Raw genomic sequence first — 288,358 nt, 5'->3', positions numbered from 1 at the left:
TTCTTTCTTTACAGTAAGAGTCTCCCACTGCTTCACAATCCACCAACATTTTCATCTGAAACAGCAGCAGTGTATGTTAAACACTACAGGAAAATAACTTTGTAACAGCCACGCTCATATCTGCTACATGTAAGAACAGGGAAGCTTTGGAGTGATCCTAAAAAGGTAATGTTTGATATCAAGTTAAAAGCTCCAAAAGTACTGAGAGCTGGATAAAGCGACACTTATAAAAGCAAAGCTCTATCTTTGGCCACTTTCCCAGGCTGGCCTCTACTACTTGGCGTGATCACAATAAAACTGGTTTTCACAGTTAGCCCCTGCTGTGAGGCTGCAGGAGAGACACTTGTCTTGGCGAAGCATGCATGATTAAAGTGAACTATCCCAGTATGGGAAGTGCAAAAATACTATTACTAAGACTAAAAGCTTAAATAATTACACAGCTTTCACCTGAGAGCTCGGCTGCAGGTCAGGGAAATTTAGCACCTATAAGCAGTTGGTCATTCTTTTGGGTGGAGTGCACTTTCTAAAGTTCATTTAATCAAAATACGTTCTCTTATAATAGCTGTGATTGTTAGTAATAAATGGTAACTTCACTCACTATTAATTAATAAATGTCTCCCCTTGTGACATTAACATCTAGAAAGAAAATAAGCCATTCTGTAATCAATCAAAGTGTTTAATGATGACAAAATAAATGCCACTGAAATGCCAGGAGATTTAATTGTTGCTGCTAATGTGGATAAATCAGAAATAATTCACACATTAACAGAAGCTTTTCATTTATGTGAAAGATGTTTCGCTCCAGTACTAGATTTATGTAATTTCATCTGTCTTTTCAAGCCTCCGAATGGTGCCTTTAAAAGGAGCACTGCAGAAATTACAACATTTGGCTGTGAGCCTAATGTCTTCAAAACATGCTAAAAGTGGCGTCGCCATTATGAACAAATCATCACTAGACCCAGAATCCATTGCTGTTGGTGAAAGCTTTGAAGTATGAAAGACAATTTTCACAGTATAATTTTGATGCAGTTTGACAAATGAAGACGTTTTTGTTTCCAGCAGAATTAATACAGCCGTGGCAGGAGTGCACATCGACAATGGTAGTAACGCCTAAATTTATTCCAAAATTTTCAAACACCCTGCAAACAAATAATGGCTTGTAACATATTATATTGGATTTTAACGTAGCTGTAAACAGCCTTACAATGAGCATATTATATGGCTGTTTACCATCTAGAGTTTTTAAAACATTTTTCATCACATAGTGTGTGGCTGTAGGCTTCAGGAGGCATTTACTAAGCTGACAGTTATTTCCAAGGTGAAGAACAAATTTTAAACCTTAATATGCTGATAAACACGCTTCAATACAGTTTGCCACTTTATTTCTGTATAAAATATAATTGCTGTGCTTATCCTCCATTATGTTTATTAAATAATATACAGTATATTATAAGAAAATATGAGAAAATGTTAGACTGTTCTTATCTGGGGTACACAAGTGTTCTACCAAATAACTTACATGAACCGTAGTTGAACATGTCTAACAAGGTCAAACCTGACAGAAGCTGTTATCCCTTATTGATTTTCCTTATTAGATCAATGCCAGTTGTGAATCAGGCGATATAGATAATACAGAAACCTGGCACACAAACTGAAAGACCCATGGTAGCATGTAGCTGACGTAACTAACGGCTACTTGGCGTTAGATTATCTGAACTCACTCCCCAAAAGCTTTTGTTTCCTAACAAAAATAGAGAGCTCCACTATCAAATCCATTATTTTGAACACGTTTGCTGTCTAACTATTGTGTTTTTTAGACACCAGTGACTAAACACCACTTTTTCCTTTTCGTTTCTACAATATTAGCACAACGTGTAGTAATTGGCTTACTTTGAACCATCAGAGGCAAATAGCAAAAATGAAAATGAAAAACATTAATAATTCTTTTAAAAGATCATCTTGGTCATTTCTAAATGACAAATTAAAAAGCTTGGACTTACAGCTTATTAGGGTTACAGTTTGAGGAGACTCCAACAGTGAGTACATCCAGGGGTTAAACTTAAATTCTTCTTATTAAATAAACTAAACTTTTCTTTTCTCAACTTTTGCTACACAAAAACAAATGCACTACATATACAGTTGCAAGAATCCCTCTAAACATTAAGCATAATGTCTCACACACCTTAATGCTTCTAAAAACAAATGAGACACGTAAAAAACATAAACAAACACTCACATTCCCTCAACAAACCTAACTGCCCTGCAGCCAAGCACATTAAAAAACAATTAGGGCTCTCTGATTTCTCTGTGTTTAGTGGGGTTTTTTTTTTCACCACCTTGCATCGGCAGCAACCCACAGAGTCCAGCTGGTTCCCCCAGGACTCAGCAGCAAGGTATACGGTGCTTCCTCAAAGAAAGACAGAAAGAAGACACAATGACAGGGGTGCAACTTCACTGTAACTCAAGTGTGTTGGACAGAATGAATTGGGATAGTGTCTTGAGTGTGTAATGGCAGTGGAGTAAGCATTCATGTGTGGTAAGTCCCACCGGGCAGATACTGTTGTTGTAAGCGCTCTAATTATGTTGCTAGGCAGGCTGATGGACAGGCGTGGAGGATGTAAAGCCTCTGGAGAGGCAGTCTTTGAAAGGACACACACATAAATACAAAAAGAGGTTTTGCTTTACAGTGGTTGGATTTCTATTAGGTAGATAGACCTTTACTTAAAGGTTGAGGGTAGCTAATTTGGAACAGTTGCAATTAAAAATGAGATTTAAAAAATTGTGATAAAATGAATGATTATTTTGAAAGGTTTTTCATTTTGTTCTTTTATTGCCAATCTCTGCAGGGAAGCACTCATTTTTGCTGATGTTCTACTTTGTAATTGTTTTAAATCACATGTCTAATCTTGAGGTATCTGCTGCTCCAGTACAAGAAAAGAGCATGCTTTTATCATTTTTTAAAAACTATTTCAAAAGTTTGCATAGATAGAGAGATAGATAGATGCATGCAAACATGCAAATATAACTGAAATAACAAGAGAAAAAAAGAAAAACAAAACTTAAAAAACATCAAGTTTTCATGTATATATCTGTGTCTACAGAATGTGTGCGCTCGAAAGGAGTAGGATGAAGTTTACACTTTTCTACCCCCTTATTTCAAATTTCATTACTTACAAATCCATATTCAGAATTCGACATTATATGATCCATACATGTTTAACTACATACAAGTCTACACTCATATGCAACACATGAACATACACAAATAAAACAGTTTTTAGTACATAAACCAAAACAACAACAAACTACATTTTTACATAAACGAAGGACCCTGTGGTTAACACCCGCTTAATCTCTGAGCTTATTTTATATCTATGTGACAAACACCTTAATGAACACTTTAAGCTTAGGGTACTCTGGCCTTGATCTATAAAAATGAGGACAAGGCTTCGATAGAGCACAATGAGACAATTAAGTCACTGAGTGGAAGATTTCTTATATTCATGCAATCTATTATTCACAATTGTGTGAATTTTTGTATTAAATTAAATTTAATCTGTACAGGTGTTTCACACACTAACTCCTGTGACTGTAATGCTGTGATATTTAAGATTTGTCCTTACTACTGGCTTGATGAACATAAGGATTCCTCTCAGGTCATGAGTATTTGGTCTTATCTAGAGCAAGTTGTTAATGTTGTTGGGCAAAGACTTATTTGCTGCTTTGCACATTGTTTGTGCAGTTCTGAGGTCAATCAAATCCTTAAATTTGAGAATATTTAATTGATGACATCACCTACAGTAAAACCTGGGACAAACACATAATAAAAATCTAAAATAAGGGATAACAACACATAATGACCACATTCAAATAATAATAAAAACGCTATGGAACGAATAAAGTTTATTAAAAACATTTATTATCTGTATCTTCTCAAACGCTAAGTAACATTTGTTGCGCTGTCTACACCCCATTTTCATATGGAAAAATACACTTAATTTGACTGTCCTAGTTCTAAAACATATCTAGCTTCAACAACATGCAAGTGCCTATGTTTAAGTGTGATGCATGCCTTACCCACACAATATAACAAATTATATACTGTGGAGCAAATTATATGCTGACTTGGCTCAGCTTAAGGCAAACACATCACAGGAGCAAAGTGAGTGTGCCCTGATGCCATATACTGTGTCACGCTTTTAACCAAGGTGACAGCTTCTCACCTGGAAGAAATAGGTGCCTCTTGTTTGTATAATTTATCATCATATGACATGGTAACATTTTGACATTTAAGTCACATGCATCATGTTTACAACTAAATGTATCCCTACAGCCAAGCTTTCAAATATATTTTGTGCGACATTTCATTTTTTATTCATGTTATAATATATATATATATATAGAATAAGCATAAAACTAGCTGGCTAGAGATGCACTTATGGTCATTTTTCTTGAATTTTGTAAGACACTGTTTAAATTCTGGTTTGTGGCACTTAGTCTCCGTCAGTGCTCACACATTTACTCAACTACTTTTGCAGCTACTTCAGGTCAGAATCGAACATATACTTTGTACGAGACTAAAGATTATTTCTTAGCACTGGGGAGAAAAGAAAACCTTTCATAAAATGTAAGGAGACTGAATAAGGTATTTTAGTAGGCAATGTACAGCAAAAAGTGCATTTTATATTTTATATTTGGCCTACTATCAAGCTTTTTCAAAAGGGTTTAAAATGGGTATGTCTGTGAAAAGCATCATATTTATGTAAGAATAAAATATATATATATTTTACATTCAGCAACAGTCATCATCACAGGATTCGCCATCACACTGGTTACAGATTGCTTCACCTTGTCAGACTTAGCTCCATCAGCAGGCGACTTGGAGGGGGATAATCCCCGCCAATCAATTATCCTTCACAGCCAAAGTCATCAGGCAGCATTGACTGAGCTTATTTCAGCGGTCGACGAATCAAAGGGGGAAAATGAAGGGAAGCATTTAAGTGAAGTGCGCACATTGCACAAACCTGTATAACCTACTAATGGGGTCGTGTATATCAGCATTTCCCTTCCCTTGACACTAAAATGAGGGATACAAGTGATTTTAAAGTGACTTGCTTCTTTTAGTGCTGTGGCTTTGTCACATTTTATATGGAAATCAAACAATTTGTAATAGGGAAAAACAGGGTTGATGTATTGAAATTCAGTAAATGGTTCCTTTGCACAAAGCAGACAGGAACTTGGGTCACTCTTCACTAGCATCCACACCAAGCACCAAGCCATTATTTTTTCTCACGTTGGAGAGACCGCTCTCAAATCATCCAGCACTGATTGACTTGGCTCAGCTTAAGGCAAACACATCATAGGAACAAGTGAGTGTGCTGTTTGATGGGTGGTGTTGATGGTGCGCTCCCTCTGGCACCCCATGTCTGCATTTCACAATCAGGAACTTACAACATGCTGAAGAGACAGAGGAGATATGTATGAGAGTCTGGCTGATGGCATTCATTTCAATTGCGACCAATTTATTCTCCCAAATAATACAAGCACTAATCTAATAATGACAAGGAGGGGAAATTGCTTCTCACCAGCACTCTGTCATGCAGGAATACTCAAAATGTGTACGTGTGTGTCCTGGGGTGCAAAAGTGTGTTGCATTTCCTTCAATTGTGAGAATGTGAGCATGGATTTTTTTTCATTCACAATTTTAGTTACAGTTTGCATTTAGCAAGATAAAGGACAGCATATATGCATGTGTGTGCATGTGTTCACGCATGTGCATGATTACATGTGTGTGTGAATGACAGGCTGAAACTAATTCTTCATACTATTATCATTATGAGACAGGGTGAGCAGAGCTGAGAGGGGATTACTGCCTTAGTCATCCTCTACATCACTTACTTTAATAAAACTTCAAGCCTGTGATTACATTTCATATGCAGATACAATATGCTCTGTGAATAGACAATGAGCACCGAGGTTAACTCCTGTGTCGCTTTAATTCAGTGCTCCCTTAATGTGCACACGTCTACTAACACATGACTTGTAACTGCACAGCCTATTAAAATAACCTAGAAATGTAATTACAGTAAGTAAGACTGGGATTACCATAGTAGATCAATACTCCATTTACAAGTATAATGATACTTAATTGTTTGATCTGGCAATAAGTGATATTTTGGCCAAGTTATCTCATTTATTTATTTTATGTTAATGGCAAACAGTTGAATATTTAGACAATGAGAAACGTATCAATATTAGTAACTCATTTTAACTTGTGGATTTGTCCATTAGATAAACATGCTGTGTGAAAGTCATATAATTCTAAATTCTTTTAGTCACAATTATTTATAGAGCACATTTCAAAATTATATACAATGACCAAAATGCTGCTCAACATAGTAAAAAGTTTTAAGTGCTTGAAATGAAGGCAGCTGGTCTCCTTTTTGGTGTGTGGAGACATTTCATCTCTTATCTGTAAGAATTCCTAAGAAGTCCAAGCTAGGCCTAGTTAAATAGATTATAGATTGTCACCTTCAGCCTTCACTCACACCTTGACCCATGTTGCCTTAATAACTCACGTGATGGCAGAACCTGTCTTTGTGACAATAGTGACCCAAACCTTGAATCATGTGACCCTTATTCACGTACATGATTACATGTTATGTCAGTGACGTTCAGGACCATCAGCAATTGGTCAAGTTCTCTAAGGGTTAAATGCATGGGACTTTCCATCAAGTTTTAGATGATAGGTACGTCTTCATAAAACAAAAACTTTATTTCAACCTCTTAAGACTACCATGACAAAATATGCATGTCTGTCCCTCTGGAGCCATTAATTTGAAGCATCCCACTGGAGATAATTTTCCTTTCTTTTAATTTTCTGTCAGGACAAGCAAGGCAAGCACTGCTTGCCTTGCTTGTCCTGACGGAATACCACTGACTCACTGGTTTTGGAGAGATTGGAATGCTGAGTTAGTAACAAAAGCAGGGAATTTTGTTTGACAAGGTGCATTAATACACCACAGGGGTGTGACACAGATGCAGGGACCAGGCAATTGGTTCTAATTAACAGACTAATAAGATACTATAATTTCACTCCCAGCACTAAAGCAAAAACCTCATGGATGGGTTGTACCTGGGCTATAGCCATCTGTGTCTATCAATCAAAGTGGCAAGCCTCTAACTCCAGTATCCAGGTGCTGCTAGAGTAACTTCAGTTTTTAGCACTTATGCATTGGCTTCATTTTTTAGCCCTAAAAGTTGCTACTAACATAAAAGTAGTCCTTTGCAAGAATCTAAAAATAACCAGTGTTGGGGCAGATCCTATACAAAGCAGTAATTATTTCCAAAGGTCAGCTACAACATCAATTTAGCAATCTACCCTCGTTTGTAATAGTTGTGTTAGATTTAGACTTCAGATGGATGGTACACTGAAACCTACATAAAATTACATTCTTAGTTAGCGAAAATTGATTAAAGAGCTAACTCACTGTCCAAGGAATTTACTGTAGGGTGGTAAGGGGCAAGCATGCAGGTGAGAAACACCCAAAATATCTGGATGGCCAAATAATATAACACTGGTTTTTCTTGTATTAAGATTAAGGGAATATAAACTTTTAGGTCATCATGATACAGTGATGGCTGGAAACTTGTTTAGTTAAACTTCAGTGCTGTGATTAAAACAGTGTTCATTCATATGGCAGTGGAAAGGAATGGTGGGAAGGGAGCTGAAAGCACTAATGCAGCATTCATTCAGGGTCAAAAGAATGGGAACAACAAAAGCTCTGTTGGACAAAAAGAACACAAAGACTCGTCTCACATTTGCAAAAAAAAACCCCATCTTGATGATCTCCAAGACTTTGAGAAAATATTCTGTGGACTGACAAGACAAGAAGAAGAAGTTGAACGTTTTGGAAGGAAGTCATGTTACATGTGATGTAAGTGTGCGCACCAAACATGATGATAATGATTAGATTTCAGGTCCTTCTTCTGTGGAAATAGCTCCCAGTTTGAATTCAGGAGACAGACACCCTCCCTATTTGTAAGATTAGACTTAAAACTTTTAAAAAAAATTTAACTTATTGTTAGGACTGGATCAGATGACCCTGAAATCTTCCTTAATTGCGGTGCAGTGGCTTTAGGCTTCGTCTAATATTAAAAGTTGTGTTACAAATATACATGTGCTGCTTCCCACCTCTGTCCAAATACAATCATATGTTGGTAGGAAATTCTTTTTAAAATAGTCCTCCATGTCATTACTCACCACTTGTCTTTGATGCGAAGCAATAAAAAAAAAAATAGAATAATCACGTCAAGCTGACCTGCCTAAATTGATCTTTTGCATGATCTGTATATGTGTGTGTATGTGAATGGCCTTCATGCATGTCAGGCATGGATCAGGTTTGGTAGAGCGCATGTGTCATTCCGCTGACACACCTCACAGGGGGAACCGAAGGACTACAGCAGGGTTGACAATGCGTGACTAAATGCCCCCCGTGAACCTGCCTGAATGAAGCTGACTGCTCCAATGAGGCAGGGCAGACGAGACAAAGCACATGTGGGCAAGGGAAGAGAAAGCGATGGAAGAGGCTGGGCTGGATATGTCAGTTTTCCCTGGCAGGGGACAAGGAGACTTTGTGTTGGGGCTAAAGGATGGGAAACTCGGCACTGACCCGTCCATGGCGGGACACTGAAAAACCGGAAGTATTGTTCCTTGATTTGGTTTTTAGGGCGTTTTGTTTCTTTTGAGAAATGAGGAAAACCTTGACAATAAGCTTGATGGATGTCTGCGCCTCTGCCCTCTAACATCCCTGACGATTATTCTTTGTGCTATGGCAGTTTGGAGGTTTGCAGGAAATATGTGAAAAGGAGAGGTTTGATTTTCCACCTGATGAGCTTATTGTTCACAATAAATGCACTGAGTTTATCTCTCAAGCTGAGACCTACGGTTAGGTCCATAAGTATTCGGACAATGAAACAACTTTCACCACCTCAGTTGATTTTAAATCAAAAATGTGATGAAAGTACAGACTTTAATCTTTAATTCATTTAAAATGTGACAATCCAGGGTCTGCAACCCAGCGTTCAACATTTCAGTTTTGTTTAATGTTGTTTTCTTTTGTTAGTTTGTTATTTGTTCATTAGAGTTTCATATTCTATCTTTAATTCCTGTTTTGTTTGCCATGATCTTTTTTTCAGCTTAAGTTGTGTTTTCTTCTGTGTTTGGTAATTAAAGTTATTATTTATAGTTAATCCCAGTTTGTGTTTGAGTTTGTGTCCTGTCCACTGTTTTACTTGTCAAGTCTCCAGTTTGGTGTTTGATGTCCCATGTTTACTTATTTCCCATTTTATTTTGGTAGTTCTGTCACAGTGGGGATCGCTGGTGTGTTTATGGAGCGGACCCAAAAACAGACACAGGAGAACAAGAAACGAAACGTAACAAAAACTGAGCCGTTTATTTGGCTGAATACTAAAAAACAAAACACAAAGGAAGGCAACTAAGCTAAACCTAAACTGGGAATAAACTAAACAAACTATGAAAACTATGACAGGGGACATGAAAATGAAGCTGAACAGGCACATGCAAAACGTAGACAGGAAATAATCCAAACATGAGCATGAACATGAACCTGAACTGTTGTAAGAAAATTCTATGACCTGACATGATTTGACATGGAGAAACAGACAACCCGACAAAGAACAGAAGGAGACAGAGGACTTAAATACACAGGAGTGTAATGAGGGAAATAGAAACACTTGGGCAAACACAGCTGACACAAACGATCATAACACAAGAGGGGAAGTGAAACTAAACACACCGAACATGGAAACACTAGACCTTTAAAAAAATAACACAGGAAACATGGAGAGACATAGACATGACAACACAAGCTTGACAATGGAACATGGAACATGTAGACATAAAACACATGACAGACTGGGGAGGCATGGAACACAAGGAGAGGTAACTGGGAACAGAAAAGGTAGACGACGGCACGAGCATAACTTACACGTTTAACATAAGGACAAGGTAGACTACTAAGAAGACAGGAAAAGACTCATAAACATGGAGACCTAAAATATAAACCAGACTAAGATTGAACTAGGACACACCAATAATAATATTAGAACTTAACATTATCTCGTAGTACTCAAAAATACAAAATAACTCAACTATAACCTTAAGAGCAACACACGAACTAAATATTGTAGGTCAAGTTCTTAGGCTCTTGTGTGATTTCTCTCATATTTTGTATATATAACATTTGATTTTGGCTGCCTTTTGGACTTCTCTTTGTTATAATAAAAGGTTTGACTTTTGTTAAGTAACTCAGTCCCAAGAGTTTGCATTTGGGCCCACATTTCTATTTAAATCCTGGCACAATAGTAAGTCGACAATTCACTGGCAAACAGCGTCATGGCTAATTGAGGCAAATTTAGAAGCTAAAAGATCTGGAAGTGATTCCAAGCATTGAACTTAGATTTAGTAACTGTTCACTAAAACTTTCAAAGGAAAGATGTCAGTGAAAGTCAGGAAGGCCAGGAGAAAAAAAACAAAATAAACCCAAGAGGCAGCAAAAGCCGCAGGCCAAATCAACAGTCTGGTACATTCTTAAAAAGAACAAATGCACTGGCCACTTCAGCAACACCAAAAGGCCTGAAAGACCACACAAGACAACTAAACTCTGTGATAGAATTATTTTTGATGTTTAAGAAGAGCAACTTCACGACATCTAACCAGGTCAAGAGGTCTCTCAAACAGGCAGGTAAATCATTGTCAAAGTTGACAGTTAAAATATGGCTTCCCAAATACAAATACCAGGTTTAAAGCAAGGATAAATTCTGAAGTATACGGGGCTATACTCTATTCTCAACTTCAGTCAATTAATAAAAACTGATCATTCTGCACCACAGTGCAAATGGATAATGAGCCAAAGCATATTCTAAAAGCAACCCAAAAGTTTTTTGTCAACACATAGAAATAAGATATTCTTCAACGGTCTCAACCCAATACAGCATGCTCTTCAGTTATTGAAGAAATTGAAACTGAAGGCACAGAGACCCACAAATGAGTAGTAACTGAAGGCAGCTGCAGTCAAGGCCCAGCAGAGCATCTCACTGAAGGGAGTTCAGCATGTGGTGATGACCATGTGTTCTAGATTTCAGGCAGTCATTTAATGCAAAGGATTTCCATCCAAGTAATAAAAACAATCCCAATATCTCAAATAATGTTGGTTTGTAAATTACTCTTGAGCTTCTGAAAATAGATGACTATGTGTAAAAAAATGTCTTTAAACAGCTGATGCAATATCTCCAAAAGTTGATTCTGTTCATCTGGACGTAGCGTTTTGTGGGAGAAACGTTTCGTCACTCATCCAAGTGACTTCTTCAGTCTCAGCTGACTGCAGGTTTCCCCAAATCTTATAAACAGGGTACATCTTTCGCCATCTTACAATGCTGTGATTGCAGCCATTCCCCAACTCTCTGTGAATGGTACATGGCCATTGATCAGTGGTCTGTGATCAGTGGGTTTTGGTCAGTGGTTGCTGATCAATGGTCATGAGAATTTGCATAATTATGATTAAGGAACTGACCTCCCAGCCCATTGTTCCTTCAGCGGGCTGGTTTCAGTCATTATGCAAATGTACTGTTTATAAGATTGGGGAAACCTGCAGTCAGCTGAGACTGAAGAAGTCACTTGGATGAGTGACGAAACGTTTCTCCCACTGAAAACGCTACGTCCAGATGAACAGAATCAACTTTTGGAGATTTACTTTCCTGGATGATTGAGAATGCATCAAGAAGTTGATGCAATACTTTTGAACCTGAAAGTTTGCACTGTGGTGATGTACAGAGGAAAAACGGTATCTCTACTGTTTTATTTTCTTGGTGAAAAACAACCAAAAAGGTCAAATAAGGGTAAGCATTTACAACATCCACCTTTTTTGGGTAATGCAAAGTCAAGTAGTGGCGCTCAAAACCAGAGTCTGGGCAAGCCCATATTGAACTAATCAATCACCCAATTCAGTTTCTTGTTGAAATTGGCTAATTATCCTGGAGCACAGAGGAAAAATCAATCTTGCTGATGACTCTGATTGGGTCAGCCACACTCAAGCTGATTATAAAGGGGGCTTGATTGTGTAGGAAAAGGTGTCGACCGCCTGCTGCCATTGGAGCAAAAACAAAGGACACTGGCCTGTTATTTGTTCTCCAAAACATTAGATGGCACTTTAATCTGAACAATAAAAATTTTTTTAGACTTAAGTGAAGCGAACTGAAGCGAACAGACACATTTAGCTGCTGAACATTAAAAAAGGCAGGGGTTTATTTATTAAGTTAGGATATCGGGAACAAAAACCACATAACATGACTGTATTATCAGATGTTCATACACAAAACTGAATTGAATATTGTCAGCACTCCCTGACTTTTTCATCATTAAAAACAAAAGCACAGATAGCTGTCATTTCTGATAGATAATCATGTGTTGCTATAAGCTCTGGTTTTGATCAGGGTTAAGTTTGTTTCAGTGTGTGGGTTTCCTTGGCTGACACCAAATAATACAATTTGATTTTCTTCTGATTTCTGTCATTTGAATCATGCTTCAAACTGACATTCTGCAATCTCAATTTCATTAGCAAAGAAGCAGAGGCACTCATAAATATACCGCATGCTTGGTTGGCAATGGACACTGCTTTGCCTTTAAACTTTGTTATGTTTTGAGCATAAATTTTGGTTTATTCATCATTTTGAAGCAAACAACCAATTATGCAAATAGCACAAAAAAACCAGCCCATTCAGCAGATTTCAAATGGTCTTTTTCTTGTCTTCTCTCAGCGTCTGTTGTGCTCTTTGTGTATTTTTGATAAATCAAGTAAAGCTACAGGCTATGCATCACTCTGTGTCATCTGTCAGAAGGAAATGAATGGTTACTTGGAGCTTTACACAGGGCTTTTGTATCCTGTTCCCTTTGAGGACAGCTACCATGGGAGAGCAGATGAGAAGAAGTGAGCAACAAAGAAAAATCTGATTTAGAGTCTCCTCTGAGAAATTTATCTGCGATATTAACATCTGATATCTGAAACATGACTGCTCGTGTGTGCATCAGGACAAAGTACCCTTTAAATTTTCCCAGGACGTGCCACTGAGTCTGGATGATGAGTAAGTAAAGCAGGGGGAGAAAAATCAATACCAAACACAGGGGTCCATCGCAAATGAGGGAATGGAGATTCATACAACAGTCCACTAAAAATAGATAAAAAAAACAACTGAGAAGTGGGAATCAGGCACCTCAGGGGTAGATTCTCTGAGTGTGGCAGTCTTTTTAGGCCTTCAAATCCCTGACCGTGCAGAGTAGGCCAAAGCCAGCTGCCTGCAGTTTGCCACTCCCGTCCCCACTCCACCTTATCGTTTATTTCCACTCCTGTCCTTGGAAAGTAATGCTGTCTTCACATCCAAGTCCTTTCCCATCCCTCCGCCCCATCTCTAATCCAAGTGTCAACATTCGCCTTGGAGCACTTGTCAAACACTTAGATGGAGCATACACATACGGTGGACGTCATATACACATAGATGGATACAACACACACACACATACACAAACACACACACAGATGGATCCTCTGACAGGGCTTTCAACATAAAGTGACCAAAACATATGCCTGTCAGCACATACTGACAATTAAGGGCCGGATTGTGATGAGACACAGTTGGATCCCTCCGTCTCTCTTTGTTTATAGAGTTTTGAAACATGCATGCACATTTACTTTATTTAGTTATTCTTAAAGCAGCCTCATTATGGGATTCACAGTTCCTTTTATTTGTTCACCTTTGGCATCAAAGATGTTCCAAGTAGGCATTGTTATCTCCCATTTTAGTTCTAGTACATGTTCCATTAAAAGTTCACTTGATAGTCAAGGCAATTTTTGTCCAAGACCAGAAAACTGTCTTGGAGCTAAACTTTGTCTTGACAGCCTCTACTCAATTGTAAGGAACTTCCTATAAGAATAATTATCTGTCACAATTTGCAAAGGCGAATCGTGTTGAGAGAGGGAGGAGTGGACCCAAACGCAGGCAAATAGAGACGAAGGTGGAGGATAACAGAAAGCGAGCCTTTATTGATGGCTGAACAAAACAACCAACAGGTGGAATGGAGAAAATGAGCCAAACCCTAAGCTGGGGAAACTAAGCATAAAATAACATGAACCTGAAACAAGAAACTATAAACACCTGATAATGAGAGGGGACAGAGAGCAGAGGTTACACAGGGGAAGACTGGCACACAGACCAACAAAGAGCAAAGGACAACACACACCATAAATACACACCAGTTAACAAAGGGGAATGGACAACAGGAGGGAGACAGGGCTGGGATAAATCTGACATAACGAGACACAGGAAGTAAAGCAGACTATACTGACAAAGGACCAGGACTATCAAGGTAAAACAGGAAACACACAGGCTGAACTCAAGACACGTGAGCAGCAAGAAACGTAACACAGTGACCCTTCCCAAGAACACAGAGGAGGCACAGAAAAAGAACAGAAACCTAAAAACCCAGGAACTATAAACATAATACAAACAGAAAACCATAACTCACAGAACAAACTTAAACCAAACACACAAAACACTGGGTCGCTGACCCAAGACCGTGACATTATCAACATTTGAATTTAAGACAACCCTCAGCATACCCCACCAACAGATATAGAACACTGACACAGGCATTCTCACACTGGCATTTTTTTAGCTCCCTCACCAAAATGCAGACAAAGCAACCTCACAAACTACAAAATAAAAAAATATAATTACTGTTAAAATCTATTAAAAGTCTTTGGTTTTGATCAATTCTAATATTGCGCACATTTGCTGATACTTTGCATTGACAATTGGGGATTTATAGCAGCAGGCCATTAATTGTCAAACAGATTGTGAAACATCAGATCATGGCATAGCTTATTTGCGATATTAAAATCTCAAGAAACTGTGCGTTTAGATTATTTCTTATTGGTAGTGACGCAAGTTTGTCTAAATCGTTATTCACGGTAATGTTTGGCAGTGCAGAGTGAAGGATTTTGGGTGGGTATGCAACAAATGTAGACATGTTTGTGCCAGCAATGCTTGTGCCGGCAGTGGCAACAGTCACAGCCTGAAGGTGATGATGCCAAGCATAGGCAAAACTGTGATTGGTTTAAAATTTTGCTTGAATAGGGACGAGAACAACAGCAGAGCAAAGAAATGTTTTCAGTAATGGGAGTTGAACATATCATGACAGAAACATGCTCAAAACAACACCTATGATTTAAAAGTATTAACAGACTGCGCATCATTGAATTAACAATTATTTTGTCAAATAGTCTGCATGTACAAAGTGCTAAATACAAGGTGTTTATGAACATTTTTATTTGGATGATTGATAATATACAATTTTGTTGAGGTTTTCTCATTATTTTTGTAGGGAACTGAAAGTATATACAGTACAGTGCAGGAAATAATTATTTGATCCCCTGCTATAAGTTTGTTAAGTTTCACTTTAATGGAGAGACACTGAATATAAATGAAAAAATCAAAAACAACACATTACATAAAAGTTAGAAATGATTTGCATATCACTGAGTAAAAGTATTTGAGCCACAAGCAAAGCATGATTTAGTACTTGGTAGAAAAACTCATGTTGCAAAGCTCAGCAGTGAGACTTTCCTTGTAGTTGAGCACCAGATTTGCAGACATCTCAGGAGGGATTTTAAGACACTCCTCTTTACATAAACTCTAAATCTTATAGGTTTCTTGGCTGCCGCTTGGCAACTCAAAGTTTCAGCTCCCTCCACAGATTTTCTATAAGAATGAGTTCTGGAGACTAGGCCACTATATGACCTTAATGTGCTTCTTTTACTTTTTTGTTGCCTTGGTGGTATATTTTGGTGCTGGAAGACCCATCTATAACCCATCTTCAGTGTTCTGGCTCTGAAAGGAAGTTGGCCCATTTGCCCTTCAGTGTGGAGAAGTCGTCTTGCACCCTTGAAAGAAAGGCAGCCCCACAGTGCTTGACTATAGAGATTGTGTTCTTTGGGTCATACTCAGCATTTCTCTTCCTCCAGTCACAGCGGGTCAAGCTGAGGCCAGAGAGCCTTTATTTAGTTCTCAAGGCTTCTGAATTGTTCAAATGTTTACTACTAAACTTTAGGCAGGCCTGTACATGTGTTTACTTGATTAGGGGGACCTTGTGGGTTCTAGATTTCAATATATTAAACAATAGCGTGTTACTAATAGTGTTTTTGGGGACTGTAGTCTGAACTGGCTTCAGATTATTAATAATTATTACCCTCCCATATAGTTTTGGGTGGATCTGGGACACTTTCTAATGATCATCCAACCCAATGAGCCAAGATCTTCCGTTGCTGAACATTATAAAAAAAAAAAACACAGGTAGGATTTTGCATGAGTGCTGACCAAGTTTCTTGCAGTTGGTCTTGTACCCAATTCCAGCCTTGAGCAGATTTACAATCTTGTCCCTGGTCCTGATCTCGTTGGTTTTGCCCATGGTGGTGGAGAGGTTGGAATTAAAGAAACTGACTCTGTGGATAGGTGTGGACATAATGAGATCAGGAATAGCAGTAATTGACTGATTAATTGTAATCTATGTTCCACACGGGCACATAGATTTTTGATTGACATTCAGTCATAGTGACTGTACCTTTCTTTGTAAGTGAGCAAACTTACAAAATCAGGTGGGGATAGTTTAAATAGTTTAACCCCGCCCCCCTGTCCTACTGTATATATTCTACACTTTCAGATTTCAAATTGAAATGGAGCAGTTTCTGATAAATAATGAGTGATCACCACTAGTATACTTGTGCAGCGTGCACATACACACAAAAATGAACACGCAGGTGACTGTAAAGTATAAACATTACTCCAGTATGCTGGAGTAATGTTGTGTGGAAACCAGTGCAAGCACAGCTACCACCTCAGCATCTGCTTTTATTTCACTTTCAAGGTCTCGAGAACAGAGTTTCATGCATACATAAAATATGAGCACTAATGACCAGTTTCACCATTACTGCAACGTGCAATTACCATCATAATGATTTACCATTCATTTGCTTTCACAGCAATGCGAAGAATTGAGTTTAATTAATAATTTGCTAGTGAGGAATTAATTGGAGAATGCAGGATGTCACAGCTGTGTGAGTGTCCGCTGCCTTGAACAGAGGGTACAATTAAGTGATGATTGCCAGGCCTGCCATGTTGAAACATGACCCAGTCTGAAGACCAAATCGAAGTGTGATGATGGCGGTCTGGGAGGTAAAGTGACACTGACAAGAAAAAAAGATGGAGGGTGTTGGATTTTGGTGTTGTCACTATGTCATCGTCCACGGAAGCAGTCTTCTGCTCACAGGGGGGGAGTATTAATTTTGTTGAACACTGACACATGCATTTACATTATCTTTGTTTGTATTAGAGAGAGTTTCCCATGTAATTTATGCCTCTTTATTTACAGAAAAGCATTAACACTAGAGAGTGAATGTTTCTGCAATCTCCAGGACATTTTAGCATTTGGTTTTTCTGTCACTTCAAAAATTTAGACAAGAAAACTTTGAGCTTCTTGTCAAAAATACCTAAACTTGCATTTAAATTTCAATATAGGAAGAAAACTGCTGATAAAAACAAACAAACAAACAAACAAAAAGGAAAAAAAGGAAAAAGAAATGATGAAAAGCAATCAATGGCTGAACAAGTTTGATTTGCAAATGATTAGCATTGTCTTCACCATCAGTTTCATCACAGATGGCAACTAATTTTAAACTAATTATTCAGACAGGAAGACAGAACGTTCCTGCCCACATCTTAAATAGTGGATGTTCATAAGTAATGTTTAAGCCATGATGATTCTGTCATCTTCCTAAACAGACAAAATGGGTGCCAGTATAAATGTATCAAGGGATTTATTTACCCTCTAAAGCCCAATTATGCCTTTAAACAACACATTTGGGAAAAACAAAACAAAACATTTTTTTCAAAAACTCTTCTGTGTTTAGTGAGCTGAGCATAAAGGTGGTCCATCTATGTTCCTACCCTCACCACTTGGTCATGAGCCTTGGGTACTGACTAAAAGAATGAGATCATAGGTACAAGCAGCAGAAATGAGCTTCCTCTGAGGGATGACTGGGCTCAGCCTTAGAGACAGGTTGAGGTCCTTGGTCATTCGAGAGGGTCTTGGAGAAGAGTTGCCACTCGTCCACATTGAAAAGGTCCTCCTGAGGTGGTTCAGATGCCTGAACCACCTCAGGAGGACGCCCTGATGCAGACCCAGGACATGCTGAAGAGAGATACATCTCTTGACTTGTTTGGGAACATCTTGATGCCCCCCTCAAATTGCTGGATAAGGTGGCTGCGGAGAGGGAGGACTGGATGTCTGTACCCTGCAACGCAGACCTGAATAAGCAACAAAAAATGCACGGATGTTCTGTGTTACACATTCTTTTTGTAGTTCTGGGGTGTTTAGTTACACTAAATTACATTAAATTACCCATCAAAAATATGCACATATTTAACTAAATTTTTTCTGAGTTATAATTACAGTGCCATCTGGATACTCCAGTATTTTGTTCTATTTGGAGAGGACAGTCTAATATTAATTTGTTGGTGGTGGTACAACTTGGGTAAATTCAGCATGAAAGTTTTTGTAACAAAAATGTAACATTAAAAAGTATTCAAAATGATTTATTTTACAGTAGTATATAAATCAACCATTTTTTTAAATTAGTGTGTGCTCAAATATTGGATTTTGCCTGAGTGCTGAACTTTTTAAATGTATTTTAACTAGCTAATACTTTTTACAGTTTTTTACAATTTTACAAATCGGGCATGGTCTAGCAGAAGGTTTGGTTGATTTGAGACAGAATGACCCATATGAGAGTGGGTTTGTAGTACAAAAATAGAAAAAAGTTAAAACTGTGGTAAAATCCAGGTCTATGTCCCTTAGGACTATGAACGTGCTTAGGTGTTTCCATCTAATGCAACAGTATGCATTTGCTTTAGTAGTTGTTATGGGGAATGCCTTATGAAGACATGGTTTTGACCACTTCAGGAACTGTATCGTTCTGGAATGCTGAGATATCACGGAGGTAAAATAAATGACAAATGATGCACATATGATATAGATTTGGTAAGTAATGGTTTCAAAGAGTTTTAAAGTCTTTATTTTATATAAACAATCACAGCAAGAAAGAACAAAAGAAAGCTTAAAATTGATGTGTGAAACTATATAGTTGTGAGACAATTCAATGTGGCCTCCTCACTATGACCTTTTTTCTATCAAATAAGTTATTCATGCCATTGTTCCCACCACTTTTAAATTAATATCTAACTACCATCCACTTTTAATCCACTTGTTTGATTCAGGTAAGGAATGTGGACGATTTCTCCAAAACTGGGAGCACTGGTGGGTTTAAACATCAATATTCCATAAGCCTAACATAACCCACGGTGACCTTTCAGCAGATCACCTGACTGCATACAGTAAAGATAGCGCAATAATATATAACCATGTACTGTGTGACACAATCAGGTTAAAAATAAATAGAAATCCAATCAGAGTTTTATTAAAAGCAAACAAAACCAGTCGGATTGTATCCACCTGCTGCTGAATGGCAGTCACTGACCTTAGCACAGTGAAGCACAAAGGTAATAACCAAGCATATTCCCTGGAGGTCTCCTTTCTGTCCTCTAATCCATGTGAGACAAGCTGTGTTGCTCCACTGGAGACGAATAACTACAAAACTGAGTTTCAGTACTGTCACGAGGGTCGTGTGTTCGGATCACACACCAAGAGCCTTTCTGCTTATTACGTGATCAACCCTGGACAAAGCAAGAACACAGAGAAATAGGAAAGTTCGCAAGTTGACATGGCCCTCTTGGCAGACTAGGTGGTATTTGTCATAGTGGTCACGATGAGGGACTGGATATATCGGCAATGTTGCTTGGATAGACTGTTTGTTTTTGCCACCGGTCCCAGGCAGATAGAAACTTGAAAGGATTATGCACCTATCCACACTCGTCTGTAATCCTAAAAGAGGACAACAAACACCTGAGGCACTACGCCTCCACAAAGTCCACAAAGATTACTATATACAATGCTGACAGGATGTTTGTGACTTAAAAAGCTGCTTTCCTCATTTACATCTCTCTTTTCATTCAAGGTCGGACAACCTCCCATGGGTAAACTACTGGTGGCAACGTAGATGAAAACAAGTCCAGGCTATCTTCCCTGAAAAAGTTGTCAGATGTAAGGACCAAGATTGCAGGAACAACATGTCATGTCTTTAGAAGAGATTCTCATGAAGGTATTGTTTGCTTTTCTGCTTTTAGAGCTGTAGTGCATTACCACCAGTGTTGGGGAGTAACGGAATACATGTACCGCCGTTACGTATTTAGAATACAAAATATGAGTAACTGTATTCCGTTACAGTTACCGTTTAAAAAGGAGGTATTCAGAATACAGTTACTTTGTTGAAATAAATGGATTACACGGCGGTACTTTCCTGTTTCATATTGTGGCGGGTCAGGACTGTTTGGGTTTGTTTGACAGCTACGCTCTGTTGTTCCAGGCGGCAGCGTTACGGTTGCCATGGTTACTGGGTGACGCGCTCTCTCTCTCTGCGTGTTTCCTGGGTGAGAGAGCGCTTTTTTGTTGTTGTTGTTGTGCTAAGCTAAAAGGCAGAATGCTACAGGCATAGCTCTAAAGAATGTAGCCTCATGGGCAGTGTAGTCCGTGCTGCAGCGAGAATGGACTACCATACACGTTATGTGTCTGTGAGCGAGGGAGGGAGAGAAAGGAAAGTCCGAGCTGTCACGGAGCAAAAACGGGAGCTGGAAGCATGTAAATATAATAATAACCACTGCGGCCAAGAAGAGTGCCTGAGGAGCCCATTTGTAAGTAAGCTATTAAGACTCGACTGTACACTGTGTTCGTGTTTTCCTCCGGAAAAAATAAGTTCCGTTGGAGCAGGCTTTCAACGCCTCTCTCTGTCTCTGGAAAGCAAAGTTGACCCAGACAACAAAGTAAAGCTATTTTTCGGCTACCAGCCCGACACGGAACCCACCGTATTAGCCAGAGGTCCCTTTACTACGGTTCGGAGCCGCGGACCTTCAGTAACAGTAATAAATCACAGCAATAGTACATTCACGTAGTTGTAAACAGCATGATAATATATTAAGTAATCCAAAGTATTCAGAATACATTACTCTCATTGAGTAACGTAACGGAATACGTTACAGAATACATTTTGGGGCATGTGTTCAGTATTCTGTAATGGAATACATTTTAAAAGTAACCTTCCCAACACTGATTACCACAAACAGAGATTTGATTGGCAAATAATCCTTCTTCATCTATGTGCATCCTGCATTTCTCACATGTAGTGATTGTAGGACACCTACCTATAAAAATATCTTTGGATTTAAAGCCTCTACTAGTGTGAATCGACAAGCAACTAAAAGAGCTAAAAAAATTAAGGGATACAGAAGTGCCAAAAACTGCATTTGTTACATTGGCTGCTTTAAACTGCCTTCAAAAATCAGGTCAGTCTTCACAAAGTGGCAGGCTAAAAAGCCCAACTTTAGAGAATTAAAAAACATATTTACAGCCTAGTCCAAAATATCAATTTGGAGCTTTATGGATAGTTTCCCTGTTCATCATAAATATGAGAAGATTGAATTCTCACACCCACCCTGGAAATTAAAGTAAAGGGCACTTTGACAGACTTTCCTAAGCAGGCAGCTAAAGGTGATCAGTATCTGAACAGAGTCACCGAACTGCATCTCTGCATGTTTGTGGTGTTAGTGCCTTTTTTATGAGATGATGTTATACATATTCTGGTTTTCCATGTGGTACAAACCATACACAAAGTTTGCACTTCAGTTTTGGAGAGTTTGTAAGATATTGCTCTGTTGCAAACAAAATTAGCTCTCATTAGCTGATAATTTAGCGCACTAACCATTCATGCAAATATTGTAACTTCTGGCTTTGAAAAAACAACATGGTGAAAACAGAGTCCAAAACCAGCGGGTGACATCATGGTGGCTATGTCCATCATTTATACTGTCTATGATGTGAATACACTGGCTGCCCTTGTAATTTCTTTGATGTTTCCTTTTAAGAAGCTTATTTTATAAATCTAGGAGGGGTTGTCGACCCAAAGACCTCCAGACACAATCAGATAAATCCACTCTCTTTTTTTTCTCCTTTTTTGTTTGGGTGTGCCGATTTGCTGGAGGTTGAAGTGGTAGTCTGTGCACTCCACTCAACATCAAATTAAAGTAAAAGTGGCTGAGGTATTGATTCAATTTTGACAGAAAAAGTTGAGCAGCATACATTAAATTTCAAAACTGTTTTGACCTCTGGATGTCCCTGCTGGACCATAATATTTAAAAGAGCCTTGCATTAGCAACCTGTCTTATCAGTCCATACGACACTCTGTCAGTGTAGGACTAAGCCTGCCAGGATCTAAAGCAAAAATCCCGGGCTTGGTAGTGAACATTCTGTGAAGAAAGAAAAAAGATTACACTGAATGCCATCTTTAAAATGCCTTCTTCTGCAGGTGACCACGGTTAAATAATTAAATTCAGGAAAACGACTCCCCTGGGATGGGACATAATTCAGTGTTTGCACAGAGTCAGAACACCATATCTGAACTTACAAATGTCATTTTTTAAACTCGAAATTACAATTTTGTTCTTCAAACTGCCATTAAAAGTTTTTTTCCATTTGCAGCTATCAGAGCCTTGCAGACCACTGGCTTTCTAGCTGATAATTTGTCAAGGTAATCAGCACACATGTCCTGAAATGCTCTTATGACACGAATGGTGCGACGGGCTCTTTTACCATCCAGCTGGTCTCGCTAATGTGTGGGTCAATAGACTTTCAACAAAATGCCAGCTGACTGGATCTCTCCACAGTTTGAAGCTGTGATTTGCATTATTGTCCAGTTTGAGATGGTAAGTGACACAAACCAGATGGGATCCACAAGTCATGACAGTCATGATACTGTCAAAACAGACTGGTTGCCTTTCTTGTTCGCGACCCCTTTAATGCTGTACAAATCTCACACTTAGGAACTGCCAAACCATTACTTTCCTCCACCTTGACAGATGGCATCATCAAGCATCTTTTCATTTATTCTTCATTTTTGATCTAAAAGTTAAAAAAAATCATTTTTTCCTCCCTACATTAAATGTGAGTTCTGTTCTGTCTTTTTCTGGTTTTTGGTGAGACACTGACATATTTGTTTGGATACTGAAAATTGGGCTTTATGCTTATTATATTTGCAAAATCTTTTATGGTTTATACCAATTAATGATTCCATTAATTGGTATTTACAATTTTACATCACATTATTAGTTTTATAAAATAAGCATTGAACATGTCACTAATTTGTTAAGTAAATATGTTTCTAAAGGTGCTAGTGACAAGAAAAGTGAAAAGGCATGAGAAGTCATGACACCAGCTGAAATCTGTCAGAAATTAGAAAGCAGTCCTGCCATTTATTGCAAATTAATATCAAGGCCCATGGCCTATAAAAAGGTGTCTCATTACCAAGGTGTCACACAAGAAAAATCTCATGATGGGTAAAACCAATGAGCTCTCTCAAGGCCTTCACAAATTTATTGTTGTGAAAGATACTGATGGCATTGGTTACTACTAAAGGTTCCAGTGAGGACTGATGAAGACTGGATCAAAATCACACCTGAGAAATATATGCGACTAGTTTCTCCAAACAGATGGCATCTCAAGCTATCACCAACAAAGGCTTTTATACAAAGTATTAAATAAATTTCAGTCAGCATGTTGAATACTTTTTCCATGTGTCTTTATTACACACATAACCTAATTTATGGACATCTATGGTTTGATGTGTGGACTGGATGGGTTGTGTCTGACATGCGGTGAGAATTTCATGTCAATAGCGCCCCTAGAAACATATTTACCTAGGAAATTGATGGCATGTTCAATACTTATTTTACCCACTGTATATTAGACATGATATATCACATTACATCATAGTCTTCTTTTAAAAACCAGAACATTTCTAAGGGGCTTGAAACTTTTGATTAGTAGTCTACTGTATCTTTTTGCTGCACCATCCTCTGTTCAGATATTACTTTAAAGTATCACTACCACTCTTCATCCTGCATTCATAAGTGTCAGAAAGATAAATGATTTTTTAAAAAGAAAAGCATGATTCAAATGCAGTTCAAAAGGAACAAGTCAAGCATGTAAAGCAGGAACAGAAAAGGTAAAATCGAGACCTCTAACTAAACGCCTGGAGAAATGAACTGAGGCATACAGTGTATCTGTGCTGCTCCCTGCTTCCACAGGCCAGTGATGGATGGAAGTCAGCAGATTGTGCAGCCCTGACCAATTCATCCAGGAGTGTTGTGACATCTATTTCTAATGGCATCTTTGTTCCATGAGAATCAAACCTAACGCTGTCTGACAGAAACATATGTCTCTGCTGTGCCTGTATGACTCTGGCTTTCGTGGCTCAACTCTACTATAGGGATGAAAAGAGAAGCTTTCTTTCACAGGTTGTCACTAAGACATTCGGTAGCTGCTCCTCTGATGTGCGGGCTGCCCGATAGCTGACAGAGAAGCACTGACATCAGGAATACTTTCCACTAGCTGTTACAACAGCCAGTGGAGGATAGATTCAATAGATTCAATCAAATCCTTTAGAGAAAAAAATGAAATTTTAAAAATAACTCTAGTGACGTTGTAACGTGTACTATATTTAATTCACAAAAAGCCATGGGAACCTTGTTGGGAATAACAAAGTTTAAGTCAGGGACTGGGAGGGTGTTTTTCTGTAAATCTGTTTTCTTCTCAGATGTTTTTTCACTTACTGTCTTTCACTCTATTATACCATCCTCACAAGAGGGCAATGTTTTTGCATGCAGAGCTGCATAATGCAATGGTATCAAGGTGAAAATGAAATGAATTTCTCAGACGCAAAATGTAATGAGTTTGTATAGTGTTACAATACCTATTCTACTATACTGACTACTCATGTTAACCTATTAAGTACCTTGTAGTCATGACCAACGCCTCCCAGGAAAGTAAATTTGTTTTTATTATCATTTTATTTTGCTTACTTTTGTAAATTCTCGCTATCGTCTCACCACTTTTTCACCCAACGCTGCCAATCTCCGACCTGTAAGGTCGGGGGGGGGGGGGGGGTCCCATTTCACCGCAGGGCAACCTGCATGTGACAAATAAAGCTTCTTCTGATATGAATGACTGTGTATTTATCAGTGAGATAAATGAGACCTGTGTTGAAAAGGTTTTATGCATTTTTTTGCCATTCAGGTGGCCGCCCGATAAGATGGCAGTGTCTGTATGATGGCTGGTAGGCAGAACTGCTTGCTTTGATCAAGAAGAAGAAGAAGAAGAAACTAAAATGCACTAAGATGTCACTTTGCTCACTTGGTTCACTAACTTGGTAGTAAAACTGAATGTTTAAGCTAAAGAAAACTTTCTTTTTTCTTCTTTTTTAGAAGTGAGATAAATGAAAACATACTTTTTTTTATTTCCACGTGGTCTTAAAATTCAAAATGTTAGGCTGTGCTCACATTTGTTTTACTACATACCTAAATTCTTTCTTCAGTAGCAGGAAGTGACATTTGAAGAGCAGCAGAGAGGGGAAGTGTGGGGGGAACCTACAGATCGAAGTCTGTCTGCTGTGAGTGACTGCAGAGGAAGAATGTTACGCTGGGTGTAAATGATCAATGCTTGGCTTTGAGCAGCTCAGAGAATGTGGTCGGATGAGGTATCAGACTAATCTTTGATCTCTCTCTCTCTCAAGAAAAAAGGTAATTCGTCTTTGAACAACACAATCAAGCCCCAGTTCTGTCCAATAGAGTTTTTCAGGGGCTGTCAGAAGTTGAATACTGAGTTTACTGAAAATCTCAGTTGCATATGCAGTAACTGTGCTTGCCTGTGTAGAGTATGTGTTAGTAAGATTATCCCATAATGTTAACCATTCATTTCAGACTGATTTTCTCTTTGGCTGAGTGGCTTTAGCTGAGTGGAAGTCTATGTTTAAGGAAAGAATTGGAAATTGGTGGGCTGTGTACATCAGGTCACCAGCTGTTTGAAGGTGACACATGAGACAGGATAAAATCTGTTATTTTTGATCAGTAAAACTGATGGAAAAACCATAAACCCATTTAAGGTGAAGCTGTCCAAAAGTGTACCTCATTGTTCCCATGTGTACAGTTTGTCCCTTTCAATGATAGTTTTGTTATTACCGCAGCTTTCAGTGTTTATATTTAGAACAGCTGCAGAAACTCTGTGCTTTGTGTAATGGTCAGGCAACACATTGTAGAAACTATTTAGTTTTTCTCATAATTATTTAGACATGAAGTAAATATTGCTGGCAGCTACATCATGTACTAAAAGAGAACGCCACTAAATTACCACTGCACGTGTTCACCAATGTTGTATCTACAACTGATACAGTAGAGATAGAGATATTGTTCTTCTGCTTACTTTATCCACAGTGCATTTCATTTGCCAACAGTTTGGCTTACAGTTCCATTTAGAATATTTTTTCCACTTACACTATCACAAAACAGATCTGAATGTGCAGTCACACTGAACTTGAATTATGAGGTGAGGCTGGGAAGCTGTGTGTGAGTGTGTGGGTGTGTGTTGAGGGTCCAGAAATAATCAGTTCTAAACTTTTCCTTTGATATTAAATGCTTGAATTATTCCACAGAACTCGGAAGACCAAAACGAATACAACATATTTGGGATTTTGAGTGAAATTCTGCTGATCTTTTCTTTCTTTTTTCCTACAGAACATTTTGCAGATGTTTTGTATCATCTCTGTCAAAACTACTAAAGTACAAATTGAAGTATCTTACTCTCTTTCTTTGATTCAACAAAAGCCTGATGCAAAAAGCATTGTGTTATTCCCCTCAGTGTTGTATTCACAGAGATAAAGCACTCTGAGAAATCATTAAGTATTGTCACTTTGTTTTTGACACTGTCACTGAAGTTCAACTAAAATACTCAAATGTTCTATTCACAGGTGGTCCTCACTACTCGAGTACCCAGTGCTGCTTTTAAGAAAATATAATTCTGGAAAACAGAGATCTCGGATGTCGTTCTTTGGATCTGCTGGAGGCATTTGCCCAGTTTGGGGGTCATTACCTCAAGTGCTCAGATTACCATGGTGACCACAGTTGCCTTCATCCTCCACATCTTCTCCGCTCTTGGTTTTTCTCTGTTTTGCTCTTTTTTCCTGAGATTGGTATAGCTACATCTATTGCTTCGGCTGTCTTCCTTAACCAGGAAGCACCCTAGTGGGTGTATCCCATTTTGACCTTGGGACATCCAGGCCATACTCAGCATAGATGTTCCTGTATACTATGCCAGCCACTTGGTTATGGCGTTCCATGTATCCCCTGCCTGCTAACATCTTGCACCCTGCTGTTATGTGCTGGATCACCTCAGGGGCATATTTGTGCAGACTGCACCTGGTTTCTTGCCTGGTGTGTAGACCCCAGCCTCTATCAATCATGTGCTCAGAGCTTTTTCCTGTGCTGCCACGATTAGTGCCTCTGTGTGGTCTTTCAGTCCAGGCCTTGTCCAGACATTGAATTTTTCAAAATCAGCCACCTCATCTATCTGCTGGTGGTACATGCCGTGCAGACTCCTGTCCTTCCATAGTGGTTCGTGTTCTTCCTCTTCTTCTTTCAAAGGTTTCTGCTGCCTGATTTTGATCCAGTATCCAATGCCATCTGGAAACAGCTGACTGGCAAAGGCATTAGCCTGACAGTGACACGACCTCAACATTATTAAAGCAGTTTGGGATTATCTTGAACAAAAGGAAGCCAAGATCCAAAGAGAACTTTGAATGTCCTTCAGGAAGCCTAGAGAACTGCTTACTGAAGACTACTTAAAGACATTTTAAAAAAAAGCTTGCCTAAGAGAATTCAGGATGTATAGAAGAATAGAGGCGGTCATACCAAATATTCACAAAATATTCACATATATTCACTTTCAAGGTCATTATAATTGTACAAATTCTTTTATCGTAAAGAAAAAGAAAGCACCCTAAGTGCCTAGAGTTACATATAGGCATTGAATCTGCCTCCAGCAGATCCAAAAACTACATCCAAGATCTCTGTTTTCCAGAATTATATTTTATTAACAGCAGTACTGGGTACTCAGGGTGCTTTGATTTGGCACCATATAAATAAATTGAATTTGAATGTAACTATTGTTTAAGCAAAATAGGCAACATTATATAAACTGAATTTTGTTACTTTACCACTTCAGTGTTAATACCTTGTAACTCGATAAGAAAAGTAAACTTACATTCACTTAAATTTACCACTTTAAACTCAGTTTCAGTCTTCTTGAAGGATTACTCCTCTCCTCTCCTCTATCAGACCAAATATGCTGTCATACTTTTCCTTCTTAAATTATTATCTACACTTAAAGGCATTTATTATATTTATGTATAGACTGAATAAAACACTTTATTAATGTTTGTCTTTTTCTCCTGTAAATCTCCCGGTCTGGGGGCGGCAAAAACATTTTTCAGGTCATATTTTTTTCCATATAAGATTAAATGAAAGCAAAGCTGCTGTTCAAAACCTTTTAATCTAATTTTTCTCCTCTTCCCTTTACAATTCTCATTATAGTTGTATAATGCATTTGAGATCTGGCTCAACACCTTTCCTTCTGAAAACCTCTTTATTCATTCAGAGAAGTGCCACCCCCTGCTCCCACTTTCCCACTGACTCAGCAAGCCAGCATGAAATAACACTGCTTCAATTTAGACTGCTCCTCCAATAACCAGATAGAGTTCAAAGGGTGCTTAATCTCACCTGTCACTCAAATAGCTGGGAGGGAAGGTGGACATGAATGAAGAACAAAACAGCATGGGAAGCGTGTGAGGGAGGTGAGCCAGAAGTTTTTGATTACTTTTCTCAGGGGACCTATCACATGGATTCAATGCAAATGCACACATTGCACTTTATGGTAAACAGCTTGAGTTATCTGGAGAGTTTTACCTCTGGATTTCACAATAAATAAGGAATTAAACAAACAAAGAATTGACTTTATTTGGTGTGGATTACGCTGAAAACATTTCAGTTATTTAGGCATCAGTAAAAATAAATAAATCACCATGCATGATGCCAAAGTTTCATGGCGATACATACAATAAATCCAAGTCTAATAATAATAAAAACTGTAACAAAACAGATTAAAACTTTTTACATCGTTAAAAACTACTGTGTTATTATTTTGGAACTGGAAATTTTTTTAAAATAAGGTCTCAGTTAGCAATGAAAAGTTAAAATTGTAGAGAGAAATCAGATGCCACTACAATAGGGTCAATTTATTTTCTCTAACTGTATATAAAAGTCATTGGTGAAGATTAGGAGGTTTTTGATCAAGGATAGGCAAAGTCTGGCAAAGTGCTTAAAAAGTTAGAGTGGTTTTGTTTGGCTGGATATTAATTGTCTCACTTTACTTCCCCCATTTGTTTTCACTTGTTTTACTCCCAGTAAAAATCCCTAGCACAACTAGCTACTGTTAATGCAATACAGGCTTCACCAAAGCTCCCTTTGGCAATAGACATCTCACAGAGGTCACATTTGAAAATGTACTCCATTATATCAGGAGTATAGCTTTTTGAATTCTCATGTTCTGGATAATCTGCAAACGTCTGGCCATTCCATTGAGCTCCGGGACATAGAACCAAAGAAAATCCCCCCCCCCCTTACCCGATATGATGGTGCTTTTAGAAACGAAAATATTACAAAAATATAATGAGGTAAACTTTTGGAAAAAATTATGTGTAAAGAAATTGGGAAAGAGAGCAATGCTACTGTTGTCATGGGACATTCAGGAAATAAAATAGTTAAAAACATAATGTGACTAGATTAAGCTTCTTATTAACAAAAAGGAGTGTTGTTTCATCAAATGGAAAATATTTCATGTCCAAAAGTTTTAAAAAGGTTTAAGGGCGCAAAAGAACACATTAGTTCAAAGACAAAGGCTAACTAAACTGAATAAAAATACTTCAATTTGACTGAAGCAGTCATTAAAAAAAACAAAAACCTAAAGTGAACTCATATTTAAATAGCTTTTTCTTCATAAATAATGATATGATCACCATGAATGGCTCAGTAATGTTGCCTCCTAATACACTCTAATTTTCCTATGTTGGTTTATGATCTTCGGATCACGTCTCATCTTATGTATCATATGAAATAAAAGACAGTCAGTGCAAACTTAAAAGATAAAACAGCAGCAAAATGTACTGTTCTGTGCCACTTTCCTGAAAATACTACAAAAAATGAAATTGAATTTAAATAGTTAAATATAGTCATTAATTACAAATCCAAGAACAAAGTGAAAGCTAACACTGAAAGCTGATTGCAGCTATTTACAAGGTGACTTGTAAATAATGACTAATTCTGAAAAAGATTAAACTTCCAGCTCACACTCGGATTCTATTTTTAATAGAGGCGCCTGAATGTGATGCATTGCTTTAATATTAAATCCCTGGGTTCAATAGTTCCCTGGTATCACTTTGTCATTCAACTCATAATTCTTAGTGCACATTCTGACTGACAGTACCTCCTTCAAAATGGGCTAATGTTGCAGTGCAACTAGAATGCCAAATCAAAAGGCTCCAGCAAAAAAAAAGCATGGTGGTATTGGCCAGTCAGCTATCAGCCGGCAACCGATCCTGCAATTGTTTATTTTAAAATATAAACAGTATGTGTGCTTGTATTTTTATTCTTAATCTTTTCATCATCACATAAAAATAAGAAATAAATGTTACTATTATAACATTTTGAGCACTAAAACTAGAAGTAAAATTCAATATCAAGCTTTTAAGTCCAATAAATGCTTGTTTTAAGGTGTTTTTTAAACACTAGACCTTTTCAAACATTTTAACACTGAAAAGTGCTTGGTTACAGTGAGGAAAAGAGTGTGTTTTGGGTTAGTGTTAGCTCTGCACATTTAAAAATCACTCTTATGCAGTGGGTTTAATTGCAATGCCAAGCACTCTCTCAGAAGCCTTTGTATTTGACTAGATGTGAGTAACAAACCTGTCTAACTATTGCTTAACCTCAGTCAGGCCAAGACAGCAAACACCAGCGCTCAACTTGGGCCCTCCTGTGTGGAGTTTGGATGTTCTCACATTGCCTGTTTGGCTTTTCTCTTTGTAGTTCGGCTTTCCTCCACAGTACAAAGATATGCATGTTAGGTTAATTGGTGATTCTAAACTTGCCAAAGGACTGAATGTGAGCACGAGTTGTCTTTCTCTCTGCATTAGCCCTACAATGGACTGGCGACCCGCCAAGGATGTACCCCACCTCTTGCCCTTTGAGAGTTGCAATAGGCTTCAGCATCTACTCCTGCAGCCATGACTTGCCTTAAGGGAAGAAGATGGGTGACTGGCTGGATGGGCTGACTGGATGGGCGGCGACACGAGGCAGCATGACAACACACACTCACTATGAATTCAACAGACTTTTAACCTGCAGTGTTCTCACATAGATGAAATCAGACTATACACTAACTTTGTATTAATGAGCTGTCAGATAAAGACTGTTGATTTTTTGGGGGGAATGTATAGAAAAATTCAAGCCTGCAGTGTAAGTGTGAAAATGGCTTATGGCAGCCACAAACAATATGCTACAATATCAGTAAGTAAATCAACATACATCAGTTTGAGCTGTGAGAATGCGTTGGGTTTTACTGGCTCAAACCTGTCACACAAATTTTTGAAAGTACAAAAGCTAAGTGAAAAGCGCAATAATGGTATTCTATTTTTCGGAATTATTTATGATCCCACAGCCCTATATATTATCTCCGTAGCAATAAACTAAAAACCCCAAGATTAAGGTGGGAAAGTTTTTTACACAGCCCACATTTTTCTCTAATGGACAGCCTATTATGTGAAGTGTAGGATCTGCATTAGGGGAGCCATACCTTTGTCTCGGTGCGTGCCTCAACTCCTTAAGACCCATCATTCCTTTCTGTCGCAGCCTGATAAATCAGGGCACCTAATCAGCGTATAAATATTCATGAGTCCAGCTCAGAGTACTTTTGAAGGTGTAACTCTTCACAATAGCTTGGCACGCAGCCTTCAGTGTGCCACAAATCCTGCAGTTGAATGGCAAAGTTGAGAAGGGTGAGGGAGTGGAGTGTGCAGTTGAATTCACCCTTTTAGCATTTAGAGTAAGTTTTTCACATGGGATCACACTAAACGCTAAAGAAAAAAACTTATCTGTGATTTTCTCTCATTCGTTTTCAAGATTGAAATATGAGGTGTCAAAACATGAACAATTACAAAAAATCATAAATTTGTGACCAATTTGGGAAGGGGAATGAGGCTGTCAGCTATCAGAGATGTATGCATTTTCAATTTGGCATTTCTTAATGCCTGCCAGCTTCTCTCACCGTACCGTTAAACTGCCATTTCTCCTTGTACTAATTGAACGCTCCCCCCGTTCTCTACCCACACCATCATGTATTGCTCATCTATCATTGTTTGTTGGGAGCCAGTGTGGTTGTCCTTTCCACTGACTTTGAGAGAGCACTTCATCTTATTTGTTTGTTCCCTGACATGGGCATGATGCACTCGACCAGGCTGGCCATTTAAAAGCTGGGAACCATTCAAGAACAGCCTCCTTTACCACATTGTGTTACTCAGTGCATTGGCTTTGTGAAGGGCCTCTAAACTGAGATCGTTTGTCATTGGTAAAACTATTTACCATTGACATCTAATTTACTTAATAGATATGCTGCACAAACAGAGCTCAGAGTGGCACAGAGCTGCAATACATAAAGGACTAGAAATAGCTGCATTTCTCTCCAGTGATTTGTATTTTTGGGACGCTAAGAACATAGACTAATTCATCTACAGGAGATGTCAGTGAAAGCTTTCTTAGTTAAAAGTGAATCAGATGAATGATGGAAGGTGGCATTTAAAGGTTATTTCATCTTGATAGTAATCCAATCAGTTGTTTTGTATGTTCCCCTTAAGTACAATAAGTATATTAATAATGTGAGTCATAGCCACACTACAACTAATAGGGGTAAAATTTAGAAAAAAAGTTGCATTTTATTTACAGATATTTTTTACGTGCTTTACAGGATAGATAAAAAAGAGCAGATGATCACAGAAGTCCAAAGACAAAGATAAAGGTTGAAGGCTATACTGCAAAATAAAGCATTCAAATCTATCCCACAAATCCTTGCCAGGACCCGAGTAGACACAGGAATTAGGGCAATTAGCTTTAGCATCTAGCATTTTACTTAACGGCCACAGAAACACTTTGTTTAGGTTATTTCTGAATACTGTGAACTCGGATTTGTTTCTGTCAGCATTTAGCCAAGACCACAGTGTTTCCCAACTTTAAACCAGCAATGTATACATACACAGACAACACTTTTTTCATGCTGAAGGCCCCAATGACCTCATTTTTAGAGAACTTCTCTTAAGTGCTTGTTGTTGCTAGGTTACAAAAAACATCTACATTGATATTAGAGTGTGAATAACTGTCTTGTAATTGACATCTAGGATCACTTTCTCCTCTGCCATGGCTGACAATGTCAATAGGTCCACCTTCTTCTTGATTTTCAGTTGTCAAGACAAATGACACTAACGAGTGCATCTGTCTAAAACTCTGAGCTGAGAGCATTTTTTTGAGGACTCAAATAGATAGATAGATAGATAGATAGATAGATACTTTATTAATCCCCAAGGGGAAATTCAAGGTTCCAGCAGCTTAAGAACACCACACACACAGCATTCACTACAATGTACCAGGATGATACACAACAATCAACAAAACAACATATACTAAATCTAAATCAATCTAAATCTAAATCTATCTAAATCAACAGTAGCAAAGCGTATAATATACTGGGGATGCAGTCCTGTTTGAAGTGTGTGTCAGGATAATAATGCAATGGTGCAACAGTGCAAGGTTAAAATCTAGTAACCAACAGTAAATGTGTGCATATGTCAACATGTACAATAAAATGTAAGCACAGTAATTTAACAGTTCTAATATAAATATATGGGCAAATAATATAAAAAAAAAAAAAAAAAAAAAAAAAAAAAAAAAATGTAAACATGGTAATATAACAGTTCTAGTATAAATATATGGGCAAAAAGATAAAACAGAATAAAGTGTACGCATGGAAATATAACAATTCAAATATAAATATATTGGCAAATAAGATAAAACAGAATAACAGTAGGCTAGTATAAGAGTAATAGCATTAGTGCAAGTAAACATAGTAGTATAAGAGTTCTAGCAGCAGTGCAGGGATAAGGTACAATACACAATATGGGCAGATAAGTCCTGTGAATGTATTAGAGGGTGGCGGTGCAGATAGACTATGCAGAGAAGACCAACTCTCCTTTTCCCTTAAGTGAAGCATTATAAAGTTGTATGGCCCTGGGTACAAATGACTTCCTGAATCTGTCTGTTGCGCATGTCAGGGAGCGCAGTCTCCAGCTGATCAAGCTCTTCTGCTGTATGATAGTGGTGTGGAGTGGATGACAGTCATTGTCCAGGATGTTGAGTATCTTGTTCATAGTCCTTTTGTCTGATACTGAAGTGATACACTCCAGTTCAGCTCCCACAAAAGAGCCAGCTTTCCTTACCAGCCTGTCTAGTCGCCCAGCATCCCTCTTCTTAGTGCTTCCTCCCCAGCATGCCACAGCATAGAAGAGGACGCTGGCAACAACAGACTGGTAGAACATCCTGAGGAGCTTGCTGCAGACATTGAAGGACCGCAGCCTCCTCAGGAAGATGGAGGAAATGTGGTGAGAGCTGAACTCCATAGGACTGGTGTAGACAATACAGTTGTAGTCAGAATTTCTTATACACTCATCATGGAAATGAATTTCATGGCAATTTGGCTTTTAATTACTTATTTAAATTGTTCTTTTTCCAGGGTGGCATGATTATACAGCATGCATCTTTAATGACTTTGGAAATGAGAATTGGGTGGAAGTTTGAAACTATTTTGGATTTTCTCAAATACACTGACTTAAGTCCTTTAATAAGTGGGGCATAATGTTCTACAATGCTTTTTAACTTGACAAGGGCAAGGCCCGTTAACTTAATTAACTCTGGTTTCTCTTTGCTAGCATAAAAGGATTTGTTTGACAACAATTACTGGATTGACCAATACTCAGAACAATCACAAAATACAAGTCAGTGAAGCTCTAAGAAAGAGAACTTTAGATTTACACAAGCATGAAAGGTTTCTTTATACCATTTCTAAAGAACTCCAGGTTCCAAAGTCATTATTTCAAACAATGTTACTGTTTCAGGTCACCAAGGGGACTCAAAAGCAAGACACTGGAAATGATTTCAGAAGATTTAGTGAATAGAATCATGAATCTTTTGCCACAATAATCCAGCTAAGACAGGTAGAAATGGTACAGATGAAACACTCAAAACTGATTTTCGTCTAGAACTTCATCAGTCAGGGAGTGAAGGTAAGTTACTCAATCCATATGTAAATGAGTCTTTTCCAAGGTTCTTTGAGGAATTAATTCAATAAAAGTGTGTATTTGTTACATGGTCAGGGGTGTGTGTGTGTTTTCAGGTTTCTGCTTCTGCTTGCCCTCATTTTCCTAGGAACTGCTCAGAGTCTCTAAACCTCTACAGAGGTCTAATTTCCATTTATACTTCTGGGTAAGAGAGGGAGGCAGGCAGTCGTGAGGATCTTACAAAAGGCCCAACTGGATTCACTGAGGGGACAGAAAGATAAACAGGTTAGTAGCTCTTGTAACTCTAGGAAACAACCAAACAAACTGAACTAGAATCACAAGTGGCCTCTACCACATAATGTAGGCAACAATATGGCCACAAGTGGTGATAGCCTGGTTTGAGTATTTGCCACAGATTGCAGGATGGAAGACAGGTAAGGCTACTGAGACCTCGGTGAACCATGCCCACTCCTGAAAGGGCTTAGTTCCACCCATAGACACACTGACACGGATATAGGAGAGAAAGAGAGAGCAGAAGGAGGAGAGACAAAGAGAGGCAGTCCGCACATGAGGATGACATGACATCTACAAAAGTACAGTTATTATAACTTATTCTGATGACTTAGAAGACCCAAACTGTCATGCTCAGATGAGAGGAAATAGCTTAGGATGTTCAGCAGCTACCTGTTCAAGCCTGCCATGAACAGGTAGCTGCAGGAACACCAGTTTCACAGTGAAGTTTATTTGGCATTGTCATGTACTGAAAGGGTACCAAAAAAGAAGGAAGCAACTGCTCTAAACTGAGACCTTTAAATTTACCTAAAACTTACAGCCACCTAAAAAACTAAATGCTGTCTGGAGAGAAAAGACAAAGATCGATTTTTTTTCCACAATGACCCAAGGCATGTTTGGACAGCTAAAGGCTTTCAAACCTAAGAACTGTCAAGCATGGCGGTGGTAGCATCATGGTCTGGGGCTCTTTTCCTGCCAATATACTGGTACATTACACAAAGTGGATGGTGTAATAAAGTAGTAGGACTATCTCCAAAACTTCAGTTTCATCTCCATTCAACAGGTAGATGGTTGAAACTTCAACACAATTAGGTATTCCAACAATTCAGTCATATTAAAACTGGTGTTGGAATCGATAAAACAGGCTAACATCAAGCTTCCAGATTGGGCTTCCCAAAGCACCAAACATTGATGTAAAAGATTTCGAGCCTGTGTGGACTAGAGAAAATTCAAAATGAATTCACACTTATGCACCCAATTCTTGTTTTGGTAAAGTCATTAAAGCTGTACAATCATTTCACCCTGAAAAAACAGTTAAATCATTAAAAGTCTACCATGACATTCATGTTTATGGTGAGTGTATGTAAACTTTTGATCACAACTGTAGATGCTTACAAAAAAATCATTTCCTTTGTCACAAAGAATAAAGGTCTTTTACTTCCTTTTTACTGAAAAATCTGATTGCTTGGATGTTAAACACTAAGTGCCCATTTGTTATTTGGTGCTAATAAGACAGTATATAGTGAGTGTGCAGACTTTGTATTGTTGTTTTTTTGCTGAAAGCCACAGCTGAATAAAACTATCAGTTCAGTTAGAATATATCAGAAAGTAGAGTTACAGGACGGACAGCTAAATGATAAGCTGTTGTTGTTAAGAAGGCTGCAACAATGTATATATAACTATTCTGTGGTTTCATTGCTCTGACGGATTATTTGTCACTGGACATTGTCATTATAAAAACACTATTTATATTAATTTTAAACAGTCACTTTTAGTTGCTTAACCTCCTAGGACCTGGCATCCACATATGTGGACATCACATTTTGGGTTGTCTAGACTAAAATACTTAATTTTGCTCTAAAAGGGCCTGATATCCACTTACGAGGACATTATACTGCCTCTGTTTTATCAACATTAAAAACGAATATCCTCATATGTGGCTCTCATTTTTCTTAGGAACAAAAATTGGGTAAAAAAAATCAGGTGTTTTTACATTCATCAGGTCCCAATATGCCCAAATATCAAAGAGAAATAAAAAATGCACGCCGTGGAAGAGTTTGGGTCTTAGGAGGTTAAGAATGTGGCGCAAAACCAGAGGCGCAAAACACCAGCTACTGGTAGACAGAACAGTCAGCCGAGACTGCAAGACCAGACTGACCAACCTGTGCACAGCCTGGATTGATTACAAGAAGGCCTATGACAGCTGGATACTGGAATGCCTAGAATTGTACAAGATCAACAGGACCCTAAGAGCCTTCATCAGGAACTCAATGGGGATGTGGCGTACAACACTAGAGGCCAACTCCAAGTCACCATCAAGTGCGGGATCTACCAAGGAGATGCTCTGTCCCCACTGCTGTTCTGCATAGGCCTGAACCCCCTCAGTGAGATCATTAACAAGACTGGCTACGGATACCGACTACGAAACGGAGCGGTTGTCAGCCACCTCCTGTACATGGATGACATCAAGCTGTATGCCAAGAGTGAACGAGACATCGAGTGAACGAGACATAGAGGATACACACAATACACGATACACACTATACAGCAATGACATTGGAATGTCGTTCGGACTGGAGAAGTGTAGTCGGATGGTAACAAAGAGAGGGAAGGTAGTCAGAACTGAGGGGATTGAACTACCAGAAGGCAACATTGCAGACATAGAGGAACGTTACAAGTACCTGGGGATCCCGCAGGCGAATGGGAACCATGAAGAGGCCATTAGGAAAGCTGCAACCACCAAGTACCTGCAGAGGGTCAGGCAAGTCCTGAGGAGTCAGCTGAATGGTAAGAACAAGATCCGGGCTATCAACACCTACGCCCTGCCCATGATCAGGTACCCTGCTGGGGTAATAGGCTGGCCAAAGGAGGAGATAGACGCCACTGACATAAAGACAAGAAAGCTCCTGACCATGCATGGAGGGTTTCACCCCAAGTCCAGCACCCTGAGGCTGTACACTAAGCGGAAGGAAGGGGGCCGGGGACTTGTGAGTGTCAGCACCACAGTCCAGGATGAGACAAGAAACATCCACGAATACATCACAAAGATGGCCCCAACTGACAGCGTGCTTAGTGAATACCTCAGGCAGCAGAAACCCAAGAAAGAGGAGGAAGACGAGGAACCATCATGGAAGGACAGGCCCCTGCACGGTATGTACCACCGGCAGATAGAGGAGGTGGCTGATATCCAGAAATCCTACCAGTGGCTGGACAAAGCTGGACTGAAAGACAGCACAGAGGCACTAATCATGGCAGCACAAGAACAAGCTCTGAGTACAAGATCCATAGAGGCTGGGGTCTATCACACCAGGCAAGACCCCAGGTGCAGGCTGTGTAAAGATGCCCCAGAGACAATCCAGCACATAACAGCAGGGTGCAAGATGCTAGCAGGCAAGGCATACATGGAACGCCATAACCAAGTGTACAGGAACATCTGTGCCGAATATAACCTGGAAGTCCCGGGGTCAAAATGGGAGATGCCCCCAAGGGTGATGGAGAATGACCGAGCTAAGATCCTGTGGGACTTCCAGATACAGACGGACAAAATGGTGGTGGCTAACCAACCGGACATAGTGGTGATAGACAAACAGAAGAAGATGGCTGTATTGATCGATGTAGCGGTTCCGAATGACAGCAATATCAGGAAGAAGGAACACGAGAAGCTGGAGAAATACCAAGGGCTCAGAGAAGAGCTCGAGAGGATGTGGAGGGTGAAGGTAACGGTGGTCCCCGTGGTAATCGGAGCACTAGGTGCGGTGACTCCCAAGCTAGGCGAGTGGCTCCAGCAGATCCCGGGAACAACATCGGAGATCTCTGTCCAGAAGAGCGCAGTCCTGGGAACAGCTAAGATACTGCGCAGGACCCTCAAGCTCCCAGGCCTCTGGTAGAGGACCCGAGCTTGAAGGATAAACCGCCCGCAGGGGCGAGATGGGTGTTTTATATATATATATATATATATATATATATATATATATATATACATATATATACACATATATATATATATATATATATATATATATAACACAATTTAATAAATGTCGCTGTTTTTGTTGCACTCTCTATGCCCCCCTCACAATGCTACACAGCTAAAAATAAAACTTCATGAAACTATCAAACAGATTTAACAAATGAAACATAGAATGAAAAAAGTGCACGTGAAATGGCATAAATAAAAAGAAATCGTATCTCTGTGTGGTTTACAAGCCAATGAAAAAAATGGATTCTCAAACTGGTTTAAAAGTGTCTAATGCAGGGGTCGGCAACCTTTCTGATGACGAGTGCTGTTTAAAATTTCCTCAGAAGTCAGTGTGCCATATGATTGCATTAGCAATAAATTTAATAACGCTCTATATTAACAGTTACACACTATATAGAACAACTTTAAAGAATTATGTTTGTTCGCAGATGTTGGCAGCTATCAGCGAATAGTTATCAGCTATTTTGAAACAAAAAAAAAAACACTTTTTATCCATAACAGCAAATGAACTGTACAACATAAAATAAAAATGCTATTTATGGTCTCCTCACAACAATGATAAGATGATAAGATAAACAAACTGGGCCAAATGGCATGTTTGTTAATACAGAGATAAACATGTTAATGTGATCTCTGGTCTCCCACTCAGAGACACAGGTCTCCGAGTGTCCAGCAGGGCTGGACTGGGACAAAAAATCAGCCAGGGTATTTTGACTAGAGACCGGCCCACCAGGTATTAAAGCCATAAAGCATTTGAATGAAAACAAATGCTGTTGTGACAGTGATGTACACTGTCTTGTTGGTATATGTATAATTTCTTTACATTTTACATCAGATAAAAATTTTGGTTGTAAGATTCAGATAATTATTTAATAACAGCCAGACATTTTAAATGAGAATAAGAAAGAAAAGTATTTCTTTGTGCCCCCCTTTCCCTGTTAATGCCCTTCATGGCCCCCCTGGCAAAACTTTGCTAGACCCGCCCCTGCACAGTTACCAGCTGTCAGCTACTTAGAAAAGGATCCTGGTGTTATTTGTCTCTCAGAAACAGTTCATAACTTCCCTTCAACTCATTCATGTCACCTAAAAGGTAAACCTGTTTCTCCATCACCTGTTCAGCTCTGATGATTCAGTAAGGACATCTCCTGGTTTCATCTTCATGTTTCCCTCTCATCACGTATCCAAACCGATATCATGACCAGCAGCTTTTACAGCTGTGGCTCCAGCAAACATCAGCTTATACTAGAAATTAATATTAAATAAATTCTAACAACAGCTGATCAAGCTTAAACGTGCTGCTGTTGTTTAGCGCGACATCCAGCGGTTTCCTCTTTCTGGCGCAAAGTGGGCGATAAACAAACAAGAGAGAAAAGCCGATCAGCTGATCATTGATCAGTTTCGTGATTAAAGTAGCAACAGGAGAGGGAGGGGGAGAGAATGAGAGGAGAAGAGGCAGCTGTGCAGCGTAATGACAGAATAAATCTACCTTTGTGTCTTTTTCCATCCTAGCTGAAGTCCGGGACAAACTGAGTCCCTTCTCAGCTCAACACGAAACGCGTAATAATTTCTCTGAATAGGGGACGGTTGGCAACTCTACTAACTAACCTTATGAATAAAATAAAGTTCACTATCAGTAACATCATAGCACCCACCCAGCTGTATAGAAACTCCGTCATGCTAGCTAGTACGAATTATTGTAACTGACTGTAAAAAGTCAGCACAACGAAAATAAACTCCACCTATACTTGGTTTATATCTGACCCAGATAGATTGCAGGTCATAACTTCTTACCTGAAGTTCAGTTCACCTGACACTCGGACCGGCGGCTGCCTCGGGTCTCTCCCCCTCCTGCCTCCCCTCTCCCTCATCCACCTGCTGGCCTCCACCACTTGTTAATGTTACTGAATCTGTGGAAGCTCCGACATAGCCATCACCAAACAATTGAGTTATTTTTACACACCGGCCAGCATCTGGCCAATCCACCACCTTTCATTGTTTATACCGCGACAAAAAAAAAAAAAAAATCATCGGGCCACCGGGCAAATGCCCGGTATGCCCGATGGTCAGTCCAGCTATGGTCGTGCCATCAGTTGCCTAGGGTTGCCAACCCCTGGTCTAATGTGACAAAGTTCCTGATGTGAAGAGGCGGTTTATTCCACAGTTTACAAGTAGTTACAGACACTCTATGTTTTAATCTGGACCTCAGGACGGTTAGGAACATTGGCTTTGCAAACCTCCTTAAGGGTGCAAGGTGCCATGCAATGACAATAAATGAGATCTTAAAATCAATTCTAAAACTGACTGGTAGCCAATGTAAGGAAGCCAATAAGGGTGATACATCATCTCACTTGCCATGCCAGTAGTTTTAACCAACTGCAGTTGCCCAAGCAGTGACTGACCCTTGAATGAAGTCTATTGAAGATGTCATATTTAGCTGAAATGAGTACTCGGATAATCTTGGCCAACAGCATAGAAATGGTGTTGGCCAACATATTGGAGCCAACATTTGCCTTCTTCTTTCTGATTTAAAAGTAACACAAACTATTAAGATTACAAATCGTTTTTTAGACTCAAACCAAAAAATATTGCAAGGCACCAAGTGAAGATAGCTTATTACCTCTACAAACTGCAATTTGCTTGTTTTTCTTTTTTTCTTTTTTTTTTTACTGGCACCAGAACATGGCATTTGGAACTAGACCCGCAGCTTCAAATCTGCCCACCAGTGTCTACATATCAAAACCACTATTCTGATCGGTGATGGTTTCAGGGTTGCAGTGCAGAGAAAATTAAATTCTTACTCTAAGTTTGTCAGAGTTTATGTGTGATATTCACCGTTGTCCCTGTTGGAGAACTATGCTTTGTGCTGACAGTTTGCGCTCTTCCCTACAGGAAACATTATGGAGGAGGAGCCAGCACTAATCAAAACTGCAGGGCAGTGCTTCATAGGATCCAATGGTTTCTCTGAGGAACAGAAGCTTGGGTTAGAGGTGAGGTGACCTCAGATAAAACTAGCTCAACCTCCAGCCACTGAGAGTTGCTCAGGGCAATGAAGACAGGCTGAGACAGTATGAAGGAAAAAGAAATTAATTTCAAGGACAACACAGATAAAGTAAAGACAGTTGAAAGGAATATTGTTGCAGGATTAAGCCTACATGTGGTCAAGTGTAATAGGCCTGTTGTTAAATATGTTTCATTTACGATTAGTTTTTAATATCAGCGTTCTGTATTAAGTTAGAACAGGTTTTAACAAGTACTGGCAGTTATATCAACATAACATATGTGCAAACATGACACTGACATCCAGTGTGTAAACAACTGAATTCAGATAAAGCTGCCCTTTTTAAGTGTGGAAGTTTTAAGCTTGTAAGCCTATTTAAAGGTGGTCAGAGTCATCAGCATTTCCATTCTGCAGGAAGCTTTTTCCTGGAAAACATTTCCTTCATGATCCCCACATTCAATTTTCTTTTTAATACCAAAATGCCTCTGTGAGATTAAATAGTATAATTACTATGTGTGTTTCACAATGAGAAAATGCAATGTGAACAGTGACAGAAAGCTAAAGGAACAGTTGCACTGAAGTAATACAGGTATTTACAGTGTTGAAGTTAAGGTCTTATTTGGATTAAGGTGTTTAAGATTTGGCAGCTCTGTTCCCATACAGTATGAGCATAGCAGATGACAAACTATTCCAGTGTAGTATACACTTGTGGTTCATTGTCTTCAGACAAGAGTCTGATAGTAAAGCAGTAGGAAACCAAGAGATAAGACATTTATAGAACAGTTAATAGCAGCAGTCACCTTAAAGTGCTTTGTGTTGTAGGGAAATATCCTATAAAATTAGAAAGATAACCTTAACAATCAAATGACCCCCTATGAGGTAATGAAAATACTGACTTTTAACAGGAAGAAACTTCTCGCAGAGCCAGGCTCAGGGAAGCACAGCAATTTGAGAGCAAATGTACTGTTTATAGGGTTGGGGAAACCTGCAGTCAGCTGAGAATGAAGAAGTCACTTGGATGAGTGACGAAACGTTTCTCCCACAAAACGCTACGTCCAGATGAACAGATTCAACTTTTGGAGATTTTTTGTAGATAATATGTTTTCATATCATATTTAACACTGGTTTAAGTTTTTTTCTTTTTCGTTACCTGGAGTATAACATGCAGCGTAGATGATGCACAATGCGAGGTGCAGGACAGTTAAGCGGCATGATTCATTATTGTAGAATGTGATCAATGGTTTAATCAGCCTTTGTTTACTGAGTTTTTGACATCAGACACTTCTCAAATTTAGCTTGATGTCTTTGTTTCTTAGTTTTAGACTAGTCAGTTAGCTTTTTTTTCTAGGAAATTAGTCGCCAGGAACATCCCTAATGTAAACAGTGGTCTCAGCACAGAACCCTGTGTATGAAGAGCACTCCCCATTTACATTCACCATTTGAAATCTATACGCTAGATAGATTCCAACTCCTGAATAGCAATAAATATTCAAAAACATTTTAACCAGATCACAAATTAAAAACTAAAAGGCAGGGGAGAAATGCACATGTATGTGTGATTCATGTCAAAATATAGTAAAATCAAACTCTTCCGAAAGAAAGAAATCATGTATGTTTCTTCCATAACGTATATTTACTGTGCATTTCTACACCCAAGCAGAGCTCTAGTTTACAAACAACCTGAACTAACCTTTTGCTTGCAGGGAGAAAACACTTAGAATAGAATATAAAAATGTTTTTCTCTCTTTTGTCGAGGTCTCATTAAATGTGCAAGTAGATTTCTCAGCAGAGGCTTAGTTTTAAATCAGAGCCATACACTGTCAAGTGCCTTGTCTCTGCACCACAGTAATATTAACATAAGAACTTGTGCAGCTGCACAGAGTATAAGAGGGTCTGTGCCTCCATGCAGATTCTTTTAGAATTATACTGTGCTCTACACTATATAATGCCAACATTATATGCTTCATAGCCCACCATTTGAGAGTGGCATCTCTGAAAACTGGAGTTGTATGATACTGTCATGCTATAATATCACATGAAATGCTGCTTAATGTCTAATGTCAACATTCCAGTCCCTCAGGCACAAGGACGCAACTCTCGTGGACTCCATGGAATCTGGTGACATTTCAATGGATTGTTTATCCCAGAAATGCTTTTCCCATTGCAGGAAATAAGTGAGATAGGTCAACAGAATCTAGTGGGTGGGAAGTGTGATAAAGCTTGGTTTTTCATGGTGTGTTTGGTTGCTGTGAAAGAATAAGACAAATGGAGTGCAAAGCAAAAAAAGAATTATATATCAGACTCTGTTCGAGCCATGGGGGGTTGTCTCAGGAACATATTAACATATGAATCAGTATGGTATGAATGAGTCACCCCTGAATGAAATATGCGATGAACCATATGAAGTCTACTAATGAGGTGGAAAGATAGAAGAGAGACAAAAATAAGAAATTTAGTTTGGAAAGAAGAAAACATGGCAGTACTGAAGAAACTATCCACAGCAACATAATTACATAAAGTACTTCCATCATTGTGTTTTCTTACATATGTTTCGCTTTACATTATATTGTACCAGTGGCTGCACTGCCATAAAACAAAGACACAAAACAAACAAAATAAGCTTAAAAACTCTTTAAACTTCATAGCAACCAGACACTGCAATAATTAGATATCTGCTTTTAATAAAGGGTATACGTTTGGAATTGTCACTAAGATAATGTGTAGAAGTACATATCCATTACAGCAGAGTAAATTAAAACGCATGCAAGAGAAGAAATCATCCTATATGACAGCCTATTTCCCCAAATCATTAATTTCATTATTCATTTTGTTCCCTGTTAATAGTTACTCGCCTCTTGCATTGAGCATTGCTTAGGGAAGTGTTCAGCCTCTTGTCATTAGTGTGATTATTAACAGGTGTGCAGATTCCAATTAGTGTTTACTGTGTCAGAACATACAAAGAAATAGTTTCCAGTTTGTCAACACAAATAAATAAGAATACGCCCTTGTGTTTTAGCACACAAGTCAAAAATTACATCACACCTATGAAGTGATAATTTTTTTTTCAGTTCTTCTTTTAAACCATACTGTGTGTGTGTGTGTGGTGTCCTGGCCCAGTACTTTTCAAAAGTCACAAAACAAGCTAAAATGCTACTGGCAAGTGCCCACAGAAGGTCTCCAGGGGCCACTCAGTAAACTTTCCAGGAAACAAATGTTGTCTTCATCCTTTTTTAAAAATATACCTTCAGAAAACACCATCCCTTCGGGGAATTAAACATTATATATATAAACTGAGAAAATGTTTCTGTTGAGTGAAAGTGCTGCAGTGGAAGCATAAAAATCTCTGTGAAATTGACTTTTCAAATCTGAAAGGCTAAACATATGACTGATTCCATCAGTTAAAATATTAATGATGCTGTTCTGAGTAACAACAGTACTGGTCACCCAAATGAAATCCATTGACTCATCCATCCATCCATCCCATCCACTCATCCTTTTCAGGGAGGTGTGGGTCTATGTCTATGCCAACACATAGACACAAACAACCATTCGCACTCACATTCACACCCATGGGCAATTTAGAGTTTGCAATTAACCTATCCCCACTAAGTGCACGTCTTTGGACTGTGGGAGGAAGCCGGAGCACCCGCAGAGAATCCATGCAGACACGGGGAGAACATGCAAACTCCACACAGAAAGACACCGTCCCACAGTGCTAACCATCATGCCACCAGGCCATCAAGCCAATTTCTCAAGTTTCCAATTGAAATATTAGATGTTTGGTCAAGAAAGACAATTAAAAAAAAACATTCTGGTAGAGCTCTTTCAAAATCAACACCGTATTCTAGAGTTGAGTTTACTGGAGTTTAATATACATTATGCAATAATACTTATTTAACTATAGATATTAATGCCACATCATTCTAAATATTTAGTTTGAAAACAGAGAGAGAGAGAAGAGAGATGTGCTGATCCTCTGATGGACTGTGTACCCCCCTGTAACACACATGGTTTATGCTCCAGACCCCCCTGCAGTGGATAAGTGATCAAGAATTTTACTGGACTGATGGAAAAGACCAGCAAAGGATGATTAAATACTTGATATGTATTTTGTCAGCAACAGGGATCCAGTGCAGCAGAATCATATTCTTTTTTTTTTTCTGCCAGTTGAGCAAAGCAAACCAGTGACGTCAAACTCACGGCAGTGGAGCGTTTGCACTGTTGAGTCACATAAAACCTTTTTTTAAACCCTTGCTTCCACACTGTGTTCAAACACTGACATGATAAAGGTCTGAAACTGTAAACCTGCATCAGTGCAACCTTTTTTAACCCCTTTACCCCTCAGCTGAACACAAATCTGTTGAAATGATAAAGAATCAGACTTCTGAGCAGAATAGATAACGGCACTGATATTGATAATATGCATTGTTATTGATGACGTTTGCCAAAAAAGAAATCATATATTTGAGTATGTCCATTTCCTTTGAAGTTACTGCAAGGGCAGCTAAAAGTATTCATTATTACACACAAATATTTATTCTAAGTTGCTACAGCTATGTATTTCATATACAAAACAGGTAGTAAGCTTGAATTGAATATATTAGGATACTACTATAGTTTTCACTGTTTCCCCCTCTGGGATATTTCACCCTCAAACAGCTCTGTTTGTGTGTGTGTGTAGGTGTACTGTGCCTAAGTGAGCCACGCTAGTACACTGCGTGCGGCTGCTGATGCTTATGAGAGAAACAGAATTTGCACATTGCTTTAAAGTGTTACTTTTCCTTTGCCAGTCAAAATCAAAGGTGCAAGACACTTTGGTTTGAAGTTAGTTGTTAAATATATGACAGCAGAGTAGATACTCCAGAGGGGGCAGGAAAACTACAACTTCTACAGACGGTAACACAACACAGACTTTTCATGAGACTAGTTCCTTTTCCTGACATCCTAATTAAGGTTGTGTTTGCAGGCATCTTGAGTTCCTGAGGACAATTTGCATGACAAAGGCGGATATTCTTAACAACGTTTATTTAAAAAAAAAATAAAATAAAAAAACAATAAAACTATGTTTAAGTGGTTTGGGCTTTAGTATCTTGGATTACTAAATAATATCTGGTGTGTATGTGCCAGCATCTAAGTTAAATTTTAAAACGAATATTGCTGAAAGACAGAATTACACAGAATTAATAAAACAACCTGCTTGGGATTTCATAGGCTAATGATGTATGTCATCATGTTACAAATGTGTTCTATACAAGAACTTTACTTCGGTTGTAATTGTTAAGAAGAAGATGTTGATCATTTTGAGGTATATTCATATTATCAAGTCTACATTTTTACATCACCAGTGAATGATTCTGAAAGGTATGTTTGCTGGTTGGTGTTATACTTGGACCAGATTATTAAGATATTGGGTATGATCAGCGACGATGTTAACATCCCTTTTTTCCCAAGGTGTTGCCACAGCAGAAGGATCTAAATATTTGATTTCACACAGATTTTGCCTATTCTGATGAAACCTATTAATGCAAGCTTCTGAGAAGTGTTAGGAGTAAACTAGTTTGTTACCCTCTGTGTCTCCCTTCATTGTCAAATCAAGGATCTTTCATGTTTAAGACAACTGTGTTAACAGATGAATTAATTATCAAAACTAAAATTATGACAATTATTATTGTTGTTAAAATATTTCCATAAAACAGTCAAATGTGTCCCATATTTTTGCGAACCTGTCTGCGGTCACTGTTGTTGTTATGCTAGCGACTGGCAGCTGTTCCAACTGTTACTCTGCAGAATTAAAGCACTTAGAAATGGTATGATTCTTTTTGATCTAATCAAATCAAATCAAATCACTTTTATTGTCCCCTCACATTACTGGCACATTGGTACAGCACATGTGAGTGAAATTCTTGTGTGCCAGCTTCACAAGCATAAAAAACAAAACAAAGTCTAAGAATAAGAAATATAAGAATAAATATACATACAAATATAAGAACGCATGCACACTACTAATTCTACATACGAAATATATATATATACATATGTAAACGTGTGCATGCGTGTCTATACATATATATAACATATACAGAAGTCAGCAGATGAATATTGTGCAAAAATAGCATTTATGTACAATATGGAGTGCATATGTGTCGGAGTTTAGATAAGTGACAGTGACGTGTCTATGAAGTGTTACAATGAAGCGATGCACCCTACACATTAACAAGTCAAAATTAAAATCCTCTTTTTTCAAATATAATAATATTATATGTGGAAAACAGGAATGATTTCATATATTGAAAAACTGTAATTATTGTTGAGTGAAAATATTAAACATTGCTATGGGCCATTCGATCCCTGTACAACCGTTGCAAGAGCTTGGTTCGCATTGCCGGCAATAAGTCGGACTCGTTCCCGGTGGGTGATGGGCTCCGCCAGGGCTGCCCTTTGTCACCGATTCTGTTCATAATTATTATGGACAGGATTTCTAGCCACAGCCAAGTAGCGGAGGGCTTTCACTTCGGTGGCCTCAGAATCTCATCTCTGCTTTTCGCAGATGATGTGGTTCTGTTGGCTTCATCGGGTGATGGCCTCCAGCTCGCACTGGAACGGTTCGCAGCCGAGTGTGAAGCAGCGGGAATGAGGATCAGCACCTCCAAATCTGAGGCCATGGTTCTCAGCCGGAAAAGGGTGGAGTGCCCACTCCGGGTCGGGGATGAGTTCCTGACCCAAGTGGAGGAGTTCAAGTATCTCGGGTTCTTGTTCGCGAGTGATGAGAGAAGGGAGCCGGAGATCGACAGACGGATTGGTGCTGCTGCACTGGTCCGTCGTGGTGAAGAGGGAGCTGAGTGTAAAAGCGAAGCTCTCAATTTACCGGTCGATCTACGTCCCTACCCTCACCTATGGCCATGAGCTGTGGGTAGTGACCAAAAGAACGAGGTCGCGGATACGCGGCGGAAATTAGCTTCCTCCGAAGGGTGGCTGGCCTCTCCCTTAGAGATAGGGTGAGAAGTTCAGCCATCCAGGAGGGGCTCAGAGTAGAGCCGCTGCTCCTCCACATCGAAAGGAGCCAGCTGAGGTGGTTCAGGCATCTGACAAGGATGCCTCCTGGGCAGCTCCTGGATGAGGTGTTCCGGGCATGTCCCAACAGGAGGAGGCCCCGGGGCAGACCCAGGACACGCTGGAGAGATTATATCTCTCGGCTGGCCTGGGAACGCCTTGGTGTTCCCCCGGATAAGCTGGAGGAGGTGGCTGGGGAGAGGGAGGTCTGGGCTTCTCTGCTTAGGCTGCTGCCCCCGCGACCCGACCCCGGATAAAGCGGAAGAAGATGGATGGATCGATGTATATATGTGGAAAACAGGAATGATTTCATATATTGAAAAACTGTAATTATTGTTGTCAATCTGGAAAAATTGGTACTAAATAAATTTCAAACAGTATAATAATTTATATACTTAACTGATTACGACAGACAGACACTATTTCAAACACTAAAACAGAAATTCTATTCATTTTTTTAAAAATCAGTTTTTTCCCCCTTTACTTTGAAGACCGCAACACATTTCAAAATTGTTGAAAAAGGGTAAAGTTTTCTACTTTTTGTATCACCTTTTTTCAATACTTAAAAACATTTAGGAAGTAGGAAACCCAATTATAGTTCTGAAAGCAAACTTTTTGGCTTAATGTACTCTTTCAGCTGCTCCTCGGTTCAGGCCTTCTTTTGTCTTTGGCCTTCTCCCACTTGTACAGAGCTATCACTGGATTCTAACCATCTTCTTGTTATATACTTTTAGATGCTAAAATTCTAAATCTTCTAAAATTTCCATATTTCAAAACACATACATACATATACACACATGTCTAATCTCCTGTTGTTCTAGTCTCATTTGAAATGTGTTGTTGACAAAAAAAATTGAGAATTTAAGACTACTTTCAGCTGCTACACTATTAAAACGAGGTCACCCCAGCGAGTAGTGTCACATTTTTTTTTATGCTGGATGCCCTTCCTAATGCCATCCCAAAGGGATTTGAAGGATTTGTGTTTCCTCCTGAGATCTTTCCCTTGCTAGTCTAATATGTAAATCACTGCACTATACAGCCACTCAAACTGATCATATAGCTTTCGAAAAAAATATTACTTTTAACATTGATATATTGTCTTCATATGATTTTTAATTCAGTATTTGTTTGTTTTTCATGTTTATTTTAGTCAAAACTTTTAAGGTAACAGGGTTGCATCACTCACTTATCATTTCTCCCATGATTCTGACAGCCTGGCCCTACAGCCATTTTCTCTTTCAGAGTAAGAAACCTCAGTAAGGAAACAAGTAGTGGCAGGTGAAAGCCTCCCATTCACAACCTGCCATTCTCTCTCTATTTGCAGATGGGCAGCAGGGTGACCTTGACAACAAAGGCAAGCCATCGAGTTAGGGGGAAGAAGGGAAGGGGCTAAGGAACTGACGCCAGTGCTCCACTGTGGTCTGTCAGACTGTTATCAATGCTGCTGAGCTGCATTTGTGGCCGCGACGGGGAGGGCATGACGGAAGGCAAAGATGGTGACAGAACAACCACAGAGAAGAGAAGAAGAAAGAACGGAAAGAGAAGGTAGGGGGAGTTGAGGATGGATGGCAGCAGGGAAGGTGTCTGCAGGAGATGGCGAACATGCAGGGTCGAAGGATGCAGTTTGTTCCCCTTGCTGCCTGGCTGTCAGCCCAACAGTAATGAAGTTAAATGAGGGCACACACTCAACAAAGAGCATTCGGGAAATGGGTGATCACCTGTGGCCAGAGGAAAAAAGAGAAACAAAGAAAAGGGTCCACACGTGATTGACAGAGTGCAGGAGACGCAGCGCTGCCTCGGTCAATCAATAACTCCTTTCCTCTTGGGCCAAAACCACCTCACCAGCCTCATCAGCGGCTCCCATCTCCGACCTGACAGGGGTCTCTTTCCATGTGTCATCACACTGAAAGGAAAAGTCACCTTCTTCCACAGTTTAATGGGATTCCTTAATAACGAGTGGATGTGGAAGCAACAAAAGAGACCTGCCTTTTCATTCTTTAATGGAGCTGCTTCTGGTTGATGTCACAGAGCCGCCAAGACCTGGAGATCAGTGCTTTCATCTTTCATACTTTTCTCCAGCCTTGGGACAAGGTGATGGGGTGGAAAGGAAGTTATCACAAATTGTATTTTGTCCATCCAAATATTGAAAAAGAATACTAAATCAGTCGGGTTTGTCATGGTCAGTTCATAAAATAGAACAGTACTATATGCAGCCAACTTTCAGGGCATAAATATTACAGGATTAGCAAGCAATTACAGTGATTTCTATTTATACGTTGAGCTTTCCAAATTTTATTCAGGCATGGGTATTATGTCAAGCAAATATGTGTCTGATGAATGACTCATTACCATTTACCAAGAATACAATTAAAACTTCTTCACAGAAGAATCTCAATTTGCATTGATTCTGCAATTTGAGGCTCAAAAAAGTAAAAGAAAGCCACAGTATAATCAACCAAGTAAGATTAGCACAATATAAAATATTTAATATTTTCACTCAAGTACAGCGATACTCATCATACCAAAGAAAGTCCATTTTAGCTAATCACACGAGTGACAAAGTAATAAAACTATCCATTAGGAACATGTCATTCAAACACAATCATATAGAAAAAAAGTTGGTAACATTAGCAAATTAGCGTTTAGAGTGTGTACTGCACCCTACTAGACATCAAATTATGGATAAAGTGCCTTCTAATGATACAATTCTTCTTAAAGTTTTGTTCGGTGCCCTTCCTAAATATTTGTTCTAAGATATCTTCTATGGACTTAAGTGCTTTGAACCAGATATTTCTTTTTTTGTTTTTCATGTGGTCAGCGTCTTTGCTTCAGGGATATACCTGGACAGTTAAAATGGTACTTGCTCAAAGCCTTTGACTGAACTTCAGTCAGTTTGAGGCCAACATCAAAGACAGTTCCTTCTTCCTGAATTCCCAGCTTGGTCTCAGAAGTCAGAAGATCCACTGTTACTTGCTGTCTTTCCCTTTAATTGGTGTTATACAATATGAACTTGCAGTGGGGAAAACACTGTTGCTACCAAGGCTGCTTCAATAGATCAAAACTGAGTCAACCTGATTTCATATAGTTGAAAATCCATATAGTTGAGACTGCACTAAAGATTAATTTATGAAGATATGAAATATATTTTTAAACAACTTGCATGCATGAAATTTAAGGCTTTTGCAATATTTTAATGGTAAACTCAGACAAATTTCTGACCACCTGCTAAAGTCATCCAGAAAATTAGAAATTAACGATGAAGACGGATCTTTCATATTTAATGTCATGATTCAACTATTTTTTTTTGGGAAGAACTTCTCTTAAATGAGATGAAAATCACTGTGAAATGAGCACATCACAAAAACAATCAAACCACGATTTCTGAGAGAATTCCAGACTGCACACCCAGCCTGAATTTTTTTTAATTACCTGTAAGCAAAGTAAGTTCAGTTGAGCCTGTCAAAATATCCAACTCTTTCCTTTAGCACTCTAATTACAATTTAATTGAGAACAAGGTGTAATTTGCGCTAACAGCAAGGCAAAAAGGTTCTCTTAAGAAATTCCAGTGGCAGCTTGACAATGTACAGTACTGTTATGCATCAGTGTACAGCCCATAGATTTTCTTCCAAGAACCTTAATAAGTTGCAGGACCCATTTTCTCAAGTCTGCCTTCTTTGTTTGTTCCCTTTATTATCCTTAATTTGCCATCCATCCAGTGGTGATGAGGAGTCTCACTTCAGTTGTTTCATTAACTTTATTGCTAATAATATATTTCATTATGGCCTGTTATTGGAAAGAATATTGCAATCTGCTCATGATAGCTCACGTCCAAAATTGTTAATTAAGTAAATTAATGGTGAGGCCAGATAAATAAATAAAGAACACAAATTTGCATACTGTAATTGAATGTCACTCTTGGTTATTCTGCTCTTTGAACTGATGGATAGGTACCATCCAAACCACTGACAATAATGAACAAAAAAAATCACAAAAACACAACAGACAGTCACACGGTGGTTATCTCCATGCATTAATCTACAATATTGACAGCAGCACTCAACATAGCAAAGGGAATCTGCAGGCAAAAAGCTTGTATCTGTTGTGTTCTACATCCACTATCAGTCGTATCTCAACTGGACGCTGTGCTGCCAATCAATAAAACCTATGAACGATTTATTTGACACCCCAATGGTCACATAATAAGAGAAGAAACAAAGTAAAATAAAGCATAATGTGCTGTGTGTTTTCATCTTGACTTTTCACTTTTGATCATTAGTCAGTCTTTTATCTGGGTTATTTAACCTTATAACCAAAACCGTCATGGTTAAACAGGCAAGGAAAAATTTGGGAAACCAATTCTCTGCTTAGTATCAGAATGTGGCACAGTAGCAATGTGAACTTTAAATATTGTTCAAGACACTAATGTCATCTTAAATAGTTTAAATTCTTGAGCTGAAATCATTGCAAAGGTTACTAAAATCATTTCTTTGCCTAAAGCCTAAAGCTAAAATTTGCTACCAGAGAGTTTTAAAAACTTTTAAAAAAGCTGACAGATTCACTGTTAACACTATATCACTGGATTATAAAGTTCTTATTAATGTGTTAGGAAACTTTGTGACTTTTTATCTTTTGGCTCTTTTTTGGTCTCCACATTAGTTGATAACTTTATCTGCTGAAGAGGAAATATGTGTTTAGATCCCATCAAAAACAGCTAACTGATGTTAAAATAAAGCAAGTCCACAAAGAATTCTACAACATTAATGTATAATAAATACTGAGTATATACACATCTTCATCTCCTAGACCCTTTCCTTTTTAAATTGCTAACAACAACCACATTTGCATAGGAATACAGTTTGAGAGGACACATCTAAAGCTGTGGCAGGTCAACCTTGCTACCCATTTTAACTAAAAAAAAATTGGAATTGACCGTCTAGGACATTTTTTTAAGTAACTAAAAAATAATAGCACTTAAATATAAAGTATCAGAATGGAAAACCATACTTATCTTATAGTAGAGTACGAATCCACAAGAAAAAGTGTCACACTTCACAATTATTAGGCTGACTGGGTAGCAGAAACTCAATTCTGTGTCCTACATAATGCAACTTAAACATGATAAACGCCTCAATTTTTCACCTTTTTTATGTTGCCAAACTCTTCTGTATCCAGATGGCTATGAGTACATAATGGCTAGACTAAATACTGACATTTTGAAATGAGAAAAGAATAACTAACCCTGCAGAATTTATAGGCATGTAAGAAACTGAAATGGGCTTTAAAATGGGAAATGATGCCTTGATTAGTAGCCATTTGTGCTGAAATTAAGTTGGCTCTGACTATGAATACCAAGCTGCAGGATGTGTGAGCACATTCATTTCTCCTCTTTTTTGCTAAAGTACTGTTTCAGTGCATCAGTATCGCCAGAGAAGATCATACCCTGTATGGCACCGAGCTCTATCATGACTCCCGCTGCCTGGCCTAGAGACAGATTTAAGAGACAAAGGCAGGCGGGAATGGCCGCAAGAAGGAGTTCTTTGCTAGCACCTAATGAGGATAAGAAAAAATATGAAGTCTTTTCTTTTCATTCTTAACTCCTTGAGATGCCTGTGCTGGGGTGATAAAAAGAAAAATAGAGTTCATTTTACAGGGCTCACTGAGACAGAGACACAGGATTTCAGAAATGGAAAAGTTTAAAAGTGCTGTCGCCTGCACTGATGGACACATGTGGTGAGACAGCCTTCAGCAGCTGTTCTGATGTTGTTGATTATGAACAATCTATTCTCCAAACTCATATTCTCCATCTTCCCTGTTCTTTCAAACCTGACTAAAGGTAAATGAACAGTGCAGGAATTCAACAAGCAGATATTTTACATTTAGAAGACATTTATTAAGATGATAAGTAGACGTAAAAAACAGCACTGATTGGATTTGATGTCTGCTGTTTGGGTTGAACATCACAAAGCAATCTTAGTCTTACTTCCCTACATAACTTATAAATGTGTTTAATCTTACAGGTCTGAAACACCTACATTGATCCAAAAGTCTTGTTGGGACTGAGGTGTCATCAAACTGCATACCCATAGACACAGGTTTGTGCCATGTGTAACGTTAAGTACTGTGCAAAAGTCTTGAGCCACCCCTGCTAGGAAGATGGGGAAATGGGTGGAAAGACTTATTAAAAACATTAGGCATAATATTTTATATAGTACTTTGCAGTCTCAAGACCCATCCAACCCACATTTCTTTAAATTTGCCAGAAAATTCTAACAAGCTTGAAAGTCAATATTTGGTACAACTACCATTATTCATCAACACATTATGAACTCTCAAAGTCAAGTTCTCTAGTAATTTCTTTAAGTAGTTTTAAGGAATAGTTCTCTCGACTTCTTAAAAGACATGGGAAGCTTTTCTTTGCTTGCTGCTTGCTTCATTTTGTTCTGTTCTCTGTCGAGATGATCCCACGCTGGTTCAACAATGCTGTGGTCTGTGCTCTGGGGAGGTCAGTCCATGACTGATAGTGCTTCAGTGTGTTTTTCTGCCCAGGTTATGATTTTACTGCCATGGCAGTGCATTTGAGATCATTGTCATGCTGAAAAATGAAGCCATAGCCAATTAGATGCTTTCCAGATGGCATTGCATGATAGATCAAAATCTGGTACTTTTCTGTGGAGCTGAAAGATAGCCCCAAATCATGACAGTCTCCACCGTGTCTTACAGACCTTTCTCCTGACCTCCTCCGTGCACACTGACCATAATTTGAACCAAAAATGTCAAATTTAGTTTCGTCACTCCATAAGACTTCTTGTCACTTATTTTAAATCCATTTCTTGTGTAATTTGGCATACATCAGCCTTTTCTCTCTGTTTTGATTCTTTAAGAATGACCTCTTGACAGCCATCTTTCCACCTGATAAGGCTTCAGTGAACAGTAGATGGATTAACTGAAGGGCCAGATGTGTCTCACACTTCCTGTGTCAGGTCTTTGATGGATTTTTTTTCCTATTTCTGAAAGACATAATAGTTCAGCTACCATTCATCTGCTGTAGATAGTTTTTAGGTCTGACATTGGTTCTTTTGTCTTCCACTTGTCCAATTTTGGAATGTGCACTATGCCAAGATATGCCAATTTCTCAGGTAATAGCTCGTTGGGAATCACCTTGTTGGTCTAGAAATACTATGTTATGCCTTTAAAAACTGTGTTAGCTTTGGCATTTTGTATAGAGTCATCTAAAGAAATTTTACAAATGGTGTGTTTTTGTGACAAGCTGCTGGTAGCAAAGTGCCTTCAGGTACAATTTAAAATTGGTTAATTGCTAAAGTGATCCATCACTTGAGTTAGGTGCCTTTTTATGCATGAACGACTCATCGGTCAAAAAACATTCCATAGATATAAAACAGGGACTGCTAAACTTAAAATCATAGAAAACGCAGCCACTCACCAAAGAGAAACTTAAGAGACTTTAACATAATGTTTATGGAGCAACAAAACGGACCAGTGGTATATGGAGTACATTATTTACAGTATTAATGTACAGTATTTTTATTTTTCATGACTATCTTAAAAAAAACTTCAGTCATAAATAATACATTATATGCAATTTTGGGGTACACTCTGGAACAATTACCTCTATATATGTAACAAATTACAGTAGGAGAGAGATAGATGAGAGACTTTTAGCTGCTATATTCTGAACTTCTGAGGTTCATTAATATCAACAGGAATAAAACAGCATGATAATATAAACTATTCTTTTATTGCTCCACCTAAGGGATTCCATAAATCACCTCAGTGACGGGTTTAACAATATGTGTGCAAAACAACTATTGAAAAAGTGTCCAACAGATTATTTCAAGTTCTCTTTTCCTACAGTCACTGCCTAACAGTTTCCTGGTAAATACTGTGGTGAGTAAGATACAGGTGCTGTCCTGTCACTTCCAATTAGATGCCAGCTATTCAAATGTAAAGCTCTGCTAACCAAGTGTCAGGACATCATTAGCAACGGGTCAAACTGCATTATGCTCACATCTACAGGTCGTTATGGCCAAACAAGCGGGCATGTTCAAGGCATGGAGAAAACAAGTGTCAATGGAAGGTAAATGAGACTTCATTCATATACAAAAGCCATTTTCTGAAGACCTACCTCTCAGTACTTTCTCCACAGACAACAGCTTTAATGCCCAGCTTCAACTACAACAGCAAATGTTAAGCACATGTTCTGAAATATGTTTGATGTCCTGCCAAACCTCAAGGATGTAAGGAGTGCTTCGCCAGCCTTATGAGTCTGTAAATGTTTACAGGTAAACCTTATAATGTGGGCTCACTCAAACCCAGAGAAGCCAGTTGAACCAACAATATAAGTCAGAATGTACATATGCAGTGTAAGTTAATTACTGCATGGCTGTCAGACCAACAACAAGTAAACACCAAACACCAGATATGTCAAAACAGACATATCTGACAAAGCAGTTCTTTATTTTTCAGCTGTTCCTAAACTCTCTAAAGTAACTCAATGTTAAAGAGATAAAAGAGAAGCACTTCACTATACTATTATTATCATAGAGACTGAGTAGTCTCCTTCTGAACTATTGTGAATATATTAATGGAAACGAAGCCAAGAGCACAGTGATGGCAAGAGTGCTGAGATTTTGCTTAGCAACATCAGTGCTATCAGTGCATGCAGTGCAGTGTAACGAATCTAAATGTCAGCATGTTACTATGCTCACAATGAAAAGATAATCAGATTATGAATTCTAAATTTACATGAACTGACATTTTATTGGCAAGGAGATCACCAATGCTATTAGGATTCATTCTAATATGAAGTGTTCCTGTAGGACCAGATGAAAAGCCATGACAGTCTGTTGTTTGCTCTTCCTTAGTTTGGACAAGAGAAGTAGACTGATCATCCATGCTTTTAGACATATTGCAAGTTTAGCGAAATTGAAGTGGAGGTGTCCTGATTTCAAAATAGTGAACATGTGTTTTTCAACTAGCTTCAATAAATAGTCAATGCCTCCAGCCTAATAACTTTTGGTCATGTAAACAGTTTCCATCATTAATTTTGTGTCCCCTATCAAATACTTTCATCAATCAGGGCTCATATATATTGATTCATGTCTGTGTACACCAAATTGAACTTGAACTTGAGTCATCACAGATTTCCATAGGAATACTGTTTAAGAAGACAAATCTATCAGTTTCATAACAGTTAACTTTGGAAACTGTTATGTTTAGAAAAGTTCGGATTAAAAATAAAAGGTTTACAAACAGCTCTGCCACAACTTTCAGATGGTAGTGAGCATTTCATATAAAAAAACCCCCAAACAATTTGCAATCCATCCTGCCTTGTGCCAGTGGTTCAGGCTGTTTAGTGATGGTGTTTCTTGGCACACTTTGGGCCACTTAGTCCCACTTGAGCACCATTTAAACTCCACGGCTTACCTGAGTATTGTTGCTGACCATGTCCTTTCCTTTGTGACCACAGTGTACCCGTTTTCTAACAGTGTTGGGGAGTAACGGAATACATGTACCGTCGTTACGTATTTAAAATACAAAATATGAGTAACTGTATTCCGTTACAGTTACCGTTTAAAAAGGTGGTATTTAGAATACAGTTACTTTGTTGAAATAAATGGATTACATGGCGGTATTTTCCTGTTTCATATTGTCACGGGTCAGGACTGTTTGGGTTTTGTTTTACAGCTACGTTCTGTTATTCCAGGCGGCAGCGTTACGGTTGCCATGGTTGCAGGGTGACGCACGCTCTCTCTGTGACTGTGTGTTTCCTGGGTGAGAGAGCGCCTTGTTGTTGTTATTGTGCTAAGCTGGCATAGCCCTAAAGAACGTAGCCTCATGGGCAGTGTAGTCCGTGCTGCAGGGAGAATGGACTGCCATACCCGTTATGTGTCTGTGAGCGAGGGAGGGAGAAAAAGGAGAGTGGAAAAGTAGAGTTGTCATCGAGCAGAAACGGGAGCTGGAAGCATGTAAATATAATAATAACCACTGCAGCCAAGAAGAGTGCCTGACGAGCCCAGTTGTAAGTAAGCTATTAAGACTCGACTGTACACTGTGTTCGTGTTTTCCTCCGAAACAATAAGTTCCGTTGGAGCAGCCTTTCAACGCCTCTCTCTGTCTCTCGCTAGCAAACTTGACCCAGACAACAAAGTAAAGCTATTTTTCGGCCAGAGGTCCCTTTACTATGGTTTGGAGCCGTGGACCTTCAGCAACAGTAATAAATCACAGCAATAGTACATTCACGTAGTTGTAAACAGCATGATAATATATTAAGTAATCCAAAGTATTCAGAATACATTACTCTCATTGAGTAATGTAACGGAATACGTTACAAAATACATTTTGGGGCATGTATTCTGTAATCTGTAGTGGAATACATCTTAAAAGTAACCTTCCCAACACTGTTTTCTAATGACTGTTTTCAGCACGGTAACACGTCCAAAAGTTCAAAATATATCACACTGACTTCTTGAACATGATATAGAGTTCAGTGTACTCAAACATTCTCCAGAGTTACCTTTGGGATGTGGTGGAACAGGAAATTGATGCTACGGATTTGCAGCTGAAAAATCTGCAGCAATTGCATGATGCTGCAAATTTGTCGTATGACATTCACACAACCAATACATTTTTATGATTGCCACATTTTGCTATGAGAACAGGCTAAATATTTGCATGCAGCAATAAACAAATTACCCAGAGCACACGTAAAAGAAAAAATGGTCATTTTACATCCACATGTGTATTTCTGTGTACAGATTAATAGACATTGGTCATTATTTCCAGATGGACAAGTTTCACTGATTTGTTAAAATATTACTTATGATGTGTTCAGTACATCAAACCATATTTCCATAATTTTGAATGTATTAAGTTCAATTCAGTGCAATTTTATTTATACAGCGCCAAATCACAACAAAAGTCGCCTCAAGGTGCTTTATATTGTAAGGTAAAGAATCAACAATAACATAGATGAATGGAATTAGACCATTATCCAAGATTTGCTGGACAGCTGACACTTTCTTCTAGATGCTGAAAATGACAACGCAAAGACAGACTCATTCGACTGGATGATTCATTTTCAAATATTATAAATAACCCAGAGTTTATACAGGGCAGGCTGTCTGACTTCAATCTTCTGGACATCAGCATCATTTTGATATTGTCACTGCTGATGCTTTCAATCAGCTGTCTAGTCATAGAGTCCTCATCTGGACTGTCATCCCGTTGACTTTCCCCTGACTTTAGTTTAATTAGAAACTGTTACATCAGATTCCATGTGCTAGAAAGTGGCACACACCTATAATGACATACAATAATCTCAAAGCAGCTATCAGTCACAAAATTCATTAGTAACATCCCTTGATGTTAAGTGATCTGATGTTTTGCCTTCAGGCACTTTCCATTAACCTTCAGCTCTTTTTAAAACACATCAATTAATGATAAAATTCCCTCAATGCAACCCCCTATAACAAATCTATTAGTGCCCAATCCTGTATATTTCTTCAGGCACACCCTGAGCAAAATGGTTTTCAGAGGTAGCGTCTCTCATTATAGTGGTAAACATTTGAAACAGGATGACCTGTTAACTCAAAACCCCCCTAAACCGCTGTAGGGCTATATATTTCTCTATATTAAATCTTCTACCAGTATAAAGCTGCAGTCAGAGAAAAGCTTGCAGCTTATAACAAGATTTCCCGGAACCCCATTCCCTTTGACCGATAACCATGCATTTCTTAAAAGTTCATCAGGAGTTTTGATTGTGTTCTATAAAACTAATGACAGCTCGCATTCTAGGAAAAATAAAAAAGAGTTATGGGGCAGGTGGGAGTAGTTTAGTCCCATTCTTCCTTGGAACGCCTGCACAGGAGAAATCGAGCAGAGCAAAGCGAAAAGCAGCGGGATGTTTTGAAATGGATTAATGCTCCCACTGTTTGAGGTTAACAGCCTGTCGCTGGGTTTCCTTATCAGATGGCCAAGATCAATGGCACAAACACATCTGCTCCCAGAACAATCTGCCAGGGTATTGCTGGACACTGCACTAGGAATGAAATAAAATCATTATCCAGCAGCTCCTAGAGCTATTTTAAACCTATTCGTCCTCTGAATCCAACACAGCGTAAGGACCAACATCCATTGACCTGTTTGGGAAGACTCATGTAGGAAGACAGTTTCAAAACTGTCTCAGACAAAACTAGAACATGTTTTTTTCTTCAGATACACAATGGAACTGTCTGTGATTAGATATCTGGGCTTTTTTTTTACATTAGGTAGTGTAATCTTCCATGTAGTAAAATACACGTGTTATCATACAGTGAAATTTTACCTGAAAACAAGCGTGTTGGTTTCTCTGTAATAACCAGAATTTCGGGGCTGATACCACACATTTCCAAGTAATCATCACACTCCTGATAAAAAATCCTAGTTATTTATAACAACCACAGGTGTTTCCAGGTAATAAAGCACAACATAATATTTACATTGCGACCTTCAAACAAATAAGAATGCTGGAAACATAAGGCAGGATTCATTTCTGCATTACATAACGGCAATAAAATCCTAATGTTAAAGTATCAAACAATTACTTTATTAATATGAGGTTACTACCACAAATCAGTGTGTAAGAAATACGCAGATATGGCATTTTATTGCTAGCAGGCTATTATCTTGTTACCAAAACATTACTATATGATTACTAATTGGTTTTTCCTCATAGGTCTCCACTTAGTTTCCATGCCATTATATTTCTGGCCTGTTATTACCCAGTTACATAACTTTTAATGTATTGCTCATCTATAACTACTATTAATAGAAGAAAATTAGACGTTACTTGAATATTACTTTGGAAATAAAGAGGCATGCTATTTCCACATATTACGTTCTTGTCAAAATTATTTCAAATAGAAAGTCACAGTTACTGTAACTTTCTAATAAATCTAAAAGAAAAAATCTCAATTTGATAAAATATGTTTTCTATTAAATACAAAGCAAACTGAGCTCACCAACGCCAAATTCCAGTTTTCTTATCCATAAGATTTATTTGTATATAATCTGGGCACGTAAAATAAGAGCCCGTTCTCACTCCCGAGGCGTAACATCCCGACGTTTTGTCACGTCCTGCGGCGTTCCTGAGAAACGCGAAAGGTGACCTTCCACGTTGTTATGGTACGCGGCGGTTTCCAGCCCTGTACTGCAGCCCTAAACTTAACCTTATCACTAAGCCTAACCATAACCTTATGCGTAACCTTAACCATAACCTTATGCCTAACCATAACCTTATTCCTAACCTTAACCATAACCGTATCCCTACGCCTAAACCTAACCTTATCCCTAAACCTAACCATAACCTTATGCCTAAACCTAACCATAACCGTATACCTAAGCCTAAACCTAACCTTATCGCTAAACCTAACCATAACCTTATTCCTAACCTTAACCAGCACTTTAATGAGGTGAAATAGTGTTTTCTAAAGCGATTTTAAGGGAAAAAGCGAAGATGTGTAGATTGAGTCCAAAGGGTTCTCATGTGTCCGCAGTTTTCCGATGTCGTGACGTAGGAACGCCTTGGGTGCCCGAAAACGTAATATGTTGACGATTTGTCACCTAGCGTAAAATGTTACGATTTGGGAGTGAGAACGGGTTGAAAATAATTATAGGGATTTTGAATTGCACGGTGGTTTCTACAATTCCCTCCTACATTTTATATTTGCATTTTATTAGGCAACTACTTCAATGATAAGACACAGTTCAATGACAACATCTCTACTCAAATTGCACTATATTTATTAAACTAGTTTAATTTGTTTTGTCAGAATTAGTTGACATCAGTTAATACACCCAAGTGGTTGTGTGTGTCATGCTATGTGTTTTTGAACTGAGCTGAATGCCCACCATCCTTTTTCATCCTTCTACATAATATAAAAAAGCCCCAGTGTGGCTCGTGTACCATTTGAATAGTCTCACTTAGCCACAGGCACAGTAACAGAATAATCATATATTCTGCAAGAAAAAAATGAGGCAATTATTTGTGCATTTTGTGCAATAAAAACTAATCATAGATGGAACACCTTTTTGTGTTAAAATAATGTAAAATAAGAAAAAAAAATATTTTGAAAGAATTAGGACATTCAAATATGTTCAGCATTTAGTTTTTTGGCCCCATGACTAGTTTTGCAAGTTAAACTGCTTTTGGAAATAAATCAAATGATAAGTTTTGGTATTCAACTTACCATTTTTATGTACTGACAACACATACTGTGCAAGATGACATGTGTTAACAGCCTTGATGATCTCCCTTACAATAACAGCACAAGTTTTTCATTGCAGATCTGGCTGCCATGTCATGATGCAGCTGGACTTAAAAGAGGTGTATGTTATCTAATTATTGATGTATGCAGTTAAAATTGAAGAAAATTTTTTTCTCAACATAAAGCTTCATTTTTAAATGTTGCATATATATCAAATTTAATGCATCAGTTTAAAATGAAAGGCTTTTAAGCAATGCTAACAAGTCATGTAAGTGCTGTGATCATGTCTTTGTTTTTTGTTTTTTTTACCCATTTGTCTTGAAGCAATTGCACTCACATGACTTGGAATGGTGCTGAATGCCTATTGGGAAATCAAACAGGAGCTCAGTTGAAGCGAAGAGCGCTATTTTGTTAAAATGGAAATTGTATTGAACATTTCTAACATACAGTACCACTTCAAAGAAACTTTCAACACTAAGAATTCACATTTAACTAGGGATGGGTACCGGTAGTAACCAGACCGAAAAGCAGCGCACATTTCGGTGCTTTATTTCGGTGCTTTTTTTTTTTACCTGAGCTGTGATGACTTTAGATTTTAGCCAATCATTTTACGTTTCCGAGGATAGTAGGCGGGGCCAGGTACGTATGTTCTTTTAGAGCAGAGCTACAGATTAAAAATGCCCAAGGCCAAGCGGTCAAAAGTCTGGCTGTACTTCACAGCAAAAGATGCAAACTCAGCAGCCTGCAACAAGTGCTTTAAGCTGGTACTGTGATACTGTCAAAGGAGGTAACACCTCGAATCCGATGAAACACCTGGCGACGTATAGCGTTTTTTTTAAAGCCGAGAAATGCGCCATGTTTGATAGCTTGCTGCGAGACCTCACACCGGCACATCTACTGCGGGTGTGGTGCCTGTTATCGGACCCGGAGTTAGCAACATCCCCCAAAAACCCGAAGAGGAGAGTCCTGGCCCCCAGCCCTGCCAGTGTAGCAGAAATGATGACGGATGATGATGGCAGCAGCAGCCGTTCTTCTCTGCGTGAGTAGCTTAATGTTGTTCGTGTGTAATTTACGTTGAGTAGGCTAACCACGTTATTAAATTAATGCACGTAAGGTGAACTAGCAAACACCGTCGTAGTTACATGCGGCTGTCTTCTTGTTTGATGGCAGATACTCCCTTCACCCTGGCCAAAAAAGCTAAAATGACCAAAGAAAAAGTGGAAAACAGTTAAACATGAGAGGTTTTTGGACAAAGTTTGTGTTTTTTCCATTGTTTAAGCATTGCTTCCAGCCAAGAGTGATACCAAATATGCCCTATAGCTGCAGAAAAGGCTAACATTGTTATCTTTTTACAAAAAAAATACAGTTAAACATGAGAGGTTTTTGGACAAAGTTTGTGTTTTTTCCATTGTTTAAGCACTGCTTCCAGCCAAGAGTGAAACCATATATGCCCCGTAGCTGCAGAAAAGGCTAACATTGTTATCTTTTTACAAAAAAAAGCTGAACATGAGAGGTTTTTGGACCAATTTTGTGTTCTCCATTCTTTAAGCACCGGTTTGAGCACCGTTTAAGCACCGGCACCGTTTCAAAAGTACCGGTTTGGCACCGGTATCGGATAAAACCTAAACGATACCCATCCCTACATTTAACCATTATCAATTTTTGCTGTTACCATCAACAAATTGCATAAACAGCGTGCACTAGTCCCTATTTGACAAGACTTTGGGTTATCCATACTTTTTTGGCACAATATTTTTTTTTTATTTGTTATGCAAAGTTACACCTCAGCTTCAAAAAAAGTTGTGATTTCAAATCAAATCAAATCAAAAAAATTTTCTATAGCACATTTTAAAAACAACAGTGTTGACCAAAGTGCTTTACAATCAGCCAAAAAGAGAATAAGTAGTTAAAAACAAAGCATTAACAAACAAGACAGACCAACAAACAACACAAGTGACAAACATAAAAAGCAAATCAGATGATAGTCAAACTAGTTTGATTCAAAAGCCAAAGTAAAAAGTGATTTTTAAGACGTGATTTTTAAGACGGAATAGACTCGGAAGTACGAATGTCAACAGGAAGGTTATTCCAGAGTCTAGGAGCTGCAGTTGCAAAGGCATGATCACCTCTGGATTTCTGCCAAGACCTTGGTTGTACTAAGAACATCTGCCTAGAAGATCTTAGTGCTCTTTTGGGGTTATACAAGTAGAAGAGTTGCAGATAATGCAAATAAAAACAGACTTCAATAATCTTAAGCTTATATGTAATCACATTTTTAAATGTTAAAAGTGTTGAAAAGCAATATAAAAGTATAAGTAAAACTATATTTATTTTCATTTCTAGCTGTTTTGCAAAAGACGTGGTTTCATTGGCTTAAATGTGATGAAAGACTGGCAGATTAGGGTTACTGTGAAAACAGAATGAAGTAAGAAGGCAATACCTACCAGTAACATATAAAGACCCATTTAAAACCTACTTAAAAAATCAGCTCAGCAATTATTATTTATTTTGTAGCTTAGAAATAAAATTTTCATTTCATTATGCTAAAAATGTTTGACAGTCTTCTTACTGAATAAAGCAAATAAAAAGTTCTCTCATGCATTACTTGTCCAGCCAGCATCAGGGCAAGTTACAGTAGCTACTGAAGGAAGGAGAGTCCAGCTAAAAAGAAAAGGTCACCTGGGAGTGTATAGCAGTGGGATGCCTTAAAGGTTAGCTCCATCGAGCTCTATCAAATATTAATGGCATCAGAGCCCCCGACAGGACCCCCCGGCAGACAAACAAGTCTTTTTAGTAAAGGGGGTGTTTTAAGAAGCCATGAGCATTGTGATGCAACACTTTGTTGCTGCTGTGCTTCATCCCATTTCTTTCTGTTAGATTTACACTTTGTGCTCCATCTGCAGAGGTCCAACAAATCCTTGGCAATCCTATGCTGCAGTTTATGTGGCAGCATGAGGTGTTTTCCAATGCACCATTCCTGTATTTCTCTTAAAAGGTCACGGGCTGGTGGATTGTGACTTCTTGCCCTTATATTTCCAGTATTCTGTATTACCTTATTGATCCAGTAATGTCAACAAGAGGGGCATAAAGGTTACTGTGGCGTGTGCTATCTCTGCACCCATGCCTTATTAACTATGCACCTGCCTGGAGACATTAGGCTTGGTAGTAAAAAGAGCCAAAACTAATATTTAACAGAGAAAATCTGTCCGAAAACAAACTCCTGTCCTTTCTATAATGGAATATTGGCAGTGCTCCTAGCAGAAATAATCTGAAAGGGTGCAACCATTTCTCTGATTGATTCCAAAAAAGGATATTTTACCTCAGTGGGGCAAGTTTCATTAAACACCACTATAAAAGAGCAAAATGTGTGTTTATATTTTTCTTGGCAAGTCTCAAAACAGGGCAGTTTTGTTTACTTCTTTGCAAAGTTTCTCTTGACTTACTGTAACCTGATATGAAGAATTTTCTCCGCAGATTAATACAATATAGAGATGCAGCGAAAGACAGCAGGTGTTGGCCAGATGTTCGCGAGGAATGCTCTGGGATGCATACAGTTTCTCTGCTGTATATTTGCCATTGATGTCATTGTTTTTGGCAACCACAATCTGCCTTTTTTAAGCATGCAGGTGCCCAAGGGAAGCATCCAAAACAAAAAGTGAATTTGTATACAGAGGGAGCCAACAGAATTACAGTAGTGGTTTATTTTTTATGACAGTAGCTCTGTGCATAATGAACAAAAGAAGTGCTCTGTCTTTCCAAGCAATATCAAAGTACTCATGCAATCAAACCAATGAAAAACTACCTTTTTACATGTTTCACCTTCTATCTTACCGCATAACTTACTATATCCCATTTCATTGCAATTGCTTGAACGTGATTAGCATGCTGCAGTCTGCTTTATGTTCAGATAGCACTAACAAATCTGGCATTCAGACTTGAGGTGCTCCATTTGTTGCAGGAGGCTTTAGTGTTTTTCCATTAAACTTTCCTCCATTGCTTACATTTGGAGCTGGATTCTTGTCCATCATACTTGTTAAATTTAAGAAATATCTTGTAGTATCTTGTAGAGGTCATATTGTAATGGTTTGTGATCTTTTTGTTAGTTTGAGTTGGCATTCATGAAAATGGATTTTTAACCCAGTAAAGAGAAAACTGAAAATAACTTTCTCTGAGCCAGTTGAGTCACTCTCTTTCAAGAATGTTAAAAGGATGGAAAACTTGCACCTTTCCCCCAACAACTAAAAATCAATATCAAATTGACATAACTCATGATTTGTATGATATAAAATGAAACAATTCCTTCTTCCTGGCTTTTATAATCTCAATACCGCCAACCCATTGAGTCCACCCCAATAGTCCTGCAGATGCCCATCTTCATACAGCTTTCATCTGCTCCTTAATAATAGATTGTGGTCAGCTAGTCAAGTCTTCCTCCTGCTTTGGGGAGCCTCCGAGGCCTTTGGTTACAAGACTACAATACTGCACTTCTTTACACAGCACATGAACAGGGAAAACCAGCTTCCCTGCCTGCAGGCTCTGCTTTCCTGTTTCTAATGTTTTGTGCGTCGGCTTGGCAAGCTAGGCAAAGGTTCACAGAGCCACAGTGAGTGGAGGAATTCTGCAGTTCATTTCCATGTGCTGAAAATGAACCGAGAAAAATAACCACAAGGAATTGCTTTATGTAATCTTTTATGTCTGAGTCTGCATCCTCAATTTATGAAGCTGTAAACAGTATGCACATATTTCATCACTCCGAGGCGAGAGAGTGTGCTTGTGCGGTGTTTGTGGGTATGTGTGCATGTGGTGGAGAGAGGAGGAGTAGGGAGGATTTGTAATATCACCACAATATTAGAATGTGAATAATGCATATAATCCACCTTAGAGCGCGAAATAAGGCCGGGCCATTAAAAAAAGCTCTAAACTGAAATTGATGATAAGCATCACAACTGCAGAGCAATCGACTATAACCGAGAAACAGCAGCACGAGTGGTTTCTGAGTTAGATGAAGCTGCTTGGCTGCAAATGAACATGCAGTGAGTGATTTACAGGTTAGCTGTTTATCTGGGACAGTTGCAGCCTAAGTGGAGTGTGGGAAAATAAACCAGTCTTGTGAAAATCTGGGATATAAATTTGACTTTTTAAAGGAAAAAATGTGCACCAGGGAAAGTCAAGCCTTTCATTATCATCCAAAGCATGAAAGAAATGAAAGTGTTCAGGTGTCTGTTTTGAAATGGGAAGTTGGTGTACTTCATTAGATACTAAGAATATACGCAAGCCGAAAAAGGGGGCTGAAAACAAGCAAAAAAATGAAAAAAAGAGATCCAAACGGCTTGCACACTGCAGGGCTCCAGTTTTTACATATTTATTTTATAAAAGAGTGATGTTTTGAGCTGAATAGAACATCATCCTGTTGCGCGGTAAGTCTTTGTATTATTCTTTTCATTGTTGTCTTTCATTGTTTGTTAGAAACAAATGAGGATTAGAGAAGCATGCATATCTGTTAATGCTATTGTAGTGTTCTATGATTTAGTTAACATATTTATGCCCTGTATTTTATACTATTGCATAGATATATCTACATAGATGTCACATGGGATCCGCTGTTTATTGGAATAATGCATCAGTGCGGCAGCCTTACTGCGTAGCTGGAGCTGGGCCTTCACCTAGAGATTTAAAAATCCTCATAAATGTCTGAATTTTTTTAGGAGTTTTCAATTGTTTGGTTTGTTACAAAATGGCAGTGAAATGTCATGTAAATGTAAAAACTGAAGCGATTACTGGCACCATTTATGAGTTCTCTAATTGTTGTGGTCCATCAATGTTTCTAACTTTATTCTTTATTAATTCATTTGATCAACACTGTGAATAATTATTAACTGTGTGTTTACATTAGTAAACAAACCTGAAGATGCCTAAAACCTGAAGATTTATGCAGATTTAAGTCTTTAATTTCGGTGTTTAAGGACTACTGTAAGTATCTACAACTATGTTTTTATGCCATAAATGAATATTGGTTAAAATAGTCCTTTTCAGTCAACGACCTTTTCAGAGTATTGCTGCCACAGAAAGGAACAAAGGAGATTCTCTGGCCAGTTACGCATCAGTTTTTGAACACGAATACTCATTTTTGCGTTGTCATCAGTATATGGCTATCTTTTTTTTGAGTGTGCATTGAAGCCTGAGAAAAGAGCATTACTCTACTGATGTATGAGTTAAGGTGAGGTTGCAGCATAGCAAATAAACACCACATCCTGTTTACATGTAAATCAATACTGTTACATGTCTAAAAGGCGAGAAACATCCAGGTCACACTTGCGTAGAGGAATACTGGATGAGGCTCCATGTAGCTGGGAAAAAGAGATGTCTCAGATATTTGTGAGAGCCTAGTGTTATATACAGTATATACTCATAAAAAGATATGGCTTCAAAAAGTCAGAACATTGTGTGTTTTCCCACCCTGAACACAATGATGTGATATAAGATAACTTTAAAGACATAAAACAAGAGCTGGAGCTAGATGACAGAGCATAGTGTCTGGAGAGGCAAATTATTACAGTATTCAAAGGCTTGCTAGAAAGCTTTATTCTAATAAAAAACATCAACATTTTATCACTAGATTCCAGCGGCAGCATCAACTTCTCTAATTAAGTGCCAAAAACATCAACAACAACCTCTGCAAATGGTTCAATAACTCTAAGTAACAGAGACTTTACAGCGTGCTTTCATCCAGGGAGAAAACTATGAAGTTGTCACGTTTATATTCTGTCAAAGAATGATTTACTGAGCATAAATGAATTTTCGGAGGTATGCTAGAATTACGCAATAACTACAGCAACTTTGAGGCCTTATTTCTCTAAACCCAGTATCTTTGAGTAAAATTTTCTTTAAAATTAAGAAATATGACAATGGTGGAGGTGGAGAAGCCACTCTTTAGATATATTCCTGTTTGAGATTCATCAAGTGTTATGCACACATTGAGCCTATGCATGGTTTTTACTGTTGGTCAATGAGAAATTAATTCTGAACAGCTTATGGAGCTTAGGAGACTTGCTATACCTTCTACGCTCTACCAAAAGAAACTGTCAAAGACTACACAATAAGGGTGAAAGCCAAGTACTTAAGTTTATCTGTGGGCGCACACACATCCATGAAAACAACAGTTGAGATCACTCTAGAAGTCTCTCCTTACATGTTTGTAACTCTGTCCCCACCATAGACCTAAACATTGGGCTCCATGTCAAATATACTACTCGCTCATACTGGAGCTAAAAGTGCTGCTCACTAAAATTCTGAGTGCTTTTGATTTCCTTTCAACAGTAATAGAAGATGTGACAGACAGAGAAATTAGTTAACCAACCTTCCATCCATCATGCATTTTCCTATAACCACTTATCCAATTGAGGGTTCTTGGGGGTGCTGAAGCCTATCCCAGCTGACATCAGACAAGATGTGGGAACCACCACAGACGCATTACTAATCCATGACAGGGCTTACAGAAACAGACAATTTAGAATCACCAGTTAACCTAACAAGCATGTTGTTAGACTGCGGCAGGAAGCTAGAGTAACCAGAAGGAATGCATTTTGGGAGAACATGCAAACCTCACAGGGAGAGGCCTCAGCTGGCCAGCAGATTCAAACCCAGAAACGTTTTCCTGTGATGTGACACTGTTAAGCCATGCACTATCATACCACAAGGAATAAATTGTATGGGTAAGAAAACAAAACAAAAAAAATTACAAGTCTTTAAACATGTCTACAAACTGTGACAAAACACTTTCGGACTCTATAGCTAATTTCCTTTACACAAACTGTAAGCAATGCTTAAAGTTAGCCTTTAGTGGGGTATAGCTGGTTTGTGTGAAAGGTTGATGCTTACTAGGCCGCTAACTATCTAATAGGCTTCACCTCTAATATAACTTACAGTACTTAACTGTTTAACAGAGATTCAAAGTAAGTCTCTGATCCAGTTTTGGAGAAATTTTGGTGGAACTTGTTTTTTGTTGTTGTTGTTGTTGTTTTTTTACAAATTTGCAGATATTTGTGTTTGCACACATGCAGTTTATGAACTGTTACTTTAGCTGATGACTTAGCACACCATTTCCTGTCTAAATATGGTTATGTTTTACTTCTGGGGGGGGGATTCACTACAGTTGTACTGTACATTCAAAAAACAATTATTTTGCCTCAACAAATATTATAAAATAAATAAAATGAATTAATCATTTTCAGTAAAATCCAACTGAAATATATGAAATAAAAGGTTTAAATAATTTAACACTCCACACTGAAATGGCAGATGGTGGAGTTGAACTCAGGACCTTCTTATTGTGAGGCAACAGTGCTAATATGTACTTAAATGTATACCAGTCAAGGAAATTTGTATTTTAAGATTTTACCCTATTCTTGTATATATATATAAAAAAGAACATTCATGGAAAATTTACATGGTCCAGTCATCTCAAATGTACATATGAATAATATCCATCTATCCATTCGCTTCCGCTTATCCTTTTCAGGGTCGCGGGGGGCACTGGAGCCTATCCCAGCTGTCATACGGCAAGACGCAGGGTACACCCTGGACAGGTCGCCAGTCTGTCGCAGGGCTAACACACAGAGACAGCATCGCAATCACATTCAGTCCCGCATTCACACCTATAGGCAATTTAGATTGTCTTTGGACTGTGGGAGGAAGCCGGCGTACCCGGGGAGAACCCGCGCAAACACAAGGAGAACATGCAAACTCCACACAGAAAGACCCTGGACCTTCTTGCTGTGCGGCAACAGTGCTAACCACCGTGCCACCGTGCTGCCCATAACCCATATGAATAATAACCCTGGACAATCTCCAGAAACTGATTACTTAACAGACAAACCAATGCTTAGTGAAAAGGAAGACATTTACACACAGCTTTTTAAAGTGAATTAAAGGCTTATATATAAAATAATGTAAAAGGTCAGTTTTCATAACACAAGTATTTACATCCCCCTTTCTTAATAAAATTAAACAACTGACAGCGTATGCCCTGAGAATATTTAGTTACTGTATATCCTCTCTGGCTAATGTCAAATTAGTTCGAAATATGCATGATTCTGATCCCTACATCAGCATGGATTAGCACTCTCATCACTTGTGTGTTTTCCGAAAGAACGAGCTGGGATGGCACCACAGCATCAATTAGTCATGTAAATGTCATCATCATTATTTAGACTGGGTTTTGATGCCTCTATCCTGAGAAGCCGGTTTTAAATGAAAGCTTAAAATGAAACAAGAATGGGGAAATCTCCGCTGATGATATCCACACAGCTGCAGATAAAATATTAAACACAGACCTCCAGGGCATGAAGGCTATCTGATTGGCAATAAAAACGGCTTGAACAATTTTAAACAACGCTAATTGGGATGGGAAAGACAATGAGATATGGCAGCAGAGGAAACACAATGAGAAAGTTCAGAGATAGCATGTGATCACAGATCAGTTTGCATTATGTTCCCCTTTATTACCTAAGATTTAATTTTACACGAAAACAATATGCTCTATCCTCCCGCCTGTTTCATACGCCTCACCATCTGTTGTTTTTCTTACTCAACTGTTCTCTTATGTTGCACTTCGCTCTAACAGTGGCCAAGATTGTCTAACTGTACCTCAATTTCTACAGAGATGAAAAAATGAAATGAACAAAAGGCCTCTTTCGACACAGGTATATTTTCTCTCAGTCCAGAATAGAATGATTCTATCTGCGGCCATCACAGAAAATCTAATCATACAAGAAAAAAGAAAGAAGAAGAAGAAGAACGTGGCCACCTTTGGCTCCTCGTGATGTCAAACTCAGGATAAAGGTAGACAGATAGAGCTGCATACCTCCTAAAAATCTGAGTACTGTCAGTGCACAGCATCAACAAAGTACTTTTCTCAGTGCTTCCTCTCAGGCCTTTGATAAGCTTTAATAAATGTTAATAGAATACAGACTGCTTGGGGTAGAGTTTAGGAATTACAAATTGCTGAGCTCATTCTCAGGCATCCTCAAGGGACTTCTTGGACTGCAACACCTTGACACATTCCCTCGAGGGCACAAACGGAAAGGAATGAGAATTGTGCAAGAATGTAAATTTGACTACAGGGAGACGCTGCCAAGCAAGCGCGCAGATGGCTGTGTCAAGCTGGCAGAGAACGACGGAGAGAGGAGGGGTGGGTGGCACGTGGCTGTCTTTGGCGCACCACAAGCATCTGGCACAAGAGGAACGTGCATCCCACCAACATCACTGCCACCCTCATCGCTGACGACAGCCCCACCTCCCCCCTCTATATTCGGTTTATCGCACCACCCAGCATCTATGAAGACAATGGGACAGTGAAATTCTAGCGTGTCTGTGTCCCCTCGTTGCTGGAGCATTTCTCTTTGTGATATGAATGTGCATGGCTCAAGGTTTATGACAATCTCATCCCAGGGCTGATGGTGTCATGCAGGACTGGGTGGTCGCAGGGAAGTGAAGCATAGAGAAAATTTGCAGCTGTTGTGAATGAGAGGTTTTGTTATAAAGGTGGGAGCCTTACTCCCGTGGCACAACCTTCTTTGCAATGAACTGATGAAGTCGTACACATTGAGCTCCCAAGCGGTACCCTCTTACACACTGCATGGCCATTTTGTAAGGTTCATCTTGGTCTTACACACATTTGTGGGTCTAATGGCTATAATGGGGGATCTTTTCCCCTGGTCCTCAGTTCAAAAAAGGCTCAAACACAGAAAAGGCAGAAACATTTCAGAAGTTTTTCAACATTATATGAACCCAAGTAGTTTGCATCTTCTTTAGTCTCTGTTGTCCATAATTACATCTTGTTGTAACTGTCATCTCTAGGCTAACAAATTTCACGATACCATGTGCATTTAACATTTATCACATTTTCTTACAGAACCTGTACTTTACACAGATAAGCATCCTGGCACTTTAGCATGGATCTCGTTAATGAGTTTAAACATATGAGATCAACAATCTGGTATCCATTTACCGCCTGTGAGGAGATTCCTGCTAAGACCCAATCACTTGGCAGAGACCTGGCCTCACAGCATCCAAAATGAGCTGCACAGCGATACATTGAACACACTGGCAAAACACACAGCAGTGTCTTATCTACACTGGCATGCAAACAAGCCAACACATTACAAGGGCAAAACATTATGGCAAAACACATTCATTTTCAACAGTGTCTCACACAGTTTAATGAGTTTTACAACAAAACAATGTACGCCATTGCACTATATTAGTATCACTGCTATGCCTTTATAGTACTTGTCTTTTAGCCAAACCCTTAAGATTCACATTTATATGATGAGTAAATGCTTTAGATATATGACATAGATTTGTTGAGCATCAAATGTACTATATATATATTTGTAATCTTTAATCTATACCAAAATAGAAACTAATAGGCCACCTGATTTCCAAAACATGGAGATACAATAATGAACAACAGTAGCGTATGATTTAAATCAAATTTTGTGACATTCAAATCTGGAGAATTCATTTTTTCTTTATGTTTGTCTCTTTTTGTTTTAATACATTTTATGTATTTGTGTAACATCATTGCAGTGTACATGCTGTAGTCTCATAGCATTATATTATAAAGCTCAATGTTACACCACTGTATATGATGATGATGTTTCCTGGCGTGCTAAAAGCATTTTTGCCCAAAATCAAAAGGTAAAAAATGTAAATCTCTGCATTGGTGACAATTGTAAGAAGTAAATAAAATACAATTTTGTTTGTCTCTTACTCTTTAGTGTGAACAGACTGGCCTAAAACATCGAACTTCTTAGATAAGAATGACATTGCTGCAAAGATGACAGCAGACACTGATGCACACAGCCATGAATGATAAAAGGACCTCCCACTGCACGGGGACAGCGAGGGTCAAGTTCAAATTTTTTGTATCATCTGCACTCCAGAAGAATCTATAGAGAAATAAAAAGGATTATAGATCTACTCCCAACCCATGCTGCAGGGCTTCATCATCAGCCCCTGTGCTGGGAAGGGGAGCGTGCAGAGGGCTTTGACAGACTCACACCATTTCAGTGTTGAGACAAAAGCACCATGCTGCTTTATCCAGCAGGAGGTGTTTAACCAGCTTCAGAGGGCTACTGGGACTCGCTGCCTGCCAGATGACCTGTTTAGTGCTGCGTGCTGCCAAGATATTTTTTTTAAGGACAATTCATTTTTTAGACTGTTTTTTCTTTGTTATGTTGTGTTTTCTGGATATTCTATGGTCAAGTATTGTGATATACATGTTTGTAGACCTTTTTTTAATCTTTACTCTGACATTTGTTTCTTACTTTTCTAGAATTGATTTTCCAACACTGAAAAATAAACTGTGTGCAGTTATTTTTATTAGTTTTGGGTAGAAAAGGATATATAATCCATCATATATAATACATCAAAAGACAAACTATGCTATTGCTGCATTGTAAACTTTTCATTTTCGCTAACTGGATTGTAAAAATATAGTTTTTATGACTTTCTTTGAATATATCGCTGTATCAAAGCTGAACATTATCTATAGGGAAATTATGTCTACTAATTTTTCATAATTTTGAATAACAATAAAAATATCACTATTGATGTTATTTCTCCCTACATCTAGATATACTCTCATCATTTCAGGTGACTAAACTGTCATCAGCTTCTGACTGATGATTGCTTGATTTAAAAAAACTAATCAGCTCAGCTCCATCCACTCGGACCAATTACTGTATTGTAATTATACAGTAATACAGTGATATATTGTAATTATATTAAGTAACACTCACCATGCAGGTTTACTTCACCTGTTCACACCCCGAAAAAAACAGAGTTGTGTTAGAAGCTACAAAAAGGGTTCTTGGGCACTTGTGTTTTGAGAATTTTGGACACAGAACGACAGTAAATTCTGATTTTTGAAAGAGTAAAAGAGTGTACATAAAAATCTAAAAGGGAATGGCGATGGCCTTAATCAGACTGTTAACTTCTAGACTATAACTCCTGTTCTGTTTGGGACTTTTGTGCATCTGTGGCTGTCTGGGGATTAAGGAATTTGGCTTAGCTAAAGAATACAGTTAAAATGAGTTAAAATATGCCCCTTTAACCCTAGATGTTAAAAATGATGCTTTGGGCTAACCACTACACTGAAATGTGTCTCCAGGTCACAATATGTGACAAAGAAATAAGATGGGCTAACTATTGACATGAGAGGTGCAGTGGCACCAGCATCTTTGACAAAACTGTTATATTTACTAAACTTTACTACAGTAAAAAGAGTTGACCAGTCAAGTATTATTCAAATCAACAAAAGATGCCTTGCCAGCACTGCAAGGGGGCAGTTCCATGCCTGAATACAAAACGTGACTACCTAAAAGATGTTTCTTTATGAAAAACATTTGTTAAATAGAACATTTCAGCACCAACACATTAGTCCTTGAACATTACAAAGGTGCAAACACACAGTTGCTGGAAACGTGCAGACATCTCCAAACCAGCACACCTTGAACCTTTTCCTCATGCATAAGCTTGGCCATAAATTCTCACACAGTCGTCATTTATAAACTACAGTTCAATAATTGTCTGATTTATTTACTAAACTCAGTAAAGTGAGTATGAATGGGTAATGTGTTTATACTAAGTTAACATAAGCCATGACCTCTCTCACCACCAAAGAAACTATAAAAATATATTCATGTAGCTATGGTCTAATGCTGATGTACTTTAAGTCCTCTGGCATTTTTTTATAATATCGTAGATATGTCTGTATAACACAAAGAAACAGTAACAGAAGAACAACCTCTGTTTGAATGACAGAATGCCATAACTTTGACAAAACAATGTTACTTGAAAAGGCTACATGAGCACATATTTGGAGAGAGTATTATATTAATGAGTTCAGAAAGACAGAGTAGTTCCATTTTTATGGACAAATCTAATGAGCCATATAAGTAACTATATTAAATTTAGATGTTCTAATATTTTGCTGATGGTATCTCTGAAATAATAACACAGTGGCTGCGTAGTAAGCATGACCCATTATTACCCACAAAGCATTTCATTACCATTATCATCGACCTGCAAGTAAGAATTCTTAGGTTTCATGGTGTGCTAGATGACAGTTGGTGACGAATGTGGTTAAAACTGAGATTGAAGTTCAGCCATTATTTCAGTGTAAACAATACTTCAGCCATGATCTCCAAACCTCTGCCGCATTGTTGTGTGAATGATTTACGACACTCACTGCTGACTGAACCGCTGCACCACTGGAGGCCCGTGTGTGCATGTAACAAAATACAACACTACTGCACATGCACAAACGTAAAAGGGCCTCCAACAGCCGGGCTATGACCCTGTTTTAAATTACTTCTTTGTGATGCAATTACCCCTATTGCTGGAAACTAATGTTGGCTTTTTGTCTCACCATCATTTGTTTTGTCAGTGTATCCTCTGGGGACCATCTTCACAAACTCTCCGTGACCTTGCCTCCTATTTAGACACCAATACCCAGCCACGCAAAAAAATAAATGTGCTACTCTTAAAGACATTCGGGATGATGACAACTGTCAAAGGACTCAGTGGAAACATGGGGGATAGGAATAGGAAATGGGATGCTCAATGGTGTGTGGAAAGGTGTGTGTGTGTGTGTGTGTGTGTGTGCCACTGTGTATGTGCATTGATGTGGCAACAATAAACTACAAAAGGAGATGAAGGAAAGCACTGAAAGTTTATCATCTTTAAGTTGTTGTCTCCTGTTTCCTGTGCTGTGTGGTCACTGCAACAATACCAGGTAAGAGAAGAACTGCTGTCTTCAGCACTTGTTCAAGTTACCAAAATAAAATGCAAAACTTTTGTTTACCTCACAACCACTCTCTCAGTACATACTCTTTGCCTGCCACTTCACAGGGGCAGAAAAACTTCCACGACTGGAACTCTGTCTGTTTCCACTTTTGAAGCCTGCAAAACAAGAATACACAAATCATAATTGTGAACTGATCTGTACAAATAATATAAAATGCAATGTGCCAAATGGTTGTCATTTATGAAATTGCATGTGAAGTCACTACCTATTTTTAGCATAAAATCAAAACAGAATTGATGCCAGCATTACTTACAATGTGCTCAATTATCTGCTTTTCGGTGTCATTCATTCCAGTGTGGGCTGTTTGGACCATAAAAATCAATGTGGGCAGATGGCTGAGCAGTAAATTACATATAAAAGTCAGTTAATGCAGAAACCCACAGACAGAAAACAGATAAATGGAGCAAATGCATAAAGTACTGATAGTTATAATCTGAATTAAATACCATGCCGCCACCCTCCCCAGTCAGTGTCCTTACTTCACCCACTCTGTGCATGCAATATCTCCTGCCTACTTATAATACAATCTAGGTGTGAAATCAACACGGAGCTGTAGCATCTGTTACCAAACTCAAGTTACTCCAGTAACAATTGAATTTCTTGGCTGGAAGAAAATGCTTTCCTACCATCTTTAACTCTGGTGAAATGATGCCTTTGCACACAGACTTGACTAAATTTACCAAATACAGATCACTGGCTTGTCTACTAATTTGGAGGAAGAATCCAATCCAGTAATATCCCTGTTAAAAACCATATTACACATGCCAGCTTAAGTAAATACAAAAAATACATTCTGACAGAGTAACTATGATTTCAGAACTGCTGTTAACTTGTCTTAAGTTAAGAAATATTCAATATGATTGTTTGTATAGAAATACTAAACTTTCCTTCCCATTCCCACATATTCCTGCTTCATGAAGTTTATCATCCTTCTTTCCAGGGCTTAGCAGCTCAAGAACAATGTCATACTACTTAAAGCCATATCTCTGATGGAGAAAAGTCATAATTCACTGATGATATGACAGCCACTGGAGGTCCCTCAATCTTGGGTTGCCAGAAATCTGGACATAAGAGCAATAAAAGGTTGGGGCCTACAAAATTGGCCTACACTTGTGAGGTGATGCAATATATTCTTGAGGTAAAAAAAAAACTGCTGCCTTGTGTTTGTGTGTTAAAAAATCTACAGATTTGAATTAACAGTTCACAACCCAATTTTGAATTTTTATTGAGCGGTAATATTTGTACCAGACCTTTAAAGAACATTTTTGGTGTCGTGCTGCATTTCTTACCGAGTTTGTTGTATGGGAGTGCAATTTTCTCATTTCCAGCAACTATAATGCAATTTCTATACCATCGGTTAATGTCAGCCGTTGGTGTCAGTCACTCTGAATCAAAGAGCCATGGACTTATTCCTAATCTCACAATTCTGCACCAAGATTCAATAATCAAAGAGGGAGAAATCCATCATGGAAGGCGCACAGAGACTAATTTCTCTACCAGCAGTATCCCCAAGAGGCTGATGCAATACAGCCATGTTTTGTGCTGAGAGTAAAAGAAAGACTGACACAATGTCTAAATCTGCTTCAGAAGTCTAGTCATGTTAATTTAACAAAATTGGAGTGTATTTTTCCACTTAATGAATTCTTAGTAATATGGCAGAATGTGTTTGGAAAGTAAAGCAAACACTCAACTCTGGAATTATATTACTGCCACAATACAATACTATAGCAATTTGTCATTTACTTAGATATTGTTCAAGCTTTCAGCAGCAAGTGAACCTTGAGTTTTGCTCTATCACAGTAATATAGTGGGGTTTAAAGGATCAGTTCTTCCAATATTGAGTGAAGCCTGTGCATTATTAAGAGAAACTAAGTAATAGTTTTTGGAAAGACATGTTATTGTGGAGATTTTTGTTTCTTGAAATTATTTTTGATTAAGGAAGCTTTTTGATTTGTAGTCTCGAAGCAGGTAAAGGCTTCTAGCAGGTAAAACGTCCGCGTGGATAGCATTCAGCAAATCTCAAAACCATCGACTAGTGTCTGATGATGATGATTTACCCTTCTTACTCTTTTTATGAGTGGGTGGAAAAGGACAGTTTGGCCTGGACAGCTACTACTGTAACTGTCTTTAGAATGGGTTTCCAGTCTCATTTTGGTAAGTCTTGCTGATAGATACATTAGAACCTGAGCAAAGATTACCTTCATACTGTGTTACTAGTCCGTGTTTTGAAAGTCATGCAAATGTGTGTGAGATTTTGTGTGTATGCATTGTAACGTGCACACCTGGACATATATGTATCCCTCAGTGTGTGCATTGTGTAGATACTGTATGTGACCTTTCAAAGTGTGCATGAACCACTTATGTGTTTATGTGGGTGCATAAGGCGGGTGGAATCGGTACACCAAACCACGTTAGAGCTGTCACAAGCAGAGCTGAAATTGGATTAGTGTCACCCGTGATAAGGAGAAGGGGCGAAAGAGGGAAGAAGAGAAAATTGGAAGAAAGGAAGCGGCTATTTCACCACCAATACTTCCCTCTCTACCTCCACCTCCACAATAATTTCATTTCAAATTCTAGGCACTGAATACAAAACCGCAGAGCCATACCGTTATGGAGCCGGCTGAAGTTAATAGAATATTTATATGCAGACTGCGGAACCCTGAATTCTCTTTCTTTCCGAATAGCACCCCCCCCTACGCACTTCCCTTTCTCCTATCTCTAGTTTTAGAATTGCCTTTGTTAGGATTTGACACTATTTTTACACCTCCAAGAGCACTGTATTTCCATTGGTTGCAGTTGAAAGGGCCTGTAGAGAGACTGAGTGAATATGAGCAGCGTTTGGTCAGGTGCTGTTACCTTCACCTCGCAATGGCACACAGAAATAGGCGTAAAAACATCCCCACACCACATGCTTTTAAATGGCAAAGGAAGATTCAGTTAAATTAATGCAGAGTGACACAGACGGGGGGTTACTACTAGATATGTTAAACCAAGAAGTCACTTAAATAGAGCCTGTCTGATAAATTAAAGTAGGTTAAATGATTTCCAAAAGCACACAATCTAAAGAAGCAGCTGAGAAACAAAGTCATTAACCTCCTTCCAGGTTGGAAGCAGTTACAAAGCCATTTCTAAGGTTCTGGGATTCCAGCAATCCACAGTTAGAGCCATTATCGACAAGTGCAGAACAACTGGAACATTGATGAAACTTCCCAGGAATGGTCAGCCTACCAAAATTACTTCAAGAGCGCGTCAACGATTTATCAGTGAAGTCAGAAAAGAACCCAGAATGACATCTAAAGAACTTCAGGCCTCACTTGCATCAATTAAAGTCAGTGTTCATGATTGAACAATAAGAAAGAGACTGAGGAAAAATGGCATCAATGAGAGAGTTCCAGGGAAAAAAAACACTGCTGATCAAAAACAGCGCAAAACCCCAAAACATCCTGATAACCTGAAGACATTTGAGAGAATATTCTGTGGATTGACAAGACAATCTGTTAACTTTTTAGAGTCCCATTACACCTGGTATAAAAGCAACATAAGATTTCATAAAAAGATCATCATACCAACAGTCAAACATGGTGGTGTTAGAGTGATATTCTTAGGCTGCTTTAGGGACCTAAACAAATTCAGAATTCTGCTCTCTAAAAGAAAACCATGAAGGAGAATCTTGAGCTATCAGTTTGTGCCCTGAAGTTCAAGCACACTTGGGTTATGTAGTAGGACAAACATCTGAAACACACTAGCAAGTCCACCTCTGAATGACTAAGAAAAACACAAAATAAAGGTTCCAGAGTTACCTAATCAAAGTCTGGACTTAAACCTTAAGACCTTTCATGCTTGAAAACCCTCAAATGTGGTTGAATTAAAATAATTCTGCAGAGAAGACTGGGACAAAAATCCCTCACAGTGATATGAAAAAAAAAAACAAACATTGCCAGTAAAAGCAAATTCTTGATTGTAGTTCTTTGTGCCAAGGGTGAAACAGGGCAAGGTAGGTTTGGTGATCTTTTTTTCCTTTAATAAATGAAATCATCTTTTATTAAAGGAAAAAAGCTACACTTTCAATCCAACTACATTTTGGATTTCCTTTGGTTATTTTTGTGTAATATTAACATTTGTCTGATGATCTGGAATCAAGGAGATGGAAAACACGTTTTCACGGCACCTTATTTGATGAATCATAGCAATACTCTGGAAATGCTGCCTTAAACGATGGGGGAAAGCTGGAGACAGCTGGTGTTGGAGGAGACTGAGAGTTGGTCTTTGTAGAAATAGCAAAAAAGAGAGAGAGAAAAAGGTATCAGGTGAAGTAAAGAGTACCGGGGGGAAAGATAGAGATGCTGACAGGTGAAACTGAAAAGAGAGGGAGGGAAGACAGGGGGAAGAACTCACAGAGGAGCTATAAATACAGCAAAAGTGAGGACCTTGGTTGCTGCATAAAGTCACAATAAGATGCTTCGACATTGTTAGCATTCAGCTAGCATCGCTTTATGGAGCAGCTCCTGCTGTGTCTACAGTAAAACCAATAAGAGTGTGGTATCATGGGATTGTGCAGGATAAATATGGAATATTCGTTTGCAGTGGGAGGTGTGTGTGCACGCGCATGTGTGTGTGCGCATGCGGGGGAGAAAGGGGTAGGTGTGGGGGGCATGGTTCAGTGGATTGAGAGATAGGACGGCTGGGATACAGATAGACTCCCATTAAGTATTCCACCACAGGGTCACAGCAGTTACAGCTCCTCCACAGAGGCAGAGATTTCCATTTTGTCACATCGCAGGATTCATACCTGCAGCTTTAGTGCAGTCACAGCCCTGCTACAGCAAAGGGATGTGTAATTTTATCTTGAAGGGCTGCTGGTTATAAAATATAAGCAGCAGTTTATGGTGCGAGTTTGTCACCCGATAACTCCATCGCCCGAGTCTGCTGAAATGCTCCAATAACCCGATTGTGCTTTGTGCTGATGCTTTAATCAATGTCTCTTATTTGAATGGTGAACTCGTTTCGTGCTTCGATGATATAAAACTTATATAAACCGCTATCTTTTTGCCGTAGCTGAATAAGCCCAACTATGCATGGCTTCCTCCAGTGACCCCGATTCTCTCCAAAGATTGGATCGCCGCTCTGTTAGGGGAGTTATCAGCCTCAGCCAGCCCAGATAACCAGCAAGGACAGAAAAGAAACATATATGAGTAAGAGTGAAAAAGATACGGCCGGTGCATGCGGTGGAGTAATAGGAAAAACAGGGCTGTGTGCCCATTTGTGTAAGTGTGTTGCTGTGTGTGTTTCTGTTGTTCACATCAAACAATAGGAGGGAGGTGTTCCTTGGCTCCCTGTTAGCGTTTGAAAAATGGTATGAATGGACACCTTTTGAAACAGCGGCACCTCTGTCTTTGTGGGAACGGAAGGAAGGCAGGGTGTAATATTGGTGAAGCAAAAGAAGATGAGTCATGTCATCTTTAATGAAAGCTCTCGCAGCATCTGTGTGGAGTTGTGGTTGGCACCATCAGCACATTGTTATCTCCCTCTGTTCCCAGGCTAAGAGGCAGCAGCAGACCTCCCAGACCAGAGTGTGGCAAAAGCTGCACTAGAGGCCATTAAAGACAGAAGGCAGCATGTAGAATATAGGGGACAGCTTGGAAGAAAGAGGCAGGGAACGGGGCAGGAAGCCATACAATAAATGGAACAGAGAGTGCCTCATTATCGCTCAGAGCAGGTATTACAGGTTAGCTGTCATCACCCTTTTGGTTGCCTAGTGGAGAGTAGGTGCGGTGGAAAGCGGTGGCTAGATGGCTCAAAGTGTTTTCTTAATTAGACCTCCACATGATAGGAGTAAGCCTCTCAACCTTCCAGGTCAAGATTTAAATATTAAAAAAGTTAAAGTAAAAAACGTATTTCTCTTTGTTCATGACTAAAACCAGTCTTTTCATGGAGTAAAAGGATATTTTGAACTAGGTCTGTATATTTTGCAACAGGCCAAATATAAAAGGCCACAAATGTCAGAAAATGACAGAATGCTTGATCTTCGCTGTCTGGCCTTACCAAAAGGCCACAGCCACACATTTTTTAGTTTTTAATCTCCACCAGTGGAAGCAGAAGAAGAGCCAGTAATAAATAAAAGATGTTGTAACAGTGCCCCCGTGTGGATATGTTCAAATATTTACCTCATCTTAGAAACTGAGTAAGCCCCACTAGCTGACAAGTTTTTTTTTTTGTTTTTTTTTTTAAATAAAGCTTCACTTATCATATATGCCTGTTCCAGTATGACAAAATACTCTTTTCAAATGCAAAAGTACTTTCTGGTGGTCAAAACAGTCGTCATGATATGAGTCAAAACACAAATGTTTGTCAAATTTTAACCTTCACTGATCAAGGGGTAGATAATAGCAGCCTTAACAGGAGGCCCGGATGTTTTGAATGGATCCATTTAGCTACACTTCACAAAGCAACAAAACCTTTCAAATGCCAATCTCAACACAATGCCTGTCAGTTTAATGTGCACCTGACTGTAATTATGCAAATTTAAAGTAATTAGTCAAACAACCTGTAGCCCTAATGAGTTTTTGCAAAAGAGTACAAGCTAATTTCGGATAATGAGCCTGACACTGTGAACTAAGATGGAAACTGAGCTTCTTTTTTAAGGGATTCCCATAACCAGTCACAACCAGCCACAGACCTCTTTCTTAACAAATGCCTCACAAATTAAACTTTCTTATTTTTTTATTACCTGCCACAAACATGCCTTGGTGTTACTATGTTGGATGAGGTCATCTGTTGACCTGGCAGCCAAGTGTCAGGGGAGAGCACACGTCAGCTGCAGGTGGAAACTCTCAGCACTGGGTAATGCTGGCAGGCACAGTCGGAGCGCCTTGGGTAATACAGCACTAAGTGAATGTAGGTAAGGGGCCTTGTCTTTGCACTTTTTCATGCTTTGTAGAGTTTTTGTCTGCATTTTATGGATTTTATTGTCGATAACTGATGGGTTACAAGCATTACACACTGGTTGATTACCTAGCGATGTATCTTCAGTACCGTGTATTTTCCCTAACAATAAAATTTTACAGTATGTGTAAAACAAAGCAGCAGTGGGTGTGCACAGCTATAGCAGTTTTTTGTTTAATACTTTCCCTGACATCCTTTCCTAGATGTAGCTGGAGTCTGGAGAAGCTGCCTGAGTTTCCATGACTGTTGTGTGTGTCACAGGTAAAAAGGATATTATCTTGTTCAAATCAATGAATACATGTGGAAATATGAACTGTATGCCCTGGAATTTTTTATTTTATTCTCATTTTTTCTCACAGACACAGTAATATTTAAACCATTATAACAGATGACTCCAAGCAGCGAGCGGTTACACGAATGAATCCTACAGCGAGGATGTGTGGAGACTGAGAGCTGACCCAACCTCAAGTTTCTGAGACATCAGATGTATAGGTCTGTTTTTGTTTTTCATGCCACAGTATATTGTGATGATTGCTTTGTTTAGGAACAATCTTCACAATATCTTGGATTTCTGTACTTAAACAGAAATAATCAAATTCTGGAGAGAAAACTAATGATGCTGCACTCTGAAAGCATAGGGAAAATGCATGCAACTTTTAAGACTGCACATAGTTAACTTGGATAATGCACTGTCCAGCCTAACATAGTGCAATAATATACTGTACTACACATTACAGAAGCTTGTTATAATTATTATTATTTATTTGATTTAGGAGCTGTTTAAACACTTAATGTGTTCATCGCTACATTTGATGCTGATTGACTTAAATTATTATTTGCATTATAGTTTTAGTTATTGTTACATTTGTAACTTCATGCTAGCCATGTCTGCAATCAAAAAGCCAGTTTAATCTTAAAAGCATAACAGAAATCATGCAAAAAGGAGGGAAAAAAGGGTATTCTCTCTTTTATACAGTGACAACTTATTCCTGCAAGGTAATATAGGGGGAAAAAAACTGTATATAAGTACCTTATAAAGCAATAGTGGGGTTGAATTGTGATCTTCAACCCCAATGAGGAGTGTGTAGAAACAGCACAGAGTAGGAACAGATTACAAACTACTATGTTTTGTGGCAACATGAAAAAAAAAAACCCTTTACATTAAATGTTATTTAAATTATACAAACAACATTCTATTTTACTGCTTATAAATAACTGTGGGACCATTTTTTTAGGTACTTGGGAGAAATGTGCATGATTTCATCAATAAGTTTGACAATCTGCACGAGTACTTCTGCTTCCCCAAGCTGCAGCCACCAAGTTTCTGTGTGGAGGAGGACTGTGAGACAAGCCTCATGCTGCACTACCGCAGCACCCGCAAGGGCTTCACCCTGTTTGTCAAAGGTAACAAGAAACATGATGGGGTAAACAGCGGGTGTGCAAAATGGTTTACCAGAGCAACAGGAAATTGGTTTGACCCCAAACCCTAGACATATCTGTAATGCAATGCTTACATCTCTCCTGTGTTTGTGTGACTTTCTTTTTTTATTGCATGCTGGGAGAGGGTCTAGTCTAACAGGTCTAAGTGTGATCAAGTAAGAAAAAGAATGGCTTCAATTTTTATTGAAGCCATTCCTTAAAAAAGAAGTTCTTTAACAATAACAGTTGCTTTGAAGTATTTTGGCCAGATTAAAAGGAGTGCTTTATTTTAACACTCTAAAGTAGCTATAGTATACATACAAAGTGTGTACATGTGTATATACTGTATACTATAGCTACTGTAGTATATTTAAAAAACACTGCTTTTAATCTGGCCAAACTACTTCAAAGAGTATATGTATAGCAATTTTAAGGAAATGGAGAGAAAAACCTTTTGTCAACAAATGAACGAGCACAGTTGTTGAAACAGAAAGGTTTAACCTATTCAGTCCTTCATTTAAAATAAAACTAAATATAAACCTACTACAGACAGCTCATAAATTAAGCTTACGCAAGCCGATTGTAACTTAATTTCCTGTGCACGAAGTTGACTTCTACACATTCATGAGCAGCATGCGCTTGTTTGATTCCAGCAGGGCAGCTCTACTAAGTGGGACGACAATTCTACAACACAGATATTGAAGTAGAAATCCTGTCTTAGGAGGAAACTGAGAAAATGACATATGTGGTAGGTACTCAGACTTTGAACTATCAGTCCAGCTACTGTATGCCTGACCTTGACCCTATGTCAGTTTGTTGAGCGTGAAAAAGATATCATCATCTTCAATGAGACACCAGGCAGCGTTTGTGTTTGCACTTAGAGAGCAAGTGGTTATTGGATCTAGATAAGTGTTTATTGGGATGGGACTCTGGGTAAAGACAGGATTTACAATGGAACAAATATGAATTATGCAACCTAGTGAAACCTGCACGATTCTGTCAGTATTGTCTGCAGTTACTTGTACACATTTTTTTTCTTCCATTTTTACTTATGATTTCAGATCGGCTCACATGAAATGGGACTTGCTCTGGTGTTTACATGCACAGATGCAATTAAAAGGAAACAATGTAACAAGTTTTGAATATGTCATGCATGTTTCTTTCAGAGCGAATAGCTTATTTCATGTGTTTGATTAGCTTCCTGAAGATAAATATCTATCTCCTAGATCTTGTTATTGTGTTGCTCTTAATTCATTAAGAGTATGTAATAAAAAAAACCTCTCATTTCCTTCTTTTCTTCCCTTTTGGATCACCGTGACACCACACTTATAATGGGAGTGAGTCAAAGGAACTGGCAGTCTACAGATATTCTTAAACAATACATGAGTGATTTGGTCTTTGCGATGCTTGGCATCAACATCACCCCACTCTCAGGGATTACACCTTTTCACCAGTACACCACTCACTGTCTCACTTACACTAGTTTTTAGTTAGCAGCGTCATTTTGACGGATATCACAGACACTCAGATTCATCCTATCACTATCAACAATCATGCACCGATATCTATCTCTCTGACAGAGAAAAGAGTCACACCACCAATTAGGAGCTGGAGATTTAATACATCGTTATTGGAAGAACAAGATTTCATTAATTTATTTCAAAAGGAATGGGCAATGCATTTAAATAATAATGACCTGCCAGGAATATCACCATGTGTTTTATGGGGAGCAGGAAAAGTAGTAATGGCAGGCAAAATATTATCTTACTGTTCATATAAGAAAAAGAAGGGGAAAAAATGCTTGTATTAGAACTAGAACAAAAAATATAATCATTAGAATCTGCCTATGCTGCCTCACCACAAGAACAAAACTTCTGATGCACAGTTTGCTTTGGGAGAACTTTGGAGATGGTAGTATGTAGTAGGAAAACATTACTCAAGATCCACAACAAAGAAACAAATCTTTTAAAGAATTTTATGATGCTTTATACTCATCACAGATTAATCCCTCCAACGCTGATGTCGCAGAATTTCTTAACAATATAAATCTACCAAAACTAAATGACGAACAGATTGTGGCTCTGGATTCACCTCTTTCAATCTCTGAAATCCATGAAACCCTACAGTATCTCCCAAACAATAAAGCCCCAGATCCAGGTGTTTTTTCAGCAGAGTTTTACAAAGAATTTTGGCCTATGCTGACACCTACTTTTTTCAAAATGGTCACTTAAATTCAGAACAAACACCAGATTCTATCTCCAAACATGAACTCTGCCATCATTAGTCTACTTCTTAAACCAAGCAAGAATCCTGCGTTCCCATCCAGCCCAATATCTCTTATAAACATAGACCTTAAAATACTTTGCAAAGTCCTTGCCAGAAAATTTAAAAAAAATCACTCCATTCATAACACAACCTGATCAAACAGGTTTGATTAAAGGTAGACACTTATTGAATAATACACATAGACTAATATATATAATAGATTATTGTTCCATCAAGAAATTTGAAACCACAGTTGTCTCCTCAGATGCAGAGAAAGCATTTGACTGGGTAAATTGGAAAACATAAATTTGGATTTAGTTCATTCTTCATATACTGGATTAAAACACTGGACAGCACTCCAAATGCTTGTGTTAGGACAAATGATCTTACTTCACAAAGCTTCAACCTACAGAGGGGCACCAGACACTTTTCACCTTGCTCTTTGTTATTTTTATCGAGCCATTAGCAGCAGTACTCTAAGAAAGTGTAGATATCAAAGGACTGAAAATACAGACCATAAGATAAGCCTATATGCTGATGATGTATTACATTTACTCGGGAACTCACAAACCTCGCTTATAAAGACAATCACACTTATGAATAAGTTCTCATCCATATTGGACTACTCGATCAATTGGAGTAAGTCAATAGTTTTACCTCTGAATTGTAATTTTCAAAACACCACCACCACTACACTACAATCAGGTAACATTAGATATCTAGGTATCAGCTTTTCCACCAAGGTCTCAGACCTGGTACAGTTGAATCATATTCCTTTATTAAAAACAGTAGAGGACGATCTCACACGTTGGAGAACTTTACCTATATCACTAATAGGAAGAACTGAGACCATGAAAATGATGATTCTGCTGAAAATAAACTACTTATTTTCACTGATCCCTAATAAACCCTCTCTTATTTGGTTTAGATCACTAGATTCAAACATTTGGAACTTTTTATGGAAATCAAACCATCACAGATAAGCCTAAAAACTCTACAAAAACCAAAACACAATGGTGGTCTAGAACTACCAAATTTTTTATCACTGCTTCCTGTCCAATAGATTGCTATATGTTTCAAACTGTTTTAAACCAAGCGTATTAGACAGCTCTTGGCTGGACCTAGAACAAGCATTCTGTGGAAATGTAAAACTTTCAGGTCTGCCTTTCATTAGCCCCACTATTAAACATTTCTCTGACAGTCTGGTGGGAATTCTTAAAAAAAAAATAATAATTATTATCACTTATCCCATGTAAACTAACACCCATTTGGAACAATCTAGATATTTATCAGAAGAAGAATATACTTAGTTTTTCATTATGGCAAGAGAAAAGGTTAAAAAAAATCTAGAACATGTTATACAAGATGGAAAGTTTATTTCATTTGAAGAATTTGTATCAAAATCTAGAATCAGCAAAGGTAAATTTCTTGAATTTCGGCAACTGAAATCCATCATACTGGGAAAAATAAATCCCTATTATTGCGGCTTCCCACCCTCATTACTCATTGCAAGTACATTTGTGACAAAGACACATACACAGGCACTCTGCCTCTCTCACACACACAAACACAAACACTACAAGAAGACTGTTAATTTACATATGAGTGCATTTTCAAATTTTTGTGTTCCAGGTATTGTATGTTTGTTTTTTCTTGAAGGTGAAGCAGTTGGTGATACATAATGCATTATATTTGTACTCTATCCTTTTTTTTAGATTCTCCCTAAATCCCCACCCCCTCTTCCTTTTACCCCCCTGCCTTTTCTGCTTCAGACATTGTCAGACTATAACATATAATAACTGAAATGACCCAAATAGAAATTACTAAATAAACAGATAAACGATTCACATGAACAAGAGGAGGCTATAAAGATGTTATATAGCTGTTCTTGGAAAAGAAAAATGTGTTTGGCACCACAGTGCATTCAGATCAAAATTCTGATTGCAAAAGCTGCCAGACAGAACAGGATTTGTTTTTTTTTAAACTCTCTGCAGAGGATCATTTCAGTCTAAAGGCCAGCATTTTTGGAAAGAGCAAAAATGGACCCACACATTTACAGCAAAGATGGATGGTTGAATCATTGGCATTATACACTTTTTTTCCACTGATCAATTTCCAAAAATATTTAAGTGGGGCCCCTGAAACTAACTGAAATGTCAATCCGTTTGGGGCCATTAATTCTGGCAAGGACTTCTTTTGAGAATGTTTATTCTGTTTTAGCTTTTACAACCATAGAACATATAACATGTGAATTGGGATATTATGTTATTTTTATAGCACTGTTCATGATAAATATGACAAAGTGCTTTATAACAAAACATTATCTAAAACCATAAAGACAAAAACTAACCATAGGCAAGTTTAATAAGATGAGTTTTTAGCTGCTTTTAGAAAAAACAGATTACCAAATCCACAGATTTCAGTCTCAGTAGGAGAGCGTTCCAGATTCTGGGGGCCACTGTTGCACAAACTCTGTCTCCAAACACTGTATGCTGCACAGCCAGCAGGCCCTGATCACATGACCTTGGGGACTTGCTGGGGATGAATGGATGTAAAAGTTAACTGATGTACACTGGTGTTTGTCCATGCAGAGCTCTAAAAGTCAAAACCAGAATCTTAAAGCGGACTCTGAAGTTAATGGCCAGCCACCACAACAATAGTGCAATGCAACAGTGTGAAATGTGAGTAGTTAGAGGCCTCGCAGCAGATGTTCCAATACAAGCGAACACTGAATTACAATAATCCAGATGTGGTGAAATAAAGGCATGAATAATAATTTTGTATTCAGACCGTGAAACAGTAGAACTTAACCTGGCAACATTTCTTGAGTGACAACAAAGAGCAAACCACAGATTTCATGTGAGTATCCAAAGTGAAGGCTGAGTCAAAAGTCCCCAGGTTCCTGATAGAAGATTTAGCAACAGTGACAAAGGAACCTAGAGTTTCCATTACCTTAGGCACAAATCTGTCAGGGCCACAAACAAGGACTCCTGTTTTCTCTGTATTAAGTTGAAGAAAATGGTCCACCACCTTTTAATAGAGTCTAAGTGCCTATGCAATATCCATTTAGACACATCTTGGGAGTTAAAAGAGGTATATCTGAATGTCATATTAGGTTTCACATGGACATTGTCATCCTTATTATTCTAGAACTGTTCCTCGAGCTAATGTTTCTGAAACAGTAAACTAGCACTTTATCCAAATCATTTGCTCACTACTTGGTCTACTGGGAAGAAACAAAATCTTAATATGACCAATATGAACATGTACTGCATTGGTAAAGGCTTCAAAGAGATCTTCGCCAACCCCCAAGGCAAGAAAGTCAATGAAGAGTTCATTCTGGTCAGACCAATGTGGAGTTCAGCTGGAATAATGTGTTTGGCAGGAGTCATTTGTCATAATTCAAATTTAATTTAAATCCCCACCTTCCTGTTTTATCGTCACTATTGAATATACTTAACAAAAATGTATCTCCTTACTTGTTTCTACTTGTTGATCTATGACCATTTGAACAGTGTGTTTGAGCTTTTGTCGAAATCTGTGGTGGTAAGCAAGCAGAAGATAAATATCCTAAAACTCAGTAAGGAGGAAGACGAGGAAAAGGAGGAGTTTGACGAAGGAAAAAGAGAAGAAGAAAGGGGTACTGGTCTTGCCATGTCATTTTTTTTTTTTTTTTTGCTTGTCGTTTCAATTTCAAATTCATGGTGTATAAAAAACATTTTTAATAAATGGGATCACAACTTGATGGAAATAAAAGTCCCCAACAAGTTTAAAAATGTAGAAAAAAATAGATAAACTTTCAGTACATAAGAGACGCTTATGCAAACCTTGTAGACCCAGTACAGACTGAGTAATATGTTTCAAATATTCATCACTAGAATAAAAGGGGATTAGAGGAAATGAAATAAGGAAATTAATCTGAAGCACAATGCTGTGTATAATTATTTCGAGAGGATATCCCCTTTATTTTATCCTATTGCCGGCCAGCGTTATTCGGCTATTGCCCAACTGTGTGATTTGGATTTGCATCTTGACACATTGTTAATTTTGCATGGTTAACTTTTCCTGGTTCATTCGGCCACCTATCCTCTCACAGTTTCCATTTCTCACCCTCCATCAGAGCCAAAGGCAGTGGAGGAAATGAAGGGCGCAGACCAAGAGTACAGCAGTTTTCTCACTCAGTAGAACAGCTCTGCCAACTCCGTAGGCGAGGACATCAAATTGTTGGCATTCCACACTGTAACTGGTCAGAACATTTTACCCTTTTCAAACAGCCTTTGTTAAGTCTTGAAAAGAAAAAAACCCCAGCATATCTTAAATTTCTAGCTCAGAAGCATTTTTGATATATTTATTGTACTTTTCCTGTGCTTATCAGTAGGATTGTAAATAAATAGCTGTTTTAGGAAAACCAATCTATCACTGTCCCTCCTTAATTATCTTAATGAAAATATTTTAAATTAATTTTATTAAAAAACAACAACTCTGTAATTAAAATGCAATTTAAAAAAACTCTCTTAAATGATATTCAGGCAAGTATAGTGAGACCATCTCTGAAGACATGTGGGAGCCTCCTGAGAAGGCTCTACACCTGAAGAGCCAGATTAAGTCCGCTAGTGGGATTCTCATCTTCCTAGGAACACCCATGTAAGACCAAGGCATACTGTGACGATAGTGACTGATGATACTGATTCAGGACTAGACATCTAGGCACATCCTTAATAATAGAGACCTAACACAAGCTGCAAGAAAGACTGGGTATATTCAGTCTAATCATGTCTGACTGGCCATATAGAGGGTCAATCAGAAAATCATGTTAGTCTGTAGCTTACTGCACCTAACACCAATATGGATCCGCCTACATCATGTTTAATCATTATAGTAGATATTTTTGTCTTCTAAGTATTAAAAAACACATAAATTGAGGCTCTCTTTACCTGAAGGATCACACAACATCAGCAACAAATCAAGACCAGAAATAGAAGATTAGAATGTACTATGAGATGTCCCCGAGTGCTCGAAGAGACTTATCAAAGTGAGGGAGAGTACAAAGTATATTACCCCTGCTTACAACCACTCCACAAATTAAGGTACAACATAGCAGAGCAACCTCAACAGGACAAGATTCTACTGTACACCTGCACTTCAAAGAGAAAGGATACTCTTTTGAGGAACCCAGTGTTCACATTTTTGACTATCTTACAGATCTTTCACATCTTGGCATCTTGGTGATAGGCCCAAGCAGACTCCCAGTCAGTTGTTTTAGATCCTATGAAGTCTCTTAGATAAGAGGTAAAATGTCTTTTTAAGCTCTCTTAGTATGAAATTTACATTCTGATTTCCTCCTATTTGTGGTCTTAATTTGCTGTTGACACTGTTTAACTGTTTAAGATCATTCAAGGCAGCATATTCCTTTGATTTCCTTACAGTGAAATGGTTTTATTAATATCAGCTTGTCAGAAAAAAGTAAAAGCATTCAGAACAGAACAGAAAATGGACTATTACTGTTGTGCAACAAGGGAAAAAACAGAACTTCCACATTTTAGCCTAATGTGCTGACATTTGATACTAAATTGTGTGCTTCCCAATCACTGCCTCATTTTCTTTCTTTATTCTTGTAGTATAGAGACTGCGGAGGACATGATAAAAATGGGTGTTTATGTGAACAATCTGAACCTGCATGATTCTAGCAGAGCTGATTTTGGCCTGAACACAGCAATCAGCAGAGCTGCAGCTGGCCCTGGATCAGGTGAAGAAAATACCCTGAATGCTCATGCCTTCGAGAGAGGCAGAGAGAGCACATTATGCCAACAGAGCTGACTTTTCTTCAACAGTGAGAACCGAACAATACTGCATTTTAAAGGGAGTTTGAGGTAGCTCATATAACCTTATAAAAAGTAAAAGACTTGTATGGCTTAAAGCATCAGTGATTTTGTAGAATGATACACTAAGTGCACAGAATAATGCCAGCTCGCCATAAAGCAACCTGACCAAGTGAACCCAGGTGAAAAGCTTTGCTACCCTATTGATTTCACCCATTAAATCCACTTCAGTCATGCAGGAAAGATGTGGATTAAGAGGATTAGAAAATGCAAAGAGGGATTTTTGAGCTTTAAAAGAGGTGAGACTGTAACTATAGACTCTTGTGTCCCATTTCTCATCCTGTAAGAGCAACAAAAATTTACTCAGCTTTAGGAAATTATCAAGGAGCTGGACGAAGAGAAGAAGGGACGCGATTTAGGGCTGTACCCTAAAGTCGTTGCTGACCGCCTCAGAAAGGGAATCACTGCTCTGGAGACATGCCAGGTAGAAAAAAATGCTTGGTCTGAACTACATATAAAAACATTATGCTCTTAAAAAAATGGTCAAGAGGGAAATTGAGGTCATAGACTTTTCTTGTTATTTGAAAGTCCTGCTGTTCTAGTTATTAAGAAATGATCACCAAAGCACCCAAGTCATGCACAGGGAAAGCACATCTTGCATCTAAAGTAACTTTTATTCATTCACAAAAGAACTCAGGTGTCAGAATGCAACACTGGCTGTAGCTTCACCACAAACACTTTATGAATTAAATGCACTTTTTCCTGGCAAGTGCAACAGTGCAGGTTTGTCATCATTTGAAATACACGTCTTGTGTCCCGGTTCTTCCAAGATGCGATTGTCCTGTCCATGGACATAGTTAAGTTTAGCGAGATCTGTATCCCCATTACACCCATGCAGGTGGTAGACATGTTAATGAGATCTACATTGTCTTTGACATTTTAAACACAACATCTACAAAGTCAGTCCAAGAAAGCAACACAAACAACTGTATTTGTATATTACTCTGAACCAAATTATCTGACATATGCAGTTTTTAGGGTCTGTCTGAAGCCTATTTTCATATTTCAGAATATGACAAATATATTTTAGCACATTTACTTAATAAGAAAAACAAATAGGAAAGGGAGGGAAACACATCTCAGGTTGCAAACAGACAAATATATTTATTTGCAGAACATATAAATATTTATTGCAAATTGAACAGTGTGTAGGAGTCTGGTTGTTATTTCTGAAAAAATGAAAGAAAAACTGATGATTGTTACATTCGGCCTTTTCCCTGTTCAGCATGCAATTCTGTGGAAACAGATCCATCCATGTATGCCTATCCCAGCTGACATGGGGCAAAGGTGGAAACACTTCATTTGATAAAGGAAAAGGAAAATATCACTTATGTGATAAAATACATAATTTAAAAAAATGAAACATTTCTGAGTTATTAAATGAAATGAATTTTTAATGAATTAGAAATACTTTAAAATACCTACTGACTTTATTTATACACCGAGTTTTTTTGTTTGTTTGTTTGTTTGTTTGTTTTATTCTGTATATTTTAGTTTTAAAATAAAGCATAAAACACATTCTGGCCTTTGTTGGCCAAGAGAAAGAATTTTCACTTTGAATTTCCACTTTCTGTCCAGGTGGAAACAATAATGATGCCTACATGGTGGTTGCAGGTGCGCCTAACAAGAGCACCTTCCATGTTCACCATATCTGTGACGTGGCCCTGGACATGGAGCTACATCGACCATATTAAAGATCCTTCCGCCGCGAATAACATCCAAATCAGAGTTGGTGAAACAGTAAAACTGTCTGGAGCTTTGGTGGCTTCAAAGTCGTAAGGCACCCAGATTATTTGGATGTTTGTGGTTTAAATATTGCTGTTCATATGTTGGTGATGGTATACAATTAACTATACTTCTTGAAAGGATTCAGCAGATTGATCCTTGCACTTCAAACAGTCTTGGTTTTGGCATTTTATCTATTCAGCAATGTTCAAACGACAGTTCAAAAACTGAAATTTTGAGAGCTATTTAACAGATGCATCTTTTTTCAAATAGGCAGAGGGTCTCTATTTTGATTTTGTCCCTGACATCATTAGGGCAAACGGGGGATATGGATTGCCTTCCTTTTTTAAATCAGTTGTTATTGTTGACTGGATTTAAGAATTCGTAAAAATATTATTAGACTTTATGACATGAAACCATGAGGCAGCCAGAGTTCAAGCTGTGAAAACTGCAACTAAATGCTTCGATTTAAAGGAACATTAAACAATGCATGACTAATGTACTAAACTACGCAACAGAACAGCTGTTTTATGTGTTTTCCTACCATCTGTAACAAAATGAAAAGTCGTAATGTTGCACTGGGGTGTGACATGTACACAAAGCTAAGTTAAAATATCACTGTACTAAACTGTCCATCTACTCTGTAAACAGCTTATTCTGATCAGCTTTTCGTGAAGCCTATCCTAGCATGTACTGAGATAGATTATTGTAGATCATTATTGGCTCAATTTTAATATTCTAGATTTTAAACATCTGAAGGAAGCACTGCTATACAGAAAACTTTGTTTTTCAACTGGCAGAAAATTTGCAGTTGGAGACGCTTATTAATTGCTATTAAACATGTATCACGGCTATGTTAACAATAGCAAACATTTAAAATTACTACACCTTCAAAGAAAGAATGGGTGAGTTTTTTATTAATGTGAATTAATTCTGAATTAATTTCTTAAACTATGGGTGGAAGCTAGAGAAATAAATGTAAACCTCTTCTCATATGTCAACAATAACTACAATAAAGGTATTCATTCGAGTATGGGGGTGGCTGGCGTTGCGGGTCTGTAGATGCCTTGCTACTGTCTGCGTGGTGACACTGTTAACCAAGGATGGAGAGCAGTGGAGTGGTGACTACAATAACTTTGTTAATAACCAACTGTCCTGCAAAATGTTCCAAATAAGCAACAACAAAAATATAAAAAAAAAACGGTAATAATATTCATGACTTCATGCAGTCAAATTTCATATAGTTTAGAATAGAAAACCATTTTCCGTGTAATGATGCCACTGTGCGTGTTGCTTTTTAGTTGATGCAACATGCTATTCACTTCATTTCCTTTCAATTACTTACAATAATAGAAGTTGATGTCATGTTGTGTATGAAATCTGCTCTTGATGAAAAGAAAAGGAAAAAAAGGAAGCCGTTTGTGCAGACATAATTTCCTCGCTATACATTCCCACAAGGCAAGTAAAAGAACTGTCATTTACGAGTTCAGTAAACTGCAAAAAAAAAAGATATTTCAGAACAAATAGGCCTTATATCTCAATAACCAGCTTTAGCTTAGTTTTGTGTTTGTGTGACTGTCTGAGCAGGGCATGCAGATCCACATACATTAGACCACCAAAGACCATTTGGAGCACGAGCCCTATATAACTGAGGCGAAGGGCAAAATTGTTGTAAAAGTGAGTAGAAGCCAAGTATACATATCTTTTTTGCTATCGGTCATGCTTTGGACACAAAAAGCATTCTTATCCTCCCAGAAAGCATCGAGATGAACATTTTGATTACAACTTTACACACTTTCTGTTGTTGTTGTAACTGCAGTTGTAAGCAATTTAATTTACGATGAGGTGCAAAATTCAGGGGAACATTGCTGTTATGTATTCCTAAAAAATGCCCCCTATCTTAAGCCACTCTCTGAGATACTGCATGAAATATTTATTCCAAAATGTATACAAAGAATTTCTTTTTCTTTTCTTTTTTTTATCAAATAATATATCTTCCACATTTTTCCAGGGTAAACATAAAAAACTACTGGCTTAAAGGAAAGAAAGATCTATCATTCAAGTCCCCAGCAGAGCTGCACTACAGCAGTGAACAGAAAGACTCTGATGAGCTCTAATGGGTGAGTAGAGAAAAGTAGAGCAGTCAGCACCAAAGAATCACTTATCTTCTTCACACAGTGTGGACTCAGGATGCCCCCTGTTGATTTAGTCAGAGTTGTGCTCATTGCCCCCTGCAGTATGAGACAGAAAGCAAACTGGAAGGCACTTAAGGTGCTTTTGTCTATTGGAAGGAGTAATGCTGCCTACCAACTTACCCTCACATTGGGCCTGAAACAATGAAAAAAGAAAGGGAAAGATTCATTAACTTTAGCAACATAACTGCACTTTTTACTCAGTGATGTTTCCCTTGTTTCCCAAGATTTATCTTAAAAATAAGCAACAATTTGTTGAAAGAGTGGATTAGAAATGCACACATTTTATTTTTGAGGGAAAATATTCCATTTAATAAAATAGTATTACTTGAAAGAGAGATGTATGTTTGTTGTAAGAAAATAAGACTTTTTTTCCAAACTATTGTCCGTGTGATCAGATGTACCAAAGCCTGCTTTCAGCCGTAGCATTTCTGAACATTTTCTATGTTGTATCTGTGAATTCAACTAATGTATAACTGCACTAGCACCAATCCTAAACACATGGCCTGTAGTCTGCACATTAATGGCAATGAGGCGCAATCAGAAGGTAAACCAAGCCCAAGTGACCTTCCCTGCAACACCTTGCCTACACGAAAAGCTGCTAATGAGCCCCCCACCACTTCAGCAAAACTTCAAGCGAAGGAGGAAGCCAAAAAGACGAAGAACAACAAGTGGCGAAAGCTCAGTCTTCTCCAGGGGAACATAATGTCAGAGTCCTCGTCCCTTGCTGATAGGCTGGAGAACCCTGGTCCTTTATTCAATAACAAGAGAAACCGCTTCATACAGGACTACACCAAACTGCCCGCCAACCCACTTCTGTTCAGTTTTGCCTACTGCATCCTATAAGCAGTGTTGTAGTGCGATTAAAACAAATAAAAAAATTATATCTTTTCACGTCAATGAGGGACAAGATAAAAATTATTACAAATGAACAGAATTGTAATGACATTGTCTTGTTTTATAGGTTTGTTACTATTCTAAATAATGAGACTGTGCAGGTTTCACAACATGCATGCCTTATGGGTTGTTGGTTTTTTGGGGTTTTTTTTCAAATAAGAGGAAGTCTAATTTCCTCTACATGCGAGAAAAGCAGGCATATACAGAAGCAGAGAACCTAAAACGTGTACTACAGGTAGTGACCAGCATGGGAATTGTTCATGTGCTATTTGCTCTAGTTTATAGCAGTAAAACATTTATGAAGTCACTGCTAATAGTACAATAATATTACTTTCCACCTTTCCTAAAAGAGGTGTGAGATTATACAGAAATGGAAGCCTGATTAATCAAGAACAGATACAATCAGAAGTCAACTTGTTTATCCTGTTTTGTCCAAGCATATGAAAAATCTATGATAGACTTTCTTCTTCCTGTTTGTGATTATAATTTTCTTTTGCTGACTGTGTTTATTTTTTAAACAACTGCATTTACAACCTCAAATAATTCTGTTTTGGAAACGACAACGACACGGCAGTGACACCTAAGTGATGATTTGATAAAATACTGACCTACGGAAATACACATCTAATGTGTTCTTGACTTGGAATGTTTGTGAACTCTCAATCCTGATTTCTAAGTATGATAATGAGGTGAACTCAATTTACACAGGCATAAATTCCTAAAAATTAGGCAATTTCTTATATCACTTGATAACATTCATATATAAAAAGAAGAATTTCATTGAAATAAGTAAATATTCATTCATGACTGTTTCATTATAACTATAATAGTCAACCTCTATTAGACAAAGTCTACACTACATTGTGGACAACTAAAAGTTTATCTGAATTACAAAATACAGTTTAAGTGGTGATAATAAGCTGCTGCTGTAGTTTCCCAAAACGTAGGAGATTCTTGAAATTGTAAGGACATTAAAAAGGTGTTTCTAAATAAGCACGAGATTGCAAAAGGATAATGATAAACAACTATTGTTCCGGTGTTATCTGTAAACAGATGGCATTAATTTTAACAACCACTAGGAGGTGATGCACTAGCCACACAGCAACAAATAAATGAATTAGAGACCATGACCTAGTTATTTTTTTTGGATCATTGAGGTTCTTCACAGCTAAAAAAAAAAAAGCTGAGCTGTAAGGGTTTAAAAACTGATTCTCTGTTACCTTCAGAAAGACCATATCATGCCTCTAGCCTCACCTGAAACAGCATTTGTTCACCTTATAACACAAAGCCAGCATGAGTGCAGAAAGCACCTAAGCTCACCAAATCCTCCATCCAATTCAGACTCCAAATCTTCAGGTCCAATTTTCTGACCTCAGTGGTTATTCTTGTCTTAGTCATCTGGTGATAACACACTGCCATTATGTGAGTGCCTGTATGTGTGTGTGTGTGCAAAGTTGGAGGCTTTGAAGGTTCCTGTGATCTTTTAATGAAACATAACAGACATAATTTAAGATGCTGACATTATCTCATGACCAAAAGAGGTGCATGCGTAAGATGTGTACAGTATGAAGGTGAGAGAGTTAAGAACTCAATTTCACCGCATGCGCGTTCCTTCACAAAAACACACTCGCTCATATGCACAAACATAGGCAAGGGTGTAAACTCTCACTCACAGATATACAGCTGAGTACTCCCTGCTGATGTTTCCTTGTGAGATGTCATTACATGATAAAGAGGAAGCCATCAGGAAACCGCTTAAGCACTACTTCCTGTCTGTTGCCAAGGCGACAGACCTCATTCTGCAATTGCAGAAAAGTTTACCACGACTTCACTCATGTTAATTTCTTGCAGAAGGGCAGGGTAGGTGGCAAAACAAAGAGGCAGGTGTGCTCGATCGGATACTGGTGGGCTGTATCCTGTCCAGGCACTCCTCTTAGTCCAGCTGGGTCTCAGTGCGACCTGTAACCTCAACATCTGACAACAATTACCATTTGCAAATGCTTAGTGGACATGTCTTTTTGAATGGCCCAGGCCTCGGCCAAAAGTCTTTCAGCACAGCTGGTTGTCATTCAGAAAAAAAAAATATATAGATAAACACACAGCTCAAGAGGCAGGGGACACTTCCTGATTCTAAATGAATCGTTGAATTCACAACCTCAGTTTTGCAGACATTTGCTGTAACTGCTGAGACTTATTGAGACCTTTATGTGTATTTACATGCCTCCGATTCAGATAAGACTTTATGAGTTTTATGGCCACTGATTGAACAAAAGTTCATTCAGGGGAGCGACACTTTTGGACTTTAGTTTTTATTGTAATCTGATAACAGTGAATAATGGGGATTATTGTATGAAGTCTATGTTTAACAACGGAAAACATTTCAGCGACAGTGCGCTAAGTTAGCGTGTAATTAAAATGTTAGTGTAAAGATTTAAAACTTTTTAAAAAGGACAACTTACTACAACATTATTAAACAACTAAAGAAAAGAACTAATATAAAGCTTTAACTTTGTTAATTATCACGTTGGTGCTGTGTTTCTACACAATCTTTAAACATTAAAAAAAAAAGCTGTAGTACAGTTAGTGATCTCTGACCGTTTGTGTACGTCAGCACACTTCTGGCTACTCATTGTTTTGATTCTACCTTCAAAAAGAGACATGCGGGGAGGGACATGGCGCGCAGCAGAACTGACAGGAGCCACATTCCAGCGAAGGTGAACAGCAGAAAAAAAAGAGTTAAGCCTCTCCCCTTTCAATGGGCTGCATCACTGGATTATTCGTAAATTCTTTCTGGGTTTTTCACTAGTCAGAACAAGCAGAGGCACAGCGTCAGCAATACAGAGAAGAGCAGGGAAAGAGACAAGCAGATTCAGAGTGCCAAATTGTGAAGAGCGAGGCTAAGAGAGAAATACAGTGGTTTGGAAGAGTTTGAATTTGAATTTCAGAGGGAAACACATGATAGCGTATAGAGAGAGAAAGAGCAAGAGAGAGAGAGGAAGAGAGAGCAAGGGAGAGAGAGAGAGAGAGACATACACACACACTAAGGGGTGTGTCACAGCAATTTAGTTCCTCAAGGAAGTACAACGCAACATTATCTTAAGAAAAGGGTGGCAAGCACTGACAGAAGCGCTGCAGGAGGGCTCTTTTTAGGTTTGGGTTCTGTTCGTAGTTAAGATGAAGGGATCCCGTTAAATTGACCAGCCTGTGCTGTCAACTTGATACACAGAGCAGAGGGAGACATCTGACACAGACAAGGAGGGAGGGGGACTCAGCACGCACACACAGGTAAGAAACTTCTGCTGTGTTCATATGCCAGTAAAAAAAAAAAACCTCTGGGACTAGATATCTGTGGTCTCTCCATTTCTTTGATCTCGTAAAAATTAAGAGTATTAATTAATGGTTTCCAACAGAGGTTAGCTAAGAAGAGGGATGACTGGAAACTGTGTGACTTTGCTTCACTTCCCCATCTTGAACACGAGTTGGAAGATATGCATGTATGCTCACAGTCATGCTGGGACAAGTACAGTGACAGGCACAGATGTAGAGCTCTCATTTTTTTGTTTGCACAGGCTGAGAGTTGCTCAACTCAAATCTCAAGGCAGTGAACTTTTGTTCTTCTTTGGCCTACTTTGATTTGAAGCACGTTAAGTCCAAGCCAAAGACAGTGAAAGCTTGCAACATAGCTCTCATGGCCGCGCACATTCAAGGGACAAATACAACGCTGAGGGCCTTTGCTAATGACTCCTCGCCAGTGCGCCAACGGCTCTGTTTCGCTTCCCTTTTGAGGCAGTACAGATGTGTGGCAGGCTTGAACAACTCTACTAAGTTGTGCAATGTTGAAAGAGAAACTGCAATATCTGCTTTAAGAGGATTTCAAAACGCTTCCTCGTTTAACCTAAACCTATAAAGCAGTCATCTTTACTGAAACAAAAGTATTACTTGGTTAATGTATAAACAATAATATAAATCAAAATTAATTCTTAGAAACCTGTATAAAACACTTTATATACCTGTGATGTAAGATGATATTAAGAGCGAGGAATACAACAGGTTGAATTGAAAAACAGGATCACAAACTACAACAATTACCCACAGTTCAAAACATACAACGGAAGTGACATTTCATTCAGCAAGATACTGATCTATTACAAAAACCTGCTGAGTAAGGACACACGAACTTCTCCTATTTTTTATGCTGTTATTGTCTCAGGTTGTCCAGAATATCATCAGGTACTAATGCAACTACCACCAATCAATGATGACCTTTCTAAAAATGGCACGACAGACTCGTGTCTCTGAGCTTTTCCTGGAATATTCTCAGTGATCAGTATGAAAAAAGGCAACTAAAGGGAACATACATTCCTTTAGGTCCCAGAAGCTACAATCCAGTATAGAAATCTCAGGGCTGGTATGAGAAACAGTGAGGATTTCATAGAGTAATAATGCTCAGCTGCACTCTAGGAACATTACAAAGAATATTTAGATTGGCTCAGTCAAAGGGGGCGTGTGAGCAGATCTATTTTCATAACACAAAAACAGTAGAATAAACAAAGATTGCAAGCACATAAGTACACACGAAACATCAAACAAAGTGCTATCTTTTATTGCTAAAAAGTTGCAGACAAAAACTGCAGGAAAATGACTTTCGCTTGGCCATACACGCTGTCATCCTTGCAACTAAGAACATGTAGAAACACGAACAAACACAAAAACACTCAGGCTTAATGCTTGAGTCATCTGAGGAATGCTAAATATTTACCTCTCCTGCCTGCCTGGATGACTCCACCAATAAGGACAACTGTCCATTAACCTACCATTTAAAGATTCCGCACTGCCTGGATGTTACAGCAGCTCTGAAACTGATTAAGGCCATCTCTGCACTGATAGTTCTACTTCTGCATTTTTGTGCTTTTCCTTCCAGCATTAGATCTCACACAGCATGCAGTTTCAGGCATTTGGGAGGGAAACAAACACTTGAACATATAATGGAGTCACTCCCTGTGGATGTCAACAACAAACTGATAAATGCTCAAAGGCCCTCTTCTATCCATTTGTACCAGAAAATTGCTGCTCAACATTGAGCGCATCCTCGACATGATCGACTGAATGATGTCCATTACAAAACACTGGTTTTATGGCAATATGCTGCTGTAGCATCGAAATGTTCCAGTGTTACCCAAACAGCCTCAACCCCCTGACAGCGCTGCATAAAATAAATAATGCTGATGCACAAAAGGCCAAGCAGCGACCTGTCTCGTGCTGTGGGAGTTTCACTGTGTGGAATACTGGCTGATGACTGCGCACAGTGCACATCCTTCAGATCCCAGCAGTCTTTTTAGCAAATAAATGAGACTGAAGTATGAAACTGAAATAGCTGTCACACTGCTCTACTTTCATTATCACTGTTAAGGGAAATTAATCTTATGAATGTTTTTGAATTCCCCACAGGGACCCCAAAGCTTTTGTAACAAAGGGAGCGATTAGAAATGTGACACTTGTTTGAAATTAATGGTTGTGCATGTAAAATGAACCCTACTAGAGATATGCTATAAAAGTGACTGTTTGCTTATAATGAACTTTGGAGCTGGGAGTGGGATGCATAACAGTGATGGGGAGAACCACAGCGAGTGCTACTTATTTGCATGATATGATCGTTAATGTGACTCGATCACTTTTTCATTCATGAGTGAATGGTGGAGTCATTTGCTCACACTGCTGACTGTGCATCGCTGGCACTGGGCGACTTGAACATCATATTTTTAATGATGTTTCTAATAACAATAAACAGGGAGGAAAGAAATGCATCACAGGAGTTACAGTTGTTGATAGCTGACAGCTTACAAAAAATATGCTCTTAATAAATAGTGTTTACATCCTGTTTCGACGTTCCACCCAAAGGTAGACCCAGTTAGAAAAATTGAGGTAGCGTGTGGATTCAGGGTGCTCACTTCCTGTACTTGTTCTAGCACTGATGCAATGTGAAAAAAACAGGCGCGGACATGCTTGAGCTATGCAGCCTCCCTGCACCCCTCATATACTTGTCCATACAGGCCACAAGTCAGGTTTAGTGCAGAAAATGACTCAGAAAGAGGTTCAGAAACAGTCTTATTAACTGGAGACCTGTTTAGACTTTGAGATTCTGCACATGTGACAATACTAAGTGACACAGGAAGTAGGAGAGAATGCACAGCTGCCTCGGTGGCACTGATGTTTGCTAAAGATACTGCATATCTGTTGATTCTGTGTTACTCATAAAACATGGATTAATATGAAGCAGAAGCTAAGCATTTAGGCTCATACTTAAGCTGCCGTGTTTCTGGAACTGGAGATATAAGGCTAGAGCTTATCTATTTAGCATTAATATTCTAAAAACACCCTTGTTTGCTTCATCTATTGTAAGAGTCTTATTGCTGTGATACTTTCAATCTTTGTTCTTTTGGTGATGTGGGAATTAAATCTTATTTTGCTTGCCCACTCTTTGTAACACTCTAACAAGAACATCAGAGAAATCAAATTCAAATGTAGTTTTCCTCTGTGAGTGATCCACTTCATATCTGCTTGCTTCCATGTTAGAGATTAGAGGGAAATTAGATGGAATTAAAAAGGAATTAATTCAAACTGTGTTGACAATCAAAGATAAAGCTGTGGATTTTGCAATTCTGTTATAGTGTGCTGTATGCATGCTGATGACTTCCCGGGGGGGGTCGGTGATGGATGTTGGGTGTGGTTAGAATCCCAGGGGAAAAATTAAGTGCCTCTGTGGAGGCTCTTCCATGGTACTTTTCCCTTTTGGCAATGTAAGTACATGTCAGATATCAAAACAAACACTGTAACTAACATAACATGAAGGCATTGCTTCAGAATTTAACACACTAAGTGTTCAGTGTTTGTTCATTTAGCACCAAGAGTAACTCGATGTATATTTCTAATTTTAAGATGACAAATAAAAGGCTTGAACTGTTACTAATATTGACACTAAGATGGAGTTTTATGATGTGTAAGAAGGGTCAGTGGATGATAATCTGAAAGTTAAAAAGTAATGAGGGAAGACTCGCCACTTTGCTGTAAAACATGTTTCTCCTCCCTTTCCAACAGTTAAATCTTGAAGTCAGCACTCATTCTCCAACTACTCAACTGGAACTGCTGTTTTTTTGAAGATTTTGTGGCAGAAAAATCGAGGGCAGAAAGAAAAACTGTTTTCTTTTAAGAGTGTACTTGTGTGTCTTCTCCTTTCGAGTTTAAACAGGACCTCTTTAGCACTTTCATGCTAATTCATTCAACCAAAAAAAGTTGTGCAATCTAGTCTTTACTTGCCTACCAACAGGATTTGCTGTCGATTTACTGTGATAGGTATGGACAGTGACAGGAAATCTGCCTGAAGAGACAAATTCAAACTTTCAAACTGAAAATGGTTACCAATCAGTTTAATCACAGGAAGCTGAAACTGTAAATGTTGAACATTCTGCCTCCATAGCTGAGAGAACTACACACTGTGTAATGATATCCTGTTGGGCTATTTATGAGCATAAAGTATGAATATTTTATTTCTTTTCACTGCTTTCTTTCTGCAGGTATAATTATGAAATTTTTTGTCTATACACAATTTAAATGTGCTCAAACTGAGCTGTAAGAAGTTTATGTGGATATTAAAACAGTTGAATAGTTGTATAATAACTTTATCGGGACAGACATTAAAATGAAAAATTAAATTAATTTTCTTCATAATTCAGGCAACAATGGATGCGTTCAATGCCAAGGACATGGCCATGAAGGCACAGAAGAAAATCCTCAGCAGCATGGCCACAAAAAGCTCTGTACAAATGTTCATTGATGACACCACCAGTGAGATCCTAGATGAACTGTACCGGGTCTCCAGAGACTACTTGGGAAATAAATCAGAGGCTCAGAAAGTCATCAAAGACCTCATCAAGATTGCAGTCAAGATTGGCGTCCTTTTCAGGAACAACCGCTTCAGCACAGAAGAGCTGGCAGTGGCCCAAGACTTTAAGAAGAAACTCCACCAGGGAGCAATGACAGCTATCAGCTTCTATGAGGTACACTTCCCAACTTTAAATTTTTAATGCATGATGCATGAGTAAACATAAATCACCTGAAAGAAATTTTTGCTAATGCACGTTTTCTAGCTCCAATTGCAAAAGAATGCCAATTACTCTCAAATGAAGAAAATGTTTTGTGCACAGCATGAACTTCAAGGCTGAAAAATCAGGCAACTTCAAGAGGTTTCTGACCTTAGTTTTTCCACAATAAATGCAATTTGCAGTTGTGTTAATATTTCCAATTAACAGATAAACAAATATATTAATCACATGGCATCAAAACATCCAGGTTAATTCATTGTTGAATATGATTCTCTTATGCATCAATGCGTGGCTCAGACGTTGCTTTAAAGGGTTGCTTGTTTTATTTCAGTTCCACATAATCAAGTGCTTGTTTCTCTGCTTTGGTAATGTGAGAGAACAATAAGTTGATATTGAAACTTCTATATTGGAATTAAAATTGAATATGCAAGAAGATTAATGATGCAAAATAACGAAAATATGCAATCTCTAAGAAGTCTTTAAACCTGGTAGAATATTCATACATCATATCCTGCTACTTCACGTTAAGATATTATACAATTTGACTTGTATGAAATACCTAACATGAATGCATGTCTTGTCTGATGCAGGTGGACTTTACCTTTGAAAAAACAGTGATGGCAGACATCCTGACCAGCTGCAGGGATCTGCTGCTAAAACTGGTCAACACCCACCTCACCACTAAATCTCATGGTCGCATCAACCATGTCTTCAACCATTACTCCGACCCACAGCTCCTGACCCAACTGTACAACCCTGATGGGCCCTTCAGACCCAACCTCACCAAGATCTGTAAAGGACTGAATAAACTAGTGGAGGATGGGACAATATGACATCAGAACTAAATTTCAGACAGACACTGGGAGATCAACAGACAGACTCAACTAGGACTCTGAACTGCTTGTTTTTCTGTTACTGAGGACTGGCAACATAAAACAAGTCATTTGAGAACCAACCTGCTTTCCCATAGTTCTCAAAGAACATGTGCGATACAAATAAAGCTTTGTGGAGTCATTCAAGTTTTTGATATTTTGAGGCCATAAATATATATTATGTAAGTGATGCTAATCTTCTATTCAGACAGTGTCCAGAGAAAACAAACTTGAAATTAAACAGATATATTCTGCATTGATTATTTTACTAGCATACAAAGTATCATCTAATATTTGTGACTTTGAAATGTATTATTCAGAACTACTGATATTATGCATTATAATCACTGATATGAATCAGCTGGACAGATGCATAAGCAAGTTAGGCCTGGGAACAATACCACTATAGTACAGCACTGCCACCTGGTGGTTAAGATGATGCTTCTGCAGCAACAAACTGTATTTACTGAGGTGTCCAGACAACAATCAAGCCAAAAATAAAGATAATGACCCCAGAGTGCACAATTACTGCGACCATGACTATATTTTAAAAACATGTTTAGATCAACAAAAAGACAGACTCTTTACTCATGACTGCTTGAACATCCAATCTATAATTCCTGATTTTTTTGGTCATAGTAGGGCTTAAAAAATGTTTAAATTCATTGGTCTATTGGCTATTCATTGGTCTTACACAGCAGTTAAAACAGATAAAAATCAACTCCAATTGGACATTAAATCTCACAAAACAGCTAAATCTACATGTTATACTAAAAGAAATATTCGTTAGCAGTAATGTGAACAAATGTCATTTACCATGGGATAAAAATATTTATTTTAAAACAAACAATACAAAATTGAAAAGACATTAGAAATATAACCTTAACAATACAATTATTGCTATCAAATATTCTAAAGCCTACAACATTTTTTCTTGCATTTTCAGCAGTAATAGAAAAACCATCATTCTAACCAGTTCATTGTCATCATCATTATTACAGTAAACATAACTTGTGTTTTAGATTCCATTTCCTAACGTTACAAGTCTGAAAATATGAGGCAATTACACACAAACCCTTTTTGTGTTGACAATATCATCTGACTATAAATATGATTGATTTTTCATTCTTCAAATTTCAAGTTTCTATTTCCCAGATGTAAATAGTCATATGAAGCTTTTCACAACCTACAGTATGTCTCACCAAATAAATAACAAGTCTACAATTGTGCAATATAAATTTTTAAATGGAAGTGTGAAAACACTTTTATACTTTAAGCAGCAGCGGGATCACCGGGGATTCCTTTTCATTCCTTTATCCGTAACGCTCCGTTATCCTGGAGATCAAAAAGCGCATCACGGGAAAGTTCCATTAATGTTCTGAGTGACAGACATGTCACAGTTCAAAGATCTCATCTTCCTTGTCTCTCAGTTTCTTGGTCAGTTTGGTGACAGTGACTGGTACTGTCCCATGTACTGCCATCCTGGAAGATGAAATGACACTCTGTGATCTCGTAAGCGGCCGGCAATCTGATGTCCTGTTGTTGCAAGTTGCTTCTAGTGCAGCAACCCTGGCAAATAAAAAATATATATAACAGAGCAAGTCATTCAGAGTGTACTGATCTTAGGCTAAATTGATTGGTATTCTTAAAAAAATTAAAAAAATATCGCTTTTGCACTGGTACTATCGCCAGGCCATTACAAATTGCATTTAAAGCAGCTATTAAGCATTGGGAATCTTTTGGAAAGCCACATTGTGAGTGGTTGATGAAATATTAAGAAGGCCAGAAAGGTGGATGACTATACTTGACATGACAATCTAGGCTAATCTGACCATCAGATACTATGCATGTATATCTATGCTTAGCATCAAAATGCATTATATTTAACCATGACCTCAACATTATTTACACATCAGTGAAGGTACAATATTTGCAAATTACACTGCCACTGACCATTTCTCATGCAGTAATATGTTCCAATATTAACCTGGTGGAAAAAATGTTAATCTGAGTGACATAATATTTCCACTGAACTGTGTTTAGGAATGCGAATGGCATGAGTATAATAGCCCAGGGCTTATGACTAAAAACATATGCATAAGCAGGACCAACTGATCTAACTATTAGTGACTTAAATACGAAGAGAGTAAGTCTCTGTTTGCTACAAATGACCCTGACTGGACAACAATTGTGCAATGATAAGAGCAACCAGCGACAGGCACAGTTATACCTTTTCTCTGCTTCCTGGCATCCTTTGACTGCAGCCTGCTTGGACTGGCTTATCAAGTCATCCAACCTTTTCAAAAAATCCCCTGGAGTGAAATCTTTTCTGTCTTCTTGCTTTTTCTCGGAGGAACTCCCTGCGTGTCCATTGTGAAGCGAAGCAGAGTTAGCACTGCCTTTGTTGCCGTCCTCCTCTGCCACATCCAACCCATTACTGCAGTCGTCCAGGTCTGATATCACAGGGATTGTCAAAGACTTCTTCAGGAATATTGAGTCATTGGTGTACAGTCTGTTTGTTCTTTTGATTTGCTCCATCTGAAAGAGAAGATGTCCTTGTGAACCTTCTGTTAATTAGCATTAGACTTGGCTAAATCAAGTCTCACTTTTACCGAGATCAGTAGGCAGACAGGAAACCAAATAAATACATGCCATTTTAAGGCAAACACTTTTTCATAGTATGCCCTAACAGCTGAATTAACAATTTAATTATGTAGTTATTTGTTGAACCACTGAGATAACCTACCTCAATAAATATGAAAATAAAACAACGACTATAAGAAAAGTGAATATTCACCCACATTTACATTTCAGTATTGGCAAATCAAGTATTCAGTTAGAAGACATCATATCGCAACAAGTAAATTTCAATATAAGCTTAATATGACCTGTTAAAGGCGCAAAAAAATGAATACTTTAACTAATTCAGTCTCAGAGTCAAACCAACACAGTCATACTCACAGACACTCCATACTTCAGCGCCAGGCCTTGCAGTGTCTCTCCCGGCTGAATTATATGTTCAATGCGTCTCTGGTGCACCGGGGACAGCGGAGATCGGATCAAACTGCCGTAAGATCTTGTGCGGTTCCCTCGGAGTAGGCCGTCCCCTCCGGCTGGTAGTGGAGCTCGCTCCCCTGACATTGTCGTAAAACACTTATATTGTTCTTTTTTCGTATGGTAAACAACCATGTGGGCCTAAAATGCGCTTACCAGCGAACTTCACTCCTGTCAACATCTTCACAATAATGGCTTCCGCTTTAGCCCATAATTATCAAACTAGCAGCTTAGTTAGCCTGCTAGCTAAGGCTATCAACTTAATTAACGTCAACGCACGTTATTTGTTCCAAGCGTTCAATCTTTTCTCCCAAATGACAGCCGTTTAAACTCTATAGAAAGTTTCTTGGATTACAAATATAACGTACCTTATCTGTCAAATACACACCTAAAAGTCGCTGAAAAACTTGTTTTCAAAACTCTTGCAGTCAGCTGTCTACAACCATATGTTGCCATGGCTGCCGTGTTTACTGACTAGTCCTATGATTCGCCACAACGTGTTGCATTAAAGACTGTAGCGGGAAAATGTGCGTTTAATATTAAGTTGACAGAGTTTTTTTCACAAATTTAGCAAATATAAACTATAGCCACAAATCGAGTTTTCAAATGACTATGCGGACTTTATGTTATAAAAACAAGCAGATATCGTTGTAGTTCCGATAGCCGAAACAATTATCCACCTCAAAGCTGAGCACATAAGGGAGGGTCTATATTTCCTATCTTCCGTTTGTCCATGAATGCAGCATTGCATTAGCTTATATATTATAGCCAAGAAGCTACGCTGCTATTCGTATTAGTTTTTATATTATCGATCATAACAGTTATGTCTTTTAAAAGAGAAGGTGATGATAAAAGCCAGCTGAATCTCCTTAAGGTACGGATCAATTTGCAGCATTTTATGTTGGCTTAATAACAGAGACTTCAGCTAAGAGCACACATGCGGCTAGTGTTAGCATCTTTAAGCTAACAACATATTGTAGTTATTTCTTTGGGGGGAAAAAGTAGTAATACTTACATACTATCTAACGTTATTCGCTTCGTTTTACAGAAACGTCGTGTGGCAGACCTTTTGTCTAATTTTATTCCAGAAGATGAGGCAGCTCTTATGAAAAACGGAAGGTGAAGTGAACTTCAAAACATTGATATGTTTGGGAAAGACAAACTTGTGTAGCTAATGGCATTAAGTTTAATTTTTCCCCTTATCTTATAGGTACACTTGCCTTGTGTGTTCCTACCGTCCTGTGTTTGATACAGTCGACATGTTGGCAGTCCACAGAAAAGGAAAGAGGCATCTAGACGGTGAGCACCTTGAACCTGTAAAGTTATTTAACCTCCTAGGACCTGGCGTCCACATATGTGGACATCATATTTTGGGTTATTTAGACCAAAATACTCAATTTTGCTCTACAAGGGCCTGATATCCACTTACGAGGACATTATACTGCTACTGTTCTATCAAAATTTTAAACGAATATCCTCATATGTGGCTCTTATTTTTCGTAATAACAAAAATAAGGTAAAAAAAAAATTCTGGTAATTATTTGTTTTTACATTCATCAGGCCCCAATATGCCCAAATATCAAAGAGAAATTAAAAATGCATGCCGTGGAAGAGTTCGGGTCTTAGGAGGTTAAAGCAACTTGGGGACCCAGGGGACCTGAAGTTTCACCCCCAGTCTTATTAAGAAGCACTGTATCAAGGGTTAGCCATCTGCACAGCATTTCTATCCCTTGTCTTTCGCCCTATTTATTGAGACAGTGCCCCATATTTTAAATGGCTCTGCATTTCTAAAGTCAATGCTGCAGGACGGGCACTTTTATGAGGTCGAGCTATCATCTTAAGTTCTGTGAAGTGCAGGTTAATATGCCATCCTTGCTACATATGCTACACAAAATCAGAGGAATACAGATGCATAAACTATGCATATTTAATAGAATCTGCTCAAAAATAAAAGAAAATACAACACTGAAGACTGAAAAGCTACTTGTGAGAGAGAGAAGCTGCATAACTAACTGAGGATCAAAGAAAGAGATGTGCTGGTCAGTAGTTGTGTCCTCAGTAAAACACCAATGTAGTCATCAGGCAAAACAACAGCCAAAACAAGACCTGTATTGTAATTTGATGCAGCAGTTGAAAACCCAACGGAGTAAATGAATACATTCAATAAAACTCAAAAGCAGCAGTCAGGGGGAAAATTTGCATTGCATTTGTAGATAATCAAGTCAAGATAAAGAGTTGAAATATTGGAAAGTTCAGTAGTTTTTCGGATTGCGTCATTGGTAAGCTGTTTTTGTCACAAAGAGTAGTTTTGCTTTTAAAATTATCTGGATTTGATATCCCCTCATTATTTGGAAGAATTAAAAACCCAAACGATGATACATTGTAGCACTTTTTCGCACTAAAACTGCATATTTACAAGTACATAGGGATAAGTAAAAATTCCATGCTTTTGAATTTGTTAGTTTTTCCATCACTTTGAATGGCTGTCAAACAAATTGTACTCTTTAAGTGTCAGAGTCTTGTACAACTATCTAATTTTTTTTGCAACTCAGTTTTTTTTATTTATTTATTATTTTTTTTTTATATCCAACTTTCCTCATTCGGAAAAGCAAAACTCTGTCTGTTGTCTCTTACACAAACAGTCAAAGACAAGCATTTGTTCTCTGAAAGTTTTCTTTAATTTCTGATGATTCACTTGAAAAAATGCCAGGAAGTGTATTTCGAATAAGGGTATCACTGTATAACATGTATGTTAGATAAGTTACAGCATATAAAAAGTGTTGTTTTTACCTACATTTCGATACCAGTTTAATTTCTACAGTATGAAGGTAAAGTTTTGCATGTCTTCATTATATATACCAAACTTGTTGTACTTCAAAGGGAAACGAGTATGACTTTTTCTTCAGGTTTGGTTCATTTTACATTGACTTTTTAGTAAACCCAATTGTTTGTTGTGTGTTCTACTCAGGGCTAAAAGCATTTTATGGCAAGAAAGCACGGCTGAAGACTGAAATAACAAAACGGCAACATGAAAACTACGTCCAGGCTGAGGAAAAAAGGCAGGTCGGTAACTGTTAATCATGCGTTCTCTGTCAAGGTTACAAGTCTCTCACAGCCAACAGAAAAAAGCTGTGTGTTTAACAAAGCAACAACAGATGAGAACCAGCCGGGTCATTCTGCCAGCAGACAGTCAATGAATCATAACAGGAAAAACATCACGAGCTCAACAGATGTAATCTTTCTTTACTGCATGACATTGTTATTCCATGTTGTTGTCTCCTGTTAAATCACTTATGTGGTGCCCGTGTGACTACCATATGACCCTAACAAATTACACCTTACTAAACAATTCAGTGTAGTTGTGTAATGGTGGAAAATATGAGCTACTCTTGTTGTGATTTCAGGAGCCCTCCAGTTCAGCCCCATTACTAGCACAAACACGGAAGCTCACCCATCATGCTTTGCTGAAAACTGTACCATATAACAGCTGTCATAGAAAAACCAGGTGAGTGATTACTTGGTATGAGAGTTGTTGTCTGTATTTAAAGCCATGCAATGAAAAACACAATTTAAATTATTTGTCATTCTTTTTAAGTACAAAATCTGAAAAAGTGACAGCAAGTACTAGCTCAAACCCCAGTGACAACATGACATCTACATGCTGGGAATCTGGCATTTCAGTGAACACGTCACAAAGCAACTCTACTGTCTGTTCAACAGGTAAGGTCTGCTAGAGAAAATGTTTTATTGTCAACTTTTATTTTGAGCAAACCTCGGTCATGGTTTTGCTTCAACTCCTTTTGTAGCCAATAAAGAGCCACATCCATCAAAAGATACGGCCGAATCTCAGGCTGCAGAGAGACAGGAGGCTGAACCCATTACTGCTCAGAGGAAGAGAGAGCTGGAGCACTATCTCAAACTGAAAAGGTGCCTAAATGTTGTGGGACTTTCACTTTCTAATGTTGCACATTTTCACTACTTTTTATCACATCTGCATGTAGGTCACTATTAGATTTTCAGTGCATTTCACCAATTTTTTTGTTGTTGTTGTTGTTTTATCATAGTGATGGGTGGCTGCGAGACCACAGCGGCAAGTGGGTTAAAGACGAAAATGTCGAGTTTGATTCAGATGAGGAAGAGCCGCTTACCCTTGTCCCCGCGCCTGCAAATAAATGAGAGCACCAGAATGGTGTGGACGCACAGATAAAACTTGTACCACAGTGGTACGTTCACGAGGCACAGTGCTGCATAAAACAAACAGCTCAATGTGAAAAAAAAAATTAACAGATTTATTCTGTTCATGAACTTTTTTTATGTTGTTTTAATCTACTGAGTGTTCAGCGTCTAACTATTTCTTCCATCCAGGATGTAATCAATAGCGGTTGCTACAGAGTCAGTCTTTATTCAAGTGACAACTCTTCATATCCGGTTATATTTTATCCTTAAGGCTGAACCTTTGTTGGCTTATCATAGTCCACCCTGAAAAGCATTGAGTTGCAGGAAAGTGATAAGAATTAACCAGTGGTCTCTGAATTTGAGTACTTATATTCTCTAACAGCTTACTTATCAGGGAGGAAATCCCTCTACACCCATAAAGAGTCCTGAATGGAAGAATCTGAAATCGTTTACAGCTGTGAAGGAGACAAACCACTCATGTTACTGTCACTTTTCCTTAAAATGTTGTGTGTGAATATTTTTTGTTACATTAAAATCCAACACCACTGTCCCAATCTGTTGAAAAGATTTGTGTAATGTGACCTCTGCTTGTGACATGAGCATTCTTAGTGTACCTAGAACCCCCCCCCCCCCAGACAGGTTGTGCTTCCTCATGCAGGAAGAGCAAGTTTGTCCCAAAGATGTGTTAAGATTTGACTCCTTTGTCTGCTGCATGTTTGTTTCTCTACTTGCACAAGCAGATTAAGGTAACATCAGAATTCTGGGAAAGGTGATTTTGGAAATATTCATATTCAATACGACTGACCAAACTCTTCATGTTATTAAGAAGTTGGAAAATACTCAAATTGGCATTTGCCTGATTATCTGGCAGAAATTCAGACCATGTTTAAAATCTGTATAGAATTTATACATTAAAACATCTGCCTTAGCTTTAAAGACATAAAGATTAAGACTGAAAAAAGTCATCCAGGACTCTTGAACAACTTTCTATTTTTGTAGTGGCTCACTCACAAATCATTATCCCATCATATGTGATAGCTCTGTTTTTTACAACTTGTTGTTATTGTGATGTAGTTGGGGGTTTGTGTTCATTAAATGAAATTAGTTTTATTAGAAAATCATTCTCATTCATGATCACCACGATGTTCTTTGGCAAAAACATCCTGCCTGAACATGAAACATCTTGGAAGTCTGGAAAGACTGGATAGACTGTGTCATCCTCAGCGACATTAGCCTTACATCTTTTTCATGGCTCCTCTAGAATGAAAGAAGCGGGTTTAAAAGCTCTGGCAACAATTTTCAGCTGAACTTCTCCTGACCTTTATAATTATTGTGACTATTTTCATTACCCTTTTCTTGTTCATTGTGTGCTTTCCATTTGAGTTCAGTGAGCTCTGTCTGATACGATCTATTCTCAGCCAGCTTTCCTATAAATCAGCAGCAGATTGGCTGTATTGGTGCTAATCTGTGCGTTCGTTTAAAGCTCCTCTCAGCACAGTTGGTATAAATTGGATAACATCAGGGTCAGTGGAAGGGGGCAAAGGGACTTAACATGGGTTAGTTTCTGATGACATGGCTAATATGTTTCAGAAGCTCACTCACTTCATTACTTAAGAGCGTCACCACGGTCTTAAAACGTCTCTGTAGGGATTTGGAAGTATGTTAGAGCGTTTTAAGACAAATTCAAATCTGATATTTCAGTATTACTGTTTACGAAACAGTAGAAGCATAAATACAATGTGGTGAATACATTTGTGACAGTGTTACAGTCCAAAAATACATCTGTGTTTTACTGGAAACTAAGAAGTGGAAGAGAAACTCTCAGAATAGATGTGGTAAGGCAACACTGACTTGAAAGTTTTACACAAAGCCAAATGTCAGTGAAGCTTGCAGTTTTAAAATGTGACCTTTGAGAAATCTAAAAAGCATGTGTGGTCTTGTCAAACTTGACATTAGGTGAGAAGTCTTTCAAGAAATGGATTAATGAAACGAGAGGTGGAAGGCAGGGATGCAAGCAATGCTGTGAAAATCCTGAGAGGTTAGCAGCTGTTTCTGCTCATAAATTTCTGTGGGTGCATTAGGGTGCAACCCTCTTAAAGTTAGTTTTTATATTTGGAACAAGGTAACTCAAGCTCAGTGGGCTAGGATCCGTTTCACATTTGCATTGGGCCGAGTGGGATGTAAAAATAGCTCAGGTGCATGGAGGAAGTCTAAAGATCAGAAGAAACTGTAAGCGATTAAAGGGCTGTGATTTATTAAATCAAGGGTTGTTTTTTTTTTTTTTACCTAAAATGCTGTATGTGTTAGTTTTAGGAAATAATTTCATATAATATTTACTATTTGCACCCCCTCTGATTTCTTAAATGTTTCAGATCAAGTAAATTTTAATATTAGACGAAGATAACCTGCAGAATGCAGTTTTTAAAGATCATTTCATTTATTAAGGGGGAAACTAGTTATCCAAACCTACTTGCCCCCCCTAAACCTTATAACTGGTTGTGCCACCCATGACGGCAAAAACTGCAACCAAGCTTTTGTAAGGAATTTTGAATTGAAGGAATGAAGAATTTTGGTCTGCTGTTCTTTGCAGAATTGTTTTCATGCAGTCACACTGGAGAGTTTTCCTGCATGAACCTGTTTAATGACTCAGTTTTGCTGCCTAAGTGGGCTTGATGCTTCAGGTCATGAAATGATGGCCGGACATTCTGATATTCTGATTCACGGTTCCATCAGTTACCGATCCTGAAGCACTAAAGTGCAAGCCCCAAACCATCACACTGCCACCACCATGTTTGACTGTTGGTTTGCTGTTGTTTTTTATGAAATGCTGTTAGCTTTGTGCCAGATTTACCCCACTCAAGCCTTCCAGAAAGTTCAGCTTTGTCTCATCAGTCCCCCAACATTTTCCCCAAAGTCTTGGAGATCATCAAGATGTTTTTTGGGTGAAAATATGAGATGAGCCTTTGTGTTCTTTTTGGTCAGCTGTGATTTCCCTCTTTGGAACTCTCCAATGGATACCATTTTTGCCCACTCTCTTTGTTATTGATCAATCATAAGGGAGGCTTTTGGTTCTTTAGATGTTATGCCGGATTCCTTCGTGACCTCCAGGATGAGTTCTTGATGCCCCCTTGGAGTCATTTTGGTAGGTTGGCAATTTCTGGGACGGTTCACCATTGTTCTAAGTTTGGTCCATTTGTGGATAATGGCTCTCACCGTGGTTCGTTGGAGTCCCAAAGCCTTCCCATATAGATGTCAAGGACTTTGTTTTTCTTCTGTTCTTGAGTCTAGATGTTTTAGCCGACTTCACTTTGTCAGTCAGGTTTTATTTAAGTAATCTCTTGATTCAACAGGTCTGCCAGTAATGTGTGTGTGTGCTGAGTCAAAATGAACTCCGCCTTAACCACCAAAAAAAGGTGGTTAATCACAGTTCTTAATTAATCATTTACAAGACGGCAATTATTTGATGGACACAATTTGGAAAAAAAATGCTGTCACTTTTGTAAACAACAGTTTGTCCAGTATCAGTGGTTCAAATACAGATTACTTTAACACAATTACTTTACTTACTTTATGTAAATCCAACTCACAACCTGTAGATAGTCTCCTTAAATGTGCCTTAAAAGTATATGAATTTTTTTGTTGGTGCATTTAAAATAATATTTGTTGAGTATAATATTTATGTGTGCAATAAGAATTAGAAACAATAAAATTAAACTTACCAAACAATTACAAAAAATTATCGAATATATATTTTTATTTAAAGTATTTACAGATTTTTTCCCCCCTCTCCCACAGATGATATAGCACCACATTGAATTAGTGAATGAAAGTAGTTAACTATTTGTTTGGGCTGATGTTGGTGACGCATAAACTAAAAGCACAAAAAAGACACTTCAGGTTGTGCTTGTGATCTATACATGCCTTTATGATAAATTCAGCAACCTACAAAACTCTTGCTGCAGTAAATGAAATGAATGGTTGAACATGGATGTTAGACATGGTTTCTCCCAGGCACAGTGACCAGAATTGATTTGGGAGAATTCATTCAGCTCTGCTGCACCACAGTGAGCTGGCACAAGAGTCATCTGTTTTGCAGGCTCTGAGGGGCTAATGGTTGCTCTTCTGCTCACTCCTTGTCGTGTTCATCTTAATCTTTGCTGACGAACTATGTAAGAGAGAAGATGCCGATTTCAGATTCTGTTACACAATCCAATAACACTTTAAATGATTCCTTGTATTATACATGAATATTTCAAGACTATCTGACCATGCATTCAGGATCATTTCTTACTCATGTCATTGTTTCGTGTGATGGCCATGGCGGCTCTGGCTCGGGGACCCTGCTGGGTGAAGTGGTAGCCAAACCTCAGGATACTAGAGTTGTTCTCCAACATGGAGGCAATCTCCATCTCAACTGAGTCTCCAAGTTTCTGTCGCTGTATGATACATGAAAGGATAACGCAATCAAGCACTGAGTTCTTTTTTCCATTGTGAATTAAATTTGAAAGCAGTAAGAAAAGCATGCCATTGGGTATGAGTATTAACTCAGTTATTTCATACATGGACAATAAAAATTAGGATATCTTGTTTTGGTTGCTGTGCATAAGTCTTTTTTTATATGTTACCATTAAAATGGGAAATACGTGCAGTGATTTACTGAAATATCCAAAAATACATGGAAATACAGTATATAAGGCAAAGTTTGCACAGTTCTAATGAGCTTGAAAATTAATAGTTGGTGTTACCACCGTTTTTATTCTTTTAGGCAGGCTTGTAATTTTTTTAAATAGTCTTCAGACAATCCCACACTGCTTCAGTAATGTTCAGGTCCAGCCTCTGGGGAGGTCATTCCATGTTTCATTGTGTTTTTCGATTTAATTTCTTTCACTTTTTTAGATTACACTGCACATCATGCTGAAATATGCCAAGTCTTTGGCTAATAGCTCTTTTGGAATCGCTTTGTTGGTGCAAAATTACAATTTAATGTCTTTAATGTCCAATAATTTGTTTCTAACCTGGTTGTCAATCTTGAGCTCCATCAGTGTGGCGTTATTAGCCATTGCTTTGATGATCGCCATCATGCCGTCTGCGGTGATGAAGTTAGACTCGATGTTAAGACTCTGTAAGCTGGTGTTCTCCTGCAGCATCTCAGCGCATGCCTAGAAACACAGACAGAAACGCACATTGAAACTATATTTTTCTTCCACATTTTAAAAGTTCTTAAGGACTTAAAAAATATTTTTTATAGTCAGGTGGCAGACACATTCGGATATATACTGCAGTTTACCACAGTGCATCTGAAGATCAGGTGACAAAGAAAAGGAAATCTTTATAGAATCTGAAGTAAAACTTCAGTCATTGCAATTAAAGTCTTTTTATGTAAAACAATAATAAGTAGTAGAGGTACAACAGTACCTTAAGTTGATATTTTACACTACAAATAAATATTCTCTAATACCCTCAATCAAGAGTTAGTCATTCAGTTAACAAATAGATCTATAGCTAGAATGAGATATAAACTGTAAGACATTTCTAAGATTTTTATATCAAAGAAATAAATACCATAAAAATGAATTTAAACTTTGAGGAAATTTGCTGTCATTGGCAAGCAGTTGATAATTACAATGGGTAATTTACTCACATGTGCCACAGGGTCATTGCTTCGGGTTGCAGCGATGCTCAGAAACTCCACGTGAGAGTTTCCTTTCATCGCTTCAAAGATCTCTTTTAGTGTTGGGATGGGAATGTCCTGCAAGGAAAATACGGGGATGTTCAGTTCGCAAACAAGGAATACTTGATAAGCTTGCAGATCCGGGTTTTGCAGCCAAGTATCAGTATAGCAAATGACATGAGCTGGTTCACTGAAACGATTGTGTAATATTTGTTGTCGTATGGGAAATTAATCTTGTTTGGGAGTTTAAGGACTCTGAGTCCAGCTTCAAGTTCCCTTTGACAAACATTTTTTTTATTTGTGCATAATTTTTTCATAATTGTGACGTTCCAACGAGCTGACCTTGATGTTGTTAAGGTTGACTTCAGTCAGGCTGCTATCATTGTTGTGAATTCTCTCCAGGGTTTCCTCCACATTGGTGGGGTTTGGAGGTTCTTCAGGGAAGACCTTGAAGGGATCTGGTTTCACAACGCCTGAAGGAGATACATGATCACAACTGAGGCTACAGTGTAAACGGTACACAATAAAACATACAGTACTGTCACATTTCTGTCTGCATTTCATTTTAACGTCTGTCTGTGTGAGTATAAGCAATAGTTCATGAAATGTCTTTGGCTTTCAGACATACTGTTGATGCCCTCTGTGTTGGCGATGGTGCCTGTGGTGCCCAGAGCATCGTAGTACTGCTTGTTACTCATCAGCGTGTACATTCCAAGGATAGCTGTAAATACAGGAAAACAATCACCATGAATACATTCAGATAAAAATATCTATACTATTTGAATAAAATCAGAGAGTTGTGCCCCTGTTATACTTATTTTTGTAGCTAGTTTTAATGGTGTGTCCTGTGTCCCTGTACTGATATACCAAAGGCAAGTTTGTTAATATTGCTTTGCTAGGAAAAAATGTTTCTGTGGCGAGGACAAAACCTAAAGTGCCACAGTTAGTTTTCCCTTTTCCTTCATCTCCTGTGTGTGTCTATGTGTGTGTGCACAGGTGTTTGATGAGATAAGGAAACTGTTGTCTGAGTTCAGTGGGGACCTCTAATCTTACACTTTCGAGGGGCCCCCAAGGAAGTAATGATACCCTGCACAATACACAACTTTCAGGGTCAAGCTGTGGGCCTCTAGAATTCTTAGTGTTATTATAGCTGACATTGAGACAGTGTTAATTTGTGACCACACAAAGTTAGAAGAGGAGAAGATTCTGTTTATGGGCACCTAAAGTATTTGTCAGGTCAGACTAATCCTAAAAATACATCAATAGCAAGTATTTAGAAAAGGTGAAGGAAGTCCTGCTTTTCTCAAGTAACACTAACTATATCTTTGCATCATTCCTATTGCATTAAGTTGAAGTTATAGTTCAGTGATCACTGGCTTTTTTGTTTTCCTGTTTTTAGGTTTGTTATGGAGGTTGCCAGTGGTCACAATCAGCAATATGCTGACCCATGTCTGTCAGCTGTTTGATGTGGTAGTGCAGGACGGGTGTATCGCATTTTGATTTTCTTAAACAGCTGACACCTCAGCAAAACAAAAACAATAACACTGCAGGACATTAAAACCAAGACATTCATGTGATGCACAATAATTGTGTTCAGTGTTAGATGTTAAAAATAATTATTTATACCTTTGTTGTTGTTGTTTTACTGCTAACATATGCTAAAAATTGTGATGTAAAAAGATATTCTACTGCTTTTACATGTTATACCTCTAAGCTTAACTGTATAGCAATATGAGCTGATCATAAATGCTATAAAGACCATTTCAAAATACAAAGAATACCCGTCATATTAGAGTAATAATGTCAAAGTAGCATTTACTGCTGAAATGTAGCAAAGAGGAACCCAAACTGGAAACAATAAAATATTAAATAAGAACCTCACAATCTGCATATTAGTGCAGGAGTTAGTATTGTGTTATTTTATTGTGTTTAATATGAACTGTAATATTATAGTATCATAATATTCACGGTAGTTGTAGTAGTTTGAAGATTAGGTGACAATATACTGTGATAAATTTTTTTCCCAATTTCTGCAGTTTATCATTGGATAAAATTACTTTTGTCTTCATTATTATATTCATGTGAACTAGAACTTACACAGGTTACACTTATATAAAATATTTACATTCTAAACAAATTACTTATACAAATGAATACCTTCTACAGCTGTTGAATTGTGGCTTCTTTTTCTATTGCTGTTACTGTTTACAACCAGGAGGAGGCAGACTTCAAGTTGTTTTGTGGGTTTTTTTTTTTGCTCTTGTTTAAACCTGCCAGGTCCAAAGTCTCCGACAAGCCAACTGCTGTGACAGCAACACCTCCCTGCATAGCACCTTCCCACCAACCTCCTCATTCAGTGTTGGAGTGTTTCTAACCATGGGAAGGTCCTTGTGTGTGTGTGTGTGTGTGTGTGTGTGTGTGTGTGTGTGTGTGTGTGTGTGTGTGTGTGTGTGTGTGTGTGTGTGTGTGTGTGTGTGTGTGTGTGTGCGTGTGTGTGTGTGTAGAGGTTAAGGTGAGTATTTGCCATGGACACCCATGCCATCCTAAAGTGGCTAAATACACTAACAACAACCTAAAAAAATTTAATGCTGGAATTATTTTAAATAAACTGAGATAAATCTAAATAAATCAAGACCAGATCAATTTAAATAAATTAAAATAAACTGCTAAGTCTTATATAAATCAAAATCCTTAAGTGATTTGTTGGACATGCCAGCCAGGCTATTCATTCCCTTTAGTCTGTTTGCCAGAAAGCCCCAACAATAGACTGACAGAGGCTAACCGAGGTTTAATCCCCATCTGGACTCTATCCAAGCTTAAAACGGCGGTCTCTCTGTCAGACTCATGGTGCTGGACAAACATGTTCCCCTACTTTGCCTTTCCGGATGCCTGCCTGCCTGTTTGGCACATCAGGGGAGTCTAACTGCCTGTTCAGGGGTTCACACTCAATAAAGCATGTTTTATGTTTCAGTTTGCCTAAAATACCATCCAGCATTTAGGATTAATGGTGTGTAGAGGATTTTAGAAAATCTAAGGTTTTCAGTTAGATCAAAGCATTATTTATGCATTTGCAAAGCAGCTCTCCCAAATAGATCTTGTCCAATCACTGATGAGCAACGTAACTCACTGAGGAAGGCTGTAAGGGTTTTGATTTCTCTCTAACACTTAAGAAGCCCAGAAAGGGCATTACACAGGATACTGTTAACTTTGACAAAGCTGCAGTTGTCATACTGTCGCTACATTTTCTTTATTTTCGCTGTTTACCACTACTACTAACCTAAGATGCATTAGTACATTAAAAAAAAATGTCAAAATCACCTCTTAAATGATTTCATTATTCAAGAACAAAGCAATCCAACAAGTGTGAATTTTTTTTAAATTTCAAGTTTCTGAAAACATGGAAAACTGAGGCTTTATCTGCAAACACAGTATGTTTTAAACAGATACAATATCTTTGCCTCCACCATCCCCATGTCCACTCCACCCTTCCTTCGGTGGCCTGGAGCCAGGCCTATTTATTTTTGTGTTGCTGAGCGTGGGGAATTGGACCCCGTCACATGTTTGGCCATGTCATTAACCTAGCTGTCTCAGTGTTGAGGGAAACAATATAAAGCTAGCAGTCGAAAGAGAATGGATCTGTATAATAGAACTATGTGGGTCAAAGCCGCTGTGATGAAAACACTGAGGTCACAGTATGCTGTGCATGTCATTGTTGGTTAATAAGCACCGACTGGTGGGAAATTGCATGAGGACAAACAGATGACATCACACAAAAAAAGATGTAATTACAGACATTTTTGCATGTCATAGGTGAGTCGGGGTCTTGGTGTTATGAATGCCGACTCATTAGTATGGCTTACTGGGACAGAACCATTGCTAATATTCGCATTTAACACTTTTTTTTACCCATTTCATCCCTCACAAAAGTACAAGAGGGCAATGGCTCTGGTTTCAAAAAGATGTTTGGTTATGTAGAAGTCTATGAGAAAATGACCGTTCAGCTCCTTTGTCTGTGATCTCAGTAAACATTTCCCTAACAAGTTTACGGTCTCAGTCTCTAGTTCCAAATCTTATCAAATAAACACAATGTTCATTTTATAAATTATGGTCCTCATTACAGTTGGAATGAATGATAAAGCAGCGTATGCTTTACTTCACAAGTTGCTGAGCATGCACTGTTCCTTGATTTCTCAGTCAGATCTGTTCACTGGACACGATGAGCAGATCTGACTGAGAAATCTGTCTCCTATTGTATGTATGTGATTCAAGAAGGCAACACTGGTTCCCCTCATTACAGTATTAGGGAGAGAACAAACTAAAGCACTATTCCTTAAATTTGAGATTGCTATTATGTTTTGTCTTTTGTGCATCCTGGGATAAACTGCCACCCTGTCCAGTATGCACCCAACCTCTCCAACTTCCCTACAAGCCTCCACTGGATAAGGGGATGAATGGATGGATGGATGGATACATAGTTTTTTTTTCTAAGAACTTGTGGTCAGAGTAATAGTTGCAGTTCCCTTTTACCTGTGATTACCTGGTGGATCGTTAGATGTTTAGCTCCTGAAATACACACTAAATATAGATTTTGGAATTATCTGCAGCCTGATAAAGCCTGTCATAAAAGCACACTGTTTACTAAGTTGCACTTGTAAAAAACCAATGTATATAGTATATATACTACATAAGTATAGTGCTGCCATTGCTATTAAAACAATTAGTAGTAATAGTAAACAGTAGCAATAGTAAATCTTACCTGCAATATCACACATCTCTGCATCAGTGGCATTTTTCAAGGCCTCTTCTAGCTCTGGTTCCAGGATCACCTGCTCATGCAGGGGGATCTCTGGTGCTTTCTTGGCCACAAAAGGCTTTCCTAGATACAGAAAGAAAAAGATGATAAATAAGAAGACAAAGGCAGGCAAAAGGGTAGCAAAAGCCAAAAAAGGTAGTTAAAAAAAACTACAAAATATCTGATGTTTGTTTATATATATATATATTTCTTAATGAAGTTATCTATCTAATAATTTCACTTCTCATAAAAGCTTTATTTGTATGATTTTTCCCAAAACATATCACAAATGGAGCTTTAATAAACTCAGGTTTCACTTAATCCTACTTGGTGCTTTCTCAGCTCTTTTTTGTGCTCATTTATCTTCACAATTTCAGTGGTGAATCCCAAGAACATCTGCTTTTTGCATCACTAGTTTCCATTTATTGCAAATTCTATTGTTGATATTAGTGACTAACTATACCCAATTGAAAGTGCTTAGATAGATTTTTACTGTATGTTCAAACTTTAGCCTGAAAACAAAGTTAAATGACTTGCTGCATATTATGTAACAGGACACCTACATAAATCCTCAGACAAAGAATCTGCTTTCCCACCTTTCTTTTCACCAGTGAAGGGCACCAGGTCCTCCCTGTCCTCGTGCTCCAGGGCCTGCTTCTCCAGGTGCTTCATCAGGGCGTCACGGTCAAATGGCCCCGTCGGGCTCTTCTTTGTCTGATCTCGTTGCCGAAAGCCAGCTGGCAGCATGGCATTCTGGGAGAACATTGGATCATATTATGTTGATGGGAAAATAAGACTAAATTAGTAGAAAGTTTTAGGTATATCAAATGATCTGAACAGAGAAGTAGCAGAATTTATTACCCAAAAGATAGCTGAGAAGGTTCCTTGTTGTCTTCCTTCCTTGTTATCTTACTTGTTGTGTTCCTTCTAAGAATTATATAAAATGTTGGCTTCTAGACTCACTTTTAATGCATGTAATGTTTTACCCTGTACTGAAAGTGCATCAAATGAACATATTCTGCAAATGGATGCTATTTTTTTTTACATCTAATGTGAAAAGTGAGAGACCCATTAAAAACTTTTTCTTTTATGAACGAACTCACTAAAATGAAATGTAATTTGTAACCCATGCACTTTCTGCATTGTAGAACCATGTTCTTTTATCTTTATAATTGGGTAATGTTTGATATGGCAACACTATAGTTTACTGACTGAGAGGTATGCTTTAAAACTTCATCATTTGCTTTTACTCTCCTGCTAGTAAAAAATTTACAAGTAACAAAGTCAATCATTGGTAGGGTAAAAAAAAATGTAGTTCTTGCTTTAGATGTCACATACTTCCCACATGTCTGATGGTTAACAAGCTACTCCTGATGTCGGGTAGATTTTAGGCACAAAGGTAAGACTTGTGAATGTCAGGAACCAGCTATTAAAGCCCCGTGGCACTGGAAAAGCAGGTTTTAGGTCAAATCATCCATACCTCAGGGTCCATCTCCTGCAGCTCATACTCCAGCTGATCCAGCTCCTCGGCACTAAGGCCTCTGAGGATGGCATCCTCATCAATGTCCCTGGGGTCTGACATGGTTCCTGAGGCTGTGACTCACATATACACACACTCACTCATACACACTGCTGCGCACCCCTGGGTGAGAGGGCACTGCCAGTAAAAAAAGGGGGAAAAGGAAGAGAGGACAATCAATCTTTATACTCTCTTATCTAAAATCTTTTTTCTGTCGTACCTTGGCTTCTTTTACTGTGTCCTATTTCCAACCCTCTTTTACTTATCTTGTGCTGTCATTTATTATGTTAGAAACTCTTACAATAATATCAGTTTCATTGTAAAAAGCTTACCTTTGACAGTTAATCATGCAAGACAAAGGAGTGACTGAGTACTGTTTTATCATTACTATAGCCTACATTAAACATGTTGCAGTGTAAACACAGGCTTTTGAAATCCTCAGCCAGATGCTAACAGAGGATGTTACAGCTCATGGTCAGAAAGCTTAATCCGCAGATCTTCTGACCACCCAGCTCTTATTTTATCTGGGATCCTCTTGGAAACCTGTCAAGGACCACAGGGGGTCCCCTTCATTGCATTTTGTCAACCACTGTCCTTGGCAAGTAGCGTCATGATCTCCTATCAGCTGCCCTATCCAGAGTGCTTCAATAATGCTATTATGATAATAATAGATGCGCTTCCAATAATACATCTGCAATACTCAGGAAAGCAGTGTCTGTGTAAATATGCTACAGCAGCCCCCAGATCACATTCTTGGATAGTCTTTATTTTCACCTTAAAGCAAACTGCAGCAGAAGAGCTCACTGATGCTTTGCAGTTTTAACAGGAGGAGAGACTCAGTGACACGAAGAAGTGTAAGCAACGAAAGACTGAGAGCGAGAATGAGGTCTTTGTAACTTTAAACCCTCAGCTTACCACACAGTGACTAAGAATAGTCAAATGGAGAGAAGAGAGGAGTGGAAAGTGCAATCCCTTATTTATCATTGACAGACACTCGCTGATACAGTTGTGGACCCACCCGAAACATATCTGCACCCAGGGATGAAAACTCAGTGATACAGTTATGCTTTTGACACATTAAAACATTACAGTTAATTCACACCAGCCTCCAATAACAAAGAGCGTGGTCTACACACAACACCACAGGGCTCCCCAAACATGAAAATACCACAGTGATAGAACATGTATACATCTGGGTCAAAGTATGAGTAATACAGCTATCAGGTTAAAGGGCCAGTGTTTTCATTTTCACTCCAAATTTTTCCCCAACTTGGTCACAGAGGGAAAACCATTGCAGATCAGGTCATACAATATTGTATTTTGCAGGCAGTCTGCTAGTGTGATGTCAGAAACCACTCACATCTATAACTCCAAGTGTTTTATAGCAGGCAGTTCTTTTGCATGACAACATAATCATGTGCTCAAGGATGGATTAGGACAGCATAATTCGGAGTAACTTTCCACTATCCAAAGTGATCTGAAAAGTGTACTTTTCCAGCACTCAAATAACTCTATTGCGGTTGCGGGGTTTTGTGTTTCAGGGTGCTCTTGCTCTTTATTTTTGTTTATCAAGATGGTCCAAATTAGTGACTGCATATGTGCAGCAGATGTCAAGTTTCTCATTTCCATTTTTAAATGAATTGAAAATAAAAGCTGTGTATCAAGATATAAATTATTTATAACAATGGTTTATAACATACAAATGAGCCACATCCTCTTTTAAGATTTTAACTTCTTTTCTTGATCTTTTTTTTTTTTTTTTTCAAAACAAAAGCACAAACACATGAAAAAGCTGAAACATTTAACACACAAAATTTCTGATATGAAAAGTTGAATAAGGATATCGGCCTGAGGTGGAAAGGCACACCTTGTGTTTGTTTGTAAGGCCCTGTGAGTTTGTTGTGTCACCAGAGTTTCTCTAGAAAGTCAGTAAAAAATAATGTCCTGACACAACACAACCAAATGAGTTGGTTTCCCTGACGACACCATGGGAACTTGGTTACCATGGAAACAGAACTGAACTGCGCTGTTCTGCATTATTCCAGAAGCTCTAAATAACTTTGCGATTAATGGGCATTCTATTCTATTCTATTCTATTCTATTCTATTCTATTCTTCATAAAGCGTCTGAGACTGAAAGCTTGTTTGTGTTCTTAGAGTCACTGATCAGGTTACATTTTATTAGAAAGGGGAGACAGACACACACAAACGCAAACACACAAATACGCATACACATACAGGACAAAACAATGACGTACATCAATTTCACAGACCTAACCTAACCAAAAGTCATGTTTCTACCCATAAAATTTCAAATCTTTATTGTGGGGATTTCTTTTCGTGCCCACAGTAAAGTCTAGTCCCCACACATAATGTGACTGTGTTATACTGTGTACTGTGTATACACATATGTGTAAAAACTCTGAATACAGAGTTTTTTAAACAAGATATAGGCCATTAAATTATATTGTACCCCACAAAATGACATATACTAAAGTATATCTTTATTTTCATCAACACTGCATGCCTCTAATGTGTAAAGCCAGGGACGCAAACGCTGGATCACATAAGCGAGTGTTGAGGAAGATAGAGGAGATTTAAAAGATGCAGCTTACAGGACAAGGTGGGGCATCAATCTACTTAGACTCACTTTTTACCACGGATGAAAGGTTTTACCAGTCTCTTGACAGTAAAGCTCCCCCAGCTCTTCTGACTAGACTCATAGCTATAAAAAAAACACTAAATATCAGTCAGCTACAGAGTCATTCGTCTTTTGCTGGACCATCATGTCACAGATGCAGACAAAAATGCTTTAATGTGACTTCAGATCAATAAAAGTCATTACAGTGAACTCCTTTTTTAAAATGCCTTTCTTTTCTTTTTTTTTACAGAACACTGTCTGGTAATCTGTCAAATCAAATCAATTAATTGGTAAATTTGAAGAACCATTGTGGGGCTTTTTTCTATAATAAAAAGAAAACTAATGATGTAATCTGCAATGCCTGATAAATGTCATTTTTTACCTATTCATATATATTTATGTTATTCTGACTCATGCATTTGAAGCCAGCAGTGTCATAAATCCAAAACATTGTGACATGAAAAAAAATGAGGCCAACTAGATCATTCATTTTCCCCTTTTTTTAAAGTGAAAAAGTGAAAGGACTGGATATTACACTGGTTTCTGTCCAAACTCAGCTCATGTGATTTGCCTGCTGTCAAGCCTTTGAGCCTTACTTATTGATGAGCTAAATACATGGCTGTTCTGACACTTGAGCTGAGAGTGGGGGCTCAGACAACTGGATACCAACAACCTGCCAGTTACAAGCGCCGAAGAACATATTTTCTTAACTTATAGAGGCTTGAAGGGTCACATAATCACAAAGGGAAGGTAGATTAGGGGGAAAATGACAAATCAGAAAGCTAACCTTCAAAGTATCAAAAGGCAAAACTACCACTGAGACATGAAAACTACAAAACAGAGTCAAAACTTTACAATTTTGAGGGAATTGCTTGTTGTCAGCTTTGGTAGACTATAGAAAATAGCACTCTGGTAAACTAACAGTCTGATCAAATGATGTGTTTTGACACATTCCAGGAAGCCCCTGTCCACATTGGAAACAGATGGTGTATTTGTGCATGTGCATCTGTCTCCAGCTGTCCCAGCAGGGTTTCTGCATGATAGAAAGCAAAATGGGTGTGGAGCAGTGCAGCGACTGTCACCTGCCGCTGCCAGCTGGCTCTGGACCGTTCTTTTTCCAGTTAAAATCTCAACCATGTCCTGCACCTGCAGCTGCTCTAGTTATAGGAGTCGTGACCTCAGCTGAGCCTGGCTATATTTGTACAGCTACATGTCATTGATGTTTTATTGTAATACAGTTTTTTATTTCACCTTTTGTGAAATCAAAAAAGTCCAATGGGTCATATTTTTTCTGTTTTGATCTGAAAACGTTTCTTTTCTTTTTTTTTTCAAATTCAGATAAATGTGATTCTTTGTTACAAGTCAGATAAGAGTGTTTCATTTTACGTAAACCTTAAACCGTCTCTTGAGATAAGTACTGCTTTTGTAAGCAGCATTCAATCCAGGTCCCTTTTAACCCATTGCTTTGACTCATTTATATAAACCGTTTTTGTATCAAGTAATTCTACCTACTAAAAATTAAAACTAGAAACTAAATGTTATTTTAGCTGTAAATCAAAGACGGTTGCTATTGACATATCCCCCACTCTCCTTTGATTAGATCACACCTATGCAGGCCAACTTCATAACTTGCTCAAAGGGAGCAAAAGTCCAGTCAGTCAGAATAACTGAGTTCACAGGGCAAATTTCAGCTAAGACTGATAAGCACACGGAGTTTTCCTCAACAGGAACAGACGCCTGGTCTCCACTCCCCTTGATGACAGCACCTATTAAACCAGTGTCAAGCCAGTGTTACAGTTTCTGCATCTACAACTATGCCCGCTTGGGTCCAAGTGACATAAATTTGTTTTGATCACACAAACTTGTTTGAGCAGACACTACACTACACTGTACGCTGCTCAGGCACAATGTAGGGTCTCCAGGCATATGCCAAGAAGACTTGAAAAAAGTGGAATAAGAACAACTGCTCATCCATGGTGTCTGCAGCTGTCAGTGTGTGTGTCTGCAACAATTAAAATCCTGCCCTTACAAACCTTCTATCTCAACCCATCTGTTGAGTTTCTACAAGCATTTTCACAACTATGTTGTCTACAGCAGCTCAAGTATTTAGAGATTTCAATGCTTGAACTTCTGTGAAGTTATTTGAAGAAAAAAATGGGTGCAGCTTCATTTTGGAGCAACGATTGCTAGAGGTCTGAAGGATAAAAGCACTTATTGTGAATGCATTAAAACCATAACTCATTATAAGGTAACTTTTATCATCGTATAACTTTTATCATATTTAATTTAACTGCAAGGAGTTCTAATGAATACATGTCAAAGTACTGCATTTAAGCAGGCAGCAGGGAGGAGTTACAGTGCATTTTACAAGTAAAAGACCATTACAAGCATCTAGATTTCATAGTGACAAAGGTTATGCACCCATAAATGCTCCAAGATGATTTACACTCTGTGTCAGTGCATTATCTTTACTGGAACATAAATAAACTTTAAAGGGATTCCAAATACTGTACTGCACTGTTTCCCTTGCTCTTTTGGTAGATCCAATTTTCTGTAACGGTAGCAGAAATAGGTTTTTTTCTTTTTGCTCGTGAGCAGGCTAAGGCCTCGTTCTGCCACCGAGAGCTCAGAAGATTTGTCACCAACAGTGAGCCATCTTCTCCACGTCTTACCGACCAAGTGTAACATTCCAAATCACCCTTCAGCTTAATTTTAGCTTCACAAGTCAGCTACTTACAGCTGTGTGAATCCTCCCCAGCTTGGGTTGCTCCGTGAGACCAAGTCAGAGCACCATTTTGAGCACCCTAAGAACCACTTTGCTGGGGGGGGGGGGGTTCCATTAAACAAATTCATTTTTTAAGACATACTGTGGCTTTCACTAACATTGTACCTGAGCCAAAAAACCCAAAAGGTCCCATCTACATAAAATGAAAGGTCCCTGCTTTTAATATAATTACACCATTCAATCCCAAAAGACAATCTGACCCGGTGATAATAGTAAAATATCAGGCACTAATGGATGTTAAATGGAGAGGACGAGCAGGCCACGTGTAAACTTTAGCCTTTTCTGGTTTCCAAACTTTGCAGACTCCTGAGACAACATCTCCAAATCCCTGGTGACAAATTACCTACACAGTGATGGGCAGCCTACAAATACCATACTGATAGATTCATTTAAGTGAATGTCTTTTAGATGCTATATCTGGGAGAGAAAAAAACAAAAAACTCATTTCTGATTTATAGTTAAATCAACCACAAAAGCACAGAACTTTTTTTTCTTTTTTTACAGAAACACCATATTTTTGGACAATACCATTTGTCTAGCACCTTTCTCCTATTTTACAAACACCTCATAGTGACACAACAGAGTATGGATGAAGGAAAGCCCCACAAAGAGGCAAAGAGAGAGATTAAAGTGTGAATCAACCCGACATGCCAGTAAAAACTCACTGAAACAGACACAGAGAGCGGCCTCACACCTACCTTCACAGAAGCGCAGTGCTGAAGCCCCTGGGCAAGGCAGAGCCTGCTGTCAGAGAAACTTGTTTCTCTTTTTTCCTTCCTCTCACTCTCTCTCGACCCCCTATTTCTCCCCCCCACCCCTCTCTCCTGTGTGTCAAGCTTCAGGGCTGCTATGCTGAGACCGACATACTGACAGCACTTTGAGAAGTCAGCATTTTATTATTTTGGCTGTGTGACGGAGATGGTAGAGAGTCGTGTAGAAAGGGGGGCGAGAGAGAGAGAAAGAGAGAGACTGAAGTGGGGCATCAACCACATTCATCATTCAATTAAAACTTAGCGGGGGGCAGAAGGAGGATGGCTGACATCTAGTGGTCAGAGCTGAGATGTACATCAAAACGGTAAAACTTCAAACCTTTTTTATTTACACAGACCTACAACCAGTAGGTGTTTTTGTTTTGTTTGATTATATTTTATTGATTTTTACTTCATTTGGCAATTCATGTTCTTGGAGTTAAGTTTGCTTTTAATGAAATGTGGTATATAAATAAAACTGCCATTTCAATCAGAAATGAGATGACAAGCTCAAATTAACTGCACCTTTATCACACTTTTGTCTGTTTTATCATTGCTTCATTGTAAATTTTATTTTTTGCTTTGATAAAGTGAAGAATTGTATTTCAGAAAGCATCATTTTGGCATCATTTGAGATCATTTTTTGTTTCAGCAACAGATGCTTCTCGCATTTGTGCCATAAATTGGTTTTAGATGGTGTTGGTAACAAGTGGTAATGACGCTGATTGTGTTAGTGTTTTAGTGCAAACATTATATACAGCATTTTATTTCTATTCATTTATTGCAATGACTTCATATTGAACACATAATTAAAGATTTGTACATAAGAAATGTTTTTAAAATAGTCAAAGTGTCACAAAATAAATTTTTACACTACAATTAGATAGACCTTGAAAGTAGCAGGACCCTCTTTTGTCTTCAGAAGTGCTTTAATTCTTCATAGCACAGATTCAACAGGTTGCTGTCTAAATCTATAACCTTGGTTCATATATTCATATTGACATAATATAAAACATTTTTCCATGTTTTATTTTCATGTTTCACCAAATTCTGAATGTCACAGCAGAAATGTTCAGTTTTGTGTTCTTTATTAACAGGAGTGGTATCCAGTTTTATTACTATGCATTATTATAATATATTGCTGCTGTAGTCCATTTGTTTTAAGGTACAATTTGTGTGTTCAGATTTGCTCCTTACCTTAATTGTAACCAGTAGTTGTCTGAGTCACTCTTGTGCACCGTCCTGTTGACTTGAAGCAGTGTGGTCGTTCTCAGGTTGTCTTGACCATATCTACATGCATTGAGCTGTTTCCGTATGACTGTTTAGATAACTGCATTTCCCAATAACTGTGTAACAGTGGCCTGTGAGTGTAGAATTGATTAAAGTGTTTTTTAATTTAGAATCAGTAGATGTGACGTATCTTTCGACCATTTAAAGCTTTTATCTTACACAGTTTTTGTTGTTGTTGTTGTTTTTATGTACAGCTGATATGTTCCATAAAAGCACCATGACTATGACGAGACTGTTGTTTGGTTACTTTCTAATCCAGTTTTTTTTTTCATTGTCCTGTCAATATGAAAAATTTATAATTATTGAAATAAAATGAAATTTGAAAATAATAATAATAATAATTTTTGGGACTGTCAAAAGAACTTTTACTCCAGTGGCCCAAAAATGCAATGCAACTTAAGAGAACAGCAGCCAATGTTCAGATTAAGGGGCTCCAGAAGGGCCTGCCTGGCGACACTGTCCCAGGCAGAGTAAATTGGACCCTTGATTTTTTACTAATAGGAGCTGCCAAAATTGCTCTTGGTCTGGCCTCTCACCCAGGATCAATTAGACTTGAGAGACCCTACCAGGGGTGAATTGCCCCCAACAACATACATTATATTGCCAAAAGTATTCACTGATCTAGCACCTAGGCATGCAAAATGCTTCCACAAACATTTGTGAAAGATTGAGTCACTCTCAGGAGCTCAGTGAATTCCAGTGTGGTACCATGATAGGATGCTTCCTGTCTAACAAATATAATCATAAAATGTCCTCACTACTAAATATTCCACAATGAGCTGGTTTATAACAAAGTATTATAACAAAATGGAAGTGATAAGGGAACAACGGAAAGTTCACCATGAAATGGTATTACCATGTAAAATCACAGAGTGGGATCAGCAGATGCTCAAGTGAACTTTCTGAAGCATCCATCACTACAGACCTCCAACGTCATGTGACCTTCAGATTAGCTCAAGAACAGTGTGTAGAAAGCTTCATGAAAAAAGATTTCCATGGCTCAAAAGCTGCATCCTAGCCTTGTATCACCAATCAAAATGCAAAGTGTCAGATGCAGTGGTGTAAAACACGATGCCACTGGACTCTAAAGCAGTGGAGATACGTTCTCTAGAGTGATGAATCAGACTTTTCCGTCTGGCAATCTGATAGACAAGTCTGGGTTTGTCGGTTGCAGGAGAGCGGTACTTGTCTGACTGCATTGTGCCAAGTGAAACATTTCGTGGAAGGGAGATTATAGTATGGAGCTGTTTGTCAGGAGTTAGACTGGGCCCCTTAGTGTCAGCGGAAGGAACCCCTAATGCCATTTCATACCAAGGCATTTTGGATAATTCCATGCTCCCAACTTTGTGCGAACAGCTTGGGGATGGCTCCTTCCTCTTCCAATATGACTGCGCACCAGTGCACAAAGCAAGGTCCATAAAGACGTGGATGAGGGAGTCTCGTGTGGAAGAACTTGACTGGTCAGCACAGAGTCCTGACCTCAACCTAAGAGAAAAGCTATGAGATGAATTAGAGCGGAGACTGCGAACCAGGCCTTTTCACCCAACATCATTGTCTGACCTCACAAATGCACTTGGCAATATAGTGTAGCTCATCAGATCACTGGAACACACAAATCCCTGAACCACAACAAGGCTTGGAACTTTCTAAAAGAATAGAATGGAGTAAACAATGGAGTCAATTCCAGTTTCATTTCAATAGTATTAATATAGCACCAAATCAAAAGTTGCCTCAAGGCGCTTTATATTGTAAGGTAAATACCCTACAATAATACACAGAACACAGATAAAGCCCTGGCAATCATATAAACTCCGCTGAGCTACAGCTTTGGTCACAGTTGGAAAGAAAAACCTCCAGTAGAACCAGGCTCAGGGTGGGGCAGCCATCTGACGAAACCAGTTGGGGTGAAGGGAGGAAGACAAGCTAAAGAGCCAGAGATTAATAATAATAATAAACAAATGTGTGGGAAAAAAGTGACATCATGGGAATCCCCAAAGCAGGGGGTGATACGGTAACGGTACTATGACGTAATTAAGATAGAATTGAACCTGAATATTCAAGACCTTGTTAACTAAGACCCGATTGCTTCACATCATAACATCATTATTTACAATAATGCTTTGGATTTGTCATTTATGTAAAAACAACATGATAAAAACTCTCCCCTGGACGGGAAATCACCAAAACCACTGTGATCTCCCTGTTTTCCCTGAAAAAACAAAACAAAAAAACCCTTTGGGAATTCCATTAAAAGAAGCTCGTGGTTTCACTCCTTTACTATTTTTTTCTTAGTATTTTTGTTTTAATTTAGAGTCCATCATCTTACATCTGCAAGCTACAACACTTTTTTTTAAAAATTGTGCTCTTCACTGTAGATACATTTCACACCCCTTCTCTTTCACCACTAGATGGCATTGCAAATACAGCCCAGCACCTTTCGAGGGCTTGTGAAAAAGTCTTTAAGACTTTGTGTTTCTCTCTGTGATGCCTGCCAGGACTCGGCAATGGCTTCTGGTGTTTAGGCAATAGCCTGTAATATGTGTCGATATATGAGAACAAACACTGTTTTTAAAAAATGCATTTAAAAAGTCACGCAAAGAGCAGTAGTGAAGATACATGACTTTGTTATAAAGTTCTGCATTATGGTCAAGTACTTTGCAAAGTCATGATGGTAACTTTTTTCTGCACATCCATGCAGAGTCATCCCTATGACCAATCCTTAGTCGTTATAAAAGGAGTAACTCTGTTATCCCCAAGTTCTCTGTATTCCAAAGATGTCAGAAATTCCAACCGACTGCATTGCGCTCGCTTTAAAGATACCAATCATAGCAACAACAAACAAAGCATCAACTCAGCATCATCTATGAGTGTAAACGAAAAACACCTGAGTTCTCACACTGTTTGTGTTCTGTTTTTTACCTTCAGTGTGCAGGTGTCTGTTTGATCTCGTGGTGTGATCTATTGCACCTGCAGCCTGTGTAAGCAAATAAAATGTGCTTGTGTCAAAAGGGTAAATTCACTCAAAACACAAAACTAGATGGGCTCCAGGTTACACTCAAAATATTATCCCTGGTTATTATTCTGACGTGCCCTTTCAGGTTGTCTTGGCGTATAGCACAGGTTTGGACTTAACTGCATCAACACCAATCCAACACCAATGGATGTGTTGCACTGGTCTGCTGTCCCAAACCTGATACTGGGCTTTTCTTTTTCATCTCATCCTATTTATAGGGACTACATTCTGCAAAGAAATAGTCCCTTTGACCTGCCGACAATCATGAATAGGGATTATCCACACTAACCACAACAAGGAATAACAAGAAGACATATTTTTGTGTTCCCCTTGTTAGCATACAGTGTGTGTGTGTGTGTGTGTGTGTGTGTGTGTGTGTGTGTGTGTGTGTGTGTGTGTGTGTGTGTTTTACTTGGCTAAATACCAACCTGACTTATCGGTTTCGCATTAGATTTCCACTGAAGTCTGATGAAACACCACAACAACATTATCTTTAGCATTTGCTTGTTGCAACATTTGACTGCAGTTCAGTGATAAATGATCAAACATTAGCATTCACATTTACTGATACATTTCTAGTTCATACCACTCCATCACGTGGCGCTGAAAATGTTTTGAGCTTTATTGTCCATACACACAGTAGTAATCAACAATGTTTTACTGCCGCAGTATAATCAAAGTCTTCCCCCTCTGCTTCCTCCTTGTTGTCATTTTCAACTTGACACTTTTTTTTTTTAATGTTATGCACTCTCTGGTTTACAGATGCCCCCTCGCCCACCCAAACAAAACAATGCATCACTTCTGAAAATTTCCTTCCAGATGTTTAGGTCAGTGGAATTCTTTCAACCAAAAGGTTTTTCTTCTTGTGTGTGTGTGTGTGTGTGTGTGTGTGTGTGTGTGTGTGTCATACGTGTGGTGTGGGGGTGTTTCCAGTTAATGGCACTTGGTTGCAACCACAAACAAAGAGGAAGTGTATACTAACTTAGAAAACTATTTTAAAAAAGAAAGAAAGAAAAAAAAAAGCCAGACTGAATGAGATCCCCTGGAGATGGCCCGATCACATTTTGGCAGAAGTCAAAAATTTACCATCTGGGGTTTTACCAGAAAAAGTGAAATTAGGTGTGAGACACTGGAATCTGACTGGGCTCTGAGTAAGCAGGAAGTGCAGCTCACGTGGATTAGTCAAATCCACCTTGGTGTTGTTTGTTTTTCCAAAATCAAACATGACTCATTTCGTGACACCTCAGTTGTCAAGTTTGTGTGAAATTTTGATATTACCCCACTTTAAGGTTTATGCTCTCAGTTAATAATACTAAGCTTTACGGGTGCCGACAAATGCAGTGATGCTTGCTGCTACTTTGAGCTAAAAATGTTTCTATATTTTAAGCTTTTTATGCTTCTAAAATACTTTAACCTTGTCCTTTAAGTGAATGTGCACCTTTTACTTCACAATAAATGACACAAGTGAGACACTTCTTCATGAATTATACATTTTACATAGACTTTTTAAAGCCTGCTATTGATACACTGTATTTGCATCATGTCACTAAATCTGAATTTCATTTGAATTTTAGGAGACGTGAAAGAGGCGGGGGTTGCCCCGCGTTGACAGGAAGAGGCGGGGGCTCCCCCTTGACATTCACTTTCAACAACAAAGGGGTTTTTTTCTTTCATTTTTACTTTCTTCCTTCTTTCTGCCTCAGCTCCCAACTCTTACAAATATCCGTCGCTCTGTTATTTCCCTGTGTGTGTGCTCTTCTCTCATTCACACGTCTAAATGATTTCTTCTCATAGCCAACCGGGTAGTGGAAACAGGACGAGAACTACAGTACACCTCGTTCCTCTTTTACTTAAAAGAGGATACGCGTACCTCAGATTCCTGTAAATACAGTGTTTTTCACCACTAGATGGCGTAATGACACGTGTGCAGTGAAACAAAGAGGCTCTTCTGTGTTGTCGCCCCGCCTCCAGTCTCTCTTGTGTGAGTGTGCTACGTGCAGAGCATGCTCACAAGAGCTGGAAGGGTACATAGGCTGTTGACAACAGTGTTGCATGCTTTTCACGTAGGCTACGCCAAACTGCACGAGGATCTCTAGAATATCTACTAAGACTGATTCAATCTCAGCCATACCAGACAGTTAGAGAGTTACATTCGCTGCTGTTTTGTTGTGCAGAAAAAAAAAGAAGTTATGCAATAGCATCTGTGCATTTTAATGTGTGGTATGTTTAAAGAATGTTGTTTAGGGCATCTGCTTAAAAGCTACCTAAATAATGTAAAAGAGTTAATGGTTAAACTCTATTATAATATAAGTTGGACAAAGATTAGATAAAGCATTGGGTGAGGCTGAGCACTGCACATGACTGAAAGGGACTCGGGATTGTATAGTAATTATGTGGAATGTGAAAGCCTAGCCCATATTGGGTTGTATAACTTTAGTTTTCTTTTTGTCTTTAGCTCTTCTCAGCTTTTAAATGGTTTTCAAATGTACTTTTGGTTCTCTTCTTATTTCCAAAACATCCCATCTTCGCCTTCCTTATCCCTTTTACAGCATTATACAATATATACACAGTATAGGATCTATATGTAGACCTGTAGTCATCATGTTTGTACTGTTGCTGTTTGAGGTTCAGAGTAGACTATATCTACCAGCTTTATGATCAGTAATGTTCTGTTGTGATCACTCTATTGTCTAATCTACAATAATCTACAAAGAGATTGTAGATTATTACATCTTGTTACAAAATGTATTTATACATTCGAAAACTGTTGGGAACAAGTTGAAATTTCCGGAACTTCCAAATAAGGGCAAGGAAATTGATAAGAAAAACTGACCAGAGCCGGAAATGCCTCTTCTACAATAGCGTGAACTCAGGAAGTCTTTGGATGATTTGGTCATTTTTTTCTTTACTTTTTTTCACTTTGACTCAAGGCAAACACTTGCTGTTAGTGTTTTTTATATTGGCTTTTATCATTGTATTTTTTTAAAGCAAACCAGGAACTTTCTGTCATGCATGACATGACTTTTACGAAAGTACACCATTAATAAATGTTACACAAAAAATATTAGCAAAAGCTGTAAGAAAGTGGTCGTAATGTAAAAGCTTCAAGGTTTGTTTTTGTTTTACATTTATCTGAATCGAAAGGTCCTCTTTAATAAATCTGGAACAGATGTACTTTTAAGCACTGTTTACTTGTTCTAAGCAGGCCTTCTGTTAATATTTGGTATCCCAAGTGTCTGTTTTCCAAGAATGGTCATACAGTTGAGGAGCTGTTACTGATTAAGTTTGGGTATTTTCTTTCAGTTAGATTTGGGTCAGGAGAAACAACACAGACTTAAGGGGTTAAACAGAGAACATGCTGTTATTACACCTACCACCCACAAGATGTGGTCAGACTGTGTCATTTGAGGTGTGGCAGTTATGACCCACAGGGTTCAAAGGATGCAGTCCGGATGTTCTTTATCACACTTTGCGTAAATACAGGTGACATATTAAGCAAACATAAAGATTGTTCAAGCGCCGCTGACACAACAAAATACACACATAGGTGTTGAGTTTTTCAGATCCCTAAACAATTTTCGGTCTTAGTCGACTTGTGACCACTGTGGAAATAGTTACCATAAAAGCAAAACAGATTTAATGTTTTTGCAGTGGTTTTTAATAAAATCACATCATTGCATGTCATGAATCCTTTCCATTCCTGATGGTACTTGCTCCTTGCAACAGTTTATGAGTTAGATTTTTCTTCATTATTAAATGAAATGCAATTATTTGTATTGTTGTTTTGCAAATGCAGTTGCTCACCAGCACTTTATTATGTTGCTGTGCTGTTTTGGAAGGAATGATCTGCAGGAGAGCACACCAAACCAGCATCCAGACATTAGACAGGGAGGAACAAATTCCTGTATTAGTCAAGCACCTGTGAACATGTTAGCAATACCTCAGGTAAGGGCGTGAGCCTGTACTCCAAAGGTAAAGTGGCTTTTGAGAATGCAATCAGTTGGATGACATGTCATACAAGACATGCTGAAACAAATGAAGTTCTGATGTTTGACTTTGTCATACCCCCCCCCCCACCCAAGCCGATACTGATCTTAACTGAAGCCAAGGTATCTGTATTAGAACAAAACTAGAAAAGCTGGACTGGTTCATCCCTACTTATGACATATCTGTGTTAATACAAAATCATAAGAACAGATAGCAGGGAATACTGTAGTTGTTGAATTGAGAGACTACAACATGAAAGCTGAAAATCTTTAGCAGAAAGCATTGAGTAGTTTTATGAATATGGATAAAAGTAAATTGTTATGAAATGTGTAGCAGTGCTTACACACTTAAGTAAGTAATGTAAGTAATTATTGTCCAAGTTTACTAACACGTGCTTAAAAACATGAAAAAAGACATGCTTTAATCATGCCAACCTGAAACAAATAATTAAACATAAACTTCGATTTTATGTAATAGGGCTTGCTTTCCCCCCTCCCCCCAAAAAGGGTGGGAAGCCCCTACGGTGTCAGTGTAAACAAGTATGCTTCTACATGAGTAACAATGAAAGCAAAAGTAGTAGCCACATCAAACAAAAGAAGAGTTTGGGTGCTCCACAAGAGGCACCCAAACTCTCGCTACAAAAAACAACAACAAAAAAAAAAACAAAAGAAAGAAACATGCAAACCACAACATTACTCTAAAGGTTAATTTAGTTTGTTCCAAATGCTCGCTGTGGTGGTGGGGCCTGATAAAGTTGAATGAGTGAAAAGCTGAATGGAGCCAGACTGGGGGAGGCATGCATGGCGTTCACAGTCACATGGCAGATCGCGTTTCCTTTGTCTCCAAACCCCATGGCCTGCTTTGTTGAAAGAGGGGATCTGATTTCCCGAGGCTTTGATGTCTCCTCCTCCCAAGCTTCCACCCTCCTTTCTGTTGAGGCACCCACTTGTTCACCCACACACATGAACATGAACACACACTCACTCACTCACATGCTTGTGCCTTATGCTTATGTGAAACCCGACACAAGGCTGCATCTGGTGGGTGAAGCTGGCCGTGAGCCCGAAAACCTCATTGAATGACTTCATGTATGAAGCAGTCGAGATGAAATATAGCAGACAGGAAACTTGAAACTGACGACGCCATTGGCTTTGAGTCCAGAAATAAATAACAGAACCGAAAGCATTCTGTGCCCGATTACAGAATGCTTCTACATTTCCTGTCCTCATATAAAACATTATGTGTGCTGAAAACCGTGTACTGAAAGAACTTTGGTACAAGTGTCCTGTTTATTGGTACAATAAACCAATTTTTTTTAAACAATGACTTTGTTTTTCATACAGTTTGGTTCTGGAGTTAATATTTCATTCTCAGTGTGCTGTGGAACAAAATAACGATTATCCAAACTAAACCCATCTGAGCCATTTTGTGAGCTCATGGAAAATACCTCGAGTAAATCTAAATCCTTCTATTTTCCAGAGTATACTGGCTCTAGGAAAGAACTACCACAAACTGGTATGAGCAGGTTCGAGGGGGGAGTGTAATTTGATCACTAAATGTCTCTGGACAGGAAGACACAAACACCTTTTTATGTTTTACCTGAGCCTGTGTTTTTACGTGCTCAGCTATAAACGGCTGATCCGGTGTTGTCGTCACAAGGCTGGGCAGGTGGACATGCATGATTATGAATGTGATCATTTGAGAATGAGGTGATGTAGGATTTTGAAACTGATACCGTAGATGTATCTACTAGGAGACTAAGAGGTAGTACTGGCAACTCGCCAATATCATTTTAATGTAAAAAAGACTTGTCAATAAAAAGCCATTTACACTTGTGGACACATAAATTCTGTCCTATTTGTTTTATGAATATTGAGCCATGCTATCACGTCTCTGTCCACTCATGTTGTCATTATAAAGCTTTGATGTGAGTTGTTCATTGTGAAGTCAGTTTTTCAGTAGAATGAGACATAAAGGAGTGCCAGACAATAGGATATCTCAAATTAGCAATGATATCATCTCTGATTTTTGAACTATTTTCTTCCATGACTAAACATCAGTAAAAGATGCACTAAGCCAACAGTCATGCAGCGTTTCTTTCTACCTCTAAACCAGCATAATAAACTGTCTAAAACCTACAACCTCTAAATTCATCACAAGGGTTTAACGCTGAAATGTTTTCACCTGTGATTCGACCTTAAAAGGTTGGAGGATGTCAAAAGGCTATTAAAATAACTGTGCCAACAAAACTTTATTTAAATCTCACACTTTTCAAACATAAGGTCAGGTTTAAAAGAATTATCATAATGCTTTTTATCTTGCACTGTCAAAAAATATTTATTTCAAGAAATAATAATGTCATTTACAGTCTGTGTATTTGTCTTGCACATTTAAGAGACAGAGAGAAGTAAATACCGGAAGGATAGGTCAAAATGACTGTTTAATTAAATAATGGTCATTCAACAAATCTTATGCTAAAGTAATCTCACATTTCTGTAAATACATTCCAAATAAAAGCTTAAACTCCATCAAGTAATGCAGAAATATAAAAAAATATTCCTTTGGTGAAAAAGGGGACAAAGAGCATCATTCTTTGTCTCTGCAGAAGAGGGCTCTAGCAGCTAACTCGAGTTTAAATCAGCCAATGAGATGCTAACAACCCCCAGGTGAAGATCATTCATTGGATACACAAAAAAGAGGCAGGGTTACGAGGAGAAGAACAACAGCTGAGAAAACAAACTGATATATTACAGTATGCATGCATATTTGTTGACATTAAAATGAGCTCAGACACTGATAGAGTGGCAATGGTATCTACCCAAGAAAAAATTGCCAAAACTACCAAAAACTAAAACACAAAACAAGCCACGAGTTTTCAGTTAGTTTGATACTTCATTTTAGTGAAGCATAATATTTACATTCAGCATGTGTCCTAAATTTCCATATGGCAGTCTAAGGGGGGATAATCCATCTTAACGATCGCTGGCTACCCATCTAACTTCTACTGCAAAACAACATGTGGTATGTAAAGCATCCCTTTGATTGCATTGTTGTGGGGGCTTTGGCTGCCGGAGATGGTAGGGGCCTCCACCAAACCAGGGTACGCTAGCCAGACTGCAGAGGTCAAGGGGGCCTCTTCCCGCACACAGTCATTTCAGCGTCCTTCCTGGAGCTGGGCTGATGTCAGGGCTGAGGAATGTGAAAAACAGAGCACACAGGGGGCCCTTGTTCCCGTGCTCTGTATAGGCCTTGGGCACGAATCCAAAACACATGCCACACACGCTGCCTGAGTCGGACTGAGGGGGCAGGGAGGCCTGAGACACATGGCTGTGGATAACACACAGTGAAAACATACTGGCAACGTGAGAGCAGCCTGAGGTAGTACAGATGTAGTTTGCCTGATGGTCTGAGGAGATATGTCTGAAATATATACGAGATGACCTGTCATGTTTCGAAAAGAAACGGCTGTAAAAAATCACGTGTAAATGGATATCATTTTAATTAAATATTTTTTTATTTTTTTCAAATTTTGAGACAAAAAGTACACTCTTTGGAAGTTCAGGTTTTTTTTAAATATTCAAAGCAGAATCATCCAAATTAATAGTTTTACACATTTTCACATTAAATAAAAGTAAAAAATATGTGAAAAGTTTATTTTATGTTTGATTAACAATGAAAATGTTAAAAAATGTGCTTGCTAATTGAAGACTGCAAGAGCTTTGACTAATTATGAAGAACAGCCTGCTTACACAGTTCCCAATTTTTGGGCGTTCCACAGGGCTCATGACTTGATCCCATTTTTTTCCTCATATATGTACATCAATTAAGAAGTCATACTTTTGAAAACTACATTTTTAAGCTTTATTAATATGGTGATGGGACTGACTTTTATTTATACTTTTAACAGACCCAAGTTTTTTTTAACAACAAAAAAAACCCTGTACTTTAATATTAATAACTGTACAGTACTCTGTTTTTGTTACTATTGTCCAAGATGTAAATATTTTTTTCTGTAAAAATAGTGTGTTTTTCTGTTCTGTGTCCTGTTCTGTTTGTATATGTGCTTTTCTTCTGCTGCTGTGACAACCAAATTTCCTCTTGTGGGACAATTAAAGGATTATTCTATTCTATTCTATTCTATTCTTACTGATTCTAGCATATTAAGCTGTATTCCTAATAATTTTTTCACAGTAGACGAATAACTTATGTTCCATTCATTAAACGCCTCTTTTACTATAGGAATGTACTCTTCATGACATTTTTGCATATGTCATGAAAGTACTGATGGGTGTGGCTAGTGATGCAATAGAGCACACCAGGTCACTGATAAGAAATGCTGGACATGAAACTAAATTGATACATGATATGAATCACCCATTCATCCAACTACTGTGGAGGCCATTTCAATGGAGTGAGCTAACGGTTTTGTTCAAGAAACCAGTTTGAGATAGTTTAAGCATTTGTGACGTGGTTCATTATCCTCCCAGAAGCAGCCATCACATGAGGGTTTCTCATGTACTGCAATCTTTTCAGCCATTTTCAAAACACAGTTACCTGCTTACACATGGAAAAATCCATCAAGACAGTTGACAAGTGGTTAATAATAAAATCACCAAAATGTTGATCAAATGAACTATCAGAAAAATGGCGAAGATTAAACATCCAGAATAAGACACTTTTTTTACGTTGGATATAGCAATCATGATTACAGACAGATTAAATTAACAGACTGACTGAAAACGAAACGGAATGCGAAAATAAAATCAAAAGAACCACAAAGAACAGACTTGTTTAAAAGCCTTTGGCAAAACCCAGCCATAACACAGCTGAGAAACCTGTTCTTGAATCATGCAAATATCAGAACATGCCCAGGAAGCCCTGCACCCTGAATTACAACAACCGGATGAAGTTGGATTTTAAGTTTTTTTGATTTTTGCAAACAACATTCTTTTTATAAAAATAAAAGCAAATACAGATCAAGATTTTGCACAGATATGTATCAAAGTGAGCATTAAAAAATGTGAGTGAACTTTAAAGAACTCAGCAAGTAGAAACACGATGACATCATAACACACAAGAACAATGACATACATTTACTGGCAAAAGCCTGGGAGGGATTTATTTTGGTGACACCTAACAACCACAGTTATCTAAATAAAAGAATGTTCCCTCAGTCTCAGTGCTTAACCTACATTCCTGAAGTTGTTGTCATCTACCCAACATTGTCTGTGTAGGACACTATGTTCTATTTTTTCACACTGATGAGCGTCCTCACCCAGTTTGACGCAATTGTTGTATTCTTGTCGTGAATGCTGTGAAACGGTACTGGACCCCTTTCTGGTTTCTTAATGTTTTCCATATTTGTCATACTTAAATGTTTCAGATCATTAAAAAATTTAAATATTAGACAAAGATAGCCTGAATAATCCAAAACGTAGTTTTTAAATACTGATTTCATTTATTAAGGGAAAAACCTACCCAACCCTACATGAAAAAGTAATTTTCCACTAAACCTAATTATTGGTTGTGCCACTCTTGGTAGCAAGAGCTGCAATCAAGTGTTTTCAGTAATTGTCAGTTATTCTTTCACATTGCTGTGGAGGAATTCTTGTTAACTCTTGTTAAATCATGAATTAACTGCGATTAACTTGAATTTATGAAACGCTGAGCTCAGTTTCACTAGATTACTACAATCCTTTTAGATTTAAGATATTAAATTGAACCTGGCAAAGTAAAGTTAAGATTTGAAAAAATTGGAGAAAAGATGGGAAAAAAAGATGGATGAAGATTTTCCATTTCTTTTTTCAATAGCCTTAAAACACACATGCTAAAAGAAATAGTTCATATGTTTCTAATCTAATTGAGTGCTTTATACCAGGGGTCCCCAACCTTTTTTGCGCCACAGACCGGTTTATGTCCGACAATATTTTCACAGACCGGCATTTAATGTGTCGTGAATAAATACAACAAAATAAAACCAGCACCGGTGCCCAAAAAAAAAAAAAAAAAAATTGATTCATAACACACAGGAAAAGACCCAGTGAAACCGAGATAACGATAAAAACAGTTTAAAATATAACAATAAAAACCCTGAAAACCATAAATTTCACACCCGAGCCTCAACTCTCGCGGCCCAGTACCAAACGACTCACGGACTGGTACCGGTCCGTGACCCGGGGGTTGGGGCCCGCTGCTTTATACAACATGCCTCATTTATCTTAGCACTTTTTTCTGCATCCAAGTGTTTTAATCTAACATGCACACTCTGCAAAACTCATCTTGCCCAAGAATACTTTGGCATTTGGACTAAAGCATCCAGGGATCTAAACATCAGTCTTCTGATTGGTCAACGACCTCCTCTACCTAAACAGAACAGACTAAAAGGTTATTCCTCAGATCAAGACTTACTTAATGAACTGCAAAAATGAATCAATTCTTGATTTAAAATCAGCATTTTTTAATCTATTTATTTTCCCCTACTATGAGAGGTTTCACAAGAGGTTTTTACATACCTCTTCTGAAATAGTGGCATGTAAAAAATTCGTGTGTGTGTGTGTGTGTGTGTGTGTGTGTGTGTGTGTGTGTGTGTGTGTGTGTGCAGGTGAAACTATTACAATGGCTCACCCCTAAAGGGATGAAACAACACACAAGAATCCCAGCTGTGAACCTTCACCTAGAAGTGATGCCTATATACATCTGAACTGAAACAGCAAATATGTTTTAAATACAAATTGCAATTACTCTATTCACTCACAGGGCCTGTTTTTACCGCACACAAAGAGAAAATCAGTACTGTTTTGACCCACAGTGAGAGCAGGATGCAGGTGGCAAAAAAGGTAGGTATGCTCTGCATAAAAAAGAGGAATGATAGTCAGTCGAAGCTCTAGAAATGAGCAGAGAGAATTACAGCTTAAGTCCAGTGTGATAATATCACAATATGGAAGAAAAATGATGGACATTAACTGGTATGGGTAAAGCCTGGGTAGGAACTTATTTTGATGACACCTAACAACCACGAGGATCTAAATAAAAGCATGCTACCTCTTACGTCTTAGTATTTAACATACATGCCTGAAGCTCCTGTCATCTACCGAAACTACCCTACACTGTCTGTTTAGCACAGAATGTTTTATGCTTTCACATTCATCACCTAGTAGATCCTCACCCAGCTTGACACAACTGATTTTGGAGACAAAGTTAGAGAGGCCTAGAGGGTGAAATGGTTTGGGCATTTGTAGAGGAGGGACAGTGGAAATAGTGAACAAAGATGCTAATATGAAGCTGCCAGTCAAGAGGAAATAGAGAATATTCATGGATGTAGTGAAGGAGGAACTCGGGAATTTTAAATGTAATATGGAAAAATTATACTGACACTATCAACATGCCTGAATCTGAGCTGAGCTGAACATCTAAGATACACAGTTGGTCTAAGCATTTCTAATGATGCTGTTTGGCTGACACAGAGTGTTTCAAATGAAGATGCCCTGCAGCATGTCTTCAGATCTTCTTGCCCTGTTCTTGCTGTGGTGTGTCATCAGTCAAGCTTCAAATTGTGAATGCCTGACCTCATTACATTTCTTGTACCTCCCTTGTTATTGTAAGGCCAGGTCACATCTGATGAGATTACACTGACCTGTTATGTAAGGCATACATGTCCAGGCATGTGTTTCTGAGCAGTTATTTCAGCCTCTAGCAGGAATCTGTCTCACCACTGCACTTCAGAACACAGTGTTCTCAACTACTGATGCAGCATGCACGTGGAATGTCAGGCAACCACATAAACAAACTGCAGATCAGCACGTCTTCTCCCAGGAGTTATTCAGTTATCACTGAAAACAGGATAGGATGTAGTCAGTAAAGCTCCTAAGGGTGCATCCACTCAGCCCAGTCTCGCAGCAAAATGTGAGTCACAAGACAGTCTGTTTGTGTATATGGACTGCAGTTGTCATGTTTTTTGGGTTTTGTGACAGTCAGCGCAACTGTTAAACCGATGTTTTGTAGGTAGGCATATTTAGTACCTGCAGAACACATGTTGTCTAGACTCTTCATTGGGGACACATCACTCCTTTGATACCCCTAACAAAGTAGTTTTATTGCATAAACTTACAAAGTAATTTGTAATTCCTAAATTTAAACAAATCTTTAATTTGACCCTCCAGATGTGCACTTCTTTCCCCCATTAAAAGTGAAAAAGACTCATTTTATGTGTAGGACAAAAGTCAACATATGTGCGATATGACAAATAAAAATATTGTGCAGGAAAATGGAAAAAAAGGGGAAATTTGTGTCCGGAAACATGAATCAATACATCCAACTATTTCACAAACCTCCATGACACTTTTCCCACCTGTGCCACCATGAGGTTAATGCAGAAGTCTACATAGGTGGACTTCATGGTGGCTTCAAGGATGCATTGTTCTTGTGAGTGAGGCCAACTTAATACTATCTTAATATCAGCTTTTCTGGTTGTAAGGCTTCAATATATATATTTTCACTGTATAGATGGGTTTTGTTTTGTGTTTTTTGCCTCCTCTGCTTTTTAAATATAACCATGTTTTACATAGTTGTCATTTTGTCACTTTGTCCTTTTTTTCTATCTGAAAGTCTTATGACGTACTTGTCAGCTGGTGTCATTGGGTTAGTGTAAATGTCATCATAGACAATAGATCCCCATGAAGTTTTGTAATGCTTTTCATTTAGATAACAAAGTAGGTCAATGCTGTTCTAAAAGGTTTATATACTCACAGCCGTTCTGGTTCCACTGATGCAATACTCTATTATACACGGCTTACAGTCTGAGATGTCTGCTGTTAAAAATGCATGTAAACAGCACTTAAGGGTATGTCATGTCTGCAGGCTTTGTGATTGGTTGATGCAACAGGCGAGCTCTTTAGTGTTTTAAAAAACAGTTGTCTTTGTTTTACAGAAATCCAACAGAAATCCCTTCCATAATCCAGCAGACTCCCCAGAGACATCCAACAACTGTACTGTAAAGAGACGGGGGGAAGAAATACATGCCCGCCCACAGGTATTTGGTTCCATTGAATCATTTATGGCTGCAGAAAAAGAGCTTTTGGGTAACGTTTCGGATTCTAAAAATCATAGCTTAAGGATGTAGGGAGGGATTTAAAGGAGGTGAACATTTTATAAAAGTGCACAACATGGCAGTACAACCTCATTTGCATTTGTATAGAAACATGCACAAAAACAAATCATTGCGGAGTTTTAATCTAGAATGACACACACACCCACACAACCCTCTGGGTTTGTTCAGAATCACAATCCTTTCAGCTTGTTCATGGCCAAAAGTGCCAACCAACAGATTAGGTCTGTTGGTTGGTTATTTGTATGGTTTTATTTGCTATTTTTTCTGCATAAAGTTTTTAACTAACATCAGTTCTTTTCATAAATATAAAATAGTCATGACTTTTTACATGTTTAACCCTTAAAACACCAGTTTGTTTGTACAATGCACTTGTTGGAAGACAACCTCAAAAATGACCATTTCATAAATTCACAGTGCTACTGGATTTTCTTGTATTATTAATAGTCGAGTCTGGGACATGTAATTGATTAACATCAACACTGATTATTATGCATTGTTATTTTTGTGTATGGAAAGCAAAATAGATAAAACTCCCACTCAGCTTGTTCATGGCCAAAAATGGCCAACTTTTGTTTAAGTTTACAAAATGTTATAAAATGAATATATATTAAAATATTTTTCTACTTTGGCCGACTTGATTCTTTAAATTAGCACTGGTCCTGGTCATGACAATCAAAATTCCATTCAAATTCAGAATTTTAACCCTTTCAATACCAGTTAGATCACACAATTGTGATCTAACTGGTGCAATCTGATTTATTTTCTCATCATGATTGCAGTTAGATGTACATCAATAATTAATAGTATCAATGATTATATATGCATCATTACTTCTTTGTGCAGTGACAGAAAAACAGAAAAATTCCCACTCTGCATGTTCATGGACAAAAGTGGCCACCTCATGTTTAAGGTCACAAAATGCTATAAAATGAATATATATTAAACAATTTCAACTTGATTTTTCAAATTGGCATCAGTCCTTGAGGTGAAAACCTAAATTTTCTTCAAATTAAGATTTTTTTTTATCCTTTAAATGTCAGTTAGGTTATATATTACCAGTAACTTTTCAGAAAAAAGGGGAATAAAGTTCAAATTTTTTCACAATATAATTGATGAAACCTTTTTTTTTGCCTGTCCCATTTGGCACTGTAGCAATCAGAATTAATGTCTGAAGGCCAAGAAAGATGCCCAACGGATTTACTTTTCCAAGTGGATCATTATGGCTTTGCCATACTGGTCAACTTGATATTTATTTATTTTATTTTATAATTTCTTTTAAACTTTTAAGGTATTACAAATGGAACAGAAATGACTGGGGGATAGGAAAAGGAGAGACATAGACAAGAGAAGTTTAAGGCAAGGAGGGAGAAACCAAAACTAAGGGGAAGAGGCAAACAGAGAAATCTGCTAGATCACCTGGTGGGGAAAAAAAGAAGATGAAAGCAAGCACAAAGACCTGTGGTCACACGTGTGTGCCTGAGCGCACTTGTATTGAAAAGGTTTTTCCATGTAACTATCTGATAGTGGGTGTGGGGAGCCATAGGACATAAAGGAGGCCCACGGAGCCCACGGAGTACCACCGGAGGGACAGATGCGCCACCCTCCTGAAAAGAGCTGAGGAGCTCCCCAGACGGGGGTCACCCAGCAGCCACAGTGCAGAAGCTACAGGGGGCTGCAGTGAAGTGCCCGCAGGCTCCGCCACCAGCCAGTCGCACCAGAGCAGACCGAGCCCCAGGCCCTGAGGTTTGAGGCCCCCCCATTTCCCAAAAGGGGCCTGACTGAGCCACGGGTGCCAGTTAAATATCAGTTAGATCACATAATTGTAATGATTTAGAAAGAGATAAAAGCTTAAAATTATTTTATTTCTTTCAAAATAAACATGCAATCTGATTTATTTTCTCATCATGATTGCAGTTGGATGTATATCAATGATTAACAGTATCAGTGATTAAATATGCATCATTAGTTTTTTTTTGCAGTGACAGAAAAACTCCCACTCCGCATGTTTGTGGCCATGTTTTTTACCCTTTAAATGTCAGTTAGGTTATATATTACCAGTAACTTTTCAGAAAGAAAAGGGAATAAATGTAAAAAAAATTTCACAATGTAATTGATGAAACGTCATATTTTTTTCAGTCATCATTGCAGGTCAGTACCAGTAACAGTAACAATGATTTATTTTTACTTTTTTTTGCATTATTACTTCTATTGATGAATGGCCAAAAAAAACCTCCCACATGGGGTGTTAATGTCCAGAAATGACCATTTAATGACCAAATGACCACTAAAATGACCGAAATTTGTATTTCAGCTTGTGCATGTCTGTGTGTGTGCATCTTCATTATCAGCAGTATGTGCTAATCACAGTAGAGTGGTCTAAGTAGGCACACTTTCCACAGCTGGAGCAAGGGGTTGCTGTTCTAATCCTGCAGGTTCACCTTTTGCACCTTGTTCTCATTTTGTTGGCGAGGTGAGGTTAACCATCTGGTTCAGACTACTGTATGTTGGGATCAATGGCAGGAACGGCTGAGCATCAGGAACAAGGCTGTCTTGCAATTGTTGAGATCACCAGCATGTGCCCCAGCTCTTCGAGGATCACTCTTCATTTGTAGGTTTTAGACAACTCCCACTTTCCAAGGGACAAAGGCATTGTATTCCAAGACATCCAGGAGATAGTAGGGCAGAGGACTTCTTCCTATCCTTGCTCCCTGACCACATCATATAGACAGTGCTTGAAGCAGTTATGACCTTCTTGCCCTCTTGCCAGAAGAAAATTATCTGGAAGCTGTTAGGCTTACTAATAGCAGCAGCACTGACTGCACCTGCATAAACTGCAGGACAGATTTACAAACAGTGTTTGTTGTTGGTTGCGCTACAGCTGCAGCTGTGAACTCTGCAAAATGTCCTGTGACATATATACATATAAAAAATTTTTTTGAAAGTTAATATTTTGGGTTTGGTATTTTTTATGAAAAGTACAAGAATAAAAGTGCTTTAAAGCTAAGTTTGCCTGGGAAACTCAAAGCTCAATAGCCTGCATCTACAGAAATTCACTGCAGCCTATGTAATATTTGATGTGTTGTAATTTATTCCAGTCTATCTTGCAAATACATATTTGTGCTGCAATTTCATGCACAAACACAAACTATTACATCACATCCTTAAGATCAAACCTATGTCAACATAGCGTCATTCTTTTGGTCCATTGGAGTGCAGTAAGCCACCATACGCCCTTATACAAAACTAAGAATATTACATGAAATTGCTTGTTTGGCCAAAAATGGGTAAATGATGTAATTTGGTAAAAAACATAATACAATATTCATGTCTTAAGTTTAGAATGAAAGCATTTTACCTAAATTGCATGATTTAGTACTGTCAATAACAAGGAATTAAAAAAATGTCATTATAATGGGTTTCAATTGGCCAAAAGTGGCCACGATAAAGCTAAAAGGAACAATTGGATGTATAGTGTATATTATTGATATATTCAAGGAGCTGAAGTTGAAAATTTCCATATGCATCAACACTGCAAAAATGATCAAAAAAGAAAAAGAAGTGGCCAGAAATGGCCAGCATAGAGCCCAGAGGGTTAAAAGGACAATATCCAAATGTTGAAACCTTTCTGATAAGAACCTGCTTTTACTTCCAAAACTATTTAATGTTTCATAATATTAACAGGAACTTTATACAATGAAATATAATTTATTCAATTACATTTAAATGTAACTAATAATCCATTAACAATGTTAAGAATAAAAAACTGGAACACTAAATGAGGCATAACAACAATAACAAATTGCACACATAATACATAAAGTATAAAAAAAAAAAAAACAGCATTTCCATTTCAATTTATAAATTCTAAAAGCTTATTTTATTCTCTTTCCTAAAAACACAAAGAAGTTCACTCAAAAACAGATCATGATTATCACAATCAATTTCTGACAAAGTAGATCCTCCCGTTAGAAAACATGGTAGGTAAATGTTGCACACAGTCATGTGAGAAAATTAGGGCACCCCATTAAATAATCAGCTCTTTATTAAGAACTGTTCATGTATCAATGTCCAATCATGTTTTCATGTATTACTGGAAATTCCAGGGCTCTCCACTTTTTAGTTTTCAGCCAGTCCTTGGTGGATTTGCTGGTATGCTTTGGGTCATTGACATGATGCAGATTTTAATAATATATATTTATAATTAATATCAATATGTCCAGATATATTTGAAAATATACAGGCTTTCATAGGGTGTTCTAATTTTTCTCACTTGACTGTAGTTTCGCACAGGGTACTCGGGGCCAGGGGGGTGGGGGTGGGGGGGATTCTTAATGTTAAGAGCGTCATGTACTGGTTTCAGTATTTTCAGGGCCACAAAACTGACATTTGTTCAGTTTTATTAAATGGACAGACAGAACTAAGAAACATGTAACTCACAACTGAAGCAATTAAAATAAAGGTTCTTCATTCAGTTTAATTTTATCTATTTATACAGCGCTAAATCACAACAACAGTTGCCTCAAGACACTTTATATTGTAAGGTAAAGACCCTATAATAATACAAAGAAAAGAGAAAACCCAACAATTATGTGAACCCCCCTATGAGCAAGTGCTTTGGCAACAGGGGGAAGGAAAAACTCCCTTTTAACAGGAAGAAACCTCCATCAGAACCAGGCTCAAGGAGGTCATGGTTATAAAATAATAAAATAAAAATAATTAAATCAAACAGATCAGTTAAGTGCCTTCATATAAATTAATAAATAAAAAATAAAAAATAAAGTGCATGTTTGCTGCAAAAACCCTGAGTTTTTTAGCTAATAGTTTAACAGCTGGGATAGAGAAGCTAGGCTTTGAGTTTTAAATGTGCAGGTTTCCATTATGTTAAGTCGATCTACAATCACAATGTGTAATGTGATAGTGATGAATGGAAGATGCAGAGGATGAGGATGCGACAGAGCTGGATAGAAACAGTATAGAGTTTATTAAGCTGATGAACTTTCATCTTGGCAACACTGTCGTTCCAGTGGAAGGTCACAATAATGCATCCCAGCACCTGCAAAACACAGAAAACAGCAGTTATTATACCATTCCTCTTCTGATACAGTCATTTATAATCTGCTTTCCTCCATTGTTTCAAACCTTGCTGATATGAGCTGACAGATCACAACTGGCACAAGAGAGCTATGCACAAAGTGGTCTATGGTGTTAGTGCCACAGCGCACTAGCAGCGAGAACAGTCTGCTAGTCAACTACAAAGTCATTGATTGAAGGATGGAGTGGTGGTGCTGGAGTAAGTCATGAGTTTGTCTGCCAGAAGACTGCAGTTCCTTTCCCTTTAAGGAGCTTTACGTGCAATTGCAAAAGAACCGTTTTGCAGGCTTTCAAATCTAAAATAGAACTTTGATATATTTCCATATTTTAAAGCTGTTTTGGTAAGAAGCGAGTCGTGTAACTCCATGTCTTTATAGTTTATTTTTGAAAAAGTAAAAAAGAAAATGAGTCATCAACCTTGAGACCAAACTGATAAGAGGGTTTCCTTTTAAAATACTGGAATTTATTTGATATAGCCATGCCAATCAGTTATCAAGCTGCTCAGGCTGTAAACATCCGGGTATGAAGTGTTCACTGTGACAACACTTAGCATGGGACTGCACTTCTGTTTTATCAGCTTCTCTGTATGGCATGGGTGTGCTGCAAATGCATGACTGTGAATCAACATACTGTTGAGTACTTCACTGTTTAATCACTTCTTGTCTGCACAGCCAAGTCGATTGTATGGCAGCCAAATAATACACAGCGTGGTCATGTTTTAAATCATCTTCCCGTAATGAGACTATGGTACAAGTGCAGCATTATGGTAAGTATTGATCCAAACAACATGCCTAATAAAACTGAAGCACAAAGAATTAAGTCATGGATAAACAACTGGCTTGGACATTTCTAAGCACAAATGCAAACAGATGATTCGACAGTAAATAAAAACAGCACACATAAAACTACATGAAGGACAGTAGGTAGTTGCCTCTCTTTAAAAAAAACGTGTACAGTGGCTGTATGATGCATGTACATTTTGCATTCCCTGATCTTTGTCATTAAAACAAACTCATCCCACAAAGTGTCCAAGTGACACTGTGTTTTGACAAGAAACAGTTTGAGTGACTGGGTGATGGCTGACGTAAGTCAACCCGTTAATCACCAATACGGGCTTCGTATGTTACGAGCGCCAGTAGGCTGCATGGGTCACAGCTGCTCTGTAAACATGCATGAGGTAAGGTTGGCTGTCAAAGTACAAGAGGTCACACTGATTTCAGAAATACGAAAATATAATATCTAGAGATGATTTCGGAGTTTTAAAATGCTGTAACTACATCATGCAAGTTTCACTCAAAACAGCCATAAGATACAAGAAACCTGACAGCTTAATAAGAAAAACATGACAGAATTTGAGCAACCATAAACCAACATAACCATTGATTATGGCGTTATAGTGGTCTACAACTGACCTAGTATCTAACACACTTCAAGACATCTCTCATTCTTGGGGAACCAGTGATTTTTTTTCACTGATGTTACGATAAAGTTCACATGTACGGTTTTGTATGTGCACTGGGCAACATTTGTGTTTCTTTCAGACAAACGAAACAGGCAACAGCAGAGTGCCTTACAGCAGACAAACTATGCAACATAAGCCCTAATGACATGGTTGAAGGGTGTTTTTTCCATTTGTGTTACTTTTCAATTTTTATTCCATTATAAATGATGATGCAGACTGGCTAATACCTATTATCTGCCGATAAAATTATTCAATGGGACTCTAAATGTTACTGTAATAGTGAACATGCTGATGTGGACATGATACTCAAAATAATCCTCAAGTACAGTTAAACCGAGACGCTAGGGTAGCCTGTGTTACGAAAATGCACTTCAGACATGACGAACGTGATTTATACTAAGCTATTACCCTGATTTAGTTCGTCTGAAATTCCTCACCGTTTCTAATGTGCACCAGCTTCTGCTCAAGTTCCCCGGAGCAACATACACGTGACGTGGCTCTAAAACCAGACTGTATTTGCTGTGTGCACAAAGTGTAAGACAAAAAAAGATATACTCAGCAAAACCCTTACTCCCTTAAATATAGTTTAAAGGGCTATGAGGCCACAGGCAATAATTCACTAAAGTGGTCTTTAACTTGTTGTGCAATCCTAATTACAAATGATGTGAGCCTTTTATTTAAAGTGCATGTTGTCATCCGGCTTTTTGGAGCCTTGATCCTCTCTCAGCTGTTGGGCTGTTCTGTGGAAACAGCTGCACTGACACACAGTTTAAAGACAGCCTGCAACAAAGCTAAATATTAATCATGAGTTAGGACTGGAGGACTCATGATTATTCATGTTGGCAAGGCTTGTGTGTACGTGTCCTTAAAAGGAGATATAATCGTTTTACGTGAAAATACAATTTACCAAAAAAAGAAACTTAGATTACATTTCATTTACAGATGTGGTAATGTTTTGTGATATGATGTGCCACGTTAAATTACAGTATTAAGACAAAATGCTAAAAACTAAAACAGGACATCCTCACCATTTGATTGACTGAATATTAGTAATATTTGTTTGAAGCTCAAAGCTTCCTTTATCAAAATTTTGCATCCTTTTACTTTATTCAAGTAAATTTTGTTAATGAACTAGTTCTAAATTTACATTTTCACAGATTAAGAAAATGTAGGAAAACATAAGCAGGTTTGGGACTCTAGTGAATACGTATGATTGGGGGGGCTTGTTTATAAAGGGGGTAAATCTAGTGATACACAGGAAGAAATCAGTTGCGTAAGACAAATTTTTTTTCCAGACTTCACTGCCAGTAAGTAAGTTCGAGGAAGTATTGCATGACTTGTTCTAGGATCTTTTGAGAAGTCTCCACAGCAATGAGTACAGGGCAGTAGTGATGGAGACAAAACACATGAAAACAATGATGCTTTTTAAAGCCTTTCATAACTATAATCTGAACTTTTCTAAGCACCCTTTTCCTCTCTTTATTCAATTTATATTGAGTTACAGGAAGAGACACACCTCTTATAATAACAAGCCCTGACACAGCTAAGGCTTTGAGGCCACAGCTGCAGCATTCTCAGTTGCATTCAGTCAAATTTACCAGTGAAACAAGAGCAGAATAGGTCAACAAATTTGTACTAGTTGCAGTTTTCTCTTCACAGGTTTCTCTAACCGACGCAAGCATTTAGGTACTTTCCTCTTCACCAAAAAAAAAAAACAAAAAAAAACCCAGCTGATCCGGGCCGCTAACCAGCGATGTGCTCCACCCAAGCGTTTTGTGCAGAAACATCTTTAATAGTTCACTAGCCTCAAATAAAGAGAATCGTATCATACCGTAACCATTAGCTTGTCAAGAGTGAGCATGAAGATTTGTTTGTTTTCTTCAAAAGTGCACCATTTTTTGTAATTTGCCTATTTTTCTTTTAAAGGTTGTAATGCTGGACAACCTTCTTGGGGCAAGTTGTTTGCTCATCTTTGCTGCAACACAAAATTAGAGGTAATGGAAGGTTTAGAACAGGGGTAGCCAACTCCAGGCATCAAGTGCTGGTGTCCTGCAGGTTTTAGATGTATCCTTGATCCAACACAGCTGATTTAAATGGCTAAATTACTTCCTCAACATGTCTCCAGAGGGCTGGTAATGAACTAATCATTTGATTCAGGTGTGTTGACCCAGGGTGAGATCTAAAACCTGCAGGATACCGGCCCTTGAGGCCTGGAGTTCCCCATCCATGGTTTAGAAAGATATTAACTGGGTCCTGTTGGGTCTTTTTGATATGAGTTAATGATGGATGAAGGTGCCATGCATGAGTGTTCACATGAGCTCCCTCCATAACCCCATGCGTCCATATTCAAATCAGGCAGTTACGCAAATTCTCAGTTGGTGTGGGGCTCAGGCAGGGTTACCCTGGTCAAAGGGTTTGATTTAACTTTTTTATTTGACAAGAATCTCTGCTCAGCCGGAGCCATTATCGTGAACTAAGAGTTGCATCTGTTCTTTTTTGCTGATGTTACTCTGTTAGCTTCAGTGAACTGTCGCAAAACTGCAACTGAGCACTTGAAGCACTTTTTACTACAAGCCACACACACTCACAATCTGATTGATGCACTGGGGGAAATTTGGGGTTCAGTATCTTGCTCAACCTCCAAGCACACTTTGAGTCAGGGATTAACAAATAGATTGACCTTCCGATTTATAGACAGCTTTTAACCTTTTTCAAGAGTTTAATCACTTTATCTGCCCTAGAAAAGTAAAAGTACTTCATAGTGTAACAAACTACTTTCTTTGTGGATAAAATAAGTAATCGATGCCTTACATCTCCATTCTTTCACCCATTTTGCTGTATGACCAAACCTGCCTTAAATGCTGATCAACAGGGAACATTATGAAATGAAAGGTTTCTCTCCTGGGCACAGTTAGACAACAAATAGCAAATAAAGTAATTATGTGACATGTCAGAGTGTTAAGTTACACCCACTGGTATAGCCTGAAGTCACCACGGAAGATGCAGTTTCCCAAAAACAGTTATTAAGAGTAGCACACAGCCACGTCAGCAGTGATGTAAATGTTGTCCCCAGCTAAGTTGGAGGGTGGTTCGCCTACACTCTAAGTCTGACACCTTTCATGTCAGTGTTCAGCTGTCAAATTAGGTTGAGATTGGTACACATCACCGACAGTTAGATTTTAACCTCAACAGGGTGGAGGCTGCCATTTAACGCAAAAGCTCTAAAGTTCACACACACTATTCATCTAAAAAGCAGATCACTACAGAGGAACATGTATAAGAATAAATATTTCCTTTGAGGTTGCTAAAGAGCAAAATCCACCTAAATATAGTAAATACTGGCCAGGTAACGAGAAATGACAAATTTCCCACACTAACCACGGCCTGTATATTCAATACATGATAGACATATCCTCTGCAACTGAAAAGTGTAACAAATGTGTAAGGTAAGAGCTTTAAACCTGAACCAACAGGGGGGGTGACTCCTCACAAAAATAATTTCTATAGAAGATTAAAGTTCTCATAATCTTCTTTTCTACTCTCACATGACCTCTGTGTGTCTTTTTCTAATAAGGTTAAGATTTCAGTTACTCGTTTATTGTCTTGCTGAATACAGCATGCTGCTCATTTTGTAAATTATGATCACATTAAAGGCCTTTACACAATAAATAAAAAATAAAAAGGGCTTTCATACGCACTTCAGGATGTTAGAGGGACAGTTTGAACTCTTGTTGGCAGACTTGGGACCACATCTGAGGAGGCAGACAAATAATTTCAGAGACCCGACTGACCCGGAGCAACATCTGTCTGATGTCTGATGACAGATGTCTCTATGTGTCTAACGCATAGAGACATCTGTCTGTCTATATGTGTTAGCCCAGCAACAGCCTGGCGACCTGTCCAGGATGTACCCTGCCTCTCGCTCTATGGTAGCCTACATAGGCTCCAGCTCCCCCGTAACCCTGACAGGGATAAGCGGAAGAGAATGGATGGATGGTGTGTTATCAGAGTAAAACTGATAAGATTGTAGCAACCTGCTAACTAATGAGAATGCAGTGCCTTGGGTTGCTAAATCCACTCGTCATTTGTGATGTTTGCATAGAAATGACCAGCTTAACAGCTCTACTCAAGGCATAGTCTACAAAGTAATGGATGACATAACACTGATCAAGTCTATTGTTTTATGTCTAACTTTTTTTATATATTAACACAAAAGAAATGTGTCATGGGTCACAATATGAGTCTGTTGCACCCAGATTGCCCCAAAATAATACAGTGAAATAGATCAAAGCTCATTTCAGCATGGTACTATCCCTGTCTCTATAATAAATGATTTTATTATAGAAGCCCGCTACAACCAGCACTGTATTCTGTAAACTAATGGTGTGTGTGTGTGTGTAATTCTGAAAGGTAGAGTTGAGTACAATTTTCTCTGAAGTGAAGTGCCATGCTTGAGATAGTGTACATACAAGTTGGATTGCACCACTGCATTTTTCCTCATAAACAAGGAACAGCCCTTTTTAACTGTCAAAGTAGAAGTTAGACCTAGATAGACATACTGCCTGAAACATTGTGGTGTTTTATTTGCACTGGGTGTTTGCTATCTCCAAGCTGCTGTTTGCCTTCAGAGTCAGCTGAGATTGTTTATACCAAAAGTGATGACTTGCTTCTTGCTTATAAGTTTTCTGATCCAGGGAACTGCGTGGGAATACTATTAACTGTAGCCCTGAAGTAAACCATCTGTTACCGACACACACACACACACACACTGTCCTGTGTAGCCAAAACAAAAGGAAAACTGGAAAAACTGAATCAGGACAGCAGGTTGGTTCTTGACTTGAGAGACAGTAACTGCAACTGGACTAGCAGCTGTGTTATGAGCCGCTTTCATTTTTCTTTTTTCAGGGCAATGCTTTAAAGTCTACCTTGCTATTCAAAGCAGAGACAAAGGCCAGCCATGAAAAGCTTTAGTGAATCGTGGCAAATATAAAAGCTCTTGATATTCCTGTTTAACCATCCACAGCTCAAATAACCTTCAAACTAGCACCTGGAAATCCAGTCATCATTAGTTCCATGTTACACACCCTCATGCACACAGGTTGTATTAGTACACAATGTTCCCGGAAATTCGTATCCCCCTTACTCTGGAGTGACGCCAGGATATGGGCTGATCGTCATTCCTTTCATTCCTCACACTTATCCCACAAACAGCAACAAACTCCTCTTCACTCGTACTTTGTGTTAAAGGTTCGCAGCAGATTTAGTGTTCAGGAAATGTTAAAATACAACAACGAAGGGACAAGGAGCAATAAAACTGTACTTTTTTTTTTTTTGAGTAAAAAGATGAAAGAGAAAGAATGAAAGGGTGACTTGAAAGGCACGCATTTACAGATATAGGTCTTTGCCAATGACAAGCCTGTTCTTGTGAGTTGACTTTCCAGTGAGTAAATTTGCTTTAGGAGGAAGCAAACAAAAGAAAAAAAACCCTCAGAGCAAGACTAAACAGCCACTTTGGAGGACAGCCTCGTTAAAGACTTGCACACTGTACATGACATCCTGGTTTTAACCGTTTATAAGTGACATAAAAGAGATTGTGGAATAATGATGTCAGCACTTAAACAGGGTTCAAAGTTTACAGTACCAAGTGCTTAGAAAGTCAGCTGATCAGTCAGCTGAACAGGAAGCAAGAAATTCCACAGTAATATTAACAATTAACAATAATAGGAAGTTCCATTCATTTGTTTCAGAGTCCAGTGAGGACAAAGTGAAGAGGAACAAGGAAGACCAACTGTGAGATAAGTTAAATTCCAGTTTGTGTAGTCCGTGGTTAGGAAAAAAGAACCTAAAGACGCAAAGCCTCAGAAAAAGCAGAAACGTGGCGTTTGCGACCATTATAACTGAGAAATGAGCTCATCTGTTTCCTGTGTATACTGGATCTGAATGACTGATGTGGATGAGTTCACACTGCACAGAAAGGAAAGAGAAATTCTGGGCAAAGTTCACCAACACTGGTATTAAACGAACCCAGGTAAATTAACCAGAAGAATGCTGGGCGCAGTTCAAATGAACCACCTGACTCATTCAAAATCAGTTAAGACAAAACATACCATTCATAATCCTCTTAAAGATGGCTGTAGTTTCAGTTAGAACAGGGACTATGCTCAGATCCAAATTCAGTTAAAATGATTTTCAATTCATTTTCATGTTCTTACAGTCTAAAACTCAAAAGAAGGGCAAGTTTTAACTCTTCATTATTCAGCTAATAAAACTGGCAAGACAAATGCTGTCAAGTTCACATAATCAACTGTGAACTATTTGTAATTCTTATAGAAATCACTTCTTGCTCTTCAGCCCTTCAGTTCAATTACATTTTATAGCGCCAAATCACAACAGCAGACGCTTCAAGGTAGAGACCGTACGATAATACAGAGAAAACCCAGCAAACAAACAACCAACTTTGAGCAAGTATTTGGTAACAGTAGGAAGAAAACTCCAGCAAAACCAGTTTGAGGCAGCTTACTCACTGGCTGCCTTCTGACTGACATTTGTTGGGAATTAGTTTCCACGAGTGACATGAGTTTCACATATCTGAAATATTCTAATTGCCAAAAATATCTAAACTGCTTTAAGGTGGTTTGGTGTAGAGGTTTGCAGGACACGTGCCATCCACCAACCACCATCCACCAGTATACTGAATGTTTACGTTACTTTCACGTGGACTCGATCGTGCATTACACATATGCCACAAGGTCACTACTAGAGGTTTTTTTTTTTTTTTTTTTTACTGCTGTACAGAGATCCTGTGCTATTTTTATATGTAATATGCATAATGTTTGCACAAACTTTCTTGGATCTACTGACATATGACTAGAATTCCTAAGCAAAGTTTCACGAATCTTGTGACTGCTGCGGGAAGCTATGATCACACAAACTTCTGTGACGAAACTAAAACTAAAGTTTCCTTATTTTCCACCGTCTCCAGTATTAAAAGCGATTGATTTGCTGTGGATTTGTGTAGAATCTTTTGTTAACAGCTGCCCTTATCACCAAAGGCAAAAGACTGAAACTTGTGTAGGAGACTCACTTTATACAGCTGCACTGTGAAACTGAATCAGTCTTTGAGCGTGGGCGTGCAGCTCAAGAATGTGGAGAGTGTGCCAAAGCTACCTCACATTTGGTAAACAGACATGTACTTCCCCAGTCCACAGACTCCTGTGTCAGGACCTTTAATTAAGTCAGATATGTGAGTGGGATGTAAAAGTCTGCCAGTATTTCACTCAAAACACAGAAGGTGTCAGATTATTTTTTTATTTTTTATTTTTTTAGGTAGGAGAAGAATTTTTCTGCGTGGGCTGATAAAGCACAGAAAAACATGTCTTTTGGGATATGACATGAAACCATGACCAAGTCTTATGAAAACATCATAGCACATGGAGACCAAAGCTGTTCAGGCAGGCAGGTATAGAAAGGTCTTAAATTGGTTGCATTGCACACCATCAGCCTGAGGTGCATGCCATATGCTTCAGGCTAGACATGGATTTTTGAAGTGTGCTACCCATAAAGCCACAAAAAAAAGAACAGCCAAGGCTGGAGGAAAAAAATGTTCCTCCACACAACAAAGATGAGATTTCTGCACCTATGTTGGTAAACGGTGAGAAAACAAATGCTTTCTATAATTTTAGTAACAGATTTCCTGTTTTTTTTTTTTAGCAGATTAAAGCAATTGAGTCTACATTTAGGTATGTTTTGTGATGTGTATTAAGAGACTAGCTGTGTTTCTGTTCCTTGTGCTGCATAAAATACTATCAAATAGCTGTGAACCAGAAAGAATGATTCTTCCAGACAAGGCGGGGTGCAAACCAAAACTTACACAGGAAAACATAACTGTTCCTCTCTTTCTGTAAACTGAGGAGCCTCTTCGAGGTTCACTGAAGGGCTCTTTGAATTCCTTTGGACTAAGCTCTTGTTTTTCTGTACTAAAAAGGGAATGTCTGGGTGCTCATACTGAAACTGGAAAATGCCTTGGATCACTGAACTAAAGCAACGCAGCTCATGTGCACTTCATGCAGTCTGCATATGACCACATTAGCTTCTCAGGGTCCAGTTCCAGGGCACACAGACCTGTGATTATTCATCACAGTATGCCCAACAAACTTAATGCAGAGACTTACAAGCTACATCACAATCAAAGGTGAAAAAAGTAGATGGAACAAACTAGCATGGTGCTACAGCTTTGTGTCAGGATAACAAAATCCTTTTGACATAAGTAATTACTAATGGTTGATACTCATTGATAATCTTCATTTAACTTGGTATTGAACCATTTAGCACTAACACTGACACTAGCAAAAAAAATGCCATTAGTTGTATAGGTATTCGATTATAGACAAAAGTACCGGGGGAAAAATGAAATATTGACCTGGCCCAAATCTGCATTTGAGGTTAACATGCGTCTGGAGACATGTTAATTAGACCAAATGCACATTTAGGCACCACAAGATGAAGGATCACAAAGTTGATAAGAGACATAATCTGTTCACGTTAGCATATCAAATATTACGTGTATGCATGATGTATGTTTAATAAGGTTTGTGTATTTTTCTCATGTAACTGGACATGAGGACAAACATCAAGCGTGTTTCTCCTTGACCTTGTGTACATGTCCTCTCCACGTGCCGTCATTGAGCTTGGGAACACCATTTGTGTTAATCATTGCTTGTTGCATCATGTCTTCCCATGAGACTGTGCACTTCTTCCTTGTCTCACGCCTATCACGTTTCATTGCCAGAATCTGATGCAGTGTCAGCTAACACCTATTTTCCCCAAGTCCTACAGTAAGCCTAACCTGAATGTTTTTCTTGGATGCTCTGGGACTTTCTCACCTGTTTAATCCCATCTATGAATATAGAAAGAGAAATAGAAAATAGTCTCCTTTCCTTTCCAGTCAATAATCAACAACAAAAAGCTTACTGAAAACACATTCAGTTGTCCTGGTGTAAACGGTTCCCACACTCAGCTGGTGTTGCTACTATTACAGAAAGAGCTGACGTCACTGAATGGAATGGCCCCTAAATGCTAATAATTGTAGGATTGTGTGGGAAAAGTTACGAAATGAAAACATCACGTTGAGATTTTATCATTATGTTGGTACTATGTGGGTACAGTGTTCTCACGAGAAATTTTTTTTTCTAAAAAAAAAAACAACAACAAAAAAAACAATCCATGATAGCTGGAATGGTCACAAATCCTGACAGAGCAAGTGTGGTATACATTCACAGAAACACAAAAGGCTGCACACAGCACATTTGAGATCAAATGCACTCAGAAGTATACTGTTCTTACAGAAGTCAGAGGTCACACACAGAGGTTATACAGTTTATCCCAGTTTTATCAGAGAGATCTGCTTCCAGTCAGCAGGTATGGGATAACTGCACAGTTTTGTGACATGTCTAATGAAAATGTTTGTTCAGGTTGTGAACTGTCCATTTCTGATTAAGAAACAAATTAAGTAAATAAAGTGAGTGGCGGAAGTTCATCGCTGTATAGTGAAGGTGGTGATGGAGGAGTGATGAATAGGGTCTGTCATCTCTGCTCACATACAGAGATGAGTAGGAGGATGTTGTTTACAACCTATTTCCGAAAAGTGCTTTCAAGTAAATATATTTGGTTTCCTCTGTCACGGTTGTGAACAAGTTTATATTCTGCATAAGACGCTCCAGGCTTTTGAACTCCCTTTTGTTAATCAATTTCAATTTTATTTATAGACCACCACGTCACAACAACAGTTACCACAAGGCACTTTATATGGTAAGATGAATAAGCTTCAACAAAATAGAGAAAACTGTAACAGTTAGACGACCCCCCGATGAGCAAGCACTTGGTGATTTGAGTGGAAAGGAAAAACTCCCTTTTAACAGGAAGAAACTTCAGGCAACACCAAGTTCAGAGAGTGGCAACCATCTGCCGGATAACTGGAGGGAAACAGAATAAAAGACACACTATGTAAAAGAGGCAGAGATTATAATAACCAATGATTAAATGTAAAGTGGAATATAAACACACACAGGAGAGAGAGAAAAAAGTAGGAAGTGAAGAAGGAAGGCTTGGTGCATTATGGGAAGCCATCAACACCCTAGGCCTAATGCAGTATAACAAAGGGATGATTCAGGATCACCTGATCCATCCCCGACTATGTGTTTTATCAAAAAGGAACGTTTTAAGCTTCAGCTTAAAAGTGCAGAGGGAGTGCATGTCCAGCCAGCTTCCAGTTTGTGCAAATCCAAACTGGAAGCTGAAAGCTGAAGGATCTGCCCTCCATCCTACTTTTAAATATCTTAGGAACCACAAGTAAGCCCACAGTCTGAAAGCAACGTGCTCTAGTGGGGAACAATGAGGTCTTTAAGATAAGATGGGCCTGATTATTTTTAAAAACCATGTGCTTGTACAATGAATACTGAACTTGAGCTGACTGTTACTGCGATTTGGTGCTATATGAATAAAACTGAATTGAACTGAGCTGGCGTTAGAACCTGATTAGCTTCGTTTTCCCATTTTAAACAGCAACCGACAGATCTGCAGCAACGACGTGATGTTATCGTGTAAATGTGGGAAAAGATCTCTGAGGAATGTTTCAAGCACTTTGTTAAATCTATGCCACAAAGAATACTGTGAAGAATGCGGCACTGAAGACAACAAGAACTCCAACCTGGACAAACAAACAAGGTGTAACCAAGTGAAGTGTCTGTTGAGTGTACAGTTACATTTTATTGTGGCAGCAGCCTCTTTTGGCCAAAATGAATATTTTGCACATCAACCATCTACCAAACATGGATTTTAACTTTGTTTTTCATTTCAAACCAATAGTTAATGTTATTTTTTCTATGAACATTCTGCCGTATTAATCTAACCAAAGTTCTCCTGTTCATATTCCAGGGTGCAGTTTTCAAGGTTGCAGATTGTGTCAGGTTAAACATCACACGTGAAAATGTTGCCCTTCTCATTAAAAGAGGCACATTTCCTAAATGTATGCCTTTTCATTCAAAGCTGAGCTCATTGTTGAAGCAAGCAAATACAGAACTGCAAACAGCATCTGCACAAACACTACGATCAGATGACATATAATATAGCCCATGGCAAACACGTGGCATGTGTATATGCACATTTCGCGCAGTTGTATACCTGATATCACCTGAGTTTTCAATGCTTTTTTCCCCATTACTGTTCATTAGGTACGCAATGAAATCAATCATGGTCAGGCCAGGTCCCGTGTCCTTCATTTTAGAAGTGCTTTTTAAACAAGAAAAGCTTAAATGTTAGCCTGGTAAACATAATCAGCTTTCTTTTTATTCAGACTTCAGACCTTCATTGCAATCTTAAGGTGTGCTTGTGCACTTTCGGTAGGTAACACATGAATTACCACAACTTTCTGATAAAGGAATTATTTACAGTTCTTTTTGAAAAATGTGTCTTTCTAAAAATATCTCCTCTTTTTTGGTGAAAGTGTATAATAAAGTAAAGACCAATGTTTAGCAGCAAGTCAGTGATGGTATTGACATATATTGTTCCATTGTTATTGGCGTACATTTGCTTAGTATTATAATCACACCACCCACGCAGTAATTTCCGTTTCATGCCACGCTTACCCCATCTATCAGATTTCTATCTTGATAAGTTTCTGCCTTATTTAGCAAAGCATTCTTAAGAAAGACTTAAGCCAACACCTTCCCAGCTACATTTGGCCATTCAAATGTAGTGTAGCAAATATAACACTGTATTCTCGTTGCTTGGACAGAGGCGAGTGATAAAGTAATTTTGAGCTGCAAAACCAGTACAAGCAACCTGATGCCTGGCACTGGTCACTGTATTGCAAGCGTCACATGCAGCAAATTAAAGTTGAGCTGGCCTGAACATTTTCAGCTCTGCAATGATGCAGTAAAGCATCAACCATATGTTCATATGTTTGTGCACACAATGTAGCTGGCCACACTCTGCTGTTGTGTGCAGTACAGGAGCTTAGCCTAAACCAGCCCTGTACAGTCTAGCTAAAGTTGGCATTCATGACCAATGGCGGTAAGGAGCTGGATGGACACAGATCAAGTGTCCTCAAGTCTGCTACCAAGGTACGTAAGCAATGCCTCCATAAGTGCTCTCAACTGACCGCCAATGTTCACAGACAAAGAAGACCACGGGTGATGTCAAAAAAGACTTAGTAACAGTGTAGCCACACTTGGCTTAGTAAGCTTTCAGACTGCAGTAAACAATGGATTTGCTGGGGACTATCTTCAGCTGTGGATTATTACACATTTCATGAGTCAAAGTAAACTACAGTAAGTGTTTGTATGTCACCTGTTATAACATTGTGACTTCTGATGAATTAAAATTTTGGAACATTGATGAGAATCTGTTTCAAAAAATGAGATGATATACATCAGTTCGGTCAGGTTATTGCTGGTTGTACTCTTCTTATGGAATTTTGTAATAATTAGGAAAATATCCCCAGCTCAGTTCTGATTAGAAGAAACTTCAAACAATTCACTTTGTTGTTTCTGAACACGTCTGATCTTCAGCTAAACCTCTTTTCTAGTTTGGACTTTGATTGAATTCGTAGGATTTGTATTAAGGCATTGGAGGAATGCAATATTATTTATTCTATATAAGCATCCATGGCAGAATTTAAGTGGATTATGCTTTTAAATTGTGTTTTCCACAACACAATGACCAATCTTTTCTTTGTCTTTATGAAATGACAGCCTACCAACACAGGGATCAACACTTTACCAAGCGGCTTTTTTCTGGTAATGTGAAGGCGACAGGCTCGAGCTAGCAGACCTCTCTTTTTGTCTTTGGTTATCAGCTGAGCTTTTATTTTGTCTGTGTGGTAATCCCTCGTATCGTCATGTATGGGGGAGGATGAAAGACTTTAGACCTGACCCAAATTCACAGAAAGTCCTTGAGACATAACAATGGCAAAGCCTATAGCAAAAGCCCCTAATTAAGTGTGTAGGTATTTTCTGAGGCATGTAACTGGGGAACTATGCACTGAAAACAGTAATTTAATTCTCTTAGTAAAACATTTAACAGAACTTGGACTCTACCTAACTATTTTATACCAGGTCATTTTCATTGTCTGGAGATTGCACTGTTTGGGGGAGTTTTTTGCCAACATCAGCTAGATAAGAAACACTCTAAAATGGCAGGATAAAATTTTGGGAGGAACGTCACAGAGTAGTGCTGCAACTACTAAATTATTTAACCCCCATGTTGTTCTGTAATCACCCTGAAACACAAACAGGTAAGAAATAAATGTAAAAGACCTCAGACCTAACTATAAACTTTATTAATCTCCAAAAGTTGATTCTGTTCATCTGGACGTAGCGTTTTGTGGGAGAAACGTTTCGTCACTCATCCAAGTGACTTCTTCAGTCTCAGCTGACTGCAGGTTTCCCCAAATCTTATAAACAGTACATTTGCATAATGACTGAAACCAGCCCACTGAAGGAACAATGGGCTGGGAGGTCAGTTCCTTAATCATAATTATGCAAATTCTCATGACCATTGATCAACAACCACTGACCAAAACCAACTGATCAACCTGCAGTCAGCTGAGACTGAAGAAGTCACTTGGATGAGTGACGAAACGTTTCTTGAGAATGCATCAAGAAGATATAAACTTTATTTAAAAAAAACAAAAAACCCCTTTACAACTTTAAGGTTAAAAGTAGAGAGGGTGTCCAACTCCTGAATACAAATTGGGGGTTGGTTCTAGAGCAGAAGCGCCTGATAGCTGAAGGCTCTGCCTCCCATTCTACTTTTGTAAACTCCAGAAACCGCAAGTAAGCCTGCAGTCTGGGAGCAAAGTGTTCTGTTGGGATAATATGATACTATGCGTGATCATTCAAAAAGACTTTTAATTCAGTCCTGGATTTAACAGGGAGCTAATGAAGTGAAACGAATACTACCAACAGGAAGTCAATGTAATGATTCCTGCTTATCTTGACTTTGATTGCCCCATATTTTAGCTGCAAAGTTCAGCTTATTCCAGTACACAAGTTGCACGCATCTTTTCACTGAAACTTCAAACATACACTCTTGTCTTTAAGTTAAATTAAAGGTGAACTGAGAAAATGAAAGACTCTTTGGTAAAAAAAACTTCTATTGCTTACACTTTATCTTTGCTTAAAAACAGTCACTCTAAGCAATCTAACACACCCTAACCTCAGAATTATCTTAGTTGTTAGTCTTCAAGGATAAGTTATATAGTGGGTAATATAAGTGGACAATATAAGGTTTCAGAAAAATGTGTGGAATCATATTACAGTACTCATACTAGTAAACATGTCTAATGTTGCAAAGGAAAGAAAGCATAACACTTCTGTTTTCAAACCCGTCCTGTTGCAGTAGGGCTAGTTTAAGATCCTGTGGTGTTAAGAGAGGCGTTCGGGTACCAACATATAGTAACTTAGCTAGAACTGTAGTCACAACCAGTGGCAGTTTAGCACATGCAATAGACTACATGATACTCTACCATCATATATTTCAATCTTTCCCCATGGGTGCAGTTAAATAAAAACGTTACTGTTAGGTAACGCACAACTCAGAGTGTGATCTCTGGAGGACATTGCACTGAATTAATTCCTGCTACAGATATGCAAAAGAAACCGTGTAAAGAGAAAATTGACTGTCTCTAGTAGACGACATCTACAATTTCTTTTTGTTCCTACGAGAAGTTAAATGGCAGATTCAAAATAAATAAATAAAAAATAGGCAACACTGAATTTGGGAGTCTCCAAAATTTCTTGGGTAAGGTCAAGAAAATAAATAAAAGCAAAGGTATTCGTTATAGCCTTGCTAAATACACTTCATTTTGAACAGCATGATTTCATTATCAGTTAGAACCCATTAAGCAACTTCCACTTATCCAAGTCAAGTTAGTGGTTGGGCTGGAGCCTATCACAGCTACCACTGGGCAAAAGGCAGATCACACTCCTGACAGGCTGACAGTCTTCAGCTGGGTTAACACAGAGAGGCAGAAAACCCTTCACACTCACATTCAGTCTAGAATTATCAACTGAAAAGGCTAGCCCCCACACCACCACACCAAAAACAAACAGATGACAAAGAATTTATGGATTTCCTTTTTAACAATTGTCAAAAGAAATATCTGAGTATGCCTTCTAGTGAAAAACTGAACTCCTATCCAGACTGCCACAGTCGTAAGCCAGCTGATGCTATTGAGACAAAGAACTTTGTAAAACATAATATAAGTGAGAAATAACTTCCATACTTAAAATTGTAAAGTAAACTACACAAATATGGTACTAGAAATCTACCAGGAAGCTTACATGTAGCTCTTGTGCTAAGCCTTCTGCCCAGCCTGCCCTATTGTGCCATATGACTGGGACCACTAAGGAATGAATGATGCGTCAGTCAAGCTTAGCTCATGACATTAAAGTATGACTCATGTTTGTCTCCTTTGCAGCAGTAATATTTGCTAGTCCAACTAAAAATCTGTGGGTTTGCTTGAGAAGTAAATTTAAATCTCAGACACCGGAGAGAGATTCATTTGCAAAGGGTCTGTGTTGAATCTTTTTGCTGACCAAGTGCTGAAACAAGAAAAGTGGATGTATAAATCCTGCTGACAAAAGAAACACGTGTTTCAACGCACTCATCCTTTCAGCAAGAAGAATCATGGAAAAAAAATTCATGTGATACAAAGACGCATGATCCCATATTTTCAGTGGTGAAATGGTAGTAAGTCATATGAATTATGTTCGGCACTGGGGTTCTCGAAAATGACCACATAAATGGATGACTATCAGCAGCATACTGTGTTTTTTTTTTTTTTTTTTTTCATAAACACAATAACCTTCATTCATCTGGGATCAGTGGCTTTTAAACATTGAGCTCCAGAGATTGTTGTGAGGAATGTTAAAAGCTGCAGATCTCAATAAACAACCAGCGGCAAACATGCGGTTTCCCAAAAAAAGGTGAAGGCAGGGTGGGGGAGCCAACAACCTGAAACCAACACTGACCACCTGACCTCCACCCACCAGTGATAACATCATCACACCTTGGAACATTCGGGTTAAACAAGTCCAGGCGTGTCACAGATTGACCCCAAAATACCAGAAGTCAATGGAAAGAGACGCCTTGCAGCCAAGTCACGATGCTTCTGAAAACAGAATGCAGGGCAAAAGCTACTTCTGCCACAGGTCATAAGAGTTCAGTGACTAAGAAGGAAACATGACGCAATTCTCAGATGGTTGTCACCCCCTGTTATTTTTCCCTTACAACTGTATCATCAACACAAACACAGAAAACATCATGAAAGTAACCGATAACATAAAAACTGCATGTCTGAAGGTTCTCAGTCATCCAGGTCATCATAATCTAAGGAGCTTGGAAAGAAAAGCGCTGGTCTGCTTTAAGTTTCCTTGAAGACGTTTCACCTCTCATCCGTGAAGTTTCTTCAGTTCTAAGAGCAATTGGTGGAGAATCCCAGATTTTAAGCCCTATGGGAGTGTCCCCAAGAGGGTCATAGACCCCTTATTGATATTGAGCCTCTAATTTACTGAGTAAATCACATGATAGGGTGGGACTAGGCTTCACAATGGGTTCAACCAAAACCTTGGTTGATTGTGACCCACACCCGTTTTCACACCTTGGCTCGTGTGATTAGGTAAAGGATCAACAGGGGATCCATGACCCTCTTGGGAACACTTCCATAGGGCTTAAAATCTGGGACTCTCCACCAATTGCTCTTAGAACTGAAGAAGCTTCTCGGATAAGAGGAGAAACGTCTTCAAGTTCACACACTTTTCTTTCCAAGCTTCTTATAAAAACTAAATCCAAAACCAGATTTTATCAGGTCACACGAATCTGCACTTAAGAGTCTTTAGATTTATTATATCCCCTCACTGTCCAAACTCTTACGATAAATCTTCTTTTTATTATGATTATAACTTAATTTAGTTTTGCTTTCATTTTCATTCTGACTTTGAACTTGAATATTTTGCATGAATGCACAGCTGCATGGGATTGCATTTTCTGGTTCTCATTGCAAAATGTGATTGTAATAATATAGATCATTGTACATTCTTCCTAAGACCAGATTCCCAACCAGACAATATCACCAACTTACATGGAGCCCCCAAAAGCTTCCACATGTTACTTTTTTCTAGACTAACTGCATGTTTTTTCTGTCAATTTACAACTTTAAATATTCTTTATTGACTAAGGTAGTTCCTGCATCATGTGTTAAGTTTGTGTGTATCTTATAGGCAGGCTGGCTCTCTGTCAATATCCAGCTGAATAGCTATGCTCAAATGGTACATGTTAATAAATAAAGTTGTTTTTAGTGATATTACCATATATGGAGATAAATGTCGACATAATTCCAGTGTTGTACTCACAGTTCTAAACTCAGATGACTGCACAGAGTTGGCAGTCAGTAAGGACACAGTTGGAAATTTTGACCTTGGGCCACACTGATGGGTTAATCTAACCACTTCCATTTCTCAGGTCACTTTATTGTGTCAAACTTAAGAAATCATGTTACTATAGAACTCCAACGGTAACCCATGTCTCAACGGCATATTTGTACATTGGGCTACCAGACTATATCACAGCAGAAGACAAATTGTAACTTCAAAAAAGCAGTCAGAAAGTTATTTTTCCTGCCTTTGTGCTCATTTAAGCCCATGCAAAGTAAATTCAGAATAAAGTTTTTGTTGTTAAAAAAAATATATAAGAAGTATAAGAAAAAAAACACTGCCATGTAAAGGCTTGATAAATAGCTATCGATTGACAAGCACAGACTTCTGTGGCTTGCTATTTATTCCTCAATGCGCTGCAATTTCCTTCCTGTTGGTAACATGCTGGGAACATCCCACCCTTCCAGACAGAATGTGATTCTTGTTACCAAACTGTTCTATCCTTGGAATAGAACAAAACACGGCAAGCTTCCAATGACTTCACTCAGGGTCAAAGACTGGCTGTAGAGTACAAAATGTGCTGAGAAAAAGCCTAGAGTTAAGCTTCTGCTTAAGCAAATAAATGAAAATGTGTCGCATAGCAGCCAATAGCACATTGTTGTTGTTTTTTTTCTTAAAGGATTATTTATTTATCCTTAAAGATGCATTATCTGTGCTCACAGGATTTCCTTCTGGGAGAATAAAGAATAAAGTCTTAAGAGGTTATTCCATTGACAGTTATCACACATGTGTTTGCATCAAAGTCCCTGATGAAGGCCAATATCTGGTGATTTAAACTAATTCAGACACCTTGGAAGTAGTTGAAGTTAAGCTAGAAACTTCTACACTGTTCCAAAAACAAAGAAACACAGACAAAAAAAAAAAACAAACCTGTATGAGCCCATAAAGTTAGATGTTCAGTGCCGTTTCCAAAGCAAGTTGTAAGATGTTTAATTTAAATGCTACTTAAAATCACTAACAAAGAAAACTGACACTAAGCTGTTACAATTTGAAAAATCGATGCAAATCTTAGTGCTAGCAAATATTGAAGTTGGGTAATACCAAATGCTTTTGTTACATTCTGGAAAATCAGACAACTAATCAGGTTAATTGACAATAGGTTAGCAATGTGATTGGGTATTGGGTAGTCAATTGTCAGTAGCACTTCACCAGCGTAAAATTACACAGAAATGGCAGCCAACAGCCAATTAAGAACTATTGCTGAAGGAATTATAAGAAAGCTTGATTACAGTATTAGAGTTGAGGCTGTGCTGAAGAATGAAGATGGTCAAATGTTGACTTTCAAGTTTGTTAGAGTTGTACAAATTCTGTTTTAGGCTTATATACTGCATTTCCATGTAAATTTCATTCAATCACACCCCATTTCCCTAGCAAAATATAAAGAGGGCTGGCACAAAACATCTGCAGTATTGTGTATAAACAAGATCTAGGATCACTGGTGCCTTCTCTGGGCCTGAACTCATTTAAGATGGCGTTAATGAAGTGGAAAACTATCTCAGTTTTGTTAACGGCATCTTAACGAGCAGAGAGACAAGGGGCAATGTGTTCTGTTTAGAAGCTAGCATCAAATAATAGCATCTATAATGATGGGGCACTAGTACACATTGCACAAGCAACTTAAACATCTTAATGCTGAGTAGCACATACAGGATTTAAGAGGAATGCATACTGCCATCTTCCTTACATCTTGATCAAGGAAGGCCTTACTTATTTCAGCAAGATGTTCTACATCTACATCTACATGTTACAGCAGCTTTGCTCCATGAGGTAATACTGTGTGGTTGCTAAACTGGCCTGCCTGTAGTCCAAACTTCTCACGCACTGGAAACACATGACTCAAAGTAGGTGACACAAAATATTACTGTTGTGCAAGTGACATCCAATATAAAGCAAGAATGGGAAAAGAGAAAAGAAATACAAGAAATGGTCAGTTCACAAATGACTTTTGTCAAAAGAAGAAGTGATGCAACACGATTGGAAATGCTCACCTCCATGATCGGACTTTTGTTTTTAAAATGTGCATATATTAAACAAACCACAGTAATTCCGATTAAAAATTTTATATGATTACCAACCCTTTCTCCGACTTTTGCTACACTACATGTCACATGTCTAATTTTTTCTGAGTAGTGTATAAAGAAATGAAGGATGATAAGACTTTTGCACATTACTGTAGAAGTGACTCAAAATGTTAAGCAGTCTTCCAGCTTCTCCACTGCAGCCATCGTGGACATTTTTCACAATGTTATGATGCTTATTGAACGAATGATACCAAGAAAAACAAATGAAAATAATTATTATTTGGGGACTTTTTGCATGAAACTGTGGAAGCTAGCCTTACAATAAGCCATCTTAAAGCAAACACTCACTAAAAGAGAAGAGTGCATTTATTTCTATGGAGAATCCTAAACTTGCTTGGCAACTTAATTTGGAAACAAATGCATAATTTTCCTGTAGTTTGCATATCTTTGCGTACTAGACAGTGGTAAGCCTTAGCTATTTATAACATCACAAACTAGACGCCTATATCAAAATTACAGAGAACCTAGGCAGAGAACCAAAACCGATCCTGAAGTGATCTAGTCTGCCAAACAATATAAAATTTACTCATTTAAATAAATGCCATTAATAAGACTACTATAAGAAGTGTTTGTTTGTTTTTTAAAGAAAAAGGTATGAACACAGTTTAAATGTACAGGGTGTCAAAAGAAAACTGAGGACTGCAGTAGAAACCGACAAGAGTCCAGCCTGTATGTCATAACTGCCAACACGGATAAGCCGATAATACTGCACTATGGTCATCAGTCAAGCCAAAGAATAAAGTTTCAGCAGGAGAGATGACTCCACTCGGGAAGGAACATGACACGTCACCCAGTGGATCCAATTTGATCTGAGATAAGTATCACCTCACCAAGAAGAGATTAATGTTCAAAGGTTCAGGCTGAGCCATTGACGAACGCAAACCACACAACCTCTGGTTTGCAATTATTATTTAAAAAAAGCTTCTATTTAAAGACATTGTTTTCTTTATCTACATCCTGAAATAGCAGCTTCCAACAACGGCTTTGGAAATGCATGGGAGCAAGATACTCATATCTATGAACAGTTCCTACCACAGAACACACAAGTATGATTAGACAGGAGAAAATAGAATTTAAGCTGAAAACCCAAAAACAAACAATATGGCAATCTGACACAGCAGTAGATGGCTTATTTATATTTGAATGCTTAATTAACAAAAAGCAACAATGGATGGAGAGATGCCAAATGGGAAGTCAGAATGAGTGGGACTGACTTCTGAACAGGAGTGGCTTTATTCTGGTTTCCAGACCAGGTACACCGAATCAGCTAATTACTTAAGCTGAGCTTTACAATGGTGCATTCAGGAATACCTAGGAAGACTGAGATATTAGCCACAGGCAGGGGCTTTCACAGATTCTGATACATCCTTCAAGTTCTTTTTTTGTTGTTGTTGTTGCAACTGTTATATAGTATCTCCTCTAACAATACCACATAAAAAAAGACTGCAGCCACGTTTCTACTTTCTGACACTCGAGGTGGCAGGTATCCACTGGGTGTAAGGTGAAGTCAACCATCTTATCATAAAAGGAAGAAAAAAGATAGTATGATGTAGTGAAGTCCAGTATCATGGAACCATTGTAGTGCAAAATAATCGCTAATGAACAGTCATATGAATAAAGTTGTTCATAAATTTGTCTGTAAATCTATAGAACTGTAATTTTTCCTTAAAGTTTTGCAATGTCATCTAAGTAGCACTGAGTTGCAATGTGGACTATATTACGCAAAGTGGTTTCAATATTTTCATGGCAAGTTTCTTGCACAATGAGCACATAACAGATCATATGTAGTCTTTGCTTCTGTAAAAAAATAAATAAATAAATGAAATAAACAACAGACTGTTGACATCCATTTATAAGTAAATGAGCATGAATGAAAGGCTTGTGTGAGTTATAACAAGGACAGGTTTGTAGCTGCTTTTATCAGAGAGAATGTGCATGCACATGTCTGCTTTTTGCATAAATGGTAATGGCATTCAACAGGCGTTTCTCTTCTGGGGAAACCAGTTATAAGTACAGATTCCAAAGAAGCGTGGGGACACTAGTGTCAGCAGAGATAAAGGCTGTGAACGGGCCCCAGCCACCAAAAGTAACAGAGTGAATGTTTAGCTTTAATGTCTGCAAAATGTAGTGTAGCGACTTGGATTTGATCTAGCACTAAATACAGGCCATCTACATTTTTATTTACATCAGTGTCCTGAGATATATTTAGACTTGTTTAGCTCAAAGGAACTCTTGCCATTAAAGGGGAGCCTTCAGCAGATACTTTGCAGTTATTTAAACATTTTCTCTTCAAGTCGAGAACAGACTTAGTCAAAGGTTTAATTAAAGTTTCCTCTCAAACCTTAAAGTAAACAGTGCAAGCCTCTAATTCTGTGCCAGTGAAGCAGCTCTGAACTCTTGTTCTGTCTCTTTGTGGCTAGTAGGGCATGCAAGCACTTAACTTTTTAATCTAACAAATTCTGCTCCCCTTTTACGCAGTGTTAATGCAAACTGCGAAAACTGGGCCTATCTTTGTATCTCAGGGTCAGAGTTCTCAGAATTCTACAGTGTGCAGTGTCGTTAAAGATTAACTTCTGCGTCAGCTGACTTCTCAGAAACACTGCTTATTTTAAAATCAAGGGGCGGGCTGTTGCTATGAGGAAGTAGAGCAACTTAACCAATACCATCTTCGGAAGGTCCTCAGGCTCATGTTTCAAAATTGCAAAAGAAACACTTGAGCAACTGAAATGGGTTGGACTTGAAACCAAAACTGTTTTCTGAAGTTTACTTTTGAATATCTCTGATGGGAGTTAAGGCAGACTGCCTTATCAGAGGCACCATAAAACAAAAACCTAATGAGCTGCAGACCAAAATCACTAGTTTTAAATGTCAAAGGGGGGTACATTGACTGATATCCAAAAGAGTTCTGCAGTCTGAGTAAAGACAGATTAGGCCCAACCATTTTATCTCTCTGCGTGGGTAGTTTCTGTGATGGTATGTGCAGACAAAGGTTTCTAAACCACTCCTCAAACTATCCCACGAAAGGAATTCAAGCTGATGTGTTGGAGTGAGCTTTTTCAGTTTACAGCTTCACTATTGTATCTGAACATAACTAATGCAGCTGGAAAATTAAAGTTTAAGAAAAAACAGAAAAAGGTGTATTGTGAGACTGTCATAGAATTCATCTCACAGCTTCCCCTTGCTGCAACTGACCACCTATCCCAGTGTATAAACCACAATGACTTTGAAATTTGTAAGCACAACACCCATTTCAGCAGCTGTTTCATTTTCAGTTCAATACAAAATCTTTGTTTTTAAATTCGTCTAAATTACTGGCATTTTCAGAATTGGTTTGCCAATATGTAGTGACAATGTGCTTCCCTCTTTTTGTGCACACCACTTTTGCTCTTTTCATATTAGATCTTCCACTTCTTACGGATGGAAAACACAGCTTTAGTTCTTCAGAAGGAGAAATTAACACACACACACACACACACACACACACACACACACACACACACTTATTCTTCCTAGTTACCAGTCTCAAGGTTGTTTAAAGATTGTGTGCTTCACACTGCAGCGCTTTCTTTTCTGCATACCCAGTCCATTCGGGTATTGTGCAAACTCCTCTATGAAATTGCCTCAGCCTTAATTCCCTATTGTCTACCAGTCTGTTCTTCACAGTTAACTACAGGGGTAACCTGGGTGGTAGATAACATTAGCCACAGGAGAAGACTAGGGGAGGCCTGCTGTGGATCATCACCATGGCGAGACACTCTCCATTTCTTCCTGAGACCTGAGTGAGTGTTTGTTCTGTAACCCAAGACAACAGGAGGATCTGAACAAACATGGGTGAAGCCACGCATCAGGATTGCTATCAACAAAACAGCAGCAGAACACCGTAGAAGTCAAGTGTACTTTAGAAACCTCCTGGATGGCAAAGACTTTAAAGATGTGTGCAGTTAAAAGACAAACTGGAATAAACTGCATCAACGCATGAAAAATATACCCAGACATTAAAAATGTAAAGACCCAATCAAATGTGCCATATGTGATAAGTCACTAGTCTCTAGGTAGCTAAAAACACAGGAAGTAGACAATGTTATGTAATTTCAGGATGTTATGAACTCCTTTACCCTAGTTTCACAATCTGCTTGTTGAATTCAGTTATTGTGCACCAGCTCTTTGCAGATAACTTGCTACAGATGCACCTAGAAGTGCGGATGCAGCTGAGCACTTTGTGTGAGTAAGGTGCTGCTGCAGCAGTCTCAAATTTCTAGGAAATGGCAGCCATTGCGCTGCATTTGGGTTGTGGTGTGACTGTATAAAGGCTAACAAATGTGTAGGTGTCAACTTTACTGCACAGGCCTAAATAAGCAGCATTAGAACTAACGAGCATAGATTTAACCAGCTTCCTGCTTTTGCGAATTTCCTTTTTAAGCAAAGAGTGTGAAAAGGCCAAACTATGTAAATTAAATATCTTTAATTGATCTGTACAGGGTTGTAGCTTACAGCTGGATCATAGACTGCTTTGTGTTCAAGCACATAGCCTCACCCCCCTCCCCCCAAACTGTTCTTAGTCCTTGTTCAGCTTTTCAACAGACTCAAAATTTCCAGAATCCTTTTACAGTCAAAAGTCCATGTTGTTGGTCTTGTCTCCTAGTGCAGTTCCAGCATTTTCATAATCAGGAAGTACTGCCACACTCATGCAAATCCACCTCCTCCAGCACTCTCTTGACTTCAGATATCCTCAAAAGATTGTAGAAGATCTGAATGGACTTTGGAAACTGGAATCATGCAGGTTTCGCTTCCTATTTTGATCTGGGTCATTCTTACAAACCACTGCCACCAAAACATTATTATACAACAAAATATAGTGAGTAAACAATCATTAAAAAAAAGACTAGCAAAAAAGGAAAAAAAATGTCTTTTTCCTTTTTATTATGACATCTTTTAGCAAAAATAGATCTCTGAATTAAATAATGTAATCTGAAACATTTTTCCTTTTGTCCATTCCACCTCCCGAAAGCGGTTTGAAAAGGTGTCCAATGGAGAAGGGGAAAAAAAAAAAAAAAAAAAAAGAAGGTTGCTCAGTGTCCAACAAATTCACCTGATCAACAGGGCCAGTGTTGCCCCAATACCAGCAAATCCAGCAAAGGCCATGAGTGTGTGCCTGACTATCGACTCAGGGTCTGCTATTCGAAAGAACTCCACAAAGCCATCCTGGAAAGAAGAAAGAAAGATGGGGTAAGAAAGAGGCAGATTATGTTCACTGGGCACAAAATACTTTCTGGGAAAATAAAAGGAAGTTATGCAACCAGGAACTTTTTTTTCTAATCCTGTCATTACTCACCCATGCATTGTTTTTGACAATCCAGTCTCGCTGTTCAGACAGCAGGTATGCAGAAATCTCTTGGCTCACTAGCGCCACGCAGTTGTCCCTGCCCTTTTCCTTCAGGTGCTGAGAGACCACTGCCCCGAAGGCCACAAAGCTGGCAATACGACCCCAGTTGGTCGTGCTGTCTCCAAAGAGGCTCTTCGCTACAGCACCGACAAATGACATATCCTCGTCTCTTTCATCCAATGATAATTTATTAATCATTCCTGCGAAAAGAAAATTAGACTAGATCAGAAAATCGATGTCACTTATTCTAAGTCGAAGTTTGTGAAATGTGTAAATTCTATTTTAGTATATTAGCAGTTTGGTCTCGGTTTAAAAATTGCAAGCTTGTTGTGGTGACTTGAAGCAGATAAAAGGCAGCCTGTGAGTGAAGCAGACAAACGCTCTGAAAGGTCTTTGTGCAAAATCCGCACGGACAGGTTTCAACTTACCATTGTAAGCGTATCTGTGCTTTTCTAATACGTCCGCAACAACTCTTTTCATCGTTTTTAGTGCTTTGGTTTCCTTTCGTTGAGGCTGAGAAAGTCCAGTAAAGTCACCCAAAAAACTGTGAATAAGGAGTTTCGTTTCTCTCTCCAGCTCCTCGTCGGATTCACTGTCCGAATGAAACTCCGGGGTGCTCGGCAACGAACCGTCTTCCTCCCGGTCCCGGATAGCTTTTGTTTTATACCCGTTTGTTGAGGTTACCTCGAGGTTGTTCGGCCGTTTGGGGGTACCATTGGACACAATCCCGTTGCTAGAGTCTTTAGAGGAGCCTGTAGCATTCTGCGGAGAGGAATTTCCCGATCCGTAGTGCATTGGTCCCTCCAGGACTCCATTTTGAGGAAGAAGATAGTCTATGAAGGTGCACTGGTTCCTTTTCGACATCATCATCTTGTTAACTTCAAACTAACACCGAACTGTTACACGAAAAATACTTCGAGAAGAAAATCGGCGTTAGGCTATATTTGACAAAAAGCTAGCTTCTTGCCTAACGCGTAATCTCTGGCATTTTCTCTCGAGCGGAAGTAACGCACTGAGAACGGTTGCGTCCGCTCAGGAGCCTTTTATAGTATTGCACTGACTTACTGACGCACGACTGAGTAGGCGTAGAAAAATTTCCAGTTCAAACCGTGTTTTAAAAAAGAGCAAGATAAAATAACAGGAACCATGGTTTTCATTAAAGAAAAATAATAATAATAAACACATCATTTCAGGAAAAACAAATTAGTGCAAAGATTTATCAGTGAGTTACTGTTGTGTTTCTCCATTACATTAAAACGAAAGGTATGAAGATGTATAACAGGCATTGTCATAAACACTCCCAAAATTAATTCTAAAAAATTATAACAACAATACAACTGAAAACACGCACAGAGGTTATAATTAAAACTCTGTTGTTATGTCCTCATTATTACCCGTCAGAACAGTTGACTAATATACGTTTAACCTTTATTTTGGGAAATCTCGTAATATTAGTTTTTTGCTGTTTTTGTTGTTGTTTGTTTGTTTGTTTTTGTTTTCAACACACGTTGTAAGATAAGATACTCCATTTATTTCCAGATTTGGGAAATTATTTTCCTACGCTTGGCAACATAACAACAAAAATAATAATAATGATAAAGCAAAGTAAAATATTTTAAACTCAAAGCAAAACATAATTTCATTTAACTGATAATAATAAAGTAGTTTAAGACTTTATGGTTAAAATATAATGTTATAATTATAGTGTATTGGATTATCTTGTAACAGATGTGTTGCACTGTAGAGGGACATTCACCTAGGTAGGAAGTGACACCATTACACTCCTTTGATATCACTCCAACACTAATCTTCCAATAAAGGAGTATAGGAAACCATCATCTTAAATCTCCGAGCTCCATGACGTGCCATTGATTTACAACAACCCTATCCTCACATAAGCAGAAGTGCATTTAATCTATGACAGAATGCCAATGTTGACACATTTCCTTAAGTTAAAGAACTGTCTTTGCTTTGCCAATGTCAAAATATATTCTAATTAGTAGCTTTCATCACCTTTCATGTTATATGCTGGTATAACAGAAATACCTAGAATTTTCCATCCTGGCTCGTCTCTCACACCTGCATGATTATGCCTCCCCCTAGTGGTAAATGAAAGCTTGCGCCTCCTATGCGTTTGTGTGTCTGATAATGCTTCTTTCTTCTTCTGTTTTTTTTTTTAACCCAGAACATTCCGGGTTTTACGCCTCATCCCGAAATTTCTTCTGTTGACCATGCAAGAAATCTTAGGATTTAATCAGCAGCTAATTCATCTGTTTAACATGTAACAAGGATGAACAACTGAACTCATAAAACAAAACCCCATCAAAAGCACCTTATTAATGTAAAAGTTTATTTCAAATACTGACAAAAATCCTCTCACCTACTTCCACACAACTTAAACATTCCAAGTACCCTTGTACTTCTGAAGTCTTAAAATCATTCCTGTATTCTCCAGTCATCCTGTTTGTCATGTAAACCCTTTTTTTTCTTGGAAGCAAGGGTGCATCTGATTTCCCTGCAGTCTTGGGCCAGGATGAAATATACTAATTATGCATTAAGAGAACACAAGAAAAAAAATATTACTTGCAAAACAAGAAAACAGATAAGGTAAAAGCAGCACAAAAGTACTTCAGAGCACACAGCCTGTTAATTATTTTATACATTCTGGCACATATTTATCATAGCTGAACAAGAGACACCCTGTGTGTTGGGTTTGAAACATACCCAGCTATTTCCTCTTGTTGCACTGCTCCTTGCAAAGCCAAACATCAAGTAGCATTCAAGAACATCTCTCCACTGTTGTTTCATAACATCACAGCATATTAACCTTTTCTTTATTTAAGCTGGGCTTACTTCTTGAAGCAGAAAGAATGTAGGCTTTTTAAACACAACATAATAGTCTGTTCTTATCAAAGTGACAAAGCAGTTCAGAATTTTAAGATCTGGCTAGACCACACATTTGTTCCAAACCAACAATGCATTTATACATACATTTTTTTGGAATCTGCACTTAAGTTGAAGTTTAACATAGTTAACATGTAACCAGTTTTTGCCACAGGAGCTTTATGACTCTTAAAGTGAGATGCTTAAAGAGTCAGACTGGCAGAATCAAGAGGACAGATGTTCTTTACAGGGTATGCTCTATTAGATTTGTCATTGACTGAATCAGCAGCATTTACACATATTTCCATTTGATACAGATTCACATAGCCTCTGCAATACAATAAGATACAGCAGAAGTAGTGTTAAACAGAAAGGAGAGAGGAACCATTGAATCAGAAATAGCTTGGGCTATGAAAGAGTGGAAAGCAAGTGGGAAACAACAAAAATAATTTCCTGTTTAAGTCTATTTACAACAGCTGGAACAGAGAAAAGCAGTGCATTCATACACCACCACAACAACAAGCATATATGCACAAGTCAGTCCTCTTTCACCCACTGCAACTTTGACACATTTTAAAGTCTCATTGAAAAATAAGTGAGGTCGAGAATGTGATGGTGCATGCACCCTGTTACCTAGCCTACGTGGTGGAGTGTGCGTTTGTGAAGGTTCCCTGAAGCAGTAATTTACACTGATTCTCAGTGAGTGCCGGCATCCAGTTCAGGTTCTTGACTGTGCGAAGGGCGCACATTCAAAGTCTAGAGATTTAGCGATTGTTCCATTGACCTGTTTCAGAAGTTGAACCATGATAACAGGTGGGATTACCCCCTCACCATGTGTTATAAAATCTCTCTCTGCTTTGCAAGTGTTGGTGCTCCTGCAGATATGCCCTGTTCCACTTTAAGCCCGTGATGATGCGTTTTAGAGCTGCACTTATCAGGTTGCCTGTCGTTTACCCTCTAACACCCCTGAGATCAAACATCCATATGAGTAGTGTGAGTTTTGGAGAGAATAAACTTCTACGACGTGCTGGTAGTAATGTAGGGCAATACTCCAGCTGAGATTTTAGTGAAGTAGTTGAACTTTTTTTTTAACTAAGGTTAGTGTTTCATTATGTGAACTGCAGTGAAAGGAGGTCAGCTGTTAAGGGAACCACTATGACATACTGTTCATTCTTAAGTATTAAAACATTCTCTTACATGAAATTAGAAATCACTGTCAGAATTAGTTTTTTTTCATAGTCAACCCTTAAATACTAAAAAATTTTACTTTACATATGGCCTTGAATGACACATGTATGACTGCAACGACTCTGGGTACTTTTTGTCATCTCAATGAGACTTTTGTGGCTGGATACAAAACCTTTAGAAGTGTTTGCATCAGTGCTTCAAAAATAGCCAGAAAGATATGTGGAAGCCACATCACTCCTTACATCTCTAGCCAGATCAGTGTGGGCTCAAAGCTGCCTCATCACATTGCAATGTAAGCAGGATGATTGGATAGTAACAGTCACATTGAAAAGACAAGTGTATCCACAGCCTCTGGGCTTGCAATGTGGAATTTGGCTCAGTTGTTAAAGCAAAGAATATCCAAGCCAGAAATCCTAGGGTGTAATCCCAACTGAGTTGATTTAGCACTACCATTTCTCTCAGGCATGCTAGCCGGTTCAGTCCTTAAAGCGCTAAGCTTATCACGAGTTACGTGCTTGTTTGAGTATTATTTACAGAAGCATATACACTATGCAGGGTGCTTCCCCCCCAACAAATCTTTTAGGCTCATAGTTAGCACATATCTTGATGCATCTCAACAGCAACCACACAAAGGCTGAGCTCATAGGCTGGCAGGGTTCCCAGCCTTTAAAAATAATACCAGGATATACTCAACTGGCTCCCACCCTGGGCAGCAAACAGGAGCGTGTGTACATGGATTGTCAGAATAGCATAAAGCAAAGCAAGTAAGGAAGTGTGACTGTGGACATTTCAGGACTTTAGGTGGTTGTTTTGATCACTTACTAAGCAGCTGCTCCACTCCTGTTACAAAAGCATGTTAATTTTCTTTTTTTTGTTGTTGTTACATATTACAAACATGCAGCCATGTTTTTTTTTAAATGAGAGAAACAGGAGCAAAAGGGGTAGGAAATAAAAGCAACAGAAGCACACAGACAGAGAAAAGTGTTTCAAATCCCTGCCTGGATGAGCTGCAGCAATTGTCGTCAGATTATATTTGACTGAAGTGACCGAAGGGGTGAGATGCAAGGAAACTTCCACTCATTTCCCAATAGGGTGTTAGTGAATGCCAAGTATCCCTTAAGCTGCCCCTCACAGATTTGGTAAGCAAGCAATTATTCACATATATCTTCCAAACCCTCCCTCCTGAAGCTAGCTACCAGCATAGAAAGGGAAGATGAAGCTCAAAGAACACATTGTGATCATGGTTCCTAACTCCCGTACACGCATTATTTTGGTGTCATTCAGGATGCAAAAAAGAAAAAAAAAAATACTATACAGAATACAAAGTGCATTAACTCATCCCATCCAACCCCTGCCCGATGACACACACACCTACTGTAATGCATCTTGGAACACTGAAAACCAAGATATAAGGGAGGCGGTAGCGCAGAGTGCACAGAGGGGGCAGAGCTGTGCATTGTGGGAAGGCAGAGAAGGCTGTGACCTTGTGGGCCGCCTAAACCTCCGTCCCTCCCATCCCGCCCCACCCACATATAAGCAAATGGAGTTTTAACTTATACAACTCTGCCCGATATGTTAAAGCCAGTGGTGCCTGGGGATGTAAAAGGAAGAGAGGGGAGTGGATGGACATATTGGGGACACAGGTGAAGTGGAGGAGGGATGCTTGCTGGGAATCCCGGGGGGGGGAAGGGGGGAGGGTGCTTCTTGAATGACGAAGGCTAGCCAGCTAGCTTGCTGGTCACCAAGGAGGACTTCCTCTGGGGTAGATCTTGTGGCGTGGGAATGTGGTCACCAGTTACCAGATTCTTGTCAGGCCCTGCCACAGGAAGCTGCTTGTTCTTCATCTTGGCCTTGGCCATGTTGTAGTCACCTGAATCAAAGTACTTTTGCTGCGTGAAAAGAGAGAGCAGAGGTGCTACAAAGTTTAGCGACATGCTAAATACTGAGAACAGTGCTTACATATTTGTACACTGAAAGAGTTATTGCTGATTGCACTAGTGCTATAGAAAACTTTCCAAATGTATTCCTGTGTAAGAGATGGAGGAGAATTCATACTCATCTTTAGCAGCCTGAGTTTAACTAACATATTTTTCAATGCTAAACACCACAATCATACCCATAAACCTGAACAGCTTTAAAAACAGGTTTTGTGTGTGCCTAATAAAATTTGAAACAATGCTAACTGAATGTAGCTTTAACACTCAGCCTCATCATCTTCTACCTCCTTCCAAATTGCCTTTTATAAAATGAGGATACAGTCACCATATAAGCTGTAATCATTAAAAAGCATGCTTTGCATTTCCTTCTATAATGTTGTTACTTACTATAAATGTAACAGTGCTCAGTTTAACAGCTAAAGAGAACTAGAACCAGCACAATAACAAATATGTCGACAGTGCTCACACATCAGAGAAGATACCACAGGGGTAATGCTATTCTCTTTAATCAAATCACATGCTTATGTTTCAACATTTAAAAATTTTAAGTATGAGATTACCTACCTCCTCAGTCTCTGATAGTGTTTATTATCTTATGATAAACCGCTTTTCCCTCTGAATGTCTTGGCTACTCCTACTCCTACCCAGTGATTTAGCATGTTTCCCAGAATGACTTTCAACAACCTCTAGAGGTGGAAGCTCTCTGTAGCATATAGAGCATGTGTAGGTGGAGAGAGACATAAAATTTTAAATCCGGGAAAAGTGAGATTGGAGTTAAAGTTTCCTTTGGGTGCTCTGTTCTGCAGTTCAAAATACAAATTAAAGTTACTCTGTCACACAAGCTGTACTGCACGTGCTATCAATCTAGCAGCTTTGTATTCCAGTCTATTGAGGATGGAGAAATTATTTTTCTCTTCGTTTCAATTAATTTACCCTTGTAGCACTGATGAATCAACAACTCTAGGTAGAGTGGTTCTAGGTAGAGCCTTGATTCTTTGGTTTCTAAGGTGAGCATAAACTTTATCAGTTAGGTTTTTAGATCGCTGATATCTTTATTAAAAATTAAAGATATGTTCACTGCAACTACATTCAAATTGTTCGTTGTTCAATAATAGTAACAGCAGCTTGACCATACCAAAACAACAGCTATCCTTTTTCAATTTTACGTGGGGTGCAGGTGTTTAATGACTTGTTTTCTGAGAAGCTCTCATTAACGCACAGCCCTGTTTTTGCGTCTGTGTTTGCGGCATCATAGGCAAACTATAGTAACTTACTCCTTTTTGTAGTCTCTTCATCAGGAAGTCTGACCCACCGGGCCTCTGGCCCAGACCAGGATATTTGGCCTTCAGCTTCGCCTCTTCTGCTTTAACTGGGTTTGCATTTTTCTCTTGAGAGTCCTGTAGAGACAAAAAAAAAAGGTTTAACCCTCTAGCTTTGCAGAAAAACAGGGATCCTTTAAAATGTCGGTGGATGCAGCTTCAGAAAAGTTCACAACTAGAATAGCTGGTCATGTGATAGCCACTCACTTTTGGCCACCCTGCAATTCTACAACTTTTTTCCACAAAGACTACAAGTTTACTGTGGAGCACAGGACCTGTACATTAAAAACACCAAACTAAAAGTACTGCTGTGAAAGGGATTCAAAAGCATGACAGTGACTAGTGGAAACTTTATATACTCCATGATAGCATGAGTCACAGCATGACTGTCCTCCTCTTACAGTCTCTCATAACACCATAATGCCTGAGAGGAAACTTGGTACGACCAGGGACCTTAAGAACGAATGCTGAATGATTTTAGAAGCTTATGATAGTAACAAACAACTAAAGCTCTATTGGAAAGTTGTGCTGCTAAAGATCTTGTGACCAAAATATTGTTTATGCATATATTAAAAATAAAACTAGAATGTATAAAGCTGAAATCTCAAAATTACTATAAAACTAAACTCTGTAACAGAGTCCATTATTCATAGTAACTGAATTCTGCAACTTTCCATTTTTTAAACAAGACACAAAATCTATGCTATTAATTGCTAAATCCTATTGTGATCTTATGCTCAACTGTGTTTCTGGTAATAGTAACTACTATGTTATGTAGTCATACATTTAGAGAAAATCTGAAAATTTGGGTCAAGAAACTACAACATGACCGGGCTGTCCAAACAATACTAGGCTTAGACTGCTGAAGCCTACAGTGGGAATTCTGAAACAATGGAAGGGCTTGTGCTGATGCCTCTGCCGAATACTAGTAAAACTAGTCAGACATTGCCATTCAAGTACCCGACAGGTAGATACTGAAGCTACTAATCTGGGGCACCACCCTGTGCTCACAGCAGGAGTCAAGCGCTTGACTCCATGTTAAAACTATTTCAGAAAACAGGCTAGTGCAAGACTATAACGGACAAACTCCAAAGGGCATTTAGACACTCCTTGTAAACGCACCTGAAGTGAGCTGCACAGCATAGACCTACTTCCACTATAGAGACAAGATAGGGCACTCAGCCTATAAAGCTTGCTGGGGCAGGGATAAAATGTGACCCAGGACACAGAAGCCGATGAACAGATTCCCTTGGGGGGGTGGGGGTGGAGGAGGTGTTGCACAGAGTGTGCTGATTCACTTGGGTCCATGAAGAGAAATTTATGAGGTACTATATTTGGTTTTGATGCAGGGAAACTGCAGATTCCAACACAGTCTTTGTGTGCACAGTGGAACTGGCATGTGTATGACTAAATATTCCCCTCAGGAAGGACTGTCTTTTCTTGTTCACTTAAAGCAACAGACAGGGTTAAAAGTCCTCTTTATAAGGTTTGCTTAAACTACTGGAAAAGCTTAAATGCACAGGCTGTGTCACCATACGAAGAGACAAAATATTAAAACAATATTTCCTTTTGTGCTTAATTCACACAGAATTTCAGTAACAAAAACTCATGATTCAAACTGAGTTATGACAATGTCAACAGTCATAAAGCAACGTCTGTCACTGCAATACAAACAATTTCTATTCCCTTCAACTTTATGATTAGTAGGGCATGAACATACAGTAATGCACGGTTATAAACAGAAATCAACAAGTTTGCCAAGAAAAGTCTGAATTTTTAACTTCCTACCTTGTAAAGGCTGGGCAACGTTTAGTTTCCACTTTTCATTATTTTTCTCGTATTGATTAACGCAATTTAGATGTGTGAATAATAAAAACAAAGTTAAAAGTACTTAAAATGAGAAAACTAGACTTTACATTATAACCTTTGCTTTACAGTGTTAGGACTGATCATCTTTCTTGTAAAGATAATAGATACTGACATTAATGTTAGCATCCACTACGGGTGTTTATCTTGTTATTTCTGCCCCACTGTTGGTACAGTGTAAACAAACTTAACGAGTGTCAACACTAATCTAACACATACTGACATAAGAATGTTTGGCAAACCCCCGATCCTAATACTGGACTACATGGCATCGCTGCTGTGCTTATGGCATAGTATGGAAATGCGGAAGCACTGCAGCTGGTTGTCACAGTCAGTGCAAGACCACCAGGAATCCAGAAACTGCTAGCCATTCAGGAAAGACAGTTTTCTATTCGACTTTAGCGCAGTTATCTTTACTTACTCAGTGTGCACTGAGTGAAATCACCCAGTCATGCCTTTATCTGGAGATCGCAGGCCACACATTTAGTGTGTAAACCCCCCCTCGGGTACAGACCAATGAGGCCTGAGCTGCTGTGGACTCGCCAGCCAATGACACCAAGCAAGGGACAAAACAAAGTGACACACAAGCAAGGTGCTTCTATGCTATGGCAGCTACAACTAAACCACTTCCATTATACAGAGCCGCTCATATCGGCTGTACGCCTCTCCCAGGTCTTCCCCGGTGCATTGGTGCAGCGCTAAGCTTACTGCAAACACTTATGCTAACTGATGCTAGCCACTGCTTAGTTAGCATGCTCTGAGGTTAGCTAACAACATCAAGATAGCAGGCAGAAACCCACCTGTTTTTCGTCCTCGTAGTCCACCTGAGTGTCCGAGTCCAGGTTTTCTGACGACATTTTGTCAGTGTGGAGGACAAGCAGGTGTCTCGTCGGTTGCTGGACCAACTCAAAGAGATGATTATTCAAGGTACCGTTTTGTGTACCTGTACTGGATCTAATCCTGCTTTTCTGAACACGACTGCTCTCCAACAAAAATGGCGTAACGACATATGACATCACCGTTAGGGCCGGCGTTTCCCTTGTAACTAACAAATACAGTAACCAATAGAAGTGGAGTAATAGCCCACACGAAGCCAATAGGATTACGTTGAATGTGTCCCGGCTTGATTGACAACCGGTTGGCCGATGAAATTACAAAGTGAAGACGGAGGCGATGCGGGGGCCGCGCTGCATCAACACAAATCACCAAAAAAAAAACATATTTTGGGTAAAACGTTAGTTTTCAGTTAACGTTTGACATATCAAATCACAATTATAACAATAAAAAAACAAAACAAAAAACGGTAGACAAAAGGCTCTGAAGCCCTCTTTGTTTTTAGTTTTTATCTCCCTACTCTGTGATTGGCTCCCTGGTGGTGAACCTGTTGCTGCCCGTTAAACATTTAGCGGGAACTTTTATAATAGCTAACACCAAAAGGTTAGCTTTTATTTCCTAGTTCCCCAGAACGACTGTACTGTGTGGTTCTGATTATTGTTCCCATGTAATTACAAGAGCATAATCTATAGAATAACTTCGCGGCAGGTCAAAGTAGTGTGCTAGAGGCAAGTTAAGTAGAGGGCTACATCAGCTAGAAAGTAGAAGGTCAGCTAGCTAGTTGCGATTTACAGTAAGTACAGTTTTCTGAGTAGACTCCTATCAGTCCTCAAATTTTCTCTCTGTGCTTTGCATTTTTTTTATTTTGTTGTTATTTTTCACCAAAGGTATGGCGTGTGCACAACAAGTGAGAACGTCACAGGTAAAATACATTACTCATATGATTTTATTGTGATGTGATCCTGCAAACACTAAGTTGCTTAGCTAGCAGGCAGTTTTATAGACAATAGCGTTATACTATACACGCTCTTAAAGTTCTGTAACACGTTTCCTTTTTTCTTTTTTTTTTTCCAACGGCAGTTTTTAGTTTTGGAAAAAGTAGTTATTGTATTAACAACTATTGGTGCAAGAGCCAAGGCGTCAACATTATTGAAGTAATGTGGAATCACCTTTAGCGGGAATGGAACAAAAGGAAGCCAACATCCAAAGCAGAGCTCTGAATGTCCTTCAAGAAGTGATTCATTCATGTATGGTTTTACTGCAGTGGCAGTGTGTTTGGGATTATTGTTATGCTGAAAAATGAAGCTGTTGTCAATCAGATGCTTTCCAGCTGCTACTGCATGGTGGATCAAATCTAATGTTACTTTTTTTTGCATTCATAATTACACTTTTGACAAGTTATCCAGCATCACTGACCCCAATCCATAACAGAGCCTCCACTGTGTTTTACGGATGTCTGTAGACACTCAGTGCTGTACCTCTCTCCTGAACTCTGTACATATTAATGTTGATTTGCAACAAAATTTTCATATTTGGATTCATTATTTCATTTGAACTGTTATCACTAATCTTCAGTCCAATTCTTTTGTAATGTGGCATACCTCAGCCTTTTCTTGCTATTTCAGTCCATAAGAATGGCTTCTTAAAAGCCACTGTTCTAGTGAGACTATTTCTGATGAGACTTAAGACTTTTAAAGGACATGGTACAGATACTGAAAGCCAATAAAACTGCTGTAGATAGTTTTTAAGGCTTGCCACCTTTGTCCATCACTTGTCCAGTTTTCTAAGATTTCTTTGTAAGAACACACGGCACACTATGCTGAGATATGAGATATACTGACAGTAGAGTCACTTGGTTTGTGATAAAAGTATTGTTTGTCATGCATGTTTCATAAGTAATTATTTAAGTTGCATCTTGGGTGAAATAACATCAGTGCTTTTTTTTTCCAAATATCAACAGACTTACACAGAAACAAATTGTGACATTAATATTGAGGTCCACAAAGATTAGAAAAATTCTGTTTGTGTATGTATTAAATAAGGTGCTATAGCTGAAACGCAGCTGTTGGAGGGCAGGATTTTTAATAATTGTGTTAACTGTCATGACTAAGCAGTGCTGAGTCTGATTAATTTGTTTCACTCATACAGAGCACTCAGCTGTTTCCTAATCAGATTGTCTCGGAGCAGCAGTCATTGGTTGTTATGAAGAAGCTTCTAGCCATTGCAGTGTCTGGCATCACATACCTCAGGGGCATTTTCCCGGGGAAAGCCTACGGGAGAAAATATGTGGAAGGTTAGATTACATATGAACCTAATTTGACTGTACATCCCATTAGCTTTCAAGTTCACTTTACCTGGAAACAGTTCCATAGAACATTCATGTGTTCTATTTTTTCTTTTTAGATCAGCAAGTGATGATCCTCAGAGAGGAACACAGCTGTCCTGGTGCCACTCAGATTCTTCAGTGGTAAATTACAGCAGCTTGACATTTGCTAACAAGAGCTGTTTATTAGGGTCACTAAAGCCAAATAGACACCATCTTGTGGAGTCATATCAACTGCTCCATTTTGATGTACAAGTTTTGATTTTGTCTTCCAGTGTTATCCCTTTGACAAAATCTGTTCATAGACAAACCCCTACAGAGGTACTTTATGATAGTTCTCATTTTAGTATGTGTCACCAGAACTATGTTTTACCATAGGTAGACAAACAGACCTACAAGGTAAAAATAAGACCATCATATCTTTTGTGGTTGGTCAAAAATTGAACTTGATTGAACTTGGTGATGTTGAAATGATATTCTTGATCTGTTTTCATCAAGAAGATATTTACACGCAGTGAACAAATATAATCGAATTAGTGCAATAGACAATTATGCTTCATATATAAAAAGTTCTAGCTCTTAGGGTCATGGAAAATGAGATGAGAAGTATATTGTTATGTTACACTCAACAGTTTCAACAGTGTAACAGTGTAAATAAGGGACAGGTTGTTGAAGAAATTTGTTTTTTGTTTTTTTTAATTTACATTACAAATTAAATTAACGCCAATTTGTTCATCAAGAAATAATTTCAGTGGCTCCTCGTTCTTGTTTCAATTTTTTGTGCTTTAAAATTTTAATTATTATTTTTTCTATGGATCATAATTGTTTTTAATTTCCACCAGGATGCAAGGATGTTTTGATGCCATCGAAAAGAAATACGTAAGTCACATTTGACCTTTATCAGTCAGAAGATTTGTAATGTACACATAGTTGAGTTAGGGGAGATTAAAAAAAAAAATTGTAATTTGCACTTTTTTTTGTATCAGAGCAACTAATGCAGTCAAAATGTTGTTTTTTCTTCCTCACCAGCTTCGGACAGTCATTATATCTGTGAGTATTTTGCTAATATTTGACCTTGAATGTGTGTTCTTGAATAATGACTCTTTGTATTAAAACCAGTTAGGGTCAGCCTGGAAAAGTGAGTGTATCTAACACATGAGCAACTAAATGTCGGAAGAGCTGTAATGTTTTAGGTAATTTAGTCTTATATTCTATGTGGTACTGATGTTTGTCCATTTGGCCTTATTTTTTAGATTTATACCGACCCAGAGAACCCACAGGTAAATATCAGGTTATCTTTTTGCAATATTCACTGTTTAACAATTTGAAGGCTGCTCCAGTCTACAGCCTGCATGCCTAAGTATCTAATGGCAAGATACTGAACCCAAGGTTGCTGTCCCATGTGTTCATCGGGGTATGAATGTGTGTGACCGTTAGATGGAAAGAAACTGGTTGTAGAAAAAAAGTTCTTGTATTATTGGGTGAATGAGGCACTTTGAGTAGAGTAGAAAAGTGATATATAAGAAGTGGTCCATTTTCCGTTTACTGTCTCCATAGTGATTACCTATAACATCTGGCATGTCGTCTTTTTCAGAAAGTGACAGAGTTTTACCACTTTAGGATCCAGTACTCTGCAGCAGGGGCACACATGGATTTTGAAAGGTGGGGTGTGTTTATGCTTACAGATTACACTCATGTATGAGAAAGTAACTTGAGTTTCTGTTTTAATTGTTACCTAGTCAATCTTTGAATTTACCTCTCTTTCTTCGGGCCACAAGTTGCTTGAAAGTTGGAGAAAAGAAGTGAGGAGCTTAAAGAGTTGTATATATGAGTAAAACTTAAACCCAAGGTGATATGTCTGTTATTGTGTCAATAAATCGAAGCCTTGAAAGAGTAATTACTATATCATTGTATCAACACTGGGCTACAACTGAATTAAAGGGTGGAGCTCTTAACATCTCTCCAACTGCATCATCTGTGAAATGTGACTTCAGAGTGACTGGCTTATGTTAGACCACCCCAAGAAACTATATACACTTTACCTGCCAATGTAATGATTGTCTGGCAAAGCAGCTGAAGTAGCGGGTCCTTTTATGCTCATTTTTCTTCTTGCTTGACTTTCTTGATCAGCAATAACAACATCAAAGTCTCATCAATGTCATGTGGAAACACCAGGAAAGCCATCATCCTGCTGGTGAGGAAGCTCTACACTGTGATGCAGTACCTGGGCCCTCTGCCAGAAAATGTCTACCTCAACATGAAGCTGGCTTACTATGACGATGGTAACACTCACATCAAAATTAATGATTTCTGCAGCATTAATTATATAGAACCCACATTTTTTAAGGCTTTGAACATTTTTATTTTTATTTTTTTTATTAATTTATTATACCAATCACAATAAATACTCTCAAATCCAGTGTTTTAAGTGGCACTGCTTGATGTCTCATACACGCCCCAGCTTTGATCTTTTTTGGCAGTTATCCAACAATGGCGATGTGTTTTTCTGTTTTTTGAAACGTAGACAAAAAGAGATGAAGGTCTGGGTTTAGATGATTCATACGCAGGAAAAACAGCAAACAAAAATTTTATGTTTCAGTGTGGTGTGACGATTTGCATATTTTCCTCAAATGGTGTCCAAGTGAATATTAACATATTAACAACAGTTCATTTAACTTTTTGGTTTTTTTTACTGCCACTAAGTTTCTACACATACTCACACATTATATTAAATATATCTATTCAGCTAATGCAAGTATCTGATCACACAATAACATAGGGAGAAACCCAGCCCATGCGCCAGACACAGTTGAGAGTACGCAGCCCTCTTGGAGTCACCGGATGGGGTGCTGGAGAGTGCTCCATCCAGAAACTTCATGGTTCCGTAGAGAGACTGTAACACTCATATGGGCAATAACAATGTGACTTGGAGGAACTGCCTGCCCTGACTTTGAATGTGGCATGGTCATTGGTTCAAAACAGGCTGGTCTGCGTATTTCAAAAAACTGCTGATTTTCCCTTTCACTGTTGCTTCACTCTGTGTTTGCTTTTCTATTTTCCAGTTACTCCTCAGGCATACCAACCACCTGGCTTTAGGGAGGCTGACTGTGACACTATGGAGTTTGAACAGGAACCTGTCAAACTGACAATGGGGGAGGTGGTCAGCCCCTACCATACCTTAAAGTTTGACATGGCCACAGAAAGACACAGGCTAGAGCAGGTTAATTGAGAGAACTGTAAGATAAAGGGATAGAAAGTGATAAAAGACATTAAAGCACATATAAAGATTTTTGTCTTTCTTTTTCATGAGGTTTATGTTAAATATGCAGCTTTTTTACATTAGCCCTTCTGAGAGCTCATTTAGGCACATTCTTTAATTATTCAGGTGGAGGAAAAGTGGGTCTTGAAGATAGATGAAGAGGATGCCATCACCCAGGTCAGTGGACAAATACTTGTTTTTTTTTAACCCATTAAGTGATTTATGTTGTTTACAGTTTTATTTATCTTGCGTGATAGCACATTATCATTTTAGACACAATAATCTTTACAATGGCCAAAAAAGCATTGCTAAATGTGTTTTATTTACATAACCCTGGTAAATCAACATGATGTGTATAACTCATTGTCATTTTTATAGCAGATTTTACAAATATTCCTGCATTTTTCTCGAAAATGTGCTCTACATATTCATTTTATGTTAGAAGAAAGTATGTACTTGAGATCATTGTCCAATGCACTGAATAGCTTCACTACTAACATACGAAGTGGGAAGTACCTAAATGATGCAAAAACCAGTGAGTCAGTGTCAGAATTTTGTCATTGTGGTACGTTTTGACATTTTCCAGTCATGATGTTCAGTAAAGCTGTTGTAACCCCATAGAGTGAAGACCCTAAATGTGTGGAGGAGGCTCAAAAGGAGAACACAATCCTGGAGAACACTGGTAAAAATCTGTAAACATAAAACAGTCTAAAACAAAGCAATAACTGAAAGTCTCTCATCTTATTTTGTTAAACTTATTTTCAGGATGTCTCAGTTAATAAACTGAAAAATCTTAAACTGAAAGATGTAGATTAATATTATTGCTAGACTCTGTGAGTAGTCTTGACTAAATATGATAATAATAACTCAAGCTGAACTAAAAAAAATCTTAAGGTATTTGTGTTTTATGAATTCTAGAGGTGCAGGTGAGCTGTCATGAGGAGACCAATACTTGTGAGGAAGTCACAGAGGTATGTGTGACTCACTGATGATGCTCAATACATTGTGAGCAGGTGACATTTAAAAATATATGACGACTTGACCATTAAAATGCACTATATCTGTTACATATGCCTGTGGTTTGTAGTTTTGTTGTTGTTTGTTGCATCGACTCAAAATATAAAAGCCAAACCAAAGAAAAAATAAGAGATTAATTGCTCTTTTGAGAAGTTAAAGGAGAAATTATAAAATTTTGTATCTGAGCATTCTGAATATTGATATTATAGCATTTTTTGGGAGCTGAAACTGAAAAAGTGTTTCAAGAACTGTTTTGTAAAATTGATTGGTTAACTGATGTGGAGGTTTATGGCGAGGTGAGGCTTATCCCCTAATTGTTCCATGAGAAATAAAAAAAAAAAAAAGATCTGGATTTGATTCCAAATGTTGATCTTGTAGCTTTTCCGCGAAACTCTTACTATGAGGTCCAAAGAGATACAAGTTAAGGAAACTATTTATTAGACTCAATAAAAGAAATGAAACAGTTAATTTATTATTTTTGTGAATTCTTGAGTTAAAGCTGAAAGTCTGCACTATTTACAAAAAACAGTGTTATTATCCAGAAATGTGGGGGGTTAACTTTGCCTTCCAGAACTCTAAATGAGAATACTAAAAAGTTAAGGACCTCTAATCTGTTCAAAACGCAAAAATGCTGACGGCAGCCCAGTGCCTCAAGTGTACTTAATGATCACTGGCTTTAATGATCATCTCTCCTCTGTCAGATGGACACTCTGGTGAAAAAGACTTCTTATATGGAGGTGGGGACGAAAAGGACCAGGAGTGCAAGGATCATCAAGCCAACTATGGTCAGTCTAACATTTAAAACCTATTAGCTACAGGTCCTCGCCTCACTCTATTACAGCTTGAAAACCCCCTCCACACTAAAACACTTTGTAACTGTGCAGAAATTGTACCTATGAAGCTCTCCAGAGTTTGTAACATTTTGATCAGTGGAAGACTAGTTGCCTTTTTTAAGGCAGCAATTACTATATTATCATGTAAAGCTGATGTCTTAATCAGGCACGTCTTCTTTGCAAATATGTAATAGATATGAGTCCAATAAGGTCATCTCTGCTCATTTAGGATGTAATGGTCTTCAGATAGGCTCTTTGAAAGCACAAAATCAGGCATGAAAATGATCATGTAGCTGCATGTAGCATTGCTAACATCTTCTGGGATTCTGTAATAATGAAAACTCTTTTTATTATACAGACTTTTGTAGATTTTGCAAGGTTGGAAAAGTAAAGTGTGTTTCTCTGCGTTTGTCAGCAGGAGACAAACCTAAGCATGCATGGGCAACAAACAGACTACAGTTAAATAAATGAGAATACGTTGGTAGTTTATCCAAAACAGTGACCTGTTGTCAAAAGAAATGTAAATGTGGGTGGAAACATGTCCTCACATGACCTATCACTCGGTTCGTAAAAACATGATTTGATTTGGGTGATAATACTGCAGTATTCGTGCTTAACCAAGATGTGTTCTGCAGATTTAGGATTAATTTCGAAGTGGAAAATGCGTAGGAACCGTTTGTTTCACAGATGAGTCAACACTGGTCGCTTTGGTTTCTCAGAGTGGGATGGTGCCTGTCAGTAGACACATAAAGCCGTGCTTTACTAAATGTCAAATGCATGTTTCTTCTGCTGTTTTCAGGCTTCTCAGTTTCCCACCAGTCAGGAAACGCCGTCCACTGACTTGCCTAAGAAGAAACGTAAGTTTAGCGAGCCTAAAGAACGCTACTGACATCACAGCCTACTGTTAATCCAGCAGTGATGTTTTTTCTTTTTTGAATTTCGATTTTGATCACAAGTTCTACAGTTTGATTTTTAGAACATGTTACTGACTTTTTTTGGCGATGTTTCAGAAACATTTTGAGGTTTTGCCATTACTGTCCGATGGTTAGGTTTGTTGTTTGAATGACATAGTGATCTGAAATACATTGTTAAATGATGTTCATCAGTAATGTTGGAATACCTATGCCCAAAACAGTGTTTTTACTTTTTAATGGTTGTTTGTTTTATTTTAACCATTATATATGACCTATGTATAAATCAGTTTGCAAAATTTAATTAAATAGAAAGAGTGCATCAAAGTGTAACCTGTGTTTTCAACTTGTTAGTGGAAAGGAAGAGAAGGTACTACAAATTTGGCTGTAAATTATAAAAATGAGTTTTTACACGTAGATATTTTTGCTGTATTTCTAAGTTTGTGCATTTATTTGCTCCATAGTGTAAGGGTTTATACATTTTCCACTGGAGTGACAGATCTCCAGTTCAATCCTGGGAAAAAATGAAATATGCAGCACTACCTGTTGTGTCAATATCTTATGAATAAAATAGGGCATTTTAATTTTTTCAAATTATACATTTTTCATTATTAGGTGTCATAAAAACGCTGTGGTCATTTCTTGATTTGGAAAAAGATGATGTACTCAACCACTAAAGCTTAAGCACTGAACACTTTCAACCCGTCTCTGAAAAAATGTTTAAAAAAACCCCGCCTGCCTCTTGGAAAAACAAAACCTCAGTCTTTGAATAGACCCTGAAATGTCACCATTTGCATGCGAGGTGCCTTAAATGAAGCTGTTAAGTGAAAGTGGATTATATCTGTACACAGTGACCTTTGGGCCCAGATAAGGGCCCATCAGCAGCCTCCCGCCCGGCAAGCTGTGTGTTTTTAATCTATTGTTTTTCCCAGAGAGAGGGACATTTGCTGATAGACTGCCTTAACCCACTGCAGATCAATACTGCAGGAAGCCTTTGTGATGCATATCCAAGCAGCCTGCCCCCTCTCCCCACGTCTGCAGCAGGCCAGAGTGGAGAAAGAGAGACTCCATCAAATCAGCCCTCACTTCCTAACTCAGGCATTGTCTTGGTCGTCACATTTATTTCATAGTCTTTGTGTTTTATGGGCATTTCTGAAAACAGAGAAGCATAAAGCAGAATGGACTGGGAAATCCATGGTGGACAATACCCACTCACCGATGCGTTGGTGCTCTTTATGAGCTGTGAAATGAATCAGGCTTACCTAACCTTTCAGCCTGACTTTAGTGCCTTTTGCAGCATTTTTATTATTTTAACAGCAGGAGATTCTCTTGCTGTTGATAAGTGATGAAATGCCTTGACAACAAAGGCTTCTTTACAGGTGTTTTCATGTATTGTTGATAAACAGTATCTCAGTTATAGCAGAGATATTGTTACAAAGAAAAAATGCCTCAAGGCCTGGAAAATAAAATGGCCTGACAAATAAAAATATTGAGAAATTATCTTGTGTGGCACTTAAAGGGACACTCAAAGGGGTTAACCTCTGGTGATTCAAGACTTTAATGCTTAGAGATGCAGACACTGTTCACATTTTTGTTAAAATTGTAAGAATGATATAAGGCCATGCTTTAAGTGTTCCTGTTAGGCACGTTCCAAATATCTAATGATAAAGGGTGGAAAAGAAATCTAAATTGCATTTTTACTTAGATATTAGATGAAACCATCAATCCTTCATTTGATCCTGGGACTCTACATCATTTCTGTACACACACGTCCCACAGAAATGAATTCTGAAATTAAATTCAGAGACACACGTCCAGTGGCCAGTGTTAACAGATCAATCACCTGGTCAAACAGCAGGAGGGGCCCACTGGACGGCTCTGCAAACCAATCACAAATGTGGGTTCGGATTGTCTAAGTCGATAGCTCAGGTCCAGGGCTGCTTATGTACGGTCAAGGCAAGACACACTGACAGGCTGACGGACAGACAGCCGCAGTCCATCCCAGAGCTCCATATAGATTAAAGCCAGCTTCTGTGAGCCTATGGTGGCGTTGCAGTGATTGTGCCTGCAGGGCCTATAGGCCCCAAGGGGAGGCTGGGCTTTACAGCAATGGGGGAGGAGCACAGGATGGAGTGGACATCCAGCCCAGGGACCGTGACCCTTTTGACCTTGCCAGAAGGGCAGCAAATGTTTCCGAGCTGATTAGCGCTTCCCCAGCAGAGTGCCCTGCTCACAGTTAACCCCTTGGAATCAGATAGTTGGCAGAGATATTGGATGAAATCCAGAAAACATGTCATTCACGTTTCTTCTGGAAAACCGATTCTCCTAGAAAATTTTGAACTTTGAATTTCCGAATTTGAAAGAGAGTTGCAAACAGGACTTTCCAGCCAGTTTTATTGGTTAATATGATTAAAAATGTATCTTAATATATATTATTGAAATAATTCATTCTGCATAATAAGTAGATACTCACGTGCATTCTGCTAAAGCAAAGCAATTTTATAAAATGTAAGATAAAAAGGCATTAAAACAAATTAAAGAAACTGAAACAATTAAAAATGCAGATCACTTTGATTTTAAAGTGTTCCAAATAGATATAAATAAGCAAATACTCAAAACAACTTTACAAGATGTAAAAAAAAACCCCAACAGCCTTAATTTAAAAATGTATTAGTGTTGCACATGTTTACTGTGAATCTCATGTTCATTCTCCCACAGTTTGAGGTGATTCAGTAAAAAGACTAGATGTCCTTTTCCTGTTTTCCTTATTTCTGGCAGAAGGGCAGCGTTGCTGGGTAAACACTGCCCTTCTGCCATAAATAAGATAAACATTACAGGTACAGTGCGGTGGAAAGGGTCATCCAATAATAATTTAATCTGATAAATGGTAGTATGTAACAACATTGAAAAAGTTTACATACATATAACCAGGTAACTATATAGACCAACAGTCTCACCATAAAAACAGTGGACAAATTTAAAAGCAGGAATGATGTATGTTGAATGTCCACAAGGGGGTGATAAGTAGCCATGGACTGTGCTGTAAGAATGAGGCCTACATAGATAACTCTGTGCCCTGTGTCTTGGCAGAAAAGCATCTTCTCTCTCATGCATGCCTTAATCAGCTCATGCAGTTTTGCTGCCACACTGTAGACAATTTAAAAAGCATGCGATCCTACTGAACAGCCAGCACAAGGCTATTCAACTTGTCTTTTGAGAGATACTGCAGTGGAGTCAACAGTATTGATCCAAATAAGGAATAATAAAAGGAGGGGAGGCTGAGAGCAGGTGGTAGTGGGCCAGCAGATTCAGGGATTTAGTTGCACACCGTGTTTGTATGGTCAGCGCTGCTGAGCAGCGAGGGGACCAGTACCTACTCGAAACAGATGCTCAAAGCAATGGGATGTGCCCCCATTGTGATCAGAGTGGACAGCTGAATTGTTTATCACCAAAGGGTCCTTTTCTTCAGTGGAAGACCCGTGCACAATGGGGCCCCCACCGTACTGACATACTGAGGATTTCTGCAGGGTGAAGCATAGAGGTGGGGGGTGAATAGTTTGTGTGCATTGAGTAATAGGGGGTTTGTAGGGTGAGCCTCTGCCCGTACCCCCTTTTTTCTTTCACTGTGCTCAGATGGACCTCTCTGTGGCCCCCCATCTTCTCCACAAAGCCCCCCTAAAGCTACCGCAGGGCAGGGGTTTAAATGTCACGCTTGGCCATCAGAGCGCCCAGCCCCCGGCTCGTGTCTCCTGGGGGAAGCACGCCAAGAGACAGGGTGAGGGAGAGAGGAAAGCTTAGGAGAGGGAGACACTTGCCCTTGCCCCATTGTCCATTATGATAGGCGTGAGCTGGTAACTGACTCCAAATCAAGTGTATCCTCTCACCACGTGCCCTAGCCTTGTCCTGCTCCTGCTCAAACACAAAGGCCCTCTGTGTTTTTATTTTTTCAGCCATCCATAGGTGAATAGCTGCTTTGGTCATGGTATGTCTGAACGAGCAGCTTAAAGGAGGCTGCAGAGTCTAAATTCAGCTGGCCAACGGACTGAATGATAAACACAGTTTGTCACCCCAAGATGCTCGAGATCCATCCACATTGCACTCTGGTGAGCTCTAACATAGCAAAAATCAATGCTAACTTTTTGCGTTCAGTCACATAAGAGGGACTTCAAAACGTTAAAGTGAGTGGAGGGGGTAGACGGAGAGTGGATGAGGTGTGGGGTGACAAAGTGTCAAGTTGAAATACAAGTACAGGACGAAATATACGAGCTGCTGGCCAACTTTATCCCGGCCCAAGGTCCTGGCCCATACCTTATACACACACAAGATTGAGTGTTTTATGTATCTATTTGTTCTAAATAGTGGCACACTTGACCTTGAGGCAAGATGTGTGTGGTTGCAGCTTGGCCCGGGAATCATCCCTCCTGTCAGAGACGGGAGGGAGTGACCTTGAACTGCCGAGGCACAGGCGTAGCTGAGTGCACAAACTCATTTAACTCCTGGGTTTGTTATCGACATGCTGTAATCGTTAACATTATGGATGACGAATAACTACTGACTGCCTTATACCTACGCAATATGTTGCCATGCCATGCAGACTTGGACCAGCTAGGGGCCCACAGTGGCATTCGTGATGGTCAGGTGACTAAAGGCCCACATCACTTAGAGGTGTTTTTCTACCCACTTACAGCGACAACTCATCAGAAGTGCCAGCAAAGCACACCAAGGTGCTTAAGGACATAGATCACTTCTGCGCTTTACGCTTTTATATATATATATATGTATATATATATATATATATATATATATATATACATATTTATATATATTTTTTAGCACACATACCCCAATGTGTACTCAGGAACACTTAACCTCTAGCATCAGCTGTTCAGGCATCTGCAGTGGATTTTTTTTCCCTGAGTCTGTATTGATTGTTCTAAATGGTTGAATTTACTGTAGTTTCCGAAAAAAAAACCCTCAGAAAACAGACAAAGAAATTATTATGGTCAACATTGCCACAGCTGGGGGCATGAATTTAAAATTTTTAAGCAAGTTAATTTGTGTAGAAGTCATTTGTGAAATGAGCACAGAATATAAACACTATAGAACAATGTGGTCTCTGATCACCAGATGTTCACCGGAACTACAGTAAAAAAACTAAAAGTTCCTTTGGGCATTCTTATTTGCATTTCCCCCGCATCCGATTAATTTATCTTAATTTTGAATTAGATTAAAATATCAGCCAGACACAATTCCTAAGTAAGTCTGTCAACATTTTAACCTGTTAACAAGCTATAAGGAGAAAAGAAGCAGATGTCAAATTTAGGCCATCCTCATTCCAGCTGTATGAGTTTGAAAGAACTAAAATAAATAAAAATATGTATACTTTTTCAGTCAGCTTAAGTACAACTTCAGCTGTTAAAGATCCGCGTTTGACGACATGCGAGGATGCTCTACATTAAAACAGAATCTAAAATATTCTTTCAATACATAAGTAAATGTAAGAACTAACTGTGGAAACTGTTGTACCAAGTGTGAAATAAATAAATAAGTGAAGAAATAAACAATTATACTGTCTGGTTAAAAATTCTAGAAGCAATCAGTCAACAATAGTCTCTCGTAGTCTATCAATATGTTAATATGTTTGTTTAAAAAAACAAAGAAATAAACAAAAAACGATGGACAGAAAACTTTTTTCATTACTAGTTAAACAGATAGGGAAACTTCATGTACTTTATGGTAACACTGACTTGTAAATGCTTTGTTAATGTTGCATAAATTTTGTTTTTTAGCACACTGTGTCACATTTGCAACATAAAGATAGTATTATATATGGTTATATTCTGTATCCTTACCTGAGCTCACCTTTTTCTGAAAAATAGACCCGTTCACTTAAAATCAGCAAGTGGAGCAAAACAAAAAATACATAAATAAAAAAAACAACAATAAAACAGCTGCTATTTCAATGAGAATAGAATCTTTTGTGTGTCACACGTTATTCAGAACAATGATATGTATTTGTCAAGCATTTTTAAGGGGTAAACATTGCTCTTTCTTGCATCACACAGATATTATGTAGTGCTCAAATGTCATGTGTTTGAGTAAGAATAATCTAATTTCAAGCCCTAATTATGACTGCAAGTTTGTTCTGGTACATTTCACAATAACCTTTACCAAAATTAAATAAAAAATGTACTACATGATGCAATACCTTGGGCAAAAAAAATAAAATAAAATTGTGCTAAAAATTTCTGAAATTGTGCTTGTCAAACTCACTGTACAGTGAAATACCAAATGCAAAACCAGGTCACTGCTGTCAGGCAGCTTTTCACAAGTTGCTCAGAAGTTTTCTGTGGCACTGAATGCACATTTCATATACAATAACTCAGTTTTAACACTAAGCCCTCAGTTTGACCACACACACAATCTGCCAGAGGATACAAGAAAAGTTTGGTAGTTTTTCTTCTCTCTCTCTGTGATGGCCTTAGGAGTTTGACTTTTGCCCTGCCAGTGTTTTCCTGCTCTCCAGGCTTTGAGAGCTTTTCATCTCACCAAGGTGCAAGGGCAGCCACTTCTCTCCACTCCCAGCCCCTTCCCTCCCGTCCAACATGGACGTACACATGCGGATTTCCAATTCAGCTATAGTGTGAGATTAGCAGCTCCACCACCCCAAGGCTGGCTTAAGACAGGAGGGCAGACATCCAGCAGTGTTGGTGGGATGCATGCGGGGGAGCAGATCCCCCAAGACTTGTTTGAGGCCACTGTGGATTCGATGGATGAATCCTCAAAACACTCATGTGGTTGTTTAGGCTGAGCTGTGTTCTGAAGTGTCAATTTGTTGTCAACTTGATGACCTCACATATAGCTAACTCTCCACTGCGTGGGGAAAAGACATTTAAAGATGTGTTATGTTGAAGAAAGCTATTTGATCTGTGGGCTTTTTTTGTTTTTAATTATTGAGGTAATGAATTGATCCATATAACATGATCATGCACGCTGCCTTATTGTTGTATAGGCACAATGGTGCTGTAGGCGCTCTCTTTCTGTTTTTCTTTTTTTTTTTTTTAGCAAAATTTAACATCTTTTCTGATATGTTTCTAATTGTGCCAGATGAACTGTAGCAAACCAGATCAGGAAACAAAACATGCGTAAAAGAATGGTAAAAGATTTCAATAAATGCACACAAAGGTAGTAATTTTAATATACTTTTTTGTTTATTGAACTTACCCTACACCCTTTAGAACAGACACAGACCTAATTTATTTGACAGTATTACCATGACCTGCAAGTGCACATTATTCTGAAATGCTCTTGGCAGAATTCAGCAGACTTACATGGAGATCTATATTAGTCAAAAAGTGATAGGACACCCAGGCCATTTGGCCACAAACCTCCTGCAAAACCCATCAGATGGAGCAGGCATCCGGTAGCAATAGCACCCATTACAACTGACCCGTAACATGTGGCCCAACTACAACTAAATTGTGGCTGAATTATTGATACAGTGGCGTCGGCCGCTTTGCAAGTGGGGGCATGAAAGGAAGCCAACATGGGAATGGTCTGCTAATTTTATATGGGAGCCTCAGGGCACATTCCTACCACTGAAGACCAAACATATTGACGTATGTGTGTAGGGGGAGAGACTGTATATAAGTGCAACTTGGTTCGGAAGGAGAAAAATGGACAATATGACCCTCCATATAGGCTCAACCTCATCCACATGTATTAAGTCTTCAATTTTTTTTGTAAATATGGCTATAAAATGTGAAACTTTGAGAGGTGAAGTGGTGCATGAAAGGAGAACTTGACTGGTGGAGTAAAAATATATGCAATGTCCTTTACACTTTTGCTCTCCTGCTTTTCAGATTTCTTCCTAAACTCATTATGTCTAAACTGCCTGTTTCACATTCATTTGTCAGTGTAATATCAATACTGTACTGAGAAATGGTGAGTTGAATGATGAGTGATGTATGGGATCATGTCATTTAGAAGGGTGGGCCAAGGGGGGGGGGGGGGTCTGTTTGTAGCTAAGCCAAGGTGGTTGACCATCAGTGAGCTGGCCGGCTAATTTCTCCAGAAGTGCCAAAAGCCTTTGTGTTCTCAGTGCACTTTTATTTCCACCTTTCTTGGAATTGTGATGACCGTGCCTCGGGGCGACAGAGACACCTTGAGGAGTGCCCACCTTTAAATCTACTGCTCCATGACTTCAACCATGACCCCTCGCTTGAGGGATCCCTCAGGCGAGATTTAAACGAGCTCCCCCAGGTCTGCAGAGGCTCCTCTATTCATCGTCACGTTTTTAAAGACATGAATTGGACCTCTCTGATGGTTGATAGTAAAACTTAATTTAAATAAAAAAAGATTTCAGTAAATTGAAATAAAAAACATATGCGGGTAAATGCAGCATGACACGTATGTGAAAATAGTCTGCCAGAGAGAAGTAAAAGGTAGAATTTGAAGTGACTGTGACAGAAGGACAGGGGGAATGTTGAGGTTTTCTACAACTTTCTGTCTTGATTGCTTGCTTATTTGTTTTGGTAGGAATTTTCAGTTTCCTTAATACAAATACAGCTCCACAGTATTTACATTTCATCAGACTCCAGGCATTTTTCTCTTGATTTGATTTTTTTTTCAACTCATCTTTCCTATTAAATATGATCGCTTACATTTTTACAATTCTGCCTCTCTCTCTCTATGCCGTTTTTTTTTTTTTTTTTTTGTGCTATTATGGAGGGCGAATGGTGAGAAAACCATACAATATACAGGCTATTGATCCACGCCCATCACTGCAGAAAAAAAGTCGGTACAGGGGGTGGGGGAACGTAGGGGGACTGGACACAGCGATCGATAACCTACTCTATCAGCCGTTTCCATGGCAACCGGTCGAGCAAGGACAGAGGGTTGCCATGCATTTTGCACCTGTCTATTTCCTATACCTATCGTGATAATGAAAATGTCAGAAAAACGAATGCAAAGGTGACGAGGGGCTCCTGTCTGGTGTCAACTTTCACAATTAAAAAAATTATATAAAGGTTAAAAGCTTGCTGGAAATCAGTGGTGAAAAATGGCAGGGAGGATAGTGGTTCTGTGGAGATTTAGGTGACCCTCCTTATGGGGGTTGAAGGACGCTCGAAGGCAAAGTAGGTTGCGGCATGTTGGGTACAAATCCAGGTTCCTTGTTCTGTGTTATTTTCAGAAAAAGACGTACAAATGACAGTTTGAAAATGGCAATTGTTTCCTGACACTGGAGACTTGGCCTCTTTTGTTGTTGACCCCAATTTGGAGGTCGAGCAGGCATGATCAATGTGCTGGTCATTAGCTCACCATGAGCAACTGTAGACGCAACAGCAGAGAATTATGGCGGGGTAGATACTGAAAAGGACTGAGAAGTGAAGACAGGCAGGAGGGTGGAGTGGTGCTGTGGCCAAGGTTAGCCCGAGCTTTCTTCAGATCAAAACCCAGCAGGCTGAGCCAGACAGACTGTCAGGAGAACTTGACACCCAGGCGATCACTGAGTCTCTGTCTTTCTGACCATCGCAGGCACTGAACTTCTAACCCCGATTGAACCACAGGCTCCAGAGCCATGGCGCTGAGATGGGTTAGCCCTTAGAGAAGGGAATAGATATCATGATCTAGGGCCCGTGTCGATCATATACTGTATTGATTGCCAATTGCAACTACTGCTGAAAATGCAGGATTGAGAAGGAGAGAGCAAGAGACAGAGTGGGAGGGAAGGCAATCAGCTGTGGCTTCTTGCTACGCTCAGTGCTCCTGTTTCTGGCTGTTGCGGTTGCTGACATTGCTGCATAGGAGGAGATGGTGGTTCCTGAGAGTGTTGTATGAAATGCATACGGCTCGTGCATTTCTTTGAAGACTGCCCTGTTTTACAAGTGTATTCTGGTATTTTCATTGAGGGAGAAGTCATGAATGACAAATCACAAACTGCTGCGGATTTGCTTGAATGACAGCATAGAGAAACTCGAGCGTGAGCACAGCATGCTGGCGTGTAGAAGGCAGCACTGCTGTGGACGACACAGCGGTTGTCCTCTAGCACCAGAGGCATTCTGTGTTTTGTGAGCTGTGACAGCGAACTATTGACAGGCACGTGGCTCAACACTGTTGTTCAGGGACCACTGGCTACTGAGCTGACCTTTGACACCCCATCCATGCGTTAGCCTTCATTGTTAGGGGTAGAGGAGGAAGTGGGAGTAAAGGGGAAATAGATGACCCTTGGGCTCCTAATGTTTGGATCCTCCTTCCCCCACAGCCTCACCCCTCCCATCCCAACACTATCCATCCCTCCCCCCTTGCCTTACCCCTCTTCCCCCACACACTCCACCTTATGCCGATCAATGACAGTTTCATGTGGCTTCTCTGGGCTTGCAGTGACGTGTGTCCTATTGATTTATCGACATTACTCCAGGCAAGCAAACCCAGAAGCCCCCTCTCTCAGTAGGCAGCCAGGCTCCAACCCAGCAGAGGTGTACCTCCCTCTGCGCCGGGTGAGCCCGTGCCAAGTCATCCAACTGTACCAGTATCTGGAAGCAGCAGCGCATTAGTTGCAAACAACTGAACAGTATTCTAGTCTGACTGCATGTGTGCGTATGTCACTGAGAATGCTTTTAAGCATCACCCCTCCCTTTCCCAGTCTAGTTTCAGCCTGTCCCCCCTCTTCTCCTCTGCCCTCCATGAGACATGTAATAGGGACAATGAGTGAGACACCCTGGCACTCACAAATGCATTTACTGTCGCCTCCAATTTCCAGAGGCGACTATTCCACTTTTATGGTTAAAAGGTTCTTTTCTTTCGTCCGTGTCAATGTCATGCCTATGTGGTCATCATCCTTGTGGCTATTGCTCTCATCTCCCCTTTTTGCTGTCTTTTACTGAGGGGGGAGGCTCAGACCAGCCCACCCTTTTACACTCTTCCCCCACCCCCCTGACTCTCCTGTGTCCAGTGAAAGGCCAGTGTATTCAGGGAGGGGAGGGTAAGAGGGCATCTGGACACTCCCTGTGGCCTGGCTAGCCGGTGATGTGGGGGGTTTTCAGAGGGGAGGTGATCCAACACCATTAGGCTAGGACTGCGGCGATGGCAGCTGGCCCCCAAAAAAAGGAAGAGGAGGGGGGTCAGGGGCAGCTAAGAGATCAGTGACCTGGCCACAGTGTCCAGCTGGGGGGGTCATTTCACAGTCCACCTCCAGCCACGTGCTGGATGACCATCTGGGGATCTGGCAAACCCCACAACAGAGGTAGAATCATCTTCTTAGTTGCAGAGATGGACAACAACAAAAGTCAAGAAATCTGTCAGCCTAATCCGGAGTGAGGTGGGAGGGGGCACTGCAGCTGCCTGTTGTTGTTTAGTATTAAGTGTGCAGAACTACTTTTTAATGCAATAGGGTTGAATGTTTGCACTTCCAAGAACTTTAGTCTTTACGAATAAATGCAAATAGATTCTTTACTGTTTGAAGTGTTACTGATTTTTCAATATATTTTTCTGATTTTCTTTACAAAAGAATTTCAGATATGAGTTATATCAGTTTCCAGACACCACAAATAACTTGCATTGTCTAGCAAATAGTTTCCAAAAATTTTGTTTTTCATCCCAATAGAAACGAACAAAAAGCAGCAAAACTTCACATCAAAATAGCTCCAACCATTCTACGTTTTGAAATTAATTATTCTTTCATTTGATGCGACATTCATGAGTTTACATTGTCAAAATTAGTAAAGATAACTATAGTTCAGATATCTTTGAGAAACGGGGGGTGTCACACAGGACCCCAGATGGACCACCGGATTCTCTTTTAGCTAAGCTGCTCAGTTTGATGACTCTGATCAGAGAGCAGCAGATGAGCACCGGTTTCTTGTCATTTCTAACCTGACCCCTCCTTCTTTGTCTCCACCCCTTCTGTGTTCTGCTTCCAAGCTCTGTCCTCCCCCATCTTTTCATCATCTTCTCCTTCTCCCAGAGCCCTCTGTCTTCGAACTGTTTAAGGTGATCGAATTTTCCCCATCCTCCCAACGTGGTCGGAGGGGATCAAAGGTTGCTGACCCCAGTCTGATTGTAAAGATTTCAGTGAGGAAACTCCATCATAAATAGAAGTCCTGCTAAACAGATCTGACCTTCTAGATGTTTTTATGAGCTTAAAAAAATCACATTTTTTTGATTTTAGCGGGGACCTTGTAATCCCTTTAACATTTATCATTGTTCTGCTAATGAAAGTGATCTTTGTGTTCATGTCTGATAGGCTTCTAATTAGATTCACATAGACCCATGTGGAAATGATCCAAAAGACGAGCCAAGGGAGTATTGGAGTGGTGGAGTTATTGCTCTCAGAAACACCAAAGTGCCACAATGTGCTGAAAGAAATTCATAAATGTGGTGGCGGAGTGGGGTGAGCTGCAACTGTGCACCAATGTAATCTTTGGTCAGCACTTCTTCACGGCCAATACCATGATAGGAGAGAAATGCTCTTCTGAAATTTGATTAATTGCTGTCTCCCCGCCTCTCAATCCAAACATTGGTGGAAATGGAGGCCAGTTGACAGGACAGATACATCAGCCTCGGGAGCCGCAAGCCCCTGGCAAGCAAAGGCATTTCTTATCCTGTAACAGGATATCCACGTACACTGAGGTGTGGAAAAGTGAGAACTGCATCGTCTTCATTTGGCCATAACAAGGGAGAGAGGGAGGAAGATTGTGAGGAGGGAAGGTATGGGGAGGAGGGGGGACAGCCAGCCAGCCAGCCAGGCAGGCAGCTCTCTAGGTTGGGCTGAGGCGTATCGATTGATTTCCCAATAGCCTCTGGTCCATGAGCAGCGAACTCTGGCCCCGGTTGCTAGGTGACCACACCATCCAAGATGGAGAGCGGGGTGATGAAGGGTGACAGCAGCTCTGAGGGTCAGTGGGGCCACTGGTCATTCTGCAGCCCCTCTGGGACACTCCGGACATGCAGATAATGCAATGAAATTGGACCTCAGCTTGCAGTGAAACTCGGGCAAAGCAGAAATATAGAAAAACAATATCAGAGCACAGTGTTGTTGTGCAGCATATTTGTTGTGCTCGGCTGTGATCGATGCTCGGTCAACATGTACTGTATCATTGCACGCACGTTGCCATATGCACGTTTATGACATACATTAAAACAGAGTACAATTGGAAAGCAGCTGTTAGATCAGTTTTTTATGAGGTTTCAGGTTTCACGTCACAGCATCTTCTGCAAAAATAGATTCCCTGAAAAATATTTATGGCACCCGTGTGATTTCAAAACGGCCGTTGACCATATATGAAAATATTGATTTGGAAAACAAAGGGCTATTCAGATAGTCATTGTCTAAAACATATTGCCCAAATTTGAAAATGGAGGTTATTGTCTTCTTGCAGTCACAGTAAAAGTACACCACAGTTCTCATTACAGAGCCAAAGCAATTTACTGAAATGTACAATTTACAAGCAGAAGAGGTCGAGAAATTTATTGTCATGGTTCTGCCAATATAAATATGCAGCACAGAGTTCCTTTTGTCCAGAGTGAAATTGTTTATGCATTGTCGTTGTAAGCTTAAATGCAGTTTATAATATAAAGTGCTTTTCCTTTCTGCAGACTGATTACAGGCGTGCAAGTAGAATGTTTACAGCTTTTTACTCCAAGTGTGGTTTATGATAAGACATCTTACATGAACATGTGTTTTTACTTATATAGTCTTCTGTTTTAAATAATCAGTCAGCGAAAGCTTCAATTTAAAAGCATTATAAATCTTCGTCAAATGCAGGCTACACACAAATGGCAAACAGTACAAAAGAAAAATACTGTAAACATGAACTGACCATAATCTATATCACATATTCCACAATGATACATGATACCGTAACGCTTTTCTACATATCGATTGTTCCACTGCGCGAGTGAAAAATGATATGGAGGTAAAAGAGAAGAAGAAGAAGCAGCAGTAGGAGGAGGAGGAAAAGAAGAAGCAGGGGGGGTGGAGGGGTGGGGGGATAAACTGGGAGACAAATGTAAAAGGATCTACCTCACACTGTAAGCTTTGCACTGAGACAGAAGTTACCAGAAGGCAAAAAAGCAGCACAGAAGGGGGTGGGAGGTTTGTGTGTGTACTTGTGTGTGTGTCGGGGTGAGGGTCATGGGGAGAAACCCATTCAGTCAGCCCTGAAAGGCCACCTTGCATTCTTGCAGTTGCCTGTGTTGTTCCTGTATGAAGGATTTCCCTTCATCCTGTGCCATGCCTCTAATGTCCTCCTCAGAAGGAGCCTGAGTTTTTTCATGTCTGTTGGAGTTCCATATCCTGAGGAGGGAGGACTTATGTGTCTTTGTGTGCGCGCTTGTGTATTTTCCTTCCTGCTATCTATTAATAATATTGGGGAGAGAGACAGGGAGATAGAAGTGGATGTTTGCTTTGGTATAAGGCGAGATGTTTCTCTGTTTGCAGCCCTAAGCTGTGTGAGTATTCAGCTCTTAAATATTCCCTTCCCTTGTGATTTCAAACTATCTTGTGCCCTAAAGGGATGCATGGACCTCCCTGGCCAAATATCCACATACCTTTAACAGCAACTGGCAACTGACTTTTTTTTAAATGGGGGAATTTAGGGCTTGGTGGCTGGAGACAGAGTTAAAGATGAGAACAAATGGAACAGAGCAAAAGTACAGTGCTGGATAACAAGGCAGCCATTTATTAGGAGAGATTGTTACCTTAAAGCTTCAAAACTCAAAAACTGTAATAAGTGAAAAGCATGAAAAGTTCAATACAAGCTAAATGTTTTAAATTATCTGCCAAAAACCTTTTTTTTATTCCAATCTCGTCTTTGAGAAGCATTCAGTCCTACAGTTCAGTCCACCTGCCTACAGCTGTGAATGTTTTCCAGGTTTTTTTTCTTTTCATCTGGAGAAAGTTACACACTCTCATGTTTAGTCATGTAGATTACTGTAACTTTAATGTAACTATTGAATTGCTTTCAGTTTAGTCAACTTGATCAGAATGCTTGTACTGATTTTAAAATGATGATGCTTGTTTGTATGGCGTGTATTTGGAAGTTCATACCAGGTCTTCTGACCTAAAACTGTTAATGTTTCATGGTGAAAAATCAGAACAGCTGCTCTTTCAGAATTGATTGACATAACAGGTCTTTTGAATTTACCTCCAAATTGCTGATACGTGATCAGGGCTTTTTCTTATTAAAAGAACAACATTTGCTTGGTGCACGTATAACCAGCCTTTTAAAAAATTTATGATATGCATGACCATTTTCTCATCCACCACCACTCTGTACGCTCCAAAAGCATATGTCTGAAGTGTTAATTTACAGTTGGAAAAATAGTCTTTGATAGCACCGAGTGTGGGGCTTGGGGTGCGGCTGAGTGCATTTAGTAGACAGTACGGAGGGCAGTGCATGTTTTGTGTGTTTATAGTAGTGCAGCTCAACTTTACTGTCTGAGTTAGTTCGTTTAAGGATCAGGCAAAAGGGCTATGACTCTAAAAGTCACTGCTTTGAGCTGACCCTCTTACCTGAATTTATCTGTCACAATGTCACTGATGTGACTCTGAGACTAGCAAAAGGCCTCACTCTTAACAACCAAATGATCCTACAATAAAAAGTCCTGCATCAAAGGTATTTGAGCATTTCTTTAACTTCTTTGTCAGCTGCACTCGAATCACTATCAGCGTACGTCCCAACATCTGATTACTCACACATGAGAAGAGTTTTGACATAATTTTAGGTCAGCCTTTGCTGTTTATTAATGTGCCTTCTAAATAAAATGTCTTGAATAAATTACCACTAAGGGCCTCTGCACCCAAGAGAGTCCTGCAGTTGTGTATCCGTGTGTGCGTGTTGCTCCGTATGTGTGTGTGTTTAGCAGCACAGAGCGAGGGGGAGGTGGATGGAGATCGTATCAATCGCCAAGCCAGGCCATTGAATGTATTGATTAGTTACCTTTCTTATTAACATGCTGATTAAAGAGAGAAGAGAGAGAGAGAGGGAGAGGGAGTGAAAGAGAGGCAGACGAGGCTGCACACACACACGCACTCCTTCCCTCAGCTCGGATGGACGGAGAGGAAGCAGCAGCCGATGCCGGGGAAAAGAAAAGGATGCAGAGTGGATTTAACAGCCAAGCAGGGAAGGAAAATCAGGGAATAATTGGGAAGAGGAGGAGAGAGGGAAGCGAGGAGCGGATGCAAGAGAAGAGGAGGAGGGTGAGGAAGAGGAGGAGGTGGTGGCAGTGGTGAGGGGGTGGAAGCAAAAGGGAGGGGGGTGGTGGTGGTGGGGGGGAACCTGACTGGAAAAACCAGGAAAAAGAGAGAAACCCTGCTGCCTTTGATCCCCCACCAAGTTACACTGGCTGGATAGACTGACACACAGTTTTCAGCTGGTAGACACACACTTTTACACCCACACACACTCTCACAAGCTTATACACACACACACACCTGAAAGCTAGCGTAGACACACACTCACACACCCTTAGAGACTGACAGGCCTTGGCAAACGCATGCATTATCACAGCCGAAAATAGCTGCGAGTTTTTATGTGATCAATATGTAGATGCTTTTTAAAAGGTATTTTTATCTGTTAGTGACCATGTTAAGCAGCATGCAACAAGGGATTTCTTAAGATGCACACCAAGGTTGCCTGAGAAAGGGCGTGCTTCATTCCGATAGGGACCAGAAGGTGTGAAGGGCAAGATGGAGGAAGAGAGGGAGGGATGAAAAACAGAGGACGCAGACTTGTTTATGTGTATGTTTGTGTGGGGGCATTTGAGTCGGTGTGTCTGCTTGTTTCTCAGTAATTTTGCATGTAAGAGAAGAACGTGGGTTTCAGTGTTTCACCAGGCAGCCGACTCTCATTAGAAATGGACATGTGCATGTTGTCTCATTTAGAAAAATAGCTCAGGCTGTTTGCCGCATACAGTAATCTGGTGACATTTTCGGTAATGTGTATTTTGTGCAGTGTTGTTGTGAATGTATACCTGCAGCTTGCAGTGCTAACAATCCAGGCCCAGAAATGCATGTGTGTATTATACATTAGGCCTTGTGTTGTTCTTGTGTCTGTTTTTCTTTAGCATGCGTGATCTTTGTGTGGAATCTTATTAAAATTCACTCAAAGTATGTGTCTCTCGGCCCTGGCGTTAATCTGATCTCCAATCAGAAAACAAGTGGAAAATGACAACAAAACAAATCCACTGACTGAGACCAAACTCTTTTTTTTTAACATTATTTGGTTGCCTAATTACTAAATTATATTATTTTATTTTTTATTGGAAGGGAAAGGGGTTGAAAATGACCTTCACAGTCCTTTTCCCCCTACAAATGTTTTTTTTTTTTCCTTTTTTGGGGGGGTAAGTGTGAGTGGGTTTGATTAATTTTGCAAATGATATTCATGTACATTCATGTGACAGCTTATTGGCCGCCACTTAACACTCAAGCCCCAGAAAAATAAATTGGATTAATTACTACTAAACCCCTGCACTTTCAGCAACAACACCTATATGCAATTGAAGCTTAGACAAAAAATTGTAGATGTAAAACACAGTTACAATTTAACATATTTGTCTCAGTATAAGGTGATGAAAATGAAAACATAATTTCTGACCGACCTGCACAGTTAAAGCACCAAATTTAAATCATTTTTCAGAACTTGGTGAAAACGTCTAAGTGCATGGCTTCGTTTACTTCCACTGCTCCTCGACTAACATTGGAAAGCGCTAATTGTTTAACTTTTACGAACTTGTAATGAGCACTGACTCAGAAATAGACACATGCACAGAGAAAGAGGGGGAAAAAAAAAGAAATAAACTCAGACAAGTTGCAACTTATCGACCTTTGCACCCCCTTGAGCTCCATTTTGCATAAACACTTTTTCTTTTCTCCCCTCGCGGACGGGGGCCAGCAGATAATTTCATTTACATAAAGAATGCAGAGCCAATTACAGAGGGACATATTTGCATTTTATATGAAAAATAGTTGTAGGGCAAATAGGAGGCTGTTTAAAATGCACGGATCGATATTAGCTGATGTGCGCTCACACACACACACAAACACACGCACACACCTACACGTTATCCCTTACAACTTCACAAAATAAAAGCTTTTATCTTCCCATAAATAAAAAAAATTATAAAAAATCCGAGAGATGTTTTAAACACCTTGATATGCTGTTCGAAGGAAAAATATACCAAATGAAATCATTTAATTTCTCCTCATGTTTTCTTTGCTTTTTGCAAGTTTTGTAGATTTTTTTCTTTTCTTTTTCTTTTCTGTAGTGCATTATTGGCTCGTGAGCACAGGAGGCGAACTCAGTGAATTAAACGAGTGAATTTGCATTAATCCAGATATGATCGATAATAACATTATTCACGCTGCGAAGTCAAGTTCCACATCACGGCGTACACGATCATTACTGCAACTAAACCTGCAAATAATAGACGAAAATAATGTGATTATCATTCATTCACTTGCTCAAACTTTCCAGCAGCAGCAGCAGTAGGCTATTTTACATTTTCGACCTGATGGAGGATGGGGCCAGGTGGACTCCACTGTGTGTCGAAAAAATAGATTTTTATTTATTTATTTAGGGTTTTTTTTTTGTTAAACATATTTCTATAGCGTGAGGCATCTGTTTTGAGCTGTAGGCTAACTTAACCACCGCTGAATATGGTGTTAGAATAAATATCTATTATAAATAATATAGTATAATATTAGGCTTGACTTTATTCATTTTGCTGTAATATTTAGTGTGAAATCGAGTGTTCATATTCAGTTAACAGTGTGTGTGTGTTTGTGTGTGTGTGTTTTTTTATCAGGCCACACACTGATAAATTGTAGGCCTGCATCATGAACACACATTTGCCTGCAGCTCATTCTTGTTTGTTTCAACCCCCCTTAAAACAGCGTATATGTGAAAAGGCCATAAAAAGATCACCCAGCATCATATTAATCACATTTTCTCATATTGGTGAACAGATCAAATGCTGAAATCATTTTAACTTCATAATGAGCCACATGTATGTTGCGCAGAATCAGTCCTGCAGGTTAATGAGTGCTTCATTCATTCAGCTTGTCTGATAACCAGCTAAATGTGTTGAGTCAATATGGTGGTTACATCTATGCTCATTTCTACCATTATTATCATCAGGTATATTTTGTTCATTTTCTTCCCATTCAGGTCTCATCTAGCCATATTTATTTAGTTATTGATTATTCACATTGTGATCTGTGTAACGCCAGGTCTCGTGGTAATAATTGATTCTATCGATCAGTTAGGGATGGGAAAGGGGAGAAAAGGCAACAACAGGGGGAAATAGGAAGAGAAAAACAGCGCACTGTCAAAGTGATAAAATATTATTCACTAGTGAAAGTTTTATTTGTAAATTATAACAGGGTAAATTTCACTGAGCTCGTGTGATGTCAAAATTAAATATTTTTGTTTGATTATTTTGCAAACGCAAATTCTTACATTTTATTTATTATTTTTTTCCCTTTGTCTTTTCTAGTTTTCCAGTTGTAACTTAATTATTATGTGCTTTAAAAAATACAGGTACTGTCAGGCACCTTAGTAAAAACCGGGTAAATAATAAACATTTTTAGAAAATAATATAAGGAAAGTTGTTGCTTTAATTACATTTGTTAACTCTTTACAAAGTCAGTCTAAAGACGTGCATGACAAGAGCATTAAAAATAAGTCTCAGTCGGCACAAAAACGTCAAAGTTTGATTCAGAAGTTTTAAATGTCTGCTTTAAAACTTCCATCTGACACAAAAAAAAATCAAATAACAGTGCTACCAAAATTTCTGAAGTCAATTTAATAGATAGTTTTTTGTCTACATATGGAAAAAAACATTAGTATTATTGGGTTCTTTTTAATATTTCCGCTGGTAAATAATGCCAGGTATCTAAGAATAAAAAACATCTTTGGCAGCATAAGGAATTTATTACTTTATTAACAACTGTAGTTGTGATTTCTTTAATCGTCTCGTGAAAGCCATAATTGTCATTGTCTTGCAGAGGAACAGGTGATATTTGTTTTTTCACGGTCGCCCTTTTCTAATGATTTCCATCACATAGAAAATCCTTCACTCCCACATATTTGTCTCACATGGTTTTAGTTTAGATCATATATAAACTAGTTGTGAATAAATGCGTGACGTTTATAGCAAACCCTTCATGGCACATTGTCATTGTCAAGCAAAATAGAAGTGACAGGTAACGGGAGGCGGTGAAATGAATAAGAAAGTTAGACTTGATGAATGTATATCTGTGAGTGTGATGAACAAAACCAACATTACTGATGGAAACTTCAGGTATGAAAACTGAGCTTTTCACACCTGAAGCTTTTTTTTGTAATATCCCTGATGAACTTTGTTTCCAGTACGCGTGTTTATGAAGTTGTTTTTGTCACAAAAGAGTTAAAAAAGATGAAAACTTGTCCACTGTATATTTTTCTTTCAAAATAAGACATGGGAAATATTAACTGTTCTGTAAGTTTTCTTACATATGACAATAAATAACTTGAAAATCACCTTGTGTTTTGTGTTCATTGTGTAGCGTATGCGTGCTGCGAGCTGAACTGTTTACACACGCACACAACATGCAAGATTGTAGATGCCACATATACCAGTCACTATCGCGCGCGTGTGTATGTGCGCTTGCGTGATTAAATGAGCATGGATGTGTAGATGAGATGAAAACAAACGGTCTAATATGAGAATGAAACCTTGAATCTTCCACCTCATCATCAACAAGAGATTTTTAAGGATGCATGAATATATGAAATATATATTAATGTCTATGTTTGCAACTGAACAGGCAAAATCTTATGACTTACGTCACCAGAATGAGAAGGATGCTGCTTTTTGTCGTTTAATTCTTCAGAATAAATTCCTTTTCCCTGAAACAGGCTGCATAAAATCGTCATTTTGGGTGTTTATTTTTTCTTTTTCACGGCTGCAAAGAGAGCGTCAATATCTCATTCAAAACTGCAACTCTGCGCGTGCGCTTCATCCATTATCATTTACCCATAAGTGATCACGTTTACTCGGTGATTAACCAGAAGATTTGAGAAGCGAGTGTAAGGTGCAGGATGAAAACAAAAACGTTGCTGTATTTTTCTCCTACAGATCGGTGTAGTGGATGTTTGCAGGCCGTCGTGTCCAGCATTCATAGCACGTCCATATCTGCAGACATTTTTTTTCTAATAAAATATGAATTTATGAATCTTGACAAGCCAGATGCTGGAAATTCATCTGCTCGGGAGAAGCTGTCTCTCTCTCACACCGTCCTTAATCAGTGCAACACAGAAAATCAGCCGCTTCTGTTCCTTTGACTGATTCTGTTTATTTTCTGCTGCATGCATGGTCATTTTAGGGTCAGGATAATGTCCTTTGACCCCTGACCTTCCTGCTATTGCATGTTTGTTTTATTGGCGATGGAGGACTGCAGTCATATATGTCTTTAATGAAACTTCAGCCAAACGGTTGCAATCTAAACAGGCTCAGCATTGGATTTAGATTAAAAAGTCTTTCTCCACCCACCGTATCTAAAGCAGGCCTTCCTTTGATAAGAGCTGCAGTTAATACTCAAACAGAGCATCCTTCGGTATATTTATTGCCTGTATTGTAATGGGGAAGTTGGGCATCCACCGTTTCTTTTCCCAAGTCCTTCTGAGAGCATCAGCTAAATGGCTGAAATGTAAATGTTTTGGCTGCAGTGTTGCTGATCCTGCTGCCGCTCTCACTGTGAGGAAAGTGACTCTCAGAGCATCAGCTAAATGCCTAAAATGGAAATACGCTTATCATCTGTGATCAAAAGATTTGAAGCTTGAATAAATCAGATAAATCCGGTGGATGAAATGCATTTTTTTCATCAGAACTCATTAGACATAAGACAGAAATATGAGGCTTTTTCAGCATTGTTATGACTGTATGTGGCTAAATTCAAAACCCAGTGTTGACAAACCCACACCCTGAACATCCTGCTGGGTGTCAGTTTCCCCTCTAGGCCCGCTGCGTAAAAGTTGGGGCGCTTTGCAGCTCGGGTGTCGGCCTGCTTTCTCGGGTTTTCCAACCACAGAAGGTGAACTTTCACCCTGACCTCCGAGAGGACCTTTTATTTTCGTTCTGTAGCCGTTGACCATTTTTACCTCCAGCTACTTGCCATCCATACACGCATCCCTTCGTGCTTGCTGTGCGCGGGGCGGATCGATAGGGCAGCATCTGCTCCAGGAAGCCCGCGGTCCCACACCGCGCACCGCTTCGCTGTTTCCAAACGCCAGAACTGCTCATCTCTGAAAATTAAACTGACAGACAGATATGATTAGTATGCGCTCTGCCTCCCTGCTTCTGTCTGTCTCCCTGTTTCTCTCTGAGGCCGATTCGCGCGCAAACATGCACGCTCAGGTCTCGCCACACAGACCAGATGTAATTTGCGCATATTGTATGCGCATGCAGGCACTCTCATGTAAACACACAAGTTGCACAAGTTACACCATAAGTGCACAGAGCCACTATGCAGGCGCGCATTAGCGCGCTCTCACACACACGCGCTTTCACACACAAATAAACTAAAAAAAACAAATCAAAACAAAAAAAAAAAAACAGAAAACCAGGTATTGTATACCTGTATACATGCTAAATTTACACACGCACGCGCTCTCCGTATTCCGGGCCTGCATTATATGTGTCTACGTGGTGCTGCGACAGCAGCAGGTCGTGGGGCTTCTGGAAAAAGGGTCGCATTGATCTTCTTTAGGGACTTTCCAGACTGAAGTGTTGGCAGTGTGAGTGAATGGAGGCGCGTGCTGAGTGCTGATTAAGAGCTGAGCAAAACACGAGCGCCACTTGACACCATTTTTTTCCTGAGAGGTAGGATTTACATTAAACCAACACAAGATAGTAAGACTAAAAACACAAATCATTTTTTATTAATAGTTTATAAAAAAAATAATAAAAACAATTAAACTGTGGCATGGGTTGAATTTTATACACAACACACTGCTAACTGAGAGATGTTTATATTATTTATTTATTTCTATTTTTTTTATATTTATTTCTATTTTCCCCCTCAGTTAGTGAAGTGACTCATATAACTACATATTCACTAAAAGGGCCTCCTGGTTCTGCACATATACTTGAAATTATATTGGGGGGGGGGGGGGGGGGGGGGGGCGGGGGAGCACAACTTTTGACAAAATCATGACATTAATGACATGACATTAATAAATGAAAATAGCATTAATAATAATTTCAAAAACAAAAGGCTCGCGTGTTAGCTAGCGTGGTCTCTTTCCGTCTTCGTGATATATTATTTCATACTGACAAAAGGAGCAACAGCATTACTTGTTACATAAAAAGGACAGAATGACATTAGCTGCAGACGCGATAAACAGGCGAGCGCAGCAGAATGACCAGGCTGTGCGCACATAATTCATAAGTTGTGCTTGCAATCAGCTGAAGAAGGCTTAACCTGTGGGGTTATGAGAAAGAGAGCATCTCCACCTCAACGCTTCCCCCGCCTCGTCACACCCCCACCCTCTCCCCTCCTCCCCCCGGAGAGAAAGGGTTAATTGGAGTAGGAATTTCATCGCACATCTGTCAGATTTTTAAGGCCGTGACGCACTGAAAGCAGAGAGTCAATGTGAGCAAGGGGGAGGAGGAGGAGGAGGAGAAGGAGAAAGAGTTGGTGGTGAGATCGATGAAGTGGCAGGCAGAGGGAAGAGGAGGAGGAGGAGGAAAATCTCACGAGATAATGAAAGAACAAGAAGAGAGCTGCTAGTGTAGAGCAACAAACGAGGCTAGAACGGAACATTTTTTTGGAGTGAAAACCAAAGACTGGGAGAAAAAACAGGGACGGAAAGACCGAGAGAGGCTCGTTTGTGACCGCGGATGGTTTGTGCTGTCGGGTTTTGGTGAATGTTGCACCCCGGGGCGCAGCGGACCAATTGTGTGAATCTGCAGGCTGCTCGCTGACAGAGTCGGAGAGATGCACAGGACGGACAAGAGTCGCGGACGCGCTCTGAGAAGTGGATAATAAAGGTAGGATTTTGCACGTTTTTGTAAAACCAATACGTGGTGGTGATATATTTTCTGATTCGCCACCATGTGTGATAGTTAGTTAACGCGTCCTACATGTGGAGCGAAAATGCAAAGGAACTGGTCATTTACAGCGCTTCGCATGCGCGCTGTGGGCTACTTCTGTATTCATAACTTTGCATAAGATTCAAAAAGAGCAAAAATATTACATTCCAAGAGGATATTAGGTTGGAGTGAAAAGTGATATCTGTGTTTTCTGGCGCTTTCCGAGGAGTGTGTGTGGCAGAAAAACAAAAGTGGTTTTTAATTTATTTTTTAAAATTATTTGTTGCTCTTGTTGTTTGGGCTACATTTTATTTTCCCTCACTGGGCTGCTTTTTATTTTTTCTCTGTAACAACTGAAGTTTAAATAAAGCGAATAACAGCGCCTGTCTTGTCTCACGCAGGCACAAAAGCGAGGCTTTTGCCGAGGAACCCAGCTGAGCACCAAAGAGACAAGCAGAGCGCTGATGCACAAGCGAGAATAAAATCTCAGTTAGAGCTCCTAATGTTGTTGCAATCTCGTTTTCTGGGAGTTTGAGGAAGTTTGAAGACAGTACTTAACGTTATCAGATAATTAATTAGACACCCTATAAGCCCGGAAATCAATTAATTCACAAATCAATAAATCTATAGTCTGGTGTAACAAGAGACCTTACAGACTGTTAGCCCAGTTGTCCAACAACAATAACAAGAGGAGACCAGCCACACATCACGGCAAGAAATACAACTTTATTTGTTGAAATTAACGATGGATGGGAGTCTAGGGGAGATGTCCCTCCACAGCCACTCTGATCTGGCTCACAGCCAGGATGGCAGGGCTATGCTGCACTCCCGGGACCTTTCAGCTGCTTTCCCCAGGCCTTCCCTTGGGGGCTCCTCCATGTCTCTGGAACCTGAGCCCCGTCCACCAGGCTTCGATCACTCGATGTCAGCGCTGGGCTACAGCGGCGACTCCCCATCCAGCTCTGGCAGCACATACACTACCCTGACCCCCCTGCAGCCCTTTGACGACAAGTTCCACCACCACCATCACCATCACCCCTGTCTCCCTGTCAGCAATGTTATTGGCAGCTTTACCCTTATGCGTGAGGATCGAGGCCTCAGCACCAACTTCTACAACCCTTATGGCAAGGAACTGGCCATGTCCCAAAGCCTGTCGCCTCCATCCACAGGATCAGGCCTGGGTTCCTCCATGCATGGCTATGGAAGTCTGGGCAACAGCCCTAATGGTAACGGCAGTCAGATGCTCCCTGGTGGTTATGATGTACATGGAGGGAGCCTTTTCTGCCGAACATCGGATTTTGGCCGAGAGATGTCACCGCCAGGCCTAGGAGGAGGTGATGTTTCAGTGGGGCATCAGCTAAATAAAATGGAGACTCACCAGCATGCCCCAGGCCATCACCCACACATCTATAGCCAGCACTACCAGCCTCACCATCACCCGAGCCAGCAGGCCACCAAGATGGGTGACCACCTGCACTCTTCATCGTCTGCTTCATCCTCACCCAGCGAGGGCATGCTGCCGGGCTCACAGGGCAGTGGAGGCAGCACTGGAGAGGAGATCAACACCAGGGATGTGGCCCAAAGGATCATCACTGAGCTGAAGAGGTACAGCATCCCCCAGGCCATCTTCGCTGAGAGGGTTTTGTGTAGGTCACAGGGCACACTGTCTGACCTCCTGAGGAACCCTAAGCCCTGGGGCAAGCTCAAGTCTGGCCGTGAGACCTTTAAAAGGATGTCCCGCTGGCTCCAGGAACCGGAGTTTCAAAGAATGGCCTCGCTCAGGCTGGAGGGTAAGATCTGGCTTTACTCTGTATTTTTTCCACACATACACACATGTATGTTCACACACACACACACACACACACACACACACACACACACACACACACACACACACACACACACACACACACACACAGGCTCAAACAGAAACCACAACAACAGACACGTTCACTCTCCTTGTTTTCCCCAAACGCCTGCCTTCTCCGTGTCTTCCAAAAAAAATCTCCTCTCCAGCAATCAGTATGCAGCTCAGGTTGATACATGAGTAAAAGCAAAAGCATCATACTGATGTTTCCCTCCTTCCCACTGCTGTGAATGTACAACCGCTGTGTCTATTGTCTCATCAGCCTGGGTAATAAGAACTTAGCAGCACATTAAGGTCAGTTTGATCAAGAACAGGCCATATGTGCTGTTCCTTTGTTTACTTTGCTCCCAAACAGCTCCTATTGATTTGTACAGTAGCTACAATAAAAAAAAATCCACAGACATTTGCCCTCCTCTTAAATGAACCATGAAGATCAGTGTGAGCAGCGATTGGCAATTTAATCGCTTTTGAGCCCACAAAATAATTTGTGCAGATATGCCATTCTGAAGCGATTGATTAATTTCAGCAGTGATTTATATCTGCTCAGCGCCTGAGTCAAGTTGAGTTGGCAAGGTAACTGATGCAAATTAGACTTGAGCTTTTGCCAGACACCTTTTATCAACGTTGTCACTGAGGCAATTACTGCGGGGCTAAATACGAATGTTGTTCAGCTCTAAGGCAGCTCCTTCCAGGTTTCTCACATGTGGAAAAGAAGATGTTGCTGCTTAAGTGAAGTGCATGTAGTCATTAGTGCAGAATCACTCAGTCATATGGAAAATTTGACAACAGTTTTGAAAGTTAATAGAATTTAGTTACAAAGTAAAAATAAATGTTTTTTCCAATGTAGAACACCAGCTTTCTTCTTTTGCCACGATTTGCTACATCTTTTCAGTTAAATAAATATAATAATAATAATATTTCATTGTAATTATTTCTTGCAGACCTGTTACTTTTTATACAGATTTCATGGCAAATTTTAATTATTACTAGTATTATTTTTTAAAGGCATATTACAGTGTGCTGCTTGCCATTTAATATTCTTTGGGGATGTGGATTGAAGACGTGACAGCACGCCGTACAGTGCCGTGTTACAGTGTTGTCCCTCCACAGGGACCTAAGGCCCATCTGATACACGCAGCACAGAAAGAGATCCAAGTGAACGCAGTAATATGAGATGAGCGTAGACGAGTGTGTATCTGCAAGTGGTCGGCTCACTGCGGGGGTCTGTGAGCTGTACGTGCGTGTGAGCCTCCCCACTTGATCACCGCTTCTTTCGTTTCTGTTGGCAGCTCGACTGATTAAGCCCAGCAACACAATAGGGTTCATAGGTAATGATTGTGCACTCTTGCAATCCCTTCACAATTATTGATCTTTGATTGTTCAACTCTGAGAGCACATGTGTACATCCTCCATTCAGCAAAATCACAACCAAGCCTCTTTTCTAAAGATTAGTTATCTTGGGGTTTGTTCTGTAATTTGACCCAAACGGCATTTGATTAATCCCATCCCGTGATGTGTGAATGCTTTGTACGCAAAACACCTATTATCTCCCCCACGAAAAGGCAAATCTTCATCATGATAAATCAGCCCTTTGTTCTTTGGAGCAGATTTAATCATCGTTCTTTCTTTATGTGCAGCATCCTTGTTTCTTCATTGTCACAAACACAAACATTATTTTTAACGAGTCAGACCGCCAAGTCCGAGCAGCCGATCAATCAGACTCATAAAAAATTAAAGTCCCTACACAGAGAAGCGTACTAATGTTTGACAATGCTCCTACTCTCTCTCTCTCTCTCTCTCTCTCTCTGCTCTCACACTCTCTGAAATTGCATATTTAGTTCTTGGCAAAGCCACAATTTGGACAGCTCGGCACTTTTCTACATAACCTACTTTCCAAAGGGGGTTGTTGTGTTTTTTTTCCCCCCCTGGCCAACCCCCTTTTGTTTAATTACAAGCCTCTATTGATTTCCATGGGAAAGAGCAGCACGCTTTGCCCACACACACCTCGGCCGCATCGGCAAATCGAGACTGGAATTAGAATGCGCGGTGCCCTGTGCTCCCCAGTCTGAAGATAGCTCAAGTGCTCTCTGCTTCACGCCTCAAGTTTTAAGATGATCCTCCTTAATGCAGCACTTGCTTAAATACATAGAAGGCCCTTTAGTGTCAGCCAGAAGCACTATGTTATTTCCATAACGTCTCTTCTATAGAGGGCTGCAGAGCTCTCTCCAAAGCTTGACGCACCGTAATTATGGAATTTAGTTGCTGCCATTTTGTATTTTCATATGTCTTTTTTGCCGAAACCTTTTGGTAAAAATGCTGTGATCCCTGGGATTTATCTGCAGTATCTTGTGTGTGTGTGTGCTGTATGGATTACTGCACTGTATATGAGATGCATCTCCAACCCAACCTCAGGCTGTGGAGGAGGCAATCAGGATTTAGTCAGAGAAGAAGGCAGGATAAAGACCACACAGCCTTGCTCTGACACTTAAAGTCAAGGAGGGGGGATCAGAGACTATAACTTTAAAGATGATGGCCGAAGCCCTTGACTAAAGGTCTAAATGAATAAGAAAGGTCAATGCGGTTTACGTGTCAGCTCCAGTGCCTGCACCACCCCCACAGTAATGAAAGCCACAAAGCCTTGTCCACCTCTCGCTGCGTACAGTTCACGTTTTGCTAGCGAGGCTCAAAGGTCAAACCCAATGCCATTTGCATATCAGGAATTGCAAACAGGCCGGCGTGACCTTAGCTGTGCAACATCAAACAAACAGGGTTGTTGTTTTTGTTGTGTTGTTTTTTTTTTTTATCTGACTCTTGCAGCTCCCCCCACTCTGGCGCTGAAGGGGTTAACCAGCCTCTGTGGGTCGAGGAGTCTGAGCTGCACAGATTTAATCAATAATTTCTATCAGCCCCTGGCCCAAGAAATCAGCAGGGGGTGGGCTGGGGCTGGGTGGGGGTGGGGGGTGGAGGGGGTGTGGAGGGAGAGGACAGGGAGGGGAGTGGTGGTGGTGGTGGTGGGGGGGGGGGGGGGGGGGGGTTGGGGGCTGAGACGCCGGGGGGTAGGGAAAGGGCTTTCGATCACGTTTCAGCAACACGAGACAGGGGCATACATCATGATTAGGGGCTGTTCCCACGATCATAAGAAGCCTATAGGGGAATATTTATGTCTCCAAGAGTAGCCCCGGTGCTGGGGATTTATAGCATGGTAATTGTGAGCCTTTTACACATGATTACAGCATAAGGAAGCATTTACTTAATGGTCGGCGTTATGATCGTCAGTAAGGGAGAGAGCTGAGGATAGGATGGCGGCGAGGAGGAGGAGAGCGGCAGGACACGGCAACTCCTCCAACAAGCCATAAATCCACGCTACAAGCGAGCTAGCCAGCACTATCATGTCATTCCTTTCATTACTACATGAGCTCAGAGTGCACCACTGTATATACATTCCATAGCTGCAGCTCACATCCCAACACCCCCAACCCAGAAATATTGACTGTGGTGATGGTATAACACATATGAAGGATGCAGCACAAATACTATATATATATATATATATATATATATATATATATATATATATATATATATATATATACACATATATATATATATATACATATATATATATATATATATATATATACACACATATATATATATATATATATATATATATATATATAATTTCACTCTTGTGGTGATATTGACATGTTGCTGACATCTCAGCCTGTTCAGATTTTAATGAGACGTGGTTCGATAACTCTCAGAAATGCAAACGAGCTCTGGATGCCTAAAAGCTAACAGGCCCCTGTAATCTCAAGTTGACAAGAGTGCATCCCCGAGTCAAAACATTTCCTTCAGATAATGATTTTAGAGGAGAATGTTCACAGGGAATTCATGGGGAGATTTATTCATGTCCAGTTGAGTACTTAAGTTTCAGAAACTCAGCTGGATGTTAGAGCAATCAAAGTCAGACGGTGCCAAGTACACACACACACATACACACACCCTTTAGACCTGGGTCTAATTCTGCTGTTGTGATTGCACTCTGTGGAAAAAGATGGCAGTGAGGTCACACTTTTTCCTAAAGCGCTCTGCTAATGAGAGAAATTTGCCACTGTGCGTTTGAAGAGTGAAAAGACAGTCATACAGTTAAAATCAGCAGCACCCCTCAGTATGTGAGATGTTTCTCAATGGGAAACTGTGAGCCAATCAATTGGACGTGTCAGTGCTGTTGTGAGAGCAAAAGGCAGCATCTGTGTTTTATATAATGTATGTTTGCAGCGTGAGTTGGGTTGTGTTTCTCCGTGTGTCAGGGTTTGAAATATTGGATCTCAAGGTTATTGCGAGCTGAAATCTCCATATAATCACATATTTTTTTGTCAATAATAGAACTCCATACATATTTCTCTGTGTTTTCTTAATATAAGTAAAAAAAATCTGCCTGTGCAGCAGGATTATTTCTACCAGCTTCAACACAAATACAGCTTATTCCCCTCTTGCTTGAAAATGGTTAATGTTAAATCTCGAAAAGAAAGAAAGAGTTTCTCTTTTCTTGCAATAAAAATGATACGTTTGTTACACTGAGGGCTGTTTTGGTTGGCTAAATGCTCAAAAAGCCCAAAGATCATGTGTAACCAGACATCTTATCTTTCTGAGATCGAGAAAGCTTCTGAAACAGCACGTCAAATAACATGCATATCTAATATCATACCTATTAGAAGAATTCATATTTTATACCCCCCCCCCCCGAAAAAAAACCACTCTCTATATAGGCACTAATCCATCTGTCCTTGCTCATTTGTGTGTGTGTATTTGTGTCTTTGTGTTTTTTGTGCACGTACACCAGTGTGCTTACACTTAGAAATGCATTTGATACCATCAGCAAAACAGTCGCCCAGCAACCGCACAGTGCTGATTGAAACCTCTTAAAAGTGTGCATTTAGGTAATTGCACGACTCCCCCAAATATGTTTTAGCCCACTTAAGGCTTCTAAACGCCCTGGGCAATGCCGACTCTGCTTGTTTCACTCACCCCTGACGTAACCTGCCTTTAATAGAAAATAAATTAGTTCCCCCTAAAGTGATTATTACTCACTCACTGCCGCCACATGTAAATGACTTTTATGAGAAACTAATGATGTTGAAGTGTCCACTAAGGGAAAGGAAAGAGTGGAAGTGGAGGGAGATGGGTAGAGAAAAAGAGCGGGATGGAGGGTGGGAGGGAAGGGAGGAGAAGTTGGCTCGGTACACAAAGGCAGAGGTTGGTGTTGTGTTTCCTGTAAATACAGAATTACAGCGTGTTAGAGGTGAAAGGTTCAGCGATGGATATGCAGAGGAACATGCAGCCTGAATTCAAAATGCTCGTCTGATTCTCAAAATGGATCTGAGCTCAGCCCACACGCATCAGGCTATTTTTCTCTCTCACTAAACAAAACTGTTCTTTGCAGTCATTTTTTTTTCAAAATAAATTTCAGACTTTTTCACGAGAAAATATTGATTATATAATTGGGCGGGCTGCCGCAGCTACAGTGGTGTTTAACCCAGACCCCGGGATTTTATTTTGTGGTTGGTGTACGCAAGACTTAGATTAAAAAAAGAATCACCAGAAGACTTAACTGTTACTGTAGATTGGATTTGGATAACTTTGATACTGGACAAATGCTGCTAAAGCTTTTTATCTTCTGAGGACTAAAGATGCAGAAATATACGGATGTTAAGTAAGGGAGAGTCTAAGAGGGACAAAATGTGACATTTGATGTGATAAAAGGTTCTATTTCAAATTTTTAAGGGAAGAAATTTGATATACATCTGTTTTTGTGTTTAAATTCAATTTTTGTTTGGAAGATATTGTCATTATCAGTGCAACACCAGATTTAGTTCTTTGTCTCCAGGCCATATCTATGTAAAAAAATTAGACCATTTTCCAAAATGTAATTAAAGAGAATAATGAAAAACATCATGGAAGACTTCAGGACTTTGGTCTGGATGTAGTTATATGTTTTTTTTCTCCCTAGCAGCTTACAGCAGCTCACTGGTAATAAGATGTGATAGGTTGAACATCTTGATTCCTTTACTGCACAATGAAACAAGTTGCTGATTCATCTCTTTTAACTAATCAAAGTTGCTTAGCTAATCTGTTTTCTTTCAACAAATCCACTTTCCCTCAGCTTAATCCATTTGTCCTAGTTAGCCAGCCAGTCTGTTAGCTAACCTGCTTCCCCTTTCCTTTTTTTAATTTATCTTTTATCCATCTGCCTGCAGCCTGCAAGCGTAAGGAACAGGAGCAGAACAAGCTGGAGCGCAACCAGGGCCCGAAGCGCACCAGGCTGGTGTTCACAGATCTGCAGCGGCGTACGCTTATGGCCATCTTCAGGGAGAACCACCGCCCAACCAAAGAGCTGCAGGTCACCATTGCCCAGCAGCTGGGCCTGGAGCTCTCCACTGTCAGCAATTTCTTCATGAATGCCCGCCGACGCAACCTCAACAAGTGGGCAGACGAGGGCCGTCCTTCTTCCACTGGTTCCTCGGGCTCCAGCATTTCCTCCTCCGCAGTGTCCTGCAGCACGGCGTGATGCTAGACCGTCGCGGAGGTGCGGTGAGGAGGGTGCTGAGGGAGCAAGGGGGCACATAGACTGGTCTAGGCAGAGATCAGCCGTAATAAATGTCCTCCTCGTTATCAGAAGGAGAGATGGAGCCAGCTATTATAGATGAGTTTATGAAGACGAAGCATTTTTCCCAAACCAAAGTTAATTGCTCCCTTGAAAAGGAAGGGGCAATGCTTAGAGTGATATGATTGCAAGATGTGAGGTCTTGCCTGTATAGTCAAGGGTGCAAAGATGATTTGACTCAAAGAAGAGTCACACCCTTACATAGACACCATCTCATTGCATTATTTTGATTATGTAGATTAGAGATAATGAGGGTATTGCAAATCAGGAGGAAGCATATTTTGGTGTACCTTCAAATCTTTTCTCATCTCTCCAAACGTGAAGAATCAAGAGGTGTCGTTCGCTCACATCTGGAGAGCTTCATTGTGTAACTTCCTAATCAAGTGATCGCCATCATCCAAAGACATTAATCCTTCCCCGATGTTATTATAGTCCCTTTATTCCTCCAGAATCAAGGTGAAAGAGGAAGAAGAGGCATTTTTTTTAAGTCCTCATTTTTTTTCTTGGAGAACTGAATGCCCTTTTCTTAGCATGTGTTTCCATGGTAATGGTTCCCAGGACTGTATGGCGTTGTTCCAAGCTTGGAGCCTGGAATAATCAGGAGGGTTCTGTAGCGTCTGTGACTCCCAATTGTCAATCATTTCCCATCAACAGGAGCCTCTTCTGTATTGTGTCAAGACGGTCCCACCTCGAATGAATCAGAGTTTTCAAGGGGGAATCGCGGCACATCTCACCGTATGCCAGGACAGAATCGATAAACACAAGTAGGACACAGAAACAGACTTGTTGGTGCAACCGTCTAGCTTTAAGACTCTCACTGAGCTTCCAAATGAAAGCTCCACAGCCATTTTTTTGGACTCAAAATCAAACCGAAAAAACAAAAAAAACCCAAAAACACACACACAAAAAACACGAAAACAAAAACAATTTGAACACAAAGGCTCTCTGGAGAAGAGGTACACCTGACACAATGTATAGTGACATTGTAGTATTTTTTCCACTCATTTCCAAACAACTGTATACTCCTCCATTACAAAATCTTTTTTTACAGATGTCTAGAAAATGGAGGAATGTGATTCTTTCCAATGTTTTTGTACAGATTTCAAGCACATCGCTCTATTTATAGTAACACGTTGGAAGTGTGGGGCAGTTTGTTTCAGCCCTGCTGACGTACAAGGTCATTTTTTTGGTCCACAAAGGAATGGCTTTAACCATGCCTCCTTATAGCCAATAGATGAATCAAACCAAGAACTTTTCAAATGCAATTAATGATCTGATCAACATATTTATTACTGCATTTGTGTATTTATTGGTTTCCCTTTTCTTTCCTTTATTTATTTGTTTATTTATTTATGCTATCTATATACTGTAAGTATTTATTTAACAATGCTCTGTATGTCTGTGTGAAACTGAAAACCTTTTGTGATGGGCACTTTTAGCTGTAGAATCCCATCGTAATACCAAAGATTAACATTGCCTCCCTGAATGTACGGCCTGAATCCCTAAACCCAGTACCCGATCCACCCGGATCCAGCCCGACCCACCCAGTGATGTTACGTATCTCTCTATCTTTAAGGCCTGGCCCTTTTTGTTTTCTTTGTTTTGTTGTAGAATTATGGGGAATTCTTTACTCTTGCAAATGTCTCTGCTGTCAGCTCTTAACGCCAAGGCCAAAGCTTGTTTGAATGTTGTGATAATATTTATAATTAATAATACTATCAATAATGACAATAACGATAATAACAAAGATGATGTGGCATCCCATAGGCTCACAAGTTGCTTGTAAAGTTGTGTTCAGACCAATGCCATCTGGCAGAGTGCGTAATGTGTCTGGGGACCCACTTAAAGCACTGTCTAATGTTGCGTGAGTCCTTCGGGGTCACGCGCAAACATGCGTACTGTGCATCTGCCTGGGGAAATGCATGGTTATGACCCCCCACCCCGCCCAATCTCCCTCACCTAACCCCTTCCCCAGTGCAGTGCAGACACTACTGTCTATGTCCTTCTCAGTGTGATCTCACCGTCCACCACACCCAAAGGCTTCTGCTAGTTGTCTCAGTTCCAAGACGTTTAGTAGGGTTCACTCCTGACTCCTCCCGTGTTTTCCTCAACTTGAATTGAGATACTGGAGTTTTTTCTGGGTTTGTTTGCTGTCCTATGTGATTCTTAAAGGGTGTTCCTCATCTTCTGGGGAATTGGATTTATGTACCCGTGGTTTTTAAGGTCTTTTGAAGGTTTTTCCCATTCTCGTTTTCTGGGAATCTTTAATTTCTTTTGTAAGATTCTTTAGTTTTATGACCTATGCCCTCTGCCATCCAAAGTTCAGTGTTTGAGAAGTCTTAGATTTTGTTGTAAGGCTTGTGGGGTTTGTCCCTGGCCCTGTAAGAGCTTCATGGATCTTTCCTAATCATTTGGAGTTTTGGCGTTTGTTCTAGGTCCTCCTTCCTTACATGGATTTTCCATTCTGAGTAGTGGGTGCTGAAATCAGGAGAAGTCACCCAAGATTTAATTTTCTCACTCTCGACTAAATGCTGCCCAAGTGTGGCAAAGCTAGATTTGCCGTTTTCAACATTGACTCTTTCCCTGTCTCATTTTCTCTCCCTTTCTCTGTCTTTAACGTTGTAAGAGGTGGAGGCCCCCTTCACAGCGTGCACTTGAAAGACGGGTGGTCATGAAAGAGGCCATCGACTTTTTCGTGGACTTCAAAGGCGAGGCTTTTTTCATCCCGTCTCCTCTCTGGGTATCTGGTCTGGGGTCTGCTCTTGGCCAGACCTGTGGGCTTTAGGGGGCATTCAAAAAGGGGTGGGGGGAGATCAGAGAGGAGGCTGAATCATCCGGAATGAGGATGGTGGTAGCAGTGTGTGTGGAGAAGTAGGAGGGGGGTTGTTTGAGGAACAGGAGGTGTTGGAGTAGTGGGGCATAGAGCTGAATTAAACTTTAATGAGCAACAATTGTAAGCATGCTGAGAGCTACGGGGGGTGGTGGTGGGGTTGTGCGGCTGTGTCTGTACAGCGGTGAAAAAATTAAAAATAAAAGAGCTTGAAGGCTCTTCTGCTGATCTCTGCCCACTGCTGTCATTGTATCAAAGCTGAGGTGACACCTTTCAGGTTTTTCTTTGTCTCTCTGACTGAGAGTCTAAAATGGAGACAGTGCTTTTTGTATTGAGCCACCCTCTGCTCCGTGTCAAGCAGGGAAGCTCTTCCCTTTCTGTACAGAGGGTAGGCGGGAGGGAGGAGTGAATCCAGTTGGCTGCTGCAGGTGATCCGCATTGCCATTTTAGCCTGCGGCACCCCCTAGTGACTTTTCTAGAAACTTGACCCTGAGACAAGCCTGGCAGCCGAGGCCATTGCAGAGCAATTCTGAGGAGCCATTAATAATGAAATAGCAGAACTGAAAGCTAACATATACTTTCAGAATAAAAAATTTAAAAAGACCAAAAAAGTACTGTTTTTGATAACGTTTGAACGAAAAAACAACCAAAGATCAATGAGTAACTGCTGAATCATTATGTAATGTAGGTAGTTTTAGCAGTTCCTCATCAGAGCTACCGTAGCACTCAGAGGATTCAAAAAAGCACCAGTGGGGTTCCGTGTGCTGGTTATTTATGTTGCATAAAACAGTATTATGTTGAGCTGGAACTGAGAAACTGACATGAAGCAGTGTCTTCAGATGAAAGTCTTTTGGCCCCAGTGTCTCCCCGTCTGTCCCTGTCTTCTCCCGTGTGCGTACATGAAGACTTTACCCATCTACCTCAACTGTGTGAGATGTTGTGTGGCAAAAATGTTCCTTAACCAAAGAATCCATTCTGTCAGGGTGTCTGTCTATCTATCTATCTATCTTGTCTGTTCATCCGTCTCTTCTTCTTCATGCCTTTTACTTCTTCAAACCAAATGTGCTGGAATCAATCTGTGAAGGGGCTGAAGGAACCCCCTGTCCAGCCAAAGCTCAAGTCGAGTATGCTAGTGTCCCATTGATCCATGTTCTGTATATAAATAAAATCATTCTCAAGACCAAAAAAGAAGGAGGTGACAATCCAAGCAAGGAGGATCTTGCTGTAATCAACGTTGCCTGTTCCTTGTTTTCCAAAAGCTAGAATTATTCGAATTGCTGTAATAGAAAAAACCCCCAAATCAAGCACTCATCCTAACATAAAAAAAGATCAGAGGAGACAGAAGCTATTTTTCCACATTTGTAAGCCACCCCTCCCACCTGTTTTTTTTTTTTTCCAAAATGTTTAGTGTAGTTGAAATACTGTTCAATCCCACTGTTGTAAGTAGGAATTAATAAGATCCATACAAAAAGCTTTAAACGGGAAAGAGCTGAGGGAAATATCTGACTGAGTCTGACTTTCCCAGCTTGGACTCGACCCACCATGCTTTATTGTGCCATTCTTGTCCATGTGTTAGACTTACTAATGAATGTGGCTAACCAACCAAAGGCTTTAAAAAAAGATATACAAAACTTTAAACGTCAATCATGGTGGGACATTTTGTATCAACAACTAAAGAAAATCCCTTTGAATACCTCATGTGAAAATTGTTTGTTGTGATGTTGCACTAAAAAAAATAAAAATGACTCATTTGTAACCCAACACTGCAGTCTGTTGACTTTATCCTGACCTTGTTCAAGGTGTTATAGCAGGAAAGATATGTGGGTTTTAAAGGCCAACACCAATAGCTGCTCTGAAATCTGATTTATTTTTTATTTTGTACAAAAACAAGAAAACACCCTTACGAAACCAAGGCTTCCTTTTAAACTTCCTTTTTGTTTAACAAAAATGCTGTATAACATGCACAATTCAGTTCTTGACCAGTTAAAACCCTCACCATCCCCGGCATGTTCACATAAATACATATCCCCCTTTTGTCAGGTCTGTGATGGCAGACTGTGTGGAGAGTGGAGAGAGTGTGGACCCAAATGCAGACTAATGAGACAGTACTGGACTGCAGTCAAAAATAAAAGTGAGCTTTTTATTTTTGACTGCACAAAATACAACCAAAGCAAAAGGGAGACTAAGACTAAATCAACAAAAACTAAACTGTGAAAAACAACTAAACACAAGGTACCTGGAACAAGAAAACCTGAGACTTGAAACATGACGGATGATGAACATGACAAGGATCTGACGAGGGACAAAGGGAAACTCACACAATAAAGATACACAAAGGCAAACGAGAGGGAACGAAACAGAACTAACTAAAAGTAATTAAGAACCAGGAATTTAAATGATTAAACCAGGAAACTAAGTAATACCAGAAAAGGACTAAGAAACATAAATCACTACCATTGTAAGAAAACAAGGCCAAAAGTCCAAAGACATAAACACTGAGTAACAGACCCAGCACCATGACACCCTTAAATTTAAATATTATAATTCCGTATTCATTATTTTGTGAATAAGGAACCAGATTTTAGGAAAACTTTTTATTTTTACATTGAGTCTGATTACATAATATAAGTGTCAACAACAAAGCAGCAGTACATGTTGTGTTGTGAATTTAATCTTAATTTCACTCATGTCATAAAATATACAGTAGTCCAGCGCTAAACATCCAGTAAATTCACAACTTTTTACCACAGATATAGAAAGATTTTTAATTAAACCTTGTAACCTTGAACAGATGTCTATACTTCTGGTAACCCCCTGATTTAGTAGTTAATGCTAACCAAAGTAAACATTGGGGGATAAATACTTTTCTTTAACTTGAGAAAAATCAAATCTTTTAAAGCAATTGCTGAACCTTACCTTTCAAGTAGTTTGAACTTTTTGTTCTTATACAAGCACTCACACACAGAGATACACACATTAGCATTTCGACAATGTCACACGTCAAAGAAAATCAGTGATGATGATTCCTCCTCAAGATATAATTTTTCAAGAGAAGCACCAAAAAGTATTAGTTTGAAGCTGTAGTTTTTGAAGACTTAATAAAAAAAGTCATAAATGATATATTCATTTATATTCATTTTGCAAGAGATTCATTTCAGTTCCCTCTGCAGTTACATGACGGGGTAGCAGGCATCCAGAGCAATGCCACACTGATCATTCTGGTTGCGTGCCATCCGGATGTATCCCTGATCTCCGAAGGAAGTTCCCCAGCTGGAGAGTACAAAATAAATAAATAAAATCTTCTGAGATAATGAATTATCAGCTAAATGTAATTAAATATTTTCAAAATTCACATTTTGTTATTGATGTATTAAGTCATTCTTATCTTGTTTTTTTATGTTTTTATTAAAAAAGAAAACAAAAGAAGATAAAACCCGGTCCTGTGGATGATTAAATGCTTGTTCATATGAATTCTAAAAATGAACTTACTTTAGCAGCTGGTACATTTGTTTTTTCATCTTTGAATAAACATGAACAAAACTGTCTTTCTTCCTACTTTTACATCTAACTCAGTATATTTTATATTTAAGTATTAACAAAGGACAGGGATGTCATATGAATGGATGTGTCCATTAGTCGAACCTCAGATACAGAAGGAAAAATGCATTTTTTTGTCCTGGTCGTGGAACACTTGACCAGCTCTTGGTCTGCAAAGCCAGCAATAAGTTGGACTTGTTCCTGGTGGGTGATGGGCTTCGCCAGGGCAGCCCTTAGTAACCTAAGGGCTAGGTACACCTAGGAATTCTGTCCATAAAAATTATGAACAGAATTCCTAGGCGTACCCAAGTAGCGGAGGGATTTCACTTGGGTGGTCTCAGAATGTCATCTCTGCTTTTCGCAGATGATGTGGTTCTGTTGGCTTCATCGGGTGATGGCCTCCGGCTCACACTGGAACAGTTCGCAGCTGAGTGTGAAGCTTTGGGAATGAGAATCAGCACCTCCAAATCTGAGGCAATGGTCCTCAGCCGGGAAAAGGACTGACTGCCCACTCCGGGTCAGGGACGAGTTCTTGCCCCAAATGGAGGAGTTCAAGTATCTCGGAGTCTTGTTCATGACTGATGGGAAAAGGGAGTGGGAGATCGACAGATGGATTGGTGCTGCGGCTGAGTGATGCAGACGCTGTATCGGTCTGTTGCGGTAAAGAGAGAGCTGAGTCTAAAAGCAAAGCTCTCAATTTGCCGGTCAGTCTACGTCCCTATCCACACCTATGGTCACTAGATGTGGGCAGTGACCGAAAGAATGAGATACAAGAGGCAGAAATGGGCTTCCTCTGAAGGGTGGCTAGCCTCCCTCTTATAGGGTGAGAAGTTCAGCCATCCGGGAGGGGCTCAGAGTAGAGCTGCTGCTCCTCCACAACAAAAGGAGCCAGTTGAGGTGGTTCGGGCATCTGACAAGGACGCTACCTGGGTGCCCCCCTGGGTGAGGTGTTCGGGGCATGTCCCACTGGGAGGAGGCCCTGGGGCAGACCCAGGGCCCTGTGGAGAGATACTATCTCTCGGCTGGCCTGGGAATACCTTGGTATTCCCGGGACAAGCTTCTCCGCTTAGGCTCCTGCCCCCATGACCCGCGAAAGAAGAAGAGGGATGGTTGTCCAAACATTTGACAGCTATACTATTTTGAAATTGATTTTTTCATGCATTACATAATTATAAAATGTAATTAAACTTAACTTTAATTTAGTTTAATAACTTTGTCCAATTGCCACACAGTTGACGAAAAATTACATTTTTTAAAAGGATTTTTTTCGATCACTTTAAGATTACCACTAGTCCTGTCAGCAAAAACTGAACGCCTGAACGAATGTAACAATCAGTTTTTGCGTGTTGATGATATGTACTTTTTTAAAAAGCCCTGACTTCTCTCTTTCACTTCTTATTTGTCTTCTAGAGTCCTCCAGAATGCACCACATCAGTGAACAGATGGTGGAAGACAATAGAGGCCCTGTCCATGAAATCACTTTGTATATAAAAGACAGATTCAAGAGAAATCAGTGAAAATGTCTCACCTGTTCTTTACGAGCCAGTAGTCTTGTCCATTCAGAGTGCCGTATCCCACAGCTAACACAGCGTGATTCACATCCTGAGTGCATGATGGGTCATTATACACTCCTGAAATTATAAGAAGAAATTATCAATCTCATTAAAGTTTTCTAAGCAGCCATAAATAATAATTTCCAGGAAAACTGAACTCAAATTTGTCTTCTAAAAAACGAAAAAAAACTCCTTCATCCTCCAAACATTTTAAAACAGTTTTTCCATATACTTTGCATCCGATGAAGTGTATCTTACCACTCCTATATAAAATAAACTTGGGCCGCCTAGCATCAATTGCCACTGAAATGGGTCCAATGGTGGCAAGACCCTGCTTCAGAGCATCCTCATCTCCTTCAGGCAGACACTGGTAACTGGAGCAGTTGGCAGCACGGGTTGCTGGGTTGTAGTGGCACTGATCATCCTGAAGTTAAAGAAAAAAATGTTAAAGGATCTGATGCAGTCAGGAAAGAACTTCATACACATTAAAAAAATCTAAAAATATTCTTGTTTTACAACATACAGGGCAGGCCTTAGGCAGAATTGGAGAATTGGTAGGGGCACCAGCAAACTGAAAATATAAATTTCACTCCCATTCATTAACTAGGTTTTTGAACTCAGTTGAGTGGCCCATGGGGATGTGACCTTTGACACATAAATGATAGTTTGGCAAAGCTGTGATTATATGTGTGATTTTTTGATTATACACACCACTTTGTTAAAATCACTCCTTTAGTTTTGTAGGCTCTCCGTTGATTGGACTGCATCTCACTTCTCAAAGGAGAAAGTCAGTGGTGTCATAATTTGCACTTCAGGACAAAAATAAACCTAAAGACTGTTGCAAACTACATAGATATTGTCATAATTTCCATGCTTCATATTTTTGGTCAGGATACTCACTGAGTATTTTACATTACAAAGTTCTTGTTTTGTTTTTGTTTTTTTAAATTTTCTTTTGGTTAAATTAAAAACATTGCCACCCCCGCGAGGCTGGAACAGTCTGTTGAAACGTCTCAGAACTGGCCTCCTCCTCCACACAAACAACAGCGAACTACATAAAGCCTGGAGGACAAACATGTTGTCCGCTCCGATTAATTTATTGTTGCTCCAAAGAGACGTTAACAGCTGACCATAGACAAGTGTGAGTGTTGCTGTCTACAGCCTGAAGCATCGGACTCAACTTCTTGCTGGTGTTTATACACCCACCTAGGTGTCTCATACAGGATTTTGTAAAGCTTGTGTTAGAGTCCTGTGTTTAAATTTTTGTAAAAGTTTTGTAAAAGTTGGCTTGTTGGGAACAGTGACAACAAAACAGAATATACTGATTTCAAATTATTTAAGATCTGTTATTAATTGAATATAATATAAAGATGGTATAAACTAGGATTATATTAGGATTTTATTAAAAACATAACATTTCTTAATTAAAAGTTACAAATTGTTTTTATTTCTACACACACATTTTAAACTAAGACATGTTTTTCTTTATATAATCATAATATAATCCTATTTTATGTTTATCTTTATGAGCAAAAAATAACTACTGTGTACTCTATTTTTGTTGTAAATAATGAATTTCGATATTTGGCCTTATGTTAACGAAGAAGGAGGTACACTTTATTAATCCCATTGGAAATTAGTCCACTGCATTTAATCATTCACTCAGTGAAGCAGCCACCAATCCAGTGTCCGGGGAGCAGTGTGTAGAGATGCTGAGGAAGGTACCTTTCTCACGGGTACTTGCTTCTCATATGTTTAATATTTGTACCTTCCCTACTAACCTGGAGATGATTAATGAAAGGAGGGTGACAGGGATTGTGATGAATTACTATTTTAACTGAGATTTTGTTTTTGCCTTGGAATTATCACTTAGATAAGTGCTGAATATTCTTTTAGCACAGAAGTGTGCACATAAGGTCACACATGCATGTATGTTTACTTACACGTCCTATATATGGGTATGAAGCATCAGAGTCAATTCCATGGTTGTCGATGACATATTGGAAAGCTCGGCGTATGTAGCCTCCGTTGCAGCCTTCGTTACCATATTTGCGAGAACAATCCACCAGGTTTTGGGGACTGAGATCCACCAGCTTTCCTGTTGTCTTGGCTAACTGACCTTCCAGGGCCCCTGCTGCACTGAAGGCCCAGCAAGCTCCACAAGCACCCTGAACAAAAAAAAAACAACAAACTACTAATGTCATGCTCATATTCTTAAATCTTCCTCTAAATGTCCACTTTAAGAGCACAGAAGCACTTTTTATAACTCCAATTCCAAAAATATTGGACCGCTGTGTAAAATGTAATTACAAACAGAATGCAATGATTTTCAAATCCAATATTTCATTTACAGTAGAACATAAAAACTATTTCATACTATTTCATGTCAGATATTAGCGCATTCTGCATTTCATGGTAGCGAACGTTGTCTCAAAAAATTTAGGCCACCGACAACCAAAGGCTGGGAAGGCTACAAAGAAACAGCTGGAAGAACACTTTGCAAATAATAAGGTTACTGGCAACAGGTCAGTGACATCATTGGGCATTAAAAACATCTTAGAGAGGCAGAGTTTGTCAGAAGTAAAAACTGTCAGGGGTTCACCAATTTTCAAAAACTGTTTATATGAACTGTGAAATTTTTTTTAGAAGAATGTTCCTCAACATAAAATTGTAAAGACTTTGAACATCTCAATATCCTGTTATCTAACATACATGATTTATTTTATAATCTTATCAAATCATATAAAACAAATTCAAAAATATAAATATGCACTGATTTAAAACAGTGATGACTGCAATGTTCTAGTGTGAATACAGTACAGGTTTATGAGATTTGCAAATCACTGCGTTCTGTTTTTTTTTTCTTTCAACAGTGTTACACCTTTTTTGGGGTGTGAAACTATGACACAACATAAAAAAATAACAAACAAAAAAACCCCAGAGAACTTTCAGGGTTTAGTAAACGAGAGGGAGTGATCTTCTTCGTAGTAGTAAAAGTGGATGTGGTGAAATTCTTCTCGCGCAAACATTGAACTGATTCTTCTCAGCAGCACTAATACACAAACCCTGATTTAAATGAACTCTTTTTTACCTGCATCTTGACACTGGTGACATAACCCTTCTCTCTCCAGTCCACAGTGTCTGGTATGCCAGAACCTGATGCTCCTGCAAAGGGAGATGGCGCCCTCTGGATGCCAGTGGGAGGTTTGAGAGTGGCAAAAAACTGCAGGATCTCTTCTTCTGTCTAGGAGGAAGAACACAAATTATGGAATGAGACACAAATATCTGTTACAATCAGCTTTTCTGTCTGAATACAGAAATTCCAGTTCTTTTAATGGATGTAGGATTATTTTGACAGTTTTTTGATGTTGCTTTCAATTAAATAATAAAAAGCACTTGAGATTTTTAATTCATGAAAATGCTATATTATTATTCAAGTTTTTGTTGATTTTTGCTACAATCATTTTATATGTTCCCAAAGACTGGGAACATTTTAAAATATTTGTTTTCCTCAAACTAATCATAAGTATTAATTATTTGTTGATTGTGGATAACCTCTCCAGGACAATAAGAGCCTTTTTAATATTGACGGAATGGAGAGAGCAGTCAAAAAAGAGAAGAGTTTCAGCTTGCTGTTCCTGCTGTTGCACGAGATCATATGTAAACAAATAACTACCATTTCAGATTTTCATGAGCACATATTAAAAAAAATGCCCTAATAACACTCTTGACAGTATGCAAAGTAAAACCAATGTGTTAAAAAAGGTAAACATGTTTCACTGTCCACTTTATATACAGTAATCTGTGTCTGTCCTTTTCAATTTGTTTCTTTTGGTATAGATGAAGTCAATAAATAAACAGAAGGGACTCAGTTCTGTCTGAATGCTCAAAAACATTCTCCAACATAGACTAAGGTGAAGCAGGTCACTGACCAGACAACGGTTGAGATTCCAGTATGCAGTCTGAGTGCTTTGGTTATTCATTAAGTTAGCTCAGGAATATACTGTAGGGTCTTGACTGGAGAATAAATCCTAGTCAGCCTGATGATTATTTGAGCTAAGAGGAGAAATCATCTCATTACTCCAGTCAAGTCTCAAAGGCCAGAACCAAAACTGCAACTAATCAGGAAAGAAAAGTTAGAAGAGCCAAAGGGTTAAAGGTAAAGCTTGGTGCTTTACTAGTTAATGTTGCTAATTTATATTCTGCAAAAAGTTAAAGCAAAGGTACCATAATTTATTTTTTGAATATTTGATAGTTTTTTTTAAACTCAGTTTAAGTGTTACCACAGCATATTGAAATGTTATGAATGCTAACTGAATAAATGAAAACACCTGAGATAAAATTAGCAATGTGAAACTATACATTTGTGCCCCAACATATGTTTAATATTAGCCTGCTTGACTTGTATTTGTTTTTGTTAGAGGTATCTAACCTCCATCAATTGATAAAGCACTCAAAAGACACTAAATACAAAATATGAAGACACTGAAACATGAAAACTGACACGGAACATAAAGACAGAGAAAGGGGAACACAGAAAACAAAAAATAGGGAAGCCAGAAACATGAAGTCCCATAACAAAAAAACAACTGTCTCACTCCAAGCACTAACATGACGTGTCAACAGGAAGACCAAACATGTCACAAGACAACAAAAAGGCCATGGTGGCTGTCTTTTTGATTTAAGCTTGATTTTTCACCTCAAGAATATATCGGCGTGTTGGTGTTGTTCCCACATCATCATGAAAATGTTGTTCCAGGTTCAACATTGCAAGTGACCAATCACATTCTTGTGACGTTATTCTTTTGCGCGCCAAGCCATTCGTGCATTTATGAAATTCCAATGTTGCAAGGACAATATCAATTCTGCTTACCGTTTATTAAAGGGTTAGGGTCAGGGTCAGTTGATCGGTGGACAGAGGTGGTTTCTCGCAGCTTAAGTACAGTTTTTTGTTTTACGGCGGTTTTTCCCGAAGTCGCAAAAGTATGACGTTACAACATTCTGATTGGTCACTTGCAATGTTGATCCTGGAACAACATTTAGTATGATGATCTGGGAACAACACCAACACGACGATATCAGATCGTGCAGAATAATTTTCCAGAGCCCCATCTCACCAGACTTTATCTTTTCCAATTTGTGGGTCATCAATCAATCTAAATATCTAGCTTCTCATTCATTGGTTTAAACATGAGAAACAGCAAAGGGGATGATAGGATACTTCTACAGAAGCTGAAAATGCAAGCTGTGGAAGTGTACATGTACAAGCAGGAAGTGAAACAAAGGTATTTTGTGGGTTAGGTGGAAACTGATAATATGACTGTGGCATGAGGTTTCTAGCCAGCATCACTGTGGAGGTTTAATGTGGAAAATGATGGTCAAGTGTTTTGACGTAACTCTATGGGGCCTTAACACAAAGACTTTTGAGACAATTGTAGCCTCAGTTTTCTGCCAGTAATCTGTCATCTATTCATAGCTACTCTTCAAGACAGATCAGCTTTAATTCTGTTAACCTTTTCAACATCATTAATACAATCACCATTAATGAATAAAAATTATCATAAATCAAAAACATTAATGAAGCAAGAGAATGTCTCACCAGGTCTCCCATGTGATTCATGCCCAGTTCATAGGTGTGAAGTCCCATTGAGGCCTCCAGGTTGTGCACGGTAATCATCTTCAGGTTATTCTCCCACAGTTCCCGGCGGTGAGCATCCTCCACCTCACATAAAGAAAGAGCAGATGAGGGGAAAATGCTGTATAAGTTAATTATAAGCATTTTGCAGCGTTTGTACAAATATAACACTTTCTAAAAAAATATTTATTACTACTACTTTTTGTCACATACATCATTTTTGTAGCTCTTCCCATGTGTCTTCTTCCACAGCTCCCAGTGGGCATCCAGTGTGGATTCAAACATGGCTGCTGCCCCAGCACACAGGGAGGTGAGCAGCAACAGCAGGCCTGCAAACACACACATAGAGACAATGACACTTGAAGACAGGATGTCACCTGACCTTTGATGAGACTGATGCTCACTAACACACTGAGAAAACAACCTGCCTGGCAGAAAGTTCAAGTTTCCAGTCAGAAACAGACCTTAGTTTCATAAAAACCACACACAGAGACTCTGGCACGACACAGGCCAAAATATTTTCAATGCTGTTTTACATACTGACAAAAAGAGAACAACAAAAAGATGGAGACAGGCGTTTAGTAATTCTAAAGGGTCAAAAGAGGCCACAATTATTTTTCTAGATACATCCATGGTTATTTTTCCCAAATGAAAAGGCATTTTTTTCCACAATTTTACTTTACGTCACTTGTTATCAGATTGCTGGCAATAAATCTAAACCAAACTGATCTAGGTCACCTCTGCTTCTCAGAAACAGGGCATAAACATATCAGCATGTACTAAAATCAACAAAAAGGTCTCAAAATACCAAAGGGGAGAGTGTTTGGAAAGTTTTCTTACAATGACTAAGATCAGATATACAAAACTGTAGACATTGAAGTGATTCCACTGAAAACTGTTGTTTGAACTCAGAGTTTAAGCATGTTACCAGATTATAATCGGTGCTGATGTTGTCTCCAGGGGTTTTAAACCGAGGTGGCTCATTGGCCTCATCTACATAGCAACTAGTGTTGTGTCAGTCGCGAATGAAATTGCTCTTTGAGCCGGCTCTTTGAAGTGAACGACGCAAGGCGGCTTCTTATTGGGAGCCGTGGGTTTTTTTTTTCTTTCTCTCACCCTTTCTCTCACACTTTTTTTCCGCTTCACTCCGCATGTGAGCCTTGTGCTTGCGCTTGCGCTGGGCAGAGGGGGGAGGGGGGAGGGGCGGTAGTTAAACTCGCAGTAGCACAGGAACAGAGCGGGAGGAAGAGAGAGAGAAAGAGAGCTGGGACAACAACGTCACATCAGAAAGGTACAGTGATGGGAATAACGGCGTTACAAGTAACGACGTTACTTTTTTCAGTAACGAGTAATCTAACTAATTACTGTTCCTATCATTACAACGCCGTTACAGTTATTAAAAGGAAATGCGGTCAGTTACTATTTTTCAACAAACAGACGGTTGAAGCTGTGTTCAGCTTACCATCTTATATCAGTTGCACGGAAGTAGCTGTAAGTAATCTGGACGCTACAGCTTTAAGCAGCTGCGCGCTCCCCGAACGGTAATCACGATCACTGTCTAGCACAACACCTGGAGCTAAGGGGGCAAAACAATGGCATGAGTGCTGCTGTTTGACTGAGGAAGAATAAAGTAGTCGTGGTAAGCCAATCACATGACCACTTAAAGACAAAGCAACAAGGTGATTTAAATTGTGTTGATAGGCCACGTAAAACCAGAGTCATGATAAACTATATATACGCGGCGTTTTGTCCTCAATCGTTTAATCACGGGGCGATTGTGGTTCAAGAGTTGGGAGTTCGCCTTGTAATTGGAAGGTTGCCAGTTCGAGCCCCGGCTTGGACAGTCTCGGTCATTGTGTCCTTGGGCAAGACACTTCACCCGTTGCCTACTGGTGGTGGTCAGAGGGGCCGGTGGCGCCAGTGTCCGGCATCCTCGCCTCTGTCAGTGCGCCCCAGGGTGGCTGTGGCTACAACGTAGCTTGCCATCACCTGTGTGTGAATGTGTGTGTGAATGGGTGGATGACTGGATGTGTAAAGCGCTTTGGGGTCCGTAGGGACTAGTAAAGCGCTATACAAATACAGGCCATTTACCATCACGTTTACTGTCTAAGGACAGCGCTAGCAAGCACTCTCTTATGAGCAAAAAATAAAAAAACAAAACAAAAAACGGGCAGGAGTGACGCAGAGAGAGAGAGAGATTTGAGATGTGAGGGGTGTGTAGTTAATGTGTTGTCTTGTGTAGTGTTGTGGATAGTTTTGTGTTGTGTGTCAGAACAATGAGGCGACTGCTGTCTCCAGGTAGAAACAGGAGTGATACACCTGCTGCTGTCAGACCTGCAGGTATCAGGCTGTGATGTTCTCCTTCATAGTGGACAGAAATTATTTTTTGGAGTGGCACAAATAATTTGTGTGGCATCATATTGAATGCAGAACAGCTGATTTTTCTGTAAATAGTTTGAAATGGTTATTTAAAAAATCAAGGTAAAAGGTAAATGGATGCAAATAACTTTGTTGTTTGCAAAACTTGTGCATAGGATTTTAAAATTGGCAATTTATATTTGCATTTAAAGTTATGAAATATGATTCATTAAAGATGTTTGTGGTTGTTACAGTAAAAAATATAACTTTTTCTACTCTGATTTTATGTTTTTTGTCTGATTTTAGATCAATTATGTTAATACACATGAGGTTGTGCTGAAAAGGATGATACCAAACAAGGCAAAGTAAATAGTTTTTAAAGGTAAAATGTGGAGGGAAAATCAAAAGTAGTTATCCTGGACCCCAGAGGGTTAAACATTTTTTTAAAGTAACGCAATAGTTACTTTTCAAATATTTAATTACTTTTAGAATATTGTAACTCAATTACTAACTCAGTTACTTTTTTAAAGAAGTAACTAATAACTAAAATTAATTACTTTTTCAAAGTAACTTGCCCAACACTGGAAAGGTATAGTAATCATCCACAATTTTCAGTTGTGGATGATAAAGGATTCAGAAAGTTTATTCATGTAGACCTATATGACAGAGAATGTGGATCTTTTTGTTTTGCATATTTTAATCTATATTTAATTGTGTTGTGGTTTGTGGTGTTTTGTGTTGTTTCACTTTAAAGCTGAAAGTTTAAATAGTTAAAAGTTGAAATGTAAATAGTTGTTTTTTGTATTTATTTATTACATTTTATGTGGAGTGAATAAATAAAAGTATATTTACGGTGGCCCCTAGAGACAAAACACGTGCAAACTCAGAAGCACGTACAAACTCCAAAATACAACGGAAGTGCTCCAGGATGCTAGGGGCAGTATTGAGCTTTTGTTACCTAGTAGCTACACATGCCAAGAAGTACCAAGGACTGGATTTGGTGTGTGGTAGTAACAGGTAAATGAACAATTTTTTTTAAAATTATTTGAATATATATATGAGTGCTTGTGTATAAATACACAAACAATACACACATGCTTTCAATTGTGTAATTTAAGTGATCTGGGTAGCTCTGTTTTGGAAGTTCAGTTAACGCTAGAAATGTGTTTTGGGGTTTGTAAATGCTTCAGAGTTTTTATGTGCTTTTTGGAGTTTGTACAAGCTTTGTCTCTAGGGGCCACTGTATATATTTAAATGTAAACATATAAATAAAACCACGGTTTTTTACATTAGTAATTTCTTTTGTACATAATTTTATATTGTTGTTGATAATAAATTAATTAAAGCAACAAAACAACCTGAAGAGCCGGTTGGGAGCTGAAAGAGCCGGCTCTTTTTAGTGAGCGAAAGATCCGGAATTCTCATCACTAATAGCAAAAGTCACTTTTAAAAAACCAACTTTTTGCACAGACCACTGTGTCTTTAGTGTCTCTGTGTTAAGAGAAGTCCCAAGTATCACTTCCACATATTTAAGGCTGTGAAAAATTTTCAAAATGACTCCACAGTCACAAGACCTGAAGTGAAACTTATGAACAAGCAAAAAGTATGAAGCTCCACCTTTAACACCTGGTACAGTTCTCAACTGGGAAGAGGACCCTCTTCAAACAATACACACAAGACCCTCAGTGTATAACCTAAATGTGATATGATGTATATAATATTTTTTAACCAGAATGTATAACTCACCAGGCTTCTCATACTAATGTATGCGATTTAAAGCAATTTAAGTAAGCCATCTACTCCGTTTGTACTTGGACTTTTACCCAAAAGCACTTTGACTGGCTCTTTTTTCCGCTTCGTTTTGTTGTCAGTTTCATAAATACAAATACAAAAACGAAGAATTCCGGTTTTATATTACTTTTAAATTGTTTTACTAAACAAATGCTACAGCGTAGTTGTACAACACAGCCTTCATTTCTATGGTGTAATTACATAAGGATATACTAAAAATACACCGAATGTGTTTGGATATTTTCTTTTTCTACAATTATTTAACATTATAGACACACTTTACTTCACTGCGATGACATTATAACAAGGTTACAATATATTTCTATCGTTGAACACACCTGCAGCCTGAACAAAAAAAAGTCTTTGAAAACTACAAAAACGAAAGTAAAAGTAAACTGAAACATCAAGCGTTTTATGGGGCGATGTCCCCCTTTTTGTTTTACCAGCCATTAATATTTCTACGAAAGCTATTAAAGTATTACTGGAAAGTGTTTCGCTTGCCTTGATTAATCGGACTCATCTTTGCTGCGCGGAAACCCAGTCTGACTGCGTTTCCTTGTTGCTATTATTTAAGAACAAAGTGTCACATGTTCTCTCGCAGTTCTTCCTCTTTCGAAAGTAAAAGCTACGCCGTTTTCCTCACAGTGCAGGGGAGGAATAGTTGAACGCATAAAACATAAAATAGAAGGTAAACAAAAAACACAACAAAAACACAGACGTTTTCCCAAAAATTGAACCACAGAATTGCACATTTTCGGAAAGTATGACAAGTACACACACTCAACATTTTAATGCACATTAAAAGTGTCTTACTTCCCACATTTAGCCTTTTCATTACACCCTATGAGCAATCAAGTTTTTTAGTTTTAATTTATTAATTTATTTATCTTTAGTGCAGTGTAGTTGGGTTAATTTCCAGATTAGGGTTTCCTCGTTATTATTTTATGTTTTAGTTTAGCTTCTTATTAGATTAAGAGTTATGTTTCTGTTTTATATTAGTATGGCAGAGGCAAGATTAAAGTTCAGAATAAACACAACAGAAGCACACCGCTTTGTCAAAGAAGGTATCTCACAGTCATGTTTCATATGCCACAATTCCTTTCTTGAAATTACAAATTCGACCAAGCTGACAAAGATATTTCCAACAATATTTCCTTTGAGTTTTCATTTCATCTCAGTGAGTTTTGTACAGAATGGCATAAAATCATAATTTTAGCTGTAGCTACCCATATTAACCTTGCTATGAGACTATCATGTGTGCAAATGACAGTTTTCTCTGAGGGTTAGAAATAAGGAAATGGAAAACTTGGAGAATGGAAAATTATGGCAATACACTCATTAAAATTTTGTATTTAATTCACTGAAACTCATCAGAAAGGTCAGGAAGGTCATTAAAAATCTTGGAAGTTCATTCTGCAGTTTCAGGAATAAGTGGTTCTGGACAGAAGTGAAGGTTAAAATAAATATTTGACCTGTCAGCTCTAAATGAAAGATCATGAGGTCAGTACGTTTTCAGGCAGTCTGCTGTTGGATGAACACAGAAACCTGAAAGAGGAACAAACCAAATCATGCATTTCAGTCATGAACATATAAGTTCAAGCAATGGATTTCACAACACTACATGCTTTTATAGAGTAATTCAGGACAACATACATAATAATCATTAATGCAAACTCCTTGTGGTGCCAACTATGGCCGAAAAAATACAAACGTCACTCATTTTCCTACATGAATATAGTCATGGGGGTTAGAGTGGCATGAGCCGAGGATGGATGAATAGCAGTTTCATCATATAAGTCATCTCCAGCTAGTTAGCCAATCTGTATGGTCCGTCCTCCGGATCCACCAATTACAGAGAAGCACCTGCACACTGAGATTTGTATTTTAGACAAAGTTACGACAGCAGTCGTAACACAGTTAAAACAGCATGGGGCCACAGTGGAGTACCAGTGGAAAAGGAAACTGAGGCTACAGTTCACACAACATCACTACAAATGGATCATAGAAAATTGGAAAAATATTGTTCGAATGTGATGGGTCTCAGTTTCTGCTGCCTCATTCAGATGGTCGGGTCAGAATTTGACTTAAACAACATGAAAAAAATTGATTCAATCTGCCTTCTATCAACGGTTCAGCCTAGTGGTCTTACAGTGGTGTGGGAGATGTTTCCACTTTGTACTGTTGAGCAAGTGCCACAGCCTTTTAAGTTCTAAAAGCAAAATGGGATCCAACCAATTACTAAGTGTACCCAGTAAGGTGTACAGTGAATGTATGAACTGTAACTGTAACTATTTGTGTTACTGTGTTTCTTTCACGCAGGCACTAAGAAACCAAATGAAGCCCTGGCTTCCATTACAACAGTGTTTAAAACTGACATGATTTAATTCAATTCAATTTTATATATATAGTGCCAAATCACAACAACAGTCGCCTTAAGGTGCTTTATATTGTAAGGTAGACCCTACAATAATACATACAGAGAAAACCCAACAATTATATGACTCCCTATGAGCAAACACTTTGGTGACAATGGGAAGGAAAAAACTCCCTTTTAACAGGAAGAAACCTCCTGCAGAACCAGGCTCGGGGAGGGGCAGCCATCTGCTGCGACCATTGGGGCGAGAGAAGGAAACGACATGATTTCAGTGTAAGCTGCCAGTATTTTCTGACCTGTTTAGACAATCTGGAAATGTAACACACAGGGTTTGAGTGTATCATATGATTATAGTTTATGGTGTTTTGGTGTGTCATTAAGTTATTGTACAGTTAAAACCTTTCATCTGACTTACTTTAGTGCCCACATGGTGTAGACCCATTAAGTATTTTGAGTGCATATCCTGATCTTTACATTACTTATTTCCATATTTGTTTGTATTTCTAGTGGACTCTAGTGGAATTGATAGTGGACTTCAGGGAGACCAGGAAACACTTGACCCCTGTTTCAATCCAGGGGGTCAGTGTTGACATTGTGGAGGACTATAAATACCTTGGAGTACACATTGACAATAAACTGGACTGGGCTAAAAACACCACAGCACTTTACAGAAAGGGCCAGAGTCGTCTCTATTTTTTGAGGCGACTGAGGTCCTTCAACATCTGCCAGAAAATGCTGAGGATTTTCTATGAGTCTGTTGTGGCCAGTGCAATCCTCTGTGCTGTTGCATGCTGGGGGAGCAGGCTGAGGGTCGCGGATACAAACAGACTCGATAAACTGATTCGTAAGGCCAGTAATGTTGTGGAGATGGAGCTGGACTCCATCAAGGTGGTGTCGGAGAGGCGGATGTTGTCCAAGATAAAGACAATGTTGAAAGACTGAGATCACCGAAAAGCACCACTGAACGACACAGGAAATCATTCCTGCCTATGGCCATCTCCCTGTACAACTCATCCACTTAACACACTGTTTACTGCAACAGCTACACCCTTCTTGCACATTTTCTTTTTCAGCTATTTAATGAGTCACTTTTATGTATATATATGCCTGTATATATTGTGCTATTCTTAGTTAGTGTATTGTCTGTCTTTGTTAATGTTTGTTTATAATGGAGCACTGTAACGAAAAATAATTTCCCCAAGGGATCAATAAAGTATTCTGATTCTAAATCTGATTTTTCTGTGTTGACATAAAATAATTCAAATGAGCCATTCAAATTCAAAATGAACCCTTTATTCAATTTCATAGAAAACATCTGTTTACAATGTAATCATTGGAAAAGTGCTGAACAGAACGACAAGTCCTTGTGATCACAAGAGAAAATAGTTTTATAGATTTATAGGAACTCACACTACCAGCAGGAAAGGAGTAGCTCCCATTGCACAGCAATGTTTCCTGTCCTTTTTCCACACAGAAAGCAAGTAAAAGTAGGGACTGAAACTATCACTGACTACCAGTCAAATACTGTAAAACGAAAAAGTATGTTGTGCCATGTAGATATGTAGATTTAACTTGCGACTTCAGCATAAAACAAGCCTGTGCTTTGGATTAGGCTTATTCAACCAACGGCATGCCCTGAAATTACAAAAAATGGTATATTTTTCTTTATTAACCAGAGCACAGCAGAGGTCTGCAGGCATGAGATAACTACAGGATTTAAAAGTGTTTTTTGGAATCTAAGACTCAAAAACATTTAATGCCTGTTTTCATTGAACCTGTTCGGTAACTCCAAATTCCATTTCCTGTTAGAAAAGACTGTGTAAACAAACATATTGTACTGTAGTGGTTGCAAATGTGTTGAAATGAACATTTACTCTGAACATTTCCAAGTGTATATTTGTCTTATAGTAGTCTAAGCAAAGCCCGTTCATTTTCCGTAATCTGTTCACAGGATGGGGTAGCTAGCGAGGTTGGTGATGCCGCAGAGGTTGCCATGGTTACATGCCATCAGGATGTATCCCTTGTTGCCCCATTCCTCACCCCAGCTGTGAAGAAAAGACAAAAGATGGAGTCGGAGATGGAACGACGGAGATGATGACATATTGCCAGGAGTCAAACAGCATTTCAGCTTATCATTTTGACAGATGACATTAAAACAACAACCAACCAACACTTAATTTTAGTTGACATTTGAGCCACCTGATGCCATTCAGACAAGTGACATGTCCCACCTGTTCTTGACAATCCAGTACTTCTTCCCCTTGGTGTTCACTCCATAGCCTACTGCCAGTACGGCATGATTGACGTCATCTTTGTTACAGTTGGGATCTTAGTAAACACCTGGGTTCACGACAAAGAAACAAAGATTGAGCTGCATTACTGAACAGTGCATAAACTATGTACCTCGCACAATTTTTAATGTTGAATATAACCAGAAAGCTGTTGATGTGTTAGGTTTAACAGTTTTACTGGCTTTTTCACACCATTATAACCTAATTTTACTTTTATTTAAGGTTTATTGCTCAAAATGAAGGTTTGAACTCCATGTTTAGGTGATTTAATTTATATTTAATAAAGATATTCTGGCTAAACAGGCCCTTATAAATTCTAGGATTTTATTCCTTCCCTTATATGAAGTAGGTGCAGGTAACTATTTCATTTGACCAGACATATGAGAAGTTCACTGACCATGCTTGTAGAACTGGAAGCTGCTCTGTTGTGCATCGATGCCTACAGACACTGGACCAACTTTGTAGAGTGCAACAGCCAGCGCGCGCTCATTACCCACTGGGATCTCCTTGTAGCCTTTGCACTGGGCTGCCATGCCTGATGCATTGTAGCGGCAGGTCTGATCCTGCAGGCAAGACAAAGGAGGAGAAAATGCTAAAACCGATTGTTGCTGATTTTTAAAGTGGCAATTCTTGATATTTAAGATTTTCAGTTTCTACTGTGTGTCAGCAAACTGTAAACGTCATCGCTATGTTTGGGGAAAAGCAGACTAAAAAAAAAACAACTAATAAAAATGAAGAACTGCAACAATAAACCACAATAACTAAACTTAAACCTCAGATTTATCAGGCTGCTACTTTTCATGTCCTTACCTCACAGTGTAATCATATTCAGGTAGAATATCGAATTTTAATCCAATGGTTATTACTGATTAACCGACAATAAAAACAAATTAATAATCATAGTATAAATGAATAATCAAAATATTTGCTATGCAAGGTTTTGGTACCTTGTGACTCTTCTGTCACATGCTTATATCACATGATGTGTTTGGTGCACTTCCAACTAGCCAAACAATAGAGAGACGATAGATTTTTATCATTACCGAGCAGATGTACTTCCTTCTCATATTACCAAATGACTAAAGAGGAAACTATGCTCACGCTGTGGGAGAGTTTCCTCTTCATCATTTCTGCTGAATCACCTCCCTCTGGTAAGATGTTTGCAGCTACTTTACTGTCAAAATGGAATATTTTCGTCCTTGTTGCGTGTAGTTGGTGAAGCGTGTGAAGCGGACAAACGTGGCACCCTCACAGCCAAGTGAGAACCTCTTCACCGTTTTAGTTTCAATATGTGTCTGCAGCTAACAGCTGATTACTGGGTATTATTTATAACAACTAGGTTAAAAGACTTTTGCAAAGCTTCTTTGTAAGGGTGCCTTACCAGAACAAACTTCTAGCTTATCTTAAGTACTGGGAGGGGTGGGGCAATCACTCACTTAAAAAACAACAAACACCAACTACATTATACTCGTTTATTACTTGGAAAAAAAACCTGCCTGACTGCTTTAGACCAGCTTAGCTTTATGTGTTCAAGCACCCAGTGATATTAAAATATAAGTGCTTAGTTTATAGAGAATGTGGCACTCACTACATGAAATGAACTGAAGCGAAACGCTCGGATCAATAAGCTACTTCATGTTTAGTTGTGTGTTTGGCAGAGTGGGTTGCTCACCTGTCCAACATATGGGTAGGCCGCTTCAGAGTCAATGCCTCCATTTTCATTCACATACTGGAAGGCATTGGTCATGTAGCCTCCTCCATAGCCGTCGTTCTCTGTAACACAGTCCACCAGGTTCTGAGGACTGAGGTCAACGAGCTGCCCGGTCTGCTTGGCCAACTGTCCCTCAAGGGCCCCGGCAGAGCTAAAGGCCCAGCAGGAGCCACAGGAGCCCTGTCAGGGGTCAAAGAAAGACTGGTGAGTAAGAGGTTTAGTTTGATATGTACATACCACTGTGACTGGACTGTTGCTGACAACAGTAAGAGGAAACTAAGCCGACATGGAAGCTATAATCAACAGAAATGTAAGAAACCCAGACCAGACCAGAGTTGGTAGGAAACAGCAATAAATGTGAACATTGTAAAGAAATATATACCAAGCTGTTCTGATAGGCATTATTTGTTAAGCAAACCACTTGCAGAGAGAGTGCTTTTTTTTTTGTTGTTGTTTTTTTTTTTTTTAAAGGGAATCATTTAAACAAATTAAATCAACATCACAGTAAATGCTGTGTCTTCTCCTGTCTGTCCACTGGGAGGCAGACTGTGACCGCATTGACAAAGAAAGAAAGCCGTTTCTGTTTGCTGATCGAAATTCTGTAACTGCTGTGAATTTGGGCTGTAAATAGAATCGGCTGCTGGGCAGTTTGTGGTGTGCAGTAATGTTGAAACAGTGTTAATGACACACAGTGAGAAATGGTCTTTTTTACAGGTCTGGACTGACACATCCAGCGCTAATGAGTCACTGACACCGCCATCATGTTTGGCTTTCACCCAGGGAATAAGGACTTGCTGTAATATAGATGAATGTTTATGTTGAATTTAAATTAAAAGGTTATTCTTGTTAACATGTGTTGGGTGTAACTAATGCTTCTATGCCTGAATAGGAACAAATCCCTTTCCTGCATGTTATGAACAACCTTCCTGGAGGAGTGCATGATGTAATAACACTAGATTAATGCTTATAGCTCTGAAACACTTATGTGTCCACATACATTTGGCTGTAAATTCTGTCTAGAAATAGACGGACCCATTTCAATCTTATTCCCTATTCAGAAGAACAATTATTAGCTTAGTATTATCTTTTTTTGGCCTTCATTTTGAAATATCTGAGTCTTCACACCTCTGCTGCTCCACCTCACTCTGCTGCTTAGAGATGCCCCAATTAAAAACTTTGTAAATCTGAAATCACATCGGTGAATGTTGTGTGTGGCTTTGAGCTCTGCGATAACAGAAATTTGCCTGAAACGAAGAAAACATCAGAAACACAATTCAGTCATCATAAAAGGAGCTCAGGATGAAGCAGCAGAGCTGTTAGTATGCAGAGACTGCAACCAGTCTGCTGCATAATTCATGAACCACAGGAACCAAAGCAAGAGCTAAAAAAAATCCAGTTTATGGCTGTGTGTCCAAATACATCCGCCAGGGGGAGACAACGTAACACACAATCTCTCAAAGAATGTATGTTTTACTAATTTATGTTATCTATCACAGTTACCTATTTTTGACACTCATATAACAATGATTTCTATGATAATTTGTCATCAGAATAAAGAAACTGTTGAAATGCAGTCATACAAATATATTCACCACTTCCACCAGATGAATGTTGTTTACATAAATGGTTGTTTAATTTGCTCTTAATGACCAATTACATCTAATAATGAAGGCCTTTGTTACCAAAGTCAATTAACCATGAGAACAGCCTGTTACTTTTAGTGTGGATCTGAACACTAAGTGGGACTGGTTACCTCTTTAAATGTTTAAATAAACGCTGCAAAGATTCAAGTTTTTTTTCAAGTATTTTTCTGAATCCTTTTTCTTTTTTCGGGGTTACAGTAAAAAAAAAATCTTCACAAATTGTGAATTACATTCAGTCTTTTCAAGGCAACAGGCTGCTGAATGTTTTCATTTAAACTAGAGAAGAATGTAAAGGTGTTCACCTACACTGACATAAAACTTTTTAAAACTATTCATCTCTGATTTCAGAGGGTTTCATAAACATGTACTTTGACTTTGTTTGAAACAATGTCAGATTACGCCGCTGAACACAACACAAAATGTGTAAATGAAATCCCAGTTGATGTCATTATTCTTGCCTCTGCCTTGTAACAGTTCCCCACAGGGGAACTGTTGTGTCCCTCCCACCTGTTTTTCTTTCCATAATGTTTAGTGTAGTTGAAATACTGTTCAATCCCACTGTTGTAAGTAGGAATTAATAAAATCCATGCAAAAAGCTTTAAAGGGGAAGGAGCTGAGGGAAATATCTGACTGAGTCTGACTTTCCCAGCTTGGACTCAACCCACCATGCTTTATTGTGCCATTCTTGTCCATGTGTTAGACTTACTAATGAATGTGGCTAACCAACCAAAGGCTTTAAAAAAAGATATACAAAACTTTAAACGTCAATCATTGTGGGACATTTTGTATCAACTACTAAAGAAAATCCCTTTGAATACCTCATGTGAAAATTGTTTGTTGTGATGTTGCACTAAAAAAAATAAAAATGACTCATTTGTAACCCAACACTGCAGTCTGTTGACTTTATTCTGACCTTGTTCAAGGTGTTATAGCAGGAAAGATATGTGGGTTTTAAAGGCCAACACCAATAGCTGCTCTGAAATCTGATTTATTTTTTATTTTGTCCAAAAACAAGAAAACACCCTTACGAAACCAAGGCTTCCTTTTAAACTTCTTTTTTATTTAACAAAAATGCTGTATAACATGCACAATTCAGTACTTGACCAGTTAAAACCCTCAACATCCCAGGCATGTTCACATAAATACATATCCCCCTTTTGTCAGGTCTGTGATGGCAGACTGTGTGGGGAGTGGAGAGAGTGTGGACCCAAATGCAGACTAAGGAGGACTGCAGTCAAAAATAAAAGTGAGCTTTTTATTTTTGACTGCACAAAATACAACCAAAGCAAAAGGTAGACTAAGATTAAACCAACGAAAACTAAACTGTGAAAACTAAACACAAGGTACCTGGAACAAGAAAACCTGAGACCTGAAACATGAGGGATGATGAACATGACAAGGATCTGACGAGGGACAAAGGGAAACTCACACAATAAAGATACACAAAGGCAAACGAGAGGGAACGAAACGGAACTAACTAAAAGTAATTAAGAACCAGAAATGTAAATGATTAAACCAGGAAACCAGAAAAGGACTAAAAAACATAAATCACTACCATTGTAAGAAAACAAGGCCAAAAGTCGAAAAACATAAATGTTCAGTAACATACACAGCACCATGACACCTTTAAATTTCAATATTATAATTCCGTGTTCATTATTTTGTGAATAAGGAACCAGATTTTTGGAATATGTTTTATTTTTATATCGAGTCAGATTACATAATATCATATAAACAACAAAGCAGCAGGCAAAAAATATACAGTTGTCCAGCGCTAAACATGCGGTAACATCACAACTTTTTACAATAGATATACACATATTTTTAATGAAACCTTATAGCCTTGGACAGACATCTGTACTTCTCGTTACCCCCTGATTTAGTAGTTAATGATATCCACAGTGTTGGGGAGTAATGCAATACATGTACCGCTGTTACGTATTTAAAATACAAAATATGAGTAACTGTATTCTGTTACAGTTACAGTTTAAAAGGGTGGTATTCAGAATACAGACAACAAAGTAAAGCTAGTTTCCGGTTACGAGCCCGACTCGGAACCCGACGTATTAGCCAGAGGTCCCTTTACTACGGTTCGGAGCCGCGGACCTGTTTTATATACGCGTGAAATAGTTTTCTATACGAGATCGCTGCAAAAACATTTTGCCTTACATAATGTCCACCCTACTGTTACTCATTTTATATTAAGATTTAAAAATCAAACTTCAGTGCACTCTGCAGTTACATAACGGGGTAGCAGGCATACAAAGCGATGCCACACTGGTTGCCTGTGTTGCGTGCCATCCGGATGTATCCCTGATCTCCGAAGGTTGCTCCCCAGCTGGAGAGTAAAATAAATTAAAGAAATCATTATGAAATAATGGCTTATCAGTGAAATTGAACTGTTTTTAAAACTCCACATGTCATAATTATTATTTTTTTATTATAACCTTTATTTAACCAGGAAAAATAATCCCATTGAGATTAAGAACCTCAAATAATAATGCAATTAAGCCATTTTTATCTTGTTTTTCAGTTTTTACTATTATTTGAAATCTTTTTACTATTTCAAATAACACAAAATATTCACAGAAAAAAAGAAAACACAAGAACATAAAACCAGGTGCAGTGGATGAAAAAAAAATGCTATAAATGCTTATTCATATGAATTCTAAACTTAAACCTAATTTCAGCAGTTGGATGCTTTGTTTTAATCTATGAATAAACATTAACAAAAATAAATAAATAAACATTAACAAAACTGTCTTTCTTCTTCTTCTTCTTCTTTTTTTTTACATTTGAATAGGTGCAGTGCATGTTTAATTATTAATACGGATAGGGAACTTATATACATGAGTATGTCCAAACTTTTGATTGGCTGTATTCTTTTGAAGTCTTAATGTTTCCATGCATTAACTAATGTTTGATTAAACTTTAATTTAATGATGAAGGCAAACTGGTATATCGCAGCCCAACAGTCTGGAGAATTATTGCTTAAGTTTTTAAAAAAATATCATTTGAAGAAATCCACTTTAGTCCTGTCAGCAAAAACTGAAAGTCTGAACAGAATGTTACAATCAGTCTTTGCGTGCTAATGATATGTACTTTTCTAAAAAGCCCTGACTTCTCTCTTTCACTTCTTGTTTGTCTTCTAGAGTCCTCCAGAATGCACCACATTAGTGAACAGATGGTGGAAGACAATAGAAGCCCTGTCCATGAAATCACTTTGTATATATATAACCCAGATTCAAGAGAAATCAGTGGAGTGAAAATGTCTCACCTGTTCTTTACGAGCCAGTAGTCTTGTCCATTCAGAGTGCCGTAGCCCACAGCCAACACACCGTGATTCACCTCTTGTGTGCACGATGGGTCATTATACACTCCTGAAATTATAAGAAGAATTACCAATCTCATTGTAACATTCCAAAAAGCTACAAATAATAATTTCCAAGAAAGTTTTATTAATTCAAGCTTTTCTTGAAACATCTTCATTCCTCCAAACTTCTCAGAACTATTCCGCTTCTGTCAGTCTGCCCCAGGGCAGCTGTGGCTACAACTGTGGTTTGCCTTCACCAGTGTGTGAATGTGAGAATGAATGAATAGTGGCATTGTAAAGCGCTTTGAGGGTCTCGAAAAGCGCTATATAAATGCAATCCATTATTATTATTATTATTGTTATTTTTCCATCTGTATTTACATATTAATAGACAAGAGTACACTTGACACCTGATGAAGTGTATCTTACCACTTCTATAGAAACTAAATCTGGGCCGCCTAGCATCAATTGCCACTGAAATGGGTCCAATGGTAGCAAGACCCTGCTTCAGAGCGTTCTCGTCCCCTTCAGGCAGAAACTGGTAACTGGAACAGTTGGCAGCACGAGTTGCTGGGTTGTAGTGGCATTGCTCATCCTGAAGTTAAAGGACAAAATGTTAAAGGATCTGATGCAGTCAGGAAAAAATAAATAAATAAAAATCTAAAATTATTCTTGTTTAAAAACATACAAGGCAGACCTTAGGCAGAACTGAACTAACTGAGAGGTAGGACCTCATACCACTAGAAGTGACACCAACCAGCAGAGTAGTCCTTGAGCTTGCTCTACTTGCCCATTCTAATGTGACATTTTACATATGAATGATAGTTTGGCAAAGTTGTGGATTATTTTGGATTATGAGCTGCAGTTTTTTGAAACCACCCCTTTAGTCACCAGACACTGGGAAACAGGCTCTCCCTTGACTGAACTGCACCCCACTCACAATAGACAAAGTCAGTGGTTTCATAATTTGTACTTCAGGACAAAACTAAACCTAAAAATGGTTTCAAAATACACACATATTGTCATGTCCATATTTAATATTATTGGTCACTATGCTTATAGAATATTTCACATCAAAAAGTTGCTTTTTCAAATATCTTTTCCTAAAATTAAAAACATCGCCACCCCCGCGACGCTGGAACAGTCTGTTGAAACGTCTCAGAACTGGCCTCCTCCTCCACACAAACAACAGCGAACTACATAAAGCCTGGAGGACAAACATGTTGTCTGCTCCGATTAATTTACTGTTGCTCCAAAGAGACGTTAACAGCTGACCACAGACAAGTGTGAGTGTTGCTGTCTACAGCCTGAAGCATCGGACTCAACTTCTTGCTGGTGTTTATACACCCACCTAGGTGTCTCATACAGGATTTTGTAAAGCTTGTGTTAGAGTCCTGTGGTTTTTTTTTTTTGTAAAACTTTGTTCACATGGTATGAACAACAAAAATAAAACAGAATATGATGATTGAAAATCATTTAAATACAATATTTAATTGAAAATTAGACAAAGACAACATAAACTAACATTATATAAACATTATATTAAAAAATAGTAACATTCCTTAGATTAAAGTTTATGTGTATAATAAAAAATAAAGTAGCTTTGCTCCTGTCTACTCAATTTTTACAGTAAATAATGAAGTCAGATGTTTTGGTTTTACCTTATGAACATTCACCTATTACTAATATTATAGCTGAAAACATCAGTTAAGTACGTAGTGCATGTTCTTTTAGCACAAAAGTGTGCTCATAGGGCCACAAAAAGTTTGTGTGTTTACTTACGCGTCCTGTATACGGGTATGAAGCATCAGAGTCGATTCCGTGGTTGTCGATGACATATTGGAAAGCTCGGGTCATGAAGCCTCCGTTGCAGCCGTGGTTACCATATTTGCCGGAACAATCCACCAGGTTTTGAGGACTGAGATCCACCAGCTTTCCTGTACTCTTGGCTAACTGGCCTTCCAGGGCCCCTGCAGCACTGAAGGCCCAGCAAGATCCACAAGCACCCTAAGATAAAAAAAACAAACCCATAGGATCTAAAATACAAATATGCTTATATTCTCAGTATTCCTCTAAACATCCATCTTAATAGCACTGATGCACTTTTTTTACAATACCAACTACAAAAAAAGTCCTGCAGTGATTTGCAAATCCCATATTTCGTTCAACATGTCAAATGTTGAAACTGAGACATTTTACAGTTTCATTACAAATATGAATTCAATTTTGAATTTCATGGCAGCAAAAGTAGTCTCAAAAATGTTGGGACGGAGGCAACAAAAGTTTTGAAAATAATTAGACTAACTGGCAAAAGGTATTTTACACAGCATCCCATCATTTTTGGAATTGCGGTTGTAAAACTTTGACCCCAAATTACATATCTGACTGCACTTGTAGCTGTCACAAAATAAACAAGCTGAAACACACTGGTCTGGCAACAAAGGTGTTCTTTATATTAGTTCTGTTGCTTGAGTTTTCCTTTCTGGTCTCTTTCCACACTTCTTAGAAATCCATAAAGAAATCCATTTTGATTTTGATTTAATATACAATTCATTGATATAATAATAAATAAACACTCAGTGAAAAATCCCCCTTCAACAATGTTCTTGTAGCTTATCACTACATCAAACAGAAATAGTTCCTTGTGCATCATTTCACACATTTCTGTGTTTGGCAGCTCAACAGGTTGTAGGAGGTTAAAGAACTCAAGTGACTATATGAGAATGTTTTTTGGTCAATTACATTTACCGTGTTGCCAAAATCAATATGTGTGTGTCTCTGGTTAAATGATATTCATCTGCACAACACAAGTTAAAAATAAATTGGGCATCAAAATCTGTTTCTTTCTTTTAAAATTATTTTTTTTATCTGTATGATTTTTTTCCCCTTAGACTCTATGCAAAGCAATTTTAGCACAGAAAGTCATATGGATTTAAAATATCCTAAAGTAATGCAAATTTTAGCACTAAAAGTTTCTAGAGACAAATAAAGTGAAGCTTTGGAATGGACTATTTACATACAGGAAGAAAAGGCAGAACATTAAGACATATATTTCCTTATTTCACCTTAATTTTTTTTTTATATTAATCATCCAAAAACTAAGATAATGAGACAGTTTTGAAATTATTTAGGTTAAAAAAAAACCCTGTAAGACCGTGCTACCCACCTTCTTTGCACCAAAACAAGTGGATGTGACAAAATAATTGCTAAACTAGCAACTGTGGTAATGACATCCTGTGTAAACATGAACTTATTCAAAGAATAAGGAACAGGATGAATGGGGGATATGTTGACACTGCTGCCTGTGTGGCTATGAGACATCAAATGTTTTTGCTCTTCTCAGCAGCACTAATACATATACATTGATTTAAATGCCCTCTTTTTTTTTTTTACCTGCATCTTGACTTTGGTGACACAACCCTTCTCTCTCCAGTCCATGGTGTCTGGTATGCCAGAACCTGATGCCCCCGCAAAGGGAGATGGCTCCCTCTGGATGTCAGTGGGAGGAGTGAGACTGGCAAAAAACTGCAGGATCTCTTCTTCTGTCTATCAGAAAGAAAATGCCAATGATGAAATGAGAAACAAAAGCCAGTCACAGTTGGCAGACAGTTATCAAGGTTTTCAACTTCAATGTGCTTTATAAACTTTCTAAAAGCTTTAATTTTTCATATAAATCTCCCCTATGCAATACTTATATGTTATAATGCTCAATTTCCCTGACTTCATTAGAGCCATTTTAATCTGCTATAATTCTAAGTACAAAAACACACAAATTTACACTGCCCATGTGTAATTATTGTAGTGTTTGTTGATTTTTGCTACAATACTGAACTACTGATGAACACTGATAACTGAATTATATTTTAATGTTTTTTTTTCCTCAAAGCAAATACAAGCATGTGTCATTTGGCGATTGTTGATAACCTCTCCTGGACAATGAGAACCTTTTTAACATTAGCAGAATGGAGAGAGCAGTAAAAAAAGAGAAGAGTTTCAGCTTGCTGTTCCTGCTGTTGCAAGAGGTCATATGTAAATAAATAACTATCATATCAGATTTTTATGAGCACATATTAAAAATGCCCTGATAACATTCCTGCAAGTATGCAAAATTAAGCTAACGTGTTAAAACAGGTAAACATGTTCCAGTGTATACTTAGAGTAACACATTTTAGGCCTCTTCCACTTTAGTTTCTCTGGAATCAGATTTGTTTCTTGTGGCATAGATGAAGTCAATAAATAAACAGAGCGGATTCAGTTTTGTCTGAATGCTGAAAAACATTGTGAGGTGAAGCAGGTCACAGACCAGACAACAGCTGAGATTCCAGTATGCTGTCTGAGTGCTTTGGTTATTCATTAGGTTAGCTCAGGAATATACTGTAGAGTGTTGACTGGAGAATAGATCCTAGTCAACCTGATAAGTGTTCGAGCTAAGAGGAGAAATCATCTCATTACTCCAGTCAAGTCTCAAAGGCCGGATACAAAAATCTGCAGCTACTTAGGAAAGAAAGGTTAGAAGAGCCAAAGGGTTAAAGGTAATGCTTGGTGCTCAGCAGTCACTCGTTTACATTCTGCAGAAGGTTAAAGCAAAGGTACCATAATTTATTTTTTGAATACTGGACCAAGTTTTTTTTTGTTTGTTTGTTTGTTTGTTTGTTTTTAACTCAGTTTAAATGTTAGCACAGCAGTTTGTATGAATGCTAACTAAATAAATTAACACACCTGAGATAAAATGACCAATGTGAAACTATGCATTTATTAAATATGCTTGCTTGCCTTTTATTTGTTTTTATTAATGTGTGACAATTTATAATGTTATGATTAAATCAGAGGTGGAGCCAAATATGGACAATAAATTAAAAAAAACAAAACAAAAAAGAAAATGATGTAGGCACATGGAATACAGACCAGAAGAACAGGATAGACAGAAAAACTGAAAATATTCCTGTTCCTTTTATTTCCCATTCTTTCCACAAAATAGGGAAAAGAATGGGAAACAAAACTAGAACAAGACACACGCAAAAACACATCATCAAATCAAGGACAATAAATACAAAATATGAAGACACTGAAACATGAAAACTGACACGGAACATAAAGACAGAGAAAGGGGAACACTGATGACACACAATATTAGGAAAACCAGAAACATGAAGTGGTTAAAAAAACAAAAAACTGAAAACCAGGACTATGGCAACTTCACTATCATTTTATGTGTTAACACACCCTTTATTTCTTTCAGTGCTTTATGTAAAAACGTAAAATCTTTAAAGTTGGTTTAAACATAATGAAACTTTGCATCTAATCCAACTACTAACCAAGCTGCAGGCAGCTGAAGCTGTAAAAACATTGCGGTGCATCAAGTCTTGCTCCAAGCACTAACAGGAAGTGTCAACAGGAAGACCAAACATGTCACAAGACAACAAAAAGGCCATGGTGGCTGTCTTTTTGATTTAAGCTAGACTTTTCACCTCAAGAATAATTTTCCAGAGCTCCTTCTCACCAGACTTAATCTTTTTCCATTTGTGGGTCATAAAGCTTGAGATATTTCTTGATCTAAACATCTAGTTTCTCATTCATTAGCTTAAACATGAGAGAAAGCAACAGGGGATGAAAGGGTGCTTCTACAGAAGCTAAAAATGTGAGCTGTGGAAGTGTAGATGTACATGCAGGAAGTGAAAAAAAGTATTTTGAGGGGCAGGTGGAAACTGATAATATGACTGTGGCATGAGGTTTTGAGCCAGCATCACTGTGGAAGATTTATGTGGAAAATGATGGTCAAGTGTTTGACATAACTCTGTTGGGCCTTAACACAAAGACTTTTGAGCCACTTGTAGCCTCAGTTTTCATCCAGTAATCTATCATCTATCACACACCCAGCTACTCTTCAATATGGATCAGCTTTGATCCTGTTGACTTTTTCAACATCATTAATACCATCACCATTAATGAATAAAAATTATCATAAGTCAAAAACATTAATGAAGCAAGAGAATGTCTCACCAGGTCTCCCATGTGATTCATGCCCAGTTCATAGGTGTGAAGTCCCATTGAGGCCTCCAGGTTGTGCACGGTAATCATCTTCAGGTTATTCTCCCACAGTTCCCGGCGGTGAGCATCCTCCACCTCACATAAAGAAAGAGCAGATAAGGTGAAAATGCTGTAGAAGTTAATTATAAGCATTTTGCAGCGCTTGTACAAATATAACACTTTCTAAAAAATATTTATTACTACTACTTTTTGTCACATACATCATTTTTATAGCTCTTCCCATGTGTCTTCTTCCACAGCTCCCAGTGGGCATCCAGTGTGGATTCAAACATGGCACAGGATGTCACCTGACCTTTGATGAGACTGATGCTCACTAACACACTGAGAAAACAACCTGCCTGGCAGAAAGTTCAAGTTTCCAGTCAGAAACAGACCTTAGTTTCATAAAAACCACACATAAAGACTCTGGCACGACACAGGCCAAAATATTTTGAGAGCTGTGTTACATATTGACAAAAAGAAAACAACAAAAAGATGGAAATCAAAACAAAGAATAGGCGTTTAGTGAAATATGAGCACAACACAACTTATTTATGATAGCCCCTGATATTTATTTCTTCTTATTAAAATCCAACATTTACTCTAAAAGTTTAACAGAAGCCACAACTATTTTCCTAGATTCATACATGGTAATTTTTCCCAATTAAAAGGCAATTTTTTCACAAATTTACTGTCTTGATCTGCTTCTCAGTCAGAATGGGGAAAAACATGATTGAAAATATTGGTTTACATCACTTGTCATCAGATTGCTGGCAACAAATCTAAACCAAACTGATATAGGTCACCTCTGCTTCTTAGAAACAGCACTTAGTATATATAGTTGAGTCTAAACTGAGTTTTTAAGCTCAAGGCCAATGTGGGGGTCAGGTCTTAGTAGTACTACTGTTTTTAAATACTTCGCATAATATGGAAGAATGGTTGCATTTGAGAATGCATCAAGTAGCTGCATTTTATTTTGAATTGATATTTTTTGGTTATTTAGTGCATTAGGTGGGATCAGTGACATTTTTTTACACAAGTAAATAGTACGGTGTAGAAAAGTTTGGCAACAAGCTGAGAAAGGCATACAAGAATCAACAAACAGGCCTCAAAATACTAAAAGGGAGAGCGTTTGCTCAGTTTTCTTACAATGACAAAGAGCAAATATACAAAACTGAAGATACTAAAGGGATTCCACTGAACACTTCTTTTTGAACTGAGTGTTCAAGCAGGTTACCAGATTATAATTGGTGCTGATGTTGTCTCCAGGGGTTTTATACTGAGGTGGCTCATTGGCCTCATCTACATAGCAAAAGTCATTTGAAAAAAAAACCCCAAAACAACTTTTTGCACAGATCACTGTGTCTTCAGTGTCCGAGTGATAAGAGAAGTCTCAAGTATTACTTCCACATATTTAAGGCTGTGCAAAATTTCAAAATGATGCCACAGTCACAAGACCTGAAATGAAACTTATGAAAAAGCAAAAAGTACAGCGATGAATATGAAGCTCCACCTGTTACACCTGGTACAGTTCTCAGCTGGGGAAAGGACCCTCTTCAAACAATACACACAAGACCCTCAGTGTATAACCCAAATGTAATATGATATATATAATATTTTTTAACCAGAATTTATAACTCACCAGGCTTCTCATACTAATGTAAGTGATTTAAAGTAATTTATGTAAGCTATCTACTCAGTTTTTACTTGGACTTTTACCCAAAGTGACTTTAACTGGCTCTTTTTTCCGCTTCGTTTTGTTGCCAGTTTAATAAATACAAATACAAAAACGCAGAGTTCCGGTTTTATATTACTTTTAAATTGTTTTACTAAACAAATGCTACAGCGTAGTTGTACAGCACAGCCTTCCTGTCTATGGTGTAATTACATACGGATATACTAAAAATACACCGAGTGTTTTTGGATAATTTCTTTTACTACAATTATTATACATTATAGACACACTTTAGTTCACTGCGATGACATTATAACACGGTTACAACGTATTTCTATCGTTGAACACACCTGCAGCCTGAACAAAGAAAAGTCTTTGAAAACTACAAAAACGAAAGTAAAGCAAACTAAAATATGAAGCTTTTTATTGGCCGATGTCCGCCTTTTTGTTTTACCAGCCATTAATATTTCTACGAAAGCTTATTAAAGTATTACAAGAAAGTGTTTCACTTGCCTTGATTAGTCGGACTCATCTTTGCTGATTTGAACCCAGTCTGACTGCGTTTCCTTGTTGCTATTATTTAAGAACAAAGTGTCACATGTTCTCTCGCAGTTACTTCCTCTTTCGAAAGTAAAAGCTACGCCGTTTTCCTCACAGTGCAGGAGAGGAATAGTTGAACGCATAAAACATAAAATAGAAGGTAAACAAAAAACACTTATTAAGAGGTTTTCCCAAAAATTGAACCACAGAATTGCACACTTTCGGAAGGTATGACAAGTACACACACTCAGAATTTTAATGCACATTAAAAGTGTCTTACTTCCCACATTTAGCTTTTTCATTACACCCTATGAGCAATCTATATATATATATATATTAGTTTTAATTAACTAATGAATTTATCCTTACTTCACTGTAGTTGGGTTTATTTCCAGATTAGGGTTTCCTCGTTGTTATTTTATGTTTTAGTTTAGCTTCTTATTAGATTAAGAGTTATGCTTCTGTTTTATATTAGTATGGCAGAGGCAAGACTAAAGTTCAGAATAAGCACAACATGAAGCACACCACTTTGTCAAAGAAGGTATCTCACAGTCATGTTTCATATGCCAGAATACCTTTCTAGAATTGACAAATTCGACCAAGCTGACAAAGATATTTCTAACAATATTTCCTTTGAGTTTTCATTTCATCTCAGTGAGTTTTGTGTGGAGTAAAATCATAATTTTAGCTGTAGCTACCCATATTAACCTTGCTATGAGACTATCATGTGTGCAAATGACAGTTTTCTCTGAGGGTTAGAAATATGGAAATGGAAAACTTGGAGAATGGAAAATGATATTATGGCAATCCACTCATTAGAATTTTATATTTAATTCACTGAAACTAATCAGAAAGGTCATTAAAAATCTTGGAAGTTCATTCTGCAGTTTCAGGAATAAGTGGTTCTTTATAGAAGTGAAGGTCAAAATAAATATTTGACCTGTCAGCTCTAAATGAAAGATCATGAGGTCAGTACGTTTTCAGGCTGTCTGCTGTTGGATGAACACAGAAAACTGAAAGAGGAACAAACCAAATCATGCATTTCAGTCATGAACATATAAGTTCAAGCAATGGATTTCATGACACTACATGCTTTTATAGTGTAATTCAGCACCACATACATAATAATCATTAATGCAAACTCCTTGTGGTGCCAACTATGGCCGAAAAAATACAAATGTCACTCATTTTCCTACATGAAAATAGTCATGGGGGTTAGCGTGGCATGAGCCGAGGATGAATAAATAGCAGTTTCATCGTATAAGTCATCTCCAGCTAGTTAGCCAATCCGTATGGTCCGTCCTCTGGATCCACCAATTACAGAGAAGCACCTACACACTGAGATTTGTATTTTAGACAAAGTTACGACAGCAGTCGTAACACAGTTAAAACAGCATAGGGCCACAGTGGAGTACCAGTGGAAAAGGAAACTGAGGCTACAGTTCACACAACATCACTACAAATGGATCATAGAAGATTGGAAAAATATTGTTCAATGTGATGGGTCTCAGTTTCTGCTGCCTCATTCAGATGGTTGGGTCAGAATTTGACTTAAACAACATGAAAAAAATTGATTTAATCTGCCTTCTATCAACGGTTCAGCCTAGTGGTCTTACAATGGTGTGGGAGATGTTTCCACTTTGTACTGTTGAGCAAGTGCCACAGCCTTTTAAGTTCTAAAAGCAAAATGGGATCCAACCAATTATTAAGTGTACCCAGTAAGGTGTACAGTGAATGTATGAACTGTAACTGTAACTATTTGTGTTACTGTGTTTCTTTCACGCAGGCACTAAGAAACCAAATGAAGCCCTGGCTTCCATTACAACAGTGTTTAAAACTGACATGATTTAATTCAATTCAATTTTATATATATAGTGCCAAATCACAACAACAGTCGCCTTAAGGTGCTTTATATTGTAAGGTAGACCCTACAATAATACATACAGAGAAAACCCAACAATTATATGACTCCCTATGAGCAAGCACTTTGGTGACAATGGGAAGGAAAAAACTCCCTTTTAACAGGAAGAAACCTCCTGCAGAACCAGGCTCGGGGAGGGGCGGCCATCTGCTGCGACCGTTGGGGTGATAGAAGGAAAGGACATGATTTCAGTGTAAGCTGCCAGTATTATCCAACCTGTTTAGAAAATCTGGAAATGTAACACACAGGGTTTGAGTATATAATATGATTATAGTTTATGGTGTTTTGGTGTATCATTGAGTTATTGTACAGTTAAAGCCTTTCATCTGACTTACTTTAGTGCCCACATGGTGTAGACCCATTGGAAAGTATTTTGAGTGCATGTCCTGATCTTTACATTACTTATTTCCATATTTGTTTGTGTTTTTGTGTGTTGACATAAAATAATTCCAAATGAGGCATTCAAATTCAAAATGAACCCTTTATTCAATTTCATAGAAAACATCTGTTTACAATGTAATCATTGGAAAAGTGCTGAACAGAACGACAAGTCCTTGTGATCACAAGAGAAAATATTTTTATAGATTTATAGGAACTCACACTACCAGCAGGAAAGGAGTAGCTCCCATTGCACAGCAATGTTTCCTGTCTTTTTTCACACAGAAAGCAAGTAAAAGTAGGGACTGAAACTATCACTGACTACCAGTCAAATACTGTAAAACGAAAAAGTATGTTGTGCTATGTAGATATGTAGATTTAACTTGCGACTTCAGCACAAAACAAGCCTGTGCTCTGGATTAGGCTTATTCAACCAACGGCATGCCCTGAAGTTACAAAAAACTGTATATGTTTCTTTATTAAAAAGAGCACAGCAGAGGTCTGCAGGCATGAGATAACTACAGGGTTTAAAAGTGTTTTTTCGGATCTAAGACTCAAAAACATTTAATGCCTGTTTTCAGTGAACCTGTTCGGTAACTCCAAATTCCATTTCCTGTTAGAAAAGACTGTGTAAACAAACATATTGTACTGTAGTGGTTGCAGATGTGTTGAAATGAACATTTACTCTGAACATTTCCAAGTGTATATTTGTCTTATAGTAGTCTAAGCAAAGCCCGTTCATTTTCCCTAATCTGTTCACAGGATGGGGTAGCTAGCGAGGTTGGTGATGCCGCAGAGGTTGCCACGGTTACGTGCCATCAGGATGTATCCCTTGTTGCCCCATTCCTCACCCCAGCTGTGAAGAAAAGACAAAAGATGGAGTCGGAGATGGAACGACGGAGATGATGAAATATCGCCAGGAGTCAAACAGCATTTCAGCTTATCATTTTGACAGATGACATGAAAACAACAAACAACCAACACTTAATTTTAGTTGACATTTGAGCCACCTGATGCCATTCAGACAAGTGACATGTCCCACCTGTTCTTGACAATCCAGTACTTCTTCCCCTTGGTGTTCACTCCATAGCCTACTGCCAGTACGGCATGATTGACGTCATCTTTGTTACAGTTGGGATCGTAGTAAACACCTGGGTTCACGACACAGAAACAAAGAGTGATCTGCATTACTGAACAGTGCATAAACTATGTACCTCGCACAATTTTTAATGTTGAATATAACCAGAAAGCTGTTGATGTGTTATGTTTAACAGTTTTACTGGCTTTTTCACACCATTATAACCTAATTTTACTTTTGTTTAAGGTTTATTGCTCAAAATGAAGTTTTGAACTCCATGTTTAGGTGATTTAATTTATATTTAATGAAGAAATTCTGGCTAAACAGGCCCTTATAAATTCTAGGATTTTTTTCCTTCCCTTATATGAAGTAAGTGCAGGTAACTATTTCATTTGACCAGACATCTGAGAAGTTCACTGACCATGCTTGTAGAACTGGAAGCTGCTCTGTGTTGCATCGATGCCCACAGACACTGGACCAACTTTGTAGAGTGCAACAGCCAGCGCGCGCTCATTACCCACTGGGATCTCCTTGTAGCCTTTGCACTGGGCTGCCATGCCTGATGCATTGTAGCGGCAGGTCTGATCCTGCAGGCAAGACAAAGGAGGAGAAAATGCTAAAACCGTTTGTTGCTGATTTTTAAAGTGGCAATTCTTGATATTTAAGATTTTCAGTTTCTACTGTGTGTCAGCAAACTGTAAACGTCATCGCTATGTTTGGGGAAAAGCAGACTAAAAAAAAACAACTAATAAAAATGAAGAACTGCAATAAGCCACAATAACTAAACTTAAACCTCAGATTTATCAGGCTGCTACTTTTCATGTCCTTACCTCACAGTGTAATCATATTCAGGTAGAATATCGAATTTTAATCCAATGGTTATTACTGATTAACCGACAATAAAAACAAATTAATAATCATAGTATAAATGAATAATCAAAATACTTGCTATGCAAGGTTTTGGTACCTTGTGACTCTTCTGTCACATGCTTATATCACATGATGTGTTTGGTGCACTTCCAACTAGCCAAACAATAGAGAGACGATAGATTTTTATCATTACCGAGCAGATGTACTTCCTTCTCATATTACCAAATGACTAAAGAGGAAACTATGCTCACGCTGTGGGAGAGTTTCCTCTTCATCATTTCTGCTGAATCACCTCCCTCTGGTAAGATGTTTGCAGCTACTTTACTGTCAAAATGGAATATTTTCGTCCTTGTTGCGTGTAGTTGGTGAAGCGTGTGAAGCGGACAAACGTGGCACCCTCACAGCCAAGTGAGAACCTCTTCACCGTTTTAGTTTCAATATGTGTCTGCAGCTAACAGCTGATTACTGGGTATTATTTATAACAACTAGGTTAAAAGACTTTTGCAAAGCTTCTTTGTAAGAGTGCCTTCGCAGAACAAACTTCTAGCTTATCTTAAGTACTGGGAGGGGTGGGGCAATCGCTCACTTAAAAAACAACAAACACCAACTACATTATACTCGTTTATTACTTGGAAAAAAACCCTGCCTGACTGCTTTGGACCAGCTTAGCTTTATGTGTTCAAGCACCCAGTGATATTAAAACATAAGTGCTTAGTTTATAGAGAATGTGGCACTCACTACATGAAATGAACTGAAGCGAAAGGCTCGGATTAAAAAGCTACTTCAAGTTTAGTTGTGTGTTTGGCAGAGTGGGTTGCTCACCTGTCCAACATATGGGTAGGCCGCTTCAGAGTCAATGCCTCCATTTTCATTCACATACTGGAAGGCATTGGTCATGTAGCCTCCTCCACAGCCGTCGTTCTCTGTAACACAGTCCACCAGGTTCTGAGGACTGAGGTCAACAAGCTGCCCAGTCTGCTTGGCCAACTGTCCCTCAAGGGCCCCGGCAGAGCTAAAGGCCCAGCAGGAGCCACAGGAGCCCTGTCAGGGGTCAAAGAAAGACTGGTGAGTAAGAGGTTTAGTTTGATATGTACATACCACTGTGACTGGACTGTTGCTGACAACAGTAAGAGGAAACTAAGCTGACATGGAAGCTATAATCAACAGAAATGTAAGAAACCCAGACCAGACCAGAGTTGGTAGGAAACAGCAATAAATGTGCACATTGTAAAGAAATATATACCAAGCTGTTCTGATAGGCATTATTGTTTAAGAAAACCATTTGCAGAGAGAGTGTTTTTTTTTCATAAAATAATCAGTCATCAAGAAATAACAGCATATTTAAACCATATTATCATATTAAAGAGAATCAAGTTAAACAGATTAAATCAACATCACAGTAAATGCTGTGTCTTCTCCTGTCTGTCCACTGGGAGGCAGACTGTGCCGCATTGACAAAGAAATAAAGACATTTTTGTTTGCTGATCGAAAGGCTGTAACTGCTGTGAATTTGGGTTGTAAATAGAATCGGCTGCTGGGCAGTTTGTGGTGTGCAGTAATGTTGAAACAGTGTTAATGACACACAGTGAGAAATGGGCATTTTTACAGGTCTGGACTGACACATCCAGCGCTAATGAATCACTGACACCGCCATCATGTTTGGCTTTCACCCAGGGAATAAGGACTTGCTGTAATATAGATGAACATTTATGATGAATTTAAATTAAAAGGTTATTCTTGTTAACATGTGTTGGGTGTAACTATGCTTCTATGCCTGAATAGGAACAAATCCCTTTCCTGCATGTTATGAAGAACCTCCCTGGAGGAGTGCATGATGTAATAACACTAGATTAATGCTTATAGCTCTGAAATGCTTACATGTCCACATACATTTGGTTTTAAAGCGCGTCTAGAAGCAGAAGGATCCATTTCAATCTTATTCCCTATTCAGAAGAACAATTATTAGCTTAGTATTTTCTCTTTTTGGCCTTCATTTTGAAATATCTGAGTCTTCACACCTCTGCTGCTCCACCTCACTCTGCTGCTTAGAGATGACCCAATTAAAAACTTTGTAAATCTGAAATCACATCGGTGAATGTTGTGTGTGACGTTGAGCTCTACGATAACAGAAATTTGCCTGAAACGAAGAAAACATCAGAAACACAATTCAGTCATCATAAAAGGAGCTCAGGGTGAAGCAGCAGAGCTGTTAGTATGCAGAGACTGCAACCAGTCTGCTGCATAATTCATGAACCACAGGAACCAAAGCAAGAGCTAAAAAAAAAAATCCAGTTTATGGCTGTGTGTCCAAATACATCCGCCAGGAGGAGACAACGTAACACACAATCTCTCAAAGAATGTATGTTTTACTAATTTATGTTATCTATCACAGTTACCTATTTTTGACACTCATATAACAATGATTTCTATGATAATTTGTTATCAGAATAAAGAAACTGTTGAACATTGTAAAAAATTTCCTACAAGTATATTCACCACTTCCACCAGATGAATGTTGTTTACATAAATGGTTGTTTAATTTGCTCTTAACGACCAATTACATCTAATAATGAAGGCCTTTGTTACCAAAGTCAATTAACCATGAGAACAGCCTGTTACTTTTAGTGTGGATCTGAGCACTAAGTGGGACTGGTTACCTCTTTAAATGTTTAAATAAACGCTGCAAAGATTCAAGCTTTTTTTCAAGTATTTTTCTGAATCCTTTTTCTTTTTTCGAGGTTACAGTAAAAAAAAAAAACTTCACAAATTGTGAATTACATTCAGTCTTTTCAAGGCAACAGGCTGCTGAATGTTTTCATTTACACTAGAGATGAATGTAAAGGTGTTCACCTACACTGACAACCTTTTAAAACTATTCATCTCTGATTTCAGAGAAAACATGTATTTTGACTTTTTGTGAAACAATGTCAGATCACGCCGCTGAACACAACATAAAATGTGTAACTGAAATCCCAGTTGATGTCATTATTCTTGCCTCTGCCTTCAACAGTAACAGTTCCCCACAGAAATCACGGAGGTTTTGAGTTTCACTCTTAACATTTTGCCTGAAAATAGCCCTAGGAACTTTTTCTTAGTTCTCCACAAACTTTTAGACAAACAATCATATGCCAGAGCCCACAGGAATCCTAACTGTAGATTACTCTGTTAAAATCTACAAAAACTTCCTCCACTAAGAAACCTGCTGTTTCAAATTTGATTTCCAAGAACTGTGACAGAGCAGATTGTCTCTGTCCTCTGTCCTGTTTGGTCTGCCCCGTGTTGCGATATGCTACACTGTGCTTGATCACGTTAAATGTTTCCATTACACAAGCTGTGCCCTTGTGCTGCTATCAATTGTGTGTTGACTGACACATTTCATTTGAATGCTATCTCTAAAACCCTTGCACTGAATCTATTTATTCACACACTTCTGATTCATGCTTTTTTTGTTAAGTGCCTATTTCTTTCTTTATTAAAGCAAGCAGCCACACATGTTTTTTTATGCTCACTTGGTCATTGAATTGTGGTTGTGAAAAAAAAAAAGTTAAAGCCGCACTTTAACAGTTAAAGAGCTGCTTTCTGAAAACCAACATATGCAGCTAATGATACCAAACAACAACATTTCAGCTGATGATATTAATCCACACTGACAGAAACTAGTCAAACATTATTCAGTTCTCACCTGGTTCTTAACTGAAGTCACCATGCCCTTCTTACGGTAGTCAACAGATTTGGGAATTTTGGAGGGCATGTCATCCATAGCCAGTGTGAAACTGCGCTCCTGGTTCACCGGGATTTGCAGGCCAGTCATCTTCTCAACCACCTCCTCTGAGGTCTGAATGAACAGAAACACAGTTAACGTATTATAAATGGTGTTTCATGTCGTAGGGATGTTACTGAACGAACATTTGAACGATGTTGTAGTCGGGGTCATAGGTCATAACATCCAGGCAATGGGATTTTTGAATAATTGAATGAAAGAAAGTGTTCTTGAACAAGAACCAGAGTGCCGGGGGGAGCTGGAATACAAAAAGATTTGCAAATGTGCATATGACAAACTGCAGACTTCAAGAAACTGCAAGCAAAGGAGTAAAGGAGAGAGGGATATAAAGAGCTCAAAGGGAATTCAAATTTGTGATACATTTGTACTTTTTACTGGCTGCCACAATGGAACTTTTGGTTATACAATATTTTGCTAAATAAAATAAAAAAAATCCCCACTTTATTATTGTCAGTATTCCCTGGGGCTTTTATTATAACTGAGTCTAAAAGTAGAAAGATCATTAATGGAAGAAATACAGGCCATCTGTTAATTTCGTTCATTTAATTTAAGTGCTTTCAATCAAAATGGAAAAGCATCCTTCATTTCCCACAACCTGTTATTTCATAAACATGAAATTGGCCATTTGTCAAGAATTCAGATGCGCATACTTGTTCTATCACTAATAAATGAGCTTGAACCCTGCCATGTTGTGCTTCATTTCTGGAGCAGCCTTTTAATGCCTCTCCGTGTTGATGAAAAAAGCCACCATCAGTCACGACCCACGCTGGCATGTCACTGACACCGGCTGATTTAAGGACACCAAACCCAGTTTTACATCAAGAGGCAGCAGCGTGCATTAGTGATTAAAAAAAGCAGAGATGACAAACTGACTGCAGCTGCAAAAAGCCAAAACTGCTGAAGAAAACATGAATGTGACATGCAGGAGCTATTTTTTACGTATGATTTACTGTCAAAATTACCCAGACCTTACTCAAACAAGCAAAATATTTGCTGTTCCAGTTTCTCAAAAAGGTGGATTTGATTGTGTCTAGCGTCATACATGAAAGATGTACCAGAAGAAACAAAATATTTAGTACTTGAGTATATTCAAAACTATGTTGGTGTTTTACACACTGCAAGTGACATGTATAAAAAATAGGGACAGATGGTCTTATAGAGATGTAATGTGCTGGGATCACATACATGTCAAAAACAAGATGTAAAAAAAGTGAACATGGAGTCGTGATTAGGACAGAGACGTGCCAGACTGCATGTCGATCCACATCCAATAAGAGCGTCTGGTTTTTCAGAAACAGGCTTCTGGGAAGAGCAGTATGAGCTATGGTACGCCCACTGACTCTTCTCTTTGTCAGGTTTTAGACAAAGTCTAAACCAGTGTCATTAATTATGATGCACTTCATGGAATAAAAAGTTTTATCTGGTATTTGACAAGATTGTACTCACCATGTCTCCCAGATGGTTCATCCCCATCTCAAAGGAGTGAATGCCCAGCGCGGCCTCCTCATTGTGAGCCTCAATCATGCGCATATTCTTCTCCCAAATGGCCCTGCGGATCCCCTCCTCACCCTGAGGGGAACAAAAGTACATGCCACTGTACTTAAAAAGAGCTCCCTGCCTTACACTTACAAAACAATCCACATTTTTAGAAGCTTTAAAAGTATCACAAATAAATGTTATAGCAGATGTTATAAATAGTCATTATCATTTTGTTGCTTCTATTATTATTAGAAACAACAGTGACCCTTCTAATATGAACAACAAGAGGATTTTTACTTTCTAGGATGATGATGCAGCCTCACTTTTGAACTGGTGTGAATGGTTTTCAAAAGGCGGTCATAATGTATAAAAAATAAAAGAAACACTTTTTCCAGTCTTAAAGTTTGATTTCCTTGTTTCTACACTCATGCATGAACACCTGACAGCTGAAAGAAACTAATCTAGGCAAACAGGACAAATTTGCATTATAATTAGCAGATTAAAAAAAAAGCTTGTCTGTGGTACAGCCCCATTTCATTAATTAGGTCAATTAAACCAGTGCACATTCACACAACAATCTTCCCTACAGATTATACATATGTGGGTTAAAACATTAGTTTGTCCTTTATTCAAATTCCACCACTATGTGTCATCCACGAAAGAGTAATATTATAATATGGAAGTGAGATAGAGCCAAGTGTTTGGTATTGAGAAAACCAAATATGCTCTACTTAGTAGTCTAGGTAATCTCACCAATGATTAGCATAACTATAAGCATTATTTCCATCTTGATATTCATTCCAGTAATGGAAAATGTAAATATGGCAAGGTGACTTTGATTATATTAGATCAGTGATGTCAATTCAAAGAAGGTTGAAAAGCTCTCCTGTGCATAAATACTGATTAAAATCACCATGAGGGGGAGAGAGAGGTGTCTTTTCTGCACACTACGGAAACACATGTTATAAAAAATATATATGTACATTCAGTTCATGAATCAAAGCACATGTAACTATACACACTCATAAAAACTAGACATAAACACACACACACATGCCCCAGCTGTGGAGTGCTGACCTCTAGCTTGAGGTGAAGAGCAGAGGGATAACAGATGCTCAGTGAGCATTCATGGAGTAAATCACAGTTCGCTATGGTTTAAGAGCAAACTGCAAACAACCCCTTCTTCACAGCCAGGAACAGAAACAGAGTATAGGGAATTTTTTGCTTCAGAGAAACCGAGAAAGAGGAGCAGAGGACTTTCCTCTGTTAGAAATTTCTGGCTCTGGTGATATGACACATAAAAAGCTAATGATAAAACTAAATTACAAAATAGGCTAGGATTCTTTTTCTCCTCTTGTTTCATAAGATCATTAAATAATAATTTAAATACCCATAGCTGTTGAATTAGTCCTTTAAACTGAAAAGTGTTGAATTATACTAAACAAAAAAACAAAAATTTAAAGTCATTTTAAAGGACGATGCCAACATCTACCGGTTATGGATGAGAAAGTTGGACTGACAGTAAATTGTATGTCCTGTTTCAGTTTAGCTTCTCTGTCTGTTTAATTTTCAGCCAAAACAAGGAAGAAGATCAACCAGTGCTGCCAACAAGTAAGGAGGTAAAATTACCAACAGTTTAAACATAACTGATCCGATCATATAAAACAAAATGTGACTGGGGAAGAATATTTGACATGCTTCCCTGTTAATGTTGGTGATGCTTCCTTCTGTGACTCTCTGGCTTTACCTGATCTGCTGTTAGCGTTTCTGCCAAAATAACTGAAATTGGTGGAGCTTCCTTAAAAAGGGCAGCTTAGTCTGCAGACTTACAGTAGTCTGTCTTGGGCTAAGATGTGGAACATGCTGTGTATAAATAAAATATGAGTCTTTGCCACATGTGTACGCAAATGTATTAAGCTATGTAAATTATAAATAACTACATGTTGCTGAGACTGGATGAGGTTTTTTTAAAGTCAATCATAGCATTGTGCAGTCATGTCTATTCCTTTTCAAGGAGCAAGTTGCATCAGATAAGGAAAACCAATGATGTTTTGAAACTGTGATATGCACATTTGATGGGAAAGCACATAAAATGTCTAATGTTCAATAGGAAATGTGCATATTTTTAATTTCATTATTTCATTTTAGAATTAATGTATTCACCAAAGGCTTCACCAATACTGCTCTGTTTTGTTTTCAGGTTTAGTGTTTTATTTGTAGAAGTCCTCTTTCGAAAATCAGATTTAAAAACCAAACATCTGAGAAGCATCTGCTTTTTAAAAACAAAATCTTTATATTTCCTACCTTATATTTAAGTAATCTTTGTGCTATTTCTATCTCTTAATTTTATCATTGACTTTAACTCTAAAACAATAGTAACACACACTCACCAAGCCATTGTACTCTTTCCTATGTGTGCTCTTCCACTCTTCCCACTGGGCATCCAAAGAGGATTCATCAAAACGGCCCAGCGCAGAGGTAGCCAGCAACAGCACACACACAAGTGGCAACATCCTAAAAGAACAAAAAAACCCAATACATTCATGTTTTTATTTATACCAAACCCAGAATTTTTTTTATTAAAAAAGTTTTATTTTTTACAATAGAGTTTTCATATTAAGGACTAAAAGCTTGTAAACTCATGTTTTAAGGCAAAAGTGTCACAACATTATAATTAGGGTATGTGTATGCATATTAAATATCACAATGTTATCATAATCTCTTAAGGCCCATTTATGGGTGTCCAAGAGAGGAGCCACAGTCAAAATTACTGTTCAGAAACAGTTTACCATATGAACTTCCTGGAGAAGCTCAGGTTTGAATCAGGTCACTTCTTCATTTATAACCTTCTTGTCTGCACTCGACTGTCATAAGGATAAAAGCTAATATATATATCTATCTATATCTATATCTATACATGCTTTCCTATAATCCAGTGAGAGCATTGTTTTTCTGCAGGGGTTTACTATCATGTGGTTGGTTTCATTATCTCAATCATGCCACAGTGACAAAAAAAATATGCTAAGTTGCACTTCTTGTGAAACAAACCCCTATGCCATGTTTTGGTTTGAGACAGGAAACTCTCAGGATAATTCTTATGTGATTTTCAACAAATTTTACTTTCGTTTTCAGGGTCAGACCGGACAATGCTGGATATAGTTTGACAGCAAACATGTGAATAACAGCTACAGGACGAAGTCTCAAACACAACTGAACTCCACTGAGAAAATGTTTTCATTCTCGCTCTCATCAGTGATTCAATATTTTAACTGTGGATTTTTTAAGTCCAGGCAGTGTGGATTTTTTTCTCTGGCTTTGTTTCTTGGGCTTTCTGAGTCCATCTTGTATTTTAATACATTGTGCTTCTAATCTGAATTTGTGGGCTTTGTTTCCACTAAAGGTCGCTGACCTTGGAGTTTCTCTTAACTAAGAGCAGAAAACAATGTTTCCTTTTGTTTTGTTTTCTTTTTCTTTTTGATTCCCGCTTCCTACACTCATGGATTATACACAGCGTGGCTTCACCTTTGGGTGAAAATCTATGTTTTAAATAGAGCAATCCCATGATACATGCCAGTAATTCAGCATATGTGCACAATGCTGTGTATGAGTCACAAGACCTCTCCCTGTGGTAGCTTATGTTTTGAAAATAAATTTATATTTTGCATAAAACATTAGCATTCATGACTTTTTTCACATTCCCAGATGTGTGTGTGGTTTTTTGGTTTTTTTTTTTTTTTGAATTGGTATGTCAAACTTTCCAGAACTCAAACTGGCTGCCAGTAAATGTTACGTCTCCCTGCCTCCCTCTTCCAAGAATGACTCTATTAATGTGCAGTTGGGTCAAAATTGTTCTGTAATCCTAATCTTTTTTAAGACTGATTACTTTCTTAGCTGCAGAAAAGCTATGCATATATTTGAACCAACATTTATGGAAAAATCTCTTTCAAGGTCTTGAAAATCAGTTCATGTAATTAAGTAAGAGCCATGTCTAAGTTCAGTTCAGCTGAGTTGTTTTTACTTAAATACTAAAATATCAGAAAGCAGTAGTTCTTTCAAACTGATTTAAAGTTTAAAACAATAAAGTTACAACATGCACAAAAGAGCAAAAAAGATTTTGTGTGTTAGGAGATCAGCAGTAAACAAACTTACCTGAAGTCCAAAAGTCAAAAAGCTCAGGGAATTCTTTTGAGTTTGACTTGGTCTTCCTCTGCTGCTGAAGTAGGTCAGTGGGCGAGTTTATATCGGCTGAATTTTGAGGAAGTACAATGGGAGCTCCAGGTCTGGGGAGGAGTTTTCTTCTAACATGGAGGGAAATTACATCTGGTTTCACTGAATAAACCGGATGATGTCAGGTGTCAGGTTACAGAGGCATGTCTGAAAACTCCACATAGGATGTTGCACTGCTGCAGTCTGGGTTACTGCTTGAAGAACAACAAAGGTGCTTTGAAAAAAAAAAGACCTGGAACTTGGCCTTTCTTTACAAGTCTAACACTGATTATCTTTTATAGCAGAACAACTGATTTATATACATGACCATGCTTTGTATTTTGTTCAAGAATCAAAGTGACCTTTTAGTCTGCTTTCAAGTTTACTCTAAATCATGAAGAAGAAGAATAATGCTAGGTTAACATAGATGAATGGATAGGTCTCTGAGTGATTAATTATTGAGCAAAGACATTTTTATTCCAAAAGGAAGGAAGGAAGGATGCAGCAAAAAAGGCACATGGAAAAAAACAGTATAGTACAAGTGTGTACAATGTAATGGTTGTCAGTCAATAAACTGGGTCACACAGTTTGCACTAAAAATAATTTGACGGTGGGCACCAGCAGCGGCTGTTACAAGAAAACATGTCATCTCCTGCACTGCACATTTAGTACTGCTATTATTTATTTAGCATTTAGTGTGGTCATTATGAATATCACTGGAACCAAACCAACACGATAAGTCAAAATATTTGCAAAGTTTTTTTTCAGGCCTGTCGGCCGAAGATTTCCAGAGACTCTTCCAGTGCAATTTCTTTTGTTTCTTGTTATGCTGAAATTTTTCTCAGCAGAACATTTTCCCAGAATGTTCTGACACTTGGTGTGGAAAGGCTATTAAGGCTACTATATATTTTTTTTAATGTTCATTGTGTGTAACTGGAAAACAATTTCTCTACTTGAAGAATAAAAACCAAACGTGCTTATTTTAGATTTTAGATTAATTATACAAGAACACAGCATGTGAAACTTGATCATGAGTGGCAGCTTGCTAAAAAAAATTCCCACAGCAGAATCCAAATAGGTCTTTGCCATATTTGTATTTGCTCCAATTTCTGTCTGTTTGGTGGTACTTCCTCTTGCTGTTAGTCATGTGTGTATATACATGAATGTGTCTTATGACTCCTATACTCATACTGTTGTCTAGCACATATCTAGACAGTGAATTAAATATAGGAGCATCCCGTGCAGCTGAGATGTCCAGTGATACATGTCCATGTTGCTGCAAGTTAATCAGACGTATAATCATGTCTCCATGAACAATAAAACATTGTTCAATGGAGAAGCCTTGCTAACACAACTGCTAGCACTAACATTATCACAACTGCTATTACAAGTGCAGTCTCTTCACACAGAATTATTTATAATACATCAATGATTAGTCATGCATATCATTACATATCAGTCTATCATGTTTTTGTGATCTGGCCAAATATATATTTATGCCACCTTGAACTTGAAACATACCAAGGTTTTGCAGGCAGTGAAACTTTAAGATGCTAACATGACATTGTGGTGCAGAGCTATGAACAATAAATGACAGGACTACCTTGTCTTGTATTTATGTAAATTTAAATCTTTATTGGTTCCTTAATTCCCTCATCACTAGTGGCTATTTTATGCATGTCCTTGCTCTATACAAAACATTGATCCAGCACAACAGGAAGTTTCAGCAATTTGAAGTAAATCAGACAAGTATGTATTATGCTTTCCTGGAGCACTGCAAGGAAACAAAGGAAATTAAGATACCAGTTTGAGTTGTTTAAATCAGACTCCTGTTGTCTCATGTTAGCTTGAGCTTGATGTGATGCTGAAAAGAGACAATTTGTATGTAGAACCACGAGTGTGGATTTTGCTCTCCATAATTTATCTTGCCATTACATTACTGAGGGATATCTTCAGGTGCTAAAAAAACTATGAATGGCCATGAATCCATTTATAAGATGGACAATGACAATGATTCTTCCATCAACATCTAACTAAAACACCTTTTTAAACTCAATAGTATTCAAATCTAATCTAAACTCATTGAATACTGGAAGTAAATGAAGTTCCCTGTAATTCCGTTTGCCACTCTGAGATGAAAACATCAAACTTGATGGCGAGCTAGGCCTGTAGAACTAATTTTATTGATAGCGGTAGATGAAGCCACAATTAAGCCACTACAAATACACAAAAATATACTAAATGGCAAAACAAGGTGGGACAATTAAAAAAATAAACATGAATTACCTTGTTATTACTCTTGTTGTTACTCTTCTTAAAGTTACATGTCATTGTTAGATATCTAGCTAAAAGCTGCTGACAGTGGATTGCAAGTCCACAGTCCACATTTTTTACATTATTTGGCCTGATTGTGATATACTTTTATATTTTAATCTTTCTTGATAGATTTAAACTATGACTTTTGGTTTACATAAATGAATTTTCCAAGATTTTTGTAAATTTCTGCAATGTTTAGCATCTTTTTTATGAGTAGGATCAGAGTTGTATTCTGTTTTGTTTGAATTAATTATCAAGTGATATTATTCTAACCACTTATGAATATAGGTCATTGCAAAAGCAAGTTTTGAATACATGACACCAGCATGTATTAGACAAAAAGCAAATAATCCAGAATCCTGCCCTGTGGGACTCCTAAGTTTAAAAAAAGATATTACATGACTGATTTTAACCCACTGGGACAGTTTAGTTAGAGGGAAACCATGAATATCAAAAGGCAAAAATTTAAATGAGCAGAGTTTGTTCAGCAGAATCTGACGATTTACAATTTCAAAGGCTTTATGAAAAAATCAATATGCAATCGGAGACGGTATCATACAGTGCACAAATGCAGCTATCGCTCTCTCCTTTGCTGCTTCAGTTCTCCTCAAGGTCAAGAACAATCTTGGGTGCTGTGCTAAGATTCCTGTTGTGTTAAGATCTCTAGTGTGTTAAATGCAGTGCAGGCAAGCAGCTCTAGGCAATGGCTTTCATCACTGACAGCTCACTATCTAACTGATCGATATTTTTTAATCAAAACATCT

At 38.7% G+C, this 288,358-nt stretch overlaps 12 protein-coding genes across 15 annotated transcripts; 4 read left to right on the top strand and 8 right to left on the bottom strand.

Moving 5' to 3' along the window:
• The first annotated feature begins 103,134 nt into the window (after positions 1 to 103,134).
• tnfaip8l2b (tumor necrosis factor, alpha-induced protein 8-like 2b) lies at positions 103,135 to 109,782 on the top strand. Its single transcript, XM_063486787.1, has 3 exons — positions 103,135 to 103,331; positions 107,777 to 108,100; positions 108,736 to 109,782. The coding sequence occupies exons 2-3, from the start codon at positions 107,783 to 107,785 to the stop codon at positions 108,976 to 108,978; spliced, it is 561 nt and encodes a 186-aa protein (XP_063342857.1). The 5' UTR covers positions 103,135 to 103,331; positions 107,777 to 107,782; the 3' UTR covers positions 108,979 to 109,782.
• Positions 109,783 to 109,839: 57 nt separating this feature from the next.
• lysmd1 (LysM, putative peptidoglycan-binding, domain containing 1) lies at positions 109,840 to 112,555 on the bottom strand. The gene is made up of 3 exons (XM_063485691.1): positions 111,979 to 112,555; positions 111,248 to 111,555; positions 109,840 to 110,586 (listed from the first exon to the last, which is right to left on the bottom strand). Exons 1-3 carry the CDS (start codon positions 112,204 to 112,206, stop codon positions 110,412 to 110,414), a joined length of 711 nt encoding a protein of 236 aa, XP_063341761.1. The 5' UTR covers positions 112,207 to 112,555; the 3' UTR covers positions 109,840 to 110,411.
• A 240-nt stretch (positions 112,556 to 112,795) lies between these two features.
• On the top strand, positions 112,796 to 117,347 carry scnm1 (sodium channel modifier 1). Its single transcript, XM_063485690.1, has 8 exons — positions 112,796 to 112,945; positions 113,120 to 113,190; positions 113,282 to 113,370; positions 115,040 to 115,134; positions 115,476 to 115,576; positions 115,667 to 115,791; positions 115,878 to 115,998; positions 116,136 to 117,347. Exons 1-8 carry the CDS (start codon positions 112,895 to 112,897, stop codon positions 116,245 to 116,247), a joined length of 765 nt encoding a protein of 254 aa, XP_063341760.1. The 5' UTR covers positions 112,796 to 112,894; the 3' UTR covers positions 116,248 to 117,347.
• Positions 117,348 to 119,996: 2,649 nt separating this feature from the next.
• Positions 119,997 to 134,606, bottom strand: tmod4 (tropomodulin 4 (muscle)). Its single transcript, XM_063485689.1, has 10 exons — positions 134,353 to 134,606; positions 128,191 to 128,367; positions 127,307 to 127,463; positions 126,675 to 126,794; positions 122,547 to 122,639; positions 122,261 to 122,391; positions 121,889 to 121,996; positions 121,263 to 121,406; positions 120,539 to 120,683; positions 119,997 to 120,412 (listed from the first exon to the last, which is right to left on the bottom strand). Exons 2-10 carry the CDS (start codon positions 128,290 to 128,292, stop codon positions 120,390 to 120,392), a joined length of 1,023 nt encoding a protein of 340 aa, XP_063341759.1. The 5' UTR covers positions 128,293 to 128,367; positions 134,353 to 134,606; the 3' UTR covers positions 119,997 to 120,389.
• A 21,522-nt stretch (positions 134,607 to 156,128) lies between these two features.
• On the bottom strand, positions 156,129 to 184,337 carry mcl1b (MCL1 apoptosis regulator, BCL2 family member b). Its single transcript, XM_063486435.1, has 4 exons — positions 183,737 to 184,337; positions 183,258 to 183,508; positions 183,015 to 183,127; positions 156,129 to 156,852 (listed from the first exon to the last, which is right to left on the bottom strand). Exons 1-4 carry the CDS (start codon positions 184,176 to 184,178, stop codon positions 156,831 to 156,833), a joined length of 828 nt encoding a protein of 275 aa, XP_063342505.1. The 5' UTR covers positions 184,179 to 184,337; the 3' UTR covers positions 156,129 to 156,830.
• A 1,300-nt stretch (positions 184,338 to 185,637) lies between these two features.
• ensab (endosulfine alpha b) lies at positions 185,638 to 193,513 on the bottom strand. The gene is made up of 3 exons (XM_063485763.1): positions 193,302 to 193,513; positions 190,591 to 190,713; positions 185,638 to 189,268 (listed from the first exon to the last, which is right to left on the bottom strand). Exons 1-3 carry the CDS (start codon positions 193,356 to 193,358, stop codon positions 189,098 to 189,100), a joined length of 351 nt encoding a protein of 116 aa, XP_063341833.1. The 5' UTR covers positions 193,359 to 193,513; the 3' UTR covers positions 185,638 to 189,097.
• A 549-nt stretch (positions 193,514 to 194,062) lies between these two features.
• On the top strand, positions 194,063 to 201,944 carry hormad1 (HORMA domain containing 1). The gene is made up of 15 exons (XM_063487229.1): positions 194,063 to 194,128; positions 194,223 to 194,257; positions 195,484 to 195,628; positions 195,739 to 195,802; positions 196,501 to 196,537; positions 196,688 to 196,708; positions 196,912 to 196,938; positions 197,253 to 197,320; positions 197,789 to 197,940; positions 198,721 to 198,878; positions 199,044 to 199,094; positions 199,539 to 199,599; positions 199,836 to 199,888; positions 200,636 to 200,719; positions 201,567 to 201,944. The coding sequence occupies exons 2-15, from the start codon at positions 194,225 to 194,227 to the stop codon at positions 201,654 to 201,656; spliced, it is 1,044 nt and encodes a 347-aa protein (XP_063343299.1). The 5' UTR covers positions 194,063 to 194,128; positions 194,223 to 194,224; the 3' UTR covers positions 201,657 to 201,944.
• Positions 201,945 to 225,117: 23,173 nt separating this feature from the next.
• On the top strand, positions 225,118 to 238,870 carry onecutl (one cut domain, family member, like). Its single transcript, XM_063487208.1, has 3 exons — positions 225,118 to 225,711; positions 226,155 to 227,543; positions 233,881 to 238,870. The coding sequence occupies exons 2-3, from the start codon at positions 226,499 to 226,501 to the stop codon at positions 234,189 to 234,191; spliced, it is 1,356 nt and encodes a 451-aa protein (XP_063343278.1). The 5' UTR covers positions 225,118 to 225,711; positions 226,155 to 226,498; the 3' UTR covers positions 234,192 to 238,870.
• An 841-nt stretch (positions 238,871 to 239,711) lies between these two features.
• On the bottom strand, positions 239,712 to 271,559 carry LOC134637382 (cathepsin S-like). Of its 2 annotated transcripts, none has more exons than XM_063487796.1 (8): positions 271,539 to 271,559; positions 248,056 to 248,171; positions 247,807 to 247,929; positions 245,299 to 245,451; positions 244,151 to 244,375; positions 242,466 to 242,631; positions 242,183 to 242,285; positions 239,712 to 240,387 (listed from the first exon to the last, which is right to left on the bottom strand). In XM_063487796.1, the coding sequence occupies exons 1-8, from the start codon at positions 271,555 to 271,557 to the stop codon at positions 240,288 to 240,290; spliced, it is 1,005 nt and encodes a 334-aa protein (XP_063343866.1). In that variant the 5' UTR covers positions 271,558 to 271,559; the 3' UTR covers positions 239,712 to 240,287. The 2 variants fall into 2 exon arrangements, with proteins under 2 accessions (XP_063343866.1, XP_063343865.1); XM_063487795.1 differs by lacking the exon at positions 271,539 to 271,559 and adding an exon at positions 252,493 to 252,572.
• Positions 256,311 to 259,127, bottom strand: LOC135933650 (cathepsin K-like). Its single transcript, XM_065471776.1, is given in 5 exon segments — positions 256,311 to 256,410; positions 256,597 to 256,705; positions 257,054 to 257,219; positions 258,329 to 258,547; positions 259,116 to 259,127. Coding segments are annotated over 5 exon segments (606 nt in total).
• On the bottom strand, positions 261,022 to 271,617 carry ctss2.1 (cathepsin S, ortholog2, tandem duplicate 1). Of its 3 annotated transcripts, none has more exons than XM_063487791.1 (8): positions 271,539 to 271,617; positions 269,572 to 269,705; positions 269,324 to 269,446; positions 266,717 to 266,869; positions 265,106 to 265,330; positions 263,753 to 263,918; positions 263,288 to 263,390; positions 261,022 to 262,348 (listed from the first exon to the last, which is right to left on the bottom strand). In XM_063487791.1, exons 1-8 carry the CDS (start codon positions 271,555 to 271,557, stop codon positions 262,249 to 262,251), a joined length of 1,023 nt encoding a protein of 340 aa, XP_063343861.1. In that variant the 5' UTR covers positions 271,558 to 271,617; the 3' UTR covers positions 261,022 to 262,248. The 3 variants fall into 3 exon arrangements, with proteins under 3 accessions (XP_063343861.1, XP_063343862.1, XP_063343864.1); XM_063487792.1 differs by having other exon boundaries at positions 261,023 to 262,348; positions 271,535 to 271,584; XM_063487794.1 differs by lacking the exon at positions 269,572 to 269,705 and having other exon boundaries at positions 261,023 to 262,348.
• A 2,330-nt stretch (positions 271,618 to 273,947) lies between these two features.
• ctsk (cathepsin K) lies at positions 273,948 to 285,320 on the bottom strand. The gene is made up of 8 exons (XM_063486689.1): positions 285,222 to 285,320; positions 283,463 to 283,586; positions 281,040 to 281,162; positions 279,495 to 279,647; positions 276,635 to 276,853; positions 275,364 to 275,529; positions 274,907 to 275,015; positions 273,948 to 274,720 (listed from the first exon to the last, which is right to left on the bottom strand). The coding sequence occupies exons 2-8, from the start codon at positions 283,583 to 283,585 to the stop codon at positions 274,621 to 274,623; spliced, it is 993 nt and encodes a 330-aa protein (XP_063342759.1). The 5' UTR covers position 283,586; positions 285,222 to 285,320; the 3' UTR covers positions 273,948 to 274,620.
• Positions 285,321 to 288,358: the final 3,038 nt, after the last annotated feature.

The sequence above is a fragment of the Pelmatolapia mariae genome, linkage group LG10_11, assembly GCF_036321145.2.
Source record: "Pelmatolapia mariae isolate MD_Pm_ZW linkage group LG10_11, Pm_UMD_F_2, whole genome shotgun sequence".
Taxonomy (NCBI): domain Eukaryota; kingdom Metazoa; phylum Chordata; class Actinopteri; order Cichliformes; family Cichlidae; genus Pelmatolapia; species Pelmatolapia mariae.
This window is presented reverse-complemented; position numbering and strand designations above follow the sequence as displayed.

Bases quoted from the DNA above. Each gene is read 5' to 3' on its own strand.
- tnfaip8l2b (XM_063486787.1), top strand. From the start codon at position 107,783: ATGGATGCGTTCAATGCCAAGGACATGGCCATGAAGGCACAGAAGAAA. The intron at 108,101-108,735 runs GTACACTTCCCA...TGTCTGATGCAG, and splicing joins CAGCTATCAGCTTCTATGAG to GTGGACTTTACCTTTGAAAA.
- lysmd1 (XM_063485691.1), bottom strand. From the start codon at position 112,206: ATGGTTGTTTACCATACGAAAAAAGAACAATATAAGTGTTTTACGACA. The intron at 111,556-111,978 runs GTGAGTATGACT...CTTCTCTTTCAG, and splicing joins CGCTGAAGTATGGAGTGTCT to ATGGAGCAAATCAAAAGAAC. The intron at 110,587-111,247 runs GTATAACTGTGC...TTTATTTGCCAG, and splicing joins TGCCAGGAAGCAGAGAAAAG to GGTTGCTGCACTAGAAGCAA.
- scnm1 (XM_063485690.1), top strand. From the start codon at position 112,895: ATGTCTTTTAAAAGAGAAGGTGATGATAAAAGCCAGCTGAATCTCCTT. The intron at 115,135-115,475 runs GTCGGTAACTGT...TTGTGATTTCAG, and splicing joins AGGCTGAGGAAAAAAGGCAG to GAGCCCTCCAGTTCAGCCCC. The intron at 115,792-115,877 runs GTAAGGTCTGCT...CTCCTTTTGTAG, and splicing joins CTCTACTGTCTGTTCAACAG to CCAATAAAGAGCCACATCCA.
- tmod4 (XM_063485689.1), bottom strand. From the start codon at position 128,292: ATGTCAGACCCCAGGGACATTGATGAGGATGCCATCCTCAGAGGCCTT. The intron at 127,464-128,190 runs GTATGGATGATT...ATGTTCTCCCAG, and splicing joins TGCAGGAGATGGACCCTGAG to AATGCCATGCTGCCAGCTGG. The intron at 120,684-121,262 runs GTTAGAAACAAA...TGTATCATACAG, and splicing joins AGCTCAAGATTGACAACCAG to CGACAGAAACTTGGAGACTC.
- mcl1b (XM_063486435.1), bottom strand. From the start codon at position 184,178: ATGATGATGTCGAAAAGGAACCAGTGCACCTTCATAGACTATCTTCTT. The intron at 183,509-183,736 runs GTAAGTTGAAAC...TTCTTTTCGCAG, and splicing joins GCACAGATACGCTTACAATG to GAATGATTAATAAATTATCA. The intron at 156,853-183,014 runs GTGAATTTGTTG...TGTGTTTTGCAG, and splicing joins ACACTGGCCCTGTTGATCAG to GTGCTGGGATGCATTATTGT.
- ensab (XM_063485763.1), bottom strand. From the start codon at position 193,358: ATGTCGTCAGAAAACCTGGACTCGGACACTCAGGTGGACTACGAGGAC. The intron at 190,714-193,301 runs GTGGGTTTCTGC...TTGTCTCTACAG, and splicing joins ACTACGAGGACGAAAAACAG to GACTCTCAAGAGAAAAATGC. The intron at 189,269-190,590 runs GTAAGTTACTAT...CTTTTCACGCAG, and splicing joins TGAAGAGACTACAAAAAGGA to CAAAAGTACTTTGATTCAGG.
- hormad1 (XM_063487229.1), top strand. From the start codon at position 194,225: ATGGCGTGTGCACAACAAGTGAGAACGTCACAG. The intron at 194,258-195,483 runs GTAAAATACATT...TCACTCATACAG, and splicing joins AACAAGTGAGAACGTCACAG to AGCACTCAGCTGTTTCCTAA. The intron at 199,889-200,635 runs GTATGTGTGACT...CTCCTCTGTCAG, and splicing joins CTTGTGAGGAAGTCACAGAG to ATGGACACTCTGGTGAAAAA.
- onecutl (XM_063487208.1), top strand. From the start codon at position 226,499: ATGGATGGGAGTCTAGGGGAGATGTCCCTCCACAGCCACTCTGATCTG. The intron at 227,544-233,880 runs GTAAGATCTGGC...ATCTGCCTGCAG, and splicing joins GGCCTCGCTCAGGCTGGAGG to CCTGCAAGCGTAAGGAACAG.
- LOC134637382 (XM_063487796.1), bottom strand. The intron at 245,452-247,806 runs GTGAGACATTCT...TCTTCCTCCTAG, and splicing joins TGAATCACATGGGAGACCTG to ACAGAAGAAGAGATCCTGCA. The intron at 244,376-245,298 runs GTAAAAAAGAGT...TTTTTTGTTCAG, and splicing joins TCACCAGTGTCAAGATGCAG to GGTGCTTGTGGAGCTTGCTG.
- ctss2.1 (XM_063487791.1), bottom strand. The intron at 265,331-266,716 runs GTAAAAAAAAAA...TTTTTATCTTAG, and splicing joins TCACCAAAGTCAAGATGCAG to GGTGCTTGTGGATCTTGCTG. The intron at 263,919-265,105 runs GTAAGTAAACAC...CTTTAACTTCAG, and splicing joins CATACCCGTATACAGGACGC to GATGAGCAATGCCACTACAA.
- ctsk (XM_063486689.1), bottom strand. From the start codon at position 283,585: ATGTTGCCACTTGTGTGTGTGCTGTTGCTGGCTACCTCTGCGCTGGGC. The intron at 281,163-283,462 runs GTGAGTGTGTGT...TGTTCCCCTCAG, and splicing joins GGAAAGAGTACAATGGCTTG to GGTGAGGAGGGGATCCGCAG. The intron at 276,854-279,494 runs GTGAGAACTGAA...GACCCCTGACAG, and splicing joins TGACTTCAGTTAAGAACCAG to GGCTCCTGTGGCTCCTGCTG.